Below are 259,054 nucleotides of genomic sequence, written 5' to 3' on the forward strand. Positions count from 1 at the left end.
TTGATAAATATTCATCAAAATGCAGCTTGCAATCAAATCCCCTCTCTAAAGACAGAAAGATTTAGTGTGTACTTGTATTGAGTGGTCTCCATTTGACAAAAATAAATTGATTCCCTGACTTTTATAGCATCACCAAAGCATAGGGTACAAGGTCTCTCTCCTACACTTTTTGTACACAGGCAAGAATCAGAGGAAGGGAGAATCTTTTTTGTGATGGTTATTTTTTTTTTGTCCTCTGAGGTGACTGTAAATAGGTTTTCCAATAATTGAGGTCAAGGAATATTTATTATTATTGATAGAAAGTTGTTCCTTTCTTGAGGTATTGCTGCACATTATTGGTTTTTACACTCTCCCCAGTCCATATTTACACTAACTCAAATGTTATAATTTTGGTCATCAAGGAATTAGAGGTACCAGTCTGCAGAATGCTTCAAGGTCTCCCTCTAGTCCTGTCCTAAGTCACAGGAATCCCAGTCGACACAGTTCTAAAAAGAACCCTGATATGCCACTTTACGTAGCAGAGGGAAATTTGCCTTTACCATTTGGTAAGTGCTGGATTTAGAGGCCATGTTCAGATTTTTAGTTTCAGTGTATGTTGTTTGTGTTATGCTTCTAGGCAGGATACTTTTACTCAGAGTGATAAATGGAAGGTAACCTTTGCACAAAACGTCTTTCAGAATAGAACTCTATTCAAGACACCGACTTTTACAAGTAACAACTGTAACAGAAATGATGAACCACAAGGCCTGGACTGAGAGCCTTCTCCTCCCTATTTTTCCATCTTTTGTCTGTGTTTGGTGGAAATCTGAATGAATTTAATTAGTAGTAGTGCTGAGGAAGTGATGAGGTTATTCATTCAAATTTTTACTAATGATTTATGTTCAGGCTCTGGCAGTAGTAGACTTGACTCTCAGCCCCTCAGTAGTGTATCAGCTCCAAACCCCAACTCTCAGTGGCCATGGAGAGAGGAGTTTAAGAGTCACATATCTAAGTTATCAATGGCTCTGAGTGAGAGCATCAAACACACTTGTGAAAAGGCTCTGGAGGAAGGCATGCAGATGTACAAATCTACTCAAAGAATTCCAACAGTCAGGCTTAGAGGTGTGAAAATGAAGAAAGGTAAAATGGTTTCTGTGTTTACATAGCCTGATGTAAACACACGGGAGGTTGGGAGAACACGAGATAAGTGTAGGAAACCACAACGTGAAGCGGAGTGGTTTCCAGCTTATTGAGTTTTCTCTCAACCTCCCAAGTGTTTACATCAGGCTATGTAAACACGGAAACCATTTTACTTTTCTTTTATAAAATAACTAATGAAAGAGGAACGAAAATGTGTTTACATATGCTCATGTAAAATGGTTTTATGGCCTATCAGAGCACGGGTACTATTTGAATTATTTTATAATAATTATTGTCAGTCATGACTTTCCCTATTCAGTAATACCATAATGATTATATATTTACACTAATTATTGTACATGAAGAATAAACTGGGAAAAACACAGCATGAATTATGAGGCAAATGAACATGTTAAACTTGCCAGGGTTAGAACTGACTTAGCTAAAAGCTATTTTTATCGTAATGGTTCTGTAATTTTTAATAAGCTAAATTTTTAATGTTTTAAGGTTTTATTCATTTTTACTGTAACTGTATATAGCCCATACTTTAAGATTAACTGAACTTTTCCTAGGATTTACCTGTAGAAGTAGTATTTTAGCATGATTGTGTAGCTCTTATTATTTTAATTTTTATCAGGGCCCCAATCTATAGCAGTGCCTAAGTTACCTGAATGGGATACCCTGAATAAATAAAGGTCTTCTTCTTCATCTTCTTCTTCCATACATGCATTTGGGGCAAAGATGTGTGTGGTGCAACTGAATACCAATCTTCCATTTTCACACTTTCCTTAAGTTTAAAACTGAATTCAAATCAACGTTTTGTTTTTTTCAATTTTCCTTTTAACTCAATAGTTCCAGTCAAGAATATTTGACAATGTCTTGTTGTGGGATTCTTTGTTTGGTGACACAACTAAACAGATTCTGAGGCTGAAGTGTTTTTTTTTTTTGGTTTATTTCTCTCAATCAGATGATTTCATTGGTGGTAAACAGGACTATCCCAGGAGGATTGATAAGGTGTGTTGATTTTCTAATTTGAATTACGAGGTTCAAGTATAATTTACTGTCAATCAATAAGAATTAAATTTCATGTGATCATTTGATATAAATTTAGTGTTGTGCAGCCATTATGGAAGAAGCTGATGAAGTTCTACCATTAGCCAGCAGTCAAGGAGGGAAACTATTCCACGTTATCAGATCATCTTTTGTGGATTCTCTTGAAGCATCTCTGAAGAGTTACCATACAAGATTGACACAGGTACATAGCAGTCAAGGTTTCACAAGTCACACAGTGGTGTTTCCAGTTTTGACTCTTCATTAGAGCACCTTGAACTTAGCTTATCTTTATCATATGTAAACCTCTTACTTCCTGAGTCTGAGGGCAAATTCACTCAATGTATGTAAAAACATTCTTCCCTGGATGGTCTGTAAATTTGGTGTTACTGTACATCCAAATGGTATTGTTGGTTGATGACATTCTCATTTCTCGTTACATTTTTTTTTCTAATGCATTTAAAGAGAAAATGCCTCAGGTGTCAGTGCTCTTTCCTAATTTTAGAATAAGACTTTTTAATTAACTCTTTGTTTATTGGATTCCCCTGTCTATTTTCAAACACCCACAAACTGGATTGCAATCATAATCAATACAAAAATATGTACAATGTAACTGGGTTCCAATCCAATTGATGTATATTAGACAAGATAGTAGTTTGTTGTCCCAAAAATATGATTGCAAATAAATTTTAAAAGGTGGGACCATTGTAGGGAAGATTGAATCCTTTATCTCTTCAAATGAGAAACCTGTTTCTTGAAAAGAAACGCTCATCTAGTGTCAAACCAGATGAGACTGTGATTAACTTTTGAACAATGCTGTACCTTTTTGTCAGTGATTTTAATTTGTTGCACTGTTTTTAATTTCAGCTTCTGTCTGACTTTCCCAAAGTGTGTGATGTGGAGTGCCTCTTCATTGTTCTTGGTAGTGCTGTTTTCATCAGGAACCACCTGGTTCACTATGAAGATGTCTTAGGCTCTGAACCAAGGTACAAGGTTTTATTCATCAACAAGTGACCTGCATATACCAGTGCTAGAATGAAATGTTGAATATACTTTCACATGACTGTGTGATTGTTTTATGAAGCAGTATTGTTTCACGTGAGTAAACTATTACTCTTCCAGGGTGAACAAGGTGGTCCTTCACTCAAGTACCAACGACAAAAACTTATGTCTTACATTTTCTCTTTGTTTTTAGACGCCCCTTTCCTTTGTTACACCGACAATTCAGTGATCTTGTGGATAGTGTTAGTGATCAGATCATCAGTTACCATGACAATGTGATTTCTATGGTCATTCTACAAGATGCTCACAGTAATAACTGGTCAGACTCCAGACCTTTTTTCGAGGTGATTATGGTAGTTATTACTTGAAACACGTACTGTGGCTCACACCACTGTGATACTTGACTTAGAGTTTAGGGTTAGGGTTGGGAAATGTTCATGTTTGGACCCTCAAGCCAAGGGAAATTTAGAAAATGGAGAAAAATACTTAACTATACCAGTACAGTGTACCGCCTTCCATATAGGAAAATACTGTGAATGAGTTCCAGGAAACTGTCAGAAAAAATTGACCCACTTGGCTTAAGTGCAATAATTAAGGAGGGAACTGAATGTTGGAATGTGCCACTAGAGCACTGATAAGATCTCTGACAATGTTTTATCATTTCAGAATGGTATTCTAAGGAGTTAGAGAAGTTGTAATAATTATTTTGTCACAAATACTGCTGTATGAATTACTCTGCAGGATCAAAGGTGTTCCTTTTCTGTTCAGATGTGGAACTACCATCTTCAAGGTTTACGACATGACCTTTGGAATTACTGCCCTCCTGAAAAAGCTCAGGAAATGTTTACATCTGTTCTTCACAGTTCTTTAGTTACCATAGTGACAAGATACAGCCATGTTTGTCCTACAAGCAGACGAGTGAAACAGTTTAGGTACATGTGTAGATTTAAGCAGAATTATTTGATTTATGTTTAACTCATCTAAAAAAGAAAAAGAGGATTACCAGTAATTTCTATCATTTAATACGTACAAATCAGTTTTACTTCACCAAATGCTCTCCAGAAGCACTAGCACCTGGTGGTTTGTTTCTGAGGCGCTGGTTACTTCAACAAGACAAAACAGTAAAATGCTATTCTCTAATAGTATTTGAAATACACTGTATAATTTTCATTAATCTTTGCTTTCTTTTGGTTTATGATATCTCTCAGGTTATTATTTACCTCAGTTAATATGATTAGTCAATTTAGAAGGCCTTTTTTACTCCAAGGTCAGAAGTTTGTTTATATTGAAATCTTTCCCTTTGTTTGAACTCAGAGATATTTTGATATTGTACGGACCTCAAGTCAGTTAGTAAGAGTACATTTCTCCGAAAAGAAAGAAAACAATTTGTACAAGTAAAAGTGTTTGGGAAAGATGCCAGCAGAGAAGATGCATGTGCCCTTTAGGCACTCACTTGTTTCTTGTAGGCTTCTGTTTTTTATGGCTGGCTTCTTGAGAAATTTCTGGTAAACGCTGTTCATTTATGTGAATTGACCACCGTTGAAAGTTTCAAAGCTGACGTTTCGAGCGTCAGTCCTTTGTCAGAGTGAAGGGTTCTGATAATACCGAATTATCATGTTATACTCTCCCACCGATGCAGCACCACAGTTTCTTAAGAAACTAACCCCCCCCCCCCTTTATTCACTGTTCGTGTACGGTTTGGCTCCCTTTCGGATAATGTGTCAATGCATCAGGCCAAGATGGACCAAAGAGGCTGCTATTGTTGGCCATAGGAATTGAAAACAGGATTTTGATTCACTTCAACCACTGTTTGCAGTAGTCACACAGCATACACGTATAGTTGTTGTTTTTTGAAGGCACTTTGATACATTTCTAAATAAGCATCGTGGAAGGATACTTTAACACTACTTAAACCTTTATATATGTACGAACGCTTTCTGTAATTTCTATTAACGATCTTCGCAATTTTTTGTGATAGGTATATAAACTCTTGTGATTGATACATGTACCTAGGTTAAAATATTCCTTGTTTGTTTTGCTTTTGGCTGATATTGGTGGTTACTACACTTGCCCGTAAATGAGTGAGTAATAATGATGTTTTACATATTTGTTTCAGATCAGACATCACGGCCATGTTATTGTCTACATTATCTTTTTTGTGGTCGTGTTGCAAGTCAGTTCCAAGTTTGTTAGATCCCAAGTGTTCTGTGGCTCCATTTCCAACGATTCACAGCCTTTGCTCTTGTCTGTTAACCACACTGGTAAGATTAGAGCTTTTATATAGACTTTTTAGCCTCACCATTATTAATTTGCGTTTTAAACCGGGTGTAAATTGCCGGTTTTTCTAAATAATGTGGACTAGGTTCACAGCCTTTGCTCACAGCCTTTGCTCATTTCTGTTCAGTAACCACACTGATAAGATCAGCACGTTATATTGACTTTTTATTATGCAACTCACGTTTTAAACGGGTAAAAACTACTTCAAAGTAGAGTGGCCTGGGTTCGATCCCTCAAGGGATTGATCCCAGGCCACAAAGGCAGGACAAGACCATACTAAGTTTCATCCCAGCGCCTGATCTCAATATTTTCTTCATGAGAATTCTCGCCTACACTCTCCGTTTTAGCATACATGCAGCCAGTAGAGTTGATTTAGTTTGGAGAGCCGACAGATTTCTTCATTAACTGTTTTTGTTAATTATTTTGATCTGACCATGCGCATCGCCGGTATAGAGACATTCCAATAGTGTTCTTTGAACTATATAACCAATGGAAACTAATATTCAAACTTATCAGATAGATCACGATCTTGCACCAAGTTCTCAAAACTAATTTATAAGGAAATGTCTAGCAGCTAGAGGGGAGAATTAACAATCAGATCTTGGGAGTTAAAGGGTTAATTTGTTCCGTCAAGAAGAGTGATCACCAGAACAAAATATTTTGCACGGTCAGGGAACTCTTCGCTTTTACCATCGCATCAGCATCGTTGTTTTCCACTTTGAATATAAAGGCTTTCACATTCATCCATTTCTACAACTAACTATGTTGTTGGTTTGTGTCAATACAGGCTGTTGTGGGTTCTCCCTTGGATTCTCTTTGTTCTCATGTTATGGGGGAAACATCAGGATCCACAGAGACGGCACAGTCCAAAACAGCTTGGTTGTCATGGATATATCCCGAAGTTTTTAAAAGTCACGAAGGAAGGTGAGAAATAATTCCAACCTCGTTCCGTCTTTTTGCCCCACCTCCTCCCCTCTCCTTCCTTTTGACCGTCGCTCACCCCCTGGTACAAATTTCTTTCTCTCCCCAGCCTTCCACTCCCTTGAAAATCAAATATGGCAGATACAATTTTCACCAAGAAAATACTAAGCACTCGTTCTTAAAAAATTTGCGCATGCAAACCGTCTAACGTTGATGCAGGAGATGGGGCTAGCGGTTTATCCATCCGTAGCAACTAGACAGTTCAATCATTTGTTCTGTAATGATAAAAGGAATTGAGTAGCCTGCAATTTACATAGAGAATACTTTTTAAAGCAGCTCTCGGTTGCCATGTTGACTTTTAATGTATGAATTGCACTAGAATCAGGTATTACAGGTCAGCACATGTCTGTGATGGGGGCGGCTGATGTGAGCTGCTAATTGTGGGAAGCTGTAGGACCCTTGTAGTTTAGTCGATGAAAGTAAAACCGCGAATGAAGAGAATTTAACACTTCCGTTGGTAGCTCTCTTGTCAGAACAAAGTACATGTAGAAAGAACTAAATAATGTTCGGAATTATTGAATTTTCTCTTTACCTTTGTTTATAGTTTGGCTGCATTAACAGACAGACAAGCAACATTTGTGCTTTTTAAACTCATGGTCAATCAACCAGGCCCTCAGTGGCCGTTATTCATACGAGTAAGTTGTAATCCATCGATACTATGACTAGCTAGATATAACGTCACGTTTTTAATACTGTACCACAATTGCGTTTAAGAAGGAAGCGACGGAAGCAGTGCCTATCTCCATCCAGGAGTATAAATGGGTACCGGCTAATTATCAAGGACACTTGATGAAATGCTGAGTGGGAGGGAGGGGGGGGAGGTATCCTTCGATGAATTGGCCTCCCAGAAGGAAAATTTGCAATACTTTAACTCTCTTCAAGCTACGGAAACTAGATAAGGTTCAGCAGCCATGCGAGCCAGTCAGTAGAGTTTCGTGTACGGACTTAACCTTACACCTCTTATCTTCGCTTTTGTACTGAAAAAGTGTGTGCGGTGTTTATCAATCTATGCCTTTTTTTGGCGATCCTCTGCTTCTTTGAAATTCTTATTCAATTGTTGTTCAGTATGTTGATTTAAATATATGTATGTAGAGAATTCGTGAAAAGCACATCTTAAGACTGATGATCCCATATCTTACATCTTAGGCACTTCTGAGTAGAAATGCAAAACTGCCTGTCACAATTGTGAAGTATGGAGGTAAACGATAACAGCTTATTTAGTAAATTTAAAGTTGTAACAGCAATTCTTAAACCGTTTTTATTCAACCAGAGTTCTAAGCGTATTTTTCAAAGTCCGACATCCTTTGACGACCTAAAATCGCAAAATGGTCTGTGCCCAACACAAAATTTTAGTTGCCAAAAAACAAAAGGGAAAACGAACGGAGAAAGACAGTTGTCTGTTTACACAGTCAATGATAAAAATTTAACACCTTTTTACATGGTTTCCGAAGACGGGCCGCTAGAATTCAAACTTTCGTTTCAAATTTACTCGTCAATTTTTTACCTACTGAAATTCGTTTCCTTCCTCGACGCTCACAGTTTTAAAAGCTGTGTTTTTATCATTACCATTACCATTATTATTATTATTATTATTATTATTATTATTAAAAGAAAAATTTGTAATGGATAACTTGGATTTAATCCACTCGGTGTTATTGAAAACTCTCCATAAGTAGTACATTATTTGACTGGTTATATATTCAAAGACCAACTTTTGCCTTCCAATGTAAATGAAAGGCCCTTAATTGCTGCCCTGTTGTCAGTAAGAGTTGCTCGACGCTAATCAGTGCTTACTCTTTGCAGAACTCAGTAGTCTCAGAACTCCAGTAAACGGCTCACATAGTGAACTTGTCCAGGCCGCGGGATCAAGCTTGTTTGAAGAGGAATCAACGTCATCAGTTCAGAGTGCAAACAAGTTTAAAGAAGGCGTGGTGTGTTCATTGTATCACATTCTCTTCCAGTGCTCAAACGAAATGCCAGGGCTAGTCAATTATCTCATGGCAATCGTCAGTAGGTAGGGATTCAAATGAAAAAGGTTCTTTTTTTAGTTGTGAAGAAGTTTTATTGTAATCTTTACACTTTTAACCCTCTACTAAGGGAAAGACGAGTTCATGTTAGTTTTCAAGCGATCAGGAACATCAAGGGAAAACGTTTCTTTCCAAGATATTTTTCCCCCTTCTTCTGTTTCATTTGCGCAGTTCCAGTGAACTTCATTTCCATGTCCAACCCGCTAGTAATGAATTTCCAAAAATTCAAACGAAATTGTGTCTGATTATAAATGGTACATACAAAATGAAAGAAAGTCTTAATTTGACCTGTCGATAAAAGACGAATTGCTTTCCACTGGCTGTTAAGAGTCAGAAAAAAAATTAAGGCTTCTTCAGGCATTATTCACTTGTCACAAGTATAAAAAAGAATAACATCTCTGTCCCACGCTTGTAACTGACGAAAAACATCCGTCCTATCCAAAAGAGTATCTTGTAAAAGAAAACGGAATTCCGATCAAGTTGTTGCACATACTGCAGCACGAGGTTGGAAACTGAATTGCGTGAAAGAACATTTTTTCGTGAAAATATTTGTCTCAAAATGCTCTTATTCGCCTGCCAAGTACCTTCTCTTTACTGTGGATGAAGGGCAAAAAATGTAGTGCAATTAAACGAAATATAAATTACTCGATTTGGCGCCCCAAAGCTCTCTAGCTTTTTTTTTTCAAGCTTGCGCTTAAATGATAGTTGAGACAATACAGTGGGGGAATCGTTCATTTAACATGAAGAAAAAGTGGCATGATTTGGATTTACTAAACGTAAAGTAAACGTTTCGCATTTTGCCTTACATCGCTATCTTCCACTCATAAAGGGCCTCTCCTGAAACATTCACTTGGAAACCTTAGTATTAAACATGCCACTTTCTCTATTGCTTTTTGAAGGGAGGCTAGCTGGAAACTTTTTGATGATGGCTCCTCAGGACTGAAGATTTCAGATGCTACGGAGGTATGAATATTACGAAATGACATCCCTTGTATAAGGTCAATCGTGCCCTCAACAGATATTGCGTCATTGCGATCTGGTTATTTTTGCTTTGTCGCACAACATGTATTATACTTGCCTCGTGTCAAACAGTTGTTGATCGAACCAACTAATTAAATCCTTGCCCTACAGTTACAGAAGTTTTTAAGGAGGTACCTCAAATATTTCAATACGTTTAAGACTTAATTTTTGTCACTTTCCATTTTTTATTATAAATGTAGAGCCCTGTTTGGCTTGAGTGTGTGTTTAAAACGTTTGACCCATATATTGTCAGGTAAGTCTGTTTTAAAAATGTTTAGCTGATGATTCTTTTGATTGCTATTACATTTTAACAGATCGAAGATTTCAGTTGAGGGAATGCAAGATTTATCTTCTTATTTCCTCTCTAACATTTAAAACAGTTTTTGCATCAGGACAGTGAAGAGGGAAAAGAAAGGGTCACCGCGTTTCCGTTTTTTCTCCAGTGATCATTACGTGAACTTGTTAACTTCCGCGCGAACTCTTTTTTCTTATTTTCCGTACAAACTTTTTTTTTGAAAACTTTTACTTTGCCAATTGGCCGGATGGGACAAATCTGAGGTGATTACCTTTTGCTCGAAAATTATGCTCGAAAGGTTAATTATCAGCTGGCTGCACTGAGATTGTATTATGTTTTCCACCATTTTCCCATATGTTCTTCCATTCCCTTCGTTGACACGAACAACTCATTTGTTGTTCTTTTAACGAAGGAAAGATTTACGTCAGTAACAACATCAGTCACAATCCCATCCTCAATGATGCACTTACTGTACGAGAGGATCTTGATCAATGTTTGACTTTCTCTTGCCAGGTTTCTATATCCATCACTGCTCCTGTTGTGTGAGCAGGACAAGAAAGTGACAAAATCGTACAACTTTACCTCGATGAGCGTACTTCCTTGCGGTTGCGAGCGAAAGAAGTCGCCAAAGACTAGAGACACGAAAGGTAAGTTCTTTAACCCGTATATTTGCCCTTGTGTAATAATATTTCTCTCGAAATTCGAACATAAATCACGCTCAAAACGCTTAATATCCCGGCCATCTTTGCCGCACAAGAACAACACTGAGAATTGGAGTTCTCCACGAAGCACATTGCAGTGTGGTTACTGTGCTGTGAGTGCATCATGTTTACTTCTGAATGAGCCAAGACAGAGATTATTAGCATAGCTTGCAAAATGTGTTTGCTTCACTTCGGTCTTATTGACTTTTCTCTGTATCAGTTGCAGTTCCAAATTAAAAGAATCCAAATAAGTGTTTTTTTCTTACCAGTCCTTTCTAAACTTTTGTTTGTTTTTCTTTAATTATCTTAATGAAATCATTTTCCATGGTAAAAATGGATGCTTCTTATTGCAGGTCAGACCGATGTTCAGTACACCGCTCTTCAGGATTTGTTAAATCAGCTGACTAAGCATTTCTGTGCCATCCCGAAAATTATGTGTCAGTTTTTGAACAAGCTTCAAGGTATTAATTTTACTTCTACTTACTGCAGTGGACTCTCGCCCTGCGGACACCTCGCTAATACGGACGCACCGCCATAGCCAAGAGCCAGTCCCCTCGGGCCAGCCCCCCGGCAGAACGCATAAAGAAATGACTGAAACAAACTCCCGTTATTACGGACTCTTTACGGAAATGCGGACACTTTTATGCCCCCCCCCCCCCCTTAGCGCTTCATTTTACTTGTTTTGCTCTCCCACCACAGCGGATACTTGAGTACTTCTTCTAAAATCCTAACTTGCTTAATATAAAGCGACATTTCGTGAGGCCACGTTAGAAACTTTATGTTTGCGTAGATACATATTATTTCATGTGTTCGAAGCCCGCTATCACCGTTCTGTTTTCATTTTTAATTTTTTATTTTCTCAATTCCCGCCGAAGTGGTAATTAAAGTACTGGAGTTTATACTCTTGGGCATAGATATGGTTTGGGCCCCCTCTCTGGGTCATTTTACCCTCGCTTATCGGGCCAAACTGCCTCTGAGTCGGACCCTAAACGTATTTATGTCTGCGAACATAAACTCTGTTGTTCTATTTCCTAACATATTTTTAAACTATATATATACGTTACTCGATTCAGGTTTTGTTACTATTAGGGTCAAATGGTGAATAGTTTCTGTTTGTTATCTTGATAAGACTTCTTAATTTACAGAATCGGTGCATCAGAAGTCGACTGATCAATCAAGCGAGACTGCCGGCATAACGGTAGGGCAATTCTCTAATAATGTTGATAATCTGCTTAGGAATTCTTGCTGGTTAGCTTGTTTAAAAAAAAAATGCTTGTTCCGCTCGAAACGTGATTTTCAGACGAAGTCACTTTTCAGGGATGCAGTTAGTTTCTTTTTAAGTTTTGCTCGCAGTGGATGATCAGAAATGCGACTTAACTGACGGGTGTTTGATCGTTCGGTTAGTCGGTCGGGCTGTCAGTTGAAATCCTTACTGATTTGTTTTACGATGAGTTATTAATCTTTTAGTGAGTTGATGTTAATTAGTGAGTCCAATCTTGCAGGTCTTGGCCAGCATTCTGTATCGTTGGCTCATGGATTTCGACAAAGTTTGTGTGGCCTGTGAGGCCCGACTGAGCCCGGAGACTCAGAGGAGCGTTGCTATGTTTGCTGAAATAGTTTGGCATGTTTTTGTCAATTTGGGAAGAACAGAAGGTTGGCGATTCCACTGAATATTATGCTTCTTCTTCTAATGACCCATGTTTGATCTAGCAGTTCGTGAAATTCTTCATATGAGGGTGTGTGAAAGATAACGAAAACCCTAAGAACCCTAAGAATGGTGAAAAACTAAGGATTAGTTTCCTCAAACACTGATGGCTGATATAAGTTTTTTTTACTGAGAAGTATTTCTGATCATTGAAAGATTTGACCTGTATTTTTTTGTGTTTGATTTAGGTGGTGTACGTAACCCAGCTCTCCCATCTGATCTTGATGCTCTGTTGATATCCAAGAGAGACTGGTTGAACCAAAAGGTTGGACAAATCAAAGCTTACATAGCAAGCCAGTAAGTACCGCGGCTATCGTGAAAATCGTGACAGAGGAACATCGTTGCGTTACAAGTCCATGTCTGCAAAATGACTTATAACTGGCACTATAGAGACGCTTCATATGACTATGTTCAGCACTCAAAACAATTCTTCTTTTCTTGTTGTGCAGGCCGTATGAAGAATTCAGTGTGGAGACTGTCTGTGAATCATTAGCTGATATTCAGTTCACTCACATGGCGTCAGCACTCCTTGCGGAACCAAAAGGTAAGATACAGTATTTGTATTCTTTTAATAACGCGCAGCCGTTGTGTTAAAATAAGTGGATCGGCTGTATCTTTAGTAGAATCGGGGTGTGGTAAACATTGGCCGTTTTGCAAAGTAAAATCGCGCTCCTTCCCATCGATGCAGAAATTTTCGTCAGTTCTGCTGATATTACTAGCTCCTTTGGGGAACAGGCATGGCGTACGGATAAGAGCGCGCTACTTGCACCGCTGCGGCTGATTTCCGTACCTGACGTCACATGAGGTTTGAGTTTATCGTTGGCTATCATCCTTGCTCCGTGGAATTCTTATCCGGTTACCAATTTTCTAGCCCCCTCAAAAACAAATACTCCAAATTTGAAGTTTGACCTTGAAAAGAGCGAACGAAGCGCTATCGCGTTGAATTACCGCTGATAAATTTCTATTTCAGTTTTCACTTCAGTTATCTTCAGTAGGTCAGCGCGTCCCATCGGCTGTAGAAAGAAAACTTCATTTTATTTCGTGCAATCAATCGATACATATTTTCAACGGCTTTACGTTCCTGGATTGTCAATCAGTGCTTCTGAACTGTTTTTTTCCTGCAGGTGCAGCGTGTCTGAGGCATGCGTATAATTTCATTCAGGCCCAGAAGGTAATTTAACATGCAAATAATTTGTTACATATGTAGTTTTTGGGTTAAACGCTGGCTTTAAAACATCTGAAATTTTTTAACCTAATCTAGAGGTTTGTTTTGGGTTCATGGTATGGCTGAGTTTTATATTGAGTCTTGTAATAACTATGAAAACCTTACACAAGTCCTGGATTGCTCTCAGTCACCCATTTAACCTGACGTTTTAATTTCCCAGAGCGCATGTGCGTACGTTACCCTCGTCTCGTTCCAGTCCCTCCTGTTCTAATTTCTAGCGCCTAGCTTTTTTCGACATGCCACAGATCAGGAAAATTTAGATTCACTTTTACAACTTATGTCGCTTACTGTTCTTCTTGTCTTTGGAGAGGACCTGGAAGAAAAAATTATCCTTTTCAGTCAGCTGAAAGACAGCAAAGAAATCGCATTCCTAGCAATTGTCGGATGTGGTTAACAAGTTTGGTGGATTTCCTGTCGTATAATTTTTTTATTTGAATTAAAAGTGGCTATCTGAAAGTTGTTTGCCAGCAAATTTTGTCGGGTATCGTCTGAAGTAAAAATCCTCTGACGAGGCTGGTTAACAAAAGCATATTTGTTTCCATGATAAGCCCTTCCGAAAATGACCGAGACTTTACTTACAATACAATACAATATTTATTTGCCATATACGACATTTACACATGGAAAAAAAAAATGAAGAAAATTGATGACAGAAAATAAATGGCGAGAAAACCTGAAAGAAACCACGAGGCTTATAACAAGTCAGGTTTTCTCACTTAAAATAACTAATCTTATATTAGAATTACAATATGGACTTATGGTAATTAACTTTGACCGCGCACACGTACACACACACACACACACGCACACACATATTAAGTAAGTTAGTTAAGAATTACTGCCTTACAGAAGCTAATACTTAGAGAGAAGAAATTCCTTAAGCTTTCTTTTAAAAGAAGCGGAGGAGGGAGAACTAGTTATGTCAGAATTTAACGAATTATAAAAGTTTGGACCTTGAAAGTAAATTGAAAACTTCCTGGTGTTCGTTCTGCACAGTGGCAAACGGAAGGACTGAGCATTCCTAGTATTATAATTGTGGATTTGACTATTTAGTAAAAAAAAGTTATTGAATTTGGAAGGGAGTGTAGAGTTCTCGAATGAAAACATAAAAGTACCTAATTGAAACGAATGGATATCATGAAATTTTAAGAGTTTAAGTTCCTTTAAAATAGGGCCAGTATGGGCAATGTATGTAGAATTGCTTACTATTCTTAACGCACGTTTCTGTAAGGTTACAATTCTTTGAAGGTTTGACTTATAGGTACCAGCCCAAGCTAAATTGCAATAATACAAATATGGAAGGATCATAGAATTGTATAAAGTACGAAGGGAGTGAGTAGAGAGAAAAAACCTAGATTTATGAATAATACCTATAGATTTGGATAATTTATTTGCTGTTAAGGATATATGCGATTTCCAGGTCAAATTGTCATCTAATAAAACACCCAAAAACATGGTCTCAGAAACACGAAGAATAGGCTGCTCATTTATGAAAACTTGAAATTCAAAGGATTGCTTCTTTTGCCAAGGCTTGAATACCATAAAATTAGTCTTGGCTAAATTCAAGGAGAGCCGGTTTGCTGCAAACCAGGTTGACAATTTGTTTAATTCTCTATTTAATGTGTTGATTAGGTAAACAGGGTCATTATGGGAGATAAATAAGTTTGTATCATCAGCAAACAAGATTGCATCAAGCAGGGAAGCATTGTTCAAATCATTAACATACAGGATAAAAAATAAGGGACCAAGAATAGAACCTTGAGGCACCCCACAGGGAATCCCCTGTGGGGTAGATCTAACGTTATTAAATTCGACAAATTGTGTCCTCTCAGAAAGATAACTTTTGACCCATTCTAGTGCCAGACCACGGATCCCATAATGATTGAGTTTTTCAAAAAGAATGTCGTGATTTACCGTATCGAATGCTTTCGAAAGATCTAGGAATACACCAATGGCATGTTCTTTTCTATCAAATGCAGAAGAAATTTTGTCACACAAATCGATAAGCGCAAGGCTAGGAGAGCGATTTTTTCTAAAGCCATATTGATTATCACATAAGACATCGGAGTCATTGAGATAATTCATAATACGGTTGTAAATTATTCGTTCCAAAAACTTTGAAAAGCACGGTAGAACAGAAATAGGTCTGTAGTTGCTGAAGAGAGCTTTGTCACCTGATTTAAAAATAGGTATGACACGAGCAATTTTCAAATCATCCGGAACGATACCATGAGTAATGGAGAGATTTACAATGTGTGTTAATGGAGAGGAAACGCTGCATATAGATCGCTTTATGATAGACATAGGGATATTGTCATACCCAGCCGATTTTCCCGCCGGAAACGTAGATGCGATATCTATAATCTCCTCCTGAGTTGCTAAATTTAGGAACATTGACTGAGGGAAATGACCAGGAAGAAAATTCTTATACGAGGTCGTAGATTGAATTCGTTTAGCGAGGTTTGGTCCAATATTGCTGAAGTAATGACAAAATCGATTAGCAATCTCCATTGGGTCAGAAATATCTTGATCATCAAGCTTAAACACAGAGTTGGGTTTAGGTCTCAATTTCTTGCTGTTTAGTACCTCATTAAGCAGACGCCAAGTGGCTCTTATATTGGATTTTGACTCGCTTAGCCTCTTATCATAATATAAACGTTTCGCGATTCGAAGGGAGTGATTCAGTTTGTTCTTATAAGTTTTATATTTCGCTTCGTTCCAGAGAGAGGGGTTTGAAATATACTGCTTGTATAGTTTGTTTTTCTGCTTGACAGATTTAAGTAAGCCCTGGGATATCCACGGTCTCCTACTTACAAACGTGAATGTTGATATAGGAATAGTCAATAGATTATTTCGAAAATAAATACTGATTGAAGTCATGTTTAGCAGCGTTTCTTTTCATGGCTAACCAATCTCTCTCAATACAACAGGACTGGCTGATGAACTTGGTTTTCGTCCCAGGCCACATACTTCCTCCTGTACCGTCAAACTCAATTCCCGGGACCGAACAAAGCGAAAGGTATAACCCGCTTCGACAGTTTGCTTTGATTGGTGAGTGCGATTTCAATCAAGACAAGATAGCCTCGTTCCCTTTTGATTGGAGCACATTACTTCAGAGTTGTCTTGGGGCATCCGCGGACATCGTGAAGCGCCTAGCTTTCAATAGAAGCGAAATGCAAGGAGGGGCTTTTCTGGAGGACAGCCAGAGAAAGCTTGTAAATGCGCTTAAGGCACATTTTGGGGTTACTGTGGATAGTGGGAATGATGAATAAAGTGGTTGAAGAAGGTCCACCTGTTTAGACAAACTGAAACTTATGTATAGTCACTGTTATAAATCGTTAATTTTTTCTTGAGACTAGCGAGCATGAATTCGACTGATGTTGGTAAAATTAGTAATTAAGAGAAATATGAATAATGTAACCAAGGTTTATTAGTCTATTTATGTAAAAACAGCTTAAACAGATACATTGGAAATACCTACAATAAGCTGCAGAATAAACTCATTTATTTGTCCTTCGTGAAATATCCTCTCGTTTTTTTATTTTAATTTTGTTATTTTGCATGAAAATTTGTGGAACTTTGCTCTGTACTCTCTCCATCTCTCGCTCTTGACTTACTTGTGCGATTTTGTTAAGAAGGAAGGTAATTTATATCTTTGGAAATATCTAGTTCAGGCAAACAGATGATCCTTACCCTTGAGATTTTAACTCACTGTCGACATATTTGGCTAGCTTCGTTCCCAGGGCCCTCTCTCTTCCTCCCCTCGGGGGGCTAACATATCTCACAAAGTTAATGAAGTTAGGGCGTAGGCAAGAGGAGAAGAAACATCTGAAGAAAAGCTAAAAGCCATTTTGCAAGCTTGAGGAAAAGAGCAAGAGGAGGTGATAATATCTTTACATATAGTTTTAGGTAAAAGTCTTTCGACAAAACAAGATTACGGACCAGTCCAGATCTGACGGAAGGTGTAAAGAAGCCAACGAATTTCATCAAGATTCTGGTGCTCTTTCGAATCGGACTAATTCACCAGTGAAAGTAAAAAGCGAGAATCAGTCTTTTATCGAAGAAAAGAGCGAGTCATATCACTTAGCACAAGTTAAGCTCTTTGTATCTGGGTATCTTTCACTTCTCAGGAGCTCATGTTATGCAAGATGCATTAGCCGCTTGCTGATTGGTTGAGAGAGATTATACATCTGTCTCATGACCTGAAAAACGATAGATAAGTTCAAACTTCTTTTTTTTCCAAGAATGTTACGGTATGTCAATTTTTTCCTGTTTCAATTGATTATGCGAATATTTAAACGCACTTGAACTTTGAAAAATTAAAACCGAAAAATGAAAGCAATGCTATGACTCATTTCCTCGGGAAACGGTCCTTGTTCAATGATTTCCTGTTTTTCTGAGAATGTCAGGCAATGGAAAAATGCTGTGAGATCATATCGCTAGTCTCCTACAGTATTCAAACGCTTGATATTATAAAACGATTTCATCAAATGATTCCATTAAATAATTCCATCAAATAAAGAGTAGCATAGAGAGTTGGCGTTTTTACAAGATCACTTTTTTAAAGTGATCTTGTACAGCCAATTACTGTACTACTATTATCTTACTGAAAAACCGCGAAATACTTGTTGGCACGGAAAAGCTTTTTGCTCTCATCTTTCAGCTTTCATGCAAATGTACAAGTTGTGTTCGAATTTCGTCGGATACAAATGTCAATCGAAAATAAACAGAAACTATGAATAAAACAGAAAGCTACTCGAGAACACTTCTGTTTTTCCTTGGTACTTAACGCTTATCGCCTCGCGATGACGCCATCAACCAGGATGCATTGAAAAACTCGGTGCTATCCAATCCTCCAAATTTAGTCAAATTTGCCAAAAAAATTTAAATATGGCAAAGCTGGATGAGATTGTGTTACAAAAAACAAAATAAATTTTCTTCTGTGTACGTCTGTTCTTTTAAAGGATATTTTCTCTCCCTCAGAAAATGACTCTGGAGATACGTTTCCCAAAATCTCAATATAGGTATATCCTCTGTTCTTTAAGCGTATTTTGAAACTCTTAACGTTTTTCATTAAAACGTGGAGCGTGACGAATTCATTCTTGACAGGCGAGAAGAGCTGAGACAGTTATCGGGAGAAAAGCTGAAAGCCATTTTGCAAGCTAGACGCAAAGGGCCAGAGGAAGTGAAAATATCTTCAGAGATGGTTTTATGTAATATCTCCCGACAAGACAACATTACGGACCCGTCCAGATCTGAGAGAAGGTGTGAAAATGCAAACGCATTTTATCACGATTCTGGTGCTCTTCCGAATCAGACCAATTCACCAATGAGAGAACAAAGCAGGAATCAGTCCTTTAGTGAAGACAGAAGTGACACATATCACTTAGCACAAGATAAGCTGTTTGGTTGCTTACAAGGGACCTTAAGCTGGGAGATGAATTAAGCCAAGTTGGAGCGGTGGGATTCTTCACAGAAACAAGACACCTCTAACGGCACAGGAGCTATGCAACACCATTGATAAAGTCACTCTGGCATTTTTAGGCGAAGTGGGGCAAATGGGCTGATTCTGTGTCTGCTAAGCAAGATCGAGGGAAAGAGCTGAACGAAATGGTAGAATGCGTTGAGGAGATAGGACTCGAGGAGCGAACCGAGGAGTTAGAATTTCGCTGTTGGAGGATGATATCCTCTCAGATGCTGGCTACATAGACTGGAAAGGACACTTGAATATACATGCCTCCGTTTACAACGCTTTGGGTCGTCATGAAAGAAGTTAAAAGATAAAGTTACACTTGAACTAAGGTCCATAGCTGCCGAAAGCGGCCATCTTACAAAATATTTACCTAGTTGACATGACAATATGTCACACGAACCTAGGAAGGTAAAGCAAGACGTGTACATACAACAGCGTAAAAATTAACTTCTTTATGTCTGGTTTTACCAACTTTACTTTAAATATGAAAGAGCCTGATTTCAGTGGTTCTTTTTTCTACGGCGTTGTTTTCAGAATCATGGAAGAAAAATTTATTTAACTTGCGGTTTTTTTCGTTTCTCGTTGCCCCTAAACGCAGTTCTCCAATTCGCTCATTCATACAATACAGTATTTAGGACATTGCAAATTGTCTAAGCAGCAAATTGGTCCTGAGGTGAGCTGAAGTAATCATTTAACAACGGTTTGTTGGCAAGTTATATTTGAGCTTAAGGATCAACTAAATTTGTAAATTTGTTTTAGTTGCATGGCGAATTCTGGATGCCAAATGAAGGCGATTTCGATTTGTTCACTGAACTTTCCTTAAGAGGACTTCAGATGCAAAAACAGCTCCGAATTTAGGTTTATTAAATGGTTTAAATAGGACGACTTTGTAAATATTTCGATCTAACCCAATCTTAATGTTAGATTAATCACGGTCTCTAATGTCAAATAAACAAAGGCTAATACCATTTTCAGTAGCAAAACAACTAGATTCGACCTTCTGCTTTATTGGAGTAGTTCTTGCACTTTTTCTTCTCTCGCTTCTGCCCTGTACCTTACAATCTTTCATTGCAGTTTTTAGGCGGTTCATTCAGTGACTGGTTTTGTTTTGTTTTCTCGTGTATGACACGCGTGTGGTGACGACAACAGTATGAGACCGCTGTTTCGAGAACAACTCGGTAGTTTGACCGCACTAGTACAAATGGTCGGAAACACTACGCACGGTTCAGTCCGTTTGTTTTAAAAAATTAAATCTCTATTAGAAATAAGAGCGTCACTCTTTAACACGGAACTCCACGTGATTGAAGAGAACGGAGTGAGGCATTTCTTACAGGGACAATGAAGCTAATATATGATTGTGTTAGGCGAGATATGTGCATGGACCGCGCTGGGAATCTGAATGATGTCCAAGTATGTGCACCAAAAAATCGTGAGGATTACTCATAGTTGTTCAATGGAGATTTTCCTGGCTCTGACATCCTTTTCTGAGGTTGTTCCAGAATTAATTTTATTAAAATAGATCCAACAAACACAATAATATATCGTAAAATTCAAGCCTTCTGCACGCGTGTTTTGGGAGAAGACCTGTATTATTCATCTATGGACGATAGAGACCTCCTTGGGAACAGTGTTGCAAAAATACATAAATTTTGTTCTACTGAAAGTACGAGGCCAGAGAAAATCTTGATCGACAGGACCAAGATTCGTACGGTAGCGAGGGCATGGCCACTTCCAGGAGGAAACTAGTTTAAAATGTCCTTAGCAAACATGGCGATCCCTCTTGATTCATGCATTTCGTTAAACAATTTCCATATACCAACTGTTCCCTTAATTCTCACAACGTGCTTCCTCAGTCGTAGAGCTTTGGGTATAGCAACTGGGAAACTAAATTCACTTGGGAATAAAGAAGCTGAAACTGGTATTCTGCTAGTTCCAAATTAGCTGAAGATTCTAAATTTAGCATAAAATTTACCTTTAGGAACTTGGTTGTGATACAAGTCATAGCTACGAACTTTTCAACACGTTTGTGTGGATTTGCATTTATCATTCAGAAAGAAAACTGATGTTTAACATTTTCTATAGGGATGTTAACTCTAAAAAAGTTTTCTACACACTGTTTCACAAACTCTGTCTTAATTGTATCATTTGAGCAGAAGTATTCAAGAAATGTTTTTCCGTGTTAAGAATGACATAACTTGATCAAATCCCCGTTTCTTGCTGAGAAATTCCCTTTTTAAAGAGTTGTTTGTATATGATTCGATTGCTGCCAAACTCTATCAGGCAGATGGAAACTGTTGCTTTACCATGGCTTGTCTTTTCACCTAACAGAAAACTACCAATTGACATTTTGCATCATACAGACTAACTGCCTCTCCAAAACCTGAAGTCGGCACCATCACAAAATAATGTCTATCTAATTACGAGCTGCTCTTGTTCTGCCAAACATAAAATTTAGTCTCCATACTTATTATAATATAACTATTTATTTACTACTCGTCCTCCTCATCAGAGGACACCACAGAAGGTGGCTCTGCCGATGGCAACAGACCGCATGATACCATGTCCTCTTCCGTCATACATTTGGGATCCATGGCACTGAATCGTTTTCCCATGAATTGCCGAAGATGAATCTGCAAATTAAAAAAAAAAAAAAATTAAAGATTAGGAGCATAAATAAAATGCAGATCTGATTTACTGATATCTCTGTCTATCAGCCTATCAGCTTTTAGCTTTAGCCTTGCTTGGTTCACCCTTTAACTCTCATGAGTGACCAAGACAGAATTTCTCCTTACAATATCAATACAATATTGACCAGATAAGTGATAAGAATTTAAAAATATCAATTTGAGAATGATTAGTTGATCCAATACCAAATTCTCTGCACTAACATTATGAGAATTGTATGGTTGACAGTAAGGAGAATTACAAATTTGATCTGGGAGTTAAAGGGTTAAATTTCTTTGGATCATTGTCAGTGTCAAAGCAACTGCGCACCTACCCCTCCCCTGACCCAACAACAGTCAACTGATATAAAGGTAGGGTCAATGTTTGGTTGGGGGAGGGGTAGGTGTGCAGTTGCGAGGATCATATTGTAAGTCAGGTCAACTCAAATCTAGCAAATCTACTGCTACTGCTCGTTATCCGAAAAATGCGCGAAGCGACGCGACACGCGTGAGTGTAACATGATAGCTTTTGTCATTATGTAAATTTTCCGTTGTCTACTCGCCGCTTTTTCAAACCCAGAAGTCCTTTGTTTCATACAACAATGAAGGAAACTTCTAGCATTGAATAACAAAGGCATAGGAATCGCGCATTTTTTCGACCATGTGCGCAAAAAAATCTTACATACGCGTCTGACTACACTGCGTCGGAGCGCATGAAATTCGTCTGCGCAGTTAACGTATACGCGAGCGGTACTGTATGTTTTTTTTGGCCAACTGTTTTTTTTTTTTTCAACAAATCAGTTAGCAAGTTCTGATTATTAATTCTACAAGTTTCCCTGTAAACGAGTTACCAGAGCCACAAATCTATTTATTAATTTTCTGCACTGTCTTCCAAACATTTCTTATAGTTTGAGCAGAGAGAATTTGATGTTTGATAACTAAAGTCTCCCCTAGTTTAGATTTCTTCCTTCTAACAACCACTCTGTCTAAAAATGCATGTGTATTCTGAGGGGAAAATCCTTTTTTGTCACTCCTGGTTAGTAAAATCTAGTGTTTCTTGTTTCTTAGCACACCTGTAGGTAGAGATTAACATCAGCACTCCGGCAAAGATATGGAAAGTTGCCACCCTTCTTTAAATGAGCTCTCTTGGCATCTGGATAACACTTGTAAAGTTCTTCCTTTACTGGCTGTGAGAGGGCACAGTCATCAAAAACCTACGACAGACCCCCAAAAAATGTGCCTTTTATTAAAATAAGATTGAATTAAAATATATCAAAATATGTTTTGTTCTAGAATAAGTATAGTTCTGAAAAATAACATGTTATGAACTAAAAATTATTGGTCATTACAAATGAGATTTGTCTGAAAATAAAATAATAGAATTTATAGAGTAAATTACATCCATTTGAAATCACTGGTGATCCTTGCAATCTGATTGACTCTAATTGGCACAAATCATTCACAAATCCCACCATTACTTGCTCTAAATTGCATATTTTCCCCAGCCGATATGAACTTTTAACTAAAATACATTATCCTATCAGATTTCAAGGCGTGTTTAATTCAAAGGAACCAATCAAATTGTAGGAAAATGGAAGAAAAATTTTGCAACTTTTTATAAAACCAGCCCAGTACTGGATGAAGAAAATACTTGTACATACTATCACCATGCTCATTGGCTGAGAACTTGTCAATTAATCCCAAACAGTGCAGAAAGTTAAAATTGAGGGCAGAAAGTTAAAATTGAGAGCAGAAAGTTGAAATTAAATTGATTGACAGGAAAAAGGAATATATAATTATTGCATAATATATAATAGTAATCACATGAGTTTTCATGTGCAAATTGGAATAAATCTGCACTCATAGACTTTTCAAAGACTACAGAGGCACTTGACCAACAGGCTCATGCAATTTGGTAAGCCTTATGCTGATTTATCCCAAAGTTTTTTTTTTGGATTTTTTTGGATTTTTTTTGGATTTTTTTTTGTTTTTGATTAATCCCAAATTGCATGTGATTACGTATAAAAATTGAACTCTGCTCAGTTCAATTACCATCAGTTATCAAATGCCCGAAAAAGACAATGGTCTGTATCTTTCAACAAATTAAAAATAACATTGTTTTCTTTTTACAGCATCAGCAAAACCTAGCTAAATGAAGTTTTGTACGTTAAAAATGAATGACTGTTCAAGTTACTTTTAAGGATTTTAGGAATTACATTATATAGCTTAAGAGTCAGTTTCACTCATATTTCTCTATTGGATATAGGTCTGGTGGTAACTACTTACATCAATAATAGTTGTAGGAATTCCAGCAAGTTTCTGTGGCTCAACATACGAGTCCAAACAGTTAAGTGTCAATCTTGATGCCAATTCACTTCTTCCCAAACTTTCCAGCTATAAATCAAGAACATGACCACATTTAAGGTATGCTAGGTAAATATTTTAATAAGTACTTTGTGTGTGTACTTGAGGACTGAATAGCACTCCTGAATCTACAAATAACATGACATTCAAAGGTTAAAAACATTTATCCTCATTGTTTGCATTTTGCATCATGTTAAGTCTGCCATTATAGAGCAAACAGGTTGAAAAGCTGGATAACCTCATGAGTGATTTATTAAGAATGTTTAGCTTCTTCCAAATGCTGTATAGCTAATACTGGCCAACAAAAACTGCAGAATTGCAATTACAATAAAATATAATCTACCTTAGGTGTAAAAACTGTTTAAAGTGTACTTTAGCAGCCTTGTAAAGTTGGATGCCTGCGTCAAGCTATCATTTTCCATTAACACAATGAAGAATTAATCACCAGTAATAAAGGAGTTAAAACACCCAACTACTGTAGCATGTAGGAGGCACAAGTTTGCATCCCATTGATTCCAGAATTTTTTCAGGTTTATTTCCTGCAATTTCTTTAATTAAAGCTTAAATACCTTTGTAACCCTTTCACATCAGATCTCATTAGTAATTCTCTTAACTGCTTGCCTTAAAATTCTTATATGATTTTATTTTGGAGAATTTAGTACTGGATCAACTAATAATCCCCTAATTGACATTTTTCTTTACTCTCATCACTTGTCTGCTTGATATTGTAAGGAGAAATTATTTTATTTCAGTCACTCATGGGAGTCGAACAGTTAACTTCAGCATCATCTGCATGTCAAAATATAACTTTTTTAATTTCACTGTGAAACCAAACTGAATCTGGTTTCATCATGAATTTTTACCTATCTTATAAGTCTTGTCTTAGTTATATTTTAATTCTTTATCATTAGAAGGCACTATATTTTGAAATTTCTTTGCATGTTCCTGTTTGATTAATGCATGTAACACTTACCCTCTCCACCATAAAGTCTATTGAATCAGCTATGTCCTCATCAACTTCTTGTGTTGTGAAATTGTTCATAATCATTTTCTTCAAGACAAAGGCAGGCATTACCCAAAAGCTGTTAAAAAAGAAAAAAAAGAGGAAATAAATGCAAAAATTAAAATTAAGGAGACTTGCTAAGTTATGCTGAGATCAATGATGTCTTTACTAGAACAATTACCAAACTTCCCTTTTAAAAATTAATTTTTTCCAATGGCTAGGGAGGTTATATCAACCAAAATCCTAAATAATGCAGGAAGTAATAGACTTTTCATTGTCAAGGTGATTGCATTCTTACTAGTGGGCAACAATAATCTGATACAATTGTTTTTAAAAGTCCATCCTGATCACTTCAGTCAGGCAAGGTAGTCATTAAGAGCGAACACATGTACAAGTTTATCACTTCTCATTAGGGGATGTGATCATGACCATCAATGTATTCTACAAGGAGGGGAAAAAAATAATCGCCCTATGCATTGTTGTACTAAACTACAGTAAGTAATGTTAGGTGTGTCCTTGAGCCAAACAACCAACCCAGTCAGAGCTTATCCCAGTTTCCATAGCATGAAGTGACTAGAAGTATCAACACTCACCACTCATCCCTGGATTGGATACTCTTACATCTCAAAGTAACCCCCAATTTCTTTTGTCATTGTACTTTCAGTTAGTCAACTTACCTAGAAGCAGTTGAAGTCTGCTGAAAAACAGAAGTATCAGCAAAAGCATTGCACAGAATCAGTGAATGTACTCTTGGGCTTTTGTGTGTCATTTCTGCGAACTTCTGTGCAAGGAAACCTCCAAGAGATGCCCCAAATATATGGACCTAAAAAAGAGGAAACTTTATCAAGTAAGGACCACTGACAATTACTTTTCAAGATATCCTAAAAATCACTTGTAGCTAAGTGCAGTAACAAGCTCATGTGAATTAACATAAACCTTTTAGGAGGAACAAACTTAGAATTTTTAAGTGAGTAGTTGGTAAAGGGTACCTGCTTTGCAAGGGGCAGCAGAGACTTATTCACACCTTTACCACCTTCCCCCCCCCTTCCTTATTCAACCAAAATTCTTAAGCATGTAAGAGAGAGAGAGACCTTTTTACTTTTACCAGGTATTTTTCCAGGTTTGCTTTCATGGTTATACAGGGACCATCTACCTGGATTTATCCTTCACCCCCCTCTGGATAACTCCAGTGGTAATCATTACCAAAACACAAAATTTTATTTGCAAAAGATGTGACTCTCAGCCTCTTAAGAGAAATAGTCTGTAACTTTTGCACATTTTCAAAAAATTGCAGCCACTTAAGCTCACCGATTTGGCTGAAATTTGGTATAAAGGCTGATGTTAGGGTCCTATTCATGAAATGGAAATTAAAAAGTTCCAGTAATTTTGTTTTTCCTTGACAAAATTGATAAAGCCAGCCTAGTCTGCCCATACTTGCCCATCAACATGGTATATCAAAGGTGTTCTTAGGACTTCAACTTGAGTCCTGTCATAAAGATTTCCTGACATCTCTTGAAAGAAATATAAATATCTATCCATTTTCTTTAAATTTATTGGCCAAAAAAGTGGGAGATTACAGATTTTGATCACAAGTTATCTCAATGTTCAAAGGTAGATGTAGTTTTGTACTACCTTGAAGAGTAAAAAATTTACCCCAACTTGTTAGCCCGATATCTCCAATGTTATCTCAATCCAGAAGCTACCTTTACTTTGAATGTTCGTTCATTGATAAATTGATTCCATTAATTAAAAAAATAGTGGAAATTTAAAGGTCAAAGGAGAAAAGTCATCAATCTAGGATGACTTACCATATTTACCTGTGTATAAGTTGAACCCATGTATAAGTCGACCCCCCATTTTGGAGCCCAAAAATAAGTTTTTCTTATTTCTGGGCAAGAATTTCCTTGAAAAACTAATCTTATATTTCTTAGAATTTTCTTTCAGGTACTATGGTTATATGAAAAAAATCACAGCAAGTTTGGACGTGAAGTTTATTATTGCGTGTACACGAGCATTTTAGCGTGTTTTAGTGACACATGTAAGCAGCATTTTCTCTAGTAACAAAACACAAAAGAACTTACCAACAGCAATTTAATTGGTAAAGGCGCAACAACCAAAACAAAAACCCTGCCAACAAGCATTTTATTGGAACACGTGCTAAACAAAGTCCTCGCGCTTGCACAATACAAAGCCAGGTTACTAAGCAGCAAAACCTTGAAGCGAGAAATGTGGCTTTCGTCATTATTGAAGAATTGTGCCAGTGAGTATCTACAACATTGAGCTTTATGTTAGGAGATAAATCTTAAAGCGTTTAAACTTAGACTGCTCGAGTTGTGCAGGGAAAAGACATCGGAACTTGTACCGTGTAAAAGTGGATAGTTTGTTTACATATCAGACAATTATTATGCTAATTTGTCCTGAAAGTTTTTTTATCTCAGATTTTGACCCATGTATAAGTCGAGGGCGATTTTTTGGACCGATTTTTAGGCAGTAAAAGGTCGGCTTATACACGGGTAAATACGGTAGCTATATTTGGGACCAGCTCCAAAGTCAGCTTAATGGTCCGAAATAAAGGTCTAGGTACATATTTCCTCTGGAATAAAAGCAAATTTCTAAGTTTTCCCAATAGTATGGAAGAATCTGTTGATTTTAGGCAAAAGCAAATATCTCTGAGCGACACTGTAGCAATAGGATAAATATTTGGTTACCCACTAAATGTAAACAATCAATTTGCCATTAACACATGAAGGGGTTGATTTTAATTACCATTTTGAGAATGAAAAATTTTGAAAAGAAAAGATTCTTGTGAATTCCAACCTAGTTCTTTTGATGGCAGTTGGTGAGTTACTCAATTTTGATGCCTATAAGCTTCAATTGATACTACTTGTCACACCTTGTTATGTAAATTACATCATGTTTTTGAGTCGGTCTTTGTTTTGTTTTTTGTTTGTTTTCACATTTTTATTTCTATAGAGAAAACCCAACGTTTTAGGATGCTACCTTGCAAATTGTTCTTTTTCACCAATGGTGAGCACAAAATGCATACATAAGGTGCTTCCACTAAGGGCATCGACATGAATCGAGTGTTGTTTGAAATAAACATCACCTTGATGGAATGTGCAAGCAATCGTTAATTTAGCTAACTCTAAGATCTTTTCTGTTTTGAGAGACTGTTTGTGGAGGATATTTAAAAATATTTTTTTTGATGACTCTATGCTAGCTACTTGTATACAAGGTCTAGAGTATTAAAGTATAAAAATTGAGTAGAAAGTGAAGTCACAGTCGCTGAGTTTTCCTTTTTCAAAAAAATGATACTGGCTAGGGCATTTGAACATGATTTTGGCCCCAGGAGCAGGAGTTTATAGGAATTAATTTTCAAAAGTTCAAATAGCTGTGGGGAGGAAGTTGAAGTTTCAAATTGATCATCGCATAAGCATGAAATTTGTCTCATGACCTACTCTAACCCACAGTAATTGAATTTTGCATCTCAAAGAAGCATCAATGAGGTTTAAACCTCATAAATGAGGCTTCATGTCTCAAGTACACCATGATAGGTATATGAACTCGCTCTAGGTGATGGCATATGTGAAACTATCCTCAGCAAACCTTGAGAAACCACACTTGACCAAAATTATTCTTGAGCATTCTCTTCATGCAATATCATAAATAAATGGAAAAAAAGACTGGATTGCTTAGGGTTAGTAGTTATGTTAAATCAAAAGATATTTCCATAGTATAAGGACAGAAAATTTCTGGATGGTAAAAGAACCTTAACCATTTTCTTCTGATCAGTAAATTAATTTAAGAGCGTTTAGGACTAGGTCCCAAACATAGCAAGGTAACTACAGGTTGATAATTTTTTTCCATGACTCATTTCTTTCCCCTATTTTTTTAACTTATGAAATCTGTTCATCTATGAACAAACGTTATTCATAGTTAATGGTAACTTTGGAAGCAAGGTAAGGCTTGAGATATTAGGTTACTAAGTTGGGATAAATTTTTCACCGTTCAAGACAGCCTAAAGTGACCTTAAAATGTTGGGATCATATCTTGTTAAAACCAGATTTTTCCCATATTTGTTTCAATAAATGTTAAGAGGAAGGGAAGATCTTTTCATGGATATCACAAGATTTTGAGAAAGCTTTACAACAGGACTTGAGTTGAATCCAAAAGATCACCATCAATCTGCCCATATTGGCAAGCAAGTATGGGCAGACCACATGAAATTTCCTAAATTTTTTTTCGCCAAGAAAAAATAACTGGAACTTTTTAATATCCATTTCATAATTAGGAACCTAAAACAAGACTTCATGCCAAATCAATGAAATGAAGTGGTGGACAAAAGTTCAAAAGTTACAGACTATATGCTTTTTGTTCCCTCTGCAATATATACACCAACCTCATCTAGTTTCAGGTAATCCAAAAGTCGTCTGAAGCCTTCAGTCCACTCATCATATGTCCAATACACTGGATACTCTACCTGAAAATGTTATTGAAGATTTAAGATTTAGCATGTTTTGAGGAAAAATTGAGGCAAGGGCCTTCACCATGATACACCTAATACACCTGAGTCAAGTCAGAGTCACTTGACTCTGATGATGACTTTTGCTAAGATTGTGGATATACCAGACAAAATCCACTGACAACAGCTTTTCTCAGGACTACCCTCACCCAGACAAAAAAATAATATAATCAAATGGTTTCAAATCATTACTCAATAACACTATGATCACTGAAAAGGAAACAGAACTTAAAAAGATATCCATTGGACTTGTGATTAAAACCTTTAAATCCTGATATCAGCATGCATATTCTTGACACTGTTCTCTACACATTTCCTAAGATATTGACTAGGAGAATTTGTGCAGCGATCAAAAGCTTCTTTAGTCGCTGATTATTTCTTTAATTCTTGTGATTTTAATGTGTGATTCACAGAAGACATCAAGGAGATATGTAAGGAGGAACTAGATCCTAGTTTCTCTCAGGGGATGAAAGAATTAGTACAGGTTTACTCCAGCATTAGGTAAGAGAGGCAAAATATTGCTAAAATTTTAGGTATAGTGTACTCAGTACTGGATGACTACTTTCTTCAAAGTAAAATGGTCATAGTAGATACCCATTATGTCATATTCTTGTATTCTGTATCAAAAGCCCGATGAGAGTTGTCAAACACAAGAGTACTGGCCATCCTTTGTTTTCATAGTATTTTTCAGTAGAACTGATAGGAGATTTGAGAAGGAGAGGGTGCATATATTTTCTTTTCATCATGTAAAACACACACAAATCAAAATTCTTCCATTTGCCACCACAAAGGATAACCCTTGAAACATCAGCTTTAAAACCTCTTTATAGTAGTCAGTTTTCATTATCAATTCAGTAAGTAAACCAAATTATCTTGTTATACCCTTACTGACACAGCACCATAGTTTCTTGAAAATTTACCCCCTTACTTCATTTGCCTATTTTATATACTTGGTTGCTTGGAATTGCATTTATTCTAAGGGAGTGCTCATTTGAGGATAGGTGATAATTAAATTATTTATTTTAATTATGAAACTTACAGATATCACCCTGTAACCAAGACTTGAGAGGGTAAGAATTTGTTTGAAAAACACATCAGCAGTACCACTTGCAGGGGGTAAACAAACAAGGGGGCACTGTACACTACGAGGACCTGCATCATATATCAACCACTCTTTTTCATCATCATTATCAACAACAATCTGTAAATGAAAAAAGAAACTATACTACATATCAAATGTATTATTTATTTAGTAGCACACAATAATTGAGAGGAATTCTCTTGAAATTTCAATTTGTCAAAGAAGAACCACACATGCATTCATACAACTGCAGATCAACCATGAAAATTGGGTATTATGTCTGAAAAGTAACTGCATGGATTCACTTGTTCAGAATTGAAAGCCCTTCATGTCATCATCATCATCATCTTTTATTTGCCTTATGTACACAATACAAAAAATTTATTTACAGCAGTTATAGCTAGAAGGCGACAAGACCCAGGAAGCCACTGGGCTTATGGGAGAGCCACCTCAATGTCAAGTGTGAATTTGGTCAATTTTAATGGGATTGACAGGAAAAAAAAATACCTGATTTCCTCTCCTGCAAAGAAAGATACCCAAATTTACTTTAACCCACAATTTCAATGTTGTGGGTTATGAGAGGGGAGCTTAGAGAGTTTGCTCTGTACAAGTTAGATGACAAAAACCAAGAGAGTAGACATCTACATTGGATGAAGAGAGTCAAGACTGGGAACCTAAAGAGAGAATATTTCCCATAATAATGATGGGATGGTTAGATGGAGAAATTGGAAAAGGGATTTTTCCAAGTTGAAGAAGACATCCCCCATACAATGAAATTAAGGAAAATGTACCTTGCACAAGAAACGATTTGTAATCTACGCAAAATAATAAGCTAAATGCAGTATTCTTTAATACAAATAATTGTCTAGTCCTCCTTAATACAGTGAACAATTTATCATACGGTCAACGAGAAGAGATTCAGAAAATTGTGTAAAATGCAACGAGGCATGTCAAAAAGCATTTCCCTTTGACTTCCGTCTAAGTGTATATATGCAATATTGTTTAAATATTTTTTATTAGCACTTATATTCACAATATGGAGGAAAAGTTTCATCCATTGAAGAAAAAAACTTGTCTTGAGCAATCAGTGCATGTGAGACCTCGAGTGATCAAAGTTGGACCGATCATGTTAGCGCAAGCATTGCACGAGAAATGTGCATGATCCTTGAACAGATCAACGCGTATTTGAATCGTTGATTCGTAACATTCTGAAATTCAATATTTTGAGCAATAAACTTCGTGAAAATAGTATGAATGTGTACAGCTTTTTTACTCACCCGTTTCAAAGGGACAGAACTGCGAAAGCTTATGTATTCTTGAGATCGTGTAATTGCGCTCGCACCAGCCGCCATATTGATAAAGCTCAACTCGATTCCAGATCTCCTGTGTGTTTTTTTTATGGATGAAGAAGCGACTGAAACAATCGAATTTGTCCAACCTAAAGCTTGAGGTAAATCATGTACAAAACTCCTCCATGAATGCTTAGTAATTGAAGTTCCGGAGGCTCGAAAGGAACTTAAAATGAAATGCAATCCTTTAAATTAAAGTTGGACTCAGTCCTTATTGGGGTCTGAGCAAACACATCGTGTTGATTGAGGACTGGGACTAATGAAAATGAACGCGCACGAAATTCGTACTAAAGGAGGTTTTTTTGTTTTTTTAAGGAAAATTCTCTATCTTTCGTTTAAAAGATGCGTGTCCTTTAATCAAAAAAATAGGGAAGCAGGAAAGCAAACTAACAAGGAAGATAAGTCACAAAGTCCGGATGCAGATTACAAAGTCCAAGGGACAATTTTAGGAATCTTACATGACGTATATATCGAAATCGCAGCACAGCAGTTGTTGTGTAGTTCCGGGTTTGCTGAACTCAAGACGACGGGGTAAGCTAGATTCTTTACCTCAATCATTTTATGTAGATAGAGCAATGCTAATGCATGGAAACATTTCTTAAAACTTAGCTGGGTACAAAAGAGAACGGTTAGCTTCTTCGAGTGATAAGATTTTGGAGAGAGTCTCCCAATTTTGATCATCAACATCAACTGTAATCGTTTCTTAAAATGAATTCATTTACCCCCCGTAATGCGAGGTATATATCCAGATATGACTAAGTGAACGGAACGTTTGATGTAGGATACATACTAGCCTTAAGTTCTATTTCAAATGTCAATCTTGGCTACAATCTTTCCGGCGTAAGTTTGCTCGTAATGAGTTAAATTGTGCGTGACCGAGTTGATCAACTTCAAGGCGTCGGTAGATGTTGCACCTTGAAAAATAAAAGCATAGCTTTTATGGTACATGACATTTATAGAAGGGAAGAAAATATGAACGCTTTATTGTTATCATGAAGTCAAAGTGGTTTACTTTAACACGATTATTACGCGAATTGCGCGAACCATTCACTATTATGACTTAATGGGGGAGTTGCCAGTAATCGGATCCCTTGAGGTAAACTTTCACAGAACGTTACAATGATGTAGACGTTGTGACACGGAAAAAAAGATCTTTTCATTTTTGCTGAAGATATTCACTGGATGATAACACAAGGCAACCCGATTCATTGAAATGTTTGAAAATTCAGTAGAAAATATTGAGGTAGGATGGATACAACAGTGATAGTTCGCCTTTGCATCGACAGGCTCAACGAGATTTATTTCCTCTAACACAATGGAAAAAAATAGTGTGTGAGTGAGAGACATTTTAATAAGCGTGAATTAAGACGAGCTCATGAATACTTTTTCTCTCTTTTGACGTTATGGTTAGTTGTTTAGGAATTTTATAGTTTATATGAACTTTATAAATTTTTGATACTTCACCAAAGAGATCGAAAGCTCAGAATTCTACTCTTAACGGCGTGGTGTCCAAAATTTATAAAGTTCATGCAGCAGATTTTTTTTCTGATTTTTCTCATGCTGAAGATTGCTTCTAGTTCGCAAGAACTAATGCTCTCGAGAGTTAAGGCATAACTGAGCATAAACGAAAACTCTTTCTATATTCTATGTTCTCTGAGCCGCTAATTTGTGTTAACTCTTAAACCGTTAAGAATGACAAGCATTTAGTTTCTCCCTACAGTATCGCCCTAAATCAAACATTAAGGTCACGAGAATGACGGAAATGAGCACTAACCGAAAAAGCTTTAGATTGTTAAACCACAGGCGGCCCAAGCTCACGTCTCGAGAAAAAGCCAACGATGAATTCATGAACGCGTCACGCGTTGTGTGACTCAGTGTTAAGTTACGGGAGGAACCGTTGAAATTTTGAACACGTTATAAGGAATACTATGGGGAACGACATATGGTCGATTTACAACGATAAATATTTATTTATATTCTACACCCGCACGAGTGCGATGCGAGTAGACTCGGCATCATCCCTTTTCAGATTTATTAAAAATAAAGGTTATCAGGCATGGAAAGGCTGCTAAGGCTATAATGTATTGAGTTTGTTAAGGCACTTGACAAATTAAAAAGGCTTGTCGTGAATTTTTTTTTTCCAACTAACAAAAAATGCTGCCGAAGAGTGAAATGCAGCTCAAGTCATAGAGATTAAAGTGAGGGCGAATCTATCATTAACTAACCTCTTCTTCTGTAATCACATAGCTTATTTGGAATATTTTACAGTTAATTTTCCTGGGTTTTTTCGTTCTAAGAAGACATATCTAAGGATTTTGTTGAAAGACAATCAAAATTGATTTTTGAGTTCCGATCGCAAAGTGTTATGCTCTATTTCAGGATGCTTACATGATGCAATCATCGAGATCGCCTCCTTAGTAGTTCGCTGTTTTCCGGTTTCGCTTCAAGCGGAGGTTAGACGTTAGTACGGTATGTAAAGATATGATGCTCTAGCGCTGTTATTAATTTAGACAGGGAGCTTTGAACGTCTGAAAACGTTTCTTAAAACTCAGGAGGGTACAGTGGTGAACTGTTGACTGCGATTAGTTTCAAAGTTAAGAAGGAAAGAAAGTTTTAAAAGGTAATTATCATTATCGGCTACTGTGTAATTTTCAACTTTGAATGAATGAATTCAACATTTTTTTTTGGGGCACTGGGGTAGGACAGGTTGGACCTCAGCCTACCACGGGGACATGGACGACCCCGCCCACCAGAGTCTGGGGTGACACCTTTGGCAAGTGTTTACAGCCCCGCAGCCACCCCTGCTAGGGTTACAGCACAGGGCAGGTAGAGCTCGCTAGCCTGGAAAGGCAGTTTACCTAGGGGAAGGAAAACCCTTATCCCAAACCTCTGCTGCCTTGCGGCTATATCCACACATGGAAAAGGCTTCAGGAGTAAACCTCGAGGAAAAATCCGGAGTTGGAGTCCCTAAGGCAGCTCGAAGTTGAATTCAACCCGTGCTGGCAGCTCCTGCGACGGCACTGGTCCCAAATTGTAACGACCTTGTTGTTCCTTTGGCCCCATCAGTGACGTGGAGAGGGGGAACATGTTACATGGGCAACAGCTTGTTCTCCATAAAACACTGCCCAGGCTAGCATCCGCCTACACTACACACCAACACACCTCGCACTACACCTGGAGAGGACACTCCAGCTACGCCCATGGCGTAGACACAACACGGAGAATGGCAGTTTACCGGTGATAAGCTACTGCTCGATTGGCGTAGAGTGAAGCGCCAGGGGTCGTTCTCGTCGGTGGGAGGGATCTTCGAATCCCACTGGACAGCTACCGCCCGCCTCAAGCTGGGCAGCCCCCAGTCAATAAGGTGCTGTCCCGCCACGGTTTGCTTTCTTCATTGGGTGCATGGAGATTAGGAGATATCCAACAGGCAGACTGCAAACTTTGCACCAGGCAATAACAAAAATCATCAAAAGAAACCAGTCCTGAAACTAGGCTGCTGGAACGTTAGAACAATGCTGACGGGCCTCTCAGAAGACCTTCAGGACGTCAGCGACTCCAGGAAAACAGCCATCATTAACGACGAACTTAGGAGGCTTAATGTGGACATTGCCACCTTACAAGAAACACGACTTGCAGACTCTGGAAGACTGAAGGAGAAAGACTACACCTTCTTCTGGCAGGGGAAAAGCCCCAATGTACCGCGTCAGCATGGGGTGGGCTTTGCAGTGAAGAACAACCTGCTGAACATGGTAAAGCCAGGCAACAGCGGCTCAGAGCGACTCCTCACTCTCTGCCTGAACACCACGGCAGGCCCTGTAACTCTCGTCAGCGTGTATGCTCCAACACTCTCTGCTACACCTGAAATTAAAGACGAGTTTTATGATCAGCTCACAGCCACGATCAGCAACATCCCAAACAAAGAACAACTTATCCTTCTGGGCGACTTCAACGCCAGAGTAGGAGCTGATCAAAGATCATGGCCTTCTTGCCTTGGAAAGTTTGGCATAGGCAAGATGAACGACAATGGCCAGAGACTGCTCGAGCTATGCACCTATCACAAACTCTGCATAGCCAACTCTTTTTTCAAGACCAAACCTCAGCACAAGGTCTCTTGGAGACACCCGCGCTCAAAGCAGTGGCATCAGCTGGACCTTATCCTTGTCAGACGAACCGCTATTAAGAACGTCCTCCACACACGCTCTTACCACAGCGCGGACTGTGACACAGACCACTCCTTGGTGTGTTGCAAGGTCAGGCTCCATCCGAAAAGGTTCCACCGTGGCAAGAAGAAAGGGAGCCCTCGTATTGATGTCATTAAGTTGAGCCAGCCTGATCTTAAAGAGCAATTTGCTGAGAGGTTTGAGAATCATCTAGCAACATTACAGTCAGGGGACTCCGCAACTGAGAAGTGGACCACCTTACGGGATACTATGCACCGCACTGCCTTGGCCACCTTTGGAAAAAGTACCTCGAAATCGCATGACTGGTTCAAAGCTAAATCCGCTGTGATGACCCCCATCATAGAAGCAAAGCGTGCCGCTCTAACGGAATACAAGCGATTACCCAGCGAGAAAAATCTTCAGATTCTCCGAGCTATAAGGAACAAAGTCAAACACACTGCAAGACGCTGTGCCAACGACTACTGGACCGAACTCAGCGAAGCCATCCAGACTGTAGCAATTACTGGGAACATAAGAGGGATGTATGAAGGCATCAAAACATCAATAGGTCCAATCCAGAACAAGACAGCTTCCCTTAAATCCACCTCAGGGGAAGCCATCACAGACAAGGGACAACAGATGGAGAGATGGGTGGAACACTACTCTGATCTCTATTCAAGACAGAATGTAGTAACATCATCAGCCCTTGATGCCATAAAATGCTTACCTGTAATGGAAGAGCTTGACAACGAACCCACTAATGACGAACTCAGCAAGGCTATCAACAGCTTGGCCTCAAGGAAAGCTCCAGGCAGTGACGGGATCCCCCCTGACCTGATCAAACACTGCAAGACTACACTATTACAGCCTTTACATAATGTCCTATGTGCGTGCTGGAAAGAAGGGGCCGTACCACAAGACATGAGGGATGCTAAGATCGTTACCCTCTACAAAAACAAGGGAGATCGCAGTGACTGCAACAACTACAGGGGCATCTCCTTACTCAGCGTTGTGGGCAAAGTCTTTGCTCGGGTTATTTTGGTAAGACTTCAGAAACTGGCTGAACGTATCTATCCAGAGTCACAGTGCGGCTTTCGAGCAGAAAGATCAACGATAGACATGGTATTCTCCCTCCGCCAGCTTCAGGAGAAATGCAGAGAGCAGCAGATGCCTTTGTACATTGCCTTCATCGATCTGACCAAGGCGTTTGATCTTGTAAGCAGAGAGGGTCTCTTCAGAATTCTATCTAAAATTGGCTGCCCCCCTAAACTACACAGCCTGATTGAGTCCTTCCATGCCAACATGCAGGGGACTGTGCAGTTCAACGGCAGAACCTCTGAGTCATTCAACATCAACAGCGGTGTCAAACAGGGCTGCGTACTTGCCCCAACCCTTTTCGGAATCTTCTTTGCCTTCCTTCTGAAACATGCATTTGGCGCATCGAAAGAAGGGATCTACCTGCATACAAGATCAGATGGCAGGCTTTTCAATCTTGCCCGTCTCCGAGCAAAGACCAAAGTGCGTGAAGCCCTGATAAGAGACATGCTATTTGCTGACGATGCAGCAGTAGCCTGCCATACTCAGCAAGCACTTCAGTCACTCATGGACCATTTCTCTCAGGCCTGCAAAGACTTTGGGCTTACCATCAGCCTGAAAAAGACTAAAGTCCTGGAACAAGGAACAGAAACACCACCATCCGTTACCATCGACGATTACGAGCTCGAAGTGGTCCATCATTTTACGTATCTAGGCTCCACTGTCACTGACAATCTCTCCTTAGACTTCGAGCTCGACCAGAGAATTGGAAAGGCGGCTGCCACACTTGCACGCCTCACTACACGTGTGTGGTCCAACCCCATGCTCACAGAGAAGACCAAGATGGCAGTATACAGCGCTTGTGTCATCAGTACACTGCTATATGGCAGCGAGACATGGACGATGTACGCCAGACAAGAAAAACGCCTGAACACCTTCCACATGAGAAGCCTCCGCCGCATCCTGGGAATTTCGTGGCAAGACAAAGTCCCAAACACAGAGGTCTTGTCTCGTGCGGGCCTGCCAAGCATGTCAACCTTACTCAGGCAACGTAGACTCCGCTGGCTGGGCCACGTTCATCGCATGCCAGACGGCCGCATCCCCAAAGACTTACTGTATGGTGAACTAGCCACTGGAAGTAGACGCAGAGGACGCCCACAGCTGCGATACCGAGATGCTTTGAAGCGTGACATGAAGGCTGTAGGAATTGACACAGAGACCTGGGAAAATCTCGCAGCTGATCGGTCACAATGGAGAGGAGCCGTTACGAGGCACCTCAAAACAGGAGAAGAGAAGCTGACACAAGCTGCCACAAGGAGGCGGACCCGCAGAAAACTTCGTATCAGCAATGTCCAACAAACAGCATACACGTGCAGCACTTGCGGCAGGGACTGCCATTCACGCATTGGCCTTCACAGTCATAGTCGCAGATGCTCCAGCCAAACACACAATTAGGATGCTATACCCATGGTCGACCCTGACCGATGGAGGCCTACAATGCATTTATTTTCCCCAAAGTGCGAGATATATGACCAGAAATTGCTATTTAAACGCAAAAATCGACGTGATTTTCGTTATAAGCTTCAGTTTAGTTTCAAACGTCGAAGGTGGCTACAAAACGAATTTTTTAATTGCGATTTCCTTCGTAATGATTTTAATTTGGTTCATTGCATTAATAATTTATCAGTCTATGTGTATGAAGTTCTTTAAATGAATATGACTCTGAAAGTGAAAAACCCTTTTCATGCACATGATATTCATGCGAAGAAAATAACGATATTACATAAGGACATGACAGTGTTTTTATTGGAACAAAACTGTTAAAAATTCAATTGTCTTTCTCTTTCCCCCCTTGGACGAAGTAACAACCTGAGTAATATACGACCACGGCTTGTTGTTGTGTGCGAGCACTCGATATTGTAGGATCTTTCGTTACTTGTGGTGTCCCGTTAGTTTCAAGTTAATACATGTAATTGATGTGGAGGGCAGACACCAAGAGGCAATGTAATCCAATATTATAACATTTATTTGAATGGACCTTCAAGTGTTGTAACACGGAAATTGTATGCATATCTTGTATGAGCTTTCGATGTCATACTCAAATTTCCTAAATCTGTTCGATCATTGTGGTCTTTCCTCCTCAGTTAAGTTGGGTTTTAATTTCTTTTCCTCTACACGTGACTTAAAAGATTTTAAGCGAAAATATGAGCGCTGTGATATGACACCTGACAGCGGGTGTCATGGGGTTCACTGTTGACCGTAAAAAAGCAAAAAAATTTAACCGTTAGGCGTAAAAATTGACACATTTTAACTAATACTTGTAAAACAAGTTAACAGGAAATTTTTTTCGGAAATAAATTAAAAGTGAGCTGTAAAAGCCATCACCCCAGTTAGACCCGTCTGGATACGTTGTATGCTAGGTAAGAGTATATGGATAAAACGTTGTGCGAAGGGTACTCTGACTCACGCCCTCCTTCCTCAACCCCCTTCTCCCCTCCCCTCCTTTCCGCCTGGAGGAGACGGGTCCGCGGTATCACACGAGAAATTGCGTTTTCAGAGAGATAAGCGTAACACTTATATACTGATTTTCCTTTCATTTGTTACAAAGTAAGGTGTCTTTATCTTCGCTAATTCGTGTTCTCACCAAAGTTTTCGCTTCAAAATACTTTCTCAATTAATAAAAACTAATCCAGTCAGTTAGAGTAGTACGATTGGCCATTCGCCTTACTTGAAAGGAATAAGAGGCGCCTTGGGGGACAACTGCGATGAAAAAACGAAAGTGGCTACCTTTGACATTTGTTTGCACTTATTGCATGAATAGACGAATGCACTCACCATCCCAGCGAATGCATGAGGCACTGCCGCTTGCGGCTAAATGTATCAACTTCTACCATGGAATTATAACTATAAATTGCTGAAAATTATGTGTTATTGACCAAGCGTGAGTAATGGATATTGGCAGTGTTCTTTCACTGCCTTTTTATGGACCGAGACGAAGTCGGGGTCCATAAAAATGCTAAAAAAGAAGGAGGTGATATCCAGCCATATCACCGATCAAACCTGGTCAATGAAGGATTTATTAATAAAGCAAAACGATTATCGCTTTATTAAGAATTGGGACTGGTTTATTTTTATTTACGAAACTTACATGTCCAAGTAATTTTTTTCTTGTGTAGGATCAAAGCGGTCAATCCCTAGCAGGGCCCACCTTGCCAGCGATATAATAATTCCCTTTCTTGTACAGGATAAACCAACTGTGACTCTTTACCTCTTTGCTCACTGTGATATAGGTTCACTGCAGACCCTCAGTGGTAGTGATAATGGACAACATGGATGAGATATCTTGGGCTCTCTTCATTGGCATTGCAGTGGCATCCGTTTTGCTTCAGACATGTCGTTACAAAAAGGCTATCGAGATATTCACCGAGTGCTTGGTTCTTTTAAAGCAGTGTAAAATGGAAAAGTTAAATGCTTTTTCTGCCTTAGTCTTTCACAGGTTGTTTGACCTTTACTGTCTTATTGGTGATACCAAGAATGCGATTAAAAATGGAGAAGAGGCAATCCGTATACATCTTCAAAATAGTCATTTCTCAGTTGAATCGCGCATCTGTGTTGGAAAGCTCCTCTGCCGTCTGGAGCCTTTGTTCCTCTTCCCTAAAGCCAAGGACTACTTTGGAAAGGAACTTGAAATCTGGATTAAAACTGGTAATAAAAAGGAACTTGGAGTGATACTCATGCAAATTGGCAGACTACATGGAAGATTGGAAGAATACAATCAGGCTAAAGATTTTTATGAAAAGGCAGTGGCAACTTTAAAGGAGGCCGGTGATCAAGCTTTGATAAAGCTAGGGGAAGCCTTAAATGATCTTGGAAAATACTATGAAATTCTTCGAGACTTCCAAAACGCAAAACGTGTGCAACATGAAGCCCTCGAGGTATGTAAATATACTGGGAATTTGTACGACGAAATCATGATTTACCGGAATTTCGGTGACATCCACACATCTCTTGAAGAATTTGACGATGCAGAAGAATGTTACATGAGGGCACTGTCTATAAGTAAACAGCTGGGCAACAAAAGAGGAGAAGCCTTCACGTATAATGGCTTAAGAGCTTTTTATCATAGTAAAAACGACTTTGCGATGGCTGAAACGTGCGCTAGGAAGGCACTCGAGCTTTACGCGGAAATCGGTGTCAAGGAAGAGGAAGGTACTTTAAATGCTGAACTTGGAAACCTGTGCCACGTTCGCGGAAAATACGAAGAGGCATTAGAATTCCACCGGCAATCTTTGGCTATTTACAAGAAAATTGGTGATAGAATAGGAGAAGGACAACAATACAGTAATCTCGGTTCTGTATATATGTCAATGGGTGATCTCTATAAGGCAAAGCAATATTTTGAGCAGGCATTGAAAATCCACAAGGAAACGAATCTCATTCTAGGCCAAGCAATAGACTACGGCAATCTTGCAGCTGTCTATCAACTTCTTGGTGATGATGCCAGAGCACAAGAGTACGGTAAAAAGGCACTAGATTTAAAGAGTGGAACCGGCTTGCAAGATACCATACCGTCCGAGTACCATCACTTGGGAATTTCCTGTAAGAATCGTGGAGAATATGTGCAAGCCAAAGAACATTTTGAGAAGAGTCGAAAGATAGCAAGAGAGGTTGGTCAAAGAAGTATGGAGGGATCAATTTTATCCGATTTAGCCGAATTGGAGTCTATCACTGGCGAGTCTGAGAAAGCAAAAACGTATTTCAAAGAAGCATTGCAAATCTTCAGAGACGTCGGAGACATCGCTCAGGAAGCGTCGCAGCTCATTAATCTTGGGACTGTCTATCAGTTGGAAGGCGACTTACCAACGGCGGCAAGTTGCCTTGAAAGGTCATTGGACATCGTCAAACGAATTGGAAGCAAAGATAAAGAAAGTGTTGTTCTGGGAGCACTTGGAGACCTGTATTGTTCGCAAGGCGAATATGAAAGGGCGACAAATCTTTACCAACAAGGACTAAGCCTAGCGAAAGAAACTGACGGGAAAAGAGTGGAAGCGAAAATGCACAATTCCTTGGGGGGTTGTTACGTCTATAAAAAGGATATGAAAAAAGCGATGATGTTTTTCAAACAGGCACTTTCGTGTTACGAAATGATGGAAGACCTTCGAGGCATTAGCATTTGCTGCTGTAATATAGCATGCGTTTATCATTTGACTTTAGATCTTGAAAAATTTTGGTGGTATCTGGAAAGAAGTATTAAGGCTCTTGAGGAGACACAGAAGTCAATCGGAGAAAGCGAGTATTACAAGATAGGCTTTGCTGACAAACACGATGGACCTTATCAAGTAATGGTTATCACATTGATCAGACTGAAAAATTTTGATCTCGCTTTGTCAGTTGTGGAGCTTGTACGGGCCAGATCACTTGCGGAGTTGATGGTTGAAAGATATTCCGCACCACCTTTGCCTAACTTGGATTCCAGCCAATTGGCTTATTTGCATCATACTGCCAGAGATAAGAATAAGTCCTGCCTATCATTCTATTTTGTACAAGGACATCTTCTTTTCTGTTGGATTTTAAAGGCTAACCGGGAAACGATGCTTAAAGCGGTCAAAACAGATGATTTTCTTGAAAACATTAGACATCAAGGTTCACAGTCGACCCAAGACTGGGTAGAGAATCTTGCAAATCAGTGTTACAGACAGTTTTCACTTTTGCCAGGCGAACAGTGTGAAGATCGTTCGCTGTTTCTGCGAGGTGAAGATTTTGACAGAAGATCCCCAGCCGAGCCTCAAGAAAGCCCAAAATTTGAACACAGCCAAAACAACTGCCACGTCAAGGAGAAGAATGAAGGAAGTTCAAATGAAGAACCACCCCTCAAAGTGTTGTATAAAGTCATCGTCGCTCCTGTGGCTGATCTTCTGAAAGGATCTGAGATAATTGTCGTCCCTGATCGTTCGTTATTCAGAGTTCCATTTTCTGCGTTGATGAACGAGAGAGGAGAATTTCTGGCAGAAAAGTTCAGGATTCGGTACACCCCATCTTTGACGATTCTCAAGCTGATCCAAGACAGTCCTGCAGATTATCACAGCGGAACTGGTGTTCTTATAGTTGGCGATCCTGATGTTGGTACTGTCACGCACCAGGGAAGTGAGTTAACATTTAGTCCATTACCGTGTGCTAGAAAAGAAGTTGATATGATTGGAAAGATTCTTAATGTTAAACCCTTAACTGGTAAAGAAGCTACCAAGGAAGCGGTCCTACAGAATATAAACTCTGTAAGTCTCATTCACATTGCTGCACATGGTGAAGAAGAGAGAGGTAATATCGCATTAGCTCCATCCAACCGAGAGAGGGATGACTTTCTGTTGACAATGGCCGACATCTCAGCAGTCAGATTGCGAGCCAAACTGGTGGTGCTCAGTTGCTGTCACAGTGGAAAAGGACATATCAAAGCTGAGGGAGTTGTTGGCATAGCTCGAGCCTTCTTAGGATCTGGCGCTCGCTCAGTGTTGGCGTCTCTCTGGGCTGTGGAAGACGAAGCAACAATGGAGTTCATGAAGCAATTCTACCAGCACTTGGTGAATGGAAAGAGTGCGAGTGAATCTCTTCATGAAAGTATGAAATGGATGAGAGAGAACCCAGACTACTCGGAAGTGAGAAAATGGGCACCATTCGTGTTGATTGGAGACGATGTGTCATTCCAATTCGCCAAGTGAATGCAAGTCCCGGGATGTGAGTACGATGCAGTGATACAAATTTAAGTAAAAAAAAATAATAACGCAATTTAGAAGTACGTCTGGCACACTACAACATGTAACGAAGCAAGCGTGTTTTTCAGTGACGGAATCAGCTCACAATTTTTCTTTTTGTTCAACAGTGTGAGAGAATTCTTCATAACTGGAGGAAAAAGGACCAGGTGTATCAATCCAATAAACTGTGAAAGATGTCGCTGTCATGAAGGGATTCTGAGTGGAAATACAAGAGCAGCTAATACCTTCATTTTATTGGACTTTTAATTTGTAGTGTTAAATTATTATAAGTTTTACTAAACGTGTCAATCATTTGAGAAAATCTCTGTAGTATGCTCAAAGGTGCGAGGACGAAGACAGCCTCAAAGAAAATGCACTTCGAGTCGAAAGAGGAGACAAATAAGAAAATAATTCATCACATAAACTGCAGTATTACACAAGGATTTTTAGCCCTGAGAAAAGCCGTAACAACACACGTCAAAAAAATTACGATAATTTTTTACTTTTACGCCAATCAGCTGCTGACACGTCACTCGCATTCGCGCCACTCGGTTAGGTTGATAAATGAATGGCAAAGCCTTCACTCTTCGCGATCCATAGTTGTTTGTCGAAATTTTCTTGGATTATGGCTGCTAAAACACTGAAATATCCGTATCGCTTATAGACAAAGACGTTTAAAATTTCCCAGAAGGTGAAAGTTGAGTAAACAGTGGCTTTGGTAGTGGCATTTCTCACGGCTGAAAACGGAAATCGACAACTGGAACATTTGCCATAAGCCGATTTTGTCGCCAAGGAAAAAGTCATTAACTGACAATTTTGTAAATAGAATGTTACTTTCATTGTTTGTTTTTGTAATGATTCAAGCAATTTATTCATCTTGAGCCGTATCGCCAACGCACTTTACGATTTTTCGGAGACTTTGTATCCTATTTTTTCATTCAATAAATTCGACTTTCTTAAGCCCTTAGCTCTGACGAAGGGCCAACGCTCCAAACGTCAGCTTTGAAAGTCTTAAAGGGCTCTTCTTTATAAAGTAAACAAATTAACACATGGGCGTGCGTAGATATGAAATTTCTCCTCGATAGCTCGCGAGTCGAATACTTCAAGAGGAATTTCATATCTACGCGCGCCCATGTATTAATTTCCACAAAATCATTGTAATTGAGTGAGTGTGAATTGAAATACTGATTTGAAAAGCTTTATTTCTTTAAAATGCTACTGTCATGGTTACTATACCTCATGTGTCAAACAAGAAAGGTACAATTTTAATTGATTAAATTAATTATTTAAATTGTTTGATTGTTCATCATCAAAAACTAAAACTTAAAAAATTGTGCTGAAATGAAAACCACAAGCCTAAATTGCAATCCAAGTAAATCATCCCAATCCTTAACAATCCTGTCGCTCCTTAATCTATTCCTAGCTTTAATCCCAAGAAGTCACTTCTATAATCTTCTGCAGGCACACAAACAAATAATTTCAATTTACTCCCCCAGGGTATCCTACCATAACGCTGAGGTTGTAGCTTCCACTGACATACTGCACCAATCAGGAATACCTTAGCTGTAAAAAAAATAAACTGTTAAAGGTAATCAGATATTTCGTCGAAATATTATGGGTCAGCACAAGATTTCTTTTGTATCATTTGATCTCAATTGCTATGGCTTCAGTTCCTCTGATGTCGAAATCTTAACCCTTTAACTCCTATGAGTGATTAGCATCCTATTTCTCCTTACTCTAGCACTGCTGAATCATACAGTAAGGTTATGAGAACAATACAAATGATCACCAACTTAAGAAGGCCTTGATTGTGAGAAAAATTCTCCTTGTCAGCACCTTAGGAAATGTGTAGAAAAAAGTATGGAGAATATACAAACTGATGTTAGGGTTTAAAGGGTTAAACCAGTATGTCAAGCAAGAAATGAAAAGAGGCTGTATTAAGCTAAGCCTTAACTGATTACATAGTTGGTCCTTTCTTGTTTATCAAAATTAGGAAAAGGAACCGAAACTTTCACAGAACGTTACTTCTGTGCAAGGAAACCTCCAAGAGATGCTCCAAATATATGGACCAAAAAGAGGGGAAAATTTATCAAATCAATACAACAATTACTTTTTAAGATACCCTAAAAAATCTCTTGTAGCTAAGTGCAGTAACAAGCTCATGTGAATTAACATAAACCCTTTAGGGTGAAAATTTATAATTTTAAAGTGATGAGGGTAACTGCTTCATAAGGGGCAGCAGAGACTTACTTATGCCTTTACACCACTTATTGAACCCAAATTTTTTTACATGCCAGAGGAAGAGAGAGAGACCTTTCTGCATTTACTAGGTGGTTCTCAAAGTTGACTTTTATGGTTGTACAAGTACCATCTAACTGGATTAATCCTTTACCCTCTCCTGGATAACTCTAGTGGTAATCATTACCAAAACACAAAATTTTATTTGCAAAACATGTGATTTTGCAGTCCTCTTTCTGTATCCTTTTTGTTCTCTCTGAGATATATACACCAACCTAGTCTAGTTTCAGGTAGCCCACAAGTCATCTGAAGCCTTCAGTCCATTCACCATATGTCCAATACATAGGATATTCTACCTGGAAACATAAAATAAGATTTAGGACTTGGCAAATTTTAAATGATATTTTAGGCAAAGAGCTTTTATCATAATATGACTAATAGTCTGAGTCAAGTCAGAGTCACTTGACTCTAATGATTACTTCTGCTAAGGTTGTGGAAATACCAGACACAAACCACTGACAACAGCTCTTCTCGGGACTACCCTCACCCAGACAATCAAATAATATGATCGAATATTACCCATGGTTTCAAACCTGTTCCTGTATAAAACTATGATAACTAAAAGGGAAACAGCTCTTAAGAAGATACCCATTGGACTTGTGATTTGAACCTTTAAACCCTGATATTAGCATGCATATTCTCAATACTGTTCTCTACAATTTCCTAAGATACTGACAAGGAGAATTTGTGTAGCAATCCAGAGGTTCTTTAGTTGCTGATTATTTCTTTTATTCTTGTGACTTAATGTGTAATTCACAGAAGATATTAACCCTTCAACTCCCAGAACAAATTTGTAATTCTCCTTACTGTCGACCATACAATTCTTATAATGTTAGTTCAGAGAATTTAGTATTGCATCACCTTATTATACCCCAATTAATTTTTTCTCATCACTTATCTGGTTGATGTTGTTCTGATATTGTAAGGAGAAATTCTGTCTTAGTCATTCAAGGGAGTTAAAGGGTTAAAGAGATGTGAGGAAAAACTAGGCGCTACTGTCTCTCAGGGGATGAAAAAATTATTACAGGTTTGTCCAATATTAGGTTAAAGAGGAAAAATATTGCTAATTTAGGTATAGTGTATGGTGTACTCAATACAGGATAACTACTTTCTTTGAAGTAAAATGGTCATAGTAGATGCCCATTGTGCAATACTCATGTAATCTGTATCAAAATCCTCATGAAAGTTATAAAGACAAAAGTACTAGCCATCCTCTGTTGTCATTAAGTGTTTCTTAGAAGAACTGATGAGAGATTTAAGAAACTGGGAGGGTGCCTATTTTTTCTTTTCATCATAAAACACATATAAAACACAATTCATCTATTTGCCATGACAAAGGATAACCCCTTAAAACATCAGCTTTAAAACCTCTTTACAGTGGCCAATTTTATTGTCATTATCAAATCAGTTAATAAAACGAGATTATCTTTTTATACCTCCTACTGACACAGCACCACAGTTTCTTGAAAATTTATCCCTTATTTCATTTGCCTATTGTATTTATTCTAAGGCAGTGCTTATTTGAGGGGAAGTGTTAATAGTGAATGATTTATTTAAATTATGAAACTTACAGATATCACCCTGTAACCAAGACTTAAGAGAGTAAGAATTTGCAGGGAATAGACAAGCAAGGGGACACCATACATGACTAGAGCCTGTGTCATATATCAACCACTCTTTTTCATCATCATTATCAACAACAATCTGTAAATGAAAAAAAACTATACTGCAAATCAAATTTTTTATTAGCAGTGCAGAATAATGAAGAGTGGTTCCCTTGAACTTTTGATTTCTCAAAGAAGAACCATACATGTATTCACACAACTGCAGATTGACCATGAAAATTGGGTGCTATGCCTGAGAAGTTGTTGTATAGATTCACTTGAATGTTCAGAATTGAGAAAAGTTAAAAAAAAAAAAACAAACAAACAAAAAAAAACATAATGAATAAAAGGGTAAGTTTCTAAAGAAACTGTGGTGCTGCATCGGTGGGAGAGTATAGCAGGTAATTTAGTGTTAACAACTGGGTTGAAAACGTAAATTAGCCACCGTAAAGGGTAAAAAAGCTGACGTTTCGAGCGTTAGCCCTTCGTCAGAGTGAAAAAAAAACAGCCATCAATTTTAATTGGAAATAAATTAATTTGATTTCTTCTCTTGTAAGGGAAGATACCCAAATTTACTTCAACCCACAACATTAATGAAATAAATAGGAGATTGGAGGGTTTGTTCTGTACAAAGTAGACAAAAAAAAACCCAAGAGAGAAGACATCTACATTGGATGAAGAAAGTCAGGACTGAGAACCTACAGAGAGGACATTTCCCATTACTAATGGAAGGTTTGATAGGGAAGATTAGAAAACTGATTTTTTTTAAGTTGAAGAAGACATCCCTTGTACAATTAACTCTTTAACTGTTAAGATCTGACTGTCAATTCTACCCTCTAGCTACTACACATTTCCTTGTAAAATTGGTTGCAAAAATTTGGTGTTCAATCAAGGTAATAAATTGTACCTGATGAGTTAGCGTATTCTCACAACCTGTTTGCTGTATAATGTATGGATACTATAGGAAGAAGTTACATTGTAATTACTTCTGGGAGTTAAAGGGTTAAATTAAGTAAGATGTAGCTTGCACATGTAGGGAGTAGTAATCTATGCAAAATAATAAGCCAACTGAAGTAGTCTATGATGCAAGTAATTGTTTGGTTCTGCTCTATACAGTGAACAATTTATTATACGGTCACCGAGAAGAGATTCAGAAAATTTTTACAAGTGGGAGAAAATATTCACAATGTGGAAAGAAAAGTTCATCCATTGAAGAAAAAAACTTGTCTTGAGCAATCAATGCATGTGAGACCTCGAGTAATCAAAGTTGGACCGATCATGCTGGCGCGAGCATTGCACGAGAAATGTGCAAGATCCAATAACAGATTAATAACGCGTATTTGAATCGTTGAAACGTTACATTTTGAATTTCAATATTCTGAGAAATAAACTTCGTGAAAATAGTATGGATGTGTAAAGCTTTTTTTTAACTTACCCGTCTCAAAGGGACAGAACTACGAAAGCTTATGTAGCCACCATCTTGATGAGAGCGACTTGATTCCAGAGCTCCTGAGTGTTTTTTTTGGGTGAAGAAGCGAGTGAAACAATCGAATTTGTCCAACCTAAGGCTTAAGGAGTAATTCCGTACAAAACTCCTTCATAGATACTCAGTAAATGAAGTTCCAGAGGCACCTGAGAGACTCACCGTGTTGACTATGGACTGGGACTAATGAAAATGAAAGTTCACTAAAATCGTACGAAAGAACTTTTTTTTTTTTTGAGGACAATTCTTAGTCTAACGTTTAAAAGCTACGTGTTCTTTACCAAAATAAAAATAGAGAAGCAGGAAAACAAAATAACAAGGAAGATAAATTTCCAAGTCCGTGTACAGATCACGATACAACTTTAGGAAGCTTACATGACATATATATCGAAATCGCTACATCTGTATTTGTTGGCTATATCCGGCTTTGCTGAACTCAAAGCTTCGAGGTAAGTGAGGTTTTACCAACTTTAGCATTGTACTTGTCGTGGATAGAGCGTTGCTAAACCTTTGAAAAATTTCTAAAAACTCAGCCTGATGTAGTGTTGAACCTTTAATTCTTATAGTGGTAAGATTTTAGGCAGAGCGGAGTAAGCCTATCAAGTACCCAAGAGCGACAACCCTAAACGTTAATTAGACACTGGACGCTCGCAACATTCGTTTAAATAAACACAGAGCGCCGAGCTAATGCAAAACTCGCAGATCGGTTGAAATCGTGACGTGTTCATCTATTTAAAAACGTATCTGATCGTGTAAATTGCAATTAGTAAATATTTTTCGACTGGCGGACACGGAGTTATTAAAAAACCTGTCCGGCTGCCAGACATCTAGCCACAGAGTCAATTAAAATGAATTATGTATCCTCAGGAAGGCAAGGTATTTAGCCAGATATAGTTTGCTATACGTAAAGTTCCACGAAGGTTACTCACTAGACTCGACTTTAGGTCCGTTTCAAATGTTGATCCCCTGGTTGCAAACTTTCCTGCGTAAATCTGTTCGTATTGAGTTAAATTATGCGTCACCGAGTTGATCAACACTTGTGCATTGGTAGATGTTGCAACTAATCAAATGGAAGGCATAGCTTTTATTTAAAATGATGTTCATGCATGAGAAGAAAATATGACGCTTAAGTGTTATCATCGAGTCAGACTTTAACACGAATACGCGAAACCATTCGCCTACATCATGAGACCCTGCAGTGAACTAGATAGTTCTACCTTTTTTATATGCTTGTACTTAATAGTGCTAAACTTTTCGTAATTTTTTTTCGATCAAAAGGCAGTGACAAGAAATACTGATAAACTGATATTAAAGCATCGATTTTCATGGATTTGAACCATGCTAGCAACAAAGCAAATCAGCGACGAAGGATCATTTTCTGATTTAATTTCATGCATGACTTGAACTTTCTCGAGCTTTCTTAGTCGACTTTGCATATAACATGTTCGGTTTTCCGTAAAACTACATAAGAGGGTTTCTCTTGTGTAGTAAAGCTAGAAATGGATAACTCGCTAAAATGGCTTCTTTTTAACACAGTAAGCGGTCAGATAACAAACTATGCTCAGTGGAAGTAAGGCGAGATATTTTTATTGAGAATTTGGCTGTATTTTTTTATTCCTAAGAGCGGTCGCAAATATTCCCATTCAAACTCTTATAATTTCGCCATGACTCTTATTTCGCAAGATGATCATCTCATAGCTGGAGCTTGGGCCGCCTGTGGGCTTTTAAGACTGAAAAATTCAGACAATTAGGAATGATTTGGTTTCCATAACCTTGGACTCTTCATTACTGTCTATCGCTTTGGATACAACTGATTTGGTAAAGATAATTCTTAACCCAAAAATGATTAATGTTCTAGTAAATTGCTTTTAAAAATAATTAAATGTCATATTTGCCTTAATATGGATTCCTTAGCTTCATTCAATTAATTTATATTCGCTTTTGATAGATTAATTGCTGAACAGTGAATGAGTGAAACAAAACACTTATGGAGAATGTAGAAAAGCTACTCCAGGCTCTTTTTATCGGCATCTCACTCGCGTCGGTTTTACTACAAACATGTCGATACAGAAAGGCTATCGAGTTGTTTACTGAATGCTTGGAGTTTCTGAATAAGCACGCTTCGAGTTGGGAAGCCGAAACATTAAAACGCCTCTCAGCACTAGTCTACTGCAGATTATCTCAGACTTATTTCCATATCGGAGACTCCAAGAATTGGTTTGAAAACAGAGAGAAGGCAAGCGCTCTGTATCCCCAGATGGGTGACGGGGAAAGTTCAGCTGAATGTTTCGCCAAACCTCGTGATGAGCACGTGCCTAAGACCTATGACTCTCCAGATAATGAGGAGGACCAAGAAATTAATAAAGATCCATTATCAGCCGGGAATTATAGAAACAAAATTAAGGAAGCAGGTGAACTTGACAGACTCAGTCACTTAGCTCCATCTCGTTTCGAGTACTCCGAACCCAGACGCCTTTCAGAGAGATTAGCTGAACTGTGTGGTGAGCTTGGGGACAGGGAGAAGGAGAAAACTGCATTTTTTAATCTCGGTGAGCTACATAAGTCACTTGAGGAATATGATCAGGCACAAACCTACTTTGAAAAGGCTTTGATTATAGCGGAGGAAGATGGGGACATCTACAGGCAAGGGGTGGCCATTGGTAAACTTGGGAATTTATGTAACTTTCGCGGTGACTATATTAAAGCAAAATGCTTGCATAAGAGGGCGCTCGAAATAAGTGTGAAAATCGGTGACAAGAAAGGAGAAATCATTGATTGCAGAGCCCTCTCTGGTGTTCTGCTCAATCTTGGTGAATTCACAGAGGCTCTAGACTGTTGCCGAAAGGCACTCAATCTCAGTGAAGAAATTGGTGACAGAAACGAAGAGGCCTCAGCATACAGTGATCTAGGTGATGTTCATAGAAAGTTGAAAGACTTTGAAATGGCAGAGCACTGCTACAAGAGAGCGATAGAAATGTATCAAGAAACTGGTGACTTGGAAAGTGAAGAAAGTGAATACAGTCGACTCGGAGATCTTTACCGTTTTCTATGTAAGTATGACCTTGCACTTAAAAGCCATGAACGAAGTCTTATCTTAACGAAGCAAATGGGTAATAAAAGGGGAGAAGATACGAAATACTGCAATCTTGGAGCTGTTTATAAAGATCTCGGAGATTACCTCATGGCTAAGGAATGCTGCGAACAGGCGCTTGCCATCAGCACAGAAGAAAATCACATAAGGGGGCAAGCCATTGACTACGGCAATCGAGGAACTATCCACCTGCATTTCGGTGAATACAAAACGGCTTACGAACTCCACCAAAAAGCACTAGAGATGAAAATTAAAATTGATTTCAAAGAAGGAATGCCTGCAGATTACCTTCATCTTGGTCATTGCTGTAAGCATCTTGGTGAGTATGCAAAAGCGAAGGAGTTTTGGCGTTTAGGACTTGATATCGCTAGGACTGTTGGCGACAGTCTGAATGAATCAAATATAATCGCTAGTTTGGCAAATGTGGAGCACACAATTGGCGAGTATGAAAGCGCAAAGGCCTATTATGAACAGGCGCTTCAAATCAGCCGAGAGGCTAGTGATCTCAAGCAACAGGCATCTCTGACCTGCAACCGAGGGGGACTACTTGCTCAGTCTCAAGGTGACGCAGATAAAGCCATGGCAGATCTTGAAAGATCCTTACAAACACTGAAACGAATTGGAGATAAATATGGAGAGAGCACTGCTTTGGCAAACCTTGGAATTCTTTATACTTCACTAGGTAAAAATCGCAAGGCGATCGAATACAACGAACAGGCTCTTGACATTGCAAAGGAAATTATTGACAAAAATGGGGAAATGGTCATCAACCACAACTTGGGACAGCTTTACATGTGTCAAAAAGAGTTTAAGAAAGCATCCGATTGTTTTAGTACTGCACTTTCAATCTCTCGAACGTCAAAAGACTTAATAGGAGAAAGCCGTGCCTTTTGCAATATAGCAATGCTGTCTTTGGCAAGAAACGATATACCAAAAGCTTTCTCGGCACTCTCAGCAAGCATAAAGCTGCTTGAAAAAGCGTCGGTTATACATGGAGAAAGAGAATCTTTTCAGATTAGCTTTGCACACCAACACAATGATCCTTATCGATTAATGGTTGTTGTCCTGCTTAAACTAGGAAATATTGATCAAGCTTTGTCCGTGTCGGAGCTTGGACGTGCAAGATCATTGGCTCAGCGAATGGAGACTCAATATTCCGCGAAACCTTTACCTGGTTTTGATCCTTTTCAATGGATAGATCATAAAAACGTTGTCCGGAAACGATCCTACACATGCCTGTCATTTTGTTTTTATGCCGGATATGTTTTTTACTGGATTTTAAAGGGTAACATGAAGACAACTTGCAAAGAGATGTCAGATAGTCAGCCTCAACACGACTCCTTTCAAGACAAGTTGAAGGACCTGGCGTATAAGTGCCACAGAGAATTTTCCCTTTTGCCAGGAGAACGATGCGAAGATCGCTATTTGGTCCTTGATGATAAACATTCTGAGGCTAGATCGCCAACTAAATCTGAAGGAAGCCCGGAGCCTCATCAAAGTCTCAATACTTGCAAAGTCGAGGAGAAGAATGAAGGCGGATCAGAGGAAGAACCGCCCCTCAAAGTGTTGTATAAAGTCACCATAGCTCCTGTGGCTGATCTTCTGGAAGGATCTGATGAAATAGTTGTTGTCCCTGATCGTTCACTATACATAGTTCCATTTTCTGCATTGATGAACGAGAAAGGAGAATTTGTGGCAGAAAAGTTCAGGATTCGGTATACTCCATCATTGACGACTCTCAAGCTGATCCAAGACAGTCCTGTAGATTATCACAGTGAAAGTGGTGTTCTCCTAGTTGGCGATCCTGATGTTGGTACTGTCACGCACCAGGGACGTGAATTGACATTTGACCCATTACCATGTGCTAGAAAAGAAGTTGAGATGATTGGAAGTATTCTTAACGTTCAACCCTTAACTGGTAAAGAAGCTGCTAAGGAAGCGGTACTACAGAAGATACACTCTGTAAGTCTCATTCACATTGCTGCACACGGTGAAGAAGAGAGAGGTAATATTGCACTAGCTCCATCCAACCGTGAGAGGGATGACTTTCTGTTGACAATGGCCGACATCTCAGCAGTCAGATTGCGAGCCAAACTGGTGGTGCTCAGTTGCTGTCACAGTGGTAAAGGAAACATCAAAGCTGAGGGAGTTGTTGGCATAGCTCGAGCCTTCTTAGGATCTGGCGCTCGTTCGGTGTTGGCGTCTCTCTGGGCTGTGGACGACGAAGCAACAATGGAGTTCATGAAGCAATTTTACCAGCATTTAGTGAATGGAAAGAGTGCGAGTGAATCTCTTCATGAAAGTATGAAATGGATGAGAGAGAACCCAGACTACTCGGAAGTGAGAAAATGGGCACCATTCGTGTTGATTGGAGATGATGTGACACTCCAATTCGCCAAGTGAATGTAAGTTCCGGGATGTAAATACGATGCTGTGATACAAAATTAAGTGAAAAATATAATAACGCAATTTAGAAGCATGTCTGGCACACTGCAACATGTGACGAAGCAAGCGTGTTTTTCAGTGACGGAATCAGCTTACAATTTGAGAGGTGAGAGGTGAGAGAGAATTCTTCATAACTGGGGGAGAAAGTACCAGGTGTCTCAACATAATAAACTGTGAAAGATGTCGCTGTTATGAAGGGACTCTGAGAGGAAATACAAGTTCAACTAATACCTTTATTTCATTAGACTTTTAATGTTGAAGTGTTTAATCATTATGAGTTTTACTACACGTGTCCTTCATTTGAGAAAATCTCAGTAGTATGCTCAGAGATACGAGGACGGAGACAGCTTCAAAGAAAATGCACTTTGAGTTGAAAAAGAAGACGAATAATAAATTAATTTATTACTTAAACTGTGGTATTATTCAAGGATTTCCAGCCCTGAGAAAAGGCGTAGCAACACACGTCAAAAAAATTACAATAGTTTTACTTTTTCGCCAATCATCTGTTGACACGTCACTCGCCTTTAGCGGAGCGGATTATGGCTGCTAAAACACTGAAAAATCTGTATCGCTTATAGACAATGACGTTCAAAGTTTCCCGAAAGGGGAAAGTTAAATAATCAGTGGCTTTGGTGGTGGCATTTCTCGCGGCTGAAAACAAAACTCGACAACTGGAAGATTTTGTCGCCGAGGAGTAAGTCATTAACTGACAATTTTGTAAATTGAATATTAGTTTGACTGTTTGTTTTTTTAATGATTCACGGAATTTTTCTTATCTTGAGCCTTATCGCCAACGCATTTTACAATTTCTCGGAGATTTTGGATTCCATTTTTTCTATTCTTTAATTAAGTCGACTTTCTTGTCCGTAAAGGGCTATTCTGGTTATGCAGTAAAAAAATTAATACATGGGCATGCGTAGAGATGAAATTTCTCTTCGAGTGTTTAACTCAACAACTTACAAGTGAGTGCATGCAGCTCACTCGTGAGCTATCGAGTCGAACACTTGAACAGAAATTCCATATCTACGCGAGCCCATGTATGATTCTTTACAAAACATTGTAAATAGGTGATTGTGAATTAAAATACTTATTTGAAAAGCTTAGTTTCTTTAAAATGCGACTGTCATGATTAATAAACCTTGTGTGTCAAACAAAAAAAAGAACTTCAAAAGTAATTCATTGTTCATCTTAAAACACTAAAAATTAATAATTGTGATGAAATGAAAACCATAGGCTTAAATTGTAATCCGAGTTAATCATCCCAATCCTTAACAATCCTGTCGCTCCTTAATCTATTCTTAGCTTTAATCCCAAGAGGTCACTCCTTTAATCTTCTACAGGGACACAAACAAACAATTTTCATTTACTCTCAGGGTATCCTACCATGACATCGGGGTTGATGTATTCACTGACATACTGTAACAATCGTGAATACCTTAGGAGAGAGGGAAATTAACTTTAAAAGGTAATCAGATATTTCATCGAAATGTTATGGGTCAGCGTAAGATTTCATTTGTATCATTTGATCGCAAATGCGATGGCTTTAGTTCCTCTGATGTCTAAAATCTTAATCCTTTCCTCCCTATGAGTGATTAGCATCCTATTTCTCCCTACACTAGCACTGTTGAATCATACAGTAAGGTTATGAGAACAGAAGAAATGATCACCAACTTAAGAAGCTCTTGATTGTCAGAAAAATTCTCCTTGTCAGCACCTTAGGAAATGTTTAGAAAACAGTATGGAGAATATACAAACTGATGTTAGGGTGTAAAGGGTTAAACCAATATGTCAAGCAGGAAATGAAAAGTGTCCGTGTTAAGCTAAGCCTTAACTGATTACATAGTTGGTCCTTTCTTGATTATCAAAATTAGGAAAAGGAACTGAAACTTTCACAGAACGTTACAAATGATATAGACGTTGTGACACGAGGAAAAATATATTTTCATTTCTACTGAAGATTTTCAATGGATGATGACACCAGGCAACCCGACCCACTCCCCCTTTATCCTCGAACATGAAATATGATGGCGGCGAATTCAAGAAATGCTTGAAAATTCAGTAGAAAATATGGAGGTAGGATGGATACAACAGTGATAGTTCGCCTTTGCATCGACAGGCTCAACGAGATTTATTTCCTCTAACACAATGAAAAAATAATGGTGTGTGGGTCAGAGATATTTTGATGAGCGTGAATTAAGACGACCTCAAGGATACTTTTCCTTTCTTTTAACGTTTTAGTTAGTTGTGTAGGAATTTTATAATTTAGATGAACCTTATAAATTTTTAACACAACACCACAGAGAACATAAGCTCAGAATTTTCCTCTTCATGGGGTGTTGTCTAAAATTTATAACTTTTCATGCAGCAGATTTTATCTTCTGATTTTTCTCATGCTGAAGGTTGCTTCTGGTTCGCAAAAACTAATGCTCTCGGTAGTTAAGGCATAACCGAGCATAATTAAACGAAAACTCTTTCTATATTCTATGTTCTCTAAGCCGCTAGTTTATGTTAACTCTTAAACCGTTAAAAATGACAAGCATCTCATCTCTCCCTACAGTATCGCCCTAAATCAAACATTAAGGTCACGAGAATAAAGGAAATGATCACCAACCAAAGAAGTTCTTGATTGTCAAACAAATTCTCTTTGTCAGCACCTAAGAGAATGTAAAGAGAACAGTATGAAGAATATACATTTATATAATAAGCTCAGTTATAAACGCATTCTGATTGGTTCTCACTTATGATCTATTGGAGGACAAACTTATAGATATCGTCATCATTAAAACTTTTTTCCGTATATTTTAATTCTTTATTATATAATACAAATAGATTCCAAGTTGCAGTGCGTCTGTTCAGTAATAGGTCACAGATGACGTCAAAATGTGGTAAGAACAAAAAAGTGGCACACGAGGCGCAGCCGAGTGTGTCACTTTTTTGTTCTTACCACATTTTGACGTCATCTGTGACCTATTACTGAACAAACGCACGACAACTTGGAATTTATTTGTTAAACTGATGTTATAGTTTGAAAAGGTGCAATCAGTCACACGAAAAATCCCAGATTTTGAAAACGTGACTTCGTGGCCCGGTGACAGGATATGACGAACGCTTCATTGAAATATTTGCGACAGTTTGAAGTAGCAATTTTAAACTTTTCTTTTATTCAGTTCAACAACCACTCATGTTAACATAGTTTAATTCAAGGAGGGAATTCGAGATACTTGAACAGACCTATCACCCATGTTCAATGGCTCAGTGTTATCAGAAAATGCGCAAAACTCACTGAGATTTACCAGACGAGGAGAAGAAACTTCTCACCTAGGTGGTTCAAAGCGAAAAAAATGACTAGATATTTACCTATGCAAGATAGCCATCTTATGGGGCTGGTCTTGAATAAATATTTAAAACAACGCCGTCGCACTAAGATCAGGGAGGAAATTTATTTTCATATTGATTTCCTTACAACTATCATTAAGTGAGAAGCACTGAGTTTTTTTTAAAAGTATCAAAAAAACTTGATGATGTCTGTTTTAGGGAGTTAAATTCAAAGTCACACAAAGACGATTGTAATATTTCATTCTCTTTCGGGAGCTCCTTCAATTTATGCTAGAAACTTGAAAATACGACTATTTTCTTAAGACGTTTTTTATTGAGTGCGGATTACTGTGTTTTTTCTGCATGCCTTTGCTTGCCACGTATATAAAACTTATTGTTCTTGTCCAACATCTTTAACACCATAAACAATGAGAGGTGTAGTAAACCCATTCAGAATTAGTAAAGAAATGACGCAAAGAAGCTTGTTGAACCCAAGCCATATTGCCAATTGTGTAACTGGCAATATTAGAGACATACCTTGAATTGTTTTCTTTATAAATAACTAAATCTGCTGCCAAAGAGTGAAATATAACTCGACTAAGTCATAGAGATCAAAGTGTATGTGGCGATAACTGAGGTACGTATTGATATTTTCAATAACAAAATGGAAATTTGTCCTTTCAGTCGCTCGCCAATGAAGCGGTGTGTGTAATTAGCACCAATCAACTTTTGTGTCTAAATTCAACTGACTCGTATGCATTCACACGTTTTTATCCACGGTTCAAGAACTTTGCTTTCATGACACTCGTGAACTCGATATTAGCCACCTCGAGGGTAAGATTACGGAATTCGGAAACATTCAACATTTTATAAAGTTCACATTTAAATTCTGTCGTCAGCTAACCACTTCATTTGTAATTACATAGCTCAGAGTAGCCTTTGTTGAATTATAGGAACATTTAGAGAGCAAACCTCGAGAGTTAAGACTATGGCTTCGAATGGCAGCGATGTCGTAAACACAGCGCTGAACGGCGAGGGTAGTGATGTAACAGGAGAACTAGAGAAATTACGCAACGGAGGTAAGTTTCATGCATTCGAAACTCCTTCTTAATGACGCGGGGATAGTAATAAATCAAAAAGTATTCTGACTTTTAATTTCCCATTGTAACTTTTCTGGCCAAATTAAAACGACTAACGCAAATGCACGATTGTGCAGTAGACAGTCAAATATTTGTTGTAACTTATTAGAATCCATAGATACTGACGGCTATTGCGGGGCTGTTCTGACGGCGCCACAGCTTGAGGTGACAACAAATCAGTAAACCATAACCTTAGAATTCACTACATGATCGATGACTGATTATTTATTTAAATATTTTCCATTTGCGTGTTTGATACTTTGTCGATTTGACAAACTTGAGTGAATCTCACGAACATAGTCTATCTCTATTGTTTATCATTCATCTCTTAACCACCCATTCACTGACCTGCAGCGATCGAAATTCAGTTTGACCTTCTCCAGCATTTGATCAGTATTTGCTTATAAAGGTTACACGTATCTTTGCTTTATTACTTGTAAAGATATTTGCATAGCTCTATTTTGTCGTTCACGCACGCACGTCTTGTCCTCCGCGTGTTCCCCACGAACACGCGATCGCCCTGCGTGTTCGCCCGCGTAACTGGTGAATTTTCACATAAAAATCGCGTACATTTGTCTTAATTTGTTGGAAAAAACTAGAAAAATATGGTTTTTTCGCTTCATTTTCGTGGCGGAGCTTCTATTTAATTATCAAATTTTAGGATTGAATGCCGAACACGGATCAAACTGTGGAATTAGCGACACGAACAACAAGACTTTTGCACCTCTACCACGCGCGAGCGTCTTTTTTTATCTCTCCTATTACTTCTGTTATCATCATGATTATTATCATGATTATTATTATAACTGCCATCATAAAATAACAATAATTATCATTATCTTATGATTATCATTATTGATATTCATATTTTGACAGTCGTTCATTTATCACTTCACGAGTCATTTGTTACGAACCAAAGAGTTGACTAGCTCCCAGTTGGCTGGTTAGCTCAGTTGGAAGAACACTGCACCGGTATCGCTCAGTTCAGGGGTTCAACTCCCGTACATGCTTGAATTTTTTCAGGCTTAACTTTTGCTACTGCTTAAGCAGTACTCATAGCAGTAATGATCACTCTCATCTTCTTTATTTTTCTTATCGAGGAACTGAAATAACATCGCGTGCGATATCAATGTTACCTTCAGTGTAGTAGGCTACAATATCACACCTACTATTAATATCTATACTACAATATTTTCACAATTGGCTGATACGATACCTACATGTTTTACAACTTTTTTTTACAATTTCAACGTAATTTCTTCCATTAAACCTGTGGTTAGGTTGAGGCTATTCGATATGAATACTTACAGTACAGAACTGACACACTTATTACAATTACCGAGCCAAAGCTATCTTTTGCATGCATTCAGCGTCAACTTTTTCCCCTTTTTTTATGAAAAAATGTGTTTCCAAATAATTTATTGTCAAGTTAGTGCAAGTGGCTGGAATGATACCTACGCGATCTGAATTGGACGTGTTCCATGACCAACAAACCACACTATAAGAAAAACGTATTCAACATTTACTGATTTCTTTTAGCTACTGAAGTAATAACGGCAAAAGAAAGTAATTGATCGAACAGTCATTCACTCACTTCTGAGAAAAAAATCCGGTGCTTAAAATTTTCTCTCTTTATTAAGTAGAAATTAGCTAACGCAGTCAAGTAATGATCTCCCTTAGACTTTCCAGGTATATTTATAGCTCAGACGGAAGTAGGAAACGAAATTGTTGACTGGGTCTCTTCGAGATAATATGAACAGTTTAAATTCTCTTGGTCGCTTGCAAGAGAAAAGGTGGATGATTGTCCAAAAAGTAGGATTGATGAAAAGTAATTATACGCCCTGAAGTCTTAAGTTGTGTTCGTATGTCTCCCTTTCAAGGTCTTGACTTCGCTCGACGACGATTTATTTCTGATCGAGTCTCGGCTATTAATATCCAGGGAGCTTATCGTATGCAGAATTGACTCAGAATCATAGTAACCCACCGATCTTAGATCACCTAGGTCTTGTTGTTCAAAGCGCAGCTAACACTTTCCAACGGATCAATCGCTATCCAGCAGATAAGTGTTGATAAACCATTGGGTGGAGATTTTATCATAGGGTAGCGTCATTCGCGCTCTTCGAACAACCGGGGCCTGCTGGCTAGAAAGAAAATGATAGCAGCAAACTGTAAGTGAATATTCCGTGCTTTTCTCGACCCGAACAGATAGCTAATGCGCCTCAAGTTATTCATGGGCCTCTCATTTTTTATTGTTGTTAACTCTTACGGTGTTATGTATCGCAATGGTACATGACACGACTGGATGTGTTAATTACTATCAAAGCAGGAATCGGCCCCGAAAAAGCTTAATGATGTACTAGGAAGGAAGATAATAGAGTTGGAACACAGAAAATTATTCCCTGGAAAGAGTTACCGTGAATGGACGCGATCAGGATATGCGGTCGAAGAGGCCAATTGTCGCCGATAGTTACTTTTCAGTCATTTAGGACATCCAATTTAGAACTCCTTTCTTGAAGTCTCGTAGATCAGCTGCAGACTTTCCTCCTAGTTTTCAGTTTTGAATTCTTAAGCAATACACTTGACTTCCCCAGAGCCTTTTTTTCTTCCCCCCGTGAGTATGAATAGTTATCGCAGAACTGTCAGGGAACCTGACGGAATGTGGGGGGAGGGGGGCGGGGAAGGGAGTTGAGGGTGGGTTACCTTCGATGGACTGGGATCTTTTTCAGTCCTATCCAATACTCCTAAAGTATGCTACAGAAACCAAGATAAGCTTTGGTGCAGTAAACCACTCCTCGAAAACCTTCGATTTGGCGCTTTTTCGTTTTCTTTTTGATTTTCTGTGGCGTTGTCCAGCTGAAAAGGGGAACAGGCAGCCCAAGCTCCAGCTGTGAGATTATCATATTGCGAAATAACAGTCATGACGAAAATATAAGAGTTTGTATGGGAATATTTACGACAGCTTTTGGGAAGTAAAAATACAGTCAAATCTCAATCGACCCAGGATAAGTTATTTAGTTCCACCACCGTGAGCAGACTTTGAATCATTTGCGGTCTCTCTGTTTCCTTTATTAACGGCTGTTTTGTCACATTAGCTAAATGAATATCTATCCATCGGTTAAATAACTCGTTAATCGTAACCCCAGCCTAACTGTGATAGCTTAAAATTAAACAAAGTGTGTTTGACTCTTACCGCATAATTTTTGTCGCTATTTCTGTTTGTCTGACAACATTTTGTCTTTCCCAAGGCAGTAGATAAATAAAAGAACAATCTTAATGACAAAGAAAATCCAAAAAAATCTAAGAAAATTTGATGAAAATAAGAGATTATTCGCAGAGGACCCCATTGACTTTTTGTTTCTTACTTTTTTCTTTTTCTGGGTACGATTTATTTATTTTTCGAATGGTAACCTGAAAATTCATATTCTTGGTATTTCAATTCTCACAGATTTCAACCTTTTATAAGCAAGATCATATATTATTTTCTCTCGTGTATAACTGTTATTCGGTGACTGATGTCATCCAGAAAATATGAAGCACCATTTTCGTACCATGAGTTGATCATTCGACGTTTCACATGTCTCTTGCTATTAAATCCGATAGATAGCATGACTGTATACAGCTCACAACTAGAGAATTTGCCCGCGGCTATATTTTGCGGAGGAACTACCCTATCTGAGCTGTACGGGGTCTTTAGAACTTCATTTCTCTCAAAAGAAATTGCGGATCAGTTGAGCCTCACGCGGCAAAAGGCCTTTTGCCTTGTTTTAATAGTAATCGACTGTTGGTCACAACCACCAAACACTAAAGCTGATGGCCTATTCAACACCGCGCCCCGCAGCCATCAGACAAAACTTGTCCTCGATTCTTTTCGGTACTGATATTTTGATTTTTTTAAACTAAGTTGAGGCACTAAAGAAGGCTTCTTGGCACATCCCTTGATGGCAGGAAACAATCTAGAAAAAAACCACACTCAGCTTTCATCTGGCCACTACATCTGGACCTCGTGCAGTGGGCGTGGCCTTTGAACATCATGTTCCATGCACTACACGAGTCGTTTCCTCAGTTAGTGAGTGTTGAGTAATCCTTGACAGTAGCACTTCTTGTTCTTCCTCCTGCAACGATCGTAATCCAGGTCACCATTCGAAAAATAAATAAAATCATCTGAAAATTTCTTTACCTAGGTAGTTCATTTCTCAAAGATTTCAATCGTATGATTTTTACTCGGCGGCTGAGGTCATGGGTCGAGTCATCGTAACCCAGATAACTCTTGTTCGCAGGATTTTCCATGTTTCTTTAGAAACGTACATTTACAGTGTACGTTAAAACAAGAAATTCACAGCCCACCCTCCAACAAGCAAACAAACAAATGAAGGAACTACGGAAAGAATAACAAACAAACAAACAAACAAACAAACTTAATAAATATCAATTCATTCTACCGCACCGTGTGCGCTGTTTAAGTAGTTTTCGCTTACAACTTCCGTTTTCCGGCTGTAGGCGCAATTTTTCCCTCTGTGGTATCCCCGGTCCTCCCTGGGGGAGCTAACATGAATCTCGAAATTTCCTCGGTTTATCAATTTGCAGAGTACAACTCTCAATGCGTGCAAAGCTTTGCTCTGATTCGTTTGTCGATGTAATTTGTTTTGACAAGGAATACTAAGTCAAAAATCGCTCGCTTTTCTGCATTACAAAGAATTTTAAGTAAGTAGATTTATGTGTTAATACTCTTTGAGTTTCAAACATTTTTGGCTAACGACGAAAAGCTTTAGTAATGGCTATTTTTTACAATATGACCGCGTTCAGATGGCTCAGACTTTAGACTTCAGACTGCTTTCTTCACATCCACCATGACAAGTGCGTGATTATTGTCAATAGAACTCTGACATAAAATGTGAACCGATCAAAATCCAGGCACAGGTACATAGCCTGCGTAATTTTTTATTGCAACCAGAACCAACAATTTGAACAAAGGCTTTCTTGCCTTCTTTGATATTTTTGTAGTTTATAAAAGAGATTATCATAGAAATCGCGATGCCGTGTTATTTTGTTCCTTCGCTATTTATGGTATCATGTTTTTTTCCCACGCACTGTGATATCAGATCTCTGGCAGGTGTGAACTACGCACATTGAATTTGATTGGTTTGCTTCTACACATCTCCTGCACGCCTCCTTTACGCCCCTGAATAGAATTTCAAAAAATATACTTGCATTTCCCAGCATTTGAATATTTTTTTTAGTCACCTTGACAGCCAGCTTAGCTAATTTCCTTTTTTCGTGAAGATTCCTTGGGGAAGTTTTTAATTTTTAGCTTGTTTGTGGGAGGTAAATAAAGTTTGCGATCAATTTCTATCTTCTCATTACGTCATACACGCGCCGGAGTAAATATCATTGCGTGGCGTAGAAAGGTTACACGAGGTTCTCTTCGGTGAAATTTGTACTATTTTCAGCTGGTTTGGTCGTGTTTCACAGAGCAGTTTGGGTCATATTTCTGCCTTCTTTAAATTGATGTCATGGCTGAGTCAAATAATGCCCAAAGTGCCGACGAAAACGGCATCAAAGTCGCCCAGCCAAGCGATATAGTTTTGGACTTGAACGAATCGAAAACGAAAGACGTTCGTATCGTTAACGGTTCTGTGCATTACACAGGCGAAGAAATAGCAGCCAACAGAGAAGTAAGTGGCAGTTCTGGCAAGGAAGTCCAGCAAAACAGCAACGGAATCGAGGGAAACATGAACGGTCATCAAAATGGCGACTCGAAGAGCCCGGTTGGGAATGAGGAAATTGTGAAACTCGCTCCTGCCGAGTCGACGTGGACGGTACAAGCAGAAGGTGCTGTGAAGCTGTTAATGGGATCGACTGGAAGCAGAAGTTGTACCCCACTTACCGTCGTTCAGTGTGTCGAACGAGCTGTGCGTCATGCCCCGACCAGGACAGCCCTTGCAGTCAAGCGAAACGGCGAATGGCTGAAATGGACCTACGCTGAGTATTACGAATCTATACGGGCTGCGGCTAAGTCATTCATAAAGGTTCGTGAAATACTTCCCTTTATTGCTGTTGAATTTATAACATAATAACCGTCTTTCGAAAAGTGTTATTGTTGTACGAAACTTAAAAGCACCTAAGACTGAAAGTTGTATTGTCGAACAGCAACGCCATTGTTCTTGAGAAGATTGATTTTATTTATCTTTTTTCCATATGATTGGCAAAGGTGTTTGTCATATTTGATCGGAATAATCGTGGCATAAAAGTACAGAGATTATAGTTTTATTTCTTACGTAGTTCTGGCTAGCTAAGTTTCTTGGGAATTGTTTACCTCAAGTAGGAGAATTTAATTAATCTGAGAATATTGTTTTGTTTGCACCTTGAAGGAATATTTTTTGTGAAATTATGTTTTGTTTAGAAAGCTTCGTGTTTATTGAGAAACCGTGCAATGCAGCAAGAGTTTAATCTTCTGAACTGTTAATTTGATTTTACGTCGGTGTGTTTATGTTCTTGAGGAATTTGTTTCCTCTAATCTTGTATTTGCATGTATTAGATCTGTATTGGCCTGTTGAGGAGTGTAAAATTTACAAGTTTAGCTCATTTGGTGATCATTTAAAACAGTTATTCAACATATTGAAATTGGACTTTGTTTGGTGGTGCAAAGATGACAAAGACCTAGCAAAATAAAGGAAGAAATCGAAACCTTTCACTTTACTGGTTTGTTGCGATCATAAAATATTGAAAAGTGGTTTAAATTACATGTGAAAAATATTGTCTAGACTGCCTGTAAACGCAGGTTCTTTGACAAGGTTAATCACGGCGAGTGATTTGTCTGCTTTGAGCCACAGTACTGAACTAAACTAGTATGTGAGTTGAAATTAGCATTGTCATTTTGATAAGTAGTCGTAAACATTCATCATATCTTTGAGTTACCCCTCATCTTTACCATTAAACTACGGATATCATCATAAGAAGGTATCTGCTACAATGTTCTTGTAGATTTGATTAAAGCAACCAGAGTAACTTAGCAACTTATTTATGTATTTCCATTTTTAACATTGTTTTCTGCAAAGAGCTGTATGCAATGATTTAAGTATAAGGTTATGATGAAAGTATGGTGTAACAGACATAGGTTTGAAAGATGAAATGGATGGTAACACTAGTTTGTTATTTTTTTTTATACTTCTTTAACTATGTTATGACGCAACACTGTAAGTAATTGAATATCAAGTGTCTGAAAAGGAGAACTCTGCTGATGATTGATCTGTGCCATGGTTAGGGATGTTATGCCTAGTTTTTGAGACATGTCATGTAACTCCCTTGACCATGATAGGCAAAATTCCAGGTTTGATGTTCTGTACTTCTTAAAATTTATTTTCAATTCGTTTACCAATAGCTTGGTTTGGAGCGTTTTCATGGAGTTGGGATCATTGGATTTAACTCTCCGGAGTGGCTCATCTCAGATTTGGGGGCCATTTTTGCAGGGTAAGAGTGTAATGACTCTCCTTGTCTTCTTGATATGGTAAATTGTTGTTGTAAGGAGAAATTCTATTTTGGTCACTTTTGGGAGTTTAAGGGTTAAACTTCAGATATGTTGTTGTGGGTGAAATTTGAAATGAAAAGAAAGCCCTGAGTTGCAATTTATAGCAATTTACCAATAATAACATTTTTCATTTTCCATCTCTATCAAAACATTTAACACAACAGCTGTACCTTCTCAAAACATTGTCTAGACAGGTTATCAAAATGCCTTGAAAGATTACCAACATGAAGTGGGTGTCATGGAAATGGCTGGAAAGTGATAAATATGTGACTAGCATTATAAATTTTTTATAGCATTATTATCTACAAGTAACGTAAGTGTATGCTTGGCAATAGAAAAGAAAAGTCACATATAAATACATTGTTTGAGTGCTGTCCTCACAAAAATATTCTTGAAAAAATTTTCAGAGTAAAATAATAAATGTTTTCAAAGTCTTTAACCCTTAATGCCCTAACACCAGTATGCATATTCTTCATTTACAAACATTTACTAAGGTGTTGACGAGGAGAATTTGTTTAACATTCAAGAACTCCTTTAGTTCATGATCATTTCTTCTTTTCTTGTGACCTTAATGTATGATGTGGGGAGGCTATTGTAAGGAGAAGTTAGATGGTAGTCACTCTTATGGATCAAAGGGTTCAAACTTGATGTGGACTCTATTTATTTTGAGCTCAATGGAGACCTCAAATAATTGTGTAGGGGGTATGGATTCTTGAATATTTCTTACATGTACATGTACTTACTGCCTGTCTTGTAGTCATACTGACTACCAATGATTTGTTAGCCAATTCACTTGATCCATCAATCTTCCCTGCGATTTTCTGAATATTACAGTTTATAGATAATCCTTCAGCCAGTCCAGTTTTTAACCCTTTAACTCCAAGAAGTGATTAACATGTCATGTCTCCCTATAATGTCCGTAAGTTCTTCAGTAAATGGGTACAGAGAATACGCAACCTTATCATTTAAAAGTTTTTGTCTTGATCTAACACAATAATTTCTTAATTAATTCACAAGGAAAGTAAAACAGCTTTGAGGGAAGAATTAACAATCATATCTTGGGAGTGAAAGGGTTGATGTTATTCTCCAGCTTTATTTACTTATATTTATTTATTTGTCTCTCATCTCCTTGAACCTCCCTCCCCCATCATTTGTGCATTCACTCGTGGGAATGTCTTTGAATACTCTGACAAGGGTTAATTATGCCCATATCATTTCAAAGTGTGCCTTTATAAACTGTATTTTTTATTTCACAGAGGTCTAGCTGTTGGGATTTATGCCACAAATTCTCCTCAAGCATGCCATTATGTTGCTGAAAATTGTGAGGCTAATGTCATAGTTGTTGAGAATAAACATCAGCTGCATAAGATACTTCAGGTGTGTAAATTACTATGTAACTGGTTCACATTTAAAATGATGGACATACATGCTGGTAGCTGATGGTTTTATGGTATGTTAAGCTATACAGTCACATATATGATATTATATATATATATCTCTTTTCACCAAAAAGGTGTGCCTCTTTTACATAAGTAACAAAAAGAAAGAATGAAGGGGAAAAAAACAAATAAATATATAACATTTTCTGTATCCTTCTGAAGCTCATCTCCTCTAGCTATTTGAAATGTGCATTAAGTATTCCAGTAATTTATTATCTTCTTTGCCCAAATTAGATCTGGGACAAACTTCCCCATCTGAAGGCTGTGGTTCAGTACATTGGTGAGATAGAAGGGGACAAGCCATCTAATGTGTACACAGTGAGTAAAATGTGTTTTGGTAATTCTGATTTAAGTGTATAGTTCATTAAGGCTTAGATTATTAGATGACATATGGTTGTTAGTTCCTTATTTTATTTGAAATGGTGTGATTTATTTACACTTTTCTTTTAAATTTCTAGTGGAAGGAATTCATGGAAGTTGGGAAAGGTGTTTCGGATGAAACCCTTCAAGAAAGAATGGATGAGTTGGTGGCAAACAAATGCTGCACACTTGTGTATACTGTAAGTTTTGATTTTTTACTTACTTTTTCTTGACTCTCAAATGTCTTGCAAACTGTTTAGCTGGTAAATAAGATGGCAGGTTCTTTTAGGAACTGTTGTCCTGCTTTGGCTACAAAGAGAAAAACAAGACAAGATTTTCTTTGTATGAACCTGTAGTGTGTCCTCAAGTCCTCAGTAGTTCAGAACTGAAGCACTGATCACTTGAATTCAACAGTCTGAAATTTGAACCTTCATGGGAACTTGTACCTTTCTTTGGTGTGAAAAGCCATGCATCAGAAATAACATCTTTCTTTACACTCTCCTGAGTTATTTATCTGTGGCTGGTATCATGTAATGCATTTCTGTTACTACTTGTACAGTCTGGAACTACTGGAAATCCCAAAGGTGTCATGCTGTCACATGATAATGTAAGTAACTTAATTTTGAACATTGTGTTCGTGTATTAGGAATATGCTTTCATTTTTCCCTTCATGATGTACATCGGTTTAAAATTAAGGGGAAAATTTTCTGGAGTTATGAGAGGGTTTCTTTTAATGGGATTTGGCTGTCTTGTTTATATGATGGTATGCTAAAAGGTAATGTGTTGAACAATGAAGTTAGAGAATACAAGTTGTTGGCAAAGTTAATGGCACTATTGTGAGTCTCCTATATCAAATAGATAAAATATAAAAAAAAGAGAGAAAGAAGAAAGAAGAGGAAAATGAAAGACATAAACTTCTGTACTTTGTAGGGTTGTTTCTGTGTTGTCAGTATAGCAAAGCATGATTTAGTTTTTCCAGACAGTAAGTTGAAGGGCTGTAAGAATGGTAAACTAGTTTGATGTGGTTGTGATGTTGAAATACAGTGTAATGAAAGGATAAAAGTGGGATTAACTGATCTGAAAGTACTCCAAGGTTTAGGGTATCTTTCCTGTGTGCTATGATCTATTGTGGCTCCACTACATGCAGCTTGACTTTGTTCAATATTTTCTCTCAGTTAACTTGGACAGGAGAGGCAGCTTCAAAGTTTGTGGGTATTGGAGAAAAGGACATAGAACAAGTGATCAGCTACCTTCCACTCAGTCACATTGCTGCACAGGTATTTTATGGCCAAATTAATGAACTTGGATTGAACACTAATTTAAAATGTAGAATAGACTCCCTATGGCAAATGTCAACAACCACCCGCACTATTCAAAGGACTTACTCAGAACATTTACATGAAAAACAATTCAACCACTATGACCTAAGTTTTGTGGGAATCTAAATCATAACCAGCTTGTCCCACTTGAGTCTTGCAGCTAATTACATCACTGCAAAACTGACCAATCAGCCAATTACATCACTGGAAGACTGACCAATCAGCCATGAACCAGGCCTTAAGAACAACTTGACTGACAAACAACTCTTCACTTGACTTTGGCAATGACCTCTGCAAAGATTATTGAAATGTCAGTCATTACCACTGTCAACAGTCCTTCCCAGGACTTCTCTCACCCACCTGAACAAACTACATGTTGATTAGATTGAACAATAGATGAAAAAGGGTTGCAGGATTATTATCATGTTTTAACAGGGTTTATTACAGGAAGACTCTCTATTAAAGAACAGTTAATTCTAGGTTCAAACCGCAAGACTGTACTTAAAACAGTGGCAGTTAAGTGTCTGTCAGTTGTTCCAATAAATGTGAAATTCAACAGGTCAACAACCTCGTAAAATAATAATATCTTATAAGATAAATAATATTCATAATTAATATTTTCAGATGTTGGATATTTTCATGCCACTTTATTCTGTTGCTACTGTGTGGTTTGCACAGCCAGATGCACTGAAGGTAAATGTTAATTTTACAGTATGGTGTTAGGAAAGAAAATACAACTTAAAATTGTCAATACAATATGGAATTGTCCCAAGTATATATTCATTACTGAGTGAGGCAGTTAATTGTTGCTTGCACTTTGTTCTCTGAATGTTAATGAGTTTGTGTCAGCAAGAATCTTACTATATCTTCTTCAGTCTCCAGACTGTGTAACATTCATTTATCATGTCAAAGACATGCAATATGTTCCTTCACTTGAGAGTGTCTCTCTTTAGCAGTAGGAAATTGGGCTGGAAACTTCAATTATGAAAAAATGTTTTGATAGGTGACTGGCTTCTTGTCTTACTGTCAACAATAGAGTTAAGGAATTTGTGATTTCAACTGAAAATCCATTGTTTGACAAAGCAAGCTTGATGTTTAATGCTACATTATGAGAGAAAGTGGAGAGCAACAATCTGATTGATGTGATTGCATTTTAGCAAACCTGATTTACAGGAACTTGAATCTTCTGTGCTGTTCACTAGTTAATATTGATATGTGCCTTCTTGCATTGTAACAATGCTTTTGAATATGAAATTCTGCAGGGTACACTCTCACAGACCTTACGAGAAGTCAGGCCAACTTTGATATTTGGAGTCCCAAGGTTAGTCAGATAATTAAATCAATTAATGTGAAGTAGTGTTTGTAAAGATTCACTTTTTGATAGAACAGTGCGAGACACAGCTTAGTAGCCCCTAAATCGAATTCTTGAAATACTATTGGCCAGTTTGATATGGCTGAAAATCTTTTTGTGGGTGATAAGGTATGATACATGAAGATAAAAGTAGCCTAAATATTTTCTCCAACAGAGTCTATGAAAAGATTATGGAAAAAATGAAAGAAATTGGACAAACAGTGACAGGCTTGAAGAGGAAGGTGGCTAATTGGGCTAAGGGTGTAGCTTTGCAAGGAAACATGAACCTTGAAAAAGGGTATGTACACATTTTATGTATGACCTTGATATCAAAACTTTGACAACATGTATGCTTGGGCTCACTCATAATAATATACATGTATTTACCGCTAAGATATTTTAAGGAAGGTTTCCCTTTGGTTGTCACAAAATGTTATACATTAAGTGATTTAAAAGATTGACAATTTGTCTCCTTTACATTAATTTCTGTCATAGGGATATGAATTGCAATACTTGCTGTGTGTGCATGTAACATTGATATTTATGTAAATTCAATATAACCTGAAACCCATAAGGAAAACTACCACCAAAGAAAAACAAATTTCATGAAGTGGCCACACAGTTAAAATTGTCACAAAAGGAAATCAAATAAAAGATTCTGATTGTTTTTTGGGGCACAGGAAATTACAGAAGTTATCTTACTAGTCAGTCAAGTATTGGCAGTGTTGTCAGACTGCAGGGTTGTTTTATTTCAAACAGTAAATGAACTTTTGCTTTTTTTTTTCTTTTCAGTCAGTCAGTTCCATTTGGTTGGACTCTAGCCAATAGCCTGGTACTGAAAAAGGTACTTCACATGATTGCCACTTTAAAAACTTTGTCACTTTTTGCTGAGCCCAGTTTGTATAGTGCCGACTTCATTTGTCGTATCCTATCATAACTGAAGATGTGGAAATGATACAAGACATCTATTTGTAGGGAAGAAATACATTAAAGGAGATGAAAGAAAAAAACAGATGAACGAGGACGACAAAGGAGGGACAAGATTTACGTTAACATCTTCAAAAAAAAAAAAAAACAAGAAAAATTGTCCTCGTTGAGTGCCAAACGTTTGTTATGATTTTAGCCTGTTGAAATGATTGATTTTTCTCTTTCTTCTCATCACTCTTATGCTTTCAACTTATCAATATTTTAAGGTAAAAAAATCTCATTGTTCACTCATGGAAGTGAAAGGGATCCTCCAATCTCTCATTTTTTTTCTTCGTTAATCAGATCCGCCTAGCCCTGGGACTAGACAGGTGCAGACTGTGTGTAGTCGGTGCCGCTCCTGTTACTTTGGAAACCATTCGTTACTTTCAGAGTATTAACATTCCTCTGTTCGAGCTGTACGGAATGAGCGAGAGTACTGGTCCCGCAACCATATCTATCCCAGGCTATGTCAAGGCTGGAAGCTGTGGTGTGGCTTTTGAAGGAGTGGAGGTTAAAATCCACAATAAAGACGAGGAAGGAAACGGCGAGGTGAGCTTAAATACTATAGGCTAAACAGTCTTGAGTAAGCGACACCAACGCTCTCACACGCCTTTACCAATTAATCAAAACTATGACAAAATTTGACAAAGAAACTAGGAATCGGTTATACGTTTTCATGACAAAAACGACGGTTAACTCGGCGAATTGCGAGACAACAGCGGGCGCACTTGACGCGTTCTGTCTACTTGCTCAGGCATGAGGTTTTATCTGTTCCTCTCACTGTCCAATTACAGGCATGACACGTACTCTGTCCTGTTAGTGCCAATCGGGCCGGTGATAACCAATCACGTTCGAGAATTTTGTTATAATTTTGATTACTGCTTATATAGTCGGGCCAATTATATGATGAACTAGTTGAAAATTTATGCCATTACCGTCTGAGGTCGTGGCAAATGAAATCTTCTAGTTTATGTGTTGCAGGCTAAATTTCACAAGAAATTTTATTTCCAATAACGAAAAACAATTTTTTCAGCAAGTTTCATGATATAAATGTTTCTTTCCTTACGTCTTCCTGTTTTCATCGTCAGGTGTGCCTCAGGGGACGTCATGTTTTCATGGGATACCTGACGAACGAAGAGAAGACTCACGAAACCATGGATGAAGAAGGATGGCTTCACTCAGGAGATATCGGAAAACTTGACAAGGTGGATTTTCTTCATTAACTCGAGAAACAATTGTGTCTATGTTGGAACGTTATGCACTTAAGGTTAATAGGGAGTAATATTACGTAAAGGAAGTGGGTATTTGTCTTGAAACTGCCGATCGTGAAGTCTCATTTTTTGCATTATCACACTTTGGTAACTGATAGTCGTAAATGGACTCAGCTGTTAGATGAATTATGAACGTAGTGAAACTTGATGGTAAGGTAAACTGTGGTCCATGCCCTTTGTCGCCCGAACAGAATACTTTTAACTAAACGAAAGTTCACCTTCCATCATTTTAAAGGGGAGGTGGTGGGGAGAGAGGGAGGGGATGGGAGGAAGATAATGGACCTCTTTTTGCTATTTCTGCGATCTTTTCCCACACCTTTGTTTTCTGATGTCGACCCTCTCTTTATTTCAATTTAGGCTGGGCAACTGTACATTACTGGACGAATCAAAGGTAATTTATACTTCCTTCTGGGCTGAATTTTAATGAGTCCTTATTATTATTATTATTATTATTATTATTATTATTATTATTATTATCATCACTATTATCATTATTTTTATTTTTGTTATTATTATTATTATTATTATTACACTTGTCATTATCATTATTTTTATTATTAGTAGTAAATACAGTATTAACATTACATCATTCACCTCTTGCTCGCGCTTTGCGTTTCACGCTTCTTCTCCTCCCAAGTGAAAAATGGGAAAATAATGCCTGTGCTGCACGCCAGCGGAGGTTCCATTGTCTAAAAAAATTTGTTCCTCATTTTGTTTCCCACAGAGCTGATTATCACGGCTGGCGGTGAAAATATCCCACCAGTCCCAATCGAGGATGCTATCAAGGAGGAGGTTCCTCTGATCAGCAACGTCATGGTTATTGGAGACAAAAGGAAGTTTCTCTCTTGCTTATTAACGCTCAAGGTAAAGAGGTTGATTTTGATTGGATAATATAGTGGCACTCACCTTCCGAGTGCCATGAAAATCATTAATGGTATACATCCACAGCAAATGGAAATTAATGATGCTAACGTTTAGAGCTCTTGTCGATTGCTTGTTACAAAACAAAAAGCCAAATTAACGACAGTAACCAATAGAGCAGAGGAAAGATCCTACGGCGCCAGTGAAAAGTCATAATAGAAACAAGCAAACTGCCCAAGGGGTGGGAGAACGCTGGTCATCAAGTTGCGATTGGTTCGAGGCGTGCCAGTTTTCTTGACCAATCACCGAGCAAAGTAAAGCAAGACCAATGCAATCCCGAATTACAAAGAATATTAGGAAGAGTAAAGCGGCTTGAAAACTGAATTACTATTGCAATAGAGAAGTGAAGTGGAAAAGAAGGGGACCGAAAAACCCTTTGCATAAGGAAGACTGAAAAACTGAGAGCAACTACTACATTACACCAAATGTCATTTGAGTGACCTAATTTAGTTAGACAGGATAGCTTGTAGATTCAGTATTAGCCATCATCAGTGTTTAACGTTGATATAAATGTAGTAGTTGACTTTCTCATGCATTTTGGCATTTTGCTATTAGGTTGTTGTTGACGTAGAAACTGCCGAACCTTCTGACAATCTCACCGATGTTGCCCTCGATTACTGTAAGTCCATCGGCAGTCAAGCAAAAACTGTCTCCGAAATTTTGTCGACCAAAGACGAGAAAGTAATGAAAGCCATCCAAGAGGGAATTGATCGAGCTAATGCCAAGTCCACGTCGAGAGCTCAAAAGGTATGGAACGAAAAACAGAGTTTCCATGAGAGTTTTTGAATATATATTTGATTTCGAAAAGATGGCGGTGCATAGAACAGTGTACTACAGTTAATCTGTAATCATCTATTGCATTGAACCCTTTAATTCCTAAGAGTGACTAGCATCTAATTTCTCCCAACAATTTAACCCTGAATTAAACTTAAAGTGCATGAAAATAGGTAAAATGAACTCCAACTAAAGAAGCTCTCTGAAATTCTCTTCGTCAGCACCTTAGGATTTATATGGAGAACAGTATGGAGAATATACATTTTGACAGTTAAAAAGCACGACTAAAAGTATATTCATTTGCAATCACTTCCTTAAAATTGTTCATTTTAGGCTTGATGTTGCAAGTCCTCTTGCGTTTGTGTAAACACGTCCTATCCGATAATTCTTATCTTAAAATATACTGTCTCTTGCAGGTGCAGAAGTGGCGCATCTTGGAAAAAGACTTTTCCCTTCCAGGGGGAGAGTTGGGTAAGAATTTGTTTGAATAATTAAGAATGGTTTACTCTGGTCTCAATTTAGCTCCGTCCTTGTTCTCTCACTCCAAAGGTCTGAGAGTCAACTCTCCCATATGATGACCATGCCTTCCTTTGTTGGCCACTCCTGTAAATTTTGTGTTTCATGCAGGCGATAGTCCCTCGTCGATAATTTTCGTAATTCTCAGTACTCGTCTGTTTTACAGTATATTAAGATTAAATGGAGAATTTGGATCCTGATCGCTTCAGGAACTCTGACTGGCAAACTTTGAGATTCGCTCGCTAACGTAACGAGAAAAATGGCATTGAAGGGACGCTGTAATATCATACGAGATATAGTTGATATCGATTTGTTGACCCTTATGTTATATTTGTACTTTATTCTAGGTCCCACTCTGAAGCTGAGGCGGCCAATTGTGAACAAAATGTTCAAAGATGAGATCGACGGTTTCTACGAAGAAGCATAAGACCAGTAAAAAACCAGTAAAACAAGACACATGAATCTAGTGTAGATAAATGATATAACGGAATGCATTGGTAGCTGTGTACGATTTCGACGTAATATATTGTCGACCCCTTGTTTATGGTAGTTTTGAACTTTGGTAAACGTGTTTGTTTGTATATTGAGGGAGAACAAGTGATCATTATCCTTATTAAAGGAGAGGCAATCATAACGGCGTAGAAAAGTTTAAATCATCAAAGGGGATACAAATAACTTGATGGAGATTAATTATATATAAAGAAACATGACGCACAGTAATTTAATGCTTACATTTTAATCTAGTCAGGGGATTGAATTATGATCAGCACATTGGATTTGCGCTAAAATTCAGCTCGAGTGTAGAGAAAAGGGGGTCTTCCCCCCTCTCTACCCTCCTCTCACCACCACCCCCCCCTCCTCCGGCCCTATCCCGCCGTCACACCCAGGGAGCAGGTTATGTCAAGGCTCTTTAAGAATTGTTTATAAATGTAACATTGTCGCTGTTAATTGCCCTAATTTTTGTATTTATTGCGGCAACTGTTCGGTGATTAGCTATGTTGGTAGATTTATAGGAAAACAACAATTTTGTGTATAATTTCACGTACGTGTAAGTCTCAATGTGCCTCAAAGCTAACCTTTGTAAGATGCAAGGAAGAGAATTTCTTCCAGTGAGGTCAAGTAGAAGCCTCCTCCTGTAAAAATAACGACGGCTAGAGAGGGTTTTCAGTTTTATGTTTATCGCAGGGCGGCAGTTTCTGCCTTTGCGTTTGACGAAATAGATTTGGTTAGTTTAAGCGTGAAAGAAACTTTCCCTCACCTTATAGCTCCCAGATATGATTCAAATGTAATTTTCCCTTACAAACTTCGTACATTATCAAGCAAAGTCGACAAGAGTACACAAAATTATCACTCACAGGGTATAGCTTGGTATAATACCAAATTCTCCGCCTAATTCATTAGGGAATGTATGAAAGTCGGAAGGGAGAATTGCGAGTCAAATCAAGGGAGTTAAAGGTTAAAAGATCTGTATTCTTAATAGATAAAACCTATAGAGATCTGTATTATTAGGGAAACTGTATTGTTTGCTAAACTATTGCAGGAAATTCTAAATCTGAGAACCTAAAGACAGTTACTTCTCGTTACTGCATAAGAATTTACCATGAAGTTACTTTTCTTTTGAGCTCGTATGAAATATCTCTTCTGTAAGATAACGTATAAATATCTTGGTTCACAAAAATCCTACTGACTAACAACTAAGCAAGGATGTTTAGTAATTTCGGGAAGAGAAACATGTAATGCGCTTTGGCGTCTTGCAAAACGAAGAACAGGTAGTTTTTTAAAGGGAGACTGTTTGTCATCTGTTTGTTGGGCGGAAACCAACTCAGTAGGAATCCTGCAATTAATAGGCATCCTTACTCCGTCCAGTTTCAATTGATATTAGGTTTGTGCAGTAGTCGCGAACTACTGAAATTATATTGTTTATGTAATCACATGTATCTGTCTAAGCTTAGTCGAAATATTGAGTAGTAAGTCACATAAGTGTGAAACAAACAGGGTCATTGCGAAAAATTCGATTTCTATTAAAATCACTATCCAAATGTTGCTCTGTCGTTTGAACGACTGTTGTCAATCCTCGATCCAGCGACCGTGGGCCTATGTCGACCTTCACAGAATAACATGAATTCATCATTCCACCATTCATTACGCCATTTTACCGTATTAAGGCAACGGAGCGCCAATATGATTTTTAACATTGCCGCTGCTTTCTCTCTTTCTTTTCTGATTGTTTCTGTCTGGCACCTTGGTGGGCCGTACGCCGGGCTGTACAGCTTTTTCTGGCCCGTGCCCACTTCTTCGCGTATGGCTCTCTTTCGAGTAATCAGTGTCGTAATTTTTTCAAGGAAAGTGCGCATTTAAGTGCGTGTTGTATGATAAATGACTCAGCCGTTTAGAACAATTCCGTTTTCGAGTGATTGAAACAATTCTCAGCAGTGAAAAGGAAGTAAGGATAGGAAGCCTTTCCGTTCCTGAGCGGACCGGGAACCTCGCGTGGGAATGGGGCGAAAGTGAATACTGATATCTTATCTTATCTTATCTTATCCACTTTTCCTATGTAAATAAATTTTTTTTCATCGATTAAATTTCTTCCGAAACCAAAAGGTCCTTTTTAAGAAAGGTTGGTGATAACTCCCATCATCCCTTCTTTATTTTTCGACAGTGGAAGGCAAACTCTCTCTGAAATTGAAGAACGCTTTCACAGTGATTAAGAATTACTTGTTGCTCTTGGTGAATTTTCAGCCCTACTACCACATAAGCTTTGTTTTCAGGAGATTTTAGCAAAGATAAGACATTTACTGATTTCTAGTTCCTAAAATACCAAGCGGTGGGTATAACTTTTGTTGTTGTTGTTGTTTTTTTTAAATTTTGCTTCCGAGTGCTGTTCTTAGCTTTGCATAGTTTAGAATGGAACTAGTCCTTTGGTTCCTTTAATTAACAAAATTGTTTTCAGTGTGAAGAAGTAGGCTCGTTCCGGATTTCAATCGTACAGCTGACTCAGTTGCGGCAGCTTAGGTGATAACCACCTTTCAATTTCGAGTTAATTTTTCAACATCTGGCTATTTTAACGCTTGTAGTTTTAATGTGATCGAGAGGTCTAATATAACCATATAAACGTTTGCTACTGGAGAAAAACATTACACAGACTGGGAAAATTGCAAATTACGACATGAAGTTATGGTCACGCCAAATGAGCGTTCATGATCAGTGGTCTATTTACAAGTTCTATAAGATGTTTTAGGGTAGATACAATTTTTTTCGAAGGAGGTGTAAGAACATGACGAGCTTTGCTCAAGAAAAGAATTCTCACCAGGGATGCGTAAAATGATCCATAGGCTTGTCAAAGTAAAGCGAGAGGGCTCAATTAGCAAGTGAAAGCGAGGTGTTTGGCTTCGAGCGTGAAATTAATTGAAGTTAACAATTCAAATGTAAACAGGCGCGAGGATCCGCGCGGCTTGCGCGTTAGGAGTGCTACGTAAATTTAGGACTCTTTTGCACAATTTTCTCTTTGGAGATAACTACGTATTCATGGCGTGAATGGCAATTTTCATAATTGTAGAATGATTCAGCGACAAGAACGGCTTAGCTAAGCCGTAGTGTGTCATGGCATTTGAGGATAGCCTGGTTGTAGTGCGTGACATGACTATCAAGTAACAGTTATTGTACCCAGCATGTTTTGTTCGTGATCTACAGATTTATTGGTTTGTGACGCAAAGAGCGATTATCTATTCTGTCACGACAATACCAAAATTAAATTGTGTTAGCCTACTTATATTTCACTCTGATCAGACCTTTGACCCTAAGTCAACATGGAAGCCGGTGAGCCGCTCGGTAAGGACCTTGTTTTCAAGAGAGATTTCGACTGCAGTATGTTCTGGAGATACAAGAGTATCATTTAACACTTGAAACGATTGGGTAGATATTTTGATAATACTTTTCTGGCGTCCATACTGAGGAGCTCTTTCAATATAAAATATCATTTTAGTAAGTCCCAATCATCAGGTAAGCGCGGGAACTTATCCCGCGAAAATTCTGTGCGAAGGTACGAGTATATTCGGCGGTATCTGCGAAAAGGGGCCATCGTTCTTTCCTTAAGGTAAGGTCTTAACTGTGTAAAACTTCGTGAGGAAGAAATTCTACTCGCTGGCCTGTCCAATTTGGCTTTTAGATAAGGTTGTATGCCTGATAATATCTGCCTAGAGCTATATGATGACGCGCGATAAATCTCGCTGCTTAATAACCTTTGAGCGGAAAATGATGATGCCCAAACCATTTAATCAGCAAAGCAAGGTTTACCTTTACTTCTGTGCTTTCGAAGCAAGAGAAGGAATTATTTCTGTGATAGTTCGGTGACAGATGCTTAAAATCACATGGTGTATTATCAAACTGTTGAAACCTAACATGAGCAAGATGAACTAATTATGGAATGAACCCTGACATCACAGCTCAAATATTCCTTCCCTGTAAGATGACGCACTCTTGGCAGGTTAGTGTGTTTTCTTACTAATCGTACTGTACTATTTCGCAGTTTCGAAAGCAGAATCCTGAAGATATTCTCGTTCTTTTGTTATTTCTTACCCACTCTCTCGTGTAATCAGACTTATCTCCGTGAGGGAAGAACCTTCATTTTTTAATTTTTTTCCCGGTTTTGTCAATCGTATGTGAGCTGTTGTTATCTGAAGGCAGAACCTTTCCTTTTTTTTTTCACCTGGTTCTGTCTCTCTTGGGTAGTCAGTCCTGTTTGGGCTGTTGTTATCTGAAGGCAGAACCTTTCCCTTTTTTTCACCTGGTTCTGTCTCTCTTGGGTAGTCAGTCCTGTTTGGGCTGTTGTTATCTGAAGGCAGAACCTTTCCTTTTTTTCACCTGGTTCTCTCTCTCTTGGGTAGTCAGTCCTATTTGGGCTGTTGTTATCTGAAGGCAGAACCTTTCCTTTTTTTCCACCTGGCTCTGTCTCTCTTGGGTAGTCAGTCCTATTTGGGCTGTTGTTATCTGAAGGCAGAACCTTTCCTTTTTTTTTCACCTGGTTCTGTCCCTCTTGGGTAGTCAGTCCTGTTTGGGCTGTTGTTATCTGAAGGCAGAACCTTTCCCTTTTTTTCACCTGGTTCTGTCCTTCTTGGGTAGTCAGTCCTGTTTGGGCTGTTGTTATCTGAAGGCAGAACCTTTCCCTTTTTTTCAACTGGCTCTGTCTCTCTTGGGTAGTCAGTCCTATTTGGGCTGTTGTTATCTGAAAGCAGAACCTTTCCCTTTTTTTCACCTGGTTCTGTCTCTCTTGGGTAGTCAGTCCTATTTGGGCTGTTGTTATCTGAAGGCAGAACCTTTCCCTTTTTTTTCACCTGGTTCTGTCTCTCTTGGGTAGTCAGTCCTATTTGGGCTGTTGTTATCTGAAGGCAAAATCTTTCCTTTTTTTTTATTTGGTTCTGTCTCTCTCTTATGACAAACTAATTTTGAATTGCGACATAATTAAATTTACTTGTCTTGATTTTTTTCCTTTGCAGATTTAATTGAACGTTAACCGCGAAAAGCCGTGATGAAAAAGCAATGATTGTTTTAATAGAAAAAGATAGTTTTCCTGTTTAGATGACCAACCAACCTTAACTTAATTACACATCATAAGTGCACGTTCCGTTGACTGGTAATTTTTACGTCGATGTTGTGTTTGCCTTGGTGGTGTCTGTCCTCAAATCCCGTGATTTTTCAATTAAAAATAAATAACGAATTTAGGAATAAAATTACCAAAGAGTAGAATACCTCTTCTCGTAACGTATTAAATTGCATTTACATTTCCAACTCTTGCTTCAGACACGAGATGTAAAATCGGTCATAGATTGTAAAAGAGATTTGTGAGTAAAGAACTTTTTCTACTTGTCTTTGTTTATTTTCTCGCAGCCTTATACATGAGGTTCGCTGTGTTCGCAGTGGCGCGCCAGGAAACCCCAGCAGGAAAAATTTTTCTAAAGATTTTACTCCTTTAATGATCTCTTTAAAGTATATTACTTCCTTAGCATTTAGCCAATTATATGGTGCCGGCGGAGGGTACAAAATAACTCCATTATATATTTCTTTACAGGCCAATATTATTGGAAAAAACCCAAACAAACAAACAAAATGAGTTCTGTTGCGCTGTGTGATCCATGAGTGTTCTCATCGCGGTTAGGGCTTGCTGTTGTTTGCGGTATTATTTTCCGGAGTGGACATACCATTACTACATTTTTGTTAGCGTTTAAAAATCGGAAACACATGGTTTTGGTAAAAAAAACTTCATCTTTTTCAACTCTTAACGACTGTCGAGTTGTGTGTATCAATAGAGTGGGTCAGCAAATTTGCATTCTATGTTGCGCAAGGGGCAAGAGAAAATGGTTGACTCCCCGCGAGTGAAGCTGACGCTCTAGGTCGATGTCGATCCATTATTATCCTTTGTAAACAAAATTTCGATCATGGAGTTAAATTATAAAATTACTTTGGCTTACATTTTGCGCTTTAAAGTAAACTTGAGTTGTTAGATCCACGCGAGGGTTTAACCTTGAAAAATGCAATCACGCGAGTGGAGCTGACATTAACGCGTGTCCCTATCTGGAAAACATTCGTATTGTGACAAGAAGGGTCTGCTTTAAGGTTTTGGGTTACTCTCGCCATGCAATTTGGACGCCGAAAAGTGCCAAAAAAGTAATTACTGAAAATTCATCCGCAACACCTCGGTCGTTCTGTGGGCGCGAAGTTAGTTCTTCTCTTACAGTTAATAATTGCCAGGCGGATCTCAGATCCGCCTCAGCCTCATTTGCATAAATTCTTTTGGTGAGCAAAGCTCGTCATGATAGTCAAAAAGTAATCGTTACTTCAGTTACTTTGCAAAAGCTACGAGGTAGGTTGTGGTTCTCCAAGAAATTTTAAGTTTTTACGATTGTCGTCTTGAGTCTGTGCCAGGCCTCTCCATTTCCGACCTTCCTCGTTCGTTTTTGGTCAATATTCTTTCCACCAATTTTGTATTTTTGTGTTAATGTTTTTGTTGTCTGCTATCCTGTGCCGTTTTCATGCATACTATTAAACAACAATTTTGCTTGTCGAAAAGCAAAAATCAAACTATTGTGAAGTTCATCCCGCAGATTTCGGTTTCAGTGCATTAGTCACCATCCTCAAACTTCGTCAAACGCTCCAAAGTCCTAAAAACCTTAAAAGGTTTCGAAACGAAATGATATACCCAGGAGAGAAACGCACCAGGGTGTATTCTGTTACATGAGCTTGTGAAAGAGAAGTTTACAAGTTAGCCATTGCTCCCTATCAACGTCTTCAAAAAGCATGAATTATTTGTTATGATAAGCTGAGAGGGAGAGAGCCAAAAGAGGTAAATTAAATGCCAACTTGCGTAGTTTAAATAGTCAGATTGCAGGTTTAAAATAGTCAGATTGCAGGTTTAAAATAGTCAGATTGCAGGATTTATTGAATGACGAACCGAACAGACTGAGGGGAAGACGATGTAAACAGCAATGGATCCTTACCCCAATATTCTCATATTTTTATTCCTGTAGAAGCTTGTGACATGAACGAGACAGGTGAGGTTATACAGTCCGTCTTGATTGGCCTCGTTGTCGCCAGTTTCTTTCTCAAAACCTGTCGAGTTCTACAGATCATTGGATTTTGTAAGAAAATGCTTGGTTTGCAAACACAACAGAGGAATCATACACAGAATCCTCATATGGTCCAAAGTTCTGCATCTGGCCATGTTCGATATCTATTGTTTAATCTCTGAGGACTCGAGTGCTATAGAATATGGAAAGAGGCTTCTTCACACCCTTCATAGCTATGACGAGAAATCTTTAGAATGTAACCTACTCCTAACACTAGCCGTTCTCTGTGAAAACCATGGGAAACTAGTTGATGCAGAGGAACTCTTTCAAAAGGCAGCAGAAATCAATAAGGAAATAGGCAACAGTAGCGAAGAAGCCTTTTGCTACGAGAAACTGGGGATTGTCTGTGATTCTCTTGGTAAAACCGTCAAAGCGACGGAATCGTTCGAGAATGCTCTGAAGGTCAGAATACAAGTGGGTGACAAAACTGGACAAGCCAGAAATTACTCCAACCTTGGGGCCATGTTTCAGTCTCTTGGTAAATACATAAAGGCGAAAGAGTATCTCGAAAAAGCAATTTCTATCACAAAAGAATCAGGCGACAGGGATCTAGAAGCGAGTTCTCATGGAAACCTAGGGACAGTGTTGGAGAGAATTGGTGAATATAACAAGGCAAAAGAGCATCACGAAAAGTCACTCGCAATTAAGCAAGAAATTGGTGATCAAAAAGGTAAAGCTCCGACTTATGTGAACCTGGGCATTGTTTTTCTATCTCTTAGCGAGTATGCCAGAGCTAAGGAACATTTTGTTAAGGCTCTTATGATGTATCAAGAAGCTGGTGAAAGAATGGGAGAAGCTATATGTCACGGAAACATTGGAATAGTTTTACAGCGTCTTGGTAAATATCTAGAGGCAAAGAATTATCACGAAAAATGCCTGAAAATCAGGCACGAGATTGGTAACAACGACGGAGAGGCATCATCTTATTGCAACCTAGGAACTGTCTTTCTCGTTTTAGGTGAATATACCGAGGCTAGGGGTTATTTTGAAAGGGCGATTGAAATCGTAGTAAAAACTGGTGACAAATTGGTTGAAGCGAAATGTTATGGAAATCTAGGAAATGTGTTCCAGCATCTTAGCAAATATCGTAAGGCACAAGATTATTACCAGAAAGCACTTTTCATAGAACAAGAAATTGGACACAAAAAAGGAGAGGCAGCATGTTATGGAAATCAAGGAAATTTGTTTCAACGTTATGGTAACTATGCAAAGGCTAGAGATTTTTACGAAAAAGCGATTAGAATCCAACAGGAAATTGGTGACATCAATGGTGAGGCTACATCTTACGATGGTTTAGGAACTGTGTATCAAATTCTGGGTGATTATAGCAAGGCAAAAGATTATTACGAAAAAGCTGTGGCAATCATACGAAAACTCGGGAACAGAAGAGGTGAAGCCTCGTTTCACTTGAACAGTGGAACTTTGCTCCAATTCCAAGGTGAGTATTTCAAGGCAAAGGATCACTACGAAAAAGCACTTGCAATCGCCCAAGAAATCGGCGCAAGGAAAGAAGAGGCATTATGTAAAGGAAACCTAGGAACTGTATTTAAACATTTGGGTGAATATGTAAAAGCGAAGGATTACTACGAGAAAGCACTAACAATCCATAAAGAAATGGGTAATAGAGGAGGTGAAGCTTCTTGCTATGGGAACCTCGGCGCTTTGTTTCTCTCTCTTGGAGAATGTGTCGAGGCACAACATTATTTCGAAAAAGACGTGGGGATAAGAAGAGAAATTGGAGACAAAAGAGCGGAGGTCACGTCGTACATAAATGTCGGAAATGTGTTTTTCAGTCTTGGAAAATACAAGAAGGCTGACGAAATTTTCAAAAAGCGCTTTCAACTTCAAAACTACCTAGTTACAGACAGGGAGAAGCAGGATCTTACAGTATGATTGGACGCATTCATCGCGTTATTGGCGACCACCAAACGGCCAAAGAATACTTCGAGAAGGCTATGTCAATCAGTGAAGAATTCGGGGACAAGAAAGGATTGGCAAGAGATTATGAACACCTGGGAAGTTTATGCATCTCCCTCAGTCAAAACGTCAAAGCTAAAGAATATCTTGAGAGGGCACTTTCCATCAGCAGAGAGATTCGTGACGGCAAAAAAGAGTTCTTGATTCTTTGCAGACTTACAAACGTTTCAATTTTGGAAGGAGCTGTTTTAGATGCATTTGCATGTCTTTTTACGAACATTCAGAATTGCGAGGAATTGCGTGGTGCTGTTGGGGACAGCGATCAATTTAAGATATGTTTTGCACAACAGTGTGTTTTCCCGTACTGGATTCTCAGTGAAATGTTTCGTTTGGCTGAAGACTATAATCAGGCACTCTGCGTTTTAGAGCTCGGAAGAACCCGGGCCTTAACCGACTCACTGTCAGTCCAGTACTCATTAGCAAACCAAGTGTCCACTGATTTCCAATCCTGGACCGGCATTGAAAATGTCATGGACAAACAGAGGAAAAGTACTTGCCTCTACATCTCGTATACACCTCGAAATTTGGTTCTGTGGATTTTGAAGAGAAACGGTGTCTTCAAAATCCACGAAAGAGAATTCAGTGATGTAATGCAGGGCGGATTATTGAGAACGTGGGATGAGTTTTTTGCTGAAAGCTTTCGACAGTTTGGCGTTTTGTCCAAAGGAAGTCATGAGGATCGCTATTCGTATGAGAATCAAACGAAAGATTTGTCAACTGAGGGAGGTAATTTCGCTTCTTTTCGACCTATAGAGGAGGACGAAGACCAGGAACCTGACCCAAAGCTACGTTTGTATTATGACATGATCATTGCTCCTATTGCTGACTTCCTTGAAGAGCCCAACATCATCATCGTTCCAGATCGTCAGTTGTATCGGGTGCCATTTGCAGCTTTACAGGCAAAGAATGGGAAATTTTTATCCGAGATGTTTAGGATTCGCTTCGTACCATCGTTGACGACTCTTAAACTCATTCAGGACAGTCCAGATGATTACCACAGTCAAACCGGTGCATTGATTGTTGGTGATCCTGAAGTTGGTGAAGTCATTTATAAGGGTCGCCGCAAAGTAATACCACCATTGCCTTGTGCACGAAGGGAAGCAGAGATGATTGGGCGACTGCTGAACATCGAGCCTTTGATAGGACAACAAGCAACCAAGAGGGCCGTTCTTCAGAGGATCAAATCCGTGAGTTTGATACATCTAGCAGCACATGGTAACGTAGACAGAGGAGAAATTGCACTTGCACCTCTCCGTCCCATTCACCATACTCCAAGAGATGAAGAGTTTGTTTTATCAATGACTGACATATCTCAAGTTAAGCTGCGAGCAAAACTTGTAGTTCTGAGTTGTTGTCACAGTGCACAAGGACAGATCAGAACTGAGGGAGTGGTTGGCATTGCTCGTGCGTTTTTAGGATCCGGTGCACGTTCAGTGTTGGTGGCACTATGGGCCTTGGAAGACAGTACAACAGAGCAGTTGATGAAGTGCTTCTACGCACACCTTGCACGTGGTGAAAGTGCTAGTGAATCTCTTCACCAGGCTATGAAGTGGATGAGACGTAATGGGTTTTCCCTAGTGAGCCAATGGGCACCCTTCATGCTGATTGGAGATGATGTGACTTTTGATTTTAGAGTAATTTTCGGGGGAAAAGTCTAAGATTTCTTAAAGTTTCTCCTGAGACTTTTCTGAAATGCTTCAACATTTAGCAATCATGCACATTTTAAGAGGTTTAGTGTAACCAAGACGGTAGCATTTTGCTCGTGTCGCACAACTAGCTGACCAATTTGTTTTAAGTGAGCCTAAAAGCAAAAGCACGTACAAAGAGTCATGAGAAGAGGAAGGTACGATGTTAGGTTAGGGATTTGATTCACATTTCATGGAATGATTTTGAAGTATCAGCAACATGCAACGTTAAGACAATTTAGTCTCATCAGTAGAGATACTGACAGTTACCTAACTGAAAAAAACCCGGCGCTTTTGCATGATCAGTGTAAATAAAAGAGGATGAAAGAAACGGAACTCAGAATGTTTTGTTTGTTTATTCATTGCGGTTATGTTTCATATTCTCTTTGCAAATAAATTTAACTCTAACCCTCCCCTTGTGGGGAGGCAGTACACCCGGGACAACTGTGGAGGGAGTCGTGGATAAAGATGTCGCATTCCATGCAAAAGAACTGTGCACATTGAGGGCAAGAATATATCTGCAAGAAAACAAACGTAATACTCGTATCAAGATGATTTAATTTTAACAACTGAGTTGATATTATAAATTGGCCACCGTAAAGAGTTTCTAAGCTGACGTTTCAAACGTTAATCCTTCGTCAGAGCGAAATTGCACGTAAATCGGTCAAAACATTCGGCCATTCAAAAAGCACTTTTCCAAACACATCGCCTTCGGAAGCAGTGTGGGTTTGAGGTCTGGGGTTCGATTCATCGTAGGAACTCGTGACAAGACGAATGACATCTTTTTTACAGTGCAAATTACTTCGGTTATTGTACTTTCTTATGAAGTCACGCCAGAATGTATTTTGCGAAAAGTCTTGTACAAGCTTTTTTTTCTGCTGGATAGCAACAAATGGACATTAATCGTATGTATCTATCAAGATTTATTACTGTTTAGTACACCTCTGTGAAAAATGACAGTGGGAATCCGCTCGACTGTGATCGTTATTGTGCCCTCCTCCTTCAACCGCAAGGAAGGAGTGAAGCTTTTCTGGATATTTTTCAACGAACAGCTATGCTGGTCTGTTCAATAATTCAATAATCAACAACATCAAAGAGTCACAAAACAAACGAAAGGAAAAGATAAGACAACCGTGAAGACAACTTCGCGATAACAAAAACCACAACGGCATCGATCACAATCACATTAAATCACACGAACAAAAGGAAAACAGCTAATTACATGAAAATTGCTCACCGTTTGTTCTGTAAACGCTCTTTGGCAGGCGAAGCAATAATTGTGTCTATACAGATTAAAAAAGAAAAAAACCTGAAAACGACATCGAGGTTATAACAGAATCTTGCATTATTCAAATAATTTGAAAAAGATCGTTAAATGCTGTTCTTAGGGGTGAATCGGGAGGGAATGACACAATAACGTGATTTTCAGTTGTGTGCTTAAAGTCTTTCACTTTTGACACGCTCCGCGATTCGTCTGAAGAATGCAAACAAGGGCAAACATAAAACCAACTGCAACTAAGTCACTTGTGATTTTCCTCGCTCGAGGTCGTTTAGGTGTGTTAAAACCCAGTTTTTAGAGTCTCTTTGTGCTGGTAATCTTTGTTCTTGTTAGCTGTTTTGATGACTTTGGTTTCACAACACGCAATGTAAAAGAGCTGTGGCCCCAAGGGAACCAAAGATACGGACGTCTCATAAAATTTATCAGTCCATCAACTCAGACTAACAAATAGCAATGAGCAACGGTTGAATACTTTTTAAAAAGGTCAAAACCATGTCATGCACTATGCAGATCACATTGAGATCGATTATAAAACTTCACCCATTTGGCATTCTGACCGCTACACGAAGTGCAGAATTGAAATCAGACCTTGATCTACTCAATTTGCGTCGTTACCTCAACAGTGTATTTTACCTGGGTAAGCTTTGTCCATCCACAGGAGTTGACAAATCTGTTTCAGTGAACTGAGGAAGCGGGAATAAGTGCTGATACGAACGAGCCAAATGAGGAGCAGACACAAGCGTTAGACCTGTAAAACACATGCCACATTACTATTAGTATTCCAGTAAAATATAACAATTCTCGAATGTCCAAAGACTTTTCCATGTCTTTTCTACCATGGTAGAAGAAATTTAAAAGTTCTATCAAATCACATTGCACAAGCAGAACTGATTTACCCCGCGAAGGACACCGTTCTCACATGTTCTTAAAGTTGTGTGGTAAAGTATTTCAGTAAATCAAGGTTAAAAAATTTCCATAAGCATTTGAGTTAATTGTCCTGTTAGACCACAGTTTTACAGCTCTTTTACTTTTATTTAATAATACTTTTCAAAAAAAAAAACAAAACAAAAAAAAGCAAAATAAAGATGCACTCAAATGACCCTCAGCCAGGGTATGGCCCAGGTATGTTCTTAGTGTGTTCTTAAAATTTTGGTTAATCTTAGCCTGAATGTTTTTTTAAAAAAAATAGTGTATCAGCGTTGCGTGGTTCACTCCTCAAAAATACATGCTGATTCATCAAGATATTATTACCCTCTCTGCGTCGATACCTACGAGAGCCATTTTACCTCTGTCTAAACAATGGGTCCTCATAGAAAGTAATTGATTTCTTAAAATGGGAACTCACCACAAACTTTGCACTCTACGGGCAGGTCACAGTACTTGCTCTTACACTAAAAAATGGTTGAAAAAAAGGAGAATCAGTATTTGCCATCCCTTATCGTGCAGCTTTGGAAATAAGAGGGAATGAAAAGGCTCATCATACCTGCGGACAGAAGTATCCTGATGTGCTAAGTCCTTTAACACCGTTACTATCCAAATGACTACAAAAAATACAACAAAATACCAATCAAATGGATGAATGATAAGTATTCTAAAACATTGTAAAAATATCATTGAAAACCTGTGCAGTAATGCGCTTTTTGGATGCCAAAAAGAGAAAAGAAAAGATAGAAAGGAAAATCTTCTTCAATCTATCCCAGTTTTAGTAGAATGAATCATACATGAATGTTATTAATCCTCTTAAATGAGATTCAACCAAATCGAACCATAGTATTATGTGAGGTTCTTGGACCATTTAGTTCCAACCGTTTCTCCTAGTGGGTGAAGGAAGTACTTACTACGACTTGAGTGTAATCCCCGTGAAATAATGAATAAAGTGCAGTGCATGGCTGCAATAGCATGTTTGGAGTAAACTTGAGGATGTTAATTAATGCCCCTTTGAGGCATCAGCCCTTAATTAAACCACTATTATTTCTCTGTACTTCTTACATGAAATTGTGCAAGTCGTGACAAATAGGGCACGCGGGAAACACTCAAATTACGTAATAATTATATGTATTACCACATGCACAAGGATGGTGGTCCGCTTGAAAGATGCTGTGGGAAACCTGGGTACAATTTCAGAAGAGACCGGAAATCAACCATTCTATTGTGGATTCACTACAAATGAGCATTTCTTCTAGACGTTTGCTGGGCTAAAGGTTCATGGGGATTTTCACTTTTCACTTATCACATTAATGTATCATACATATCCTCATTAAGACGACTCTTACAGCAAATGTGAAGCACAGTACAGTGTATGTACATGTAAAGCATTTCAAAACGGTATGCAATGATTTAGACATCAACAATACTTACCCATTCGAATCAAAGCAGCTTCTGTATCAGTCTACAACAAATTAAGAACAACTCAAAAATATTCTTGAAATAAAGCTGTACAGATGAAAAAACTTTGAACCCTGGAGTAACAGTTGAATTTAAAGGGCTACCATTCGGGAGAGAGAAGAACTGTTAGACCCCTGATGATATCTTCTTCTTAGGTTTGACAGACTATGGGTCATGGTGACGAACAACAGTACTTTTTGTAACTTCCCAATGAATAACTAGCTCATTAACAACAAGGGTTTTTTTTACATAGAAAAACAGGTCAGAAGACCACACTGAAGTTAAATGAACAGGCCCACCTGAATATCTCACCCTACAGGTGTTTGGTTGTTAGGCATGAACAACGATTTCAGATACAAAAAGTACATTAATATTTTTCTTCATTCCTGTTAATAAGACTGTAGATGTAACAGTGAGTACTGATAAATCTGTCATTCTCATGGAAACAATCAAACAGTTTGAAAAGGTTTTCTATCATTATGATACTTCAAGACCAAATAGCTTTGCAGTTTTTGGATTCATGGAGTTCCTCTCTTGAACAACAAAAATACATTTGTAAAATAAAATTGGTTTCAGTGTTAACAACAGCACTGAAGGATTTATCAATATCCCTGTGCATACCTTAGCCACAGGTGGTGTAACATGCTGCATTAATAATTCACGGTAATGTCTTTCATCCAGAATAACACCATAACTCCCTAAAAAAAAGTTAACACAGCCAAGTTCAATGGATTTTCAAAAGTGTTTCATCCAGAATAACACCATAACTCCCTAAGAAATGCTAACCCAGCCAAGTTCAATGGATTCTTTACATCAGATTTGTTAAGAACGGCGCAGAGCAATTGTGCAAATCTTGCATTAAAATAAATTCAATGACTTTTTGAGAAACCATAAATCCTCATAGAAACAGCTCTAATTTTAGCTTTTAAAGCCTTTAAATAGATGACAATGGCTGCTATTTTCTATTCTGGAATTGAAATCATCATATCAAGATTCATCATTCAGCAAAGTTTTGAGAAAATGTAAAAGTGTAGAGTCAGAGCCACCTTACAATAAGAACAGCTAACCTAACCTACCCTTTACCTATAATGCCAAAATTAAATAGTTTTCTTTAATGAGGTTGTGGCCTTGCCGTAGTGACATCTGGCATCAGTGAAAAAGATCCTGAACTGATAACTAATTATAAATCTACATGATACCAATCTTGAGGAAAAAGACAAAAATCCTGGTTGTATTCATCCATCAACCAATATATTGTGTCAAATAAGGAAGCTTTTTTGAGCCTTTCAAGGTTTTTGTTTTGAGAGATCAGGAACTTATATTGTGCATATGCCATTTTTAATGGAAAAAGGCCTCAATATCATCAATGAAAAACAGATTACCAACCTTGTGTTTCAGCACAAACTGTTCTACAAACACGTACTTCTGCGGCCAAGCCTATGATAGAACACCTTATATTTTGTTGCTGAAGAGTCTGAGAAGAAAATGGTCAACAAGTCAAAAGTCAAGCAAATTAACTTGTAAGGATGAAAAAAAAAAAAAAAAAATACCCATTTACACATCTAGAAGAATGCCAGTCCTTACATGAACAGTCTCCAAGACATCTCCTGGGTCACATGATGTAAGGCTTCCAAACAGAATAAGTATTTCGCGACTGGCATGGCCAGGCATATGTCTATAAATATAAAAAAAGTGTTTCTCATCTTTACACATTCCACCAATCCACTTTCAATCTCCTTAGCTTTAGAAGTCTGCATAGCAAGCAAGTGCTTACTAACCTGAATGCAGTGATGAAGCTGATACACTGAATTAGAAAGATAAAGGAGAGCCTGAAGCAGGTATGATCATTGTGGCCTCATGACTGAACATTCTCTTAACAGAAAATAAGCCTGTCATGCAGGTTCAGAGGTTTCAGTCTGTTTTTGTCTTCCTAAATGCGTATAAGGTGCTTTTGCATCATTGAAATCCAACTGGGCTTCTCATATTTCTTAAATCACTACAGTTTTGTAAAACCATCCACGAAATTACTCACCTCAGTGACTGAACAGCAGATTCCATGGCATTCTGCAGTGATGGTTCTCCTTGGCAAGGTTTAGCAGCAGCTTTTTGGAGAGTGCCAATGTGAACTTGTGGATTACCTGGGTGTGAAACATAACATTTAGTGCACTTGTCACTCCAGAGATAGAAGAGATAAAACCATATATCTCACTGGCATCATTGCTGAGTTATCATCAAAAAAACAATTTAATTATTGTACATATGTATATCAAAATTTCTGTCAATTTCTTTGTACTTGTCTTCAAAAATCACAAAATGCTCTTGTTTATAACTTTATTTCACCTAATTTGTTTTTTTAAAAAAGGGGGTAAGTTTCTAAAGAAACTGTGGTGCTGCATCTGTTAGGGTAAATTCATCATCAACTCAGTTGATGATGAAACTTGGCCACCTGATGTTTCAAGTATTAGCCCTTTGTCATTTGCTCTGATGAAGGGCTAAAGCTTGAAACATTTGCTTTGGAATCTTTTTACAGGGGCCAATTTGGATTATGAACTCAGTTGGACAAAATAAATTATATTGTAATTTAATTTTGGTTACAATCAATAATTGTTTTCTTGTCTCCCAGGGTCAATTACGATAATCTGAATATGACTAATGTCAGAGTATTAATGATTGTAAAAAATGAAGTCAGCAAAGGTTATCTTCAGTTGTCCTACCACTCAGTTCTGTGAGTTTCTCAGCTCTCTTGTTTCTGGTCACAATAATTCCAATCTGCAACCGAAGATTTAACACTGATAACACTGGCTCTTAATTCATCAAAATCAGATGTATCACCTTGAAGAAAAATAATACTTTACCTGTGAAATAGGATTCTGATCAAAGTACTCAGTGACAAAACTTTCCAAGAGCTGTTAGAAAAGAGATTATATTGGTTCAAGATCACTGTCAATAATGACTAACTTTACATTGAATATCTCTGAAATAGGCAAAACCAAACTAGGGCATCGCATATTATTTTCAACTCTCAAAATGTCTCTAATAGTTAACTCAGGTACCTTGACAGAACATGCGAGGCGTGAAGGTTTTAAATCTGCTTCTTCCATTGCTCTGGACATATCCACAATGATAAACAAGTGCCTCATCTAAAATTATGATAAAAAATGCAATTCTCACATTATAAAATTGAGATATTTTTAACATTCTGAGAGGTCTTGAATTAATACCTCTCCATTAAAATGTCATTAATATCCAAAATTCAGATGAAATTCACTTGCACTGAATAATTCAAAGTGGCTTCACCTACAGTCAAAGTTTTAACCCTTTCATTCCTGTGAGTGACCAAGACAGAATTTCTCCTTACTATATCTATACAATATCATGCAGACAAGTGATGAGAATAAAGAAAAATATCAATAATAGGATTGCTAATTGATCCAATACCAAATTCTCCAAACTTACAAAATGAGAATCATTTGGTAGACAGTAAGGAGAATTACTAATGAGATCTTGGGAGTTAAAGGGTTGGAGACATTTGGAGACGATCTTGAATGTCTTTTTGTTCCTCTCATCAACCCAAAAATAATTTCATGTTATACTTTTAAATGGCAGAGATAAAATTTCTTAATGATTTCTGGGAAATACCTCTCCTTCAAGAATGAACATGTATCATTATTTCAATCAATTTAGAGAATGAAGAATAGATATTCTTAATGTGTCTGTAAGCTTTAATGTATTCTATTTACCACCTAATACATACCATCCCAAGTCGAATGTTGCTACTTCTTCCCATAACTCTGAAAAATTTCACAACAGTAAAACATTTAGTCAGACTCACAGTTGTAAATGTTTACTTATTCTCAAAGTCTCATTCAAGAGAACTTGAACGTTTATTTCTTTATTTCTCATCTGTTTGTTTCATCAATCACTTTTTCATTGTCATTTTAAAAGTGTAATTTAGTGGATTCTTTGCTGTAAATTGTTTTAAGAAATCTTAATCTTATACATACAACTGAAAGACTGAATAATTGGATCCTAATTGGCTGGCTTGGAAAGCAGTGCAATTCTCTAACCATCCATTGATTACTCTTTAACTTTTACATGAACATACAATTCATTTGAATACCCTCTTCCACTACATGTAAAGATGGTATTATGTACAAATTGAAAGGGGAAGAACTAGAAGAAAGAAAAAGAAGAATAACAAGAAAAAAATAGAAAAACAGAAACTACACTACAAAGATTCAGAGATGTTTGGTTATGCACCAATGAGTTCAAATTTCTAATCTGATGTTTTTTGTAAAGTTTTTGTTCCACCTCCTTCTTTTGGTCCTGTGTGAAATTTCATCCACCACTGTTTGAAGAGAACCTTCGGCATCTTCTTGAATAACTTCCCTGGGCAATCAAAAACAAGTATTTACGAGTATACCATACTGAATGCTGGTTCTCATGTAGTATGTCTGAAGTTTTGGTTACTCGGGTTTATTTCAATATATGGTTTTATAGAACACCAAAAATCAAGCCATGCAACAACATGTAGCCATATAACTTGTTGCAGTTGATAGATTTAATGCTGCTGAATGATGATAGTGATGATGACAAAAACATCTATACTGTTAAAGTTATACTAAGATTTCCACCCACCCCACTACTTTGTTATGCAGATGGTAGGATAAATAAAAAAAAAATGTCGAAAAAATAGATTTTCTTTAGGACCAGGACTTTGTTGTGCTAAAGTATGATGCTGTGCAGAGATCTTCCCAAAGTTATTTCATTTAATTGATAGACAAACTTTATTCCGTTTTTGCCTTCCTCAAAATTGATTTGTCAGTTAAGCAGCTCGGAAATTTGAGTGTAGTAAAACGAGCAAGGTAATTAATAGGCTAGGAAAAGAGAGCCGAGATCAGACAGAGAAAAAAAACAGGAGAGGCCATGCATAATTTCGCGCAAATGAGGCAATCCCGAGCATGTACTTAAAAAAAAAATAACTGCAAAGGCTTGGGACGTGCGCACATAAATACATATGCAAACGATTCGTAAAAATAAGGCAGATATAAATATTAGGATATCACACTAAACATACCACGTTCTTTCGTACTGATTTAACCAGCGGTAACCTCCTGATTCCTCCTCGTTCGCCATCTTTATTTTGCACCTGCAATTATCAGTGTGCAGCGGTTTATTTGTGGCACGTTTATTCCTTTGTAGGTTGAGTGTGTTGGACGGAATGCCTGTCATTTGACAACTGATGAGAGACATGCATGAGAGTTTAGCTTTCGATCTATTTCCTTTATTTAATAGGGAATGACATAACTAAGAGTCGAACTTTGCTGTGAACGTCACAGCCCCACCGAAAGAACGGTTCGAGTGATTTTTTTGCCACAAAACGCACTATCCTTGCACAACCGTTAGTTTTACGCGCAAATGATATTTATTTGCGTTTATAACTTTGGAAAAAAAAACTCAAAAGACGCGATAAAAGAGACAAAAAATAAAAGAAGAGAACGAAATTTATATGAACCGTTGACTTATCACCAAGATCTCAGGATTCCCAATGTTATACTAGGAGTCCTTAAATCAAGGTTCTGTCGGGCGGCACAACCTGTGTAAGAATTCTTGGTAGGAACTATTACCAGTGTTCCAGGAGACTCTGTACATCGTCATTTCTCTCTGCTTTTCGTGTAGGAACTATCTCTTGTTTTTTTTATTTTTCGCTCGCAGAATGTAAAATACATACTTAACCAGCATGAGAGGCGAACCCTATATCTCGTGGGAGATGCGATATTAATCAGTCGTGCGGATGAAAATCTCCTAAAGAACATGTAAAGCATTCTGTTGCAGGCCTTCATCGCACATGTGGCTTGTTGGTCGGTGAAAGCAAACTGAAACATTCGCCAAAGTGCACTATATCCTGCATGGGCCACATTAAATTTTCAAGGTTTGTATTTCTTTTTTTGTTATTCAGCTGTTTCCTATAAAGTTAAGCTTTTCATTGCTTCATGAGATTTCAATCTGAAAACCACCCTTAATGATAAAACTTATGCTCTGCGCTCTTATTTCATTCTCAAAATTTTTACCCACAATTTAAATGTGATGCTGGAGAACATTCGTCACATACAATGTCTTGCAGGGAGCTCAGATCCTCAACTGCTCCTCGCGTAACTAATACTGCGTCACCTGAGAGGTTCGTTCACACGGCTCTTACTTGGTGTAGGAGACACAGTTGACGTTAAGGTGCCGTTCACACTCACTGAGCAAGTGACGCTTTCATGAATGGATATTTAATCAATTTTTCCACTTTTCGCCAGACTCGAGTGTGGAATGTCATTGAAATGTATATCTTGCGTGCGACAAATGCAATGTTTAAACCTTCAGCCCGGGCTTGACTGTCTTTTGACTTATGTGTGAAGAAAAGTGAAGAAGTAAAAAAAATTTTTTATCCTTATGATCAGCTAGCTAATGAAGAGGTTAACTGATTGAAAGCTTTGTTTCTGGTGCATTCGACAAAGTGTTATTCTTCAAAGTTAGCATGAGCCACGCGGTAATTAAAAAGTTGGTAATATAGGGACTGAGTGGAATATTTCCAAACAGAGCACGAAGCAGAGGTCAGTTTCTCAGTTCAAGAATGTTTTCAAAGTTTTTTCCATTCTTCCATGATCCTTTCAAGACTCGACAAGAAAATTTAATTATATATTAACCTTCCTGTTTCTCTGAAATATTTCATTTATGACTAATATTCACAGGAAACTTAGAGCTAGGAAGGATTGAAATGAAAAAAAAAAAAAAAAAAAAAAAAAAGGGAAGGGACTAGGAGAGATCCGTTGTGGGAAAGCGTAGTTTACCAGATCATTTATGACTCGCTGGAAGGTATTTATCTGGAAAAGTGGTTATCACCATCTACTATCTCGGTGACCAATGATTTAAAATTTTTGAGTAAGCTGGTTTCAAAATCAGATACAACTGTTTGGCCAAATTGGCCAAATTTCTAAGCCGTTTCTTGCTAGCACATTAGGCCAAAATCAATCCATTTATCGTTTGAATAATATCAATTAGTGATTAAGAAAGTAAGGCACAGTTGATTCCCATGGACATTCCAAGTTTATTCCATAACAATCATTCATTACAATAAAGTGTTAAAATCATTTTACAATTTTAGTGGTGTAACTTTCCTTGCCTGTAACAAGCCAGCCAAGCTAGAGATCACGAACACTTGAATCAACAGAGATAATAAGATATCTGTTCAGTAACAATTGAATACGTTACATTCGTTATTGCCTAAATATGAAAAAGGACATAATGATAATTGGATTACCCGTACTAAGCGAACTTGAGAACGACAAACATACTTTAAATTTTTACTTCCCATATTTACTGTAAGACACAGCCGTAGTCAGCAGACACTTCTGCTGAGCGGAAGCAGACACTAAAGTTGAGCCGGTTTGTGACTCCATATCTCTATTAAGGTGGCATGTCATCATATTTTCTATCCATTTTCTCATTAGCTATCCGCCATTACACAGCGTACACAAGAAGATAGAGGTTAAAACAATTAGCTTTTTGAAATGACCTGTAACAACAGTCAAATTTTTGAGGTGACCGAGTCTGTAACAGATCAAAAAGTTGAGCTTCACCACATCGACGAAGAATACATTTGTCATTCCTAAAATATACCCGCATTTAACTTTTAAATGTAACTTATTCTAACTGTCTATTATTCATGTCTGGACTCCGTTTGGAATCCAAGGATGTTGTAGATATGGATAAGTGAGATGGCCAGCCTTAAGTCTCCGATAGTTCCTGAACTTAAGCCTGGGACTGATAGCATACTTAAGGTAATAGAAATAAAACCTAACCACTTGCTTTGCTGCTGGATTCTTGAGCTGCCCGTAGTAATCAAATAACGTGTCATAATGGTATGTTCCCACGTTCATAGCTACCTTGATCTGGGCCTATAGGGAACAAAAGAGGTTGCTAGCACATGTGCAGGGTGAAAGGCTTGAAGGAAATTAAATGGTTCAAATTGGAGAGAATTGAATAACTCGCGTACATGGCCATCTTTACTTGAGATAAAGCTCTTTAGAAAACTAGAATCGCTCTTAAGATAAACTTTCTAACTAGCTAACAAAAGAAAAAGATGAGAATATCCTCCCATCTGATTAGTAGTCTGCATTTCTATCTATGCGGAAGTAAAGGGAGTAACAGTCAAGATCTTGAGAAAGGCCTCCATTTTCAGGAGAGGAGTTGAAAATTCATGAGATACCTGCCCTATTTCTTCTCTTTTCTTATTACTTATTTGAGGAAAATGTTTTTATTTTCCGTTCAATCGATCAACCGATTGACTGACTGATCATGACGTGTGACTATCTGTCAGTTGGGCCGCCTGACTTCCTGACGATCAAACAGCCTGTCTGACTAACTGACACCACTTTTCGTATTTCTTATCATTGTAAAGAAAGTTTTTTTTTGTCATTCAATCGACCAAACGATTGAGTGACTAACCTGTGACTATCATTCAGATCGGCTCTCTAACTTCCTGACCACTAGACGTATTGACAGTCTGACAGACTCTCTGACAAATTTCTCCAAGATTAATAGTCCTGATTATAACTGAATTACTGATGGAACAAATGCCCAATACATACCGTCTGTAACACCATTAATTTGTAATAAGAGAAATGGATCGATCAATCCAATGACTGATTGGCTTGAAATACTTACAAGGGATATGTTGCGATTTGGTAAATTCAACTCGGAGAACACTCCTGGCGGTACACTGGTGTCATTATAAAGCTTGGTTGGCAAGACAGGTGTAAAGGCTCCGTAGTCACTCACGGGATAATTTACCGTAGAATGCTTCACACTTAACAACCACAGCAACCTCGTTATCACGTCTATAAGCTCGCTCTTAGTCTCCAACACGGCCGGAAAGTCTTTAACCTATCGTACAAAATGAGAAAAACAAAGATTGATAAACGAGTCCCTCTCGAAACGGAGACCAACGCCAAGAATTTATTTGGAAAGTCTTGCATACGTATCTTCAGGAAAAAATGATCACCTTAAGCAGTTTTATGCTTATTTTAGGTTTAGCAGGTTTCAGCTGTTATAAGAAGAATGATTGGCGTTTCAACAAAGGTTGTAATAATTCAATGTTGGTATCGCCTATAAGGGCGTAACCAGGATTTTCAAAGGGGGGATCACGCTGTGTCAAACAGAGGGTACTCATCAGATTGTGAGGTCGACCACCACGCCGTGTTTTACTTAATGTGACAAAAAAGACCTGCAAAGGGAGGGGGGTCCGCGGGAAACCCCAGGACCCCACATCCTCCCCCTAGCTACGCCCTTAGCCTATGATGGTGGTTAGGGGGGGCTCTTGACCTATTTTCACCCTTAACAATTACTTTTGCTACCGATTACCTTGTAGTATACGGGCTCCAGTATTTTATCTACATTTATTGGTAGCAAATTTAGAGGCTGGATAATTAATACCAGGCTCTCGTAGTGAATGCAAACTAAAAGCTTCCGGTTGTGGTCCACCCCATGTCTTTTCATTACCTGGCCAGATCCACCATTCGGTCCAGTCCCCTCAATAGATAACTCATTTACATAGGCTTGTAACTCTTCGTCCTCCCGGACATCCTTGTCTCGTTTGTAAAAACTGAAAGAAAATGATCATGCCATCGGATATTTTTTCGTTATATTGATTTTTTTATTTTTATGTCACTGAATCTTGGCTGTTACGGGTACATTATGCTGTTTCCCGTGTGTCGGCTTTGTTTCTGAGAAAGGATGGCTCTATCTGTCACTGAGCTTCTGTACGGAGAGAAGTCAATCTTCCTTTTCACTATCTTCATTGTGTTTAAAATCGAAATAGGATTAATGTCCTTTCTTTTGAGGTAAGAAACTTTCAATTTGTTATCTTTGTTTCTTGTTGCCATACCTAACATTCATACAGTTCAGTTTTTATTTGTTCTTCTTACGTCATATTTTGTTTACCTTGACAAAAGATTTCCCTCCAGTTGAGCACGGTATTCATGGACCAAAATAATAGCTTAGAATTTCTTGACATAGTTCTCAAAAGTTAAAATAGGTATTTATTTTGGTGAAGTTGACGTTCTGATGATGAATCTACATCAAATTGAGTAGATGCAAGAGATTGGTGAAAACAGCTATGAAATACGGTTTTCTTGTTCGTAGAGGGAAAGGGAATAAGAACGGATAAGTGCAAGTTAAAATTCGCTTTCATGTTTTAACTTACACCCAAATGTAATCCTCCACCATTCTTGAAATTGCCATAAGTAACAATCTGTTGTCATCGCGATACGGAAAATAAGGAAATTTGATTTCGTCATCAAGGCCCCGTTTCTGGAGAGAGAAATGATTTTTTTTTTCATCGCCTGAAGATTGCTATTATGAAAAAAAGTACCCGTTGACGGCTGAGAGCCTTGCAAAGTTAAAATGCGACGTTGATTCAAACTTAAGATTTTTAGAGGTTCAGTCATCTGCGAAAATAGACGAATTTTAGGCTTTCTATTTTATATGTTAACGCGTCAAAGAAAAAGCGAGAAAGACGCCTAATCTCGCGGGAAAATGCTGACGTTATCGTCAATTAAAATCTGTGGAATCTGGCAGCAGGCGTGTTCGCTTCACGGAGTAAGGTAAGAATTTGAAATTAGAGGGGTTGTGGATAAGATAAAACTGTTTTTAATGTATTCATTCATTCAATCGCTCCAAGAGAGCTCGAGATATTTAGAGTAATGTTAGTTATATCTTGGCTTGAGTTTCAAGTACCCTACGTGCTTTGAATTCATCTAAGCTATTGCGGTGTGTCTTTTGTACTCTCAACACGAGTATATACCAAACAGAAATTTAACACCTAAAGAAATACCTGTAAAGGTCTTTAAAGTTTATTTCCCGATTGTTCAAGCCAAGACGACGCACCCCTCGTATGGACAGGGAATTAATTCGATTTTTTTCTTTCTTTTTCCGAAAAGGCAAAGATAATCTTATTTGCTACCTTTATGTCCTGATGAAAATCTGTGTCTTTCCAACCCAACGTCTTGTAGCCTCGCTCCAAGAGTAGTATGGTTCCTTTGTGGCCTATGGCGGTCAGAATGTCCATGTAACCACCTTCGTTGACCAGCGATGGTGAGCCCAAGGTGTTTGTAGCTAAAAGGCCCCTACAGTGGTACTTGAGGAGCTCATTCAGCGGGTGCTGAGAGGAAAGGTGACGGTGCATGACCACGCAAAAGGGTTCCGCCAAAAGATGGACCTGAGGGTCATCAAAATTCAACCATGAAGAAGTTTGAAATTGTTTGAAAGCTCTGAGAGTGAAATAATTCTCGCAGGACCAACTGCTTGTTGTAATGATGGTAATTACAATAAACATAACAATAATAATGATGATAACAATAATAATAATAGTAATGTTAACAAAATATCTATTACGACAATAACGACGGAAACGACGACTCCTGACCTTTAGAAGATGTTCTATCATCTGGCTGTGCGTGTAATCTGTTGCCTGGACAACCTGTCTGGCCAACATCCAGGACCCACCATCACCAGGGGCGAAAACGGGCGAATCTGGTAACAAAAAAATCAGAATAGAAGAATAAATAAGTATGTAAATTGCTTTGAACCTTTAAAGAGTTTTATCAGTAGGCAGAAGGTAATCGTATAGAGGATCCTAGCAGAGACATCGACAACAATTCTTTCCAGGGCTATCCACATCCAGACGATTAGCTGTTACTTCCGTATTCAAGCCATTAAATACTTGGCAGATTCTACTCATCCTTGCAACAAACTAGCATCGGACCCTCATCCAGGAAGAAGTAATAATTCTCTTAGTCACTTCACGCCGCTTGAAAACCGGGAATAAGCTCCGGCTTGGAGGGCCTATAAGCTTGAGTACAAACTCTTCCCTTAGTGCCAACTTATATCCTGTAAAGGGGTCGTCATTCTGGTATTCCATACTCCGATAGACAACATCAATATTTCAATGCCCTCGTTGCAAATGTGACCATCAAGTTCCTATGTGCGCGAATTAAGAGTAGAAACAGGTGTTGATGGAGCGTTTCGATTTTTATAACATTGAAGTTCCCCTCCCACCCCTTCCTTAGAAGTGTTGTGCGTCATTATTTATCGACTGAACTGGGTGAAACTTTTACTGTGCCGTGAATCAGTCCTTTTTTTTATTCACTGCTTTTTAAGAATATTTCAGCAACTAGAGGGAAGATTTATAATGAGATCTTGATTCAGAGGGTTCTTAACAATATGCCCAACCTGGCTTGTTACCGGTCTGAATTGCTGCTGCTCGTAGTCGTCTTTCCTTGTTCAGGGCAAACAAAGCTATTGGTGATTTCGACGGCCACATTGTGCGACCCGGTCGCTTTTCAGAATAATCAGGGAAGGTAGCCATGTCATCAAACATTTCATATCGCAGAACATAAACATCGCCATTCTTTATAGCCTGAGAGTAATTGAGTTAAGTCATAAGGATGAATGAGTTATTTACGCCAAATACACCACCTTTTAATTGTCTACCTTTTATCAAGTCAAAGAAAATGGAGCATCACATATGAAGTCTCTCATCAGGGTTAAATTTCTCATTAATTTACCTCTGAACTTGAACTTTTAATTATTAAATGCAGTTTAATTAGCTCATGATTCAAACCCATGCACTTGAAGACTTTATATATTCTCTCTCAGAGAGAGAAAAGTGATGTCCGACCAAAAAACGTTTATTTGTACTGTTTTAAGCAGTGCAGTGCCCTTTCGTTCGATCCACATCGACCTTGATTACAAGAAACGAGCTCGAAATGTAGCAGACAAACCTGTGCTAACGATTCATCTGTTTCCATCGCAGCCTGTATCGCCTTTTCCCAGTCGTAGCTTGGACTAAGTGTCTTGACCAACTCTGACCATCTGAGACCCACTTCAGCTAAAAATACAATAGTACCCAGCTCCTACTGAACATTGTTATAACCAATAAGCAGAGGACAGGGGCTAAGAGCTGTGGTTGGAGGTAAATGACGCTTACACAAACTACTAGTATTAATATAAAGAAATCAGAGTGCCGAAAGAAACCCTATCGTAAAATCCTTGGAGCGGAAAATATTTCTAAAAAAAAACTTTGTGACGGCGACTTGGTGAAATCAAGAAATTCCAGAAATAACGATTCTGAGTACTCTTCAAAGAAATGAGTAACTTTCAGTTGAAAAAAAGACAGAAAACTGGCTAGCGGATTTTTAGGCCACTCAAAGCGTCATTTCGTTGTTCCGATGCTTTAAACATCCACGAAACAATCAGCAAAGCAGGCTAGCCTAAACTTAACACTCCTCTTCACTTTTATGGGCACAAATTAAACTTACATGAATCTTCTGTCACCCTGCGAAGCACCATGGGATTACAGCCACTTAGCCTCTGCTCAGTGAACATATCATCCTCTCTCCAGTCCTCCAGAATATTCTGAAATGGCTCGACATTCGTGACGTACCGATAGAACCCAGTACTTCCCTGTAGTTAAAAAAATGGTGCAATCAAAATAACGATGAAGGTTATATCCCACTTGGGCGAACTTTTTAGGCATTTGAATATTTAGTCTTTGATTTCCTCTAAAAGACATTTTAATTCATTTAGGTTTTGAGTAATGAGGAAATGAAGATTCCCAAGATTTGAAAGGAATGATTGGAGAACTTCTTTTTAGCAAGTAATGCTCGCGACAAATACATCATCAATTGCAAAATGTAGACCATTCTTAACTCCATTCCTTACGTTTTGAATGCTTCAAGCTGGTTACGTATATAATGAAATCTAGTTCTCAACGAACAATGATTGATTGTGGTTCAATCAACTTGGAATAAAATCTCTCCAGAATTTAAGGATTTTGTGTACCACAGGCAGCCTTTGTTAATATGTCACTTAATAAATCAGCCAATAGTCAATCGTCTATCGGCTGATTGTTGTTCTACAGTCGGCCAATGGCTGACCGACCGTCGGTGGATGGTCGATTGGACGGTCATGCTGTCGACCAATTCTCTGCCAACTACCGGCGAGCTATCGGCCGAGATCTCGATACCATTTTATTATCCCAAGTAAACGGCTTCCTTTTAAAACCATTTATTACTTACATCATCTCCCAATGTACTTCTAAAATCGTTAAAAATATTTGCATAATCCTGGAACTCTGTAATCTCTCCATGATGTTGCTTTTTCCACTGTGCGGTGAAGCCTTTGTTTTTCCTCAGCATACCAACGTAACCATTAAACTGTTCCTTTGCAAACTCGTCTTGTGAAAGCAATTGGATGAGTGTTAACGCGCTCATATTAACTAATGGCATAGGCAAAGGTTCGCGTACTGCCAGTTGATAAATTCCCCTCTGGACTTCCAGGTCTTTTTCGCGAATATCTCGGCATTCGTCGGTAGATTTCTGAGGAAGACCAATGGGGCAATTTAACCCCCCTAAGAAGAAGACGCGAGAGAAAGATGGCGTGATAACTAAACTTTAATTTGATTTTTCATTATTGATCGCTATTATATATAACAATTTAATTATCACAAGGATATACCAATCCATAACCAACTGTGTGACAAGCAAGCAATTTAGTGTTAGCAACTGAGTTGAAAACGTAAATTGGCCACCGCAAAGAGTTTAAAGCCTGATGTTTCGAACGTTAGCCCCTCGTCAATCGCTCTGACGAAGGGCTAACGCTCGAAACGTCAATTTATGTACAATTTACAATGTACTCGCACAACAAAAAGTGTGAATGATTTTTATGAAGAAATCAAGCAAATCCCAAGATCTGATCAGGAATTTATTAAGCTCCTACGCATTTCCACACATATTTTTCAATGAATACGAGTTACCAGCGATCTGCCACTGCCTATAAGCCCCCTTTAAGGCCATCTTTTTATCGCGCGAGCAGGACTTCGTGTTTGGGCTTTCGCCTCACGGCCCATTTTCGGACACGGCCGCCAATTACACCATCGACAGCCGCTTGTGGAACAAATTGTTGAAACTCTTGGCTAAGAGAACTGGATTTCTATCGAGATATCACACCCTGGCTGAAATAACCTTTCTGCCAGGTAATGCAATGATTTTTTAGGATAGATAACTTCTGTGAGTCGAAGGATTAGTACCGCTTTTAACTCATTATCCCTGAGAGTGACTGGCGTCTAATTTCTCCCTACAGTATCAGTCCTGAAACAAACACTGGGGTCTTGAGAATAAAGAAAATGATCACCAGCTGAAGAAAATCTTGTTAGATAGACAAGTTCTCCTTTTGAGTAACATAGGGAACGTGTAAATGATTGTATGGAGAATATGCATACTGATTCATGTTCGAAACGTTTACCTCCAGCTTGCCTTGCTTGTCTTCTTCGTCCGTGATTTTCTTCGACGCTGGTGAAGCAACAGACAAACGAAAAAAAAGATAAGCTTGGAATTATTTCTTTTGACGCGGAAAATTCAAAGAGGATTTATGGAAGTCCTTCAACCAACATCTCCAGATTGTGTAGATTAATTCACTTTATCCATTTTTATGGAGCCAGGGGTCACTTTTAGATATTAAATGTACTGTGAAAGAAAACATCTGCACTCAGGCACGCTGATCGCAAAGATTGAAGGCGCATGCAGTATTTGTAATCAGTAAATCCGGATATTTGACTAAACACAAATATTTTATTCGTATTTTAAAGTAATATTGATTCTGCATAACAAAACATTTTTCTGGGAATCACGAAGCCAAGAGATGTACATCATGCCTGTATACCAGCGGGGTGTGCCACTGCCATACAGGGGTTTCCATCAGGAAGAATTTATAGACAAATTTATGTCTAAACAAAGTTTTTATCGAATTATCCTAAAGGATCTGTTCTCTTCTGCCTCCACAAGCAGAAGTGGTATATCAGAGGGTAAGATTCAAGGAACTCTAGAGCAGAGTATTCATTTACAAACGGCGGTTTGGCCTTCCCGTTAGGTAAATAACTGTTGAATGCATCATTTCACTTTCTGACCTTTTTCATAGTCACTTCCTGTCCTTCTTCTTCATCAGAAAGGCCCCTGGATTGTATTTGTTTGTTGGATACGTCTAAGAAAAGATATTTCGCCCTTGTTTTCTCATCAAACCTCTTTTCGGACGAGGGCGATCTTTACTTTTGGACTGCATTTCAAGATAGATATTGAAATGTGTTGATGTTGCGGTGCCGCTTACCTTTGTTCTGATGCCACTCCGGCCAGCAGGAGGAGGGTCATTATTTGCAACAGCATTATGAACATCAAAATGCTCCGATTAGTCTCGAAACTATACTGTAAGAAAAAAAATGGGCGCGTTGTTACAAACGGCGAGATAAATGTGAAGGGGTAAAAACTAAAATGAACCCTTACATAAACACTGCAAATGCAAATCCTGGTGTGCGGTCTAAGCAACACAAAATCCGATATATACTGGTATGAATAACTGAAACTCTGCCAACGCTCTGATTGGTCGATAAGTGTAAGAGATGAGATGTCCAATGAAGATATGTACACACGGAAAAAGTTCTCTATTCATCAAATATCGACCATGCCAAACATTATAATACATAACATCGTTTGTCAATTACGACTGGAGACTCCTGGGAACTGATGAGTATATGAGTAGTATCTTGTGTGAGAAATTTGCACACCAGATGAATAACATTTTTATAGAACATATGGCAGCCATATGGCTTTCACAAGCATGAAATGGTTTGATGAGTCAATTGATCTGAAATTGTGTCACGGGCCGTCATGGAAGTTTTCACCGTCATGGAAGTTTTCACCATCACGCAATTTTTTCCCTGCTATATAAACCTGCCATATCTTTCCCTCTCATAAAAAATACTCAAGGAGAAAGAGGGCAATGGACCCTTCTTCTTCTACTTTTGAGTTCTCGTGCCTCTTTTCTGAGGTTCTGAAGTCGCTAAGAGGGTTTTGAGAAGTTCAAAGAATAACTTATGGCTAAATTGGGAACTAATGAATTTGGTTTTGTCTCATTGTCTATTTCTGTCGTACTTGTTTGGAATCCACTGACGAGGATCAATTTCTTATTTCTTACATCTGGTGGAAGAAATTATTTTTAACTAGCATTTTGTGTTTTTTAACTGCGTTTTGAAACGTGCTGTGAAAAAATATCATTGCTCACAATAACTGAAAATGTGATCAACTTAATAATGTACCATAAACTTTAACTAAAGGACTCATGGTCTGGTCACATTTGACCTCTCATGAAATTTCACACTGAACTTAACAGTTAATAAAATTACCTTAATAAATTTTCAGTTTGCGCTGAAACGACAGAAATGTTTGGAGGAGCTTTTAAACCACTGATTCGATTTCTGCAATTTTTTTTCGCACTCAAACTGCTGGGACTATACTGTCTACTTAGCACTAATCCTATAGAATTCAATGGAAGGATAATCTTTTCTGAGACAGTAAAAAAATAACCACTTTGTGACAATCGTCTGTAAAAAAAAAAGAAAAAAAAATTAAAGATTTGAATGCCACCGAAACGCTTAAAAAGTAGAAACTGAATACGCGAAAATAACAAAAATTATGATGCAATATCCTACATTTGAAACGTTTTTTTTTTTTTTTTTTTTCAATTGGCACTCATTAACATTTTTTTCAATACCGTTAGTTATCATTTGTCTTCCATCCCTAACTTTACCTAAAGGCGAGGAATCACTGCTTGAAATAAAAAGCTCTATGTTCAAGGAAAGCCGAAATAGACGCTGAACGTTTGAGAACCTCCTCTTCGATTTCTTTATGAAAAAAAATTCTTATTCTTTTTCGTATCACACCTGGCTCTGTACATAGAATTGTATTATTTGTTTAGTAAGTGAATTGTACATTTTCATTCATGTTATATATATGAATTCCATGGCTAGAATATGGTATCTTCGTTGCCATATCCATGTAAGTACACTTTTGGCAATTCCTGGAAGAGTTTCACTCAGAAACAATAGAGCTGTAATCTGTTTCGTTACCAAATCCGCCAGACTTCGTATTTTCCATTCGAAGAAAACTAGGAGACTAAATTCATGCATTTTAGAAAACAATACAAAAGTTATTGCTTTTGGTGCTCTTTTAAAAGAGTATTCTAATTGCTTTCAAAATCATATGGCAGAGCGTTTTTAACAGGAAGAGGGATATCGTTTAACCTTAGCATTTGCAAAAGTGTCAAAACTGCTATTAATCCCTCGTTCCCTGCGGAGTCCATCGAGCGATTGAAAAGAAATTTATGTATAATACACGATACAAACGAGGTGCGGAACTCTAAAAACGTAGTAGGCAGAATTCTCTTCGAGGGTCTCAAAGGGTTTAACCGATAGCCGTAAAACAGCCATAAAATTTAGCCGTTAATTATTAAGCGGAAAAATTCACAAATTTTAACCATTAGTGTAAAAAGTTAACCGTAAGAAAAAAATTTTGAAAACCACGATGGAAAGATATTGATCGTTAGACGCAAATTTGCGAATATTTAACCGTTAGCCGTAAAAGCCATCACCCCATTGAGACCCTCAATTCTCCTGTAGTTATTTCAAGACCGTTGACCGTTGATATAGCGATCGATGACCTAGTTTGCTACTGGGCAGCTGTGGACTTGATGTACAAAACACACAGTTTATGGTATTATTCAACAGGAGCAACCTTTGGTGATACCCTTCGACATCGCGTGCTTTATTGAAAATATCAGCCACAAGAAACCTCCCCTTTCCAAATACCTCAATATCTCTGACGGCCACATGCAGCTTACAACCGCATTAGCCTTTAAAATTTAGGGGTAAACTCCCAAAATATCAACTTCTTTGATATTTTCCTTTTCTTTTCTTTTTTTTTTAATCAACCGACTGCATGACAAATAAATAGCATACAAATATTCTTGTCAGTCGCTCAGGGTGAGCAGGGAGGATGAGTGGTGCTTTCTGGATCTACAGTATCTGCAATCCCTAACCATCTTCTCCATCTGCGGCTTTCCTTGTTCTGTCTTGATATATCTTTACCTTTCGGGTGTTTTTCTATCTTACTGAAACTATCAACTGGTTCTACATTATACCTACTCTTACAAAAGGCCTCCTCCTATACCTACAATACGGTGTTGTTCCGCTGCAGAAGTTTTCGTAGTGTTTGTAAAACGAGGTCAGCTGAGTTCTTGGGCAGAAATCGTAGAAATCTCGATCAAACACCTTCAATAACGCACCCTCTATTACACTAAGTCGTTGAAAGAGAATGAATAAACTACAACTTACTTATCCTCTTGATATCTCTAACTATTTAAACAACTGCATGTCACATGCTGTTTGATTACAATCATGAATTAGTACCGATGAGCAGTCTTGTGAAAATTAACACTAAAATATTTCTTTTAGAACCCTCCGCATATTACCGATAAATTGTTTTCGCGAGCAAGGAAACAAACGATCAAAGAGATCTGTCCAATTTTAGTCAGCTTTTTAAAAAATATTACAATTCTATTTTTTATCGTAAATGTGGTAAGTAATTAGAGAATTCTCCGAAATGATCGTCAAAAAATGAATTGCAGGGCAAACACCAACATTTCACCAGCTTAACCCGGTCAAATTATGAAACATAACAGTTTTAATTCTATTTTGCGCAGGTAGCAGACTCATTTCATCTGTCGATTCTTTGTTAATCTCTTGCCTTGGCTCATTTTTGTGTCCGATAATGTAGCCTATGGGGCAGATTTATCAGCCGTGAATTCGTTCTGCTGAATTGGTGCTTGAGAGATAGATACTCCGTCTTAATAAAACACGTTACGAAAAATATTTATTCCAAGAAAATAACTTGAAGTAAACGAAACGATTCTAACCGACATCGTCTTTTGGCGGTTTTAAATTTGCATTTTTAATGAAACGATGATAAAGGCAATATAAAGAGAAAAAGTGTTTGCATATTTTGTTGATCGAGTAATTTGTTTCGTTAATGGAGAAAAACTGAGACTTGTACCATAGATAATCGTTACAAATAGCGAACACAAATTTATAAAAAAGTTGTCATTTACATCGTTTTAATTTGAATTTCAGATGCAATTTTGAAGAGGGCTTAAAGTGAAGTATTCAAGACGGAAAAATTATCGTAAATTACAATCACAAATGTCTACTCAACGATTATCATACTTTGATGAGTAACATATGTGGACATTGGCCCGTTTTCAGCTGCATACATGTGTATTTCTCTGAAATAACAATTTGCCTCGATTCACTTTTGGGTAACTGCGTAACAGATTTCTGATCACCAGTGACACTTCGCTTTTGATAAATTCTATTTTTCTGCATTAGACTTACTATGAAAATTCTGCTTGGTTGAGAGTATACAGTCAGCTGATATGCAAAAGTGCGTGACGTTCCCATGATGACCCAATATCTGCAGCAGGTATTGGGTTTTTAAATTGTACTGTATTGAACGATCACTGAAAGTGGAAACACTAAAATAAAACTAACTTTATTACTTCAAGTAATTTTTGATCCACGTTTCTTTCCCCACATCAAAGAAAGTAGTGTTTATGAGCGAGATTCTATACACCAAGTGGTCAATTATACCATAAAGTGTTGTTGTTTATGGTTTTTTTATAATACACTTAATTTGTGGAACCTCTATAAGCGGTCACCCCGCCATTTTCCGTGAGTGAGCGCTTACACTAGGTTCGACTACATTTGATATTGTAAATTATTTTGTGAAGAAACAGACTGGAACAAAGATCTTCTGTATTCAAAATAACCCTTGACCAATTATCACTCTTAGCACATGTATATGCTCAAGTAAGCGAATTCTTTAAATTCAAGTAGATGTCAAAAGATTGACGGGCGCTGGGAAGAAACTTATTTTAGTTCAGAAGAATGTTTACAAAAACTTCCGCTACCGAAAGAAAATTTATATAAAGGAACTCGACAATGAAAGCAACAGTTTGAACTACTGAATTTTAATTGAATCTCCATCTGTTTGATCTGTTACCTCGGTAGTAATGAAAAATTTAATTGAAAGGGATTTCATCTAACCTCCAGCTACTGATCGTAACCGGAAACGGAGGATTATTGAGTTAAAGAAAAAATATAAATATATCTTGGAACCTAAAGACTAAGTCACCCCTGCATAAAGTTCTAGCTTTGATTTTCTCCATACACGTGACTTAAAATAGCAGCTCAGAAAGGGGAAAAAGGAACACGAAAAACTGTCACAACTCGAAACATAGTGACGTATGTCGCCAGACGTTATTCGTATGGCTTGACCTTATACTGTTTGTGTCCGCCAATTTTTGTGGCCGTCTGCTTTTAAACATGACACTCGCAAGTTACGTTTTTCCTATATTTCAATGTTTGAAGCACCGAAGATTAATTTAGATCTCGAAAAGGTTGATAAACCAAGTATTTTTTTGCCTTTCTGGCGTTGTAGCACATCATAACCTTATAATATTTTCGCTATTAACCTCTTTGTGGACGGTTAACACATTATTCAGTTTCTCTTTATGTTAAGAAGACGCAAATTGCTACCTTCCACCTACTGATATAATTTTAGTCAAAAGTGGACAAAAGTGGATTCTAAAATCTATTTTACCCGCACAACCGGCTACCATTTAAATATGTTACCTGCAATCGCGCTCTTCGTCTCTGCGATGCGTTTATTTTTGTGTGGAATATTTTCAGTGATAAGTGTCAATTAAACGGTGCTACAAGCTAAAATGACTCGCTAGTACTTACCTTTCAGATGCAAGGCTGACTAAAGCTGGCTTTTAGTTGGTTTCTTCTCTTTTCAAAAGACAAACTAAATCAGAAGCATGAAAGCCTTCAGATGCTCTGTCTCTTTATCCACTATTCAGCACTTAAAGTTGTTCAGTCAGTAACTGCAAGGATAATTGCAAAACGACAACAGAAATAAGACGGCCTTTCCGCAGAGGACAGTTACCAGGAGCTAAACAGAGATAATAAACTAAAATTTACCACTTGGTTTCGAATTAGGCCTTGTCTGAAGCCCAGCAGCCAGGTACGGTCTTAAATGGACTACATGCCCAGCAGTCAAAAATTTTCTCAGAATTCCCCCTGAAGGGTTCTTTCAAACTTCTCGAACGTAAACAATTTCTTACTGCCAAGATTTAGTCCATTTAGACCTTGTCTGACTGCCGGGCACTTTAGAGACTGGGTTTGTTTATGCTTATCAGATTATTAGAAAAAAAAAGTTATGTATCAGTATACAGCGGATAAGGAGAAATAACGCTGTACCTTCTTCAAAATCTGAACCACTAACGGCCTCCTCCGTTCACTGTAGTTGATGTATTTGCCCAAAATGAGTGCGTCACTAGCTCTTCAAACAAGAAGCCATGTACGAATTTGCCAAGAAGCTAGCGGTAATGAAAGAATCTTTGAATTTCCGGAGCTTTTCTGAAGCGTATGCGAGCGCAAAGGGTTATCAAAAAACGATTAAGTTAAGGTACTTTGTCATTTGAAAAATGCGTTGACAAGATCTGATCTCTGACAGGTATGTTCCTTCTTTTTTTAAAACAATGATGATATTATGATTGTTATGTTTGCATCTTTATTACTTCAATCATCAAACCTTTAACCGGGTAAGTTTCATGAATCAGCTGTTTAAATTACAGCAAAATTAGCTAAAGTGAGTCCTAAATATTCATCATATAAACATGATCATTATGTCTGACGAGTTCTTTACTGATTAAAGGATATTGTAAGCTAAAAAAATGTTTAGGAAGGAAGATATTCGTTAGCTATGGTCAGGTCGTGCACGATAAATGTCATCATTCGGCACTTCGTGATACATTCGTTTAATCTATTTTTAATAAGTAGTTCAAGGAAAGAGTGGTTTTCCGTTTCCGCACATGAAACTACAAACCTTAAATTTGAGGACAGCGTTTTCCGCGTTTACCAGCCGAAAAAAGTGAAGACGTGAAGGAATGAGACAAAACAAAACAGGAAAGGGAAAATCAAATAAATTCATTAATGATGTGACAGAGCAGATGAAATTTGGCATGCAATAAATTTCGTGAGTCTACTCAGATCCTCAGACCGCAAACGAAACGGTGAAACGGCAACCGGTATAAGGGTACTTAAAAGTAAGATATGCTTGTATAAACGAATAGGGTCGAAAAGCAGGTCGATAAGTTACTAATTCTATTATGTCCCCGGTGGATCTATTTACCTTCTGTCGTGTTAAAATTCTCACTTACTCATTAAGAAGAACTAAAAAAAAAAAAAAAAAAAAACAGTCACGGTATCGAAATAAAAGTTCTAAAGGAAAACGGCATTGTACAGATATTTTAATTTACTTTAGAAGGGCCCTTAATCTGCGTTCATGCATTCCTATTTTCGTAGGAGGGCGTATGGCGATAGCGACACAGGTTCTGGCCAACAGGAAAACGAAGATCACTGACTCTTGCGCGACTAGAATTTTCGCATTCCCACGAAAAAAAAAGAATGAAACCTGGTTTCAATTTTAAGTGCCCTCATGATGAGTTTGTACACGTGCATAGCAAGGCAAGTGAACAGATTTTGTCTCTTGCAGAACTGGCTTTCTGCTGAACTAAAAGGCGCTATACATAACAGCCATGAATTTCACTTATAGTCATCTGTTTGGACCTCATCTAGTCAGTGAGATTGAAAGCTCTCGCATGAAATGGGAGCGAATGGTCAGCCAGTTAAAGATGGTGCCCAAACCTTTTCCAAACCGTGAAATTGCACAGCGCTCAGAAAGAGGCGACAAGAACAGAAACGTTCTCCTAACGTCGAATACAATGAATCGACTTTATTACCCTCACTAAAGAGGGATCTCCTTCTTTGTGGGGTCTTTCGTTTTACGATAAGAAACAACGAGAAGGTGAAAATAATACGTTATCCCTTACAGATACACTGGTAGATGACATTTTGTTTTTCTCAGCAGCTGTTGCTACCAAGAGAATATAAAGTGATATTGTCTTGTTGCTACTTCATATCCTCTCCTTAGTCCTTCGGTCCGTTCAGCCGGCAACGGGTGCATTGTGGGAGAATCATGTTGTTGCTATGCAATCATTTTGTTGCAAGAGAGGCGACCAGGTTACATAGCTTAAAGATGGCGGCTAAACATACGTTCTCTTAAAACAGTGATCAGATGCTGATTTACAGAAGAGAAAGTCAACGAACACTATCTTTGATACTAGAATTAGCAGAATGGATCCTCGAATACAAGCTATTTTAGCGAAATACGAAAATGGTGAGAAAGGAGAAGCCGAAAAACATGCCTACAAGCCGGCGACCCCTGAGCCGCCGAAAACGTATGAGCAATGGTTGGAAAGAAGACCAGCTGGTTTACAACGATGGCCCGATGATGTGGATATTGGAAAGGAGTTTGAAATATCAGTTGCTTCCGTCGGATTAGGGAGTTTGGAAGAAATAATGAAAGATTTGGGGCGTCATGCTCGTATCCTTTCAATTTATCTCGGTCTTCTTCATGCAATAGAAAACGTAAACACAGAAACGTACAGTATTTGAAGTAAATCTCTCACTCCCAAGATGTAAGTATTATTTTCTTTACCTTCAGTTATAAATTTTTCAGTAAAGGGGATACATTTCTAAAGAAACTGCGGTGCTGCGTCGGTGTGGTGTATTACACATGATATAATTTGGTCTATCAGCTGAGTTGATAAAGTGAATTGGCCACCGTAAAAAGTTTCTAATGCTGACGTTTCGAAAGCGTTAGTCTTTCATCAGAGCAAATGACTTAGGGAAAAATGCTTGAAATGTCAGCGACGCATTTCTCAGAATGGCAGGTCTGACTTTGTCAATTTATAGTCAACCGGCCAGTTGTTGAGAACACAGCAAATGATCGATTATGGTTTTATAGTCATATAATAGTTTTTCTTCACCAATGAAGTTACTGTTTAATCTGCATATACACTGTAACTTCACACGAGGATTAAAAGAACCAATCAAAGACAGAAAAAGTACATTTCTTACCCGAGTTTATTGGAGAGTGAACATGATAAGAGCAGATTTTCTTTGGTAGGGATTATCCTGTGAAACAATTGTTTATCTGTGCTACATTAGTTGATGGGCCTAGTAGTTTTTTGAATGAAAAATAATTGACGATTTTTCTTAACTCGGTTATTTTTAATAAGCGTTGGACATTGGCTTGATTGATGAGGTAAGCAATGAAATAGAAGAATTGGAAAAGAAGCTTACTGTTTATGCAAGTCAGGTTTTGACAGACAAGGAGAGACCACAGAGTAAAGCTGAGACAATGAGCCCAGCAATGATGAAAGGTAAATAAACATCACAGATGTAGATTATTTCCTTCTCAGAGAGGCCAAGAAGGATCACTGTTATTGAGTGCGTGGTGTAGATGATTTGGTTTGTAGTGCAGTACTAAACCCATTGACCCTTGAGAGTGAGTAGCACCTACTGTGATTTCTCCTTACAGTATCACCACTGAATTGTAAGTGACCAAGACAGAATTTCTCCTTCCAATATCAATACAATGTCAAGAAGACAAGTGATGAGAATAGAGTAAAACATCAGTCAGGGGATTATAAGTTGATCCAATACCAAATTCTCCAAACTAACATCACAAGAACTGTATGGCAGACAGTAAGGAGAATTACTAATAAGATCATGGGAGTTAAAGAGTTAAGGTCACAAGGATTATGGAAATGATCATATACTAACAAAGGTCTCAATTGTTTAAGAAATTCTCCTTGTCAGCATCTTAGGACATTTATAAAAAACACCATGAAGAATATGCGTACTTATGTCAGGGTATAAAGGGTCAGCTGGTCTACAGTATTAACTTTTTTTTATAGCTGTTATAATTGTGGCTAACAAGTTTTTTTGGGGGAACTTCTTTAACTTTATCTCTGGATATATGGGTATGCGCATACATGTAAAAAAAACTATATACTTTTATCTTGTGCAGCTTTACAAACAAGTGCAGATATTCCTGCGGAAGTGATAAACAAAAAGGAAAAAGCTGTATCTTTGGTAAGAAAGACATTTAAAAAAATAGTTTTTGGTTAAATTACCACTTTTTAAGTATAATAATTACATGTTGCATTTCTTAACACTTAGTCTGACTACAGTGAAGACTGATATCCTAACAAGAAGTGCATAAAAATTTAGGACAGGATATCTTGTGAATATATTCAAGGAAAATTGACTTTTGGAGATGTGAACCTTTAGATTCATAGTTGTGCACATTAATTAACATTGTATCTTATGCAAAAATCAGAGGTTGGATGTATGTTTGTCTTCATTTTAACAGTATGGTCTTGTAGATGAACAAGCTAACAGACTGAAAAGTGTTCAGGTACAGCTAAGTCTATAAATGTGTTTAGTTTTTGACCAGATGTGAGGTCAAGATGGCTGGAAAATATTGACCCTCTTTTTTCCATTTTTATGTCCTGAGACAAAGTCGCTAATATCCAACCATCTTGATGGAATATGCTTGGTCAATAAAGGATTTAGTATGTGGCAAAATATTTTAATTTATTAAGATCAGGAATGACTAGGTTACTTTGCAAGTAGGAAAAGACAGCCAGCTGTGTTTGTAGCACAATAAATCTACAAGAGTTGTTTTTTTCCTTTGTTTTCATTGATTTTCTTCTACCACTTTTTGTGGCTCCATTGCCAACATTGTTAAAAAAAACTGTAGACTTTGTAAGTCTGCTCCATGCAACAGGCAAACTTGATTAGCCCATCTTGCTTGCTTTGGTAGCCAATGAGAATGTAGTATTTGCTTCATATTGCCCACAGGCCCTGCCAGTGATATGATTATTTTCATTATACACCTTGTGCTCAAAGTTACACACCACACTGATTCTTGTTGCATGTTTGAATGGGATATCTTTTTCCTCTTTCATACAGTTCACATCTTACCCTGGATTTTTTCCTCATGAAGTAACACCATTACCAGGCCAACTGGAAGCACCTCAGCTACTGAACAGGGTTACAAAGGCTCAACAATTCCCTGTGAGTTGTATCATTTATTTCATGGAAACTCAGGGATTTCATTCTGATCTGTAAATTTATTCAGTCATGTAGGTCAGTGTGATGTAGGCACAAATTGTCGTGGTTTCTGAGGTCTAGGTATCTACCATGTGGAAATATAAGTTATTTCATATATACTAAGATTTACACTGTGAAGTACGTACCATCATTCATTGAAATGTGAAAAAAATCTCTGTCAGTATGTATGGAATAAAAACATCATACCATGGAAAGTGCTCGAATGATTTTTATTCATTAGTTGAGATACAGCAAAAAAACTCACTCATTGGCCATGCTCACTTTTTAATTTTTTTCATGCTTTCCTAATCGTGAATTAAAATCGTTTCATGCACACTTTCTATGGAATAATCTCTTCATTAGCAAGTGAAATTAACAAGGAAGAAGCCATGCCACCTGCAGTTGTTCTCTTTCAACATCTGTATTTGCTGTATTTGGAACTTTGATCAGAAAGCAGCCTCAGGACCCTTTGATTTGCATATGATCTTTAAAACCCAAATTAATCTTCTGTGTTAACTCCTCCTTCAATCTGTTGATTTATGAAGGGATTTTTTTTTTGCAACAATTGATGATTTAGTTAAAATTTTTTTTTCCAAGTTATTCATGAGTTTGTCAGATAGAACCAAGACATACAGGTCAAATTATCTGTGTCCAACCACTTTTTATTTGATTCCAGTCAATTCTCAGGAAGAGATGGAAGAAACTGTTTTTGTCAGAAGGATCTGTGATTTTGTTGCAGGTACATCTGTTTATAACTGCTCATAATTATTTACATGGGAACATTGGACATGTGATTTAGTGGAGTTACATGTATTGTCTTAAGATGGAAAAGTATTGCTAACATCAATAGGAGATAGGGTACATGAGGCAACTTTCATTTCAAGAAAAATACATACATCTTTCCAAGTGACAACTTTAAAGATCAGACAGTTGGTCAGTTGCCTAGTTGGTTTGATCAGTTCACTCATTCTGTCAGTCAGTTGTAAAAAAACAGTCTGTTAGTATAGCATATCTAGGAATATTAAATTCTCATTAAAACTTTTGTTAATGCATCATTATCTTAAAACTCACTTTAGTTGAATCCTTTTTTTTTGTTTTCTTCTTAGGATACTTTCTGGTGGTTCTTTCTGGAAAAATTTCAGGTAAAGTCCTTCTTAAACATGAGATGCTCATTGACGAAATCCCCAAAATTGTTTGTTCTAGTTCATTTCGCTTCTTGATTTGTCTAAATTTTTCACAAAGCTTTATGTAATCTGAAGTTGGAAGACCAGCTGTGATGCATGTGTATTGATGAAATAAGGAAACATTCTCTAGATCTGTGTGTTTACTTCTGAATTTTTCTCTTCTTAGCCTGATTCCAAGGACGCTCAAGATGGCTTGTTTAACCGAATTGCTGACAGTTTTGTTGCTTTGTTCTTCGGTGTTAGTCCTGATTTTAAGGACAGGTTCTTTCAGGTAAAATAAACTATCATCTTTAAGGTGCTGTACCTATCCTTTTGTGAATCCATGAAGTACTAAAGTGATTAGTTTATTGATTTTAAGTTTTTGTGAGCTTTTCGGTGTGGCAATGCCCTCATTCTTGAGAGAGACGTACCATCAGTTCCTCGGAAGAGGAGATAGAAAGAGAGAGAGAGTTCAGTTATAAGCTAAGCGCGCTTGGTTTCACTTAACTTTTTTTTGTTACTTTGGTGTTGGAAAAAGCTACTTTAAGACAGAATGGAACCTGGTAATAACAGTTACTAAGGCAGGTGAACACAAAAGTGGTATTAACTATTCTAAAATGAACGATGGTGGTTAACCACCATGAAGAAAATTAACTCAGATTGTAGATAGCGGTCTTGAAAAAGTTACGTTAAATTTCCAAAGATACTTAAGCCATTACCTTGGTCTTTTGACTAAAGTTACGTAAGCCTTCAGCCTTCAGTGCCATCAGGAATATCTATTCAGTACTCTTCAAAGCGCTGCTCCAATGCATGTAGACACAACTTGTTGTTTTATGTTGTTTGTTTTTTTTAAATTACAGTATTTTCCGGACTGCCTGGCACAAGCTGTGTACGCTGCATACTGTGAGGTTTTCCCAAGATCTTATCAGTTGTTTGATGATGACTTCAAAAGTTTTCTTCTGAACACCATCTCAGAATGGGTGACAGGTACATAACGTACACAAGAAAATGCTTTGAAATCAGCGCTCCAGGCTGCAACCATTTTGGTTGCCATGGCGAGCAATGGGAATAAACTAAATGTGTAGCTTTAGTGTCATCAATTTGGCGATCTGTCTTTGACGCTCATGAAACAAGTTGTAGCGCTTTGCTTACCAAGTTTAACTGTATCAGTAATGAGCATTTACGTAAGTTATTGTCATTGCTCCTGTCTTTTCTTTCATAAAAAAGTGCCTATTTCTCCTTAGTCGGATTATTAGCCTTCAGATGTCATGTGACTGACTGCCAGAAAAAGAGGAAAAATTTCAATCAGCGTTTTTTTTTGGCCGCGCACGGTTTTGACCCTATAAATAAGATTTTGATTTCAGTGATTTTGACGAGTTTTCTAATTTTTATTCCAATTGGGTCGTAGGCAGGCTATGGAGTACGGAATGAAGAGGGAGGGGTGGGAACAGGCATCGTATTTGATGGGCTACAGCCATACCATCTGTACAGAGATGGGTAGAATTAACCGTGGTTGGTCATTCTACAGAAATTAAGGAATAAAGCACTTACTGCTCCTCCTTAAAATGTACAGGTACCAGGCCGCCACCCTTCTCGTGGAAGAAATGGAACCTAAAACTTTTGGAGCCAAGCAATATTCGAGAACTGCAAGATGATAGGACTCAGTCACTCAAAGGTAAGGATTTGGTACTAAGGGAATTTTGCAAATAGTAGAACACGATGACAAGTAATCATTATGCCTGCTGCTCGGTTATGCAAGCACGTGTGTCCCTGCAGCACATTCCCGTGTTCAGTGAGACGGGACAGCAGTTATTGTAGTTGGTAATCTCATAGTTCGAAATATAGTCTGGACGTACCAAACAATTAAATGCTTTGAAGTGTTAAGAAATCTGAAAGTGTTTGTGTGTGTGTGTTTATTAGTTTCTTTTTCATTTTGTTGGTACTATTTTCAGCTAACATGTCGTTTGATCTGGACTCATACTTGGATGATTTGGACACTGTCCCCACCAGTAAGGAGAAAGCTGGGACATACACTGCTCCGTACTCCCCCTCCAGAATGGGACTGACAATCATTCCAACGTTCGATAATGCAGAAGTAAGTTTATCTTAGAGCACTTCAACGACGCTATTTCCTTAACCCTTTACACCCTAACATCAGTATGCATATTCTCCATACTGTTCTCTATACATTTCCTAAGGTGCTGACAAGGAGAATTTGTTTAAAAATCAAGAGCTTCTTTAGTTGGTGATCATTTCTTTTATTCTCATAACCTTAATGTTTCATTGAGGGGTTATTTTCCAAGGAGAAATTAGATGCTAGTCACTCTCAGGGGTTAAAGGGTTAAGTGTGATTTTCGATTTAAAGCTTAGGGTTAGGTTTTAGTCATCATAAGATTAGACTTCTAGTGAATCAGTTATGAACCTCTGTTAGCCTTGTTCAAACTAAACGGGGCAAGTTTCTTAAGAAATTGTGGGAAAAGAAAAAGAAACTGTGTGAAACTCCGTTCGCTCTGACGAAGGGCTAATGCTCGAAACGTTAGCTTTGAAACTCTTTACGGTGGCCAATTTGTATTATCAACTCAGTCGATAATACCAAATTACCTTGTTCACAATACTATGGTCTTTAAATGAAGAACCACAAGACTTAATTCTAGTTCTTATCGAATTGCTTATTCTAACAGTATGTTCAAGTACATGTGGGATGCTTGGGCTTAGATGAATATGGTAGATGAATGTACGAGCGAGAACTTTTCGATTATCCAAGATGCAAAAAATCGTGACTTAGTTAAAGGAGTCCTTTACCTGTTGGTTACTGTTGCTTTTGTTGTTGTTTTTGTTTTTTTTTCATTAGTTCTGTACTCATTTCACTTTCATTATTTTTCATATTTTGTTCCCAAGTCACATGAGGTCGGTCCAGGTCCCGAGTTTGAGCGCGTCGGTTTTAATCTTCTGGGCAGGAGTCCTTTGGTGTCTCATTTCCTGCGGATGAAAGAACTGATGGGAAAAGAAGAGCAACCAATCCAGGCTGTAGGACGCACTGAAATCTCCAAATTACCGTATCCTTTGTTTTGAAATTAAGAAGGAGCTTTTTTGTTTCCCTGTTGATCAAGAATAACTTTGATCTGCCATTTGTCATTTATAGGGGAGCTATCGGGTCGAGTTTGTCTCTGTTTGCCTACTCACATGATGAAATAATTATTTAGGGTGCATTTAATGCATTTTAAGTGATCATTCTTCCAGAGCAGATATTCCGCAGTTCTTTCACACAAGGAAATAACTTTTTTTTTTGGACTAATTACATCCTTAACTCGTCCCTAGAGCTCCGGCGCCAAGCTACAAACAAGTTATACGAGATTGTAAAAAGACAACAAAAACGTTAAATAATCACTATCAAAGGTGAGGCACAACAGTGTTCGATGTATAACTCTAAAACTCGTTCTGTTGACTATTTCTTTATTCTCTTCTTTTCTACACAAGTTACTATAACGAGTACTAACTCAGACCTCTCAGGGAGAGTGTGGGTCACCGCTTATAAAGGTGACGCTTACGGTGCTGTCAATCTCTAACCTTCGTCATCCTTTCACACTTAACTAGCGAATCACGTTAAGCTATGAAGGGCGGAGTTCGCATACCAATTAGGTACCTTCGAGATGTTTACGCTTTACAAAATGACTTTCTACTTAAAATTTCTTAGTCTTACGGTCCAGGTCGAACAAAACAAAAACAATATTGGTAATATAAAAATTATAATGAACTTATTAACAGAATTAAAATCCTACTTGAAAAGATATCTTAAGAGAAAATAGTCCTCGAAGACTGTTACACAACAGCAGAATAAACAGAAAATTCGGAGAAGAAAGGTCGTACCCAAGGTACCGCCCCTAAAAGAGCTACGTGCTATTCGTATAAGCTACCTGATTATAAATTCAGTGTAGAAGATGAAAAGTACTACATATTTACACCTAAAGACACCTAAGAAAAAGAGGTGTCGAACGTGCTAAATTAAAATTTAAGAACTATTTGCGTGGTCGGGAATTCGACATGGATTTAGCCTAAAAACGAGAATATCAAAGAGGTAAAAGTATAAGGAGGGTTATTTACAGGAAATTCCTGTACAGGATTAATTTTTATAAGGTTAAGTCATTTTCTTAGTAATTAAACATCTTTTAGCAACATAATGGAAATATAACGATATTTAGCCGCAAACCGCGGTTTACGCAAAAACATCTGTCTCCATGTCAAATTTACGATCACAATAAGGAAAAGGTGACTGAAATTCTACCTGTAAGATAAGACCGCCAAAAGGAATAAGAAATGATCAACTGGCTTACTACAATGTTTACTGAATGGCTTATGGTAATATATTATTTCCATTCATTTCCCAACACCAATATAAGAAATCCTTACAATGATTTTAGATTAGATATATTTCTATTTTAACCGTTTAACACTAGTATTATTCAAGTAGTCTCCTTCTTTGAGAATAATTGGTTTTCTTTTGCTTTGTTTTTACCTTATTTATTTACTTATTTTGTTTTTACTTTATTTATATACCATCTCTATGTCAGTTATTTATTTGTTTACTCGTTTATTTCTTTTTCAAGGCCATACTTTAACATTTGAATAACATTAGTTGTGAATTTAACTGCGATGATAAGTCTTCTATTTATCTGTTTACCCTGCAGTACAAATATGTCGTATGATCTTCATAACTAGTGTTCTTTTAAACTTGAATAACCGGTGGTCAAGGCATCTGGCAATTGTATTTAATTGACATTTTTTTTAGAGTCCTTGAAACATCTGAGCAAGAGAGCTTAAAAATCCAGAAACAGAAGCGAGCTGCGCTGGCCAAGCTTGAACGGTGAGTAAATTGGCAATTCGTTCCTTATTAATAAAATGCGGGGGGTAACCATGCGATGGACTAGTATCCCAACCAGGTGGGAGTAGTGATACTCCTAATCGCTTTATGCCAAGGAAATCGGAATGAGCTCAGGCTGAGCGGGCCAATAGGCTGGAGTAAAGACATATTCTTTGCCTTGCTTGCCTTTTAAATGGAATTGTCAACTTTCAGAATATTCTTTCTGCAATGACACCTTTAGGATGTTGGCACAAACTTTTTCAGAATGAGATAGTGTGTAAGTTAAGTGATATTTCTTGTTTTGGCCCTATCAAATACACCGATTCTAGTCTTGAGTGCTCGTAATTCTTTCTGGGCGTTTCGTTCGGTCATTTATTTATTTTTAAATTTTGCGTTTTTATTCACGTATTAAATAGTTAGAGGCAAAGTTCTGTAGTGATATCACTGATCACCGTTGTCCTTTGTTTCCGTCAGCTTAAAAAATGATCTTGTTTTGAAAAACCAAGACATTAAGATGATCAGCGATCGACTTCTCGACTTGATGGTAGGTAAATTAGTTTTTTTAACACCCAGTGTCTCCGTATCAGAAAGTCGCGATAGAAGAGCTGCTCAAATGTTCTCAACTACGTTTAGATCTGAATATCATAACTATTCTGAATTTCTCCAAAAGGAGTCAAGAGAGAGGGGTCTAGAACATTCAGCTCGTCACGCGACCCGAGCCAAACCTCACCTTTTTGTCGACCCGACCCAAACCTCCCCTTTTTTTGTCGACTCGACCCGAACCTTTCCTTTTGGTCGATCCGACCCAAACGTCCCCTTTTTGTCAACCCGACCCAAACCTCTTCTGTTTGTCAACCCGACCCAAACCTCTCCTGTTTGTCAACCCGACCCAAACCTCTTCTGTTTGTCGACCCCACCCAAACCTCCCCTTTTTTGTCGATCCGACCCAAACCACCCCTTTTTGTCGACCCGAATCAACCTTCCTTCGACCCTCTTTCTTATTATGGTTATTATTGGATAATTGATATTTGCCTCCCTCGGCAAAGTTTAAAATTTGCCCCGAGAATTCGTTTGATTCGTGTTATATTGGTTATAACAGAACGAGATGGAGTGTTCTGTTTGGTTAAAACATCTGAAATGGGAAAGCACTTTGGTTACAGATTTTTATTCTTCTGAAGTCAATTTGCATTTATATTTTTATCTTAGACGCAGCCGGATCATGCTACATCCGGGTTTCCCAAAAATGCTTTAGAGCAGTCATCCGACGATGACACGTGACAACCCACTTACTGTACATGTGTGTCATGAGACAATATGTTGGCAGTGTAACTTAAAACCATAAGTTCGCTTCGAGAAGTGTAAATATTCTCCCACTGATAAGTGTCAATGTTTTGTGGCTAGAGTTGTTTGTTGTAACCCGTGTAAGGATTTAAATTACGCTTTTACACGTTTGTATCTTTTTCTAACCCGCCTGTTGAAGACATGTACAGCGTTCCATCATTTAAATGATGTAATTTTTGAAACCTTGTTTATACACTGAAGATGTTGAAATAATTGTTTTAAAAAGACCATTTTGAATGCACTATATTTTTTATCATGATGCACATGGCTGGCAAGGAAATAAAGAAAATTTGTTGAGAAATTTCAGAGGTGAAGTGAATAGTCTCTTTTTTATCATCATTAGGCTAAATTTTTCATATAACCGTTTTTATTTCACTATGAATTTTATTTAAATTTGATTGGTCAAAGGATCGCATAAAGTTGCTAGACCAATCACAATGCGAGGTGAAGCAAAACCTGTAAAATCTTTTTAACAATGACTACAAAATTGCTTTGCATGCATGTTAACAATCAAATGATAACAGATCTGGGAAGAAATTAGGAAATTAAGATATAGTTAATGTGATATCTAGTCGTAAAAAATGCTCGGAGCTCTCATAATTGCGTGGTCATTACACCACAATTCTGTGAGCTCAGTTTCTCTTAATATGTCCCTACTTTCATGCCATGAATGAGATTCAGCAGAGAATTTCTTGTATAAATCAGAATCTATCTTGCCTCATTTTGGACCTGATTAATAAAGAAAGCAAAAATTAATGTTTTTGATAATTTTTTGTAGTTAAATTCTATAATAAGGAATTTTGAATTTAAAGTAAGTGATTTTTATCTTATTCTATACTCTTTTTTATTTTTGTTTGTCAGTCTTCTTGTTGTTCTTTTAGTGTTTTTCGGTTTGCATGCGTTTGATTATTTTTCTACTCAATTTTATGAGGATTTCTGTCAGTTGTTTTTGAAGGGTTAAAAACTGTCAAAAATACCTGAAGATTCGTTATTGCACGCCTCCTTCTGTGACCAATTCCAAAGCGAGAATGAAGGTAGTGAGTGCGGTATGGACCGCCGGGCCCTGGTTATAAGGTAATGATCTGATTAGTAATTCTTGCTGCCAGCTCTTAAGAATTTTCTCGTAAGTTTGTTGGGAGAATTTTCTGTTACATCAAGATAATTGTGTCAAGTTGGCGAGTTTGTCTATCCTCATCACTTGTTTGCCAGATGATATATTACCGGAATTTTCAAGAGAAGCCATTTGAGATCAGTATGGGAGGCTCATGTTTGATGCTTTGGTCTACTGCGCATTTAGGTTCGAGCCCAGGCCGTTTCATTGTGTTGTGTTCCCTGGGCAAGTCGCCTTAATCTCAACATGCCTCACTCAGCCCAGGACACCCGCAAAAAGCTGGAGAGTAGCCTTAGGTCTAGCAAGGAGTAGCAAAGCTAAAATGGCGTCATCATGGCCATGATGATAACAGATAATACCAATGATCAATAATAAGCTCCCACCTATGCGGTATAACATATTATACAAACGTTTCATTGTGTTGTGTTCCCTGGGCAAGTCGCCTTAATCTCAACATGCCTCACTCAGCCCAGGACACCCGCAAAAAGCTGGAGAGTAGCTTTAGGTCTAGCAAGGAGTAGCAAAGCTAAAATGGCGTCATCATGGCCATGATGATAACAGATAATAACAATGATCAATAATAAGCTCCCACCTATGCGGATTTAACATATTATACAAACTTGATCCTCGATCTCATTTTGTTAATATCATTCTAACCGCGTCTTTGATCTAGCACAACCTGGATCGAGGTTGCCGCAATAAGTTGGAAGTGTCTCCACTGGTCAGTTCTTGCTATTCCATTCATACAAATTCATTGGTTAACAACAGTGTCAGCAAACAAACTCTACTGTATATTGATAAAGATATTGTCGCGAGATTATGAGTTCATCCACTCTTGACCGTCATAGAGAAATTTAGAAGACATTTAAACCATTTCGATTTCACAAAATATTAATCTGTTAATATTATAATGGGTTGACTTTTATAGGTAAACTACAGTGTGGAAGAGTTGTTGAGTTTAATTTAATGTAATTGTTTCAATATTTCATCCGGAGTTCGACATACTTACCTCCCATGACCGATGGGAAATCAGGATGATCGTGCATGTACACTCCTTTACTGTGGTCAACAACCTTTGCGATACTACCTGTAAGAGACAACTAGAAGGTTTATAAATTGTCTAAATTCTCAAAATGGCTCGACCGCAATGGAAGCCATTCGATGACTTTCTTGTCATGGAAAGTAAACCTGTGAAAAGCACCAGTTTTTCAGGCCGAAAATCGAATAAAATAGGTGTATTGCAAGTTTCCTATATTTTCAGTAAATGATTTTTACGAGTCATGTAAAAGCAGTTTACGTATAGCAGTGATAGATTATATTTTATTATTAGAAACTGAATCATTGGATAACGCAATTCATGAGTTCTCATTGGTTTAGCCATCATGGCTTAGAGCCATTACACCATGCATGCTCAACAAATATAGTAAGTGTACACGTCAAAATATAAAGTTTACAAAATAAAGTTGGGAATATTTATCCATAATTTGGGGCGTTTTAGATAACACATTCCACTTGCGCTTGCTGGACATTGATGAGATGATTATGGCTAACTCGGCTCCACGGGACTCTTTGAGTGTCTATCATCTCATATCCAACGCGCGCTTGTGGAATAATTGTCAATTATACTTCATTTCTTAGCATAAAGGTTTGACAGTCAAGCTGAGGACTCACTATGCAGGTGATTTTACAAGCTATTGCATATTGTGACCTCTAAGCTCATCCTCTTTGTTCTTAGTCACGAGATTAAGTCTCCAATCTTGATTGGTTGACCGCATTGGTGATTCACTGGGATGAGCTTAGGTGAATTACTGATTTCAGTGAGCCTTGCTAGATATAGGTAGTTCACTATTTGTACACCCGATCGCGATAAATTTGCCACCGGCGTGTAGCAGGCTACGGTAGGCTATTTCCGACGATAGCTGTGATAGGCACCATGAATCACCTGGTGTGTCAATGCGCCATGGTGAAATATTCTGTAGAGCCCTTAAAAACCGGTGAGTGAATAAATCTCAGGTTTAAATTTCAAGGAAACCTCTATTTTAGATGACGAATTTGCGATATAACATCTTACAAGCTGTTTTCTTTTCCTCAGGTCACATCATTATCTTATCTTAAAAAATTAGCCAAGTCCAGGTCACGTTTGCTACAAAAACAGGTGTTCGCACCCACCTGCGTGACTTGCGATGACTAACAGCGACAAGATGACAATCAGATGAAGAGAAAATCTGGTCAGCATCTGCAAATTTAAGAGGAAAAAAGTTTAAAACTACGCAAGGGGATGATAAGAAATAATGTTCACCCAAAGGTCAGCAGTTGTCTGATGTTAATGCAGTTGCTCGCTGCCATCGGTTCAGATATGGTTGATACAAAGAACATAGGCGAATTTCCGGCAATAAAGCCTATGTAAACATAAATTCTCAAGTTAGAGGCTTGAATAACAGAATCATTATAAAATGCATTCCCTTCCTCGTCTACAGAAGAAAATGTTTCAATAGAATAGCATAATACTTCTTAGGAAGCTAGTCGACTGAAAAAGCTAACTTGAGAAATAGCAACCAATACGAAAACATTTGACTGAGGAAACAGTTCAACCTTGAACTGAGTTTGCTCTTCTCAGTCGAGCCCGTTAAACCCCATAAACAGGACGTATCTGAAGGATTATCGACAATTTCTCTTCAAAATGAATCAGTGATCTCAATATGGTATTTTTTGCAAGCAGTTAACACCCTTTGGCAGTAAGTGAAGCACATTATAATCCCAATACTACTTAGCGGATTGCAATGGATGAAGGGAGAATTAAGTGACGCTCCGTTTAAATCAACCTCCGGGATCTGGTCAGTCCTTAATGTATTTCCGCTTTGTAAATATTTGTTTTTATATCTAAGTGGAGGGATGTGTCAGTCAGCAGCTACAGAGAATCTTCTATCTGATATCCAAAATTATATATATTGGAAGAAATACATTAAATAGGGTAGTACTTACATTTGATATAAAAAAAGTTCACTGATATGACCACAAAAGAGAGACGATTTCTTCTTTCGAATTTTCCACGGTTGGGCCTTTTAATATTTTCAAGTGTTACCTGAGAGGAAACTCCTAATTTTTAAGCTTTAAAGGGAAAAATTGCTAGTTTTTCTCGTTTTGCGCGATTAAATTATTTATATCTCAACACGTGGTCCATTTAAATCAATATTTTTGGCACGCTTATTCAATGGCCGTCAAAAAAGTGCTAACTGTCCAACCTCATTCAAATTTTTGAACTTAAAAAAGAATTGACATAAAACAGTTTTATCCGTCGAGAGGACTTACGTTCGACTATGTAACCTCAATGCAAATCACCATATTTTCGTAAACATATCTATAATTTTATTAGGTGGTCGGCATGTAGTATATTCACCAAGATGGACGTAAAACATTTGACACCCCGTAATCACCTGTGGCGGAAAATCAGTTGACTCGCCATGATCACAATATCTATATCTAATTTTGGCACAGTTCTCTTCTTCGCCATCATCTCATCAATGCGCATTGGAGGACATGACCTGGCTAGAAACGATTTTTCAATGGGCTAAGTCTAAGTTTATTACCATAAGACCCATAAGACACCATGGGAATCTTCAATGAAAAAAAAAAAACACAAACAAAAACAAAAAAGCGAAAAAGAAAAAAAAAGCAGAAACAAAAACAAAAACATTAAAAACATCTCTGTATTTGGGCCACACGTGATGGCGAGAGCAGGGTCGTAAATACTCGCACGGCGCAACGTACAGCCTCGCAAGATACTGAGGCCAGAAGAGGAGAGGAAGAATAAAGAGAGGGGGTATATAAACTGCTTATTAACTAGGCGGTCAGGCCGGACGGAAAATATTTCACTCTCGGCCATAAAATACAGACGTCGCTGCATTCGTCCGATACTTGGTAATCTCAGCTCAAATCTTGAAGAATCTCAAACGAATCTGTTTATTTACAAAATAAAAAACTCAGAAACAGCATCAGTCTATCTTCATGTCTAGGAAATCCTGGAGCGGAAGCTTTTACTCCATATAAACATTGTATCCCGTGTGTGCTGCTTTATCTGAAGTTCCTAACACAAACGTTTGGAAAATTAATCGCACAATCTGACTGTATTTCCCATCCACTATTTCTTGTTAATAAAATTTCTCAGGTGATTACGGCGTACTATGAGAGAAAAACTGTCGAGGATGACTGCACCTTGGGGTTGCCTGCAACGAAATTCTTATCTCTCTAAACAAATCGCGGTCGGATACGTTCACTAGCTTTCACCTCTCGCGAGTTAACTCTAATATTCACTACTTTTCTAACTGGCTGCAAGATTGATTTAGTTTTGGTTAATAGATACTTTACTCTTCCAAAATAACTCTCCACAATGTATCATTTCATTGAAAGAGAATTTTATAATGATAATTTTGTTGATGTCACTGAGGCAGAATAGATGAAAAATAAATATGCATTCAGTAGAAATTCCATAAACATTGCGCGGGTGTGATCATCATGTAATCTAGCTGGACCTCTTGTTGAGGCTGTCAACAAATAGCACACGTTTCCCGCGATTCAGTCCATATGGACACATATCTATCGAGAGCTGTATATACATTCAGGTTCGTTCTATAAATAACACTGGTGACTAATTGTGAACGACTCTGAAGACACGTTGGCTGAATACCGCTGAGCAGTGACAATCACTGGCAAATATTTCAGATGATCATCTTTGTGTCACCATGGCGATGATGAAAAGTCACACTAGTGGACCATATGGTGGATGACGCTTACGTTGTCTCTCTACTTCATCACACGGATTCGTACTCCTTTTGCCAGTCTTGGTATTTGCCTTTTAGCTGCCTGGCGGATGGTTTTGTGTGTTTCAACGCAGCATCTACGTCATCAGTGTTCACGGGCTCAATTTCCAGTCTTGGCAGCGGTGTTGCACGGCCGTCTGATCCCTCTGTGTGAACAATAACGGAAACTTTTGGAGAAACTGACTAACAATGATGTTACTTTTAAAATAGGGTGGCTTTGCACCTACAACTACTATGTTCACACTCAATTTCTCCCAATTTCTTCCCATTAACCAATATGAAATAGGAATCTCCAGCTTACTTTGTGTACTTAAGGAAAACTGAAGGAACAGGGCGGGGCAGGAGGGGGGAGTGGGAGGAGAAGAAAGGACTTAAAAGCAAACTTAGGGTGACAAAAATTAAAAATTAATTTATTACCTGGAGTAACAAAGAAGAAAACCAAATTCATAGATCACAAGCGCACACACTAAATTGGACTGGGATCCAAATGAGGGAAGTACTGTGCAACAGGATACGGGGTAACGAAAAAACAAAACCCTGCTTCTGTTTTCACAAAAATTAAAGAGATGAGATATCTAATGACCCGCCTCTAATCGCCTTCCAACTCTTCCCTATTGTAGTAAGTAGAATCTCCACGCACAGAGATGCAATTGCTATTTAAATTTATGACGTGCCTACCAGCTTGGTGACTCTCTAACAGGTCGAATATCTTCCTGACTTTCCTCATGGCTGCTTCCTTACAAAGAAGGCGAATGTCAGAGCCTGAGTAACCCTCTGTGCGCTGAAAAGAACAAGCAAACCAACAGAGTTAATTAACGGATTATGCAGTCAGCTGCTTACTTTAGTGTAGACACCTACGTTGATAACGTAAATGGTCCACCGAACGGGGAAATCTTCTATAAATCATAGATGTTTCGAGAATATGTCCCAATCCTGTTCTCGCCTCCCCCTCTCCCCTCTCCCTTCACCAAGGGACACAAGAGCGATATACCCCTCATGGGAAGGAGATGACGGATTGAAGAGAAACTGTAAACACTTAAGGTTATCATGAGGATATTCTCGTGTGATGGTTGCATTGTTACCTTTGCCAGTTCTCCATAGTCGATCTCTGTTTTTATCTCCACGCTTCCTTCCCCTGAGTGAATTGACGGAGGTAGGTATTGTTTCAACATGGCTTCCCTAGCCTCTAAACTAGGAAGGTCAACGAGAATTCGCTTTTCTAAACGACGTAGCATTGCATGATCAAGCTCCCTGTGGAATGAATCAGATTGCAATGTTAGAGATAAACACACTTTTATGGTATTCGGTCGTTTAAACTCGCCCGAATATCATCGCCTCATAGGCGAGTTGACACAAGGTGAATTTAATCTGGCGCCATAGTCTTAGTATATACAGATAAACTAAGCAAATATCCGCTTCAAACTGACTTTTTTTCTCACGTCAGCCTTCGTCTCTAAAAACAATCCCTCAGCCGACGATTTTCAGATACCCATGTGTTTTTAAAAATAAGTTACTGTCACTGATACCATGGTAAGTTTGAAGCAGCCAGGAGGAACACTAGATCATCTGATCTTGCCAGACCATCCATCTGTACGAGCAGTTCTGTCTTCATTCGCTTGCTACCTTCGTGCTCGCTTCTACAAAACGAAATACAGCCATTGTGATTCGATTACTAACTACATGTACATGTATCCTCCCTTCAGTCATTTTGGTCTTGACACTTACCCTCCTCCACCTGCTCCCCGTTGACTCATCAGAGATTCCAGCTCATCAAGAAAGATAGTAGACGGTGCATGAAAGCGCGCAAGCTCAAATAAAACCTTAAATAGAAACATATTAAATAAATAACTGTAACAAAAATATGTGTGCCTGAATGTAATGTTCTACAACAGGCGGATATTGTAACAGAGGACTTTTGGATTGAAAGTTGTAATGCCAAAACCAAAGTTATCAAGACGGCCAATCAGAACAAAAAGGAGATATCACAAAAAGCCAATGAAAATACAAAGTAAAAACGAGCAAACTGCATGAAACGCGAGTGACTAAGTCGCGATTGAAAGTAGTTTTGCATCTGATTGATTGAGAGAGTACCGCGAAATTCCCTGATAATAATAATGGCGCTTGATCTTTGGAATCAATGATCATCTCAATTACCGGAATAGAATGTAGAAGGATTGGGTTAAAAGTTCTCTTTTTTTGGTTTTGTTTTTTTTTTTTTGCAATAACGACTATCGCAAAAGGTATTCAACAGTAACAATGACATTAATACCCTAACAAGTTTCTCTGAGTCCCCTCGCCACTTGCTCACAATGGACGAGGCTGATATGTTAAAAAACGTCGTCTTGCATTCTGTTGCCACAGCTTTGGCCAGCAGGGTCTTTCCGGTTCCTTACAAGGATGAAAATATAAATAAGTAAGTGCCTCTACTAAAAAATGTGTCTTTGAAACCGCAAACCTGTCGATTCGTTTAATAAGTGGTTACCTATATGCAAAGACAGTACGCGAATAGTCTAAACGTTGATTTAATAACCTAATTCTCCAAAGTCTGGGTGAACACACAAATTCACAAAATCAAGAACGATGGTTTCGAGAACACAATAACAGAAACTCTCACTCAGTTAAAAACAATTTCCAAATGTTATCTAACCTGGTGGTCCATATAATAAGAGTCCTTTCCAGGGGGACAAAATGCCAGTGAAGAGCTGAGGGTACTAAAAAGAAAAAAGAAGAAATCTAGTATCAAATACAAAACTCAATACCAAATAAACTGAAATGAAAAAAGAAGAAATCTAGTATTAAATACAAAACTCAATACCAAATAAACTCCTGTTTAACCTTTGTATTCTTTGCCTGAATTGGAGCATGGTTCAATTGCAAATTATTTCGAAACAAAATGCAGACCTTTGAATGACACTTCTACTGCCCCAAAATAAAGCATAACCTTACACAATTTTGGTTTTTGTCCAGAAACTGAAAAAATTTTGCAGCTAATTTAGGGTCACTTAAAGCCGTCAAAACTTCTCTGTGATCGGAGTAATTCTTGAAATTCTGGAAATTATAATAATAATAATAATAATAAAATCTTTATTACCGTGTCAATGTATTTAGCTCATAGAGCTAATTGGGGACACCTACTATTACTAAATTAATAGAAAAAACTATGTACAGTATCATAATAAGTAACAATATAGCCGATAAACTATGCATTAAAATTTACAAATATTCAGAAATATTAACAATGTTCAGATAACATAAAAATACTTGTACCATGCAGATAATTAAAAAAAATCACGTGCTGCAAAGATTGCAGCAGTTGCCACTGTCTTCCACTAGGCTGACCAGGTCAACTCTACGGATTCTAGTTTTAAAGATACTAAGGCTTGGTAGTTCACGCATACCATTTTCTAATTTGGACCAAATATATGGTCCTTGATACCTTACTGTGTGTTTACCATAGCGTTACAGTTGGATGATAGGAACTTGTTTATAGTTTTCTGTGACAAAACAATTAAAGACACAGATCACAGGTGACAGACCAACCTTGATTGGATAGACTACAGCTTCCTTAACAAGCCTCTTAGCAGCATCCAAGCCAATGATGTCATCCCATCTTACATCAGGGTCATGAAGGTAAATATCCTGTTAGAAGGAATCCCCACATGAAGACTGAGTCAAATTGACTGTAACACCACCTAATTCATATATCGCTGTACTACTTGGTCGCTACCAGAGAAGATAGACAGCAATGTGGTAAGTCTGTACCACAAACAAATGTGGCTTGAGTTTGATTCTCAAAGAGGCTCCATTGGTATGTAGCCTCCAAAGTCCTGTCCTCTTTCCCTCCTGAGAGGAGATGTAGGGAGGAGTATTGTCTGGTCTAATACACCGTGGCTGGTCTACTTTTTTCAAGAGTGAGCCTAAGTATGTTGTACTCTTGGCAGAAGAAAATCTGTCAACTAGTCCAGAGGTTCATTCCACAGGAAGTTACACTGGTTGCTGTCACTCAGGTGCTACTCTGCTTGCTCAAAGATTTTGTTCAGTGGCTTCATTTTTTATTTCATTTCATTTCTGATTTCTTTACACTTTAATGTGTAAAAAAATATACTAATCAGCTATGACAGAAAAGCTGCCCAAGAATTACACAATCATGCTTTAAACTCAATGAAAATTAAGTAACAGAAACATACCCTGCTGATGACAGCAGCCAAGTCTCTCCATTCTCCTGTTAGCCCAGCAAATCCACCAAGAGGCTTCAAAAGTCTTTCCTACAGAAAAAAATTCATCACCTCAGTAACAGTAACTTGTAGTCATTACCATAATATTAATAATTTTACAAATCCTACAATGCAGCGAAAAAGTCTACATGTAGTCCCTTCAGCCAGAGATTAACTTTAGTTACCCTTAGTTTCTTAATCATGATGTAATTTCTATTGGAGTATTGCTCCTCTCCCTGGATGAGATTCCATTTTTTCTTACACAGGCTACCCCTCCTCCACCCCGACCTCTTTCTCAGTTGACCCTGGTAATGATTTCCATTAAGGTTCTAGCTGAGTCATTAGACAACCTACAAATTAAAGTCTCCCTTATTAAGACTCTTTTCTGGAAAATCACTTCACTCAATGAAGTATTGTTTTAGATTCAAACCAGTCACTGCGAATGGAGACTGAAATATAATTTATCATTTCATAAACTTTAAGGAAACAGGGAATCTATCTTAAGTGTAAATTAAGGCAAATTGATGTGTTCTGCAAGTTTTATTTCTAATTCCTTATGTTTCTACATTGTATTAATACAATAAGGGTAAACTTACTGAGGGGTCTGTAACTGCCATATATTCACCTTTGACTGCATTATTCAACATGGCTCTCATATCAATAATAACATTCTTAAAGAAAAAGAAATGTTCATATTTAGAATTTCATGGACCCTGCACCAAATAAATAATATTATGTTCAATTTTTATGATAACCATGGGTTGAATTTGAGGGTTGATATTTATGTTTAAATCTAAAACTTGATTATAATTATTACTGTCAGTGGTATCAAAGGGTCTTAAATTTAAAGCCTTGTAACAATATGTATTCAGATTCTGAAACAGAAAGTAATTAACTCTTGTCCATAATTCCAAATTCAAGGCAATAAAGATTTTAAGATGATATTATTGTGCAAAGCTGGATATTTTTGTAAACTGTGCCTTGAAACTACATGAATAGAGGTGAGTCTTCCCACAGTATTTGATCTATACTTTTCTCTATTTAATTTTCTCCACCTTTCCATGAGTATTTTGGTTTGATGGATTCCTAGAAGTGTTTGTTATTGATGTTCCTGCCAGGTTCAACTCTGAATTTGTAGCTGATGCAAGGCCATTGCCAGGAGGTGAGCCATTTTTCTGGAAAATAGTGTGTGTGAAACATTAAGGTAAAGCAGATTCTGATTAAGAATTGTGTATGTAAAGAGCTGTAATTCATGATGATAACTTGATTAGGACCACCACAAATTTATAACAGTCATTTGCAATCTTCTTTCCTGAAGCTTAAATTAATATATTCATAATTATTGTTACCTTTAATTATTATCATAGCATATAAATTGCAGTCACAAATAACCATAGACAATAATACGCTCCAAAATAGAACTTCATAGCACAAAATAAAGAACAAAGTAAAACAAAGTAATAAAACAAAATAAAAAGTTCACATAGAAGCATGGATGGTGCAAGCCGAAATCAGTTATAATACCCTCAGGTTCTACATATTAACATGGTCTAGATTGTGTCATATGTATCAGCTTCTGGAGTTCACAGTATTTCCTAAAACTTTCATTTCTAAATAGTAACTGTACACACATTCTACCTCTTGTTGTCTCTGTTTTGTAGTTGATGTTTTTCTTTTGCCATCACTACTGGGTCTTTTTGATGAACTTGGGGACTGAGAACTATCTGTTGATCCTGAATGGCCATTAATACTTGGAAGTGACACAGAACTGCTACGAGAGCTGATAAAAAGGCATTCAAAAGCATATGCCTCATCTACTCACAACTAGTTATGAACTGAGATTGATTATATGTTAACAACTGCATCTCCAAGTGGAGGTTGGGTGCCTGAGACATCCATGAACTTTCACTAATGGCAACCAGTTCCTAGATGGAGACTGCTCCCATAGCTAGCAAATCCTGGCAACTCAGCCATGAGCCCCCACACAGGAAAGGGAAACAGGCATCTGTCATACTGAATAAACAGTTGAAAGAGAGAGGGAAGGGATGGGGAAAACTGACTGGAGCATGAGCTGCTACTCCAAGCAACACTGAAAGTTGATGCTCAAAGCATGTGTAAGAACATCTCAAACAAAGAGGAATTCTGAAGCATGTGCAGATACAAAAACCATTGACTTCTAGAGAATGCTGATGCTCTTTGCTGTTAACCCTGTTAAATTTCATTTACTGCATTATAAATATGCAATCGTACTCTGACCAGCTGTGGGGGCATGGAAAGGGATGCTGATGTACAAGAAAAGTATGTGAACAGACAGGCATGAATAATTGTATATTCATTTGAGCCTAGTTGTTCAAAAGGCTGATAACTCTATCCATTGGATACATTGCCATTAAGAGGATAATTTTTTTAACAATTTAGTATTAAGTATTGTTAAAACAATAAGTAATGTGCTATCCACTGGGTAGAGATTTATCCTGTGGATAGCATTATCCACTCTTGTAACAACTGGGACATGGGATGATTTGTGGCTTGGTAATAATTAAGTATCATTTACCTTCCAGATAAAGATTTTGGCTTTGGAGGCAATGCCCTGTTGGTATCGGCTGAAATTTAAATCAGTCAATAAATTAGATTTCAAGGCTCAACGTAAATATTAAAAGCAAGAGAACTGTTATGTTTAATTAGAAATTTTATTAGACTCGTAAAAAAAGTGTCCTTACCACTTGTCACCTTTTTCTTTATAATTTTCGGCCCTCTATTAAACTTTACCAAATGATACGACTCAAATTCCTGCAAAAAAGTCACAGAAAAATGATTCTTGCCAAAGGATTTTTATAATTTTACCAGATACTAAGGGGAAGAGAAAATGTCCAGTTGAAGACTAAAGAAGGAAAGTAAAAAGGAGAAACTATGTAGACTACCATCTATTTTGGTTTCTTCGTGTTATCGAGCTTACAAGTACCAATATCTAGATACTTAGAAAATTATATTACCTGTAAAATTGTTGGCAAGTCAATGTTGTCGCAGACTTCATACTTGGTTAAACTTGCACCACCTTCTTTCTCGAGAGAATGAGCGGAATCAATATAACTGCAGAAAGAAAAGGTAATTCTGAAGAAAGTTGATTTCTAATTTAATTCTAACGGAGGACAATACAGTTTTAGCTTAATTGTCAATTACGCTTTATTTTATAACCCTGGATTCTGACTATTGCACACGAGCTATTTTCCGACTTACCCCTCTTCTCGTAAGTAATGAGTGATAAGTACCAATAGAGTTCTTTTCCGCTTTTCGCATCGTTGTTCTTCCTATCAAGATAAATACAGTAACTAAGCTGAAATTTTATATTTGTTTTCGAAAATTTTATATAAAGCCAAACAATAATAAAACAATATTCTAGTGAAAATAATTACCGCTTGTCTTGCTTCATTCGCAGTCTTGAGCTGCATATAGCTAAGTTCTTGTGTCATCTATCTGCTACAGGAAATAATTTTTCGAACTTTTAGTTTTTCCAGGTCGCAAGGGACGCCATTTTGTTTTTCCACTTAGTGATTTAGAGCCCACTGTGTTTTCGTACTGCGGGTTTCGATTGGGTATACCCGCGTTGTATGCTGGGAAGGAAGAATGGCGTTCGAAGAGTCATTCGAAAGTGTTGACTAATCAGTTTAAAAAAACAGTGAGAATATTGTTCATCAGAAGGTAAAATAAGACCATGATCGATACGTTGCGGTGTTCTTAGGTATTCATAATGTCAAGAAAACGACCGAGAAGGAGGGAAGGATCGATTGATAGTCCTGCAGAGCGACTCAGAAAGGCTGTTGCTAGTGGGAATGTAAAACTCGTGCGGGATCTCATCAAAGATGGTTGCTCTGCTAACCAGATGGATGGCAATGGCTGGACGCTTCTTCATTTAGCTGCTAGCAGAGGGAAAGAACGCGCTCTAAGAGTGCTCCTCGAGAAAGGAGGCGATGCATTTGCGCGAGATTTAGTCGGAGGTTTCACCGCTCTTCATTACGCCGCCATGCACGGACGGACAAGAATCGCAAAACTGTTGTTAGATTTCAAAGGATTAGACAAAGAAAAGCTCGTCGATGCAAGAAGTGAGGATGGTTGGACGCCGTTACATGTGGCTGCACACTACGGTAGAGACTCGTTTGTTGAACTTCTTTTAGAATCAAAAGGTTATGTAGACGCGTTAAGCGACAAAGGCACGACAGCTCTTCAACTAGCCATTATTCGTGAAAGGACGAGTTCAATTCGTGTCTTGTTAAACTGGGGAGCTAACATTGATGTTCAATTTGGATTCCCCCTTCGTTATGCTGTTATTAAAGGTAACGTTAATTGTGTACGAATGTTGGTTGAACACGGCGCTCTCACAAGTATCAAAAGGCCTGAGGATGGCCAAACTCCTCTCCATTTAGCCGCATTAAGGAACAGTGAACCTTTGGCACGCTTGCTCTATAAGTTTGGAGCAGATATAAATGTTTACAACGATGAAGGACTTACACCTCTATCGATATCAAGGATGATGTACAACCTAAACTCAATCGATAGAGACTGTTTGGATTTTCTCAGCAGCGTGTCAAGTAAGTGTACATGTAAATAATCGACGTGAGCAAAAACCTATTTTAGGCAAAAGGCAAACTTCCACTTTGAAATGTATCTCTCATTCTTGCACACTAAGAATAATCCACTCTTCTTTTTACATTTATTTTATGCAGGTAATTTTCTCATCCATAGTTACCTTGAGAAATGTAATTTGATTAGACTTAGGAGAGAAAATTGATTTTAGGAAAAGTAAATCGTACTCCTTGATCATAAATATTTATGTGACAAGACTAAATTTCAGTTGGTGTGGGGCTGTCAATTACTTTTACAAAGAGAATGCTTGCTGGAAGAAGTGGAACATGGCGTTAAGAACGATGCAAACTAGTGAAGAATATTGTCAACTGCAAGAAATTTAGTACTTTTAAAAAAATATTTAAACATTTTTAAATGTTTAAATATTTTTTTTGGTAAGGGGGAGGCATTGTCATTAATGGCCTTGAAAAGAAAATGTTCATGAAAAAGGGGCAATGCAAATGAGTGGTACTGATGTATGTCTTCCAAGAAAAGAGGACATGTCACACTTTCTTCTTTCCATGATCTTCACCCTTTTCAGTGATTCATTTTATGTATTTTACTATGCTTAGTTGTGTATATTATCATTTGTACTTGTTTTCATAATTCAGAATGTGCAAGGCTATTTCTGTTTCCTGATTACACTCACCAGAATATTACAAGAAGTGTACATGAATGTACAATAAAGACCTTTGTTGTGTGTAGTACTGCAGTTCTGCATATGCTATACAGGGTTAAGGTCAAACATTTGTAAAGTAACCAAATGGTTACAGAGAGAACATAAAATCAGCTCATCCCAAGGGATGTGAATTGGTATAGTTATATTTTGTCCTTTACTCAGATAAGTCAATTAAAATCTTTCTCCTTTCTGCTGCTAAGCTCAAACTTTACCATCTGTCATATTCAATAAGTTTAAGTGACTTATTGAACTCAATTCCTGTCAATTTTGTGGCATGGATAGTTTGTAGGAGCTTATTCTACCCTACTGGAATGTTTCTTGTTAGCTTGAAGTTTCCAACTCGCAAAAGACAAAACTGAACAAAATTGATTATTTGTTGATTAATCCTGAAATTATAAACTATAGGTGCATTACCTGTTAAGTAAAAATAAAAAGGAAATTTGTTATTATTATTTTCAGAAAATCCAAGGAGTCTACAAGATTCCTGCCGTTTTGTCATTCGGGAAGCACTTGGTGCCAAACGACTTCAAGATATATCTAAGCTACCAGTCTCAATTATAATGAAGGACTTTCTTCTTTACAAATATGAATAATGTAAGATGACAAATATGAAAGTCACAGCAAACTAACAGAGTTTGCCGGCTATTATTGGGCCAAAAATTGCTCATTTATTCCTGGTAATGATAAGAATTAGCTAATGGTAACTTGAGATGTTGGACCTTTGTGTAGTTTCCATGGTCATAAGTTTGCAAGAAGGAGGTTTTTTTTTCTAGTCTGTGGCCATGACTTAACATAAGCAGGGCAAATCGCATAAGCTCAGGTACTTTAACAATAGTGCTTTTAATTAGTGCTTTAACAGGTACTTTAACAATGGTACTTTAACAGATTTTACTTAGTCAGGGCAGATACTTTTACAGCTACAGGATGATTTAGATGTTTTTTAATTAATGTTGTATGGGAATATGTCATAGTTTTAAAAGGGATTTCAGTTTAAATTACTTTAAGAAATAGTTTGAATTGTAGTATCCTCTGTTTCATTAAAAACAGAGTCAAGGGAATTACTGTTACCTATGCTGATGTTGTTTGTTTTTACTAATTTTAAGTACCCCATCCCATGAAACTGTCAGTCCCTTAAACTGAACGACAAAGTTCTCATTAATGTAGACTGCTTTAATTTAGCTTGTAAGGGTTGATAGGGGGTTTTGCCAATTCTATGAAGAAGGAAAAATCTTTTTTTTTTTTATTAAGCTAAAGAGACGTATAGTTGGTGATAATATTACAAATATGCATTTAAAACAAATTAATGATAACAAGCCTTCTTTCTCTATCCTTTCCTCCTGGGAATAATTTGTATTAATTGTTTCTCATGCAGGTTAACTTTAAAGGTGCACTGCATGGTATGTTTAGGAAGTGTTGAAATTTATTACTTTAATTCTATCTTTGTCAGAAAAAATGAAATATTCTGAACAGATGGTCAATAGTTTTAGGAAAAAATAGTATATTTTACTTTTTCATTGTTATCTTATTAATTTGCATCATAGAGTCAGTTTCATCACAGTCGATTTTTGGTTCCCATTTTGCTCTCAATAGCATGTTGTGCATTTTAACAAGTCTTTTAGGTGTCAGTGTCATGGTAACATGCATGTTTTTATTGTTTGAATTTATCAAATAATAAAGTTTCAAACTTTAAATTGTGCTTGTAATTTAGGAATTTAGTGCTAGCTACAACAAGGTATGATTTTATGTTGTGGTCATTTGATGTGGCAATAGATGAAGGTGTTTATTTAGTAATTTTGTCCTTAGTGACTAAGCTTGCAGTAAAATGTGACCAAGGGGGGTCCACTCCTCCAAGGGCAAACTGCTTCTCCTTAAAAAATTTCCTGGATTAATCTCAAAAACACTTATAATTGGGTCATTGTGTGTTTTTTTCAAACACATTTTAATAGTTCCCTTTATCATTTCACTTACTTTTGTTGTTTGTTTTCGCGGCATTTTGCTTCTTTTAGCATCGTTTGTGCTAATTTGTTGCCCCTTTGTTTGGAATTTAAAGAAATAAAGGAGTTTTTATTCAAGCCAAATGTTGTGGTTTAGTAAACAAGTTTAATACATATTTTCCTCAGAGTTTGGACTCTAGCCTCTTATTTAGTGAATGTATTTTTTCCTAGTATTGACCAATGACTTAATCCTAATCCTTTTGGCTTGGGTCTAGGTCAATGTTGTTGTTTTTCATTAGGAGCATAATAATTTCTGCACTGAAAGCCTCACGCAAAATAACCCCTAAGGCTATCGAATATTATGAATTAAGATTGCACCGTATGTCAGGCTGAGTAACCCCTCACCACTGGAAAAATTAATTTCTGGCAACTCTGGCGTGAAGCGTGACTTCTGCAATGGGGGTTTTTCTTTGCGCCGATAAAGCGTTTTTTGTTTGCAATGCGGATATTTTCTGCCGCAGATAAATTGTTGATGCCGTGATACCATGATATGGACCAGTTGATGCCAAAAACAGAAAAATAATAAGAAAAGATTAAAACTGCAAAGTTTTTATGCGATCACCTGGGTTACTTCTAAGTAGATTTCTGGGATAGAGGGTTCTTTCTAGTGACGTCATAATTGTCGCCTAGTAACCACTGAAAAATGTAGTAAACGTGTTTAATAGTACTTCGTGCCTCGCCGGTGAGCTGCAGAGAGGACTCGAGTCTACTTTTCGTTTGTGCGCTCTCTGAGCTCTTATCTCGACAGCCTAACGGTTTTGCAAGGTAATTAGTTTTCAAAGAAAATGTTGGCTCATTGAAATTGCCAGTCCAAGTCATAGGTTTGTCTTATACTTGCAGAAACTTCAGAGAAGTGAATGACGCCTGCAAGCCCACTCGAGAGGAAAACAAATGAAAAAATACCAGTAAGTGATTAATGAAAATTTCAGTAGTTTGTTTGTCGATTAAGTGCGACGTTTTTTACGATAAATTCTAAAGTGCACGACTTTTCAGGTGAAGAGCCGAGTACGGAGCGGACGCAAATCCTAATTTAACTTACGCCAAAGTGGTCCAAAGTAAACAAATACCGTGGTATGAAAGATCGGCAATGCTGGTTCAATTATTTCTCTCAATCTTTCAGTCAGCTAATCAATAGTATTACATTGCGCTTACATTACTGCACGAACATGAAAATAGTTATTATCCAGGTGATTCCTCAGTTTTGCATTGTGCATCCTGTACTGCGTATAAAAATCGCTTACTCAGAGGAACTAGGTCGCGCGCGCACTCCGAGAACACGGTATTGTTTTTGAATCCATGGATCAGGTAGAGAGTTTCGATCGTCTTTCGCTCTTGAACGAGCACGGTGCCCCATATTTTTTTGCGTAATTTTTGTGTTCAATTTATTCTCCATAAAATTGAGGAAATGAAAAAAATCTTCAAAAGGAATAAAGAGATAAAGCTAAAAGCTTGCTCAGAGCCCGTTACTCAAGGATGCAAATGATGACCTTGAAAGAAACAACTCGAGGAACGTTTTGAGTCTTTGTTGTTTAAATTTGCGTGATTTTCCCACAAATTATAAATTAAATTGTTTTATACGCTCGTGACTTTCTACCTATCGAGTTTTTTTCAAGTGTCAGTTTAGAAACCCCTTCTTCCTGCTGCAGGGAAATGTACCGTGAACCACGCAAGTGTTTATGCCAGTACAGGCATAAATGGGTAAGTTTGGCCCACTATATCTCCCAATCAAGCACAGTGACCTACCTTTTTAATTGTATTTTTTTAAACAAACATTGGTAGGGAAAAAATTGCCCAATAACTTTTTTTTTCAGAAGAATTACCTTAATATTAGCACTGCAAAAGAAACGTTTTCCGCCCCCGATAAGATTTGAGAGACGAGCCGGGGAGAGGTTGGCCGGGGTCCTGGGACTAATATCAGTATCTGTATCCCGGCTCACCTCTCGCCGACAGGGAAAGGACAGTTGACACGTCGTGCCTATGTAAGTGGACAGAGCATGCTTTTTTTTTTATGAAAAATTAAAACCGATGTCTAGTTTCTTTCTCAAATGTTGTCGTAGTTTTGATGAATTATAACAGGACTTCGTGTAATCCAATTCTGACTGTGATCATGTTCGTGATTAACAAATCTCTGTTTTCGTTGAATCTCGTTATTCGGCTGCACCGGGCATGCTTTTGCATCTGATCAGAAGAAAAGAGACTCGATATTTTTTTCTTAATATTCATGTCTTTTTTATCTTAACTAACAGTAGATAATTTAAGTAGTTATTTCTCTCAGGCCTCCCCCCTCCTGAGTTGTAAGCTTATTACCAAAACACTGTGGTGGATCAAGGGCGTAGCTAATATGTGTTTGGGGAGGGGGAGGGCTTTTTTTGTCACATTAAGTAAAACACGGCGTGGAGGTCGACACGACAGTCTGGTGAGTTCCCTTTGTTTGACACAGTGTAACCCCTCCCCCCTTTTTAAAAATACTTGTTACGCCCCAGGTAGATAACACTGACTGATAGAAGATAGCAGTTGTATCGATGAATACATTAACATTTTAATATCTGGCAATACTACTTTGGCTTTGTACAAAGATGCAATACTACTTTGGCTTTGTACAAAGATGCAAGTCTATTATTCTAGCGGAAACTTTCTTCGCAAACTAGGGGAATCTGTCTTAAACTAAAAGAGGGTATGTCCAGAGACTTGGGGGTGTGAGGGGAATATGGAAAAAGGAAAGCAAAATATATACACAAATGATTATATGCCTCAGAAAAAATAAGATTCAGTTTCGCTGGCGTGTCTCTATTCTCACTACCTAGTTTGTTGATCCTGCATCGTTCTCCTAATTTTCTGACGGAACGCGGAAAGTAAGATCTGAAAATGTAATTCTATTCTGCACGCCTCTGAGAAATGTTCTTTAAGTTGAAATTGTTTCAACTTTCTACTTCTGCTGTCGTTTTATCTTATCATTATTATTGCGTTATTTCAGTTCAGCCACGTAATGAATGTAATGTTTGCAACTTAGAATTGGATAAGCGCAGCATTGGAAATAATATTTTGTCCACTCAGTCACTCTTACAAAACTTGTGCTGTCTGCATTGACAAGCTCTTCGCAAGAGAATAGATATTCTTTTGGTTCCTGTTAACGCTGCGGTAAATCTTTCGTATTTCCAGCAATTTCTATAATCTTTTCGTTTTTATTTGCTTTCCTTGTAAGGTTGTGTTTGCAAGCGCCAACGTTGTATCTGGAAAGCAGTTTTTTAGTATCATACATGGTCATAACTGACACCTTGCTTATCGTTTGATTTATCGACCACTAACACTTCCCTGGCTTATGTTAGCCCAGTGCGATTTGTTATCCATTTAAATTCATCTTCCCTAGCAGCTGTTTATGAACGAAGTGCTCTCTATCCAAACGTGACTGAGTCATTTTCGGGTAACTTTCAACTAGGGATGGTGCACTTGGTAACTTTGTTTGTCGGTACTGGCACGGCTATAGTGTCCATCGTGTGTCTTCATACGTCACTAAGTGCCTATAGTTTATGCGCGTGGTTATGGTCTACAAACAGGCCCTTGTGTATCCATTTCTGATTGATAGATATGTATTCCAAGTGTACGTATCCATTGCCCTTCTATCTCGGTCCAACGCATGCGTAGCTTATTACACTAACAATGTCTTTACATCGTTTCACATCATACTTTCGTTGGCATAGTTTGATGATGGTGGTGAGGATCCGATGACGATGAAGATGATTGTTGTGTATGTCTACTCCACGTGTTGAGTCTCTTTTTGCAACGGAATAGTTTCTTGAATCCTTTCGAGAACTGGTCACTAAGACACCAGTAAATGATGGGGTTGACACAGCTATTGATGAAGGTTATAATTTGCATAAGGCTGAGTAATGCGAAAAAGTAATACGGTGGTGGTCCTAGAAAAGCAACAAAATAGGTTATTCATTCGCAACCTTGAAGATAAAGATATATTTAGCAGGTTACAATAACATTTATGAGCAAGACTCAGACATTGAGGTAAATGACAGATCTGTTCACTTATGGTGTCCGGCACCATTTGTCAAGCGAACCGTTCCATCGCTCCTTACATTTGAGCTCCCATTTATAAATTAGGTGCATACGCATCCACATTCTTTCACACAATGAAAGCAGCATTTCGACCATCTCCTCCTAAAAATCTCAGTGATAGCGCTGCGGTGGGATCCTTTCACGTCTTCATCGTACAGCCTTTTTTATTCTGTCCAACATCTAAACTCTAGGTCCTTTTTTCTTTCTATTCTACTTCCAACTCTTTTGTTTTACAGTACCATTTTCTTTTTTAAAAAAATAAGAATTAATATCGTGGTACAACTAGAGAAGGTGGCAAAGAGTTCGTACATTTAAGGCCAAAATTAATATATGACGCAGAATTTTACAGAAAGGCGAGCGTGGCTCTTGCATTTATCAACCACCATCGTGAGGCGTAGTATATATGACCCGCGACTTTTTTCTTTAATTTCGTGGAGACCTCAAGATTTGCTGAAACCTTGCTCATAAGAGGAGAGATTTTAGATTTTCCTTTGGTGAACTTTCTTTCCAAACAGGATCAGGACCCCCCTCGTTGCTATCCTCAAAAGATATTGTAGCTGTCGTCGTGAGTCATCGTCTGGTCAGTACAGCTTTTGTAAGGAAAATAAAATGATAGTATTAGGTACCTGATAATCCAAAGTCAAGCCACAAGAAGGTGGCATACGTGGGCAACATGCAAATGGCATAGCACAAAACAACAATAACCATCATCCTTAAGACGTTCCGTTTTCTTCTTTGGTTCTTGGGATCCTCTGTCACTCCACTTGAAGGTGAGCTCTCGTCACGATCTTCTTGCCACAGTTTTAATATCATTCTGATATATGCTGGGGCAATGAATAAAAACGGGAGAAAATAGCAGAAGAGGAAGAGAAATAACGAGTATGCCTTTCTGAGATCTTCTGTAGGAAACACTTCCATGCATCCAATTGGTGGTGCTTTTTTGTAAGCTCCAACTTCAGGCAAAGCAACCAGGAACGAAGACATTGAAACGATTGCTATTATTAGCTTGGCTTGAAATTTTGATAGGGGTGGTGTAAAGGGGAGGCAGATTGCGCGGTAGCGTTCGATAGTGATGGCCACCAGGGAACCAGTGGATGCACTCAAATTCATAACCTGCAAAGCTGAAAAAAAATCGCAGTTCGGTTAGAAAGGTTGCTGGAATAGTTGAGTTTGGGTGTAGACATCAGGCTTTGGATGGAATGTGTGGAGTCATTAAAACTAAATCTTGTTTTAGACAATAACGGAAGTCCATTCTTCCAGACTTTCACTCCATGAATTGTCAATTAAGAAACGTCATTTCCTTTTTATTTTCGTCGATTTATCGAGAGAGTAATCTTCACGTTGTTCGCTAATATGCTTGTAATTATGCTTGGCTGGGCTTAAAGAGTAATTAGTCAAATAATATTCCTGATGAAGGGTTGAAAAAAGAAATTAGTCTTGTGGATTCTTCTTCAACGAAAAGCTAACTATCATTTTTGTTCTGACCATGCTAAAACTAATTAGGTATTAAAAAAATGTATAAAGGTGTTAACAGTTAGGTTCACGTGGAAAGCTTGATTTTTTCGCTTTTTTTAATCCCTCTTGAATATTTCAATACCGGATTGCCAGTGTTGTCGTGGACTCCATTTCCGACATAACGTTTCGGCGACTCATGTGGGGGTAACGAACCCACACCATGCTGGAAAAAGCAGAGTGAATTATGGAATTATCTCAGGAAGTCCACTTACTCGGCATTGTTTTACACCAGAAGAGTCCAAAAGGCCATGACTTAAGTTGATTGTAAATTAGCGTGAACGGAATGTTGAATAAGCACACCAGGATATCCCACACGGCTAAGTTCACTAAAAACAAATTCATAGCAGTCTGCATTCTTTGGTTCTTGTACACCACCGCACAAACCATCACGTTACCAATAGACCCTTCCAGAAAGAACAAACAAAAGAATGGAATAAAGTAATGCACCTTAGATTTAAATAGAAAGGGTGTAGCATTAAAGGATTAAAAAAACTCTACAGGTAATTTTAATGAAGTCTGGGTTCTGTTATCAAACGAAAAATATTTACAAAAGATTATTGGTTCTAAATATAAAGAGACGTCCATCAGTGATGAGTTAATGAACTAAAACTAATGTACATTGGTCACATCATGACTTTTATTTCAAATACATAGTTTCAACTTTCGGCTCCTGAAGTAACCGAAAGAAGAAACTCTGCGATTGTTTTTAATGCATTTATACACATGCTGATATCAGGAAAAGCCGGCTTTTGGTAAAGGGGCATATTGCCTATGTTCAATGTATTTTAGTTCTTTTAACTCATCAGTGATGGAAGCCTTTTTTTTAGACCAATAATCGTGAGGTTCGATACATTTTTGTTAGGAAAATCAGGCAACTAGAGTATACATATCGCAAAAAATTAAGTGCAGTCGTTTTTTTTCTTGCCCAACCATAGTGCTTGTAAAGGATAGTCGTTAGTCGTAATAATCACCAGCGAAAGCCCATGTTGTTCTCAAACGGGTGAACAGCAGATGAGAACTGGAGTAAAGAAAAGTTTTAAGACTTGGAAAAGAAGGAAAAGTATTAATATAATACAATGTTAGTTAAAAAGAAGCAGACACAACGTGTTGAAGCGTAAACCAGCATTCCTGTAGCCCATATTGAAGCTGAGCAAAGTACAATTAAACAATGTTTAACGTTGGGTGTCGAATCATTTAGCTGTTTGATTAGCAGTTACAGGTTAGTAGTTTGGATAGCGCTTTAATAGTTTTCTGTCGTTGATCTATGTTGCACAGCGAGGAAACTGAACTTGAACGCCTCGTTTGTGTTTTTCACCGGAGAAATGAGAAATAAGTTCCAAACCCGGAACAAGCTGTCATTTTGATAGATTTGACTTTTCACTTTTGCAAACATTTATTAAAACCAAAATTGAAATAAATGGACTTGACTATTTACACACAAGGTGCTATACAAATGAACCTCCGGGAGTCTATGTATTAAAAAAAAATGTAATTTAAGACAACTGTCGTTCATTTCATTCTAATAGATAATTAGAAAGGAGCATTCCGAGATGTCACGACGAAACCCTTTTGTAATCTCGTAACACTGATTCATGTATCTTTACATCTTTACGTCAATCGCAATTACTCAAAGGACCTTTATTAAAACCTAATTGCGTGCTTTTAACTAAACGCGAGGCTTGTGTCAGGAAAACATTCGAGCAAACAGTTCACTGGTCTTCACTTCCGCGTATTTTATGATATTTATCTGTTTCCTGGTGCCGACTAAAGTTTACTGCCAATGATGCTATAATTGGTTTATATCACAACATTTTTAAGGAGATAAATATTTGTTGTTTAAACAAATTGAATTAATTAACAGTCCACCCCATTTACTAACAGTCTGGCGTCGTGTAGATTTTTGTTTTTCTTTTGTTCTTGATAACAAATCCGTGAAATCGACTTGGCAAAGTGGAGTTAAACGATGGCCGCAGACTGACTAATTTTTGACATTGCAATCAGTCATTGTGAGGGTCGAGAGATAAATTAAACTCAGACGATTAAAGACATATCCTGAGAGTTAAAAATGTTCACGGCTTTGGTCATTAACCATGAACCATGGGTTAAGCTTTTTAAAACATTTCAACACATAGTTAGTACTTAATTATCACTCTGTAAAGAGTTGATCAGACATTCACGGAGCGAATGGAATGTGTTTTTCTTTCGTATTAACTCGTTTCAAAGGATTTGGGAGTAAATGCGCTAAGAAGTTCAAATAGTTCATAAACAATTTCGATAAATTGTACGCAGGAAATGGGAAACAATAAGCAACCACTTATTTATCTGAGCGTGGGAAAGCACCAATTGCGATAAGGTCTCGTTCACTACCCTCAGTGTCGTGCTTACTGACTCTATTCTGCTCCTTTGTCACTTCGCTTTGTTTAAATTGACTACATGCTGAGCGGCTGTAATAACACTGAAATTTGTTCACGGCCAGGGGAGTTATAATAGGTATTAGCTAATTGACCGCCGGTGAAATTAAAAGGAGGCCAAAAAAACCTTCAGTTTATCAGTCACAAAATCACTGAAATCTGTTCACGGTCAAAATCACTGAAAGACGGCCAGTGCCAGCGCCCATGACCCGAGAAAATAATTTGAATATTCTTTCCCCGTTAATGCCAACTTCAGTTCATTCGATATAAAATTTCTCTTTCCTCATTTTATGTGGAAATGTTTAAGGACAGTGAAACAAGTATCCCTTGCTGAATTATGATACGCATTAATATGTACATTGTGCTTTAAGAAATCAAAGCTGAGTGAATCTGATGGTTAAAAAGCTTACAACAAATTCTTGCTTCATGGTTCACACGACAGCCAGAAAATCAAAATCGATCCGTCCACTGTTTGTGTAACATCTATCGAATGCGCCTTTGCAAATAGACTTTCCATACTGAATTTTTAGCTTAAAACGAAGAAACCGAGAAGTATGGATATGATTGCCCTTTGGAGAAAAAATTTGCATTTTATTTCAAAGTTTAGACAAATTTTCTCAGCTGCTAGATCAGAGCAATTAATTATTCTAAAACCTTTTTTCAGAAAAAAAAAAAGACTGCTTAAATTTTTTCATTTACAGCTAACAATCCCAAATATGACCTTCTTGTTAAATTGATTATTGCATGCACAAATGAAGTTTAGTTTTTGCAAGTTTTCTTACCTACGAAAACAATAATGGCTCCAATAATCCAGCGTATTGTGATGACCCACAACGGATCGTAAACCTCTTCTGGTGTGGCTGTCGTGGTCATGCTTGTTACATTACTAGTGCTCATTACTGCGGTAGTTGAGGTGGCGTCCATCTCAGTTTGGAGGCGATGTGCTCTGTTGTTACAGAAACATATAAATAATTAATAAACTACCTATTACCTGACTGAAAGACGCATATTCAAATGGTTATTTAAGAGAAACGTGACGTATGGAAGGTTTGATTTGATCGAAAGACGTCATTCTTTTGAAACAGATGTATTTAATTTATTAGAATTACCCAAGTGCTGAGGGCTCAACGTAACGAAATGTCAGCTAATGGTACTTTGAAGAAGAAAGAAGTCACTTAATTTACGACCATCATCTGTGACTGATTAATTGACTAGAGCCATGCAATGAGACGCACAAAGGCTATGTTCCGTCAAATGATTGACGAATGTTTACAGACGATCAGGTTGATCACGATCCCAAACACAGAATGAGTCAATGTCAGGTGATTGACGGTGACTTAAACAAACTTTTCCTTGGTCTGAAGACCATGCTTCAACAGTCAAATTAAAAATATACTGTATGGCTCGAAGCAAGCAGAAACTTCTCCAAATTCAACAAAAATGCATCCTTCCGTACAACACTTACTTAGCTTTCGCCCTCCAATCCCAAACCGTGAGGTCGAAGTTCTTCGCTAGAGAATGTTCTTTCAATCCTTATTAGAAACTTCGCGCTTACCACTGAGTTGTTTTTGAGTTTTAACGTGCTAAACAATATGACGTCATAACAGGGGGTAAAAAAAACGCTCCATCATTTCCTTTGTTATGTCTTTTTTTCATGGCAAATACCAAACACAGTGGGAAAAGGTAAAAAGCTGGATTCAAGGAGAGCGCGTGTGGTGCCCTCTGGAATGTCCGTTTCACGTTTCTTTTAGTGAATATCCCAAAGGGTTAAAAACAATGAGTCGGTGCTCTTGACCGAAATTGTAACCCGTCTCTCAAGTGCTTTTATTCAACGCTTGTGTTGCTCTAAGCTGTGATTTGCATTTGACTTTTTAACAAAGGTGCAATTACAATGGCGTTTATCTGTCCGCAATATTAAGCGCTTTTATGCACAAAGAAAGAGGTTTTGCTTAAACGTCACTGGTTGTGTTTCATGATAACAGAAATATTGTGACATACTACAAAAGTGTGACAGGAAGGCACACTCGTTTTGACGAGAGACTCCATCACAGATCACTCGATATTGAACATTTTAAAGCAGACGCTTACTATTCATTGTTGCGGTTTAAAACTGATTTGATGATAAAACATTTTACTCGAGCTCTTTCCAGCGAAGTATCCAGTATAACGTACTTTGTTTTGAGCAAATGTTCAAATCGTTGACTTTCTGACTTTCAAAGAGATTTTTCGGTGAGTCCCACCAACATGGAAATTTGTAATTACGCCTTTATTATCCAGATTTTCTTTTCTTATATTCGTTTTAATCTATTTATAGCCTCCCCGGTTTGAGAGTGCTTTCAATTCGCTTTCATATCACTGTAGATTCATGAGTTTCTAGTACCACTTAACGCAAATAACAAACAACACTATATCGCTGGTCATGCGAAACCACACTGCTGGTCTTGAAAGTTTGCCGACTGGAGGAACGAATTCTACAGTTTGTCACGAAAACAAAACGAAGTACCTCGCAATTTGAGCTTGAAAGAAAAAACAGAATGGCCTGATATGATCAAAGGAAGTACTTCAAAGAGAAACTGACGTGCTCAAACGACACTATTATAAGTCACTCTCACGTCACGTCACAGGTTTTCCTTTTCGCCTTTTCTAACAGGGATAGGGGGTATCACAAAAGCATGGTATGGGTACATATTTATTATGATTCTTCGTCAAAACAAAGTCACAAAGACTCCCAAAGTCTCTTGAGTATCAGAGGTCCGTGTTTCTTTTGCTCACGATAAAGGAGAATCATATATTTCTTTCTTGAGACCACCTATATGGTTCCGATTAACGCGGAGATTGATCGGCATTTTGCGACATACGTGTGACAAAACTGTCCGTATAAATGCAGCGTTTTATACCGGGGAAGAAACCCTACGTTGTATCATTCCTTTCCTAATAAAGAAAACCAGGAAACGATGGTTGTCGTAATGTCGAATGGCAGTGCGTGCAACTGGTGTTTCGTTTCAAACTCGAGCTTATCTGACATTTTGTCATTTAATACATTCTGACAGACTGTTGGTAGCTGGCGAACAAAAATAGACAAGATTTTGAATTGTCTGCTCGAAGTAAACCTCTTAGACGGCCGCGCCTCTCAAGAACACTGTTGTACTACACGTTATTCTAAACCGAGACTAGTGGTGTTGACAGACCTTCCATGATCGATCTGTGACTGAGCCAGAAAAAATTACAGAGTGATATCAAAAAAAAAAAAAAAACCCACGCGACTCAGCGTTTTGAATAGATGAGTTTGTATCTCCTGGAGCAGACAACGGAAAGAATGACTTAAGATATAGCGTGGCAAAATTGCTGTATTTTATTTCCTAAGCCGAGAATCAAGTATCTCTCAAAAACCACCTTTGAAATAAAGAAAAAACAGTTCTTCCCGATATAGTTGTACTCGGAAAAACACTAGATAGTCAACATGCTTCATATAGAAACATGTAAGGTCAAGGAAAGCCATTTATGAATAACTCCCATGTAAATCGCGTGAATTTCAAACCAAAACAAAAGCGCTGAATGTATCAAGAGCCATAAATATTGAGGAAAACTATACGTATGCCTAATAAGGTGAATCAACAACATTGTCATTTTCTAGCAACGTTTTTATTACAACTGAGCAGTGAGCATTGCAGAACTTACGATAAAACTTCCAAAAAACGAAAAAAATGCTTGAAAAACGTCAGTGATCTTTTTTCGGCCTCAAGTATGATGCAGTTACCTTTATGTTTAGAAAATTATAGGTTAGGAGCTCATTTAAGACCAACTCAACTGGCACCAAATTTGTGCGTCTTAAAAAAACGTTTCTTTTCATTGGACGAAATTTCTTTTGAGTTGAAACGCTAGTGAAAGAAATCACAACTTAATGAACTCAGAGCTACGGGATTACCGCTCCGGTGGGTGTTTGGGCGCTAGTGCTTTTAATCCGATTCTTGTAACAGGAAATGAGGGCCGAAGGAACCAAATTAAATTTTAACATTTCTCTAAAAGCATGTGACCATCTTCTTGCAATCCATGTCCTTTGGATTATTTTAGCTTAATGGTGGCATGAACTCTGAAAACATTTTATGGCATGGCAGAGGTCGCGAATTGAGACATATTTTCGTGAATTACTTACACTGTAGATAAATTTCGGATAAATCTTTTCTATCTTCGTTATCTTACCGCAAGCAGGGAGTTTGATTACTATCTGTTGGCGGACCATAAAGTTAAAGACGGAACAAGGACCACGCATCAGGATAAGAACATGCACACATGTCACATTGTCTTTATGGGTGCTAAGCCGTTATCGGTTGAAATATTTTTAAGCGCACGAGTGTCTACCTACATCCATGGCCAAGTGTATATTATAAATGCCTATAAACTTATAGGCCTTTTTAACAATTCAATTCTCAATTTAAGATTATATACATCATCTCATGATTTTCTTCGTATAAATCGCGGATCACACTCTTCTACTCCTGAATTAGCAATAGAGAAAAATGCCGTTTCAAAAACTGTCGCACCACTTACCACTTATCGAGGACACACACAAAAAATTTAAATATTTATGGCTAAGTACGAAAAGCTTTTCTGAAAACTTTCTTTTCAGTAACTCATGAAAGAGAGAAATCTTCGTCATCCGGTCTCAGAACCAGTAAGCGCTAGTAGAAGCGAACTTTGTAGCTTTTATCTTGTATAATCTCAAACACATGTTGGATATATGAGTTATATAATTTGCATAATACATCTGTGTTGGTTGGAACACGAACAATCGTTGTGAAGAAATTTGATCCAAAAAATAATTTCATGCTTTTAGAAAAATACGGATCTTGTTAATATAAACAGTTTACAACTTATTTTTATTAAAGGTTGCACCGGGTCAGATCAAATTAGCAGTAAGTGAACAGAAACACAGCGTGAATCAGCCAATGGCGAAGGCTTTAAAGGGAATTTCTATTGACTTACGAACCCTCCTACTAAAACGACTGTCTGCCGGAACAGTTCTCTAGTACACAACGTCTGTCTGTTTGACAAATTGTGATTGCAAGAATTGGCTCCAAAAGCCAGAATAATGATGTAATCAACTTGCGTTGGAAAACAATGGCCAAAAAACGTATTGTACTGTAGGAAGTATGTGGGCTAAAATGCATTAGTTGATCTTGAGAACTTTTAACTTTGATTAAAATTTACCATGAATAGTACCATAAATGAGCGATGAATATTTCAACTAACAGCACTTTTATGACTGCTTGCTGTCAGGAAAAGTAACCAGGTTAGTTTGAATTAGGACTGTTGGAACTCATCTGTCAGGTGGGAACCAGTATAACTTATTTACCTTCGTGATCCAGGCTGTACTTCTGTTTGGTGCTTGCGTGAGCCACAGCAAATTATCTAAGCAGTCTGTTCACCGTTTTACCAAGTTAATTAGGATTTCTCGTTACTTAGTCTGTTTTTATGCATACTAGACTTGGTCACGAAGCGACTCCTGTTGTATACAAGCCGCATAGAAAGCTTTCTTAATTAAGGAAGACATCATCACAAAGCAGATAGTCACTCCGCACTTTGCCCGTCAATCGTTCCGCCAGTGACTGACAAGTAGTTCTCTACAGCTGCTAGACAAAGTCGCTAAACTAAGGTTTTGAAAAGTAAACTAATGCGTGAATAGCCTCGCCCTTACTGAAAAGTTTCTGTTTTGAGAGCATAACCACCGGGTCTTCTTGAAAATGTCCAAAGACGAATACAGCGCATCATAAGAGAGTGCAAACGTGATTGACCTCATTTCAGTAACGCCCGTTTTTTCACGTTGGCACGTAAAGACAAGGACGTTTTGTTTCAATGTTTGCTTAAGTATCAGTCTACATTGCTTGCATTTTGGTACTCCAGATACAAACATTTTGTTTTTAAAAAAGAGAGAAAATGTCAATGCCTAGATGAAAAGAGTAAGATAATCTTAAATATGTCTTTCGCCCCAGTGCGATGTAAAAGAGCCTCTCTCCAACCCTTAATTTTCAAAAACGTCATTCCTATAGTATGAGAATGATTCATTGTGATTTCAACTGAAGCATTGACAGAAACACACTCCAGATGTTCGCTTAGTTTGGGCTGTTGACCCTAATTTTTGTTAAACATGATCGTAAACTGCTGCTTGTGAAAAAGCGATAAGCAAAGTTATTATTAAAGAGCAAGTGGGATCATTAAATGTTTACAGATGGGAAGTCAATATTGTCCGAGAATACCAATCAGAATGCAGACCTTCTATTAATCGAGATACGGTCAACGGCTGTAAATATTCATTTAGTGTCTCAGTCCTGGCTGAGTTTTCCTACTTAAATTCTATCAATCACGACTTTTACTCTGCTACAGATTTATGATGTAACCGAGGAAAAATTTCAAACACGTGGAAGTCGGTTCCTTACTTCATAGCACCTGCCTGAAAGCGAATTTTTGAGGTTATGCTGGATGAACATTGCAGCGATTTAATGATGCTCACGTCTAAAACTAATGCATACGATAAATGATCGCTTTTTGGCGGAGGAGATAGAGGAGTTTACACAAGTTCATGTAATGTTAAGGCTCAAAATCCATATGCTATCAAGTGACAACAGACATTTTGCAATAATTTCAACATTTTAAAAAAATATATGATTGGCCAAAGAGAATGAGTTTGATTTAAACCTGAGCGCTCTTCAAACACCTCGAGTGTATGGCGAGTGATTCTTTTAACATGAAGACAGAATTTAGGATACGTGTTTACAAACAGCGACCCCTTTTCTCTTTGGAACGTTGTCTGTCGAAGTCACTAACGCAACTATCATCACTGTTGCTGCGAGGTGTTTACAAAGAGTGGGATGTTATCATGGTGGTGAATGCGTTTTAAGGTGAATTAGGCGCTTACACCTTAGGCTGAACGACTAATCTCTGAACTAGATGGCTTGGAAAGCGCTTGTCTCAGAGTTCATTGAGATTAAAGATGACTCATTTCATCATGTAATAATAAAATTAACGTACCGTCGACAAAGTTCCTTAAGTTGGACAATGTTCAGCTCAATTGATCATAGTAGTTGAAAACACATCCGTGTATCCTTGAGATAGGTGAACAATGTTCATAGTTCACTGTCCCTCAATGTTATATCATGTCATATCATCTTGTCCAGAGCGAAAAAAAAAAGGAAAATGGCAAAAATTGTGCAATGATTCCTGAATTGATAACTCTGGCTCAAATGAAACAAATAATGGATGAAATTGTGTCACTGTCGTATGAAACCACGTCTAGATTATTGTCAACGGAGGATCAGATCGTATCGTTAATTAAACAACCGGAAGAGAGGTCGTGGTATTTAGAGCGTATCTCATGACGTTATTCTTAAACTCACGATATAAAGCCAGTGTCATATGCGCCTACCCCTTCACACAAAAGTGCACAGTTATCCAAAAAGAAAGGAAATCAATAAGTGTTCCGTAAGGAAGGATTTATACTGAATTGTAGCATAAATGACATGACCATTGTTATCAGAATTTGATCCATGATCAACAAAAATATTTTAGTTTGTCATCTTATTGATTTTATCACTAAGAAAATATTAGTGGGACGGCGGAGAGATTATTAAAAGGAAGTCGAGTAAAAAACTAACTTTAAAAGTTGAAAGTTACTTAATTTGTCCTTAAGCTCAGAAGATCACCACAATCGCGGCTAATGATTCGATGCAATTAATATTAATTGCTGTCCTGCATGGAAATTGAATGTCGTGAATGGAATCGTAATTCACGTGCATACATCTGAAGAATGGATACAATGCATCCCTTATATCTGAAATTGGTTTCATTGTAGCTTTCCAATCGCCAAGCATACAAAGCTGTTGCTCATAGCCAGTATTGGTTTCAACCCAGCAACTGGCTGATGAAATTAGTTATACAGAGGAACTGGAATGAGTGATCATGTAAAAATGATTCCTATCACTTCACCACCGAATATCAATCAACAGCTGAACAGTTAAGGGATTCAGCTGGCATAACTTGGACAAAATTGCGATTCGTCAAACGATTGTTATTCAATCCCCGCATCAGTGAAATGAGTTATCACGTTATTTGATTAAGAGAATTTGTTAATTTACTTACAAGAGGAGAATGGCCTCAAATTTATCTTCAACTTCACTTTTTGAGTCCTTCAGCGCTCTGTGTTTGTGACACCTTTTTGTTGATATCACTCTCAAGTTTTGACCAACTCGCTATCAATGTGTCAAAAACAACAAACAGGTCTTGAAAGAACGATAAACATTTGTAACTGACTAATTTTGCTATTTTTATAGCATTTTTGCGGCTAGATAAGGTCTGAAACTATATCAAGCCCCAATAACGATCCCTCTTATTACCCGGCAAAATCCTGTAAGATGAGTAATAACTCCATTCTATTTACAATTATAAACAATATACAGGCTAAGAACGTTAAACGAAGAAGGGAAAGGTTCTAAGAACCTCTTACTGACTCTCGTGAGGTTTCTTTAACACGATCACTCACTAAAGTCAATGCCGTTTATTTTTCCATCAAAGGCTTAAGTGATTGTTTGATTAAAACTGGATTAATTCCAGCATATCTCCATTTTACAAAAGCTTAAATTAACAAAACATCTTTGAAAGAGCATCATGTGAAGATTGCAATCAGACGAAAAAATAATTCTGTGAGTCACAAGATCTCAGTTAAAGTGATTGGCTGTAACTGAGTTTAGCTCAAAACAAGATTCAGTCGCATTCATGCAGACTGCATTAGTATTAATGACAAAAAAAATTAATGATAAAACAACCACTTATGACTTAAATAGACAGCCTGAAAAACCCAATATATCCAATAAAAATAAATTATCCCCTGAAATATATTTAAATTTCTTTAATACTATCATATGATTACAAGACAACCGTCGCCTTAAATATACCTTAATGCTCCCGATACAAAATTTTGCAATACTCGCGAATGGGTTTTACTGCGACTCACTTCAAGGACGCAAATGATGATAAGTATTTTGAAATAAAAATAAAGTTACCATAATCTTTGGCCTTGCATAACTTGTGTGATCCAGTGCTCGCCTTTCCCGAAAGAGTACGTACAGGTTAGAACATCACCAATCAAGACATGCGCACTAGCTACTCTTGCAAGGCAGACCGGATTCAAGGGTCTCAAAACAAATTTTGTGTCGAATTGCATGAGAACGGCGCGTCAGAAGTGTCTCAATATATTTTTGATCTATCTAGGCAACGTGGAAGCTCAGATTTTTTTCTTAACGTTTTTATTGAAGCATGAGAGGTGATTTTTTAGCAGCGTGTTAGTCTAAAAAACTATTCAGAAAGCTTAGGATCACGGTAAATAGCACAGTCAAAAGAGACTAGGTAAAGAAGGGTTTGAAATTACAACTGCATGGTGTCTCTTAAAAATTGTAAGCTTGAAGGTTTTGCGTTTATTCTATGAGATAAAGCGGAAGAGTAAATTTGAAGTTTATTTTTTATAGAATAAGTATTAGTTTCACTTTGGGTCCTTCTTTTCGTGTCAAGCCAGCTGCTGTCTTCTGACGGAGTGGAAGCTAATTAATCATGAGCTTCCCACTATTCAGAAAGCTTAGGATCACGGTAAATAGCACAGTCAAAAGAAACTAGGTAAAGAAGGGTTTGAAATTACAACTGCATGGTGTCTTAAAAATTGTAAGCTTGAAGGTTTCGCGTTTATTCTTTGGGATAAAGCGGAAGAGTAAATTTGAAATTTATTTTTTATAGAATAAGTATTAGTTTCACTTTGGGTCCTTCTTTTCGTGTCAAGCCAGCTGCTGTCTTCTGACGGAGTGGAAGCTAATTAATTATGTGCTTCCCACTGTTACAACACGATTGTGACTTTTCAAAATGAAGGGCGTCGCGAATAGCATAAATTTCAACTTTAGGATTAGAGTTTTTGAGGGAGATGGGCCGGAGGAAAGGCCTGAATTACTCAGAATGCTCGGAAGAAAAGCAAGGGCATATCAATTAATAAAGAGCTCAATAATGCTACGTGTTGCTCCAAATCTACATCAGCATACATAAATCGCGTAAAAAAAGAGAACCGCTCTAAATTATGAACTATTGCCAAAGGCACTTTTGCCAACCTAAATATCGCTTGCTTGAGGGAATTTAATTATTGCTGACCTCAATTTTAAATGATGAATTATTTCTCACACAGACGTTCCTTACATTTATGAAAATCGAATATAATAAGTTACTACAAACCCTAAGACATGGAACAACAATAATGTCGAAGAATTTTTAGTCTTGTACGGAAGATGAACTAGTAGTGTGCCCAAAAGCGTCGAGGCAGCTTCACCTTTGTGTTGATTTGTGGGTGTCAACAAGGAATTTTCTTTTGACCTCAAATGTCTATAATTTTTCAGCTGTCGCTGGAAAATTTCTTCCACTTTTAATGTATCAGGGAATAACGATACCACTGCTGATGGTGCATGAAGATGTTTTATAAATCGAAGGGAAAAAATTGGATATTCTTGCAGTTTGCGCCTTTCGGTCGGAATCTATTTTTGTTTTTTTCCTTCAATTATGAATTCGAGGTAAGCATCCGTTCCTGTTATAAGTCAAATATAAGAGAACTACTTTCAAAGGATAAATACTCACCTTACGAAGCGACTCTCGATTCTTTGTTCACCTTCTTGTCTCTACGTGTGTTTGTGTGATATTTTCCAAAGATCCTGTCCTTGACTCTTCCGAATTTGTTATCAAGTCAAGTCTATGGGAAAAACAATAGCCATCAATCGATTTTACAGCAAAAATGACAAGTAGGAGTGGTTATTGTAAAAGGTAATGAGGGAACCAAACCCGTCGGAAGAATTAAAGAAGCTCAGTTCAAAATTTCTATGTAAGCAGGTGATCCATTCTCAGTGAGTTGACATTCTTATCTCGAAGTAGGAAACTAAAGGAATGAAATATTAATTTTAATGTCCTAGCCTATCTATAATGTAATACATTTAAAGTGCTTTTATCGCATTTATTGAAAAAGACGCTGAAAGTAATGCTTGTTTGTGACGAAAACACATCAGTACAGGAAATTATCCTCATCTTGCGAAAACTGTCGACGTCTCAGCACTGATAAGGCTTTAATATATGAAAAATGTTCTTGACATGGATAGCATGTAATTATCGGCTTCGTCTTTGATTTTTTCAAAGTTGTCAAGATTTGGAATTTTATTTGCCTGTCGTAATATACAAAATCACGCTAAGTTGTCGCTTTAGATGTAGACAGCTCAATTATAACACCAGTTGGTCTCATTAATAACATTTTCAATTCAATATCCTACGGGAGAATTTTCAATTTGGTGAACAAGGGAATTCATGAGGCAGAAAAATAAATCCTTTTATTATTTTACCCCCCTTGATTTGCACAAGGAAATAAGTTGAAGGAATAGATTATATTATTGCGATAGCTATGATCTCAGCCGCACGTTCGTGCAAAATTACTTTTTAAAGAGTGTTTGGATCATGTACTGCCTAATAAGCACCTAACACTTCCGCTTTTCTCAATTGAGCACTTATTATTGTTATCATAACAAAAGCTAAACTTCGTGAGGCAGCCTTCCCAAAAGAACGTATTACAAAGAGCATCTTCGCGTTTTATTTTAAGCTTCAAAGAGTAAAAAAAATATCGGTCTTACCATTTGTTTGTGTACAGCACCTTATCTTAGTATCCTGAGATCACTTTTTTGCATCTATTTTACAAACGGAAATTGTTAGAAACTATTCTTGTGCCTACTGAGGAAGTGAGGCACAAATGAAGATCGGACGACGCCTTGTTTCGTGCTCTTTGCATTACCGTTTCTGAACAACAAGGAAAGCAAGATCGCAATCTTCAAATATTGAAAATTCGAAATGTTTAGAAGGAAGAGAATGAAATTTGTTTCTGTAAGCAACAGTCATACTTTGATATCAGTCCACATGAATATTTGGAGTAACATCGGAGAATTAACTCTTCGCTTTAAAAGAATGCTTTTCCTTATTTTATAATCTGGGGTTGTGTGAAGATAACCTCGTAATACTTAGGTCAACATGTTTGGCTTTTTGTCGTTTACTTATCCATTTGTGTACGTGCCCTTTCCGAAAATGCAGAATTAAGTCATGACTATTCGTCGCACTGTCACCGCGCGGCGCCCAAACTTTGGGTAATCAATCAATGCCTTCTACTCACCAACCGAACCGAAGATAAACCTGTCTGTATACATGTTTTCCATTGATTGCGTTTATATGAGTCCACTTTTTGGTCAAATGAGAATTGTAAGTTGAATTTCATTTTATTCTACTATTTCTTACTCAATGCTCTTTTGATTTTAAGAAAAATGTTTGGTTTAATGACTACGCTGTATACCTTGTCGTTTTAATGTGACTAATGATATTTGCAAATCTCGTGCTAGTTATCTTCGATGTGTCTTCTTATGTTTACCTATATCTTTACTTGGAAACATTCCGAGTGGTTTAGTGATCAAATCTTTCTCTGTTATCATTCTTAAGCATTCCAATTCTAACCTCTCTCTTGCGTCCATCGGCTAGTTAAGTTATGGGAATTGACAAACAAAATTGACGGAACGTGACGCTGTTTTGATCTTCCTCTTCACGAGGAATGAAAAAGTTGAAATCATAACATGCATATACACTCCGGGCTGTGCATCAAAAAATTTAAAGCCCTCCTAGTGATCCTTTTTAAGTGAAAGAGATTTACATCGTGACTTCAATAATTTGTGCGCGCCACATCTTTGTACGGTCGGTTCAAAGTAAATCAAATGCAATAAATTACTTTGAAGCTTTAAGGAGTATATCCAAAAACAGTCATTGGTTCGCTAACTTTTATTGATTTACGTAACGGAAGTTGTCGAGGAAAAAAGAACAAGGAATATCTAATAAAATTCCGCAAAGTGAAAAAGTCACCGGTCAAGTGAACGGCGAAATCAGATGAATCCAGAAAATACGATCCCATTTAAAGAATTAGGATCAATTTTACAATCACAAAGTTATCTAACTAATCAGTTTTAGCTCCGAATTTTCTGTAACATGCTGTTTATTGCCATGTATTCTTGAATAAACTTACGTAATATATTATTCAATGTTTCACTTTAAAAAAAAAAAAATTAGAAAGAAATATATCTTCAGGCCTGAAAGGAATAAACATATCGTAAAAAGGTTTCCACTACAATATTTGAAGAGTTTTCAATCTTTGATGGGTATTTGTTTAAAAATACTTCGCCGCGTGTTGAATGTTCTGTGTCGTTGGTAATCGCTCAAGAGCCAAACGAGGCAAGAAAACTAAAATACATCATAAAAGATTGAAACGATCAGAGGAAAGAGCCTAACCTTGGACTGTCTTTGTTCAAATATTTGGAAGACCGATAATAGCAGCTTCTTTCTTCTGAGTGTAGGTTTAGTTTTAAACTTCATTGGCTGTACTACGTACATGTTTTATAGCGCTTGTCATAAGTAAATATAGCAGCCTTCAATGGATACGCGTGAGAAAGCTTTGAATCATCGTCTGTTGTACCTTAATGACTCCACGATCTTTCCTACAAGTCATTAACTCAAGTGCGCGGACTGATGATGAGTGTTGCCACTTAAAGAATAAGTACGACACGGAACACTTCAAAAAGTCCTAGATAGGTGCGATGTTTCGGCTTAAGCACTCTCGCTGGGAAAACGTCATCCCAGTAAACCCAAAATAGACTATCCTATTGCTTATTCGTAGTTAGGAGGGCTGAAGGATATCGAAGAGTAGCGGGTACATATTGTCATTGTCAACAGTTGCGTTGCTTTACGACAATTGAAAATAATGATTGATCAAAAGTAGCCGCAAATTGAAGGTACTTATAGCATCGTAAATTGTCAGCAGTTTTGCTAGCTTTTCAGTTCAAAATTTTCCCAATTGGCAAAAAATCAGGGCTTGCTTTAATTATACACTTTTATATGTACATATGCTAATAATGCAAGAACAATGACGATATCAGATCAAAGTATACATCGCGTGCTTTTGACAATTTCGCCTTGTCCCAAGTCTTTAGTGAAGCTTCATTAAGCAGCATTTCCATCTTGCCTGTACACATCGAAAAGTACGTTTGGCGGTTATTTTGACGCAGTTTCGTTCGAATTCAAATATCCTTCACTCAAAAAATGTTATGAATCATACATGTATGTCATTGTCATCTCAGCTGCCAATTCCATGAAATTGCATGCCATTTTCTCTCTAGTAATGTATTTTTGCAATGACTTATGATTCAACAGTCACCCATCGAGAATTTATGATTTAAAGTCTTCCATAGAGAAACAAATACCGTGATAAACTTCCTTAACCTTACAACGGAAAATCACATTTATTGTTGATTTATTTGGGCAATGATATTGATAACGATGAAAAACACAATGAACATCCTTGAGGTCACCCTGAGGCGGGATTTCAAAACAACTTAAACACAAGTTGACAAACAGGACCGGGTGCAGCCAATATTCTGTTTACTCTTCGGTGGGGTATAATCATATGAAATATAACTTCTCTTTATTTACAGCAAAACATTAAAACTATGCTGCAGGTACTCATTTGGTTAAAAGACACACTCTTTAACTGGCGATTTTAATGATCGTGAAAAATATTATTAGTTGAGCGCCTGCTAGTCGATAGGACACCTTAATCAACTACGATTCGAGATGTTTTGACTTTGGCTCCACTTATTTTGATGAGAAAAAGAGACACGAAGAAGAGCTTTTTACAATATGCGAAGTATGCTGAGTCAGCATCGAGCAGTTCGCATCATAACACTCATTTTAATTTTCCTCTTTAAACTGTTTTTCTTTCCAAATTGAAGTACTTGAGTCTCCAGTCTCGGGATGATCTTGAAAGGAAATTCCTTACTGAACTATTTGTTACGGGATAATCTAAAAGGGAAGTTAAATTATGCACCAGTATTAACACATTTAGTTCAGAAGTATTGTAATTTTAGAAAGGAAGGTTATGCTGGCTTAGATAGCTTTCCTATTTCATAATTTTCTTAATATCGTCTGACTCCTTTTTTAGTATTACATTCAATATTACATTTACTGTTTTTTTTTTTCAGTTTTTACCATTTTTAACTGCTTTTACCTTTTAATATTTATAAATTACTTTTAAAAATTATTTATATATCTTAGGGGAGGGTCACAAGTTTACCAGTTCTACAGGACACCCTAAACAAGATTTAAATGCTTTCATTATGACTTTTTAAATAGATTAGTTTCCTATTAAAAGAAAAACAAAAGCCCTAAGGAACGAAATGACCTCTTAGATTAAGCGGATTGAAAGAAAACGTGGAAACGGAGCTTATAAAATTAAATCATGCTTAAGCTTTCTATGAAGTTCGACTAGTTGTGTTTCACTATCATTTCAGCCACAAATACAGATATAACAGGTTCTTTGTTTCTCGTTGAGGAATCTGATCATGAATAAATAAAATAAATAATATTCTGACTAATGAACGATAACACATCGCGGAATGATTGAATAGATTTCATAAAAGTAAAAATTCCCTACTGAACAATATCAGAGGTATGCACAGTCAGCGTTGAGCAGCTTATATGACGCCTCAATATTTCTCTTGTCATTTTCTCATTATGAAATGAAAAAGATATTGAATTCGAAACCTGTCTCCCTTATGTATTGCTTTTCGCCGCACCCTTTTATCATAGAGCATTTTGACTGGTTGATACAGAAAGGGAGAAACCGAAAAAGATCCGAAACGTTTTTCGTTGTGAGCTCATCATAGCTTCCGGCGGATGGTTAAGTTATTTGACATCACTCGCCCCGCTGGACTTCAGTCAACATGAAAGAGCTTTTGGGGCACAACTTGTTGTTAGTGGCCATGGCTACAGGTCACTTCAGTTAATTCAGTAGAATCAAACAAAGTAATAGCGAGGTAAAAAAATGCCGGCTAAATACGGAAGTAGGCTGTAATGACGATAATGCACGGAGAGATGACATAATATCCACAAAGGCTGTATGCGTTTACGACGGTCAGTATTTTTTCCCGTATTGTACATTGTGGTCTAATCGACCCCCCCCCCCCACCCCCCGACTGTTGATATTCCAATTTCAATCGAGTCATTTAAAAAAAAACAAGGTTCCCAGATCAATACTGAGTGAATTCGTCTGTCTTAAGGTCTTGTTGGCCGCTTTGATGATAGTGGCTCAACTAATCGACTTTAGCTTATCTTTTCAACATTCCTGGGGTATAATATGATTGAGACAAACTCCGCCGAGGCTAAACGCGACTGATTTCAGAACGTCTTTGAGACCACACGTAGTCTTGAGCTACTGTTAATGAAGGAAAATTGATGGCACGTGTCAGCGGAACTTTGATAAAGGTTCAGTCTTTCAAGTCAAACATAGACATTCAAGTTATATTAGATGAGGTGGACTGCGAGACGCAATCGGGCATCTTTCCACAAAGTAGCTCAGAGCAAGCTTAAAGGTGTATAAATATTTTACGAATCGTCTAACTCAATTTGTAAGGAAACTAATACCGATCGTAAGCGTTTTTTTATGGCCTCATATCATAACTTGCATGCTTCACGTTGCAATTGCAAGAAGACTGCAGCACATTGTATATTGGGAGAATAGTTTTATGCAACTTCAAGTAAATTTGCCAAGGTCGCGGATATTGAAACTGAGGCAGTAAAATTAGAGTTGCAACCTTGCTAACGAACATGACTGAAACAAAATGCATGAATTTGTAATTAGATACAGTTTATTTTGGGGGGAGTTAGGATGTGGTGATTTCGAAAGTGTTGTCGTAAATTTGATCTCAGTTATCTTTGTTTTCGCTTTATGACATCTTCCGAATGATACTATATTACTATCGAAATCAGCCCTGGAATGATTTAATAGATAAGATTATCTGAAAATTTGACCCCCAAGACTACTTACTTTGGAGATGTGACTGCAAGCAAGACACAAATACTTGTATCGCGTTAGTATTCAGTCAAAGGTCTGGCGGATGCAAGTCTTCAATATCACCTGCACATTACGTCGATGACTCAATTAATTTGTAGATTTTTAATGTACCCTTAATAGTGTTAAGCAGATAGAAAATACTAATTGAACAGATGAATGAATTGGCTGACAAATTAGGCCTTACCGTAACAGATAATTTAAATCAATCTCAATCACATCTTAACAGTAAATAATTAGTGAAGATATGATCCACACGCACCAAAACTGTAAATGGAAACTAAATTGTATGATCCACATTGTAGAGACACTTAACAGAAATATGTTCACATTTGAACTAGGTCAGGAATGAATAAGCTACGAAGTAAAATATATTAATGACCTCGACAACAATATTTTGACAAGAGCTATTATTAACTTGTTTCTAAGGAAGTAATTAGGTTTGATATTCAAGCAGTGTTCTCGCGTATCAGATCCAAGAAGTAAGGAATTGAACATTCTAAAGAGGTTTTAACATGTGCCTCGCCCGATAACGGATCACTGTATAATATAATGAATATTTACCTAAAACGAATGAACGTGGATAGTGAAACTGCCTCCTTTAGAAAGTGGATCCTGCGTTGGTGAAGTGTTTTGGCTCTCTTTCGTTATAACTTATCAATCTCCGAAAAAAAAAGAAAGTACGAAGACAAAATACCTTTGGTCCTTTAGCTTTCAGCTTCACTCAGCCCGCACAGCCTATGGCCACCGAATCTCGAATTCAACTGAACCTGTAGCAAATAAGTTTACTCCAGAGCTATCCGCTGCCTTTTATCGCACGGCTTCATATGTTGGAGAGCATTTTTTAAATCTTCAGAAAGGATCACCTGATCACGTGTAGCTTCCGTTTAGATTAAAGAAAACGAGTTGTTGTGAAGAACATGATTCATTTGGAAACCTAGACGTAGCCCTCTGAAAAATAATCTTCGCTGTTTATCAAAGGGGGCCAAGGTTGCACTTGTGAATAACATCTGCCATTTATTTAACCTGTCTTCGCTAACTTTGTTCGTCCTACAGTTTATTTTAAATGCCGTCGACAAAAGATATGTCCCTCAGGGCTTTGATCGATTATGTTTCTAGCAGATGAAAGCTGTGTTACTTGACCCTTAAAAGAATTTTCAGCGACTGACGGATCCCGATGAATATGTAAATATGCTCATCCGTGATTGCTCGTCCACTTGTCGCTTTCAAGGTCGCAAAATTTGCGTAGAAATGAAAATGAACATCAGAGTGAGCCGTGCACATTCTTTTCTTTTTGGTACCTGGTTATGGCACATATGTACTTCAAGTTTCCTTCCATCCTGACCAAAATAGTGGAAATTATGATAACATGTAGTTCTTGCAGCTTTAGAAAGTTTGTCTTACTATTTCAAGCTATCGAAATTTTCATATTCCTGAGGAGTTAAGTCCAAACAACAACAACAACAATACATTGTACCACCGCTAACAACAACAACATGGTTCCTTAGGAAAGTTACGATCGGGCTGCTTGCCAAAACATTTATGCACGTTATGAGAACCTACACTTTTTATAAATGCTCCTACTACTGAGACCCTCAAGTGGACAGGGTAAATATTCAGTATTATCAACCGAGTTGATAAGTAAATTGTCTAAAATTCATAACGAAAAGGCTCAGTTACGATGAACTGGGAGACAAACACTGGCTGTGACTCAAGAGAGTAGCTTAGGGAGTGAATGCCGGGGGAAGGGATTGGCTGTAGTCGAAGTTGATAGACTTTCTTCTGTTGTTGTTGTTTACTTTCTTTAACGCTGTGACCAAATGCCCGGCAGTCAGAAATTTTTACAGGATTTCCACCGAAAATTTCTTTCAAACTTCTCAGGAATATCAAATGTTTGTTTAGAAATGTCGAGGGATTCCAAAATTTGTACATACTACAATACCGCACAGTTATCGACTAGCTACAAAGAGAAGCAACAGGAACTTGAAATGTGATACCTCATGTCATTATTATGTCACGGGAATGTTCACGCTTTCCGTCACGGGACGACTTCCGCAATAAGGTCAGAATCAACTTTCACTCTCCACAAATGCTTCAGCTTCAAGAAAGTTCAGAACAGACGAAATCGTTCGATTGGTTATTTCGACATAGATCATAATTCCTTGTTTTGGTCTGTAAGCTTCACAGTCGTATTGATCAGGCTTGGGAAAGTTTTCGGAAAACGTGGCCTTTGTTTTAAGCAAAAACAAAAATTCAAGTCTGGAGAGGAGGCCAGATCCCGCGAGAATGAATGAAAATCATGACATACTGGACGGAAAACCGTTCAAAGTCATCGTTTTTGGCGAAGCAGGTGTCGGAAAATCCGGTGAGTCGTATGACTTTGATCTATAGCCGTTGCTGAACTAGTTCTCAGTGTAATTGTTGTGATTCGATATCTTCGGCAAAACAACGAACTTTTCATAGTTGTGATAAACTGTTTCGGATAATTAATCTTATTATCACAAAGCCTGCATTTTATATTCCGTAAGTTTTGTTTACCATCTACGATAGCCGGAATATCTCGCCGAAGGAATCTTTCACTATGAAAACGAAAGCAAAACATTTTATATGATAATGAATGCTTCTTAGTTATTTGCTGAGGCTAACTGTCAACAAAACTTACAAACATGACCTGGAGTCCTTGTCGTAGATTACGATCAAATCATTACAAAGCTGGTTGCACGCAACAATTTAATTTTCGAGGAAAACGCAAATATTTGTCTCTAAATAAATTTTTAAACATTTTATCCTTAAAATTTTCAAAGGAAACCTTAGCTGATTTCAACCTTGTCAATATCATAAGGACACTGTCGAGAAAACATGCAATGATAACGTCATAAGTGTTGCTGGATGAGATGTTACTGTCTTAGCCAGGAAGATCTGTTTCGAATTAGATACGACTAAAAAGAAGCTGCAGTGAAGAGGAAATCGGAACTATTAGGGTTGTTTTGCACGATTTAAATGTTTTTGCGTTAACGACATGGTTAGATACGAACGTGTTTCAATATCCAGTCTTCCTTGGTGGCCTCTGCTTAGTGACAAACAAGTCGTAAGAGATGTCACGCTAGCGACTTGAGTGGTCTTCAACCTCATTCTCAGTGTCCTCTCTCTTCCTTCCTCTATTTGCAAAGTTGTGTGAAATAACACTTGACATAACGTGTGCGTTTACTTTGTTATGAAGGGCGCGATCAGAGCCAACAAGTTAATCTTGCCAATTTTTTGAACGTAAAATACAGTGTAATCTAATTGTTATCGTGCTTGCCTTCCTTCCTTCTTTGAAATCAATTTTGTTGGTAATCCTGGTTAATTAAAATATTTTTCGGAATTTAAGGGATTTTTCAAACAGAATTTGTCACTTTAGGACTAGATCGTATAATTTATTATCTGATTATTCGTTGTGATGTAAAGGACTATCTAATTCAAATCGGTACGTGTTTCATCTACTACGACGGGGGGAGTTTAGCATTTAGTCGACCTACAGGTAAGAGTAAGGTAGAAAAACGGAATATTTCACGTCACTTGAGCTTTCGTCACCAAATTGTGATTACAGATGCAAATTTTATCACGTGAAGGTCAAGCAAGTGAAACTGTTACTAAAAATTGATGAACAAAGTTGTCGAGTTTGATTTGCGTGTTGAGCCGATCCAATTTCCTGTGAAGATTGCTCATTGTTTCTCGCAGTAGTCACCGAGGGAAGGCGGACTACAGTTTAGGCTTTATTAGCCTAGGACACCTTGTGGATAATACATGAATACAAAATTGTCGCCATTACTTTTCGTCATAAGGACTACTTAGTATGACATAGGCTCGTCTTTATCGTGTTCATGGTAACAGGGTGACTTAATACTGTTGATCTTTCACAGCTTATCACTTGACATAACCATTGTATCCAATCATGACTAAGAATAGAACCTCTTCATAGGATGGTAAGAGCCAGAATCCTGATAATTTAACTCTAATTTACCTTTTAGCCAACCATCTAATAAAAATAATAAGAAAATTAAAACAACACCAAAAACAACAAATATTTAATACATGCGAAACATTTTCTTTTTTTTCATTTTTCCAAATGATTTTAGAGGTCTCTTGAATAAAGCTATCCTTTCCATGGTCGCTGTTCATTTGTTCGCGCCTCACGAAGTCGATTACATGTCAGTCAATTTTGGGAAGGGACTATTTCTTGCAGTTTTGTTGACAATTAGACATCCTGCCCTCTTGTCATATACAGCTATCTTCACTTCCTTTCAAATGTTTACGAATGAATTATTGGAAATTTAAGCTGAGTGCGTTCAATCGAGGGTGGGCGGTTTAATGTCAAGAGTTCATTTCCGTTACACTCACTGAACCCGAAAAAAATTTCATTTAGCCCATGACAGGAGCCCAACAATGGGCTCCCGCCTATGTAAGTTTATGTTAAACCAATATGGTGAATGTTTGAATTTGATCATAATAACTGTGTTAAACCAATATGGTGAATGTTTGAGTTTGATCTTAATAACTGTGTTAAACCAATATGGTGAATGTTTGAGTTTGATCATCATAACTGTGTTAAACCAATATGGTGAATGTTTGAGTTTGATCATAATAACTGTGTTAAACCAATATGGTGAATGTTTGAGTTTGATCATCATAACTGTGTTAAACCAATATGGTGAATGTTTGAATTTGATCATAATAACTGTGTTAAACCAATATGGTGAATGTTTGAGTTTGATCATCATAACTGTGATAACTGTAAAACAATTTTGTAATCCTCTCTATTTCTAAGATGATATGGAGTCAGTTTAGTTATTAAAAGCTTGTCAAGATTGTCAACCAAACCACACTAGTTAAACAATAAAGTAAAACTTCAGACACCCAGCTAGCTAACTTGGCTGTTTCCATGCCCACTGACTCAGTATATTTGCGTTTTTCTTGGCAACATAACATCGCTTTAAAAGCGTAATTACGCAGCAGTCATTCAGTTAGTCTAAAATTATGAAAGCTACCCTGAAATAAACTAGAATTTTGACAATACCAACAGCCTACGCAACTTTTACAGACTAGACGATGTTTTTGTCCTATAGTTCAATTATACACACTATTTGGTGAGATTGTTTAAGCAGAATGCAAAACTTTTGCCGACCTCTCCGAGGAGAAACAGTATTTACTTGAAGTTACAGCAAAGTACTGGCACATTACCGTTATCCGAGAATGCATGAATTGGCCTCTTGAAGACTGTTGTTTTGCGCAGTTCTTCCGGATCATAAAACAACTGACTTTATTTCTCTCTTTTTCCGAACTGGTTGGTTTGTCCTCAAATTTCTGCAATCCACAGGGTGGTTTTAAAGCCTTCCTATCAAGTTGCTGGGTAAACCGCAGTAATACCCGAATGAATGAGTCGGAAAGCAAAGGGATTTTTATAATTAGACTTTTTGGACCAAAAAAACGTTGACCAAAAATTGATGTGAACTGTGTGCTCATCTTTCGCATCTGCGAATTTTACGCTTGATAATTATGTATCCTCGTGACAATAACGAGTGGTTCTGAAATTGCATCGTCCTGCGTACAGGTTGTTATGCACGTTCTTGACTGAACCCGCAGTTGGCATTTCATCAAGACACGGTCACCTGTTTTCTCTTTTGAAGTTTCCAAAAAATACCAATCATTTCGAAGTGTGTGGTGGAAGAACATTTTTGCCATTCACGCACGCGAAATCTAACTCTGTCTTTTTCGATATAGACTATATCTTGGGACATTCGGGAAATGAAAAAAGGAAACACCTTTCGTCCGACTAACCCTATGACAGATTATGACGATCTTTTCCTGACTTTTTAAAATCCACTTCAACTAAGGACATCATTACAAACAGCATGCTTGAGGGAAGAAAATCACAGCGTGTTGCGATGTTAAATACGTGATCGCCATTTCATCCAAGAGGATTATCCATTCAAATCACTTTAGCCAATTGGCAAACATGCCGTATGTGTAAACAGAGACGAGAGAAAAAGAAACTCACTAATCGCTGTATGGCCATTACGACCTTGGATATTTAGTTCCCTACTGAAGACAATCCAATGACTGGAACTCGAGAACACCTCTCCCTTCTTATCAATCAAAGTTGTTCTCTAGGAAATTGATGAGGGAAAAGTTTCTGAACTTCGTCTTTTCGTGTGTTTTTAAAGAATTCAGTCGCCAAAAACATATGAAATGCATTGTCTAATTTTTTTAGGTTCAGTCTAAAAGGCTGTCCTGAATCGCTGAGATGCAGCTCTAACAGCTTTCAATAATGTATTTTTACGACTCTTCCGGTATGTATTACTGTTTGGGCAACGAAGTCCAAAAAAAACGAAGGATTATTGTTTAGAAAATGCGAAATTTTCTACGCTGAATAGCTCGTGTGCTTAACGAACCTTCTAATTACACTCGGCCAAAAGTTGTCGATTGTTTTAAACTTTAACAATAATCCCTGATGATGAACTGGAAGATTGATGCCAGAATTAACATCATTTCGACAGTTTTTTTGTGTAGCTACAACACTTGATATATTACCCATCTACTTTCACTCGACCGGAAATTCGTGGTTCAGATCCAAAGTGATCGTGCAATTGATCTTCCGATAACTGTGTTTTTCTATCATTATCAAATGCTATGATTCACTAAAGAAAACACTTGATTTGCCTATTCAGTATCTTGATTTAGCTAAAAAATATCTATTTCATGGTTTCATCCAACGCTTCAGCTTTTTTTTTTTAAAAACGTGACCTGAAAGTGGTGGTCTCTCGACTGGGTGTCTTTTTAATTAGCAAATTAAAGGTATGGAATGTTTGCGGAGTATTACAATTTCAATAAAAAAACAAAGGGCGAATTATTTAATCTGTGATTAAGATCTCTAAATGATGACAGGAGATAACCTTCCAAGGGCGCAGTACAATAAGCTATAACTCGATGAATCTTTGACTTAAAGTAGTACCGTCGACAAAGACGGATGGTGTTAATTGCTCGTGTGCTAAATCTAGTAGAATTTGTTAAGGCTTTGATGATCTAAAATCGGGAAGATAGTCTTTGATCGTCTCGCACCGGAACAAGACTTCCACGCGTAGAAAACCCATAATTTGTAAACAGTTAACGCCTCTTGATTTCACTTACAAAGTTAAGAGTTGTAATGGCTGTGAATAAAGGTTTGGGAGTAAGCTTCGCGCATAAACATTTCTGATCAAGGGAGAGAAATAAATCGCACGATAAAGACAGCGCTGTTCCATTTAGCGCGAATGCTCCAAGCTATTCAAAATGAAAACCGATCTACGGGAAGTGGGTGGTTTATTTTTTTGCGGCAACCTGCTTGTATAATTATAGCTTTGCGCTTATAATTAAATTAAGCTTTGTGAAATACCACACTCAAAAGAGGTTAACGAAAAGGTCAAATATGAATGCCATAAAAGATAGATGGCACAATGGAGCGAAAAGTCCACACTAATATCTGCTTATTACTTTAGACTGTCGACTTATTACTTTTGACATAAATACGTGCTTGTTCGAATTGAAAAAATTAGTTAAATTAACTCCGAAAACTATTGTTCAAAATACACATAAGTGGTGTTACGTCTTACTGCTGCTTAAGCAATGCTATCTGTTTACAAAGAGAACTGAAGTTATCACGCAGGGAGTGGTGTTGCGTGCTGTTTCCAATGCATGCTTTCATCACGTACCGGTGTGAAATATCGTCAATTCGACAATCGTTTGTTCAAAGAGGTGAAACAACGCCAAGAAACAACCGATATAAATGGCCGTCAAGATACAATTTCAAGACTTATGCGTTATTTGAAGTTTATCATATGTCAGTGGGGGTGATGAAAGCACTCTTATCACTCTCTCGAACCTTCTTGTTTGAACCTTAGCTCATCAAAAAAATCATCTTCTATAGCGCCGTCTCTTCATTTCCTTCTACAAATACTAAAATTCAATTAGATAAACTGCCCATACGTTTTACCGCAGAGCAGACTCGACTTTGAAGATATCTCAAATTGGTTCATACGTGCTGTCATGTGTAAGAAAAGATAACTTCAAAACGTTTTCTCAAGGAGGTCGAATGTAAATAGGGCTTGCCTTAGTATTTCAATCTGTTCGTCAAAATGAGATTTAAATTTCCATTAAATTCATAATGACCGCTGTAATGTTCCCACCAGTAATGTTCATTTGCTTTCCAAACATCGTTCGCTACTTTGACGAAAGATATATCGAGGATTTGAAAACATCAAGGAAAGATTAAGCCTAAGAGCAGCAATTACCGCTGATGATCCTGCGGTTAGTGAGGTGCAGAGATACCCCATTTTGTTATCATAGTCAAAGAGCACTCCTTCCGACAAATCGTTGTTTACTTTTTTATCTTAAGATAAGATGTAAAGCGATGAATTTTTCTACAGGTACACAAATATTAATTTTAATGAAGACTTCAGGGCTTCCCTGAAATCCAAGGTTGGAAACTTGAATACTCCTAAGTTTCGAAACGACCACATTTATTCAACAAGCTAATTCCTCCAGATGTGCAAGATGTGAGTAAAAAGAAACATTTCGCGGCGCATTATAACGAAAAGCTCTGTTATGGTGTCAACTCTTCTTTTAAAATGAATGCAAAGCCTCAGAGTCTTTGCCTAAATCAACGAATAAGGCGAGTCGTATCAGTACAAGAATCTGGTGACAGTGTCAGTTCCTTTCGGTACCAAACAAGACAAATAATTGTTTTAGGCTTGGCCAGAAAGCTTTACCTTAGCCAAATTTTAAATTTTCATATGAGGAGCACACACCCCGAGACAGCAATTCCGAGTACTGTAGAAATAACCGCATAAATATGGACCAAACAGTCACTTTATCGTTTTGTACCGACATAAATAGACTTACCTTATACAATTATCTTGATTTTCAGCTTTGAGCATTCGATACGTTTGCCAAGAGTTCTCGGACGCCTATGACCCAACAATAGGTACGTTGGACAGATTTATCAACCGTCAAGTGGATATTGCATTAACAGGAAGATAGTAGACATGACGTAAGAGGTCGATCGATCAGCTTCATATAAGTTCAATTAGGCGGACCTATAAACAAATTGAATTAGCACTTGAAAGCTTCCTGTGGAGTTTAATTTGGTTTCTTTAGAAGGGAATCTGCACCCAGTGCCTCTCTTTGTTTGTTGAAATTACAAATGAAATGGTTGGTGGGTAAATTAAAAAAATGGTATTTATGTTTTTAAACAAGTTCTTCATTGTTGTCCTTTTCATCCTTTTGTTATAGCGAGAAATGGCTCATCTCCTGTAGAGGCCAGTAGAACCATGCCGAATTAAAAAAAAAAATTTGAACAGAATCACTACAATTGAAAAGATTGGCACACCCACACCACCAACTCAAAACATATGGCTAAATACCAAACAAATTCCAAAGAAACACAGAAACCTGACCACAAACAGTTCAAACACCCGGCTCAAAACAGAATGGCTTTTTAAATTCACACTTCGCAAAAATCCACAATACGAACCCAACCCAAAACAGCAACACAAAACTAAACCGAGAACAAAAAAATTTGTTTAGAGCCGCAGAACATACGTGCATTTAGCCAACACTTGTGGTTAGACATCTCTATATATATCTTTCACACGTTTTATGCCCTGAAAGCTAAGAAAAACCCTTACCTTTATTTTACACGTATCATTTTACTTATAATCGTTCATATAACGATGATACAAGCAACTCATTGTATCAGTTGGTTAGTTGTTGTTAAATTTTAGTAAAGAAGGGAGAAAAAAAACTGAACAAAAATTTCCCTCTGTTATTCGTCGCATGGTTAGATGCGAAATTTCTTGAGAAACATCAGGAGAGGACTTTATTCTCTCTCGGAAAGATTCATTGTTTCTTTGACCTTTAGATATGTAGATATGTATCTTTAGATACATCAAATCAATCCAAATAACTCTTTTGCTGTGGTTGTAGTGTATTTTTTTTACTTAAGAAATTCCGTACTTTCGAGATAATTCATTTTATTTCCAGGACTTCAGCTTGCCCCCTTCGTTCTCTTCCCATGCGCGTTAAGACAATTTCAATCACTGAAAGCACGACTTTTCTGAAAATCTTGCCTAGCATAGCTTTGACCGCGCTAAAATGTGATAAAGAGTAAGTCTGAAAAAGTCTAGTTTTAGGAATTATTTGATACACTGAGATGCAGGCTGTTAAATGTCTCTTAAACTTTGGTTATTTTTAAGAGGATAACTACGAAATAGATATTGAGGTGAATGGATGCCCGATCAAAGTTGAAGTGGTTGACACGGCAGGAAACGTAAGTTTACCCAATCTCAATTTCGCTCCCACGACCTTGAAGTACAACCATTCTTAACTCAAAGATCAAGCTACCCTCTGATCTTCCAGTCATTTCAGTGATGCCAGAACCCTGAAGTACTGTGGCTCAAGCTGTGGTGACATTGGTCTCCAACACGTGATAAAAAGTTTACTTGACATTTAACAATTGAAAGTTACAAACAACACATAACATTTATCATCATTCTCCTCCCTTTATATAATATCGTTTTAAACTACATCTCCTTTCAGTCCAACTTCGCCCGTTCTTTGTTTAGTAATTGTTTGTTACATTCACCCATACGTAAATGTGCTTGACTCGTAAATAATTTTATTTAAGGACGTGTTCCGGCGAATGAGAGATCAATACATAAAAAGTGGGGACGGATTCTTGTTGGTTTATTCCATAACAGACCGCTCTAGTTCCACTGCAATCACGTCTTTCCATGAACAAATCGTTGCTGCTAAAGGAAAAAAGGACAAAATCATACCTCAAATCCCCATTATTTTGGTTGGAAACAAAGTGAGCAAAGTTACTCATTGTTTTCTTGATTGTTATTATTGTTATTGCTGTGGATTCGTGCTTCATTGACCTATTTATATGTCAGTATGTTGATTTCTCGATTTATTTTCATGTGGATTGTGCACGTCTTTGAATTGTTGCCTCTACGTTAGGTAATTATTCCGTAGTATCTGCTTGCGTCGTTTGCCTTTCTCCAATTTGCACTGATTTCTGTGAAATCGGTTCAGATGTCATTAGAGAACCTTCAAATGACGTCTACTGGATTCGGTGAAAAAAAGGGAAAAAAAGTTTTTACAATAAAACATTGTAACCTGAATAAAATTCTGTTTTACATCAATAATGCCCACATATCGATCTACAACGTACAGACAAAACTGATGTTGTTACTCTCTGGAGGAAATTTATCTTACTGATGGGATGGTTTAAATCTTACTCAGCAACTCTGGCTCACATGTAACCTCACTACAACGAAATGCATTCTTGACCATCGTATAACTATTTTCTGAAATCACAAGTTCCCCGCCATTTTGGGCAAAGCTCGGCAAAATCCTCATTTTATGAAGTCGCACGTGTCTGGTTTCTATTTTGTACTATTCTAAATCTTATTTTGTTCCATCTTCAGAGTGACCTTGATGATGAAAGAGAAGTTTCATATCAGGACGGGAAAAAAATTGCTGCTACCTTATGTTGCTCATTTTTTGAAACCTCTGCCAAGAACGACATTGGTGTAGATGAAGTATTTGCCAACTTGGCAAAAAAAATGAGAGAATCTAGAGCGAACTCTGTCCGGAAAGCTTTCATAAGAGATCGACATAGATTCTCTTTGCGAAATCTGTCGCTAAAAGAGAAGAAATGTAAAGAGAAGCTGCAGGCCTTTAGGGCAGGTGAGACAAAGTCCAAACTATCTAAGAGGGCCAATGGAAGATTTAGGGGACTTATTTGCGGCGCAAGAAGTCTAGATACCATTGATGGTTAGAACTCTGTGATACAGATATCTATTAAAAATCTTTTGACAAAAATATCTTTCCAAACCAATAAGGGAATTTGTAGTACGATATACCATGAAGGATTTTAAGTCAAAGGTTAGAGAACTACAACTTTTCATTGTGATCTTAATTAGTCTATCGACTCACGACCTAAAGAAGGTTTCAGAGCCTGATATACATGAAAGAACATAAAGCAATCTAAAATTGAAGTTCTCCGGAGCTGAAATTCGGTTGCTTCAAGTCTCCTAAAAATATCGTGTTTGTTGATGTTCGTGAGCCTTTCATTGTTTTTCTCGTAGTTGAAGGCTGCATCTTACTGACGCCTATATGAATGTCAAAATAATACCATATGTTTCCCAAGCAGCAATATTTTGAAGTTTACAAGAAGCTTGCTAAGCTTTAGTTTGTAAGATACTACACTATTTTTTTAAATTGATAAAAATATCGAACGTTCTTAAACGAGCTACGAAAAAGGTGTCAAGAAATCTTTTTTTCTTCGAGTGATAATCTTAGTATCTTGTACTTAAAGATAAATAATTGAGAGGAAAGCAGCTCGGAATAGTTACCTGCTGACGAGCTCAGGTGCTTTTTAGAGCACTCAGTACTCAATAGCAGCAGTAATTTTTACATCAAGCCAAGCAAAGTAAGGGTGTATCCTTCTTCAAGGACCATGTTTCTTATTTAATGATGCTAAAATAAGAAATTCAAATTTTTTAGCGAAGTCTGAGTAGAAGGACACCTGCTGCGCTAGTGAGTATCCTAGAACAATTTATTTAAAACACTTGCACCGAGGCTTACTTAGAAGCCTTCGTTCCTTAATTTTTATCCCTACGATATTTTTTAAGTATTTTGCATGTCGGCAGATTGCATAAGCGCCATTTCTTACTCTGACCAAAGCCGCTGTTGCATTGCAAGAGCTAACGGTAGTCGGTAGCATACTGGTCCACCGCTTTCGTCAGTCTCGTTACTAAATCATAAATTAAAGCGCAGACTATAGTTTATTTGTAATGTAGTTTTTGTCTCCTGAACGAGGTCCAAAGTTTAACGCAAGAGGTAGACAAGGTAATATTAAAGTTCTGTCTAGTATATAATATTAATCATCGATATTTCGTTCATGCCTTGACGAAGACTGTATAAGGAAAGCCAGAACGAGAGTGGTAGTCTGACTCGGACATCACATGAACAAGGCCTCTTTAATGTTTTACAGATGAATACTTCGTCGCTCTTTCTATACCCAGCGACCTCGGTTGCGACGTATTTCTTTGTACATTAATTGAGGTAATCTCTTCAACTCTTTTGTTTTCTTCCTGGCTTGAAAATGAGTTGAAACCAGCACCGTAATTCCGACAAGAACAACTGCCAGCATTATCCATCCCCCAATCTATGAATTAAGACAAAAAGTTGCACCTTTACTAGCATATCTCAATAATAACAGCGCTAGAATAAATTACTTTTCAGGATATCATGGTGTGAAAAGAGGTGACTTCCTTTTAAGGGGGATGGGGAGAGAACGATCCTAACGTCCTCAAAGTGTCATAAACTCAAATCTAAGACACTGAAATTTATTATATGATAACAGAGCACAAATTAGTAAAGTGAACTATTGAAAAAAAGCTCCGTTGAAGATAGAGTATTAGTGCAATGTTTTCCATCGTCATTTTCAATAATATCTGAGAGATTTGATAATAGTTTACTTCATTTAGGATGTTTACTCTGGACTTAAAAATTTCTAACGAAATTGATCGCTAAGATACGCCAGCCCCACCCCCCTCCCCCCGAAATATTCCATTCTCTACAAAGAAGGGCATTATCGCTTGTTTAGTATGATAGCTTAAATGATTATCGAGAGGTGAATACTCTGATTTGTCAAGGATTATCTTATCTCTCGAAATAGGCATCCCAGGTAAGGTAATGACAATTATTGAAGGTTTAATTTAAGAAATGACCACCGCATAATTAAACAAAAAACTGGAAGTAACTTTAGTTGCTCAGATAATCAGTTTGGTTGAGCAAAGCAATCATATCTTTTCCTAAGGCTCATTGGATAATATAGAATGATCATATCGACTTCACAATGGGGATTCTTCATAAATAATTTCTTTGCCTTGGGGTGATTTTTATGAATTAATTCAATTCTAATGATCTTTTCTTTTAAAATCATCATGAGTGAATAATAATGATTTAAGTTTAAATCTTGGAATTCTGCGTTGTAATTACAGTAATGGTCTTTTGATGGCGTGTTTGATATGCACACGTTTTAAATAATGTATGCAGACCTGTAACAATATAAAAATGCAAAAAACGTTGGTCTGTCACCATGGTCACTTAGAAATTGGTACACTTTATCTATCGGAAAAAGCATAGTAAGATAACTGGGAATCGATGATATCCAACCAAATTTGTTCCTGATAAGTGAAATATTTAAGAACTAAGGACAATTCCCTTTAATAGCCTCGAAAATCATTGTACTTTTTCCCTCTCGAGTTCATAGAATAAACGTCCAACGTCTATTAAGGATCACTATTGCACCTTGTAAGCTGCCGGAGAGGCAGGTGTTTGAAGCATGGTCGTTTAGCACTTTACTGATTATTTTTTTTTCGGTCTACCATTAAATTTTAGTATTAGCATTCTTCATCCTGTAGGTTTTTCCACAATGGTTGTTTGATTTTTGTTATTGCTTTTTCTATTTCATAGTTTAGCTCATTGTTTTTGTATTTCTACACAAGTTGACTTTTGATCGAGCCGCCTGCCCACGCACGTAATAGTTAGTAGTGTCACGGACGTATAATGCATTCAAATATAAGCATGATCTCTAATTTTCCATAAGATCTGTACTGGCCTGGCTAACCGTTGAAATAATTCGATCCGTTTTGATTATTTTAACGTTGTTGGTTACTCGGTTGCGCGCTCAATATTCAGTTTTTCTTTGAATTTTCGTGTCGTTGTTGACATCATGACTCAGTGGAGTGCCTTTTTAAATGTACACAGGTCGTTTTTATCATGCGAAAACACTATTTATAAATCCTGTGATAATAATCGGTGTGCAAATAATAATTTTTCTATTAAAACCCATGATATTTTGAGTTCTATTTGAATTCTATGTCTTCGGCATGTTCCTGCTTCATCCTAAGCATGTCAGTAAGAACATATTAAAAGACGAGGGTGATTAAATTTATCACAAATAATTCAAAGCATTTCAGTTCTGAAACATTTAGAAATACTTACATTCACGTAAAAATCGACCCATCTAGTTACATAAGTGTCGCATGATTTCTCCACCGTTTGTCCTGAGGAGCAGTCTCCATTTTCATCGTAATTGTGAGTTGGGGCGGCAGTCGAATTCAACTCAAAATGATTCGTCCGATTCGGAGAAAAAGAAACGACAGAGGATGGAAGTTCCGGGAAGAAATATGTTGAGGTATTAGCGTGAGGTGAGCCTGAATTGACTCGCGATGTGGAAGTCAATGCATCGCTGTAAAGAAAAGTCGAACTGCGTTTTGTTGCCCGTGACTGTCGAAATACGGCCTCAGCTGAAAAACTTGATTGTTCTGGAATATTTGTTTCTTGCACTGTAAACACTTTGGATTTGGAATAAATTGTCTTGATTTCCAAGCTTGCTGCTAATGTTTTAGTGGCATAGTTCTCACGAAATCCGGCCATCTTCATAGAAGGTTTAATTTCCATAGTTAATGATGTTTTAATCGCGGCAGCGGTAGACATCACTTGGGTTTCTTTCGCATCGGACAATCCACAATACCGACTCCCAAGACATAGAGCCAACGGCAATATGAAATTTATACGAAAGAAGTGATGTTTTGAAGAAAGCATCGTACTTCACTGCGGCGTGCTCTTTGCCAGTTATACAGTCGCCTAGAGGTTTACACTGACCAAAGGTAATACGATTAATTTGTGACCACATTCATTATCTTTGCAGCTGTTTGAAGCAGCTAACTGTAACAAAACAACTTTTCCCATGTTCATTTGCATTTTGAAACTTGTCTTTAAATTCTTAAATAAACATTGTTTAATATTCCACGTACTGTCTGCTTTGACTTGCAGCTGAAATATTCAGTTTTCCCTGAGGTTTCTTGGCCTATTATGACAAAAAACCGTAAAGGTTGTTTCATGAATTAATCTTTGCTTTGCCAAAAAAAAAAAAAAGAAAGAAAGAAAATAAAAGAAAGAGCCAAAAAGGCCCTAACTTTTTTTTCACCTCATTTCATTACCATTATCATAATATCTATTTTGCTTTATTTTACGTGCAAAATAAGTATCTTATTACTCAATTCGCGATTGTTTCAAGCGTCATAGAAATGTCGTTTAATTTTTGTAAGTTAGTGTCATCGTCTCAGTTACATTGTTTGCACCACATACAACTAAAACCTGTCTCATCCAAACAAAGAGCTTACTAATTTATTTGAATCCATACATACAATCTTCGACTGACGAGTATTCTGCAAACTAAAGCGGAAATTACTTTACAATTGAGACTATTTAGCTAACTTTGCTTTCTTGTTAATTCCACATTATAACCTCAAGTTCAATTTTAGGTAGCTGTAGGGGCTAGAAACTAGCTAAACGACCCCTTAAGTAGAAAAGTGACGGGTGGTGCTCTCAGAGCAAGAGAAATTTTCCCCTTGTTTCAGGTTTATCGTGTCATCCGAAGCTCACCTCGCGCGTAAGCCACGCTTCACGCTAGCCTTGCGTTTGTCTCGTGTTTGCCTCCACTCGCCTGAAAACGCAAGTAAATTTTCTCTCATTCTGCAGACTTTTGAGTTACTTTTGGTTGATGTACAAGGAAGGGAAGGAAGAAGGCAAAGCAAAAGGCAAGGAAAAGGTTTTGCGAAGAAATTACATAAAATTCTTGCCGGCAAATAGCAGAAAGATGAAAGCTTCTTCAAAATCGAAATGAGGACGAGCCATTGTTGAGAAAAGATTTTTGCATTCCATATGAAAATCCTGAAGTGCATCCTGCTCCAAAAATTTCCCATGGGATATCTCTGAATCTTTATTGGATCAATATATTTACATCATTTATTTAACTGCCATAAAAAAAATGCTCTTTGAGGGTCATGACGTGTTATTCAATACTTCATGTCCTTGCTTCCCTTAACCAGCGGTCGCTAGATTCCGTGCAGCCACCGTAAATAACAGACACTCAAGAAACAAGTCTGTTGCGTTTCTGTGACAACATAGAACGACATACACGATTTATTGAATGGTGTAAATGAAGAGAATTGGAATTAGCATACATGGAATTGCATGACTTTTTCCTGTTACACGTGCGCAACAATCAAGTCTTGACTGTTGCGACTCAAGTGACTCAAGTCTTGCCAGACGTAAATACATTTTAGCTGACGCTTGGTGCTCTCTTTTCTTCAAATTTTATTCTTTCTTTTCTTTTCTTTTTCGGTAGCTCTATGATCTAAACACGGGAAATATTTCTAGTTCATTGAACGTGGAGTGAACAGCATAGACTGAAAGTTACCTGACTTAAGGAAGAAATGAAACCTTTATTTGCCAAAGTTTTCTGATATAATTTTACAATTGAACTAACTATTTGCTGTTGTTCATCCTTTACCATGTTTACATTTCGCCTCTCGAAGATATTAGGGAGCTTAATCACAAACGTTTTTGAGACGTAGAGAGTACCGGAAGCTAAAATTTATTATTCCTGGTACTCAAGTCTCTTTTATCAAGCCTTTTTATTTTACAATTAATTGTTGGAGAGGTTTAGTTGGATCATTAATCATTACCATTTTTGTAAGTGCTTTGAGATTTCACTGATGTAATGCGCCAGAAATAAGAATTATTTTTATTTTTATTCTTATTGTTGAAGTGGTCGTTAGTGCAGAGGATTACACAGGTGTTAACTTTGATGCGGACTTCTCAGAAACCATACTTTCGTTGGAGACTCGAGAGACTATCTTCAAATAACTTGAGTGAAATTGACATATCTCAAGGCCTGGTTCAGAAGCCTCCCTCTTTGTCTCATTATTTTCTCTGAACATGGCGTTATAAGCGTTTGCCATGACTTCAAACCTGATCATGATTGAATCCAATTCATAGATCTCCTCCTAGCCACATTGAATACAAGATTACTTCGAGGTTATATAGTAAATAAAAAAATTTTCCCTTTTTCTATTGGCACGAGTCAGAGAGAGTAAATATATCAAATCAACGTCAATACCCTTTATTTACAATAACCCTCTACTCTCGGCAGTTTTGGAATGTATTTAGGCTCGTTTTGTTGGTCACATGCTCCAATTTAACGCGTTTTGAATTACAACCACTCTGAGCTACCTGCTGTTGATCGATTCTTCTTTACATAAATTACCGATTTTTTTCTTCGTACTTTTGAGCTCTTGTGTTATTTAATTGAGAACTTTTCTCTGTAAACGCTTGAAATTAGTTATTTTGAAGTTTCAAGATTGGAGCTCACTTGGACAAAGAGTATAGTCGACTTGACTTACAACGCGGATGAAATGGACAAAAGGATGGCCATAGATCATAAATGATTAATCGGAGACAGTTGAAAACACGCAGCCTCATTTATTCACACATGGAATAAACAAAGAGCCTTTGCCTTCCTTTGGCGGCGTAAAGTGGCCACAAAGCGACTTAATTGGACGCACGCGTGAATTAACAAGTCTAAAGGAACTAGGTTGCTAAAGACAAACATGAAAACATGAAATGGGAATACGTCGGCAACGATCTTAGTGATGGCGTTCCATATGAAGACCCTCTTCGGTTGTGTCTCTGCGATTTCATTGATATGCATCGTTTTTTATGGAATGAACAATCTGCCGTCGACAGCTCGCTGTCCTACCGTAGAGCGCAAGTAAGTGATATTACTTCTCATATAGATCTTGCTAGAAATAAAGATATTTCTCCAGATCAAGTCAATTTTGCCCCCCTTTATTCCATCGACAGGAAAGTAATAATATTTTACTATCCCTACAGGTGTTAATCTTTGTCCCAGATTTATCGTGCAGCTGCAGTTCGAAAGCTATATTAGCAGTCATTATAACCTCATTCCAATGTTTTTTCAATGCGATAATTAACTTCCAGGAATTTTGAACGATTGGAAACTTAATTTCGAACGCTGTTGTATTGGGTAAAATTCAGAATATAACGTCGTTAAAAACATTCCGATAATTAATTTTCTACAAATTTACAAGGATACCGCAGAACTACAACTGTTTCAATCTCATTTAATGAAGATGAATTAATATTTAAGCTTCTCAAACCTCTTTGACTTTTGCTCAAAATATAGTCAAACTTTCGGGAACAACAATCGTTAGCAATGGTTAACTCATTTTATAATTACCTCCTTTCCTTTCAATTATTTTATCATTTATTGTAAAAAATCAGGAATTTCTATTTCTGGGATAAAGTCACGTACATGCGTCTCGATATTTACATTTTGAATAAATAGAAATCCTATCGATTGGAAGGTGATTTAAAAATAGGAGAGAGTTTTCTCGGGTCATGCGAACAGGTTCTACACAGGAGTTTATTCTCTTACCTTCACTCTCTCTTGTAAAAAACAGATGATTTTCTTAGCTTAGAAAATAAAATTATTACCATGGATAGTACATTACGTGTCTAAAGAGAAGAGGCTAAAAAGGCAATGATACACTCTGATAAGGAATTACGTGCGATAGATTGCACGAATTAGGTAACAACCAATAAATGAAATATTAACTTTTCTTTCTTGAAATAGGATAACATCCACAAGGAATTTGCAGTTCGAGAGAGCTGACATTCTGTCAGCTGGAGAACGAAAAGCAGACCAAACAGAGTATCGGTTTGTAAATATATTATCACAACCAGAGAACCTTCCAAGCTTGAAGAGTCAAAAGCCGCCAAAACACCAGAAAAAGCAAACATGCTCCCCGACAAATCATGTCCTGTTTCTAAAAACTCACAAAACTGGTAGTAGCACAATCACAAATATTCTTAACCGATATGGAGACAAAAAAAACTTGACTTTTGTGCTACCGAGGCAGAAGCAGCTTTTCACATTCTTGTGGCCAGCAAGATTTCGCGTCTCTTACAGTGCACCTTTGTACAATTTTGGGGCAAATATTCTCTGCAATCACGCGAGGTTTAACAAAAGACCAATGAATTATATATTTCCAAAAGTGCACAGTCGCTACATAACAATACTCAGGGATCCGGTTTCCCAATATGAATCTGTGTTTAATTTCATGCATTTTGCGAAGCCATTGGGTTTTAAGGACGAAGAAGACCCTCTTGGAACGTTTTTAAAATTTCCACCACCGTTTCAAGAGATAAAACCTTTGATGAAAACAACTTTGGCCCTTAATTTAGTGCGCAACCCGATGCTTTTTGATCTTGGTTTGGATTTTCGATACTTCCAAAATGTGACTGCGGTTAAGCGATACATAAATTTCTTGGACATAGAATTTGATCTGGTCATGATTCTAGAACATTTCGATGAGTCCCTGTTGCTTCTAAAACGACTTTTGTGCTGGGAGTTGAAAGATATTTTGTACTTCAAATTGAACGAGCGGCAAGATAAGCAGAAGCAGAAAGTTATAGATAAGGAAGTTAGAGAGGATATAAAGAGCTGGAACAAGGCCGATTTTATGCTGTATCAGTATTTCTATAGAACGTTCTGGAAAAAAGTCAAAGCTCAGGGACCGAGTTTTCAAAAAGAACTCAGGATTTTTAAACGTAGAAAGGAAGCCTTGTCAAGAGCTTGTCTGCAAAAAGGAAACTTCTTGGACGAGGCGTACACTGGAGTTTACGTAAAAGGCTACTCCCTCAAGAAAAACGTCCCCATGAGGAAAAGAAAGCTTTGCGAAAACATGATGAAAAATGAAATTTCGTATGTAAAATACTTCAGAGAGAAGATTAACAATCAAGTGAAGAAAATCGAAGAACCAGACGAGTATCTTGATGATCCTAAGAATGACTGGGAAGTGGCCAGCGATCTGGAACATGATCCTATTCTATCAGGGGTTGGATCAGCCGATGCAGCTCCTGTTGTGCCAAAGCCTGACTCCTTGCAGGGAGGGGAGACAAAGCCATAGAACAAGTTCCATGTGAAGAACAAGTGCAATCTTAGAATTGCAAGTCAAGATTGTTGTAAATATTTTACCACAGCTATGTTACTATTTTTTAAGTTGAGCTTGAGAGGCACGTGGGTTGCGTTGTTCAAAACACAATTAAGCTAACCGTGGGTTAGCCGACGATTTCTGATTTAGTCTTAATTTGTAGCTTTGCAGACAACTTTAATTGTTATGTGTTTCCCTCAGTTGCGTCTTACATCATCCTCTTTTTCGTTCATATCGTCTTTCGGCATTTCAAGATAAATCAATGACAAGAGTTAATCCTTGACCAAACCAAACCTAACTAATAGACGCTTAAGTTCATTCCCTTAATCAGTCAACCCTTCTCAGAAGACGATCTTTTTTTTTTTTTTTTTTTTTTTTTTTAACAGACCATTTGTGGAGCTGCACCTGAGTGCAACATAGTTTCACGACTGACATTGCAGTCCTAAAGGGACTGAATTATGCAGACATTTTAGTGCTTCTTACTTACGGAATTCTGGTAGATAGACGTTTCGACAATTTTTTTTTCTTAATTCTGTACATGTAAGTCAAAAATTTTCCATGTTACCGTTAGTCTATACGCTAAAATATCTCAGACGAGGTCAGAGTTTACCACTCTATTGTTCGTACCACACTTTTTTCCGTCGCCTGTGATCTACCACTGAAGATACTTAAGGGAACACAGAACTTCTCGTTAAATGTTAACCCTTTAACTCCCAAGATCTGATTGTCAATTCTCCCCTCCATCTGCTACATATTTCCCTTTAAATTTGTTACAAGAATTTGGTGTTAGATCAAGATAACAACTTTTACCTGATTTGTTTGAGTATTCTCGTTGACTTTTTGCTGGATAATGTATGAATATTATAGGGAGATGTTAGCTGTACGTTGATAACTTCTGGGAGTTAAAGGGTTAAGTCCGCTTTGAGAGATTACAGTCGTTAAAGTTTATTTTGAAAGAAAAACTTAAAAACTAAACAAGGTTCATTTACTGAAGTATCACTGCTTCCAGTTGCAACTGGGAACCTGCGAACCTATATTCAAATGCACCAGAAACTTCTTTTTTTTCGTTGTTGATTGATGGTAATGTAGGAGGATGCGTTTAACTAAAACCACATACAGGAGAGAAAGAGAGAGAGAGAGAGAGAGAGAGAGAGAGAGAGAGAGAGAGAGAGAGAGAGAGAGAGAGAGAGAGAGAGAGAGAGAGATATTTTTAACAAGTACTTGAACCAGTCTGCTGCTCCTTTCGCTGGCAGCTTTCTCATTTTAAGGAGTAGGTCTTTCTAAGAGGACACGTGATTTTCTAATGTTCAAAACTGAGCATGAGAGCAATGTAGTCAGTTCTAACACGGAAGTTTTAGACTTTCTTTCACGCATTTCTTAAGGAGAGGTACCCAATGGATACAGCTGTTAGTTTTCTTCAGCCGTACATATGTTGTCAATAAGGCGCGATCCACACCACGAATGACAGACCATAAAATTTTATCATCAATAATTGTTGGCTTTCACCGCGATGTGAAACATAAGAATGTTACAGTTTTAATCATTCTACGGCTACATTTTGATAGGAAGCAGCTCTATTTATTTTTTTTCCATGAACTGGTTTCATTCGAGTACCTTTTTAGAAATCGTTCTGGCTCTTAAACGTCGCGTTGATTCCAAATTTTTGTGACCCATCTAGGTTGACATATTTTGTTAATAAGGGTCAGTGCATGCAATCAGTTAACAAACAGAGAAAGCTGTAATTTACCATTGTACACCTCTTATCTGTTTTAAAATAATTTTAGCCATGGTCTTTTCCGGTAAACTGCAGTTTTGGTAGCGGCTGAAAAGAAGCCTAATAAAAAAGTTTTTCTCAGCTTGAAGATTGCATTACAGGGTATCCATTGATATAAATACTTCAAAAGTTTCTTTTTATCCCATTGAAAGCCCTGTTGAGGTATTCCATTCAGCCTCTCTTTCTCCCTTGCCGACGACTAAGTTTAACAAGAGATGAATGAGGTAACACTCCGTCAGTCTACATTTACGATGAAATAAGATAGTTCTTTTCTCAAATTTTCCACTTGTAGGGAATTACAATGGTAACAACCAGAACCTGTTTTTTTCTATAATTTCTGCTTCTTTTCCGGATGGCCATGCGCAAGTTTTCTTTATTTTTTTTCCAGATACTTCTGTCAAACAAATCTAGCCAGTTTAGACTTTGTACGAGCTTCAACCCACAAAATGCGTGACAGTTCTCTTCTCCTTGGTCTGTGCATTGTTCTCATCCCCAAGAAGTGCGTGACACCGAGCGCCGTGATTCCCGCCAAAACGATACCCAGCATTAACCAGCCTCCGATCTGTTAACCAATAAAAACTTAGATCAAACTTACAAACTGAGGTATCAGTAACATTCAAGCACTGTCCCAAGTATTTTGGACCCCGAGTTAATTCGACTGAGTTACGTGGAAAAACCACTATAACAATCACAAAAGAAAACGTTACCAAGGGCCACTACAACTTTGCATCTGAGTAACGGAGAAATTAGCCAATCACTGTACTTAGGGGTTCCAACCCAAAGCCATAGAGGACAGCGTCGGGTTGTATCACTTTTTTGCGTCACTTTCGACAATCGACCAATCGCTTGAATGGTTTGTTCCTAACAAATCTTATTTAGGTGAAAACTTTTGCCCTCGGTGTACAATTTAATTTGAAGCTAACTAAGCTCTTTTAGTCGATAGTAGTTATGTTTTTACCTCATTTCCACTTGTCCAGTTTTGAAGATTTATCATTCATTCATAAGTGCAGCCGAATAAAACATTGACGCCTAATTCGCTTGCTTCAATTAAATACACGTACATGCTGCGTTTGTAAAGACATCTTAGGGTAATGTTGCTTTCACAATTAGAATTTAAAAGCATGAAGGAAAGTTTTTTCCATCATAATGGATTAGAATTTTTTATGTCCGCTGCGGCTTCCTTGTGAACGTTTGTTAAATGTTTTAGCTCTGTATTAGAATTGGTTCTCTCTTGTTCAGATTTGTCTACAAAAGCCGCAGTTTTTCTTCAAGTTTTTTTTTTTTTTACAACGACGAGTGCGAGGAACATGGGCCACAAATTCAATAGGACCCTTGGTTTCATTTTTCAAGTTTTTTGTTTTTACTCCCTAAGGGTTATTCCAAAGACGAAGATTTAGGAGCTCCAGACAAAACAATTTTGTGAATTTTAAACTGATTATATATAACAAAACACAAGAAGAGGAATAAACACTATAGGGGAGGGCAAGCTGATTTGAATTGACGCCCACTCGAAAAGAAACCCAATCCAGGGTTGCCAAATGAACCTATTTTTTGTTGTTGTTTTTTTGTTTTAAAATAACGATCTTTGGATATTCAAAAAATGTTCATATCGGACTTCTTATTTCATTTAATTTGATTCAAAGGAAGAGCTGCCCATTCGAAAGACCAGATAATTTTGTTCAGTTAATAATTAACAATGTTTGAAAACAATGACTTTTTCTCGCCAACTTTGAAGAAAAATAAACATTTTTAGCATGATGAGAGGGTATGAATGAAATAGCAAAGGATTTTTTTATCTACTGATGAAACTCCCATTTGAAAATAATATCTTAAAATAGATATATTCATCTATGATTCACTCTACGAGTCGTTTAAAATTGAAAGAAAAAAGTAATTTACTTCTATGGCTCAGTCCTAATGCAATTTCAATATTCAATACACCCACACAAAATGAACAAACGTTCTTTCGTAGCTATGCTTAAATTTTCCCCTAAATTTGTGGATAGGTGAGGTTTATGAGCATAGGTAGTATCTTAACATTTTTCAACTCCTCTTCGATAGAGGTTTGTAAATGAACTTCGAAGGGAGTACCACAATTTAAAAAAATTATGAATACACTAAATTTCATGCATTATATTTGATATTTTCATTGAATAACATTTCAAGCTGTGCGCTAATTTCTTGTTATACGAGGCATTTCAGGACTAAAAACCACACAATTTAATTTCGCATTTTGTCAGACCCACCTTAAGATAAAATGACGAATATCTATCGACAAATTTTGGACAGTCCTCGTTACGTTCGCGGGAACATCGACGTCTCTTGACCAAACTTGCATTTACAGAATTCCGATTTTCTATCACTGATGTCGGAAAAAAGGTCGTCGTAAAACCAGATATATGTGAATTGTTTGCTTGTTGGCTTTTTCGGATGGTGGAAACATATCTGGTCGTTTTTCTGGATAAAATCTCCGCAGCGTTTGTGGTTTTCGGAGAGGACGTTGACGAGGTTGTAAACGAAATCACGAATTGACTCGAGATAATTAAAAATAGCACTCCAACGTCATACTCTCGATATCCAACACGCATTAATCCCACTGGAAACATTTCAGCTTTTTTCTTTCTTCTCCTTCTTCTGATTTTCACTAGGAATAGGAATATCATTAAGTCTAAGCGAGCATCACCAACTGAATAGAGCGACAGCTGGTAGCTCTTTTACCATAAGCCGATGCTTTGATTGAAGCTCACTCAAAATGCCCTCTCGAAGCGCAATTCCTTTTAATGTTGTTGAGAGGTTGTCGCTTTAGACTGTACAAGCCAGATGTGCTTCCGGGACATTAAATTCAGTCGAATATTCATGTTTTCAAAGGAAATATTTACATTTTTTTTTGACAGATGATAATACACTGGTTGATTTTAGCGTCTGGAGGAGATAAGCACTTTAGTGGCATCCTTTTATCTTAAATGTTCAAAGAGGAATCAGATTTACTTTAGGGAAAAATTTATGAAATCAATTAACGAGACTTTGAAAATTTGACCCTCGGTGTTTTCTTTGGCCATTTCAACCGGCTAGACACGTTTAACTACAAACGTTTCGCTGAAATTCAATTTAATGAAAAAAAATATGCAAGGCTTATTATTTCTGCTCTCCATTCTCTATGATCTATGCTTGTCTGTTTTCGTTTAATTTAAATCAGAGTGGATACTGATTCATGAAAAAGCAGTGGTCCTTCTCTCTGTAATATGTTTTTAACGATTTTGTGTAAATTGAAGTGTAAAATTAGACAAAATAATTATCACTGTGTCGAATATATTTTCTTCAGTTAATAGCTTAAGATCTTGACAGTCGTAAAATAATTAGTAATGGCAAAGCGTAATAAATACCCTACGAGTAAATTCTTTGGAGTCCGTTCATCCCTGCTTAATTTCGAAAATTTTACTTTCTTGTAATAACATGCTGCCTCAGATCTGGAAGACACGTTTGTTCCTTATCTGTCAGCAAATATAGTAACTTCTCTAAAACATTTTTGGTTACACTCTAATGACGTAGAAGGATAAAACCGTACAAAAATTGAAGCATCAGAAAAATATTATCTTTTTTTCGTTATTTTATTGCAGTACACGAGAGGGTCAGTTATGAGAATGATTCGATCCTAACAAGTTTTATTTTAAAACTCATCCTATTACATATCAAATAATTTGTTAATACTGATAATTTGAAAATTATAAAAACATGTAAAAACTATTGTTAAACCAATTCAGTATTCCTTTTTCCTCTTTTTTTAAAAAAATAATAACTGCAAAAGATCTTTCTATACGAGAAAAGCGAATAACTTAGGGTGCGTTTCTTTAAAAAAATCCAAATCCGGATTCTTGAATCCAAAAACGGATTTTGCGTTTCTTTAATAAAATCCGAAAATGGATTTTGAATCTATAGAATCCACACTCCGAGTGGATTCATTAGATCAAATCTAAATCCGGATTTTTAGGATTCATGATCCGTGCGTTTCTTTATTGCACGGATACAAAAAGCAGTACGTTTGGCAAGCGGTCGTCTTCTTAAAATCCGCCACATTCCCGCCATTTTGTTGTAAATATTAGCTGCTGCCGGCCATGGCGAATAAACAAGGTGAGTTTTTTGTGTAGTTTCACCGAAATTTTCCGTCCTGTACGTATTTTTATAAATTTTCCGGATGTTTGATGCGTCTTGGCATCTTTTATTTCTATCTACAGGACAATATTGGACGCACAGTTTATCTGCAGGTGAATATCCAGAATATCAGTGGAACGAAAGCCACGTTCAACCGGGCATTCAACCTTATCTTCCTCAGTTCATGTTTCCACCACCGCAGGCGTCACAGTTCAGCCATGAAACAGTCAGATCAGTATCACCTCAGCCTGGTCCAAGTTTTTCTTCTTTGGAAACAGCTGCAGCCACGTTCAGTCAGTCGCGTGAAGGCACCGAAGGCGAATCGAGAGCTCTTGTACGCTGGTCTAGAGCTGATGTGCTGTTGTTAATTTCCTGCTATGTCGAACGCAGAGAACGATTTAAAGATATAAACAAAAAGAACAAGTCCCTGTGGGAAGAAATCAGCGAAGAATTAAAGAAGAACGGAGTGTTCTTTAATGCCAAGGCGTGTGAGACGAAATTGAAAAATCTGAAGAGAAGTTATGTTGCTTGTGTTGATCTCAACAAAGTCAGCGGAAATGACCGAAAGAAATGCAACTTCTATGACGAACTTCACGAAATATTTTCGAAAGATGATGCCATCGCTCCAAAAACATTGTGCAGCAACATTGATGGTAAACGGAGCAAAGATGCAGTCAAGAGTGTTAAAAATTCCAGTTCCACATTGAGTTCCACAGGTAGTGACACAGAGGAGCCTGTGGTTACAAAAGCAAAGAAAAAGAAGTTACCAGAGCGGAAGAAAAGAGAAGACCTCGTTGGGCTCTTTAAGGAATTTACACAAGACAGGAAAGAGGAAGAAAAGGAAAAGATTAAAAAGTTTGAAAATATGCACAATGAACGCATGGCACTCATCGGCCGATTTTTGAATGTTTTTGAAAAATCATTGAACAAAGAGTAACCTTGATTCCATAATTTTTTATTGTGTTGCAGAACATGGGATTATTTGACCACAAACATGAACATAGATACAGTAAACCTGAGTTTGTTGTCAGTATTGAGTTATCTAAAAGTTTATTATATCATACATGTTAACAGTATTATTGCAAGTTGTATGTTTTTTTTTATCACATACATACAAGGAACTACAACAGCAACATTAGGTGAGAGGGCCTAACTAAACTGGTTTTGATATTATTTATATCCTTTACTTTTTTTAGCCTGATTCTCAGATGCTTCAGATCACTTGTGTCACGCACTTCCTCCTTTCTGTGCGTGACACAAGCAACCTGGACTGTCAGAGTATTAGGCTGTTACATTTGTGTTGAAAGTTTACATTTCAAGCAACACCATAAATGTTTCAGGTAGTATAAAGTGATCCATGTACATGGCTCTACTATTTTCTTATATACTTTTAAAAACAAAAAAAATATTGATATTTATAGCAAAAAGACTATTATACAGTATAAACTTTATGAATGACATACACCACCTATGAAAGAAGTGTTCATGAAAACACCACAGTACAAAAGGTATCAATACATAAACCACTTATAAATGCTAGGTTTATGGGATCAGTCTCATTATCATGTTTCTCTTATCAACTGCTCCTACACCTGGTGGAAAGATGTCATCATCATTGTCATCATTGTCATCATCATCATTAGAGTCATCTAAAAAATCATCGATGTCATCTTCAATAATGCAAATGTTGTGTAAGATGCAAGAGGATACAATAATTTCCGGTATGTCCTCAATTTTGTCAACATCCATCATTGTTTTTAGCTTCCTAAACCTGTTCTTAAAAAGCCCTATGGACCTCTCAACCACCATTCTGGTGGAACTGTGGGCAGTATTGTAACGTCTTTGTTGAGCAGTCAAACGTCCGTTGTCTCGAAATGGGGTTAACAGCCACCTCTTCAAGGGATATGCTGCGTCTCCCAAAATGTGGGAGTTGCCAGGAAAATAATTGTCTGGGTTCACTTCAACTTCTCGGCAGATCGGAGAATTACGAAACACGCGAGCATCGTGTACTGAACCAGGGTAACCACAGAAAACATCGGTTATGAATAAATCCGGGTCACAAATGACTTGTAGTTGGACGGAAAAGAAACCTTTGCGATTTATGTATTGTTCATGATTGTTATGTGGTGCTTTGATTGGTATGTGGGTGCCATCAATAGCCCCCAAAACACCCGGAAAACCCTTTTTCTCTTCAAAGGCCTCCATCACCGCTTGGGCTTTTAGACCAGTTGGAAACTTGATAAACTCATCCATTAAGTTCCTCACTATTGCTTTGCAAACTCGTCTGTAGACTCTGTACGCAGTTGCCCTGCAAACATCGAATCGATCGGCAACAGAGCGTAAACATTCTGGATTCCCAAGAATCCACAGCGTAATAAGGATTTGCTTTCTTAACTCGACCGGTGGTCTTCCTCTATCGCCGGTGTATTGAGGTAAGTCGCCGTGGACCGAAAACAAATGTTCGAGAACTGTAACTGTATGCCGTGGCATGCGGAAGTGACTTCGGAAGTCCTCCGGTATGTAACTAGGTACGGTTATTTCGTAAAAATTCTTTGTGCGAACGTGTTCTTTTCGGACGAGCTGTCCGGCCGCCAAAAGGAATAAAACTGCTTCGTCATCGGCTCCTAAAAGAACCTGTTGTTGTTCAAGGTCATCGGCAAGGACTTCTTCGAACAGTTCAAACATCAAACCAAAACTTTCCGCCATTTTGAAAACTCCCCCCAAAACACGCGAACTGCATGCTGGGGTCGTTACGGCTAATTGAAAAAAAAATCCATTTTCGGATTTTTCGTGTCTTTAAAAATAACGAATCCGCATGATCTCGGATTAAGAATCCAATCTTGGATTTTTTTAAAGAAACGCACCCTTAGTATAGCAAGGGAAGTAACAAAGGCTTCAAATTCCATTTTCCTAGTAAATTATTACGTCACGCATCAATGACGCTATATTGCTTGAATCTACTTGTAATCTACTTTTAGGATGTAATAAATTAAATAGCGACTCGAAGCTTTTAAACATAGCAAATAAATATCTTCTAAATCTCACAATACAAAAAAAAACTGATAATCTTTACTCTTTCTCTCTCTATCATTAAATTTATCGTATTTCATAATTGTTTCTTAATTTCTTTGGATAAGGTTAGCAGAAGAGATAAAAGAGTAACTGAATTAAAAAAAAAGGGCATTTAGTAAACACTACCCAACTAGTCTCCGTACAGCCGTTGTTTAACCTTGTCACACAGACACACGTTGCGTGACGTGATCAAACACTTGAGCTGATGGGAAAGAACAATTACGCGCAGTCACGCAACGGAACAAATGAAAGAACTCTTCCTTTTCTTGGTTCACGTTTGTGACAGATAAGATTTACGATCTCGCTATTCATGTTAGAACAGCTGAGGCTGTGACCGGTTAATAATTTATTAATTTGAAATTATATATTAAATTTGAAATGCTTGCCGAAATCTTTCTATGAAATTTTCGAGTAATTTCGAGTAATAATGAGTTCTAATAAACTCTAGCTGCTGTCATTCTACAGATCAACCATCTAAGACGGATCTTGAAAGTTCCCTATAATCTCTTAAAATCCGGCACGACTGATCATAATGAATTTGAGAAAAAATAGCAACAATGAGAAATACGATGATAATAGCAATACTCTACGACATTAAAAATAGATCTACTCGAAGTATCTTTTGTCCGTCAATTTCACCTCCTGCACGAGTAGACCTTGCACTTATTAGCACGTCTAATATAGCATCATTGTCATGTACAGGATTAACTTATGTGCTGCATCATTCAATAATGGGCTAAAATCAGCAGCTGCCGCTCATACTCGCGGGGCGCTTCTGTCGTTCGTTTTTGTCGCTTTAAGCCTTGCACCTTTTTGGATTTGACTCAGGAGTGCTCCTCGGCCAGAAGTGCTCGGAGGTCTTGGTGCAGCTTTTTCTACAGGCACTGATGGACGTTTTAACCGAGGAGGGGGTGGAACTTCACTTGGGACAGGAGGTGGAGGTGGTTTCGGCGGATAAGTGGCCAGGAACTGAACGGTCGGAACCCTTTTTTCGTCCACAGACGTGCGTTTGGCTTTTGATCTGAAAATAGAAGAACAACAGTTACAACGTGATTTGAAAGTGAGATGAAGGAGAATAATTTTTTCTCATCTATCATCAAACACTTAGTGATGCATGGGACAGGAAAAAGTTTCTCTATTCCTATAGGACACACCACGAGGCTTGCTCCCATTTAAAGTTCACAGTCCTGACTTCAACCTGTGCAGTCCTCTTTCTGGTGGACGACTAAACGGTTAACGCGCTAGACATCAGGTCCAAGTGCTGGGTCATTATGAATTGGGTACTGTAAATGGGTATATATGGGTGCTGGAAAATAACCAGGGGAACCAGATTAAATACTAAGTAGGGGTGGGGGGGGGGGGGAACCTGGCATACTTTTCAGGGGAAGGAGCAACACTCCTCATGACTTCACATCCCAGGAAACGGGATTAGCTCCGGCTAGAAGGGACACTTGGCAGACTCAACCTCTACCATTGTTTATATATCATGGTTTCATAATTATACTTGCTATTTTGTGATACTACAACACCAACCATTCCTGATACACTCATCACATAAGCACGCTGTACGGTGACAGATTAGGAGTTTCGCCAAAATTTGTAGCAAGATAACTTCACTTCAGTCAGTACAACATGTTCCAGCCAAATACATCTACTGTGCATATCAATAAGTCTCTTAACTTCAATGGTAACTCGGCGGTGACAATCACGTATGCTCTAAGACCTAAAGATGCCTCCTTCCTAAGGTCATCAGTAAGACGTTCGCATCTTAAACAGGATTACAATGCATAACTCACTTGGAAGAACTCTTCTCCTTCTTAACTGCTTTGCTGTCGTCTTGTTTTGATTTCCTCGAGGACATTTTTCGTTTCCTTTCAAATGAAGGGGAAAAAAGAAGTCACAAAAACAAAACCAAACAAAATAACAACAACAACTAACTTTGTAAGATATCAAAGTACTCTGTGAGCAAACTCGTGAATTGACACATGATTTTTTGGATTATGTTTAATGTTATCAGGTTTAGGGAATTTTGTGGTTGATTGTCATATCTAGAGTACGAGCAGTAGTTCAGTGTTCGCTAACGTAGCAAAGAAACAAAGTAACGTTGGGATAAGAAGGCATTACAATTGAAATGATCATGCTATTGCATTTGACAAGGGTGGATAATGTCATGTGTTTAAACGTTTATCATTTCTGTTTCTGGTTCAAAAGAAAAGGTTGGAAGTAAATGAGCGTGAAAAGTGAAATTTACTGTCTATCATTGTAAATATTAGAAAATCAAGGCAATACTTTCTTAATGAAAACATTAACGATTCCCTCTTTATCAAATGAGACAAACGGGAAGGAGTTTTGAGTGATATAACTAAAATAAAACCGCCACCGTCATTTTGGATCTCCGCCTGGGTAGATTTTAGTCACGTGCTAGGCAACGTATAATCAATAACAAGATAGAATTTCATTTCAGCCCTATTTATCAATTTTGTGGTGTATAACTTTCGCTTTTCGTGATATGTATTTTGAATCTTTAAATTGTCTTGAAACTTAAAAGAAAATTATTCTTTAAAAAATCACTGGAAATCGGTAGCTAAAATTGTTAGCTTAGGTGTCATTTGATTTTCGTGTTAACTTGTAATTTCGTTAGTCGCCGGCATCTTCCGTTGTTTCTCACAGGAAAAAACACACGATACGAAACATAATGATCGATTTTGTCCTCAATCTCACGCCGTAACAGAAAAAGCTTTTGAACATCTGTAAACTCCGAGCGCTTCGCTGTAAGTGATATTTTCAACGAATGTTCGGATTGTTTTCAAGTTCAAGGATTATAAATTACAATTTTATGAAAAACAAAGGTTATTCTGTTATTTCAGTTTGAATCCTTGCGCCGCTTGTTGAAACTAAAACGAAAAAAAAAATTATTTTAAGATTATCATTGGCTTCTTTGTCACCCCACCACTATTCTTAGCAACAAAGGTCGCAATTTCGTTTGTTTATTGCTCGCCAAAAACTATCAAATGCACTCAAAAGCCTAAAATCGAAAAAAAGTTTACAGGAATCGACCGAGCGAGCGAACGAGTGTCATTCCCCACATCGTATCGACAACTCGCTCTTGCGCATGCGCGCAATTCACGAGTTAAAAATGTAATCATCTTTGAGGTACAGCGAGAATTTTAAGGAAATGCAAGCAAATTGACAAGGGAAGAAGAGGAACCCGCGAGCTATGGAACGAATAAACTTAGGAAAGAAAAAGAAAGGAAAAAAAGGAACAAATGAACGAATAATAAGCTTTTATATCTAAAGACGTTAATTTCTCTTTTAATTCGAGAAGATTTCAATATTAAATAGTTTATTACAATGGCATAAAACTGTTCAATAATTTCAGTTGTACCTTTGTCTTTCTTCGCCATCATTCCTATATAGTTTAAGGAGTTGTTTCACATTTGAACTAAATCGGATCTGAACAAAGAGAAAAGTTCAATTTACAACACTTGGTATTTCAATGTATTTCAATGTGAGAATAAGGCATGTTACAGTGCATGGAAAAAGACGAATGGGAACTAGTCAGACATGAAAAGAGAAAAGAAAATGCCACTCACTGGACCAGGGTTAAACTTTTTAAGTCCACTGACATCACCTCCTTGGAAGAATGAATGAGCTAAAAGCTAAAAAAAGAAAGAAAAATGAAAATTGAAAAAAATCAAATTTAGTATGCAAAGTAATCCTCTATTGTTTTGGTTTTGCTAAATGAAAAAAAAAAAAAAAAAAAAAGAGTTTGTTTGATTGGTCCAAATATCTCTTTATCACACCATCGATAAATAAGATGCAATAAATCACTCCTGTCTTCCCCTGCTTCAGCCTGGTAATATTATTAACTTGGGTTCTCATTGGCTCCTTGCAATATTTAGCTTTCCTTGGATTGGTCACTCTGATTACTTATTGCTAGTTTATCAAACCTCCACCCAAAAGCCCTCTAGTAGTGAGCAATAATTGTGTAAGACATACCCAAACCATTCACCTTTTGAAATGTTTTCCCATGATACGTGTAAGGATCAGCGGTAGCAAAGTATCTCATGAATTAAAATTAGAATTCCCTAGCGTTTTCAGTGCATCTTGCATGCCTGCATCAACAACAGGAGACCATCATGGAACAAGATTCATACTTACCTCATCCAAGGTTGGATACATTTCACTCTCATTAAAGAATAAAAAATTGATAACCTGGAAAAGATTGAAGACAGTGTCATTGGGTTTTCTAAAAGTACATTCATATCATTTCATGAGAATGAAAATTATCTCATCAGTAAAAGGTTCTATCTCTATGCTGGAAAAATTAATTACAAACCTCCACAACTGGGGTGTTTTTAAAGTTTTTTAGCTGTTCTCTCCTTGGTTCTGCTGTGGTCAACTCCCACCCGGCCAGCATTTCATACAGCAAGTGTCCTGTACAGCAAGTATACGAGTAATAGCATTTATAAAGGCGAAAATCATTTTAGAATATAAGAGGGTGGAAGAGGTGTCGGAAGACCGAATAAAGTGCAAACACAACGACCGAACAGAAAAAAAGGAAACACCAGAGGGAACCACCAAGACCCAGAGAACATAAGTTTAAATTGTGTGAAAAGGAGGAAACACTTATTACACAAGTCCTAGCTTTAGTTTTTCGTCGGATTGTCCGAGAAGATAGTGCGAGTTTTCTAAATCAACCAAAACTTCTTAATGAAGCAACAACCATTCAATCTTGGATTACTTTAAATAACCTATTTAAAAATGCCCTTCAATTCATTGGCAAATTGTTAACTTCCACCTTGCAAACTCAGCAAAACACATAAATATCCAGCCTAAAATAAGGTTCTAATCAGTGCTGCTGCACGAGCGGTGAAAACCACAAGACTCGAGACCAGGAGTAAAGCGTGCGTGGGTGCATGGGGTTTGTGAGGGGCCTGAGAACCCTTTCAGAGCTGCTCGTAATCTACTTAATATTAGAGTATACTGAATTCTTCAAGACCAGTAATGTATCCTTACCAAACTGAACAACTTCAATATCATCGTCTCTGTTTTTGATAAGCTTTTTAATGGTAGGATAAAGCCTTGATTTCCAGCCAAACATAGAATTCTCAAAGCCAGAGAGCCTACAAAGAGAAAAGGCAAGTAAACGTTGACTTACTTGACAATGCACGGTCAAGATTTTGATAAATTTGCATGTGCCACTCTAATTTTACACAATACACAGTTCAATGCTTCCCTCTTGCACGTTAACACGTTGGTGTTACCAAAAAAAACCCAACGCTAAGTAAACGAGAAAGTGTACAGACGTGACCGCCTACTGAAGTGCTACAGTACAAGTAGGCAACTTGTACAAAAAAGAGAGATTGTGCAATCAAACATTGACAAAAGTAATTCATTTCAATAATTAACCCTTTAAACCCTGAGAGTGACCAGCATCTAATTTCTCCTTACAGTATCACCTCTGAATCATACATTAAGGTGACGAGAATAAAGGAAATGATCATCAGCGATAGAAGCTTTTGATTGGTAAACAAATTCTCCTTGTCAGTATCTTAGGAATTATATAAAGAACAGTATGGAGAATATGCATACTGATGTTAGGGTGTATGGGGTTAAAAGAACAATGAAGACCTTTGTAATATGATATTATTAATTTTTTTTCCATGGAAAGCTGGAAAGTTTCTGCCTGAAATATCAGGGAATCAGTTTGGAAAATTCATGCCATAATGTACTTGTGAAGAACCTTTGTTGACTTACTTAGCTGTTCCATTGATTATAAAGACATTTCCAGAGTGAACATGACCACATGTTGGGAAGCCTTTATCTCTCAGATAAACCAGCGCCTATTCATAAGTTAAAAGACAACATGTAAAGTAGTAAAACTTGGGAACCAGCCTCAGCAAACAAACACAAAACGGCGCTTTGCAGCAGCCTGACTTTTACCTCTAAGACTTGTCGCCCAAAATTACGAATTTGTGTAAGTGAAAGAGCTTTTCCCCTTGCTTGGTACTTTTCAACCCAAGATGACTGAGGACGAGACTGAAAGCAAAATATAAATTTTAAGTACTAATGATGCATGAATGTGTCTACAAAACTAAACATAGAAAAACCTGACAAATCACTAAGCTAAAAGATAATGAAGGCTCCTTTAACATTTCTCATTAGATGTTGTATTGGGATAAAAACATTTTCTGTTCCCACCTACAGTGTAGTTATTCCCTTTAGCAATCAGCTTTGTATTTTCAAAGTCAACTTGGATATGTAGAGGTTACACTGTCTCCCTTTATTCAAAGTGATGAAGCATGAGCAAACCATCTGCTCCATGAGGGCATAAGGCAAGAGTGAGATAAAAAAAGGGAAAAGCAGGAGGCTGGACAACTTTCCTTTCTTTTCTTCCCCTTCAAGCTTGTCACTTTTTTTGCTCACTTTTGCCCCATGCCCTATGGCAGCTTCCAGTTCCATTATGCTTCTCCTGCTTGTATTGGGGAAAAAAGTAAAGGCAAAAGGTCAACAGAGGGTGGAAAGTTCTTTACCAAATTTGATTTAAAATATAGAACAAACTGAATTCATTAAGATGTGATTTTAAGTTTTGGAGATCAGGGGTGAAGAAGTTTTGAAACATCAAAAAATTAAAGACAAAAAAATTCTTATAAAAATACCATGGCCAAGAATGAGCTTGTTACATCAACCAACTAAACATTAAAAAAATATATGTGCATCATGGTAATAAAGTTACACTGTCTCATTACCCACATACCCCATATATAAGATCTTTTAGTGATCCAGCAGATCTGTAAGGATGGATGAACATCACTAGGTTGTGACTAAATACAAAATCAATATCCATCAATGGAAAGAGGTAGGGAAACTGTTGAAAGAAAGTAACATCCAAAAACATGTTAGCAAAGTAGAAGTGCAAACCTACAAGTCACATGTACAAAGCCGCAGATTGAAGCACATATACGGTATTATGTTAAGTTTATCATGATAATTAAAGTATTGTGGCTGTCCTTTAAAGAACTTCTTTACTGTAACTAGAACTAAAAAGTAATAAATGTTTCTCCTCTGTGGAATCTGAGTTTTCTACTTGGAGGCAAATAAGGTATCATTGATGGAAGTGATCAAAGTTTTTTAGCAGCAAATCAAAGCAACTTCCTTGAATTTTAATTGCCATTGAAAAGCTTGAGATTAAAATGCAATACAGATGAACTCTTAAAAAATTTATATATGATTTGCTTGGCCAGTTGTAACTATACATGGATGCCTTGATTTGAATAAAATACAAACCTGCAACAGCGAGAACAGCTCTTTCAAAGTTTTCTTTGTGGCCTTGGTAAAGTCAATCACAGTTTGTGAGCTCCAAGGTGTCATTGTTAACACTGCATTTATGGCTTGTTTACTGTCCTTTACAAGGAACCATTGTTTATTTACTCTGCTACCTGTGGAATTGTCAAGGATATGAAGGAGTGAAACAGCCATTGGAGACAACTCCACCCTGAACAATCCTTTAAGTACTTAAAGTACTTAAAACTTCCTATGTTGAATACAAGCTGTTAAATTGTATGGCTAGTAAAGTTAACCATATTTTTATTGTTTATCATTTAAACATTGGTCTCTTATTTATCCAATTTCTTTCGGTATTTATCATCCCCAGTATACTAGTACTAACAGTTTTTATAAACTTAATTTACAGAGATGAAAACTCTTCAGTTTCTTACCCATATCTGGTAGATGATCAATAAAACTGTACTTTTTGGAATCCTTTAAATAGTAATAACAGTTCAGCAACACTGCATCTGTAATATCAAGTTTAAAAACTCATTGGCCTTTTTGGATTAAACAGGAAATCATAAACATTAGTTAGTTCCCTAACTTTCACTTAGCAAACATTTTCTACACTGTAATTATACAAATTAAACCTATAAGCTAATACTACACAAAAAAGTAAAAAATATTCTTTATATTGTGGCTGAAATTCCTATAAAATATACCAAAAAAGAATAGTTAAACTAATATATCAACCCTTAAACTTCCAACATTTGATTGTTAATTCTCCCATCTAGATGTTATAAATTCCCTTTTAAATTAGTTGCAAGAATTTGGTGTTAGATCAAGAGAACAACCTCTACCTGATAAGTGTGAGTATTCTCATTACCTGTTCGCTAGACAATGAAAGGATATTACAGGGAGATGTTACATGTTAATCACCTCTGGGAGTTTAAAGGGTTAAAAAGAAATACCACATATAAACAGGCAACACATTTGATCAAAATCTTAGCATAGAAATCTCAATCCATGTCTTTGGTCAGGTTTCACTGCTGCATTTGGCAGGCTGACTTGACTCAAAGTAAACATTATTTTAAAACATTGACATGCATAAAATTTAATCATTTTGTTTCTTATTTTCATAAATTATACACAGTTCTTGTACCTCTTTCTACACTCTTCTGAAGTCTTTTCTCTTCATCCCATTTCTCAATTAATGATCTATCCTCTTCTATGCCAATCTGGCTCACATAGCGATTCCATCTCCTTGAACCATACAAAAATGAACTTATCAGTCACCAAATTACAGACTTATTCATTTGAAGATCCATTGACCAAAACATTTTTCACCCTTTGGTGCATGACTAGTGTGAAGTACAGTCATGTAAATTATTCTGGGGTTTTTAACTTAAAATTCTTAGAAATTTCAAACCGCTTGGCAATGCTAACACTGTCCACTTAATGCAAGTGGTTCTTACAAACTACGCAAACTATACAAATGTAACTTGGTTTTATCAACTGAGCTGATAAATAATGTTAACTGGCCACCAAAAAGAGCTTCTAAAGCTGATGTTTGGAGCATTATCCCTTAGTTAAAGCTCTTCATTAGCCCTTCGGCTTTAAGGTGCTTAAACATCATCATTTGGCTGAGGAATATAATTATTTCTCCACAGCCCTCCAAGCAGTATCTGCTTTGATCACCCATGGTGACCTAAAAAATTTTGGCAAATTAATGTGTAACTGTAATCACCAATTTTCCAACCTGTGTTGAAGTTTTAATTTTTTATGACTTAGTTTGCATGGTCTGAAGTCAAAGAGATATGAGATTTTTTTATAAAATGTTACTTATGCTCCATGACTTTCTCCTTGATTTTTTTCCTTTTATACCAGCCATATATAGGCCATAAAATAACTGGTATGGCCAGCCATCAAGCACATTATAAAGTAATAAACGAATTGCCTTTTTCTTTTTCTGATATCATTTTGCTGGCACCTGAAATTTCAATACAGGCTCCTTTTTTATGATGGTAGGTAACCAGATGACCACTAAATGGGAAAAAAAGAGTTTGGAACCCTGTTTAATGAGAACCATATCCTATCTTATGCTTTAGAGAGCAATTAATGACTATTACAATAACATCAATGTTGGGGTTCAATTTTATCATTGGTGCAAATTTTCTTTTCTTTTGTTTTTAGGTATTGTAATGTATGATAATGAGTTTGAAACAAAGGAATATAAAATTTGAACCAAGGATAAAATTGAACCACAACATCATCAACAATAATAATTACTGAAATAACAATAAAACAATCAAAGAACCAACCTGCGTTTACAGAGAATCCATACTATGATGATTAACAAGAATGCAATGCCAAGAGCAATCAGGATAGGAATCTAAAAAGACAAATTACACCAACAGTCAGCCAATCAATGAGCAGTGTATGATATTTTTCCTGACTGAATTCACTCAGTGGTCTAAAAAACAAATTTTTATGACAGAAGGTGCAGTCTTGTGTTCACAATAACACACAACTGACTGTATTAGAAGCAACACAAAAATTCATAGTCATATGCACTATTTCCCCTTTTTAATTTCAGCTGTTAAAAGTCTCATCACCTTGCTTTGATTTAAACAGCACTTTCCAAATTCTTGATCTCTTTGCTTGTTTGGAAATGTGATCTTTCTTCCGTCATAATTAAATTTTTTCTGTTTCGATTTGCACCATATACTTCTGCAAATATACGCTCGAATTGTTTCATCAATGTGACATTTCTAGTAATGCACAAGAAAAAAATGTGCATTTAATCACTTATTGTTAACGATGCGTCGTTATACCTTAATTTAAGTTTAAAAGCGCCCTTGATTACGAAAATTTTCTTATTGAAAAAATATTTGCATTCATACGCTGATCCATTGTTATTGCTCCTTGTGCAGTACATGTAGTTTCACAAGACGTGCATTAACACGTACCCAAATATGATCTCCTATGTAATCCGCAAACGATCCCATTTCGTAGCCAGGTACTACACTTGTTAACTGAGTCACCCTATAAGTGCATGATTGAGGCCATTTCGTTTTTAAGCAATATAAAGCATAATTCCAGATGAACAAGTTTTAATTGACTTTCATCACAGTCAAAATCCGCCAGGCGTTTGCACGTCATATGAATGTCACGTGCTAGGGACTTCCGGGGAATCTTCACTGCTATTACACTCATTGCATACTGTTAGTAAATCGAGGGCTCATAAGAAGAGAGGGAAATTTGGAACAACTGTATACGAGATGAAAATCGTTTGTGAAAAGGCTTGATAATTAGATATTGAGGGATTAAATCTTTCTTTGGTTCTTCTGAACTGAACGGCTAAAGTTCGCTCCTTTTTGTGTCAAAATGGAGGGTCTTTCTGAATCATTTGCGGCCAGTTTCACTGTTTCCTCTGACCCAAACGACACCGCAGCGCCTCATCCGAGGTAAGCAGAATTCAGCATAACTTGAGTATCCTGTTCCTTCCAAGTTAAATTCTATCGTCACAAATACCTTAAAATTCGTCTAAGGGGTTTGGGTGTGTGAGAATCGAAAAACTCCCTGTTGTGTACGTGTATGTGCAGATCTTGCCCTATTTGCAAAAACGAGACTTAAAGAGCTTATCTCAGACATTTGTATCCTTGAAATACCATCAGCATCGGAACTTGGCTCTCCACATCCAGGGTAATATGTAGAGAGTTCCCCCCAGTCCCTATACCCCACCACTGTCCCCTGCCCTCTCCCTCCCCCTGCACCCTCAAAGAGATCCCCTAAATGAAACAGTACACCATAATTTTCCTAGGGAATTACCAGTAAGCTATTCTCTAGGCTTGCAGTTCAGCAGTGGGTGTTTGTGTTAATGTAAACATGTAATTTATAATTTTGTTCATCCAAACATAAGCGTTTCATGAAGTCACTATAAAGTTTGTTGGATGTTGTATTATTACCGACTATAATAAAGCCTCTAATACATTGACTTAATGGCTACCTCTGCATCAGTGTAAAAGGAGATTCTCACTTAGTAACACATTAACTTAGTTGCTACATTTGAGCTGGTATAAGGGGAAATCCTCAGAAAGCTGGTAACACAGTGACTCCTTTCTATCTAAAATAGGAATTTTGGAGACTGCTCTCTGTTATTTGTGCAAAACAGACAAAGAAACATTAATCCATCTTTTCTGGGAATGCTCAGTAACGAAAACCTTTTGGGGAAGGGTTCATTGTTTTTTCGTTTCATTTCATTTGATATCAGCCTCACACATTTTGGATATCTATGAGTGTTTAGGTTTTAGTAGGAGAGAAAGATGATATTTTAGTAAACCATTTTTTGCTCCTCACAAGGTATTATATTTATTGCTGTAAATTTAAAAACATATCTCCATATATCAGAGAATATGCACAACAGCTGAAATATAATTTAGAAATTGAAAAACAAATATCTATTGTGACTGATTCACAGAATAAATTTCAACAGAAGTGAGACAAAATACCTTGTGCACTTTGATTGCTATATAGTTTGCAGGCAGGCTACAAATGTGAGTAAGATATTATCTTACTCTCCTTATGCTGATTTTAAGCCTCTGAAAATCAATTTTTGCTAAACACTGTACTTTTGGGTTTTTTTTTTTCAAGCTCTAACTCTTATCAATCTCACCCACAATTTAGCCTTTCTGTCTTTCATAGCTGTTAATTTTTTGTGAGTAAGTTTCTCTTTTTTTTGTGTGTAAATGATGTGCCTCTAAATGTGTGTGCATTATCTTAAGAATACTGTAAGTAGTGTAACACAATGCATGTAGGGAGTCCTGTGAAAGGAACCATAATGTAGTTAATACAAGTATCATGTTGTAAAAAAAAAAAAAAAAAAAAAAGTAACACAGTGACTTAAAGGCTACTTTTGCGTCTATATAAAGGAGAATTTGTAAGATAGCCAGGAACACAATGACACAACAGCTATATTAATCAACCACAATGATGGGTCCACAATCTGCACTGAAATACTCATGAGGTAAAAGAATGACCATAGAAACTGTTTGGTGCCATAGAATTTAAAAACAAAAATGGGTTTTCATTATTCTTTATTTTGAGCCACTATAATGTTGATACTGTGGGTAACTGAGAACATGTCCTGTATACATGCATGTAGATTTATGTTGTTGCTTCTATGGCTAAAGAAGATGTTCCTGAATGTTTATCATATTTGAGTTGTTGTAATAGTAAGAACTGACTTACATGTACTTGCCATCAGGATGACGCAGTATAAAATGAAGCCCAGCAACACCCCAGATCAGTTTTTACGTAGAAAAAGAATGTTGGAGGAGCAGAAAAGGTATGTTATGTCTCTATGGAAAATGACCGAAATCATACACTATACATGCTGTGATAGTAAAGTTATGCTTTTCTTTAATCAACTATCTTTTCATGCATCTTCACATCATTGCCAAGTAATCAGTTGATGTGGGAAAATGTTATTGGTAATGTAGTGTATTGTACTATATTTTCAACTGTATGTGATTTTGTAGTCTGTCTATTCTCAGACACAGGCGAGATTATGTCAACTATGCAAGAAAACTGGTGGAAGGATCTTTAGGAATTGAAGATGTTGAGATAGAGGTAAACATTCTTTGAATTAAACGTTTGAACGTGTCCTTTAGTAGCATGTCGTAATGATGTGGGATATTGATCAAATGAAGCCTTTAAGTGCTACTGTGGTTCTTTCTTTATTCACTCTGAGCTTTCGCTGTTCTACGGCATCATCAGGGATCATGATGCCGTAGAACGGCGAAAGCCCGGAGTGAATAAAGAAAGAACCATAGTAGCACTTAAAGGCTTCATTTGATCAATATCCCACATTCTTTGAATTGTTATTCATCTCAGTCTTATCCATTTCTTTGTCATTTCTTTTATTGATTATTTTATCTGCCATTCACTGTAAGTTTTGGAAATGGTTGCACACTGTAGGAGATGGAGTTTATTGAGGAGAGTGACAAGAATGGCAGGAGAAAGCATAAAAAGAAGTTTAATCCTTATGCATATCAGGTGTGGCTACTACACTTAAAACTGTTAACATCTCAAGTTAAGATCTCTTTAAAAGTATGATACACTTTACCTTTCTCCTATTTATGATTAAAATTTTTCAACTCCTTGAAAACTTCTAATTTTGCTCAGAAACCAAAAGTGATTCAGTTTCAGACCATTCTAAATATGTTTTTTATATCTTGCTCATAGTGAAGTTAAAGAAAGTCATTCATTATCTCTTTCCTTTGTCAGCATAATTATTTTTTACTACATGGTATAGATTAGCATGGTATAGATTTTTGCACAGTAAATTGATTTCTTTTTTTTCCTCCCTTTTGTTCTCCTTTTTGTTAGTTGATGTTATCAGAGTGGCTTGTTGATATCCCTGATGATTTGAAGGAGGACTGGTTGATGGTGATTTGTCCAGTGGGCAAAAGAAACCTTGTAATTGCTGCAAATGTAAGTTAACTCTTTGACACCCAAGATCTCATTAGTAATTCTCCTTACTGTATGCCATACAATTCTTATGATGCTAGCTCTGAGAATTTGGCACTGGATCAACTAGAAAATCCTCAAACTTATATTTTTCTTTATTCTTATAACCTGTCTGATTGATGTTGTATTGATATTGTTAGGAGAAATTCTGTCTTGGTCACACATGGGAGTTAAAAGGTTAAATTAAAATGAACAACTTAAAGTAGCTTTCATGTGGCTTTCTTCACCACATGCTTCAAAACATTAGCTCTCCTACATGGTGTGAGTTGTACCTATTAAAGATTTGAGGTCCACTGTAGCTCACAATTTTCAGTTCACAAATGATTTTGGGGAGTTGAAATCTGTAAAAAAAACTGCCTACCATCTCATAAGAAATACTACTGTGTGTAACTTTGTTATGTGACCTGTAATAGTTTAATTTTCCATGTATTGTAAACAATACAGGGATATACTGCTGCATACACTAAAAGTGGCTTCAGAGTGAATAAGTTTTCCTCATTGCTGCCAGGCGGAAGTCCAAAAACTCTCAAACCTGGAGGTACAAAAGCCATTATTCGAGTTATGAGAACAGTAAAAAAATCTGCATTAATATGTCGGTTGCTGTCACAATTTTTTTGCTTTTTGGGCATCAAGTATGGTGTACTTCCCTTGCTCAATGTACTTGTTATTTGCTTTTAAGTTCTCTTTTGAGATGGAGGTGTCAAGGCCATAACTTTCACAGTTTAATTTTCTTTTCCTTTTGTTTTCTGGCTTTATAGTCTCTTGACAACCAGGAATTCATTGAACTTCAAATAATTTAGAGCTTGTATTAGTATATATTAAGTATATGAGGTAATTGTATAGACTGGGTTTGCTAATCAGAAACCTAAAACTACATACATGTACATATATTTCTACACTTGGAAATTATCTGTTTTATACATAGATTACACCATCTTGGACTGTATCTTCAATGAACTCACAAACACATTCCATGTGTTGGATGTTATGACCTGGAGAGGTCATCCTGTGTATGACAGTGAGGTACAGCACATGTAGCTCTGCATTACTACCGATAAGGCTCAGAATTTTTTACAGTCACCATTTGTAGTTAATTTTGTGATCTCTGATTTGTAAGCTGTTGGCAACCTATCATGAAATGCATGAAGGGCTAGTGAAGGGCTAACACTTGAAACATCAGCTTTGAAACTCTTTATGGTGACCAATTTACATTATAAACTCATTTGATGAAACCAAATTACCTGGTGACTAATATCATTGTTTTTCTTTATCATTTTTCCATCTTTCAGACAGATTTTAGGTTTTACTGGCTGCAGACAAAGCTTCAGGAAGAGCCATTAGTGGCACAAGTGTCAGGGGACAACCCAGTAAGAAAATTGGAATTTATTGGTCCACTCATTCAGGGAAAGTAGGAATGGTGCTTTGAACTCAATTCCAGACTTGATTTTGCATGAACGTTGAGTTTGACACTGGATTTGACCTTGGTCCAGGTTTTCTTGTGTGGTTTACTGGATTTTCTCTCTCCACAAAAACCAACTTCCAATTTCCATTTCAAGCCAGAATCAGAGTATGAAGTCCCATTTTGAGGATCCCATGCCTTTGCTAAATTCAATTCATAGATTTTTCATTTATTTATTCATATTTGTTCTGGTGGAAAAAGCACTGTAAAACAAATAAACAAACAAAGTGAAATTTTGAACACTGGTAGAATCAAAGTCAAGAGGGAAATCCTGAGTTTGATGCGTGAGAGCTCAATCCACGGAAGACACACTTTAATTAACATGTCTCTGCTCATCGTTTATCAGTACAGGTTTGTCAGTTTGCATCATCATCCTTGTCATGCCAGTTCCATTTATGAAGCTTTGAGCAGTGTCACATCAGTCAATGAGGTAAAAGAAAAATAACGTCTGATCAGGAGTAGTGTCTTGGGAATATTTCTGCCACGATTATTTTTCAAGGAAATTGGCAAAAAGGGAAACACAGAAGATCATTTAACCCACATTTTTTTTGCTCCAAGGTAGTCAAGTGTTAGAGCATCATTCACGGCATGAATTTGATTTGAAAAAAAAAAAACATCTGCAATCTTCTCGTCGGCAGTAGAGTGCTACACTTGATCCTATAAAAGTGATGGACAAATAACTTCTCTTTACGATACTACAATAGATATTCGAGGGAACAGGTAAGGAGAGTAGACTGACCTATCAGCTCAAGGTTTCGTTTCTTGACATATGCGTCAAATTATGGAAACTAATATACAAGGAAGGATGGAGAATTTATAAGTAAAAAATTACTCACAAGTCCATGGATGGTTTATGTAGCATTGTCTTAAATGAAATCCTCTTAATTAGCTTAAAGCTGAACAGTTTTGACGAAGGAACGGGCAAAGAGGGGTATCTGTCGTTATCCATTCTCATGCTTTATCGGTTTGACATTAAAAGCTTTTAAAATGATTTTAGGTCGATGGTTTGTTGTTCTTTCACAAGAGGACGCATTACACTTGCGGGAGAACACCGCTGGTTGGCTGGTTAAAACCGTACATGCTTCCTGAAATATTGGGGCTCCCTGTGCCAGATACATTCATGGCAGGGGTTCCTGCGGTAAACAAACTCACTTTACTGAAGTCGAACAAGGAGTTACGAGACAGCGACGAGGAAAAGAGGTTGGCGAGAGAGAACTGTGTGTTTGAGGAGAAAATGGACACTCAGTCGTCCCTGAAAACAAAGAGAAAACAGGGACGAAAATATGCTTCTGAAACTGGTGCAGGAATGGAGGTGGAGGAAGAATCAAAAGAAAATATACAACACGAGGACAAGAATGAAAAGATGGAAGTTTCGAAAAGAACTTCTCGTCGAAGAGGGCGTAAGAAAGGCGATGATGATATGGATGTGAGTCAGACTGACGAAACAATATCTTGAAGTCGTTAAGACCTCTTAATTGCTGGCATAACTATTAATGAAGTAGGCTTTCTCGGCGATCCTTTTGAGTGCAAATCATATCGTTTCTAAACATACGGACGAGACCAGGAACCGGTTCCTCAGTGGCTGAAATAAATCTAGTGAAGCCTGAGCCTCCCCAGTCCTCCCACAGTTCTACTTCATGTTTTAGTATGGATCGTTTAACGTGGCCATTTTGTTGCTTCGTCTTTTTAACTCGTGAATTGCGCGCATGCGCAAGAGCGAGTTATAGATACGATGTGGGGAATAGCATTCGCTCGCTCGCTCGATTGGTCGATTCCTGTAAACTTTTTTTAGATTTTAGGCTTTTGAGTGCATTTTATAGTTTTTGGCGAGCAATAAACAGACGAAATGGTGACCTTTGTTGCTAAGAATAGTGGTGGGGTGAAAAAGAAGCCAATGATAATCTTAAAAGAGTTTTTTTTTTCGTTTTAGTTTCAACAAGCGGCGCCAGCGACTGGCAGGCATGCAAGGATTCACACTGAAATAACAGAACAACCTTCGTTTTTCATAAAATTGTAATTTACAGTCCTTGAACTTGAAAACAATCCGAAGATTCATTGAAAATATCACTTACTGCGAAGCGCTCGGAGTTTACAGATGTTCAAAAGCTTTTTCTGTTATAGCGTGAGATTGAGGACAAAATTGATCATTACGTTTCGTCGCGTGTGTTTTTCCTGTGAGAAGCAACAGAAGATGCCGGCGACTGACGAAATAACAAGTTAACACGAAAATCAGATAACACCTAAACAAACAATTTTAGCTACCGATTTTCAGTGAATTTTTAAAGAACAATTTTCTTTTAAGTTTCAAGACAATTTGAAGATTCAACATACAAACAACGTACTAAAATGCGAAAGTTACACACCACAAAATTGATAAATAGGCCTGAAATGAAATTCTATCTTGTTATTGATCGTACGTTGCCTAGCACGTGACCTAAATCTACCCAGGCGGAGATCCAAAATGACGGTGGCAGGCTTGGCTTAGTTATATCACTCAAAACTCGTTCCCGTTTGTCTCATTTGATAAAGAGGGAATCGTTAATGTTTTCATTAAGACAGTATTGCCTTGATTTTCTAATATTTACAACGAAAGACAGTAAATTTCACTTTTCACCCACATTTACTTCCAACCTTTTCTTCTGAACCAGAAACAAAAATGATAGACGTTTAAAACACATGACATCATCCACCTTGTCAAATGTAATAGCATGATCATTTCAATTGTAATGCCTTCTTATCCCAACGTTACTTTGTTTCTTTGCTACATTAGCGAACACTGAACTACTGCTCGTACTCCAGATATGACAATCAACCACAAAATTCCCTAAACCAGATAACATTAAACATAATCTAAAAAATCATGTGTCAATTCACGAGTTTGCTCACAGAGCACTTTGATTCCACACAGGAACTATTTCTTATTTAATTCAATTTATTTTTTTGTGCAAATACAAATATGCCCTACATGTACGTCGGGCTTTGCTTGTCCCGCGAACACAATGACGGAAAAGTACTGCTGCAATTCTCTCCTATAACGAAGAAGTCATTTCAGCTCGATAAGAAACAACCGTCTGCTTGACTGAGCAGACTGATTTACTTGTCGTAGTGAAAATATGATAACTGATACTGTGAGCATTGTTGAATGTATTTCGTCTATCATGGGCAGGGGGTAATAAATCAGACCGTTGAACTTCTTAGCTTTGTTTCAGCAATGGCTGAACTTCTTGGTTGTGCATCAGGAATGGTTGAAACAGCCATCCATCCTTTTTCTCCTTCGTGGCTCTCAACTCTCTTTAAAGGGGCTTTCCAAGAAGCCAAATTTTTCGCACACTCTTCTGCCTTTTTCACTTCTTCCTCGGCTTCCTTCTCTCTTCCAAGATAACGCAAGACAATCGACAAGGTTTGGTATGTGTGAATCAGCTCTTCGTGTGTGTCTAATACTTCCTCTTGTAATTTAGCAGCCTCTTTCAGGTAATCAAGGGCACTAAAAAGATGAAGCAAATTAATACTAAGCTCTTTCGTTACTACGCTTGCCGTCTTTGTTGTGGTGAATTTCCTAAGGGAAAATCATGTTTCATGCAGGCGCAAAGAACATGGCGCTCATGGTTAACGGCAGAAATCCAAGTTCTTGTTGCCAAATTCGGCTCTGTGTACACCTATATAAGTGAAAATATTTGAATTTCCTTTGAACAAGAATTGCTTCCAATTTTTCTTTCGTGTGGATTCAAGGATCGAAGAGAAAATGGGCAAAACCGGAGTTCAGATTTACTGTAAGCTGATTCCATCAACATCATTCTGAAGTCATTGATGATGGTTTTTATATCTTATTCTAACAAATATCTCTGTTTATATTTGTACAAAGATAAAGCACAGAAAAAAAAAACTTTTCCAACACTTAAATTCCATTATTCCTTCAGGTCAAACAGTAACAGTCAAAGTTAGAAATTACGTGTTGGAAATGCTAAGAAAGTCTTTGTCCTGGAATTCCGCCTTCGAGTCAATGTTTCGTGCTGTTCTACACACTTTTGAAAGAAAGGAATCAGTTCAATGTGTATTAAATATTACACTGTTACAGTGTATTCTTTCACCTTTGGTAATCTCCCTTCGCGCTAAACGCCTCTCCCAGATCATAAAGAGACTTTGCAGTTTCCTGATGTTGCCCCAGCAGTTGCCGTCGGAGGTTTACTGATGTGCTGCTGTATTTGATGGCGCCGGTGTAATCACCCAAAGCGTAGTAACTGTTGCCAATCCAGTTAAGTGTTGTTGCTGTGAAAGGATGATCTCCGAGGTTCTCTTTATAAATAGGAAGCACAGAATCGAGTCTTGTTTGAATTGCAAGCAAGTGGTTCCGTTGAACCATTTGAGAAGCTGCAAAAAGAAAAAAAACGCAAACTTAAATGGCACATTGCTGTACTCATCTCCCATTTCTTTAGGTTTTCCCAAATACCCACTTGCGAGAACTTCGTCTGGCAGCAGAACTATTTTAGTTAGGACTGTATATACTTTGCGAATAATAGTTACAATGAAAATCGTCGCGCAAACACGAGCTTCATATCAGATCCGGCTTTTAAAACATTCAGCTTACAAGTCATGTTATTTGAAGAAAGCAAAGGTGATACTTGGCTTCTGCAAAGTTTCAATGCATCTCGAAACTTTGAGGTGTTGTGGAATACACGTGGTGAAGGTGACATTTCACTTTTTTTTACTCTCAAAAGTTAAGTCTGGAAAATTCCTTGAGGGGGGAAGTTTCTTAACACTGTGGTGCTATGTCGGTGAGGGAGTTTAACATGATAATTTGTTTTTTTCAACTGAGTTGATAATGCACATTGGCTACTGTGAGATTTTCAAAGCTAGTGGCTAAAACTCTTTACGGTGGCCAATTTGCATTGTCAACTCGGTTCATGAAACAAAAATAATCTTGTAAAATTATCAACCTGCTAAATCGTTTAAACAAGCCGCTAACATGACTTCGTCTTTCCTTTTGTTTGATTTCTCTGCTCTCTCCCGTCGTAATTTTAAGGCTTCTTCCAGGTGTACATAGCCTTCTTCAACACGCCCCTCGCGAACGCAACAGAAACCAAGCTTACTTAAGCACTGGGCCCGGTTGCTGTTATTCACGTCATTACGATCTGACTGGATGTCGTTCGCATCTGACAGCAAACTCTTGGCACGATATAACGCTCTTGAGCAAATGAAAGGTGTGCATGTACAACTTAAAACTATGTTCATTCCGATGTGCGTTAGGCAAGCACTGTAAAGAGGCATGTCGTAGCGACAACGATGCGCGAGCTTGCAGAAGAGCGACTCGAACTCCTGCCTTTTCATCATCTTTGCAAGAAATACGGCGGCCTTATTAAAGGCATTGATGCACTTCTCCCTTAAGCTTTGTTCAAGCTCAGGATGCTCATCTCCACACCACGCCATGGCCTCTCGAATGTTTTCCTTCTCAGCTCTGTAATGTTCAATCGCACACTTAGAATCCTTACTCAAAAATTTACGGCAAAGGCTAACGGCCAAATCACTGTAGTGACGAAGGAAGACTGATTTCGCTTCATTGTGGTCGGGCATCAAAGAAAAGAAATTCCTTATGAAAGGATGAAGGAAGTATTGACAACTCTTTTTGTCGAAATGAAGGAGGCTGCTTTGCTTCAGGCAATTTAGATGTGTCTGAAAATCGTGTCCGACTGATGACTCAAATACTGTTTGGAACTGTTCTTGCGTGAATCTGTACGGAAATGTGGAGAACATGACAAGAATCTTCTGGTTCTCTTGACTAAGCCGTTTAAAGCAGATTTCCAGACACTTATCAATGCGGTCTTCATTTGCCATAAATTCTGGGTTCAGTTCTCTGACGAGATCACTAGGTGAACTTGAAGAGAGTCTCTCAGTAAACTCTTTCGGATTTTCCCGTTTAAGAATGAAGAGCACAGTGCAAATTATCAGAGGAATACCGCCACAAACTCTGACCAGTTCCTTGATCAAGCTATCGTCTAGATTACCGTCACTCTTTGTGAACAGAGCAGCTGATTCTTCGTCATTAAGCGGCCCTAAATCAATAACTTCGATTGGGAAATTGTACGTTTCTCGAGATGTGAGGATCAGTTGAACGTTTGAAATTAGCCCTATGTCTTTTAAAAAGGTAAAAAAGTCATCCTTCGAGTATTTTCCACGCATTTTTGCACAGTACGTTTTGGATTTCAGTTCTTGATGGAGTTCGTTGACACTTATTTGATTCTCAAGATGCATTAAGTCGTCGATGTTTTCAATGATCAACACCACACTCTTCTCCTTAAAGTAACAGATGCGATGAAATACTTCAGTTACTGCGTCTTCTCCGTGAACGAAGCCTAAAGCCTCAATAATTTTGCCTGCCAGATCTTCTACACAGGTAACATTACGGGGTTTAACATAGGCGATAAACTTTCCTCTTTCGATCATCCTATAAGCGACCTCGATTACCACCGTTGTTTTTCCGTATCCAGGTGGTGCCACAATTTCAGCCGATTTGTTTGAAGTCAATAGGGTTACAATATCTTCACAAATCTCACTGCGTCCCACTAGGCTTGTTCGTTCTGGCAAGAGCCCGCAGTGACCAGTTCGTATCATGTCTTCTGCAACTGAAAGGTGATAATAAAAGAAAGGCATGCTAAATATACTCCAGTGTAATATAAGGCATTGAAAGTGACTAGCAACAATTAACAGAACTCACTCTTGTTTTGACGAGTTAATAGAAACTTAAAGAAAACCACCACGGATTTGAAGGTTTAATGAGCAAAAGGTCTAACGGTGCTACTAATTAAAACAATATTTCTCGCAACGCCTATAAAAGGTGAATAGCTCATCTGAAAGCCCGGTGAACACCTCTTTGCTCTTCTGAAAATCGAGTACATTCTGTAGAAGGCATTTAGGGACCTACAATTGTACACGAATTTTAAAACCTCTCTACTTTCAATCTCTGTATTGAACATTCGCGACAGTTTTACCTTTACTGGAGAGTGAAACAGATCTTTCCCCCTTGCGACAATAAGACAACGTCCTGCCTGTTGGATCGTTAATCGGCATCTCTTTGATGAGGCTATCGTGCAGTGAAGAATCCAGTCGTTCCAGGGATTGATCTGGAGAAAATAAAACCGACATTATTTCAAAAAGTAGCACAGAAAGTATTTAATTGTGGACTAAAGATGATAGATATTTTTGGGGCCTTGTGATAGCGATACCATTATCCTTTGGATAAAAGTAGGGAGGTTATCGGAAGTAGTTATCACCCCCATAAACTATGGTTGCCAAAGCTTTTAACTAATAAACTTTAAGTTCCTTGTCAATAATTTAGTATGTCCAGCCAATTTTTAAAAAGCGCTAATTAAAAAAAAAACCGGAGTGTTTAAAACAACGAACATTACATATAATTCTGGCCACGAGGATCATCCTTTACCCGAATTTCAACTATAAAGAATATTCCAGGCTGATTTAAAAGGAGAATAGAGAGTTTTAGATCCACGTTTGGTTTGTTCACCGCAAACGTCAAACCGCAGTTAGAAGTTAGAAGTTTCGAGACTTTCAGCTTTTTAGATCGACGTCGTCTTTCACATGAAAAAAATTAAATTGTGCGCCGCCGTCTTGAATTACACCAAGGATGGAGGCCCTTCATTTCAAACACAAAATGAGTCTAAAAGATTGGTTTTCCAGCGTCCCAAACGGATTGGTGGAAATTAAAAGACTTCACCTCATATATGTTTATGGGACATACGTGAGAACCTTCGAACAGGAAGAAAAAGAGCGTCAAGGGAGTTCAACTACCTGAAACTGCGTTTGCCCGAAGTTCAAACGTGGACGGCAAACGGCGAACGTGATCGCTAGAGTCTGGTCACGCGACTCCTAGCGGTTTGCGGCCACACGTATTCAGAACCAAACGTGGATCTAAAACTCTCCAATATCTACACAGTAACTTCCCTTTTCCACTCACCCACTGTATCTGGAAATTCCTCTGTTATGATTATAACTGCGTCATTTCGTTGAATCTTGTCCAATGCCCTTACAACATCAGTTAAACAAGTGTTAGGGAATTTAGCGGCCACCCATTTCATCACTTCAATAGTTGGACTTGTTCTCTCAGATTCTCTCGTCATGCCCTCAAACTTTCGGATCTCTTCGTTTGGGATTTCCAACTTGAAAGCTAGGTTTTCCAATTCTCAACGGCAGGTATTGTACGGTTGAGTTTATCCGCCATCATTTGCAGGAGCTTCGATCCAGGTATCATGACATCTTTCAGTAGCACTTCATCTGCAATAAAGAAAACTCATGAGTAGCAAGAAGGTTATCATCTACAAGAGTTGATGAAAAATGTTGGAATTTAATAACTGCACAAAGATGTTAGATATGATTGAACAGTAAATGAACACAGGAACTGGGATGTAACGCCACCGCCGCGATATGACAGGATAGAAGCCCCGGCAAAAGAAAGATATGAAGAACGATGAGGCGTCGGGTATGAATAGCATCACCCTAGACCTACTGCAGTCTGAAACGGACACTACATTGGATGTCCTGCATACGCTTTTGGAAGAAGAAACTCTTCCAGAGGACTGGGAGGGTTATAAGGCTTGTCATTAACGTCCGGAGAAGGTAACCTACACTTAAGAATTTAGAGAGGCATTATCTTCTTGAATGAGTTACGCCAAGGAGGGAACACGCCGGGTACGGAAAAATGAAAAAGACAACAAAATATCTCTTTACTTTGCATCTAATCATATCTCAAATTTCGAATCAGTGGCAGGTAAAGTGTATGACGTACCTTCAAAGTTCTGTTTAGCTATAAAGTCTAGCAAGTCATGCCTGGTCATCAAACAAAGGGCGTCCACCACTTTCTTCAGCTTCATCTTTGGGCAAGTAGCTTCCAAATACTGAAACAGTTGGTTAGTCGGGCTTTCTGCTGAAGGTGCCCCTATCTTCCAACATTCTTCCCTTGACACGTCGAATTTTATCGCCAGGCTGTACCAGTTTCCGAGAACCAGTGATGTCCCATCTAAAGCTAAAGCAATTTTGTCGAGAATTTCCTTCTTAAGGGAAGTCTGAGTTTGTGGATCTCCCGATGTTATTACACCTCGAACCTCTTCATGGTCATCAAAGCCAGCTGTTAAAACAAATGTTATCAGTGTCATGGCGTGTAATGTGAAGTAAGAGACGCTACACAATCAGTCCACTCGATATTGAACATCACGCAGCCATGAAATCAAATATATTGAGATTCTTATAAAAGCCGTGGCACTTCGCCAGTTTTAGAAATGTCACTGATATGTGTTTTTAAGAGGGTCAATCGTACGCTAGACAAACCATCACAATGTAAATTCCTCTTACATAAGACTAAAAAAAACCTCCAAAGAGGTAGGTTTTAAAGCAATCTTTAGTAGGTAGACTGGTGTGTTCATACTTATCAGCTATAGATGAATCTTTATCTATTTTGAAAAGAGCGCTTACCATTATTAACATTATCGTTATCATCAAAATTGTTATTACTTCTATGATAGTTATCAATTTTGTTGTAGTTGGTGTTGAGGCACATGTTTTATCACTACTATCAAAAGCTTTGGCGAAAAGATTATGTACATGGAAAAACATATGAGCATGTTTTAACGCCAAATTGAGACAATTGTGTTAAGTATTTCCTTTGAATATTTTTGCGACGCTCAGGACAAAATGTTTACGAAAAGTTTGCTATTTACTACATGGGATGTTTAATTTTCAGTGTTGTCTGGTACCACTTTATGAACAAAAAATAATTTCCTTCTTCTGCTACAACGTATAGCAAAACCCTCTCATCTTGTATTAAATCTCTTACAAATAATCTTATTGTAATGAACGTAAGGTTTGAAAATGCGAACGAAATTATTATTCTTAGCAGGGGCATATTGGGTCAAGCAATTCTTCAGATCCATCGCATGCAAGCAAAAATATTTGATAGATTATAAAATTAAAGGTAAAAGACAACTGCATCTTGGTAATTAGTTACAAGAAACAGAACGTAGTTACCATTTTTGAGCAGTACGTTCAGATCATTCCTACTAATCTGTGTCAATCCTTGTCGAAGTTGTTGAATGCTTAAGTTTGGTTGCTTGACCTCTAGATAATCAAACAATTGGATGGTAGGGCTGTGGTTACTGTACTGTTCCAATCGGCTAATTACAGCATCATCAACTCTCAGTTCCCGTGCTAACTGTGTCCAGTTCGGAATTAATCGCATTTTTCTGTCTAATAAGAGTGCCAACCGATTCATAAGGTCTCGTTTTTCCGCCAGGATGGTGCCTAAAGGTGATCCTTATTAAGAATATAAAGCGAAAAAATAATTAAATCGGTGTACGGATACACAAATTTAACCCACATACATCTCTTTTGTCACGGTGGGTTAGTAATGAGTCCGACTAATTCAAATGAAGTAGCTCAAGCGAAAATAAGAAAAAAAACAATAGCTTCAATGTCTTTTCGACAAAACTACGCCGTCTAAACCAATGTAAAATTTAAATCTAAACACGTAAGGGTTAGGCAACAATATACAAGGTAAATCGGCCGATCGCTTTCGTCCTCATTGAGCCCAAATCCTGGCAATTCTCTAGTAACACTGAATGCAACAGTCACGTCGTTGTGTTATTCTTTAGTTTATCATGATATTCCTTACTTTTTCTCGTTTGAAACCTTTCTGACCCTCCTCTGCGATTACCTTTAACCAATATTTGCATATTTTACTTAAGACTACTCTCTGCTGAAAAGTTGCGTGACCTAGTCTAGTCTCCTTTACTTTAATGCAACAACTGAAGACTAGTCAATCTGGTAACAGGTCTATCATGAACATGGGCGCTTGTTTAAAATAAAAAACATCAATGGAGGGAACACAATTGCCACGTAATAGATTCCTAGTCTGTGTTAATCGTCCATAGAATTATTTCTTCCATGTATGCGCCCCAATAACACTTCAATTCGGACTGTTTCCCTGGCAGTGTCACGGTAATGAAGTGTTTCAATTATCCCTTCGACAGCTGAATCTGTTTCTAAACTAACCGGTTACTTCAGTCCAACAGTCTCCCTTCGTCATCATTAGTTTTGTATAGTAACTTTTGAAAGGTAAACTGATCATTTTTACGAGCTCAATTTCATTTCCACTCATGTTCCGCATACTCGACGAATGCTGATTATCGAAATGGCCTCTACGTTAGGATCACTCGCAGCTTTGGCAAAGGCTGTGTCGTTCTTTTTAAAATCAAATATGAGTTGTCCTTGTTTTGAATCAATAAACCGATACAAATTGAAAGCGAAAATGCCAAGAGTCCTTGATTTTACCGCGCCAAAAATTATAGTAATATCCAATTCCGGCTTCAGAAATCGGAAAATATTTGCACAACAGTGTTGCTATTCGTGAATGAAAGTTCAACCAAATAAATAAGAAAATCGCTACCTACCAGTCGAAAGGACAACATGACGAAAAGGATTCATGCAGTGCATGCTGTAAGCCTCCATTCCGGTGGGTTAATGAGAAGAAATTCATTCGAAGAAGGTGAAAGTTGTTAAGTCGAACGGCAGCATCAAATCTCCGTTATTGGCGGTAACGATTGTAGGAATCTCTGTCGAATATCCTACTGAATTAAGAGCAACTGAAGCGTGAAACCGCAGGTAATCCAAGCGAGAGGAATAGGGATAATCTACCGACTTAGATAAACGAGAAAACACGTCCTGGAGGATGATCACTTCCTTTATCACTTCCTTCAAAGTGGTTCGTCGGTTTTCAAGTAGCACAGTAAATCACAGCGGGAGGGTACCCTATTTGACACACTTGCTTCGGTCCTTCGTAGGACTGCAAAATTGTCATGACAAATAGAAGCTGTCACTAAAACCAAGTTTATCAGAATCGACACAAAACTGTCAAAACCATTAAACGTTTTAGTCAGAATAAAAGGTCAAAAAAACTCCTCCTTTCCCGCCCCTTGCCCTCCCACCCTGGAGGCTTGTCATGATATGAGCCCGCGGTCAACATGGCTGGATCAATTTCCGAGAACTCGCACTTTCGCTATCTTGTTTAGGAAAATTTTCAATTTTTCATATGTCTGAAGTAGATTGGCCCGCGGTTATCGAGACTTTGGTCTTGAGACCGACATATTTTGCAAGCGGGTTGGAAATCTTCTCGTCAGAAGACTACAGCTCAGATACCAGGACAAACTGACTTTCAATACCTTTTTAGGTGCTTTTCCTCCTCAAATCAATTCGACCAAGTTTGTACCCTCGACTAAAAAAATCTTTGCCTCCTTTGCTTTAAATTATGAAAAAAAAAAAAAAAAAAAAATGGCGTCTCTTTCGATGTTGAAGCTGTACTGTTGTGAGCCTTCTGCAACTTTGTTAAGCCTTCTACAACTTTGTTAAGCCTTCTACAGTTGAAGAATGCCAATTTATAGAGTCATTCGTGTCAATAGGGAAACGATGACATACAAAGCTACAACAGTCCCAAACCCATTCCTAAGAACTTGAAGGGGACGACAAGAGGGCAGTAAATGGGCGGGTAGACTTCCTTCATTAGTCCCAGGTCCCTCTGATAGTGGCTCTAGTTGGCCTTTTAGTTTCCTTGATCTAAAGGGAGTTAACATGAGAAATATGTGGGCTAAGATTGTGGAATTTTGGTACAAGGATGCAAAAACACCCATCTGATTATATTTTAGGTTCCACTTTACAGACAACTAGAGTCGATCTTCGTTCCCGAAGAGGAGCGTTGGCTCATTTTCCAAAACAGCAACTGATTGTCACGTGAGCAGGTGACTTGACTTTCACCGAGGGTCCCCCTCTCGTAAGTTTATCTTTCGGCTGAGAGATGGCAGGCAATTTGGCAAGATATAAAAAAAGTGTCTTCATACTGTTATTTCCAGGGGGAAAAAATATCCTCCATTACAGGCAGTTAGCCACATTCCAGTCAATCCTCAGTTCTTCTCTCAGAGAACTCGTCAATAGTATCAGCGAGAATGTAAGAGATGTACTGATATCAGTAATAAGCTGAGAAATCAGTGCTCTATTATTCCGGTGAAACCTTGAACCATTATGATGAAAGAAACCACAAAAACCTTTAGTCATGGACCCATCATCATGTGAGTCTCGTCTTAATAACCTGTAAATCCTGGTTGCACACAGATATTTTCTTAAGATTGATTTTGATTTTATTTATTTAGCAGTTAATTACAAAAGGAATTAAATAAATTACATCAATAAAATTTCATTAAATAGTTTTTTTGTCAAATAATTTCAAATAATAGTTGCGCCTACGCAACGCATAGAAATCGATGATTGTAAAATCAATCCTTGCAATTTTATGTTTCTCACACAAGTGAGTGTTTTTTCTCTTTTCTTTTTTCTTCCTTTTTTTGTGCAAAAATGCTCATGGTTTTTTCTTAGTATCATGAGTATTTCTAAGAAGAAAGAGTTGTACTGATTAAATGATTAATTGACTTGGTGACTGACTGATTGTCTGACAGAGTTACAGGCAGAAAGGCTGACAGACTGTTTAGCTACCACTAGACCGATCGTCATGCAGCATCTCGTGGTACGAATCTTCAGCTTCACCGTTTGATTGCCAAGTAAAAATGAAATATTTAGGCTGGTTTCTTGCCTTAAAGACTCGGCTCGCATTTTTTCTTTTAAACAGTAGCTTGTAAACTGAAAAATCTGTCAGATTTCACGCATGTAAAATAAAGATTTATCTTGTTCCGAGGTAGGGCACCGGCGCCTTTGACAAAAGTTGTGCGCACTTGTCTCATGGAAACGATCAAGATTCTTTCATAAGGTAAAGAAAAATTTGCCCAGAGCGCCTGGGACCTAGATACCCAATGCATCAATGATTTTTTCTATTGATCAAAATATTAACAGACTGATTCCAAATCATCCGTTGTAGACAAAAAGGGCCCTCTCTAAAGATTGAAAAGATTTAAAGATTGGTAAGGCTGACAAAAATTGTGCGCACTTGTCTCATGGAAATGCTTAAGATTCTTTCGTAAAGTAAAGAAAAATTTGCCCAGTGCGTCCGGGACCTGGATACCCGATGCAACAATTATTTTTCCTATTGATCCCGATCATCCGTTGTAGACAAAAAAGGCTCTCTCTAAGTCTAAATTCCATTTTTGGGAGAATGTCCACCCATCGCTTCTTTGGGATTTAAACTGATAACATGATTAAGAGCTCAGTGGGCGCTTTCTTAACCCTTAAACTCCCATGAGTGACCAACACAGAATTTCTCATTACAATATCAATTCAATATCAACCAGATAAGTGAGGAGAATAAAGAAAAATATCAATTTGGGGATAATTAGTTGATCCAATACTAAATTCTCTGAACTAAAATTATAAGAATTATATGTTTGACAGTAAGGAGAATTACCAATTTGATCTGGGAGTTAAAGAGTTAAACTGTGAGTTCTCCTTGTAGGTACTGCCGGACCAGGTGTTGTTTCAAAAATGGTCCCAGAAAATTTCTAGTTCTTTGGTTCCGAGCATATCTGAAGGAGCTTCCCATGAATCCAACTTTTTCGCACACTCATTCGAGCGTTTCATTTCTTCTTCTGCTTCCTCAGTTCTTCCAAGACCACGAAGAGCAACTGCCATGGCCTGGTGAGTGAAAATCAGCTCGTCGTACGTGTCCAGTACTTCTTCTTGCAAATCAGCTGCCTCTTCAAGAAGTTTAAGGGCACTGAAATAGATACAGCGGTATATTATGTACTTCCCACACTCTTTCTCTTAAGGAGTGTCAGAGACTTGCATCTATCTGATACATTGCTATATGTAATGTTATCTAGAAATCTAAACTGAGGTGTAAGGAGTTGAAACCATTGATAAGAATGACGGTATTCCTCCGTCTTCACGTTCAAAAAAAATAGTCTTGCAATTCAAAAAGGAAAACAAAATTGCCGTGTGATGCGATCTTATAAATTATTACCTTCAAATCATTGACTGGAATTTTTCAAAATACAAGGAGGTCTAAGGAGCCACGACCAGGTGGCATCAAATCCAGAAGACAAGGGAAGTGAGTCAACAAGTAAAACGGCACCTCGTTACGCGCTCCTCTCGCTACAATACATATCAGCCTGTCGTCTTCGCGCGAATACGAAATAAACTTTTCCGGACCACATGGACAAAAGACTACCCCCGTCAGGACTTGAATAAACTCCGCTACCCTTTCACAACTGTAACATCCGCGTGAACTTGACATTTTGTTAGACTCGCATTGATTATTTTAAGAGGCAAAAATGTTTCTTCGTGCTATTGCGTCGTGGTTCTCCCTTATGTCAAAACTTTTATCAAGGAGTATGGGATCTACAGAATGCTGAATGATAAATAGCAAAGCATCTATACTCACGTTTCATAATCTTGTTTCGCAGTAAAAGCTACTCCTAGATCATAGAGAGACTTCGCCGTTTCTTGGTGATTCCCCAACAGTTGCCTTCGTATTTCTACTGATTTACTGATATATTTAATGGCGTTGTCGTAGTCACCCAAAGCATGGTAACTGTTGCCAATCCAGTTGAGAGTGGTCGCCGTAAACGGGTGGTCACCAAGGTTCTCTTCATAAACAGGCAGCACATGAATCAGCCTTGTATGGATAGCTAACATATGTTTTCGCTGCACCATTTGAGAAGCTGCGAGTCAAAATAAATAGAGCGATAAATCAGAAGAATGCGATGACAGACTGCAGACTGACTTCCTCTATAAATATGTATATATATATATATATATATGTATATAACTAACTGCAGACAGTACTGTTTCGGCCTTCTGGGCCTCATCAGTGTAGTGCTGATGCTAGGATGGAGGTAAGACCATATAGCCACCCCAAGTGATCTCACATATGTGGGATCATCTAGGCCATGCCAGAGTGCTCAAACTAGAAAAACTAGTGAGCATGCATAATGCTAGCGGCAATGACTCATCCTAGTAGAGTGCTCAATTTGGACATGAAAGCAAAGCTTTGTATGCCAAAGAGCTATATATATATATATATATATATATATATATATATATATATATATATATATATATATATATAAATGAAGGAATCATAGAGGACGCATCGATTCTCTTTTACTCTGAGTTTCTCGCCTAAGCGCTCGTCAGACAGAACTTATATGTATATATCCAACAATATCACTAGCTAATTATTGCATCACTTACGACACATGATTCATAAATAATTTTGATTGTGGTATGCTTTGCCAAGCTTACGCAAAAAATCAGAGGATCTCAATAGCAAGACCTACAGGTTTTACAGCAGATATTGAATTGAGTTGATGTGTTTCTGATAATTCCTTCTGAATACTGTTCATTCGTAAATATGATTATGATTGAAGCAATAAGAACTGAAATTGCTACAAACCTGCTAAATCATCAAAACAAGCAGCCTTCATGACTTTGTCTTTGCTCCTTTTGAATTTCTTTGCTCTATCCTTTCGCAATTTCAAAGCGATGTCGATGTATTCAAAACCCTTGCTAACGCTCCCCTCACAAACACAACAAAAGCCAAGCTTGCTCAAGCACTGGGCACGAGTTGCGTCGCTGACGTCTTTAGCTGTTGACTGAATTTGATTTGCCTGAGTCAGAGTTTCCTTTGCTTGATTCAATGCTCTTTGACAAATATGAGGTGTACATGTGCAGCTTAACATTACTTTCATTCCAATGTTCGTTAAGCAAGCGCTGCGGAGAAAGGGACATCGATGAGCTAGCTTGTAAAAGAGCAACTGAAACTCTTGTTTGTTCATCACTTTGGCAAGAAATACAGCTGCTTTGTTGAAGGCCTTAATGCACTTCTCCCTCAAGGTTTGGTCAAGCTCAGGATGATCGTCTCCACACCAAGCCATGGCTTCTCGAATGTTGTTCTTTTCTAAAATGTACTGAACAATTGCCGACTTGCAATCTTTACTCAAGAAAGTTTTATAAAGAGTAACGACTAAGGTACTGTAGTGACAAATAAAAGTCGATTTGGCTTCTGTATGACCCGGCTTCAGTGACAGGAAACCTTTAATGAAAGGATCAAGAGAGAAATTACGTCTTCTGTCGAAGCGAAGAAGGCTGCTTTGCTTCAGGCAATTCAGACACGTTTGCAAATCGCCTTCGACTGATAACTCAAAGACTGTTTGGAATTGTTCTCGGGTGAATGAGCATGGAAATGTAGAAAAAATTACAAGAATCTTCTGATTTTCATGACTTAAGCGATCAAAACATACTTGAAGACAGTTGTAAATGCGATCCTCGTTGGCTAAAAAATCGGCATCTAGTTCTCTAGCAAGACAACTTGGCGAAGTTGTGGAAAGTCGACGGGCCGCCTCATGGGGATTTTCTCTCTTTAGAATTGAGATTACTATGCAGATTACCAGGGGGATACCACCACAAACTTTGACCAGATCTTTGATCAAGTCTTCTTCCAGACCATCGTCACACTTTTCAAACATGGAAGCTGAATCCTTTTCGTTAAGAGGCTCTAGATCAATCAGTTCAACTGGGAAATACGCATTAAAATCATAGATTATTCTGGATGTCAGCAGAAGTTGAATGTTTGGCCTTTGTCCCAAATCTTTAAAAAATGTCAGAAAGTCGTCCTTCATATATTTTCCACAAACTTTGGTGTTGTAATTCGTGGATTTTAAATCCTGGTAGCATTTATCGTTGCTAACTTGATCCTCAAGATGCAGCAGGTTGTCAATGTTTTCAATGATCAACAGCACGCTATTTTTCTGTAATGATGATAAGCGACGAAATATTTCAGTCATTGTGTTCTCACCGGGACCGAACCCCAAAGCTTCGATAATTTTGCTTTCCAAGTCTTCTACACAAGTAACATCTCGTGGATTAACGTAAGCAATGGCCTTTTTCACTTCCATCATCCTATGAGCGACTTCTATTACCACCGACGTTTTTCCATATCCAGGCGGTGCGACAATTTCAACAGCCTTTTTTGAAGACAGGGCGCTAATTATGTTTCCACAAATATCACTGCGACCCACTAAATTCGTTCGGTCTGGCAAGCTTCCAAAGTGACCGGATTGTTCCTGCACTTCTGCAACTATAAAATAAATAAAAATGACTTTACTGAAATTACAGGAATACCATTTTAACCATTTATGTTTTGCCAACATTGTCACGAAATGACCCATCTTTGACGGCGAAGAATGTTTGTTCCCCACTTCTCTCTGGGAAGACAGTGGCAGTACAGAGATCGAGATTACCAACACCAGGTTAGGAAGAAGAGTTAGAGCCGGAAGACGTTTTTCGCACCTTCTGAATATTGGCTACCAAACAATAGAGGAAACAAAGGGAAGAATTTCCTGGCAAGCCCAACAAAACTAAATGTGTCTAAACACCTGTGGCAAACACTTGAACAAGACATATAAACGAAAAATTTTCCATTAGCATCGAATGAGATAAACGTTTTCCTTCTTACCTTGCTTAGGAGGCGAACCACGCCTTTCTCTCCTGCGGCTGGTTGAAATCATCGCAAGTGTTGGATCTGACACGTTCAAGCTGTCCTGAAATGAACACCCAAGTTCTTTTAAAACTGAGTCTGAAAAAAAAAGGGCAAATATACACAGTCAGAGAGATTATATTTAATATCGAGATAATTTTCATTGTTTCTTTCGTTTTAACGGCATTTGCACAATGCACATAAGAGATCACAAAGCTGATACTCTATTAAAAAGGAGAAAAGGGATTTTGGACAGGTATAACAATAAATACCACATTGTCAAAATCCCAAATTACCTATTAGATAATAATTGGCCTTACTTACCAATTGTGTTCGGAAAATGCCTTGATATTATCTGTATGGCGTCATTTCGCTGGATCTTTTCAAGTGCCTGTGCAATATCACTTAGCGTTGTTTCAGGGAACCGAGCGGCCACCCATTCCAAGACCTCTTTGGTAGGACTTTTCCTGCATTGTTGGACATCAGCAAACTGTCGAAGAATTTCGGCTGGTACTTCCAACTCACAGGCCAGATGTACATAGTTTTTGACGCCGATATTGTCATCTCGATTAAGTTCTCGCGATATCTTTTCTAATAGTTCTGATCCAGGGATAATGACATCCTTAAGTAATACCTCATCTGCAGAGAAATATGCCCATGAATCATTTTCTGTAAACTTTCCGCAAAAGGGCCTAAATAAAGAGATTATATTCGCCTAATTTATTTGTGAACTATTCATGCAGCCAATAGCACATAAGTCTCAGTATAAGAAAAACCTGAATAATAAATGAAATTGAATTTTAACTTTACAATTTAGATAAAAAACCTCTAAGGACCGATGGTGTTTAGCTCATTTAAAATCGAGAAGCATACTGAACATTCTTCATCATTTTATGTCACGTTATTTGCAATATGCAATGTTGAGATATTACCTCCTAGGTTCTTATTTTTAAGAAAGTTCATCAAATCCCTCCTGTCAATAGAATCCAGAGCTTCCTTGAGACTATTAAGTGGCAATTGTGGGCAACTAGTAGCCAAATACTGGAACAGTTTGCCGGTCGGATTTTCTGTGGATCGTCTTTCAAACGTCCAACATGTGATTCTCTGCACGCCCAGTTTAATTGCCAAGGTGTACCAGTTTGACAAAACCAGTGACCGCCCATCCAGAGCCAAGGCAAGTTCGTCCAAAATACCAGCTCTGGGTGAAGGGGCTTCACTTGGTTTAGTGATTACATCAACAACTCTCTCAGAGTCAATGCAAACAACTAATAAATATAAAAATTATAAACAGTAGAATTATAAAAACATTAAGGATCATGATACAAGACATGATACAAAACAACAAACAGAACATCTCATAATTCACTTTCATGCAGTGTTTCTCATGACACACGTTTCCTCCTCAAATAAAATACACGAGTTGTGTCATGCAGGTAGTCAAAGACTGCATTCGTCAACCAATAGATTAGTCCTTCAAAACGTAATTGAATGCTGTCTACAATCCGTGTACTTTGGACAGTTGACAAATGGGTCATACATGAGACAACGCCGTCTCTAAGAAGCAAACACAACGTTGACAAGCTGTTTCACCAAGAAATATCAAATTCTGTGTTTATAGAGCTACTTAAGAGGAGCAAAATCTCTCCAAAAGTCCTTCGTCAGTAAGTCCCCTTAAATGATGACACAGACAGTATAGCCTCACATTTGACTATGATTATTTTTTTGTTACCTTCTGTGGTCAGTAAATTGAGTAGGTCGTTTCTCCCGATCTCCAACATGGTCTCCTTTAGTTCTTTAATCGTTAAATCCGGTTTCCAGGACTCAAGAAAATCAAATAATTGGAATGTAGGACTGAAGTCACCGTACTGTTCTAATCGTTTGATGACATCCACCTCAACTTCCAGCGTTGATGCTAAATGTTTCCAATTATTTATAAATCTCATATCCCGGTCCAAGCACAGACTTAACTGTCCTATGAATTCTGGATTACCCCTTAGAATGTGGGATAACTTGGACCCTAAACATCGAATAGAATAAAGTATTATTTGCAATCAATTCCCGGAAATTTACTCTGAACCCACTTTCGAAGAAACAAATATGACGAACTTAGTCAAGAATCAACGATGAGTACAGTGTAAAACAGAAGTCCATGATAGCTTAATGTAAACGAGAAACATACCCAATAAAAGAATAAAAATGCACAGGCAAATAAAAAAAATGGGGTCGATCTATTGCTCCAACGACGAAGCATTTCTAACCCTCAATGAAGCATGGAGGCGATATTTAAATTGTCACGCCAGTTGATGTCATTGCGCATCTGTGTACCTATATTACTTAGTAAAAGCTTTGAAATTGTTAGCGCATAGGATCGTCCGATGTATGTCTTGTTAGTAACCTAATCGTTAATCAGGTAATTTAGTGTTAATAAATGAGTTGAAAACGTAAATTGGCCACCGCAAAGAGTTGAAAGGCTGACGTTTCGAGCGTTAGCCCTTAGTTTAAAGCAGCTTGTTTAGGTGATTTTTTTATTAAATAATAAAAGAACCTGGAGAGTTTGTGGCATTCTTGAAATTATACTCAACACTAGCGGGGATACCTACCTTCAATGCAAACTATCTATCGAAATTATTAATATTTTTATGGTAATTTCGAGTAATCGTGAGCTACAGTCTCCTTTGTCGAAAACTTACGAATGCACTCAGCCAGGATTTGTTGCAGAGGAAGATCGAATATCAAGGTACTTGCTACATACAGGAGGAAATTACTAACCAGTCAAAGGAACACTTGCATCCAATCGAGCCATTATGAACTTACAACCGCCGATCTCTTCGACTAGCGTCGCTCTTATTTTAGTTGAACATAACGAAATATCACGAAGGTTGTATGTGTTACGCCATATGTTGGTACTATGGAATTCACGCGAACGATAGTCTACTGTTAAGAGCTCGTACAGCTGAACTCAAAAGACGACGGAACGGAAAATGGAGCACTTTTGGGATCGATGCGATGAAAGGAATCTCAGACAATAACCCGGATATTTCATTTATTGTGTACTTTGCATAATTATATAACAGCCAGACTGGGAATTTTGGGTAGATTTCCTATGAGGTCATGATTGCATAGCAAGAATTTGAAATTTCTGCCTATTTGCTGATACGAAATTTAAAAAAAGGGTGGGGGGGCGGAAGGTTTTTTTTGTTCTAGGTTACATTCACCATTATCAGGAGCCCATTACTTGGAGCCTTCAACTGCCTTGCATTTTTGTCACGTTGGTAAAGGGTTTTTGCGTGACGCGTGATGGTGCAAGGTGACGCGTGATTGAACTCAAATTATCCGCGTGACGCGAGACCGGACATCACAACTTGATGCGTGATTTTCTATTTCACAAGTGCGTGACGCGTGATTTACAAGACTTACTAATTAGATTTCCGTGATAGTGAACGCTCTTTGACCAAGAGGAAACCAATCATTCAAAGTAAATAGCGTCTTAACAAAGATCAATAAACCGTAACAGCCGGCACACTGTTTTCTGGTCTTTTCCGTCCTTTGCAGACCTTCGCCTGACCTTGATGTCTTTGATCTTCATGGTAGGTCCAAACAATCGTAACATAATATTCATAAGTTAATATAGTTAATATTTTCACAAGGACTATGATCTTCAGTGTTCTTTTTGTCGACAGCCTGGTTGTCTCGCTTCAACAAGTAAGTCGTCTTTATTTGTCTGACAAAAAGCGATATGGCAGGTAAAATCGTTGGATGCAATATAATTTTCAACATCCGATATACATCCGATAGGTTAAAATCTTTCAGTGCTAGCTTAGTGTACTTACTCTTTTTTACGTGACGCGTGATTGGTTAAAAAACTTACTCGTGATGCGTGATTTGATAGAAAAATTCAGCGTGATGTGTGATTGGAACCTCCCCTTTGCCACCCTCTTTTCACAGACAACTCTATTCTTAGTTTGAATTTACCGCGAATTAGGACTCCTCGCGAGAGCACCTGGACCAATCAAGATTAGCGTCTGGTTAATTTCTAACTTTACTCGTTAATATATCGAAAGAAAAATGGAAGAGAGGTGTAATGATTCTTGCTATAGTTCAATTTAGCCCCTTTTTATATGTATCCTTCTACGAACTTCTTTTAACAGCGGACTCACGTTTCTCTCTTAGACTCCTATGACTCTAACTACTAACTATACCGTGTACGCTTTTCTGCACGTTATTAGTGGGTAAGAGTGAGCATGTAGCCCATTTAGTCCTTATCAGAACACTTACTCAAACATCTCACGAGAATCTCAAAAACCAACAACTTTGCTTCCGATCAAGTAAGTAGTTTTTGACTGCGAAAGCTAAAATAGGAACTTTAGTATCGGTCAGTAGAGCACGTCCACTTAAAGGTAGAATCAGCATGTGAGGCCTTTGAGGCTCTTGACTCAAGAGATTTGTATAAGGACCATAAAATAATTGGATAAATCTAAACGATTCCAAAACCTCACAACAAACAAGATAACACGACTACTTCAAGAAACGACATTCAAGCTTAGCGTATCCTACAACAGAACAAGACGGTCAAAATCAGGAAACCCGTTGTGTTTGCTAAAAACCCGAACAAATTTGAAAAAACTTTCAATTGAAATCTTACCCTAAAACTAAATAAAATTAAATTTAAATACCACTTACCATGAGGTTCCTCGTGGCTTTTGCTCGTTCCCTCTTGAGCTGCTTTTCCGTTTTTTACTTTTTTCTGGATGAAAGGACTATTCAGCCTCTGCACACTGTCTCTATCTTCAGATAGAGGTGCTGTTATTGTGAAACCGAAACGTTTCTGGCTGTGGAGTACAGCTTTGCACTTCACCATACCTTCAAAAGTACCAACTGTAGAATTTAGAATCTCTCCAGCAACAGGAACAGTAGCGTTTACAGAAACTTGGGAGATAGTGACTCCTTGGAAAGTCCCTTCTTGGTTAACGCGCGATGAAACATTCATAATCTCTCCAAGAGTAGAGTCCTTAACCTCCTGGTTGGAACTTAATTCACGATCTGTAACAGAGAAAATTTTCTCCGTTAGAACTGTATATAGCATCAACAAAGGTTGCTAAGTACCCTATCATTCAATCATGATTCATTCATTCAAAGGCAATTTGCCTCATGCAATTACTGACAACCATTATACAGGTATTTCAGAACAAAACTTTACTACAATGCAACAAAATAACCTGCAGCTAGGATTCTGAATTGAAAAATCTCATCTTTTCAGTTAGTTTCGTTTCTTTTTTTCTTGGTACTTCGCCATTCAAAGAGAGGAACGGCACTGCTGTAAAAATGTATATAAACTGTAAGAAACAAAGGGTTCTGTTAGGTCATTGACTTTCATATTTTTTTTAATGAAGCGCGAGTGAGTTTGATCAAAACCTTACCTGACACGATGCAAACAAAATAATTATGCAAAACCTAAGCAATTCCAAATATTTTTGACACAAGATTGAAAATTTCTCATAAGTAGTTCTCCTTTGTACTTACCATTTGCACTTTTAACTTGATCATCATTCAGGGATTCAAAGACTTCATCCACAGAAGGGGGAGAAAGTTGAAATTTATCATAAGCATGACCATGATTGTTCTCACATCTCGAATGCTCCAACATTTCGGCATCATCCGTATCTGTTGCGACCAATCAAAAAAAAGGCGATAAAGATCAAAGGACTTAAATAGATCTAAGAGGTTTTTGTTTTGCAGCTATAATAACAAATCCAAGGAAAACGTTACTCTTGATTCCAAACATTTCACTTCTATTCGATTTTCACTTGAATCTATCATGGCTTTATCCCAAATATCAATCTTCTAAATGTCCGAATATATTTTTACCTATATAATGGCGATAAGAAAACGTCACTCGTTTGGTTACAATTTCTTTCCGTTTTTCTACTTAATTGCAATGTGTATCATAAAGTGAAATAAATACGTAGGTTTGAAAAATTCAAAACAACGGTTATACATATCAATACACCATAACAACAAGCCCATTTTTAAAAATCTAGTGGGTTACAGAGACAACTTAGATAGAAGAATGTATCTGAAGACATGGTATTATTGAATTGCAAGTAAAAGTAGAAGCTCACATTTTGATTCAATGCACTCATCCTCATTAGAAAATTCAGTGGTAGACGGTGACTGACAAATTGATGTCTCATCGTCTGCGAAGTAGCTGCTTTGATCGTCATCATTTTCTATTTCAAGTTCCAAACCTTGGGATTCATCAGTGCCTGCTGCAACCATAACAAAAAAATTGGCATTTAAAGCCTACCAGCTGACTCTTGACTAAAAAAGTAAGAAGTAATTATTGTTCGAAGCAGCTTTTGATGAAAGCCTCTGAGTAAAGTTAAAGTACTAATTCGAAATATTTAATAACTACAGAAAACATTAATTTGAATTGGATATAAATTGAAACAAATATTTAAAAACCACATCACAATCAAAACTGAAGAATCTTTTGAAACATATGAGGAACTAGGGAAAAGAGTCATCGTATCGTGTACTCTCAGCAAGAGGTCCTAAACATTATTGGCTGAAAAAAGAGGAAAAAAAAAGCACACAAAACAGCTGACGCGAATAAAAGATTGTTTGGCTTACAAAAGATATCCTTCTTGGCAGTCGCACGCTTGAGTTCTAACCAATCAATAGTTACATTCTGAACATCACAAACGATTTCTCTTAATAACCTGCGACGAGACGAAAAAATAAATTCAATAATGCAGCGACTCCTTAGCCCAAATTACCGAGGATGAAATCAACTAAAATTATTCCCCATCAAATAATTAGCGCTCTGAAATACTTTGACCACTAACAGTAGCATTTTGGACGGTTGTTTCATATTTTCATCTCTAAACGTACGGTATTCCCATGGTGTAAGGGAGTTGCCAGCGAAAATCTACTCGTTTATATTGGACAACCCTTCCACCGTAGACTCCAGAATGAAAGGTTCAGGTTTGAAACCTTCCTGGGTAGATGTGTAATACTCTGAGTGGACAGAGGCACTATACAGTGCCTCTGTCCACTCAGGGGTATGTATTGGTACCACCTAAGTCAAGGAGAACCTGAGGAAACACTTAGGGGTTACCTGCTGGAGTAGTGAAATGTTTAATCAATCCATTTTACAGAAACCGGGATACGATTTGGCAGCGACATGGTTAAGTCTTGAATGCAGATTTTACCTGCCTATAACTAATAAAATCAACACCTTTTGTGAACATTTTGAAGGTATTTTGCTAAGTTTTGATGTCCCTTAGCTCTGGCAGTGTCTTCTGGCAAGATGGAGCTGTTCCTGTACGTTTGAAAGACTGCTTCTCCGGCTGAAGTACTGAAGATTATTTCAATACATTCGCGATCATTCGTTGCAGCGGCTGCGAATAGTATACACTGTAAAGCTTTCAGTGACAATATGTCCTTGCTCTCATCTGCCATCAATGGTCTATCCACCTCAGGTGAGATGGAAGACGGACTGCTCACTATCAAAATAGAAAAAAATTAATCCAAACATGGCAATTGCTCATCTTCAAACTTCTAAGCCAATCACATGACACGCTGAAAACGCCCTTAAAATCATAAATTACTATCCGTCCTTGAAAGGTACTGAAGCTAGAAGCACGTGTTCACAACCCACAATCCTCCACTACGCTGCGAAGAAGTGCTACAACTCCAAACGCCAGCTTCCGAAATTTTCTGGAGAAGTTTATCTAACTTAATCGACTTCTAGATGTTAATCAAATGATTGTCGTCACAGAGTAAGGTGCCATACGCTCTAAACAACTAAAGAAACAAACAGAGAGTCTGACCTGTTCCTGCTGAACAGGCAGGATTTAATGTTTGGTAGTCCAGTGGTATATTTCGCTTTGTGCCAGGCATTTTACTAATCAGTTTTTGGAGCTCTTGAGTAACATTTGGATGGTATTCGAATTCTGTTTCATCGAGCGTGTTCCATGTACCATCTAGAGAACCCACGGTAACGGCGACCTTCCCAAGAATTTTAGAGGCTGAAATGAAAAATCAGTGGGTAGCTTTCAGGTCACAGTTCCTTGACCTCAGGATTGCAAGGAAATCTGAGAAAAACGTCACTGTAAGGACGAAGCAGCCTGGGTTTGACGAATTTACTTATTTACTTGATTTATCAAACTGCATATCGGATATCCACATTACCTATCGAGATTGTTGCGTGCACTTTTGTCCCTTTTTTGATAATCTTTCTCGAACCAGCTGTATGCAAAAAGGATTACTTGTAATTATGCTTTTTCCATCTACATACAACTTTGGCTTTCATCTGACATAATTTTGAATTAGCCTGTTGATGTACTGTGACATCAAAATGTAACGCACATTTCAGATATAATCAAAACTATAACAAAATTATTGAACGTGATTGGCTATCACCAGCCCGAGTTGAGCACTAATAAGACAATGTACGCGTCATGCTTGTAATTGGACAGTGTAATGGGACAGTTAAAGGGACATGTAACACGTCATGCCTGTGTAAGTGGACAGAACGCGTCATATGCGCGCGTTGTTGTATAACCGATGTCTGGTTTGATTAATTGGTAACAGGACTTCGTGTCGCACAATTCTTCAAAGTGGTAGCCAATTCAAAAAAAGTTGGTCGCCATTTTCAAAGACAAACAAAATCTTTCTTTATGCTGTCAGCGTTCTAGATAGACCCTCCAAAATTAAGTTAGGGAACAGATCTTTAACGTGCCACAAAGTGGACACTAGGATGTAAGATATACAACGTTCAGGCTCATCTAAATCCAAGATGGCGTCTAGTTATCGATCGAGATGCATGTGCTACGTTTTGGAAACAAACTTAACGAGGAAGTTTGCCGCGGATTTATCTTTGCAAATTTATTTAATTAATTATATCTCTTAGTAAGGTTATGATGAAACGTTGTAGTCGCCAATTTGGCGACTAACTTTCAGGATTTGGTCGCCAAAGTGAAAAATTTAGTCGCATTAGCGCCTGTATTAGGCGCAATTTCACGCCCTGAATTCTGTCTGCAATTATCCATCAGTCATATGATTACAGACCGAATTGGACTCCGCTCGGTCCTATTACCATAATAAATCAACATACCTGGACTACGCCCAATGTAGACACCTTCAGTTACTAGTGTTAAGTCTGCAAATCCAACCCCTTTGAATAGAGCTCTCAGTGACGTGAGATTTTCTGGAATACGCCTTGCATTAAGGCAAACAACAAACTTTGTACCTCCCTATTCAGTAGTAAAGATCAACACAATACGAAGAATAAGTAGGATGAACACTCTGAAAAAAAGCAGAATACCGTGATGTGTCGAGAAATAATGAAGTATCATTGTCTTTCTTCCCATGTGGAACGCGAAGTTTCAATTGCCAACTTCGAGTCTTTTTCAGGCGATGACTTTGACTGATTACGAGTGACTCTATGACCAATAATGCTACACTGTGATCAGCGAGTTTTCATCAATAAAAGTGCTTATGAGCCACGAAAAGAGTCTAAAGGTGTATGTAACGGCCATTTTAACCAACTCATTTCAAATCACAGCAAGGAAATTTAAATCATTATAGGTCATCCTTTCTTTGAAAGCAAGTATTCCCCTTAGTTACCAGGTCTTCTTTGGGATTATTGCCTTTTTTCGCCAAAGCAACTGGCAGATCAAATTCTTATTACTTTTGCTTAGTTATGAAATAAAAATACTACTACTACTAATAACAATAATAATAATTATACTAATAATAAATACCGTTATGGGGCCTTCATCAGGGCAAAGTACTTTTATCACTGCAATCAAGGAAGAGAAAAAAAGTTAAAAGAAATAGAAGAATTTTCGTCACCTGCACTTCTGATTAAAAAAAAAGAAACACTAATATCAGATTACTAGCTAACATGAATTTAATCGCTTTTGGTGGAGCCAAAACATATGGAACGCTGAACAGGAGGGATAAGTTTCTGGTTGATTCAACATGGTCACCTAGCTACCCTGACATACAATGTTCAATGAATCCAGCCACAAGATACAGGTTAAATGGAAAATGAGTTAACTTTACAATTGTTTCGGGGGTGTACGAACACACAAACACTGATATAGAGAGCACTTTTAAGAAAAAGTTACAGTTTCCAAGATTGGGATCCATCAGCTTTAGCCATCAAATCAATTATTACACTTCCTTTGAGCAATCAAGTTGAGATAACTGAGATTTACAAACATCATTTCCTTTTCATTTTATAATTTTTTACAGAAACAAAAGATAACAATAACTACCTGGCGAGAACATTTCCTGGACATCTTGATAGGCTTCGTTCAACTCTCTATCAGACAAGCATATCTGTTCAGGAAATAAGATAAAAAGAAAATGGTACAATGGTTAGGATAACTGTATAATCATTCCCTTGAAGTAATATGTCCATGACTACAGGTTTAAAACTGGACTCTACTTCTGAGTCATATGCAACCATCTTATAGTTGATGAGAAATTTAGCTTAAAAATTTATCATACCTGATCACCAGCGGCTCTCCTATTTAAATCAATTTCTGTGAAATGATCGAATAAAAAAAAGTTGTGCCACACAATTAGCTTGTAGATAACCTTTAAGCACTGTATATTGTATTGACAAGAATTCAGACAAGTTATCAAGTGCACAGCTGCTTGAGCACCTTAAATATCCCCTCAACAACTTTTTAAATTTTCCATAACCCATAAGAAATTCCATCAACAGCATGCAAAAGCTCAAGTGAATTGTATGACAAGCAAGCTGGCACTCCATGAATGCAGGTAATTAACTTAGGTAGCAAGGGTAACTTAAGAAGTTTAGACATGCAAAAGTTTTCTTTTGCCTATAAATTGTTCTAATAATCTGATCTTTCAAGGTAAAACCTTTCTTTACCCAGCAAGTAAATCATTTGATTCAAATTATAGTACACCCGAGGGGCTAAACAGCAACCAAAGTTGGAAGCAGACCACAAAGAGTACTTACAAAATATGAAAAAATTCTATTGCTTGTCTACAAGAATTTTCTTAAAAAAAGAAACCTTTTTTTTTTTTCATAATAATTATCAATCATTTCAAAACTTGATTCCCCCAAGCTAAAATTTCAGAATGTACTAATGTGTTACTTTTTAAAGGAAAATATTGCCCCGAAATTGTGCAGTTTACAGGAATGGCTGTGACTTTCAGGTAAACAATATAGACACAATTACTAGGTGGTGTAAAACACATTGTACATAGTTGCATTTACAAATAAACGAAAATATTTTTTGTTTACCTTCCCAGCTTGATCCTTCTGAAGGGCTACAGGTATTATTTATATAGATCAACAGTTTCAGCGGATTTGCAACAAAAAAAAGGGCAGTACTGGTTTCATCAACATTCTTTACAGTTACTACCTGTACTTGCAATAGTTTACATGTGATTGTTCCATAAAATGAGGCATGTTGTCAAGATGTGGCTTTTTAAACATCTCACATAGTGATCAAAGGTTGCACTGTATGCTTTTAGTGCAATGGTGAACAAAATTGATCTGTTACACCCCATAATTGCATGTATATTCATGATAAATTTGATAACATGACATTTTGCTTTATGTTTGTGAACAGTTCAAGATGTCCAATTTTAGCACAAATAATTTCTGAGGCTTCAAGTCATTGATATAAAGGTTTGGTTATGATGCATTAATCAATTTGAAGATTCAAAATCCCCCAAGTATGACCTTAGGTATTTTAACTTTTGAAGATTGGTTTGTTCAAATTCCCAACCACCAGGGCAAAAATAGTGTTCAAATGACTCACCCTATTTTTTTGGTAAAAGGCAAAATCATGCAGTAACCATGACCTTCAGCATATTAACCAAGATTTAAAACTTCCTCCTTGTAGACCTCTAGTTTCTCACCATTAATTTTATCCTTAAAATTGAACTATTTGCCTTCAAACAACTCCATACTTAAAGCAATATAACACTTAATTCAGTTGGAAAGACATGACATTTCTGGCTCAAATTCCTCATCTCAGCCAGGCAAATTATTAAGAAGTTCAAATCCCCCACTCTCTGGGCACTGAAGACTGTCAAAAGCCCATGGGTTGCCAATGGAGAGGGAGGGGAGGGGGGGGGATTTTGAGGCTTCTTATTGATCTGTGTATAACAGTTTCACAATTAAGTATGATTCCCTATGAAGAAGCGAGAAACAAAAAAAAATTCCACTTACTCCATTTCAGAATTTTGCAAATAACGTTCAAGTTGTGCAATGTGACTACAAGCTGCCTCTTCGATTTTTCCTAGGTATCAAATCAAAAAAACGTCAATTAAGAATCTGCACTAAACATCATGAAGTTAACTCTTGAGATAAAATATTCAAAGAGCAGCTTTCGTCAATTAATGTTCAAAATGGAAGGGTGCTGTCTGACAGATAAAAGTAAACAGCATGATACTACCAACAACCTCAAAAAAAAGCAAGTGTAACTATGAAAAAGTTCCAATCTTTAAGTATAGTCTGCATAGAAGGCACCACTTACATCATGCTTTAATTGATTGGTGGACATTGGAATGAGGTCCAACTCTGAGAGTTTGGAATGGATTTCAATTAACAAATGACTGCAAATATATGAAAATCATATATGTGAACTGCAGTTGAAGAAATGAATATGGAAGCAATCCTCCCAGTTATGAAGACTACTTATTTTAAGTAGTAGTACAAATAAGGTCTGAAAAAAATTCAGGCCTGTATGGGATTTGAACCATGACCTATAACCCATGACATCTCCAACACCAATGCAGGTGTCGCAGAGGTCTTGGGTTTAAATCCCACACAGGCCTGAATTTTTTTTCAGGCTTTATTCTCACTACTACTTAAGTAGTGTTCATAACTGCAAGGATCACTTCCATCTTCCATTTTCAGTTAATAACAATTTGGTACAAGAAGAAACCCAGGGCTTTCTGCAAGCTTGCCTAGCCACTTGGAGCCTTTCTTATTATTATAATAATTGTGATTTGCTTGTGAAAATTGGTTCTGAACGGATCTGAGATCAATCTTTCCTCTCACAATTGTCACTCATCCCTTTTCTTATATGAGCAATGATAAGCATTCAAATTAAATTGATACCACTACTTCAACAAAAGCCATTAAATACATTTTACCTTTTGAATGCTCAGTGTTGTCATCAACACCAGATGCATCCACAATAGAGGATTCAAATGCAGAGTCTGAGGAGTTATTACTTTCAATATATCTTATAACCTGTAAGTACAGAGAAAGAACAAAAATAAATTACACTATACATGCTAAAACCAAAAATTACACAGGAACTACCCGTACAAAAATTTCAGGCCAAACAAGAGCCTGAATACGGCCTGACATTCGATTTATTTTCAACATTCAAGTTTTATATTCAACATTCAAGTTTTTATTTTCATCATTCAATTTTTTGGGTTAAATATCTAATTAAAGATTTAAAAATTAACTTTTGAGAACACAAGCCCCTTTTTTACTTTAAAACTCGTACCTTATTGCAATCAATCCAAGTTTTAAACATGCTAAAAAAGATTTAAGGTTGAAGTTTTTCCTTCAAAACTCAACTATTTGCTTCAACAATCAAATCTTTGCACCAACATTCAAGTCTTTGTTTGAACATACAAGATTTCCTTCAAGGGCATTAAATTATTCACTCAAATTTTAAGTTTTGAATTAGTTTTGATTTGAACTCCATGCTTGGCTGACTTGGTCACACCTACCAAAGGTTATACATGTGCACTGCAAGCCTATAACCAGCAAGCTTTGCTGGTGTACATGGCATGATGTGTTTTGTGTTTTGAACAACTGAATTACTTAACACCAATGTACAAACTGAGTATAGTATTTGGACCTAAAGATTCCATTTGAACATAAACAATGGGAGTCATAACAGATGTATTTTGAGTAATAGCAGTATTTTGAGTATGATGCAGCAAGCAACTCCATATAGCATCCTGAGGTATGAATTTTTATCCATCTTCAGGGTTGATTGCAGCATAAAAATCTTATATTGTGGCTGCCCACTGCTTCTAACATTTGAATTTTGGCAGAGATTTATGTCATAGTTTTAAAACGTTGAGTGTGAGCCATACAGATCCTTTGTTACACTTAATACCATCTGTCCACTTTTTGATTAAAAAAAATTTTACATTTTTGTAAAAGTACAGGCATGCAGATTGGAATAAACTTGGATAATGTTCCAAAGTCTGATCGAAAGAAAATTTTTGTAAAATGGCAGAAGAGAATTTATAGTCATTGAAGTTTAGGAACAGAAATTACTGTAATCTGGTGCTTCTTCCACTCCTCTTAAAGAAAAAAAAGTTTAATATGCCATTTTTTCACGAATTTTATACTCAATTAATGATTTCTGGAAGCACTATGTTGAAAAGTAGAATCTAAATGAGGCATTTCAAACCACCATCTTCTGTCTTGTTGATAGCCAAGAGGACTTGAGCAATTTTTTAGGTCTCAACAAACGTTATTCATTCACAGTTAAGCCTTTTTTTTTTCTAAATTGCACTTGAATTTATGTAAATATGTGGACACGCACTGATAAAATAAACAACTGAAATAATGATGAAAAGTACCTTTAAGTTATTAACTTCTTGAGATTCCTTAGAGTAATCTCCTCCAGAACTTTGTTTCAAACCTGGATGTTAGATGTTACAGACAAGAAAGAGTCTCCATCAAAGAGTCTGTGAACTCAACATCTTTGATTATTAAAAGAGACAAATTAAGCATCAAATTTTTGACATAGTTGTACCAACCTGATTAATCAATTCAGTGGAGGTCTTGTTTCTCATGAAAATGAGTAAAAATTTAGGCTTGGTTAAAACCAAATCATGCAGAGGTTGGCAGGAGAATTCCCATCAAAAACTTTTGCTCAATTTCCTTGAATAGCTTCTTTGTTTGCTTTGTTTTCCTCCCTCTGTTACCCCCCCTCCCAACCTTAACCACAATCCTAACCCCTTCCCCACCACTTTTAGGTAATTACAAAGGAGGCCTGCCGTTGGGTTGCCCCTCATTTTTGAAGGATAAAAACTTTTAAAGAATTTGTCTAGCAGTGAAAACCCTACATGCTTAATCATCCAAACTGAAAACATTTAATCCAAGAGAAGTATCTTTTTAATGCTTTATATATCTATGCCATTTCAGCAGAAATCTTGCCTTCCTTTTATGCATCTATTTGCATATCTCATATAACTGTCATTATATACAGTAAAGGAACATTTCACAGATTAATTTCCATGTTATTTACCTAGCTTCTTCACACTTGCCCCTCTATTTGGAACTACCTCTGGTACTGATGAAGAGCTCGAATAGTGTTTTCTTTTCAAACTTTGAAGCTTTCCTGAATATGCCAAAGGTGAACCTACAAACAAAAAGGAGAATTATTCCAATAAGAAGCTACATTTATATTTTCTGAAACCCTGCAGTTTCATCTTCAAGATTTAAACTTCTCTATTTTTAATACTCATTAATCATGATGACCAAAATCCCTGACAATGGCATCAGATTTATCACAATGATTCCACTAGTTGTCATCCATTTCCCAGTGTTTTGGCCACTTGTTTTTGAATTACATCCTTCATTTATTATAGTGAGTATTATCTCAGAATAGAACTACAGTTGAACCACAATTACTCAAACTCATGCTCTTCTTTGGTCCCATTTTTTCAGGTGGCAGGAAAGTGTGAACGATGTGAAGTTTTGTCCGCCATATTGGATTTCGAGACCCACAACCATTTACCTTTAAAAAAGCTTTGGCTACTTAAAAAACCTTAAAGGAAACCCTGAAAATATGCTAGAGCAATATTATACCCTATATAAATTTTAGAAAAAGTGCACAATATAGTTTGGATGGAACTGTTAACAAATGGCAAAAGTATTTCAGAAATGTTAAAGGCTAACCAACAATGTTTTACAATCTAAAAATTGCTGATGCAAATCAGTTTGTTTCAAGCTGCTACAGGATGGGTGCATAATTGTACCTGTAATTCTATACTGGAATAGTGTCAACATTGTTTCAGTACATCTACTTTATTTCATAGAAAAAAGTAATGTTATGTATCTTGATTTATTTTGCTTGTTCAATTTTGTAATTGCTCTTATCTCCTAAAACAGTGTAATTAATGGTAGAATAATAATTATTAAAATGATTTTGTAGTCTACATACACATGTATATGTATTCAATCTTACCTATTGGTTCAGGTGTGGGTGTCTGTAGTTGTTGTAGAAAACTATCAACTGTTGAAGACTCTGGTCTTTCACTGACTGATTCAGGAGTTCCCTAGTCAGAGTGAAAATATATACCCTTCATTAAATTCTGGGATAAAAAGAGATAAATCTTTGCAAATACCTAATTATATGATTTTTATCTGGCCTCAATAATTTACCTCTCCTTAAAGCTGATAACTTTAGAATTTGAAGACACCAATAAATCTAAGCCTTTTCACAAAATTCCAAGATATCTCCCAAAACAGTGTTGTATAAGAATGTTTTCTAGAATCACTATGAAAAACTTATCCTTCTGATGATTAAAATTTCTGGTTTAGTTATCACATTAAATAAGGAAGAGATTTCTGCATCATTATATAACAACTAAAAATTTTATTTTAAAGAAAAACGATTTGGCAGAACCTGTCAGGAACTTAAGCTCCCCAAGGAGAGGGGGTACCACTACTCCTTGGTCTATAATGATTATGCCCCTGGCTTGAGAGCAGACTTTTAAGCTAATTCCACTGCACCATTAAAAGAAATCACTATAATTTATCATGTAAAAAATCTTATTGAATCACTGCAAAAATCCACATATATGCAAAGCTATAGAGCAAAGAATTTTTTTTTCAAACCTCACAAAGTACATAAAGGGCAGAATTCCCCCTAATATGCCTGTTAATCTTGTTTCCATCCCACACTGTTTGTGGGCTGCAGTGGAACTCCAGTCTTGTTCTATTGTCTGCAGCTGTGGCACAGCTTAACCTAAAAATTTGTGGTTACAATTAATACATTCATACGAAAAAACTTAAAATAGAAAAAAAAAAAAAAACAATTATACAATGGTAGGTTAAAGTATGCACAGGGCACCACTCCATCAGTGTAAACTGCTATGGATATTGAACTGCTAGACTTAATTTGAGCATACTATTAATGAACAGGGACTGTGCAAACAACTGCCCTCTCACCCTTCTTAACTTTTCTGAATCAAAAAAGAAAAATATAAAATATAGTTCATCAGAGACTCTGTACAGATTTTCAACCTGATAATGCTAAACAATCATTAAAACATAGGCTAATGCATTAATTGTGATCTGCATATATTGAACCAAAAAAAATGGTGTCTAGAATTTGGATTTAATGCCTCATTTTTTAACTTCAAAGTAGCACTTTTGAGAACAGTTTTAAATATGGATGCTATACCTCAAGAATTATGGAAAAAATAAAAAATTTGGAATACCATTTGAGGGTTCAATATATTTCTGACATTATCACCAAATTTCACAAAAATTGACCAAATACCAGCAGAAAATAAACTCTCCAAAGATCAGAACACAAGCCAAAACACTAACAGAAAAAGTGACTTGAAATTTTTCAGGACATCGGTATTTGTTCACAGAAATGTGTTTCCATATCATGCCCGTGAAGGCTGTTAAACAATCACATTGGAGCAAGCAATTTGACACTGTTTTGCCTCAGCCAGAATAGCAAAAAGGACTTCTCACTTTTGGATATGTTATCAGCTTGAAAACAACAATTGAATTCCTACAACAATCCCTCTATCTTTCGGAATGATCATATATATATATCTCCTTATAAAAAAAGCTACCAAAATCGAATTTTCAGATGCTGATACACCTTCTTTTATATGTATTATAACTAAAGATATTAAATTTCAAGAAATTGAAAGAAAAATAATTTTTCCTTCTGTGATACTTCTAATTCTAAGTTGATTTAAATAACTATGAAAACAGGAACAGCATTAAAATATGTAAAAAACTGTTCGTCCAATTTAATTTCAAAGCATAAATTTATTTCCCCAAAGTCATATTGAGAAGGATCAAAATAATCTAGGAGAATTGCCAAACAAATCAATCCCTCCATTATCACTTGTATTCTTCGACAGAATCTCTCCAGACAATATCGTGATCAATACAATTTCAACCAGACATGTGATAAGAATGAGCAGAAATGTCAGTAAGGGGATTACTTAGCTTACCATTAAGCTGCATAAACATCTGACAGTCAGTCCATTACAATTTACCTTTCATTATTTCCTAATATCGGGAAATGGCGGCGGAGCTTCTCCTTCACATCCTTTTCTGTCATAGTCTTGATGAATTCAATATTCGTTTTAAATTGCCCTCGTTCGGGCCTCTTTAATCGAGCCATTTCTATAGTGTTCGGCATGTAGACTTTACCGTCTCTCTTTCGCACATCACAGCTAAATAACACCATAACATTTTTCAAGATTGATTTTCTCTTGCGTGTTGTTGAGGCAGAGTTATCACTCACGGGCCTTTTAAGATCTGGCTCGTCGCTACTTGACACATCTTCTACGTGTCGAGAGCGCTCCATCCTATTACTGCAAATTAAAATCGAAGATTTCACAAACCAGCATAATTTCAACTTCTTGGGTAACAAGCTGTGAAGAAATCTTAGACTTGTTGCAGTGTAGAAACCAACCCACATTCACACTTCGTAAAAACAAACTGTGAAGAAATCTTAATTTTTTAGTGAGGAGAAAACATACTGATCCACTTCCTTGAAACACATTTCTCGTTGTACACACCACTCACAGTATTATTATAACAACTTCCAATGAAGATACAAAAATTTTGGCTAATCACTGCGTTCCACTGAGAAGATAAATCGATAAATACATTTAAAAAAAACGCCAGATGGTTTTTTAACTCATACAAAAACGCACTCGCACAAGATGAGTCAGCTTCTTACTTCCTTGATGTTCTGGGTTCCATTGCTAGCGTCTAACTCTCCGTTCGATGACATGAAACATTCCGATTTATCTTTGAGTGTGTTAGTCAACCTTAGAGGCCTAAATGATGTTCTTTCCCATGAATTAACCATCCAAACGATTGTTAAATATAATTCCTAACAGAGAATACACACACACGAGGAATAAAGAAGTGACTGAGGGAAGGACAGGAGGAAGAACAAGTACTGCGACAGCAAATTGTGATGCGCGCGCAGCAATTAAGTCATTTTGATACAACCTTCGTGACCTGTGATACAGCCACGAGGCGATTTTGGTGTCTTAATAAGCCTTGTCCCTACTTCAAAGATTAATTTTGATCAATTAATAGTCGGGCATCACAGACAGATCGCGAGCAAAACTTGAACTGCCCTGAGATCAGAGAAAGCATAAGAAAGTGGTTGTCGAAGTCGCGAAGAAAGGGAAGCACAATCCGTCAAAAACCACTGATACAGCCAAGGTGTTCACTCGCTAACATAAATAGGGAGGCTTTTGGGGTGGTGGGAACGTGGGGGAGGGTGAGTAAATTATTAAAAAAACGTTGATACAAAAAGAATTCGAGCCGAAAATAAATGCACGCATATGCACAACGAGTATTCCAGGGAAAAATACCTCACTTATGTAGCCATAGGTGATGAAAAAAAATAAAAATAAAAATAAGCAAGACAAAACAAAAGAATAACTAAAAAGTCGAGCACAAGGTTTCCCGAAAAATTAAATACAATACTATTCTACCACTCGAGCAAATTGAACGATGTGAGTAAACGGATTATTGGTTGATGATTGATACAACCTTTATGACCTTTGCACAAAGTGTGTATCAAACTGAAATTTGCATACATGTGCAAATTGATATGCTTAGAAGCACTGCATTCTTCTGAGCAAGTTTTTATCGATTCTTATTTTGTTTCAGAAATGCGTGTACTGGCCGATGAACAAATTTTCGAGCTCGTGAATAGCACCGCAGCAAATACAGTCTTTTATGACGCCAAAAACACTCCTTGGGCTAAGTTTCGATTAATAAACTCCGGCTACACTTTAGAAGAAAAGAATTGCAGTGGCGAAATGCCCGGCAACCAGGCACGATCTTAGATATACTAAATGCGCGGCATTAAAAAAAATTGTTCGGCTCCTGGGCATTTTGCCACCGCATAGATATTATTTGGCATACTTAATAAGTGCAAGGGATAAGAAATCTCGCTAAGATTATTTTGATAGCTCAGTAAATAGTTAAGTTAACTTCACTTAAACACTTACGTATGTTAAAAAATACCTAAATTTTTAAATGACTTGAGCTCGAGGTAATTAACAGGCGGATTTGGAAAAGCTATAAATCCCACTCACCTCTTTCTACCCTCGCTCTAGCGCTTCTGAAGGAGCTGACGTTCACTTCATATCACATGTGCATAACTGCCGGACAGGTAATGAATTTCACCCGGCAGGCTTGAAAACGAGTCGTCGCAGCCAAATAAGGAATGATTAGTGACGTGGTAGCAGCAATACCTTTATGTATATCACATATCTGAATGAAAAATAAACCAAAAAAAACAAAAACAAAAGTTTCACGTTATGCTGACATACTGACGTACCTAGAGCGTACGTAACCTCTTTCCGTGCATAAGAGCCACGCTTGCGACAATCACGAAATTATCGTACGACAAGAGGACTGATACAGTACAAAATCTTACGCAAAAAATAAGTTTCCTTTACTCACTTCTACCTACTGTATTGATGTTTTCTCGCTGATACAACCTTTTTGACCTCTGTACAGGGTATGTATCATAACAAATTTGCCTACCACTTGAGCAAAACATAGGCATGCAATTTTTTTTAGGTTGAGTGGATTACTTGAAACATTGTAAGTGATGTCTACATTTTTACAAAAGAAGAGAAGAGTATTAACGCGGAAAAGAACGAAAATTTCGACTTAACCCACACACAGGTATTTTGTGCTTTATTGTGTGTGTTGTGCGAGTAATTGTAGCCAAAAATAATTCTTGAATTCCCCGCACCCAAAAAACTGACAACCAGAAATGCGGTGCGGGATAAGCAGACAATTCTTAGCCCATTTATTGAACTAACCAACTAATCACAAGACAAAAACAACTGTTTACACTGTTTAGACACCAAAAAATTAAACAAACTCTATACGTTCGACGCGGCCAAAGTAAATTGAATAAACAAAACCACTTATAATGACTGTCAATCATCAGGAAAGCACAACTAAAAATCGTTACGAGGAAATGGATTACAGGATTCCAACCAAAAAATAAAAAAGAACAAAATTTAACTGTCCGCTTGTAAAAATCCACAATGAAACTTGTTTACTGTTCAGCGAATATATACTTGCTAGTTTACATATCACACTTCTTTCCCATAATCTCACGCCGGCACTTAAAACACACTGCCGACAAATGCACTCGTGCTTGGGAATTCAAGAAACCATTTATCTTTTGTTTCATTACGCTTCGCTACATTCAGGCAAAGATAAATGAACAAACTGTAATGATGCCACGGATACCCGTTAGTACAAAATGCAGACTGCAGACTGCAGATCGGACACAAAATGTAGACTAGGTACAAAATGTAGACTAGGTACAAAATGTAGACTAGGTACAAAATGTAGACTAGGTACAAAATGTAGACTGCAGACTGCAGAGTGGGTAAAAGATGCAGACTGAGAATCTAAAGAGTTTTCGTCTGGTATGTGATAATACGTCATCTTACAACTTGGAGAGAGAACGCGTTGCGTGGTGAGACCAAATAACGGTTGCGAAGGAGACCACGCTTACTGCCGTTCCTCTAACAGAGAGAAAATTAAAATTATTCGTCTATAGTTGCCTCAAAAACATAATAACACGTAATTTTACTACGAAAAGAAAACTGAAACCCTTTCGTATCTCCAATAGAACCTAACCAAAGATATATTGCGATCTCGAATAAGTGAAGATACACTGAACAAGAGAAAAGGATATATTTCAAAGAGGGTTCTGAACTCACTATGTCGTGACATGTGCGACCCAGCGTACTTTTAATGTTACGACAGCTATTGTTAAATCAGTTACACAGATTAAAAACACTTCGAATGGAAAGATTCTTAATCTTCTTGAACTGAAACAGCCCTATAATTATTTAATGTATATGATTTTCTTCCGATGGCGAGCTCAGCTCACCCAGATAGCACTAGTGCTTTAAAGTTGAGACAGTTCGCTAAAGCATTAACATCACGCTATCGTTATTTCTGAAAAATTTTGAAGCAGCTTGTCTGGGTGACATTTTTTTATTAAATAAAAAAAGAACCTGGAGAGTTTGTGGCATTCTCGAAATTATACTCAACACTAGCGGTGATACTTACCTTCAATGCAAGCTATCAATCGAAATTGTAAATATTTTCATGGTAATTTCGAGTAATCGTGAGCTACAGCCTCCGTTGAAAACTTACGAATGCATTCAGCCAGGATTTGTTGTAGAAGATCGAATAACACCGTATTTGTTACATGTAGGAGGGAATTACTCTCCTGTCAAAAGAACACTTGCATCCAATCGAGTCATTGCAAACTCACAACGGCCGATCTCTTCGGTTAGCGTCGCTCCTATTTTAGTTCAACATAACGAAATAACATTAAGGTGCTATGTGTTACACCATACGTCGGTCCTATTGAATTCACACGAACCTGCGATCAGCTACTAAGAGCTCGCACTGTTAAACTAAAAGACAACAGAGTGGAGAATGGAGCACTTATGAGACCGATGTGATGAAGAAATCTCCGACGGTAATCCGGATATTTCATAATTGTTTGATTCATAATTATTTGCATAATTATGTTAGTCGTACTGGGAATTTTGGGTAGATTTCTTGTGAGGTCATCATTACGTAAAAATTAAACAAAAAGGTGGGAGAGGGGTAGCCTTTTCTATTATTTTATATTCACCATGATCTGAAACAGACGATCGAAGAACTTGACCAACACAGAGTCAGGAACAAACCACCCCAGCCCCTCCCCCATAACTTTTTGTCCAGAACCTTTCTTTCAAGGCGGGTTTAGAGGTTCTCTGTAAGTGTAGCCAAAGTGCAAAATGTTTATATATCGAGGTACTGGTGCCGAGAAAAGACCTAAGGCCATTCGACAAAATTAGACCCCTCTGATACACAGTCCTGCTATTTCATCACAAGAAGAAAATAAGTTTTGGGCGATGTCTTCAGTGATTAAGTGTTTTTCGGGACGGATGACTCCTTTGCATTAGTTAACGCCTGGGGAACCATCATGACAAAGATGTTAACATAAATCAATCACTATTGCTAATGATAGTAACAATTTAAATAACGACAACGATAACGATTGCTAAAATAATGATAATGATTTAAGAAAGGTCATTAGAACCTCGGCTAGTGTCTGCTGATCACTCGATCCCAGACCCCTTGCGAAATTATCCTTAATGTTATCAACAGTTTCAAGGTAAAGAATGAATGAATGAATAAACAAAAAAGAATGTAAACTATTTTTTTGGTTTCTGTGCGATATTTATTGAAACAATTTTTCACCTTAATGACCATGAAAGTGGTTAATATCTACCTCGCGGCTTCACCCCACAGAAAAAAAAAACAATTCACTTGCCATTTTGGTGAAGAGCTCTGCTGCATTCAGGGTAAATTATTGCTGACCAACTGAAAGGCTAAATTTAACGTATAAAAATTGATGGACGAAGCAACACATTGACCGTTTTGCTTAAGAATACCGGTCTCGTATCAGAAAACACGTTCATCAAGGACGTCAAGGACAACTGTGGCTGGAGATTCGACATGACATGGACAGTTCATTTGAACTTTTCAATGCTTAAAGACCTTAAAACTCCGTAAGAACTCGTTAACAGTATTACCGATATTTTAAGAGGTCTATTGATATCAATAACAAGTAAGCTAAAAGATTAATGTTCCGTTTTGTCAGTGGTTGGTAATCTTAGATCTTAAGCCATTCTAATAAAAGAAACTACCACAATCTTTATTGATGGATCAATGATTAGTTTGGTCTCAATAACCTATTAATCCGATTAATGTGAGTTGCGGAATATTTACTTAAGGCCTTCTTTTGAATTATTCATTTAACAGATAACTACAATAGGAATTAAATAAATTCTATTAAAAAAATTTCCTTAAATATTTATTTCTTACCTACACAGTGTTTATAAAGTGGGCGATTGAAAAACTAATCCTTGCAATTTACGTTTCTCTCACTAGTTCACGTAATTTACGGGTCTCACTAGTTCACGTTTTTTCTCTTTTCTTTTTCTATCACATTTTGTACAGGAACACTCGTAGGGTTTTCATTTGTGTCGCGAATATCGACTTCTACGGAGATTGAAGTTTCAATGGAGTGCAAGTCTGACAAAGGGAGAAAAAGAGAGATAAACAGACCTTTTTAGCCTAGCGCTTTACTGACCGTAGGGACTAGCAAACCAGACCAATTAACGAAAACCGAGTAAATATCAAAGCATTGATTGTCTGTGTTCAATTGATTGATCTATTGTCAGACCTATCAAAGGTTTAATACAAAAGGTGTTTTCTACAATGCTGAATCCCGTGGCTTTGCAGAGGGAATATCAATCCATTCGCTCTCTCGTTCTTGGGTCCTCAGTTTATCTAAAGGAGCCTCCCAAGAATCCAGCTTTCTCGCGCACTCCCCCGCGCGATTCATTTCTTCTTCTGCCTCTTCGTCCCTTCCAAGAGCACGAAGAGCAATCGACATAGCTTGATGGGTGTGAATCAGCTCGTCCTGTGTGTCTAATACGTTTTCTTGGTAAACAACTGCCTCTTTAAGGTATTTGAGGGCTCTAGGTGCAAAGATGCAACGTCCAATAATGAATTTCCTCGACGTTTTCCTCCAAAAGAGGATGTCACATTTTTGCTAATGTTTTTACCGAGCGCTATTCGCATCAACACGATGTATTCTCTTAGAGATTATTACCTCTAAGTCCAGTTTAAGAAATTAAATCATTCCTCTGTCTTACGGTCCAAAAAGAATGCTACGATGAAAAATATTTACATTGTAATACATTCTGTTAGATGTTTCACCTTTGAGTCATTCATGGCAATTTGTCAAACCAAAATACAAAGAGTTTGAGGTTGTATAAGAAAATCTGACTTGACAGCAGCAAAATTAGAAGAAAAGGACGTGATCTATCGAGCAAAACAACACACGCTTCATTGCCTAACAACTTGTTGACGCTGCACGAATACAATGTAACATATTTTTGGACTTAATGAGCACTTCTCGAAAAGATTTTTTCCTCGTTCTGGACTTCAATGTGTTCTTCTAACCTTTTGAAAGCAGGAAATCCATGTAAATTGACATTTTCACGGAGTTGCAGTGATTACGATAAAATGTTTAAAGGAACAAATGCACGAAGAATAAATGTTTTTGCTAAGGTCAATATTGCTTACAATCGATTTTGTTGTTAATCTTTGCTAGGAGGGCATCGGATCTACTTAATGCTTTATGACAAATTGCAAAATATCTTTACTCACGTTTCATAGTCCTGTTTCGCACTGTAAGCCACACCCAGATCATAAAGAGACTTCGCAGTCTCCTGATGTTGCCCTAATAGTTTCCTTCGGATCGATATTGATCTGCTATTGTATTTAATGGCGTTGTCGTAGTCACCCAAGGCGTGGTAACTGTTACCAATCCAACTAAGAGTGGTTGCCGTAAAAGGGTGGTCACCGAGGTTCTCTTCATAGACAGGGAGGACATGTAACAGCCTTGTTTGGATGGCCATCATGTGATTTCGCTGCACCATTTGAGAAGCTGTCGGTCAAATGAAAAAGAAAAGAAACCAGAATGATGGGACAGATCGACTGTCTATTTTCAAAATTGCGCTTTTTCTTTAACAACACCTGCATTAGCAATACCAATTGAGTATTAGAGTGGAGAAGGAAAATGGCCTTGAGCTCATGCTACTCACTAGCCTATGCCACCAACATCACCTCCTAATTGTTACATTAATTTATCTGCATGCTACTACAATTTCGATGATAATGAAGCTTATACAAGGTGGATCTTACTGCCTAGCTTTTATGGCAAAGATCAATGGAGAGAATTCTCTTTATTAAATTAAATATATCTTACCATGAATGCATTGAGAAATTAAATTCTCACCAGCCTGCTATATCGCTGAAACAGGCAGCTAACATGACATGGTCTTTGGTCCTGTTTAGTTTCTCTACTCCGTCCCATCGCAATTTCAAGGCTATGTCGAGGTATCCATAGCCCTCATCAACGCGACCCTCTCGAACAGAACAAAATCCAAACTTGCTCATGCACTGGGAACGAGTGTTGTCCTCCACGTCCGTAAGTGTAGAATGAATGTCATTTGCTTGAGTCAAAATTTCTCTGGCCTGATACAAAGCTCTTGGACAAATGTGAGGGGTACATGTGCAGCTTAACACTATCTTCATTCCGATGTTCGTCAAGCAAGCGCTGTAGAGGCGCAAGTGGGAGCGACATCGATACGCAAGCTTGCAAAAGAGCGACTGAAATTCTTGTTTGCGCATCACCTTTGCAAGAAATACAGCTGCCTCCTTGAAGGCTTCAATGCATTGCTCCCTGAAAGTTTGGTCAAGCTCAGGATGATCGTCTCCACACCAAGCCATGGCTTCCCGAATGTTGTCCTTTTCAGATCTGTACTGATTAATTGCCGACTTGCAATCTTTACTCAAGAAGGTTTCGCAAAGTGTAACAGCCAAGTCACTGTAATGACGAATGAAAGTTGATTTGGCGTATATGTGATCGGACTTCAGTGAGAAGAAATCTCGTATGAAAGGATGGAGGGAATACTGACAACTTAACCTGTCGAAGCGAAGGAGGCTGCTGTGCTCCAAGGAATTCAGATAAGTTTGCAAATCAGCTGTGACAAACGACCGAAAGACTTCTTGGAATTGCTCTTGCGTGAATCTGTGTGGAAATGTAGAGAACATCACAATAATCTTCTGATTTTTTTGACTTAAGCGATCAAAACATATTTGAAGACACTTGTCGATGCGATCCTCATTCGGTAAATCGTCAGGGTTTAATTCCTTTACAAGAGAACTTGGTGAAGATGTGGAAAGTCTATGTGCCGCCCTCCGTGGATTTTCTCTCTTCAGAATCAAGATCACTGTGCAGATTATTAAGGGAATACCACCACAAACTCTGACAAGCTCCCCAATCAGATGGTCGTCCAGACCATCTTCACACTTTGAGAACATAGAGGTTGAATCGTTGTCATTTAGAGGTTCTAGGTTTATCAGTTCGAGAAGAAAAGACACACACAAATCATAAGTTTCTCGAGATGTAAGGACAAGTTGAATGTTTGGACTTTGTCCAAGATCTTTAAGAAATGTCAAAAAGTCGTCTTTTGTGAATTTTCCAAACATTTCAGTACAGCAATTTTCGGATTGTAATTCCTGGTGGCATTTATCCTTGCTAACTTTATCCTCGAGATGCAGCAAGTTGTCAATGTTTTCAATGATGAACACAACACTTTTTTTCTTGAGAGAAGATATGCCTTTTAATGCTTCAGTTATTGTATTCTCTCCGGGAACGTACCCTAGAGTCTCGATTATTTTGCTTGCTAAATCTTCTACAAAAGTGACACCTCCAGGTTTAACGTACGCGACACACGTTTTCCTTTCGATCATCCTATGGGCGACCTCTATTACCACCGACGTTTTTCCATATCCAGGCGGTGCTACAATTTCAACAGCCTTGTTTGAAGAAAGGGCAGTTATGATACGTTCGCATGTTTCATTGCGGCCCACCAAATCCGTCCGATCTGGAAAGTTACCATAATGACCAGATTGTTCCTTCACTTCTGCAAGTTAAAAGACAGAAAGACCATTTATTCCTTTCCACTATTAATTGGAATAAAGCACAACAGTCCTGCCAATCAGCCCCTCCCCCTCCCCCACTCCATCCCGAATTCAAAGATTACAAGGACTTATTACAAAAATATCAGGCCCGTACTGAA

General features: G+C 37.6%; 24 protein-coding genes, 1 long non-coding RNA gene, 1 other non-coding gene and 1 pseudogene across 58 annotated transcripts in view; 11 read left to right on the forward strand and 16 right to left on the reverse strand.

Moving 5' to 3' along the window:
- LOC113683516 (uncharacterized protein KIAA0825) overlaps nucleotides 1-16,925 on the forward strand; it is a 19,398-nt gene extending 2,473 nt beyond the window's left edge. Inside the window, exons 4-25 of the mRNA XM_027200766.2 lie at nucleotides 402-545; nucleotides 886-1,101; nucleotides 2,087-2,133; nucleotides 2,231-2,374; nucleotides 3,037-3,155; nucleotides 3,365-3,515; nucleotides 3,913-4,103; nucleotides 5,288-5,432; nucleotides 6,236-6,372; nucleotides 6,974-7,064; nucleotides 7,576-7,627; nucleotides 8,233-8,443; nucleotides 9,356-9,419; nucleotides 9,677-9,729; nucleotides 10,285-10,418; nucleotides 10,826-10,933; nucleotides 11,618-11,670; nucleotides 11,975-12,125; nucleotides 12,366-12,474; nucleotides 12,627-12,721; nucleotides 13,302-13,348; nucleotides 16,333-16,925. Of these exons, the coding sequence (XP_027056567.2) occupies nucleotides 402-545; nucleotides 886-1,101; nucleotides 2,087-2,133; nucleotides 2,231-2,374; nucleotides 3,037-3,155; nucleotides 3,365-3,515; nucleotides 3,913-4,103; nucleotides 5,288-5,432; nucleotides 6,236-6,372; nucleotides 6,974-7,064; nucleotides 7,576-7,627; nucleotides 8,233-8,443; nucleotides 9,356-9,419; nucleotides 9,677-9,729; nucleotides 10,285-10,418; nucleotides 10,826-10,933; nucleotides 11,618-11,670; nucleotides 11,975-12,125; nucleotides 12,366-12,474; nucleotides 12,627-12,721; nucleotides 13,302-13,348; nucleotides 16,333-16,674 (2,804 nt within the window). The 3' untranslated portion in view covers nucleotides 16,675-16,925. The remainder of the gene's footprint in view (nucleotides 1-401; nucleotides 546-885; nucleotides 1,102-2,086; nucleotides 2,134-2,230; nucleotides 2,375-3,036; nucleotides 3,156-3,364; nucleotides 3,516-3,912; nucleotides 4,104-5,287; nucleotides 5,433-6,235; nucleotides 6,373-6,973; nucleotides 7,065-7,575; nucleotides 7,628-8,232; nucleotides 8,444-9,355; nucleotides 9,420-9,676; nucleotides 9,730-10,284; nucleotides 10,419-10,825; nucleotides 10,934-11,617; nucleotides 11,671-11,974; nucleotides 12,126-12,365; nucleotides 12,475-12,626; nucleotides 12,722-13,301; nucleotides 13,349-16,332) is intronic.
- A 3,430-nt stretch (nucleotides 16,926-20,355) lies between these two features.
- LOC113683519 (maspardin) lies at nucleotides 20,356-32,107 on the reverse strand. Its single transcript, XM_089205769.1, has 8 exons — nucleotides 31,786-32,107; nucleotides 30,467-30,628; nucleotides 29,305-29,385; nucleotides 25,583-25,728; nucleotides 24,876-24,984; nucleotides 23,825-23,932; nucleotides 22,612-22,752; nucleotides 20,356-21,505 (listed from the first exon to the last, which is right to left on the reverse strand). The coding sequence occupies exons 1-8, from the start codon at nucleotides 31,858-31,860 to the stop codon at nucleotides 21,365-21,367; spliced, it is 963 nt and encodes a 320-aa protein (XP_089061895.1). The 5' UTR covers nucleotides 31,861-32,107; the 3' UTR covers nucleotides 20,356-21,364.
- A 215-nt stretch (nucleotides 32,108-32,322) lies between these two features.
- Nucleotides 32,323-45,089, forward strand: LOC113683417 (uncharacterized). 5 transcript variants are annotated; one of them, XM_089205762.1, is made up of 4 exons: nucleotides 32,342-32,388; nucleotides 34,237-34,326; nucleotides 40,343-43,781; nucleotides 43,927-45,089. In XM_089205762.1, exon 3 carries the CDS (start codon nucleotides 40,373-40,375, stop codon nucleotides 43,763-43,765), a length of 3,393 nt encoding a protein of 1,130 aa, XP_089061888.1. In that variant the 5' UTR covers nucleotides 32,342-32,388; nucleotides 34,237-34,326; nucleotides 40,343-40,372; the 3' UTR covers nucleotides 43,766-43,781; nucleotides 43,927-45,089. The 5 variants fall into 5 exon arrangements, with proteins under 5 accessions (XP_027056462.2, XP_089061888.1, XP_089061887.1 ...); XM_089205761.1 differs by having other exon boundaries at nucleotides 32,349-32,388; nucleotides 34,237-34,310; XM_089205764.1 differs by having other exon boundaries at nucleotides 32,349-32,388; nucleotides 34,237-34,310; nucleotides 40,343-43,196; nucleotides 43,927-44,110.
- On the reverse strand, nucleotides 44,981-49,337 carry LOC149047394 (uncharacterized). The gene is made up of 3 exons (XR_016186447.1): nucleotides 49,136-49,337; nucleotides 46,312-46,392; nucleotides 44,981-45,361 (listed from the first exon to the last, which is right to left on the reverse strand). It is a non-coding gene; the product is annotated as an uncharacterized LOC149047394 (long non-coding RNA).
- A 206-nt stretch (nucleotides 49,338-49,543) lies between these two features.
- Nucleotides 49,544-56,806, forward strand: LOC149047395 (uncharacterized). 2 transcript variants are annotated; one of them, XR_016186446.1, is made up of 3 exons: nucleotides 49,544-49,632; nucleotides 56,093-56,184; nucleotides 56,677-56,806. XR_016186446.1 is itself a non-coding variant. In XM_089205765.1 (2 exons), exon 2 carries the CDS (start codon nucleotides 51,171-51,173, stop codon nucleotides 54,675-54,677), a length of 3,507 nt encoding a protein of 1,168 aa, XP_089061891.1. In that variant the 5' UTR covers nucleotides 49,578-49,632; nucleotides 51,132-51,170; the 3' UTR covers nucleotides 54,678-55,879. The 2 variants fall into 2 exon arrangements, 1 of the variants encoding a protein (XP_089061891.1); XM_089205765.1 differs by lacking the exons at nucleotides 56,093-56,184; nucleotides 56,677-56,806 and adding an exon at nucleotides 51,132-55,879 and having other exon boundaries at nucleotides 49,578-49,632.
- Nucleotides 56,807-58,425: 1,619 nt separating this feature from the next.
- On the forward strand, nucleotides 58,426-77,654 carry LOC113683410 (long-chain-fatty-acid--CoA ligase ACSBG2). Of its 5 annotated transcripts, none has more exons than XM_027200656.2 (20): nucleotides 58,426-58,671; nucleotides 58,988-59,113; nucleotides 64,820-65,199; nucleotides 66,552-66,640; nucleotides 67,955-68,075; nucleotides 68,372-68,455; nucleotides 68,596-68,697; nucleotides 69,057-69,104; nucleotides 69,673-69,774; nucleotides 70,441-70,509; nucleotides 71,079-71,137; nucleotides 71,343-71,465; nucleotides 71,960-72,011; nucleotides 72,437-72,682; nucleotides 73,222-73,338; nucleotides 73,762-73,795; nucleotides 74,129-74,268; nucleotides 74,881-75,072; nucleotides 75,516-75,570; nucleotides 75,963-77,654. In XM_027200656.2, exons 2-20 carry the CDS (start codon nucleotides 59,023-59,025, stop codon nucleotides 76,040-76,042), a joined length of 2,184 nt encoding a protein of 727 aa, XP_027056457.2. In that variant the 5' UTR covers nucleotides 58,426-58,671; nucleotides 58,988-59,022; the 3' UTR covers nucleotides 76,043-77,654. The 5 variants fall into 5 exon arrangements, with proteins under 5 accessions (XP_027056457.2, XP_027056456.2, XP_089061893.1 ...); XM_027200655.2 differs by having other exon boundaries at nucleotides 58,648-58,868; XM_089205767.1 differs by lacking the exon at nucleotides 58,426-58,671 and having other exon boundaries at nucleotides 58,899-59,113.
- Nucleotides 77,655-85,015: 7,361 nt separating this feature from the next.
- Nucleotides 85,016-87,007, forward strand: LOC113683553 (tetratricopeptide repeat protein 28-like). Its single transcript, XM_027200806.2, has one exon. It carries the CDS (start codon nucleotides 85,124-85,126, stop codon nucleotides 86,867-86,869), a length of 1,746 nt encoding a protein of 581 aa, XP_027056607.2. The 5' UTR covers nucleotides 85,016-85,123; the 3' UTR covers nucleotides 86,870-87,007.
- A 226-nt stretch (nucleotides 87,008-87,233) lies between these two features.
- Nucleotides 87,234-95,724, reverse strand: LOC113683499 (general transcription factor IIH subunit 2). Its single transcript, XM_027200748.2, has 17 exons — nucleotides 95,638-95,724; nucleotides 94,872-94,949; nucleotides 94,315-94,351; nucleotides 93,614-93,700; nucleotides 93,416-93,466; nucleotides 93,275-93,329; nucleotides 92,593-92,698; nucleotides 92,145-92,235; nucleotides 91,947-92,034; nucleotides 91,182-91,258; nucleotides 90,534-90,564; nucleotides 90,238-90,283; nucleotides 89,659-89,716; nucleotides 89,521-89,566; nucleotides 88,809-88,923; nucleotides 88,134-88,179; nucleotides 87,234-87,414 (listed from the first exon to the last, which is right to left on the reverse strand). Exons 1-17 carry the CDS (start codon nucleotides 95,694-95,696, stop codon nucleotides 87,301-87,303), a joined length of 1,185 nt encoding a protein of 394 aa, XP_027056549.2. The 5' UTR covers nucleotides 95,697-95,724; the 3' UTR covers nucleotides 87,234-87,300.
- A 1,909-nt stretch (nucleotides 95,725-97,633) lies between these two features.
- On the reverse strand, nucleotides 97,634-113,053 carry LOC113683498 (polyunsaturated fatty acid 5-lipoxygenase). Of its 8 annotated transcripts, none has more exons than XM_027200746.2 (14): nucleotides 112,810-113,053; nucleotides 112,291-112,501; nucleotides 106,767-106,861; nucleotides 105,909-105,955; nucleotides 104,684-105,015; nucleotides 103,925-104,069; nucleotides 103,388-103,494; nucleotides 102,837-103,023; nucleotides 102,031-102,137; nucleotides 101,569-101,823; nucleotides 100,810-100,916; nucleotides 100,107-100,209; nucleotides 99,273-99,491; nucleotides 97,634-98,503 (listed from the first exon to the last, which is right to left on the reverse strand). In XM_027200746.2, the coding sequence occupies exons 3-14, from the start codon at nucleotides 106,829-106,831 to the stop codon at nucleotides 98,270-98,272; spliced, it is 1,908 nt and encodes a 635-aa protein (XP_027056547.2). In that variant the 5' UTR covers nucleotides 106,832-106,861; nucleotides 112,291-112,501; nucleotides 112,810-113,053; the 3' UTR covers nucleotides 97,634-98,269. The 8 variants fall into 8 exon arrangements, with proteins under 8 accessions (XP_027056547.2, XP_089060183.1, XP_089060187.1 ...); XM_089204057.1 differs by lacking the exon at nucleotides 112,810-113,053 and adding an exon at nucleotides 107,961-108,036 and having other exon boundaries at nucleotides 112,291-112,425; XM_089204061.1 differs by lacking the exons at nucleotides 112,291-112,501; nucleotides 112,810-113,053 and adding exons at nucleotides 107,961-108,036; nucleotides 109,661-109,817.
- Nucleotides 113,054-114,481: 1,428 nt separating this feature from the next.
- LOC113683593 (protein FAM227B) lies at nucleotides 114,482-125,244 on the forward strand. Its single transcript, XM_027200852.2, has 16 exons — nucleotides 114,482-114,997; nucleotides 115,695-115,838; nucleotides 116,489-116,553; nucleotides 116,834-116,878; nucleotides 117,436-117,540; nucleotides 118,253-118,315; nucleotides 118,683-118,718; nucleotides 118,927-119,031; nucleotides 119,600-119,726; nucleotides 120,313-120,414; nucleotides 120,692-120,834; nucleotides 121,638-121,795; nucleotides 122,058-122,135; nucleotides 123,526-123,600; nucleotides 124,072-124,141; nucleotides 124,804-125,244. The coding sequence occupies exons 1-16, from the start codon at nucleotides 114,748-114,750 to the stop codon at nucleotides 124,873-124,875; spliced, it is 1,638 nt and encodes a 545-aa protein (XP_027056653.2). The 5' UTR covers nucleotides 114,482-114,747; the 3' UTR covers nucleotides 124,876-125,244.
- A 43-nt stretch (nucleotides 125,245-125,287) lies between these two features.
- Nucleotides 125,288-129,187, reverse strand: LOC113683574 (uncharacterized). The gene is made up of 5 exons (XM_089204063.1): nucleotides 129,032-129,187; nucleotides 128,219-128,285; nucleotides 127,059-127,136; nucleotides 125,916-126,001; nucleotides 125,288-125,667 (listed from the first exon to the last, which is right to left on the reverse strand). The coding sequence occupies exons 2-5, from the start codon at nucleotides 128,283-128,285 to the stop codon at nucleotides 125,647-125,649; spliced, it is 252 nt and encodes an 83-aa protein (XP_089060189.1). The 5' UTR covers nucleotides 129,032-129,187; the 3' UTR covers nucleotides 125,288-125,646.
- An 803-nt stretch (nucleotides 129,188-129,990) lies between these two features.
- Nucleotides 129,991-138,660, reverse strand: LOC113683547 (katanin p60 ATPase-containing subunit A-like 2). Of its 2 annotated transcripts, none has more exons than XM_027200798.2 (17): nucleotides 138,494-138,660; nucleotides 138,318-138,388; nucleotides 138,074-138,170; nucleotides 137,801-137,870; nucleotides 137,635-137,683; nucleotides 136,719-136,860; nucleotides 136,136-136,255; nucleotides 135,677-135,751; nucleotides 135,054-135,131; nucleotides 134,407-134,505; nucleotides 133,514-133,577; nucleotides 133,136-133,254; nucleotides 132,592-132,686; nucleotides 132,393-132,503; nucleotides 131,949-132,117; nucleotides 131,545-131,647; nucleotides 129,991-131,012 (listed from the first exon to the last, which is right to left on the reverse strand). In XM_027200798.2, exons 1-17 carry the CDS (start codon nucleotides 138,548-138,550, stop codon nucleotides 130,858-130,860), a joined length of 1,674 nt encoding a protein of 557 aa, XP_027056599.2. In that variant the 5' UTR covers nucleotides 138,551-138,660; the 3' UTR covers nucleotides 129,991-130,857. The 2 variants fall into 2 exon arrangements, with proteins under 2 accessions (XP_027056599.2, XP_027056601.2); XM_027200800.2 differs by having other exon boundaries at nucleotides 138,074-138,138; nucleotides 138,494-138,646.
- LOC113683546 (ankyrin repeat and SOCS box protein 7) lies at nucleotides 138,645-142,451 on the forward strand. The gene is made up of 2 exons (XM_027200797.2): nucleotides 138,645-139,666; nucleotides 140,839-142,451. The coding sequence occupies exons 1-2, from the start codon at nucleotides 138,829-138,831 to the stop codon at nucleotides 140,970-140,972; spliced, it is 972 nt and encodes a 323-aa protein (XP_027056598.2). The 5' UTR covers nucleotides 138,645-138,828; the 3' UTR covers nucleotides 140,973-142,451.
- A 2,441-nt stretch (nucleotides 142,452-144,892) lies between these two features.
- On the reverse strand, nucleotides 144,893-176,447 carry LOC113683469 (neuropeptide FF receptor 1). Of its 13 annotated transcripts, none has more exons than XM_089204068.1 (8): nucleotides 176,271-176,396; nucleotides 161,021-161,132; nucleotides 158,498-158,607; nucleotides 157,391-157,464; nucleotides 151,147-151,310; nucleotides 148,166-148,357; nucleotides 147,065-147,559; nucleotides 144,893-146,287 (listed from the first exon to the last, which is right to left on the reverse strand). In XM_089204068.1, exons 5-8 carry the CDS (start codon nucleotides 151,286-151,288, stop codon nucleotides 146,052-146,054), a joined length of 1,065 nt encoding a protein of 354 aa, XP_089060194.1. In that variant the 5' UTR covers nucleotides 151,289-151,310; nucleotides 157,391-157,464; nucleotides 158,498-158,607; nucleotides 161,021-161,132; nucleotides 176,271-176,396; the 3' UTR covers nucleotides 144,893-146,051. The 13 variants fall into 13 exon arrangements, with proteins under 13 accessions (XP_089060194.1, XP_089060193.1, XP_089060197.1 ...); XM_089204067.1 differs by having other exon boundaries at nucleotides 157,391-157,527; XM_089204071.1 differs by lacking the exon at nucleotides 176,271-176,396 and adding an exon at nucleotides 163,742-163,835.
- LOC113683471 (ras-related protein Rap-2b) lies at nucleotides 169,385-180,319 on the forward strand. Its single transcript, XM_027200716.2, has 5 exons — nucleotides 169,385-169,719; nucleotides 176,296-176,352; nucleotides 177,623-177,696; nucleotides 178,054-178,236; nucleotides 178,859-180,319. Exons 1-5 carry the CDS (start codon nucleotides 169,641-169,643, stop codon nucleotides 179,210-179,212), a joined length of 747 nt encoding a protein of 248 aa, XP_027056517.2. The 5' UTR covers nucleotides 169,385-169,640; the 3' UTR covers nucleotides 179,213-180,319.
- LOC113683470 (uncharacterized) lies at nucleotides 179,333-183,205 on the reverse strand. The gene is made up of 2 exons (XM_027200715.2): nucleotides 182,448-183,205; nucleotides 179,333-180,603 (listed from the first exon to the last, which is right to left on the reverse strand). Exons 1-2 carry the CDS (start codon nucleotides 183,048-183,050, stop codon nucleotides 180,451-180,453), a joined length of 756 nt encoding a protein of 251 aa, XP_027056516.2. The 5' UTR covers nucleotides 183,051-183,205; the 3' UTR covers nucleotides 179,333-180,450.
- Nucleotides 183,206-185,779: 2,574 nt separating this feature from the next.
- Nucleotides 185,780-190,166, forward strand: LOC113683468 (galactosylceramide sulfotransferase). The gene is made up of 2 exons (XM_027200707.2): nucleotides 185,780-186,063; nucleotides 186,949-190,166. The coding sequence occupies exons 1-2, from the start codon at nucleotides 185,945-185,947 to the stop codon at nucleotides 188,282-188,284; spliced, it is 1,455 nt and encodes a 484-aa protein (XP_027056508.2). The 5' UTR covers nucleotides 185,780-185,944; the 3' UTR covers nucleotides 188,285-190,166.
- LOC113683406 (uncharacterized) lies at nucleotides 189,865-192,920 on the reverse strand. The gene is made up of 2 exons (XM_027200643.2): nucleotides 192,329-192,920; nucleotides 189,865-190,644 (listed from the first exon to the last, which is right to left on the reverse strand). The coding sequence occupies exons 1-2, from the start codon at nucleotides 192,743-192,745 to the stop codon at nucleotides 190,480-190,482; spliced, it is 582 nt and encodes a 193-aa protein (XP_027056444.2). The 5' UTR covers nucleotides 192,746-192,920; the 3' UTR covers nucleotides 189,865-190,479.
- Nucleotides 192,921-194,046: 1,126 nt separating this feature from the next.
- Nucleotides 194,047-195,652, forward strand: LOC149047396 (uncharacterized). The gene is made up of 2 exons (XM_089204074.1): nucleotides 194,047-194,210; nucleotides 194,315-195,652. The coding sequence occupies exons 1-2, from the start codon at nucleotides 194,195-194,197 to the stop codon at nucleotides 195,166-195,168; spliced, it is 870 nt and encodes a 289-aa protein (XP_089060200.1). The 5' UTR covers nucleotides 194,047-194,194; the 3' UTR covers nucleotides 195,169-195,652.
- Nucleotides 195,653-197,178: 1,526 nt separating this feature from the next.
- LOC113683561 (slowpoke-binding protein) lies at nucleotides 197,179-207,748 on the reverse strand. Its single transcript, XM_089204064.1, has 15 exons — nucleotides 207,545-207,748; nucleotides 206,897-206,967; nucleotides 205,738-205,838; nucleotides 205,025-205,102; nucleotides 204,594-204,745; nucleotides 204,064-204,174; nucleotides 203,250-203,345; nucleotides 203,064-203,149; nucleotides 202,323-202,429; nucleotides 201,643-201,740; nucleotides 201,465-201,518; nucleotides 200,897-200,962; nucleotides 200,689-200,756; nucleotides 199,100-199,174; nucleotides 197,179-198,324 (listed from the first exon to the last, which is right to left on the reverse strand). Exons 1-15 carry the CDS (start codon nucleotides 207,581-207,583, stop codon nucleotides 198,060-198,062), a joined length of 1,467 nt encoding a protein of 488 aa, XP_089060190.1. The 5' UTR covers nucleotides 207,584-207,748; the 3' UTR covers nucleotides 197,179-198,059.
- A 15-nt stretch (nucleotides 207,749-207,763) lies between these two features.
- On the forward strand, nucleotides 207,764-214,258 carry LOC113683602 (snurportin-1). Of its 3 annotated transcripts, XM_027200861.2 has the most exons (10): nucleotides 207,764-208,042; nucleotides 209,842-209,922; nucleotides 210,131-210,206; nucleotides 210,555-210,632; nucleotides 210,966-211,070; nucleotides 211,551-211,644; nucleotides 212,032-212,129; nucleotides 212,396-212,473; nucleotides 212,912-212,995; nucleotides 213,563-214,258. In XM_027200861.2, exons 1-10 carry the CDS (start codon nucleotides 207,963-207,965, stop codon nucleotides 214,019-214,021), a joined length of 1,233 nt encoding a protein of 410 aa, XP_027056662.2. In that variant the 5' UTR covers nucleotides 207,764-207,962; the 3' UTR covers nucleotides 214,022-214,258. The 3 variants fall into 3 exon arrangements, with proteins under 3 accessions (XP_027056662.2, XP_089060203.1, XP_027056663.2); XM_089204077.1 differs by lacking the exon at nucleotides 212,912-212,995 and having other exon boundaries at nucleotides 207,786-208,042; nucleotides 213,563-214,245; XM_027200862.2 differs by lacking the exons at nucleotides 207,764-208,042; nucleotides 209,842-209,922 and having other exon boundaries at nucleotides 210,169-210,206; nucleotides 210,530-210,632.
- A 1,221-nt stretch (nucleotides 214,259-215,479) lies between these two features.
- Nucleotides 215,480-224,317, reverse strand: LOC113683605 (uncharacterized). The gene is made up of 8 exons (XR_016185904.1): nucleotides 224,013-224,317; nucleotides 222,592-222,876; nucleotides 221,357-221,695; nucleotides 220,529-220,845; nucleotides 219,549-219,680; nucleotides 217,500-219,182; nucleotides 216,654-216,933; nucleotides 215,480-216,049 (listed from the first exon to the last, which is right to left on the reverse strand). It is a non-coding gene; the product is annotated as an uncharacterized LOC113683605 (transcript).
- Nucleotides 224,318-225,726: 1,409 nt separating this feature from the next.
- LOC113683537 (uncharacterized) lies at nucleotides 225,727-234,066 on the reverse strand. Its single transcript, XM_089204076.1, has 8 exons — nucleotides 233,804-234,066; nucleotides 232,764-233,051; nucleotides 231,967-232,299; nucleotides 231,359-231,673; nucleotides 231,014-231,133; nucleotides 228,953-230,635; nucleotides 227,939-228,218; nucleotides 225,727-227,272 (listed from the first exon to the last, which is right to left on the reverse strand). Exons 1-8 carry the CDS (start codon nucleotides 233,835-233,837, stop codon nucleotides 227,035-227,037), a joined length of 3,291 nt encoding a protein of 1,096 aa, XP_089060202.1. The 5' UTR covers nucleotides 233,838-234,066; the 3' UTR covers nucleotides 225,727-227,034.
- A 1,483-nt stretch (nucleotides 234,067-235,549) lies between these two features.
- Nucleotides 235,550-238,495, reverse strand: LOC149047397 (uncharacterized). Its single transcript, XM_089204259.1, has 6 exons — nucleotides 238,272-238,495; nucleotides 237,665-237,753; nucleotides 237,154-237,300; nucleotides 236,555-236,695; nucleotides 235,715-235,894; nucleotides 235,550-235,584 (listed from the first exon to the last, which is right to left on the reverse strand). Exons 1-6 carry the CDS (start codon nucleotides 238,493-238,495, stop codon nucleotides 235,550-235,552), a joined length of 816 nt encoding a protein of 271 aa, XP_089060385.1.
- Nucleotides 238,496-246,280: 7,785 nt separating this feature from the next.
- On the reverse strand, nucleotides 246,281-250,254 carry LOC149047398 (uncharacterized). The gene is made up of 5 exons (XM_089204078.1): nucleotides 250,015-250,254; nucleotides 249,323-249,643; nucleotides 247,914-248,043; nucleotides 247,261-247,351; nucleotides 246,281-246,432 (listed from the first exon to the last, which is right to left on the reverse strand). Exons 1-5 carry the CDS (start codon nucleotides 250,035-250,037, stop codon nucleotides 246,311-246,313), a joined length of 687 nt encoding a protein of 228 aa, XP_089060204.1. The 5' UTR covers nucleotides 250,038-250,254; the 3' UTR covers nucleotides 246,281-246,310.
- Nucleotides 250,255-255,033: 4,779 nt separating this feature from the next.
- Nucleotides 255,034-259,054, reverse strand: part of LOC149047399 (uncharacterized) — a 17,056-nt pseudogene continuing 13,035 nt past the window's right edge. Inside the window, exons 7-8 of the transcript XR_016185905.1 lie at nucleotides 256,575-256,854; nucleotides 255,034-255,880 (exon numbers count right to left, since the gene is read on the reverse strand). The product of XR_016185905.1 is annotated as an uncharacterized LOC149047399 (transcript). The remainder of the gene's footprint in view (nucleotides 255,881-256,574; nucleotides 256,855-259,054) is intronic.
- Nucleotides 257,202-259,054, reverse strand: part of LOC113683413 (uncharacterized) — a 5,749-nt gene continuing 3,896 nt past the window's right edge. The window contains exon 5 of the mRNA XM_089202437.1: nucleotides 257,202-258,904. Within this exon, the coding sequence (XP_089058563.1) occupies nucleotides 257,202-258,904 (1,703 nt within the window). The remainder of the gene's footprint in view (nucleotides 258,905-259,054) is intronic.

Source organism: Pocillopora damicornis, chromosome 4 (assembly GCF_964200805.1).
Source record: "Pocillopora damicornis chromosome 4, jaPocDami1.2, whole genome shotgun sequence".
In the NCBI taxonomy this organism is placed as follows: domain Eukaryota; kingdom Metazoa; phylum Cnidaria; class Anthozoa; order Scleractinia; family Pocilloporidae; genus Pocillopora; species Pocillopora damicornis.

What these genes read in the sequence shown, in the direction of transcription:
- LOC113683469 (XM_089204066.1), bottom strand. Translation starts at nt 151,288, where the DNA reads ATGGACGCCACCTCAACTACCGCAGTAATGAGCACTAGTAATGTAACA. An exon ending in CTGGTGTAAAACAATGCCGA is followed by an intron (nt 147,560 to 148,165) that starts GTAAGTGGACTT and finishes ATTTTTTTTCAG; the next exon opens with CTTTGCAGGTTATGAATTTG. An exon ending in GCTTGACTTTGGATTATCAG is followed by an intron (nt 146,288 to 147,064) that starts GTACCTAATACT and finishes TTGCTTTTCTAG; the next exon opens with GACCACCACCGTATTACTTT.
- LOC149047398 (XM_089204078.1), bottom strand. Translation starts at nt 250,037, where the DNA reads ATGGAACCCAGAACATCAAGGAA. An exon ending in ATATTAGGAAATAATGAAAG is followed by an intron (nt 248,044 to 249,322) that starts GTAAATTGTAAT and finishes ACAAATTTTTAG; the next exon opens with GTTAAGCTGTGCCACAGCTG. An exon ending in ACCCACACCTGAACCAATAG is followed by an intron (nt 246,433 to 247,260) that starts GTAAGATTGAAT and finishes TTTTGTTTGTAG; the next exon opens with GTTCACCTTTGGCATATTCA.
- LOC113683417 (XM_027200661.2), top strand. Translation starts at nt 40,373, where the DNA reads ATGGACAACATGGATGAGATATCTTGGGCTCTCTTCATTGGCATTGCA.
- LOC113683574 (XM_089204063.1), bottom strand. Translation starts at nt 128,285, where the DNA reads ATGCTGACCAGATTTTCTCTTCATCTGATTGTCATCTTGTCGCTGTTA. An exon ending in TTTCCCATCGGTCATGGGAG is followed by an intron (nt 126,002 to 127,058) that starts GTAAGTATGTCG and finishes CCTTATAACCAG; the next exon opens with GGCCCGGCGGTCCATACCGC. An exon ending in GTGCAATAACGAATCTTCAG is followed by an intron (nt 125,668 to 125,915) that starts GTATTTTTGACA and finishes TTTATTAATCAG; the next exon opens with GTCCAAAATGAGGCAAGATA.
- LOC113683561 (XM_089204064.1), bottom strand. Translation starts at nt 207,583, where the DNA reads ATGGGATCGTTTGCGGATTACATAGGAGATCATATTTGG. An exon ending in TCAGAAGAGTGTAGAAAGAG is followed by an intron (nt 205,103 to 205,737) that starts GTACAAGAACTG and finishes TTGATATTACAG; the next exon opens with ATGCAGTGTTGCTGAACTGT. An exon ending in TAAAAGATCTTATATATGGG is followed by an intron (nt 203,346 to 204,063) that starts GTATGTGGGTAA and finishes TTTTGCTTTCAG; the next exon opens with TCTCGTCCTCAGTCATCTTG.
- LOC113683470 (XM_027200715.2), bottom strand. Translation starts at nt 183,050, where the DNA reads ATGCTTTCTTCAAAACATCACTTCTTTCGTATAAATTTCATATTGCCG. An exon ending in GGGTCGATTTTTACGTGAAT is followed by an intron (nt 180,604 to 182,447) that starts GTAAGTATTTCT and finishes CTTAATTCATAG; the next exon opens with ATTGGGGGATGGATAATGCT.
- LOC113683471 (XM_027200716.2), top strand. Translation starts at nt 169,641, where the DNA reads ATGAATGAAAATCATGACATACTGGACGGAAAACCGTTCAAAGTCATC. An exon ending in AGCAGGTGTCGGAAAATCCG is followed by an intron (nt 169,720 to 176,295) that starts GTGAGTCGTATG and finishes CTTGATTTTCAG; the next exon opens with CTTTGAGCATTCGATACGTT. An exon ending in TTATTTTGGTTGGAAACAAA is followed by an intron (nt 178,237 to 178,858) that starts GTGAGCAAAGTT and finishes TTCCATCTTCAG; the next exon opens with AGTGACCTTGATGATGAAAG.
- LOC113683498 (XM_027200746.2), bottom strand. Translation starts at nt 106,831, where the DNA reads ATGTTCATAATGCTGTTGCAAATAATGACCCTCCTCCTGCTGGCCGGA. An exon ending in GGAGTGGCATCAGAACAAAG is followed by an intron (nt 105,956 to 106,766) that starts GTAAGCGGCACC and finishes TTGCTTCACCAG; the next exon opens with CGTCGAAGAAAATCACGGAC. An exon ending in CGAATGGTGGATCTGGCCAG is followed by an intron (nt 99,492 to 100,106) that starts GTAATGAAAAGA and finishes TTTGTACGATAG; the next exon opens with GTTAAAGACTTTCCGGCCGT.
- LOC113683519 (XM_089205769.1), bottom strand. Translation starts at nt 31,860, where the DNA reads ATGGCGGCTGGTGCGAGCGCAATTACACGATCTCAAGAATACATAAGC. An exon ending in TTGGTTACAGGGTGATATCT is followed by an intron (nt 29,386 to 30,466) that starts GTAAGTTTCATA and finishes TAACATTTTCAG; the next exon opens with GTAGAGTATCCAGTGTATTG. An exon ending in TTCCTACAACTATTATTGAT is followed by an intron (nt 22,753 to 23,824) that starts GTAAGTAGTTAC and finishes GGTCTGTCGTAG; the next exon opens with GTTTTTGATGACTGTGCCCT.
- LOC113683602 (XM_027200861.2), top strand. Translation starts at nt 207,963, where the DNA reads ATGGAGGGTCTTTCTGAATCATTTGCGGCCAGTTTCACTGTTTCCTCT. An exon ending in TTAATCCTTATGCATATCAG is followed by an intron (nt 210,633 to 210,965) that starts GTGTGGCTACTA and finishes CCTTTTTGTTAG; the next exon opens with TTGATGTTATCAGAGTGGCT. An exon ending in AAGTGTCAGGGGACAACCCA is followed by an intron (nt 212,474 to 212,911) that starts GTAAGAAAATTG and finishes ATCGTTTATCAG; the next exon opens with TACAGGTTTGTCAGTTTGCA.
- LOC113683410 (XM_027200654.2), top strand. Translation starts at nt 64,684, where the DNA reads ATGGCTGAGTCAAATAATGCCCAAAGTGCCGACGAAAACGGCATCAAA. An exon ending in CGGCTAAGTCATTCATAAAG is followed by an intron (nt 65,200 to 66,551) that starts GTTCGTGAAATA and finishes GTTTACCAATAG; the next exon opens with CTTGGTTTGGAGCGTTTTCA. An exon ending in CATTACTGGACGAATCAAAG is followed by an intron (nt 73,796 to 74,128) that starts GTAATTTATACT and finishes TGTTTCCCACAG; the next exon opens with AGCTGATTATCACGGCTGGC.
- LOC113683468 (XM_027200707.2), top strand. Translation starts at nt 185,945, where the DNA reads ATGGCGTTCCATATGAAGACCCTCTTCGGTTGTGTCTCTGCGATTTCA. An exon ending in TGTCCTACCGTAGAGCGCAA is followed by an intron (nt 186,064 to 186,948) that starts GTAAGTGATATT and finishes TTCTTGAAATAG; the next exon opens with GATAACATCCACAAGGAATT.
- LOC113683499 (XM_027200748.2), bottom strand. Translation starts at nt 95,696, where the DNA reads ATGGCGAACGAGGAGGAATCAGGAGGTTACCGCTGGTTAAATCAGTAC. An exon ending in TCTGCTGTTCAGTCACTGAG is followed by an intron (nt 92,236 to 92,592) that starts GTGAGTAATTTC and finishes TTATATTTATAG; the next exon opens with ACATATGCCTGGCCATGCCA. An exon ending in AGTTTGTGCTGAAACACAAG is followed by an intron (nt 91,259 to 91,946) that starts GTTGGTAATCTG and finishes ACTTTTTTTTAG; the next exon opens with GGAGTTATGGTGTTATTCTG.
- LOC113683537 (XM_089204076.1), bottom strand. Translation starts at nt 233,837, where the DNA reads ATGGCTCGATTGGATGCAAGTGTTCCTTTGACTG. An exon ending in GCATTTTCCGAACACAATTG is followed by an intron (nt 231,134 to 231,358) that starts GTAAGTAAGGCC and finishes TTTTTTTTTCAG; the next exon opens with ACTCAGTTTTAAAAGAACTT. An exon ending in TTGTTTTGATGATTTAGCAG is followed by an intron (nt 228,219 to 228,952) that starts GTTTGTAGCAAT and finishes TTTGACTCGCAG; the next exon opens with CTTCTCAAATGGTGCAGCGA.
- LOC149047395 (XM_089205765.1), top strand. Translation starts at nt 51,171, where the DNA reads ATGGAGAATGTAGAAAAGCTACTCCAGGCTCTTTTTATCGGCATCTCA.
- LOC149047397 (XM_089204259.1), bottom strand. Translation starts at nt 238,495, where the DNA reads ATGGCAGATGAGAGCAAGGACATATTGTCACTGAAAGCTTTACAGTGT. An exon ending in TGAGTGCATTGAATCAAAAT is followed by an intron (nt 236,696 to 237,153) that starts GTGAGCTTCTAC and finishes TGGTCGCAACAG; the next exon opens with ATACGGATGATGCCGAAATG. An exon ending in TCAAGTTAAAAGTGCAAATG is followed by an intron (nt 235,895 to 236,554) that starts GTAAGTACAAAG and finishes GTACTTTTGAAG; the next exon opens with GTATGGTGAAGTGCAAAGCT.
- LOC113683553 (XM_027200806.2), top strand. Translation starts at nt 85,124, where the DNA reads ATGATTGGACGCATTCATCGCGTTATTGGCGACCACCAAACGGCCAAA.
- LOC113683593 (XM_027200852.2), top strand. Translation starts at nt 114,748, where the DNA reads ATGGATCCTCGAATACAAGCTATTTTAGCGAAATACGAAAATGGTGAG. An exon ending in TCTTTCTGGAAAAATTTCAG is followed by an intron (nt 118,719 to 118,926) that starts GTAAAGTCCTTC and finishes TTCTCTTCTTAG; the next exon opens with CCTGATTCCAAGGACGCTCA. An exon ending in CATCTCAGAATGGGTGACAG is followed by an intron (nt 119,727 to 120,312) that starts GTACATAACGTA and finishes TAAAATGTACAG; the next exon opens with GTACCAGGCCGCCACCCTTC.
- LOC113683547 (XM_027200798.2), bottom strand. Translation starts at nt 138,550, where the DNA reads ATGACACAAGAACTTAGCTATATGCAGCTCAAGACTGCGAATGAAGCA. An exon ending in CGAATGAAGCAAGACAAGCG is followed by an intron (nt 138,389 to 138,493) that starts GTAATTATTTTC and finishes TTATCTTGATAG; the next exon opens with GAAGAACAACGATGCGAAAA. An exon ending in CTTATTATATGGACCACCAG is followed by an intron (nt 133,255 to 133,513) that starts GTTAGATAACAT and finishes CATCCTTGTAAG; the next exon opens with GAACCGGAAAGACCCTGCTG.
- LOC113683406 (XM_027200643.2), bottom strand. Translation starts at nt 192,745, where the DNA reads ATGATATTCCTATTCCTAGTGAAAATCAGAAGAAGGAGAAGAAAGAAA. An exon ending in ATTCGTCATTTTATCTTAAG is followed by an intron (nt 190,645 to 192,328) that starts GTGGGTCTGACA and finishes ATTGGTTAACAG; the next exon opens with ATCGGAGGCTGGTTAATGCT.
- LOC113683546 (XM_027200797.2), top strand. Translation starts at nt 138,829, where the DNA reads ATGTCAAGAAAACGACCGAGAAGGAGGGAAGGATCGATTGATAGTCCT. An exon ending in TTTTCTCAGCAGCGTGTCAA is followed by an intron (nt 139,667 to 140,838) that starts GTAAGTGTACAT and finishes TATTATTTTCAG; the next exon opens with AAAATCCAAGGAGTCTACAA.